The sequence below is a fragment of the Conger conger genome, chromosome 13 (genome assembly GCF_963514075.1).
Source record: "Conger conger chromosome 13, fConCon1.1, whole genome shotgun sequence".
NCBI classification, from domain to species: domain Eukaryota; kingdom Metazoa; phylum Chordata; class Actinopteri; order Anguilliformes; family Congridae; genus Conger; species Conger conger.
In genome coordinates, this window is record NC_083772.1 from 5,657,617 (window position 1) to 5,866,081 (window position 208,465).

A 208,465-nucleotide genomic window follows, 5' to 3' on the forward strand; every position below is an offset into this window, starting at 1 on the left:
TTTTTTAATTCCTCCAGTATATTTGGGGATCTGCAATGAAACAGCAGTGCTTGGTTTAGGGACATTGGAGGAGCAGATTAAGTCAGAATACAGTTCTGATGATGATGGATGGAGGGTCAGACAGGTAAACACAGCAGCTCCTTTGTTAGATGTGGATGATGATAAGTGATAATGAAAGTTCAGAGGGGGAGCATACTGTGGAGACAGGGTGAAGTACATCTATTGCCAATTCACTTTGTTCCAGAAGGGCTAGATTACCAAAAGCAACTAAATCATTCGGGACAAAAATAGCACCAATAATTACACACAGAGTTTGTACAAGTGGAACATATAATCCTGTTAATGGGGCCATCACATATGAATGTGGAGATCAGCAGGTTGATTGAGTTACTGACCTGACTGCCATTGTGCAAGTGCTACAGTGAATGCACTCACCAAGTGACAAAAATTATTACAATCGGTTACTATTCCGAATTTGTACAGGGTCGTGGAAATTGAAGGTTAAGATTAAGGTTAATAAGCAAAGCTGTGGGTTATTGTGTCCCTTCGGAGGGACAGAATCCCACTGATTTTCTTGGACCATTTGTCAGTGTGTATAATCGCAGCAGACGTGAAGTGGCCAGAGCACTACTGGCAGGTGATGACCAATTTTCTGGAGTTTAGTAAACATTAAGTTTAAGATTGTGTTTCCCCTACCTGCCACCATTTATTATTACAGTTTAATAGGGAATTGAGTGCACAGCCAACCAGACGGCACATAGGCAGAGAGATCCAGGACTGTCTAACAGCATTGAATGAGTCTTAACTGAGTTCATCCCCCAAAGGGAGCCTTAGGAAAGGATTGCTCTGCAAACACCGAATAGGTGTCAGGCCAAATTTCATTGTTCTGACTGTACAACACTCTTAATAAATCAACCTATTCTGTAACTTGTGATTGTCTGCCTGTGACAGGCCAGTATCACTGGTGCATTCTGAGTCATCTCACAGGACTTTTTTATGTAATGAGAGGTGTGAATAGCTCCCTGGGTCTGTCTACACTGCTCAGATGAGAAAAATCAATCTGAAAAATCTGAAAAATCAGTCTGAGAAAGTCACTGATAGTAATGAAGAAATAATTTTGTTGTACATTTGTACTTTACACTCTTTATTTAAAAAAAGTAGGGAATGTTGGAAAACATGGGAGCCAATTTCAGTACAGTCAACCCCCACTGAAGTATATCACCTTGTAGTAGGCCAATTTACAACCTTATCTAGCCCCTAATCTAGTCCAATGTATTTATTTGATCAGATCAGAAGAGAAATGCAAAAGGCAGTGGTCGGAAACAAAAGGGGTCAGGACACGAGAAGATGAGACAGGAAAAATACTGGAGGGAATGGCAGGAGCACATTACAATATGGCAACAAATGAACAAAACAGACAGGTATATACACAGGTATATACCGAGCACTTTATTAGGTATTTATTAGACTTCTACTGCTGTAGCCTATCCACTTAAAGTTATGATGCGTTGTGTGTTCAGAGATGCTCTTCTGCATACCACTGTTGGTTATTTGTGTTACTGTAAAGCCATACCTGAGAAGAACTACCCTCTAGAATCAGTAATCTAGATCATGATTTTCAAATGCACACTTTTAACACTTCAATTTCCATTTTTGTGTTGGTAAGCACCTGAACTCTTCCAACTCTGTAGCAGAAACTGCATTCCCTCGCTCTGCCATTTGCTTCCGGGTCAGGGGCAGGTCATCATCAGGGTGACACAGATGAGACAATCGCTTTCGGCAGAAAAATAATAAGGGTATGGATCTTGATGCGCAACGTCAGAGGAGAATGGAGATATAGAGATATGAAATAGAGATATGAAGAGATATGAAATCTAACTACTACATAAATAACAATGCCAAGGATCTATGAAATATTGAAAATTACATTTAATAAAAAAAAGAGAAACCCCAGAGATTTTGCTTGAATGACCCCTTTCTGCACAGCTGTGGAGACACGGGATCCAGGCCTCACCTGTCTGAGAGTGCCAGTGCTGATGGAGAGCTTGACCAGACTCCACCCCGGCACCAATACAACAGAGGAGAGGGCCAGCAGCCAGCCCAGCACATACGCCCAGTCTGGATACACATACCAGCGGTTAAAGGTCAGGGGCTGGTACTTCACCAGAGAGAAGATGAAGGATCCCTACGGGAGAGGAGGAAGAGTGGAAGGTTTTATTAATGTTACACACACCATGCTGCCATTGTGTCATAGAAGTAGAAATTACATTAAATTGTCTGTACAGCAGAATGCAGTCGTTTAAATTGGGTCATGTGTATGCAGTTACGCAGAGATGTGTAACTGTTGTTATGCATGGTTTTCTGAGGTACTGTCACTTTCCTGTCTGCCTGAACTGCTGACCTCTGACCTCTCTCACTAACAAAGCATTTTCACCTACAGAACTTCCAGGTTTTGTGTGTGCAGGCACTTAAATGTTTAATCAACAATCTGGTAATAATATTTATTTCATTTTTATTTTTGTAAATCTGTGTGCAAATTTATGTGTGCTCGGAAACAGACTAACAAATTCCGCTGGATTTATCAAATGAGTAAACATAGTGTTTCTTCGCATACCAATCCATCATAAACAAAAAGTGCATGTCCTGAACTTATGATTACCATAAATTGACGCCCCAAAAATACCTTACAAGGACCACAGAATTACATTTCAGGCAATTTAAACAGATGAAAAAACTTTGCTTCGTGCTGTGTAGCCTATACATGATCTGATTTTTTAAATATTATAATATGACGAGGTGTGCTACAGCTACTTTGTAACAGCTCGTCTTTGCAAACATTAAAATGTTTCGTAACTCTGTCTCAGGTTCTACATATTATGGAACAGGTTATAAAATTATTTCACTGTCCCATTTTTTTGCCTTTGCTTCCTTGACGTCTTTTATATCGTCACATCCGTACCCTATTCCCACTGGTAAATCCGATGAGGTTGGCACCCGAGGGGACTCTCTGGAAGTCTGCCTGAGCTTGATGAATTTGGCAGCCAAACATTTACATTGTCATTTGGCTGATGCTTTTATCCAAAGCAACTTTCAGAGATAATTTGCCCAAACCAGTTTACTAATCTCATTGGCAACATTGTTTCATGTGAATTCACACGCAGAACATGCTTTACAATATGACAGTATGTTTAATGTCATGCAGGAACAAAAACTTTGCGTTGCCTTTTAGTTGACGGTTTGCTGTTTACGATGTGTGCCTCCATGGGTGCTGCCATTGTTGTGTGAGTTCAAACAACCGCTCCTTGTGAAGTCGCGGAAGCTGGATTTGCCCCAAGTTCACAAGTAGAAACTCTGACTTTGAGTGACGTTCTATTGCACTTTTCCTAGTAGAAGGTCGACTTCCGAGTTGTCTGGAACGCAGCATAAAAGGTTAAGTTAGGAAGATGACATGTAGGCCTACACAGCCTACGTAAGCCACCTGGGCAGCAGAAATTACCGTGACTTTTGTAAGCAAGGTTACTGTCGGTGAATGATAGATAGAAAGAAAAAGAAATTGCTTTATTGATCCCCGGAGGGAAATTGAATAACACGCTATCATTGTAAGAAGAGCATTTTGAAGGGAACATGTTTGCAAGGCTATTTTTATCAGCGTCTTCGGGCGCCTCCTAGATTGTACAAGCAACGCCACAAGCAATCATGACCAAAAATATATATGGCATTTCAGTTCATTGTTTATGTTTTTGTTTACATTTACAGGGATCAAAACAATCAATTCAAGAGCCATTTAAAACATTAAAACCATAGGTCAGGGGTATTCAACTTCAGAAGCCCTGTTGGCCACATGTAAATCTGGTTTAAATACACAGGGGAATGAGACAACCTATGGGTATGGGAGTGAGAGCGGTCTAACAAGTAGACAGCAGGTGAGACACATGAAAGGGCAATCATACAATAATAATGGAGGAACGAAGACTCGGGACTGGATTCACATAGACTCACATGTAATACAAATGGCTCCGGATTAGGGAGTAGGCAATCGCACAGACTTAAGGAATGTAGTTATAGAGAACAGGTGCGAACACTTTGCAGAATTAAAGCCTGATTTATACTTCTGTGTTGAGTCTATGCGGAGGCTACGGCGTAGGCCCTACGCCATGGAGAACATTTATACTTGTGCATTGGGGAGTCTGCGTCGCCAAAACGCAAATTTTTGTTGTCATTATATCCTATAATCATTTGCGATTAACTATATGGATCTTACTTCCGTTAAATTAATGGATCCTATTAGAAGGGAAATCTGAAAGGGGGTTTCAGATATTTTAAAATCTCTGGATAAAAAATACCTCTCACCAAGAACCTTGCTTTGCACACTTTAACCTTCCTTTCACATTGTTAATACTGAATACTTCCCAGGGAATGTTCTGTTCTTCCTTGCTTCTTCATCTTTGTCAGGAATTTGACATTGTTTGGGTTGATTGCCTCTCACAGTGTATGTATAGGTATGTTGCTGACCCCCAAATATCACAATTTCTTCAGTTTTCCTCAGTCATGGTACTCTACCAACCTTCCTTGCTTCCTTTGGAGAGGTGACACTATCCTATCCTCCAAACTGTCAATAATGTTCATTATTTTCTTGAACGTCGGCAGTGCAGATATAGCCTATCACAATATGCAATAAAATTAAAGTGCTGTTTATTGTGCTTTGCAATAACAAACTGTATTCTGTGCAGTGACTGTGGAACATTGTTCATATACTCCATGCTATTTATTTGGAGCTTGATAGCTCCATGAATCGTGGATGTTTCTACACTGTTCAACAATCATTTTTCAGATTTGGTGTTTATTGTGTTTTGCAATTAAATTCTTCGAATATTTAAGTGGGCGGCACGGATGGTGCAGTGGGTAGCACTGCCGCCTCACGGCAAGGAGGTCCTGGGTTCGAATCCCCGTCGGCCGGGGCCTCTCTGTGCGGAGTTTGCATGTTCTCCCCGTGTCTGTGTGGGTGTCCTCCGGGTATTCCGGTTTCCTCCCACAGTCCAAAGACATGCAGGTTAGGCTGATTGGAGAGTCTAAATTGCCTGTTGGTATGAGTGTGTAAGTGAATGGTGTGTGTGCCCTGCGACCTGTCCAGGGTGTATTCCTGCCTTTCGCCCAATGTATGCTGGGATAGGCTCCAGCCCCCCCACGACCCTGTTCAGGATAAGCGGGTTCAGATAATGAATGGATGAATGGATGGATGGATGGATGGAAATATTTAAGTGTCCTTTTATATACTTACTGCATAGTTTACAACATCAGTTCACTTGTGAAATACGTTTTAGATCAGATTGACCCAACCCTCCTCCTCCTTTTGTTACAGCACACTAAGGACGTAGTACACTACTCGCCGTCCCGCTGCAGGATTCTGATCAGCTGTTGATAATGTTGATGAGTCGGCTGGGCTGAGGATCCCGCTTGTGATACAAATTGTTGCCCTTAAGCTGGGTACACACTGTGATTTCTGCCACGATTCTGCAGTCGGGGGCACTACAGTCATTTATCAAACTTGCACAAAGCTTGGTTTATAACCTCTTTAGAGCAAGCTAAGTTGCAATATGGCTGAATAAACAGCCAATGCAAATTGAAATGGGCATGCCTTATTTCATAAATGCAAATAACTTCGAGCAGAAAAGATGGGATTCTCACAAAACTGGAAATAGATCTGGTTCTACTGTGTGAATAGGTGGTGCTATTACAGGGAAACATGTGAAAATTGCTATAACTAATGAACCAAGTTATTAAGTAACTTAAAATTGTGTATTTTGTGTCTTGGCCACAGGTCCAGACAGGCAATATATGAGACAATATACAATATATACAACAATATATGAAAAAAACATGGCCGGCATCAGCCAAGAATGCAGCACTTATTAGATCGAGTTAACATGGTTAACATGTGTCTTGTTTTATTTTAAAGTTCTTAAAGACGTACAATATATTGGAGCTTATCTAGTCTTTACGAGCACCTGCCATTGATGCTCTGGGAACAGGGGAAGGCACGCTGGGTCAGGACTGTGTTGTTGTACTTATACATTGTGCATATACTTATGCATTGTTAAAATGCATAGGCCTATATTCTGCAATCCACATACACATACAAATATGCAGCTGTTTATTAGTAATTAGCAACAATGAGACATTGTCAGGTGCTGCTTGCAGCTATATTTATTATTCTGATTGTATGCCTCTTAGAGAAAGGGCTCATCAGAGTGCAAAGGGTTAATTTCATTTCTTGTTTTTTTCTTTCCAAATGTGTTACTGAACTTTGAGTGTTGGGAAGCAAAATCAGGTGTGTTACCAGGATGTAACCCATTAAAAAATACTAAACAAATCTGCAAAATTAATTAGTTGGTCTTCAACTCTTCCATTTCTGTGGCAGTAGTCGCAAGCGCTCGCTCAGCCATTTGCTTCCGGGTCAGGGGGAGGTCATCACCAGGGTGACACAGATCAGACCATCTCTGTCAGCAGAAAAATAATAATGGTAGGGATCTTGCTAAGCAAGTGTTTTATAAAATATACATATGAAATGTAATTACTATTACATAATAATACCACTGATCTGTAAAATACTTCCACCTATTGTTTGGATCTGCTTCTAGGTCCATTCAGCACCAAACCAAAACAATGACATAGCATACTCATCATATATTTAAGAAAAAATACAAAATATGGACATTTTTCTTTTCTAGCATAAGCTGTCAGTAGATAAGACTGATAGTGTGCTGCCTAGGTAGGAGTAAGAATGGAAACAGACTACAGAATGGAAACAGACTCTACACTATTTTTCACCAGATATTGTACAGGACAGACAGCTCTATCCACACCCACCTGCCTTGAATTTGGCTCATTGCATATCTACTGATGTTGTGAGTGTGTGTGTGTGTGTGTGTGTGTGTGTGTATGTGTGTGTTTGTGTGCAATTCGGTAAAACACCCTGGGTAAGGGGGTGGGACAGTAAAAACAAGGCTAGCTTTCTGCACAGCTGTGGAGACAAGGGATCCAGGCCTCACCTGTCTGAGAGTGCCAGTGCTGATGGAGAGCTTGACCAGACTCCACCCTGGCACCAGTACAACAGAGGAGAGGGCCAGCAGCCAGCCCAGCACGTACGCCCAGTCTGGATACACATACCAGCGGTTAAAGGTCAGGGGCTGGTACTTCACCACAGAGAAGATGAAGGATCCCTACGGGAGAGGAGGAAGAGTGGAAGGTTTAATACATGTTACAAACATACTGCCATTGTGTCATAGAAGTAGAAATAACATGAAATTGAGTTCAGTTATTGAAACTGGGTCACACAGTTATGCAGTCAAAAACACTCAGTGACCAGTTTATTATTTCCTAGACCTTTAATTTTTACTTATTGATCATCTACTGTCATAACCCATCCACACCCAAAGTTTGACATGCTATGCATTCAGACTCAGCATGGGGCCCCTTCAATTATACAACTCGGCAGCCTTAGCCTCTCCAGAGTTCACAGGAATTCAAATTTCCGGTCTGCCCTGTACTCGCAGACTGGAGGACTTAATGGAGTAGCCTGCATGTACAAACTATAATAATAATCCCACTTTTAAGATGAGAGCAGGAAAACGTAACCTATAATCTGTTTACAAATGCCCAGTTTACATATGACATTTTCTTTACACATGTGAATGTTAGCTTTCCTATGCACAACACATCTTGTTTGTGAGTACAAGTTCTGCTATTCTCATTCATGCAAATTAATGTGACTAAAATTTGCAGTTTTATTCAATCTTAAATGCAACATGCTTGAGTTGTGCAATGATGAGGTTGTCCTGTAATACGTGAGTCAGGCAGATGCTCTGTCTCTGGACATCCCACAGTGGGGGTGAGTCAAACTCACCAGGGTCACCAGTGGGGTGAAGTAGAGCCAGCAGAGCTTAAAGAGGAGGCTGGGCCGTTCCCCGGTCATGTCCTCGATCACATCCATCATGCGCTCCGCCCCTGCTCCAGGACAAACAAGTGTAGTGTTGTGTATAAAGGGAAACTCAACTGAGGAACAAAATAAGATGAAATACCAGGGAATGGAAAATTGCATTTTCCTTTGTTATTCACATGGCTCTCTGGCTTAAAGCACAACGCTTGATTTTACGCTCAATATTATTATGAGAGTAAAACAATATTCATGTTCCCGGGTTACTTTCCTAAATGTTTTTATTCATTTTCATACACCTACGATAATAAGTACTTTGCTAAGTTGTAGGATTGCTATTTATTTATTTATTCATTTCTTTATAACAAACAAAGTCATAATTCATTCTTCTGATAACATTTTAAAACGGTTTGCAACATAGTCTAACTGACCGTAACTTTGCGGCCCCCATAGGTCAAAATTGTCACCAAATGTAATGCCATCACGTAATTCTGCCTGCTGCATATAATATGAGCTCCATTGCTGAACATTTGTAGCGCTTTTTAAAGCGTTATTACAATATTCAACTGAGGGTGCAAAATAATAATCTAAGGGTTTCTTGCACCCCCTGTAGAACTGGGCCTGCCATCTAAGTGTCAACACTTTTTTCTTATTGGCTATTGACAGGCCAAGGTAAAAACATTTTTTTATCATGGTCTTAATTTTTTAAGTAGGCTATGCATTTCTCTGCCGTGATGTACATATTTAGAATTTCATAAATTTCATATATTTAAAAAAAAGTAATTTTAGATATGCAACTATTTTCATTATCATCATCTGTACATTACGAGTACTCTGTATCGGTTCTTGTTCATAACCCATTCCCATTTGGTGCCATTATTTTCTTTTTTATTTCCATACAGTGTTGGATTGGAAAGGTACTGTTTGTTGTTTGCGCAGAAATGTGTTAATACAGCGAGCTATCTTCCTAAATCCATTGAGCAAAGTCCTGCACTCACCAAACAGCCAGCCCATGGGCAGAACTTCAAACACACACAGGAAGAACATACAGGCCCCATTAAAGGCATAGTAGTCGAAGAGCTGGAACACATACATCCCCCCCTGTTGGACAGAACGGGAAATGACAAGAGCAGATATAGGAAAATAAGGTCAGGAAGAGACTGAGATGTGTGCTTTGTGTGAGATCTGGAATTGTGGATATGATTAGTATCATGCAATATTCTTTCATATGGCCTGTAGTCTTGAACAAGGAAATTAAACCGGACTACTTCTATCATCATGCATTATTAAAAATTGGTAGTAATTAAGATATTATCTTTGTAATCTGTACGCCAAAGGAGTCTGTAATGAGGGAAATTAATAGTAAAATAGTGTCTATTTGAATGTATTTCTATCCCAGCTGTCTTCTCACCTGTGTGACCATCACCAGCTGCAAGACGAAGCAGGTGAGGCAGAAGAGCAGGAGGAAGATCTCTCTGCGCCCAGCCCTCCGTAGTACTTTGGGAAACAGGTCTGTCACCGACGTCATCACCACCTCCATCATCACAAACTTAAAAACAGACAGACAGCCCAGGGTTCACCAGAGAGAGGCAGGGAGAGAAAAGGAGAGCGAGGGAAGAGAAGAAAATGAAAGGAAAGGAGAAAAAATCGCTCACGCAATTCTTCCTCTGAGAATTATGATTCATAATTAACTATGAACTGTGGCACCGTTAGCTTGGCAAGTGCTGGGCTCTCTTGTAACCCAGCATGATGCCTTGCTTGCTCAGCACAGCTTTCCTTCATGACGAGCAAGAACCAAACTGGAAGGATCTAGAAGTAAACAGGGCCACAGACATTAGTAGTGGCAGCAGTATCACAGACTCAGCAGCCAGGAGAGGCGAGCCACAGCCAGGAAACTGATTACCTGAGTGTCCAGGCCCAACAGGATGATCATAATGAAGAAGCAGGCGGCCCACAGCTGAGATAGGGGCATCATTGCTACTGCTTGGGGGTACGCAATGAATGCCAGACCAGGTCCTGGGAGCAGGGAGCAGGGGAGAACATGGGAAAGAGAGACAGGAGGAGATTGAAGGACAAAGAACGATTTGGAGAAAAATAAATAATACAATGCTTACTGTTCTCCGACTGTCTGTCCCAAATTTTCTGTTTCCCTGAAATGGGAGAATGTATGCAAACGTGCTGAAATGTCTACATGGTGTATAGACTAAGTGTATAAATACTCTGAGAAAGTTGAGAATGTGCACTCTAACCACAGGTGAATTGCTTGATTACAAAGGTGCAGAGTACAGAGTAATATGTCCTTGTCCCAGGTGTTATGGAGCACATCGTATATTTTGCCACCCAGCTTGGGGCTGTACCAAATGCTCACCCAAATCTGGAATACACAACTGTCAGCCGCATTGCATGCAGAAGGCACCGTGCGGATTTGGGAGAGCTGGGACATCCATGACACCTGCAGTCATACAAGCGACCGGCGGGGCTTAGCCAAGAGTGATTAACTGTGGATCCCTCCCCGATGGACCCCGCTCATCCCCTGGGAAATGCGGGAGCCAACTGTGTGTCACCCTGTGCAACTACCGGGCACAGTCGACACGGGTCACGACCTGGATTCAATGCAAAGCCATGAGGCTCAGTCATGCACCCCAGTGTGGAACTTCACCCGAATGATCCAACCAGCAGCTCGTTTTGTTGTATTTTTATATATTTGTTACATCTTCATAATTTGTTTTGACATACTGCACAAAGTACCTGATTCTGCCACTTCTGCGATGGGGACACCCTGCTCATGTGCCATGAACCCCAGCACAGAAAAGACCACAAATCCTGCCACCAGGCTGGTCCCACTGTTCAGCAGACACAGCCATAAACTGTCCCTGTAGAAACACCATCAGGAGGCTAAACATTCTCTGACCAGCCCTCATTTATGCATTTAGTTTCTTCCAAGGTGAAGGAAATTAAGTGTTCACTGCTAAGTGGCATGCAGGATGTGTGTTGGTATCTGAGTATTACACTGGACAGAGCTGCATATTTATGGTTAAGAACCTGACTGTTTTCCTCTGCGTTTCTGCCCGAAGCTTGGGCCTTACTTGTAGCAGTTGTTGTTATAGGTGTTGTAGCTACCCAGCACAGTCAGAGTACCCACTCCAACACTGTAGGAGAAGAAGATCTGAGATCCTGCCTCCATCCACACCTGCAGTGACATCACAAACGTTTAACATATTGGATGTTGCTTAACAAATTCATTTGTTCCCTGGCTGGGTGAAATTAGGAAAGAGACATTTTACTGTGACAAGGTGATGGGGTGCAGCTGGTGTTATGGAGTACTTACCTGTGGGTCTGCCAGGCGGGAGGGGTCAGGGTACAGGTAGAACTCCACCCCCTGCAGAGCTCCAGGTAGAGTTAGCCCTCGTATCAACAACACCAAAAGCATCAGGTATGGGAATGTAGCTGTGAAATAAACTGCCTGATGGAAGAGAGAGAGAAAGAGAGAGAGAAATGCTGGTTCATTTCTATGGAGAAATATTATAAATAAATTCATAAAAAAGTATGAAAAAATAAATACAAAATGTCAGTCTGGTTGATACTGTATGTCCCTGTTTGAGTCTGTTAAATTCCACACCTGTCACAACGTGTTAAGCCTTTTACTTAGTTGGTCTCAATCTTCTGAGAGGGACCTTGTTTAAGGAAATTCTTTACTTTTATCTGTCAGTAAATCCGGGACAGACCTTGCCTGTAGACTTCACCCCCTTCCAGATGCAGAAGTAGCAGATGACCCACATCGTGATGAGGCACAGGAGCAGCTCCCACCTCACGCTGCCCACCTCCTCAATGCCCCCCGAGATCAGCAGCACACGTCTCCTGGGAGGGGGGAAGAGAGGGAAAGAAAGAAGGAACAAGAAAATGAAGGACAGAAAGCAGTTATTATTGTGCAAGCATAAATGTGAAAAGGTGAAACTAGGCCAATGTGCTCCATCCGCACATATACTTGAAAACTATACCCTTACACATCACCTAATTTATTAATCTTAGCAGACAATATTATCCAGAACAATTAATACAATTTACAGACATTTACACAACTGGATATTTTCAGAAGCAATTCAGGCTAAGTACCTTTGATTTGAACCCACAATCTCTGGTTTCCCAGTTCTATAACCCCGAATGCTGTAGGAGGTGCAGCCCTACAGAAGTCAGTCTGCAGACTTACTCCCAAAACTCGATGGCTGCAGAAGATGAGTTGTTGGTCCAGTTTGCAGTGAGGTTTTGCGGAAAGCGGAAATGAAAGCGCACGATTGTAAAGAGTGCTTTGTGCGTTTATTCATTCATTCATTTGTATTTTATTTTGATTTTGAGAGGCAAAATTATTTTAATAAGCCAACTGAATGTTGTAATTATTCATATCATATAAAAACGCAACAGAATTCAACATGAAAATGGGTGATGTTTCATTCCAGTAAACCTGATTAATTATTGGTTAAGTGGGGTATAATATAAATTCAATAAAACACGTAAAAAGTTTGCTATAAATAGGGCGTTGCCTGCTTAGGCCGTCTGGCCTCTCTATCCATTACTTTGGCCTATTAGAAGATTTGGGGCATGGTGTAGCCTACTTCGGAAAAAGCGCATATTCAAATACCAAGTCAATTGGTAAGGCTCGCAGAAGAAACAATGAACACTAAAGGCGAGTTCTCGTTCAAACATCATGGTATAGAAGTGGCATGGCATGTGGGCCATGCTTGCCTGAGTGACATCCAGAGCTGGATGGACAACCACTATATAAAGCTCAACCCAGGCAAGACTGAAATGATATTCATCCCTGCTAATACCTCTCCCCACCTGGATCTCTCCATTTCCCTTGGGGATACCACACTCACGCCATCACCCAGTGCAAGGAACCTCGGCGTGGTGATGGACAGCAGACTGTCACTTTCCGAGAACATTGCAGCGGTGACCCGGTCATGCAGTTCTTCCTATACAACATACGGAGAATCCGCCCCTTTCTCACCCCCTACTCGACCCAGCTCCTGGTCCAAGCGATGGTTCTGTTCCGCCTGGACTACTGCAATTCCCTCTTGGCTGGCCTCCCAGCGTCCACCATCAGACCCCTCCAACTTATCCAGAATGCAGCAGCTCGTCTGGTCTTCAACCTTCCCAAATACTCACACGTCACCCCCCTGGTTACTTCCCTCCACTGGCTGCCTGTCATGGCTCGCATCAAATTCAAAACATTGGTGCTAGCCTTCCAAGCAGCTAAGGGGTCTTCCCTAGCTTACCTACAAAAAATCATCAGACCCTAAACCCCTGCCAGACCTCTTCGTTCAGCCTCCACAGGCCGCTTGGAACCCCCTCTCTGAACCTCTACCTCACGCTCACGACTACTGTCTATTCGGTCAATCCGATATGACGTGAAGGCAGCATTAGACTCTGTTTACATTACGTTTAAATGTATTGCTTTAATAATTAAAGCATGGCTTACTTCCAGAAAATGGTCAGGTGCTTTCCGTCCTCAGCTTAAGTCAATTGGTAAACAAATGTAGGCCAATTACTAATATTTAGATGTTAGTTTGGATGAAAAGAAGGAAGCCTGCACACTGATATGTTCCTTACACACCTTTATTGTAGACAACATTTTGATCGCAGGGGATCTTCGTCAGTTTTTGCACATCACTTTATGTGTCTCCACCAGGACAATCAGCTTTATTTCCTCATTCATCTTTGAACAGAATAAACTACGGACAATAACGTCGAGTTCAAGTTTAAGTTTATTATAAGAAAACATCATGGCATAGAAGATGTCAGGAGTTCCTGTTTCATGAATCCCGCGCAAATTTTTAGTTTGTTTCCGATCACACATACATTTGCACACAGATTTCCGAAAATATTGATAAATGAGGCCCAGCGAGTGGTCAATGTGCTATGATGTTCGATTCTATTCAGGCACACTTAGGGGTAGGAAAAGGCGATCAGGCTGAATGGCCTGTTCTTGCCATTATGTTATGTTATGTTATTCTACAGTTTGTCTGCACAACATCGGTTTACAGGGTCAAATGCAGTAATTCATCAGTGATATTTATTTTAAACAATTGCAAAATGAGGAGACAATAACGCTGGTCTTCCAGATCATTTCAGAGGTACATACTTCAGTTATAATGATGTAAATTAGCTCATTTGCATACTTGTGAACATTTTTGTAGCAGTCTATAATCTGAACCAAGTAAGATGTTGTTATCATTATTTCACATTCTAAATGAGAAATGAGAAAGGTTTGCAAAGTTCCATGATGATAGGACTACTATGCACTGAGAAAAATGGTTCTTGAGTCCTGTAATAGAGTCCAAAATCTGCTTTTGAAAAAATCGACTCAACGGTAGGAATGGTAAATAATTATACTCATTTCACCATACACATGGCGTAATCATTCAAAAGGTGGTATTATCCTGAAAGTTTAATATTTGAAGGATGATTTGCAGCAGTAAACAGAAAAGTTGGATTTGACTAAAAATGTTTTAGTTGAACAGAACCTTAAACAGTCATGAAAGTCATTGTGACACGATTTAGTCTGGTTTGCTGATACATATGACATTACATTACATTATTGGCATTTGGCAGACGCTCTTATCCAGAGCGACGTACAGTTGATTAGACTAAGCAGGAGACAGTCCTCCCCTGGTGCAATGCAGGATTAAGGGCCTTGCTCAAGGGCCCAACGGCTGTGCAGATCTTATTGTGGCTACACCGGGATTAGAACCACCGACCTTGCGTGTCCCTGTCATTTACCTTAACCACTACACTAAAGGCCGCCCTTAGTATTACAGGCTGTCAGCCTGGTGTATTACAGGCTGCCCACATACATTTATCTGTCAGTAAATTCAATAATTGTGATGTCTATTCCCAACTCTGTTGTTTCTTGATGCCTTTAATGGCAATTTTTTATGTTCGGCCATTCCAACTCCCAGTAATTATAATGCGAGGGATTCTTGGGCCATAACAGGCATGCATTGTAATTACAATAATATGTCTCTCATGTTTCATTGATCTGAATTTGCTGTACATTATTTTTTCCTGTCACTCTGAAGGACTGTGCGACTGTGGTACACAACTAAAATTGGGGTTATGAGTATTATAACCAGCTCAATGTAGCTTAGAGACAGACTTTGTACCTTTATCTACCATGGATTTTAGCTAAAGAATATGTTGCCTGTATTTCAGCTGTTATTATAGCCAGCCCAGTGTTACACAACATGTCATACTTTACCTGAGTTCCAGGTGTTGGAGCAGCTGGCCCAGGGCAGCTCAGAGCTGAAGGAGAAGTAGAGGTAGAAGAGGGCCCAGGCCAGGATGATGATGTAAGACATGCAGCTGTAAAGCTGGATCAGCTGACCTCCATAGCCAACCCCTGAAACACACATACATACACATACATTCACTTAGCAGCTGGCAATAGCAGTTGTTGGTTTGAAAGCTGCTTTGTGTAGTTTCTGGTTATGAATGCCGGCTGTGGTTTCTTCTCCAAAATTGCTCCCTATTTCCTATATACTCCCTGGTGTAAAATCTAGCTATGACCAGCTTGAAATGCCAGCCACCAGCTGTTTCAAAACCTAGCTTGAGCTGTTTTGTGTACTATTTTGGTCATCAGCCAACTTGGTCTAGTGTCCAAATTCTTAAATCAAAATTGGCATACATTTTAGGGCACCAAAAATGTCCCACAATGTACCATAATGTCTAGCAAGCAACCATGACTACTAGAAAGGTGAAAGTTAACCATGATTAATGTTTACAAAGTTTTTTTTTAACTTTAATATACGTTAAGCAGTTCCTCCACTACAGTAAGTGGCACAGTTTCCTAGCTAGCGTCTTCTTATAATTGACATGACTTACAATTCGCCATCTACCATGTCTATTGGTCAAAAGTTCAAATAGCAATCTTCTAAGTGAACTGATGCTTGTTCTTGGGCATTAAGTGATATAATTTGATTTTATATCAAAAGCAGAACCTCTACAGAAGTCTTGATTTATGAACAAGCTAAATGGTATGTCAGTGGTTTTCTAGCGACTGTGTATGAAAAAAAAAATTGCCATTCGCAAAGTTCTTCCTCTACAATATACGCCGTATCCGTCATCTCCTAACGGAGAAAGCCACCCAGCTCCTAGTCCAGGCACTCGTCATTTCCCGCCTGGATTACTGCAACTCCCTCCTAACTGGTCTCCCAGCTTGTGCCATTAAGCCCCTCCAGCTGGTCCAGAATGCTGCAGCCTGCCTGATCACCAGTCAGCCCAGGTCGGCTCATGTTACCCCGCTCCTCATTGGCCTCCACTGGCTTCCTATTGCCGCACGCATCCGATTCAAGGCCCTAGTGTTGGCATTTCAGGCTGCTAAGGGGACTGCCCCACTTTACATACAATCCTTAACACTTAATAGGGATTAGGGGATAGGGATTAGTGAGCCATTTTAGTCAGTCATTTTTCATGACTATTTCTCTGTGTGATTATCCCACTTTCCCTAAGAGCAGTTAAACTCTTGGCTTCAGAGAGCTACATTCTGATGTAGAAGCAATATTGTAATGACAGTCATTATAAATGAATTGTCCCAGATGAACTTTGGTTTGGGTAATATACACTCACTGAGCACTTTATTTGGTAGACCTGGACACCAGCTTGTTAATGAAATATTTAATCAGCCAATCATGTGGCAGCAACTAAATGCATAAAAGCATGCAGACGTGGTCAAGAGGTTCACCTGTTTTAAATTGCTCACTGAGTGTAGACATTACAGCAAATTATTAGCTGCCTTGCAAGGATGCTGGACACCCAGAAACAGAAATTGACCTGATCCACATTGGGCTATTCCACACACTTAAAATAGTGCCAGCCTGTAGCATAGTGGTTAAGGTACAGGTCTCCTGCTTAGTCTAATCAACCGTACGTCACTCTGGATAAGAGCGTCTGCCAAATGCCAATAATGTAATGTAAGGTAACACGATGAGCCCCTCCAGCAGCCTAGAGTCACAATTAATAACTACTCTGCATTCATTCAACAGTGCCCTTCAGAATTGTTTTTTGGTATTTTATTTTATGCCAACGCAGTTTGCATATAATACCCAGTGAGGTTTGCATGTGAGAACCATTCAAATGAACCCCTAGCCACACTGGGAAATTTGAAATGAAAGGGCTGGTCATTTAATCACAGGCTTGTAGCTGGTGAACTTGCCTCTTCTCTCCATTGCTCCCTGTCGGTAAAGCCAAAGTGATCTCAATTGTTATTAATTTGCCCACAGAGGTTTCTGGCCTCTCACCCTCAGCCAATGGGCACAGTTTCCTCCAGCAGGTGATGGCCCCCTCCTGGGTGTACTGCCCCATGGCAGTCTCCAGCAGGAACAGGGGTATCCCACAGGTCACCGCAAAAACCAGATATGGCACAAGGAACGCTCCTGCAGATACACCCACACACAAAGGTAACATTTGAGATAAGATCTCACAACAGGTATTTGACCAAAACCAGAGATTGAGTGTGAGTGTCTGTGTCGCTCAGGTTGGGAGCTTTCCATAATGCACTCCAACCTGGTAAGCAACATGGACACAAACAGACAATATGGTAATGTTCCTGTACTTTGTCTGTTTGTTTATTGTTATTCTTGTTGTTCATGAATATTTCATATCTGGTTTATTGTGATACATTACAGCCCATTGCATTCGTCATCCCCTGTTATGTCTGTGTCTGTATGTTTTTGAGCCATAGTCACTCCCCTATCTGCGTACTGCACTATTCGGGTGGTTTTGGAGATTTCCGGGTTTCAACGATTCCTTCCCAGTCTCGCATTTTCTTACTTCCTGCTTTTTCACTCATTCATGTTGTATAGCACTAATCGTATTAATAAGAACTAACATCGATATTGTACAGTACTAATTATATTATCAGACTAACTGTCTGTGGTGGCACGGATGGTGCAGTGGGTAGCACTGCTGCCTCACAGCAAAGCGGCCCTGGGTTCGAATCCCCGTCGACCGGGGCCTCTCTGTGTGGAGTTTGCTTTGTTCTCCCCGTGTCTGTGTGGGTTTCCTCCGGGTACTCTGGTTTCCTCCCACAGTCCAAAGAAATGCAGGTTAGGCGGATTGGAGAGTCTAAATTGACCGTAGGTATGAGTGTGTGACTGAATGGCGTCTGTGCCCTGCGATGGACTGGCGACCTGTCCAGGGTGTATTCCTGCCTTTCGCCCAATGTATGCTGGGTTAGGCTCCAGCCCCCTGCGACCCTGTTCAGGATAAGCGGGTTAGGATAATGAATGAATGAATGACTAAGTGTCTGTCTAACTAATTAACTAACAGTCACTTTTTTGGGTCATTTAGATTTTAGCACGTAACTAATTTACTAACATTATCTCCTGTTTTAATAATGCTCTGTAACTCTGCCTCTCTATTCTATCCCTGATTAGTTGCTTAGTTTCAGCAAAGTGTTCGCACCAGCCTCTCACTATCACGTCTCCTAACTCAAATGTCCACTCCCTAATCCGGAGCCGTCTGTATTACGAGTTTGTCTGTGTACCCAGTTCGCATTTTTGTTTCCTCCTTGTTATTGTATCATTACCTTATTATGTTCTACGACAACCCTTTGCCTGTTTTATCGAGTTTGCCTAGCCCCTTTGATTTGTTTGCAGGTTTCGGATTTGATTCTTCTGCTTTCATCAACTTTGATTTTGCCTGGCCCTTCTGTACCTCTGCCTTCTGATTTTCTGGATTTTTGACCCCTGGTTTTTTTTCGACTTTTCTTTTGCATCTCGTTTTGGCATTGTTGTCTTGTGATCTCTTGGCTTTGGACTTGGACTGTAACAAATACAACGTTTTAGGAATGCGCTTGGGTCTTCAGCACCGTACATAATAATTATACAATTCAGAATCACTAACTATGTACATAAACAAATCCTTACTCACGCTCCTTTAAATTCATTGACCCACTTTTATTCATACTTATTCACTCTCCCGATCATTCACACTCCTACTCACTCATTTATATTCCCACTCACCGCCGCCGTTCTTGTAGCAGAGGTATGGGAACCTCCACACGTTTCCCAGCCCCACAATGTTCCCTGCCACTGCCAGGAGGAACTCCACCTTACTCCCCCACTGCCCCCTCTCCTCCAATGGCCTTTCTGCGGACTCCCTCTCCTTCTTCATCCCTCCTGCTGTCCGTTCTACACTCTCTGACCTTATTCTCTGTCTAGACACAGCAACGTAGCAGGCTGATGTACCTGCAAACTGGGAGACCGCATGTGCAGAATTTGTTTCTGTGATACTGGGCCAGTTAGTGACAAGTTACCACTTTCAATATTTTTTGTGCTGTGTAATACTGAAATTTGCATGTTCTGCCATGGAAAGCAGTCCAATGACGCAAGTCCTGCACTCACCAAACAGCTCCATGGCCAGAACCATCATTCCATGGTCAAAGTGACTTAGATCAAATTTTTTCCTCATTCTGATGGTTGATGTGAACATTAACTGAAGCTTCTCAGTCGTATCTACATGATTGTATGCATTGCACTGCTGCGACGTTATTGTCTGATTACATAATCACATGAATAAATTGGTGGAATAAAGTACAAATTTTCCTAATAAAGTGCTCATTCCTTATGTACTCCTTATGTACTGTTCCTCTGAAAATAATCGATTTGGTTGTTGATTCAAAGAGAATATTTGATTGAATCCTCAGCAGCCTGCCCAGTCGTACATGTTGTTTGACGTAGACCACCATAGTTACATTACCTGTAGCAGGTATTAATGCATTGTGTGTTGGAAGCCTTGTCAGTGCATAGGTCAAGATAGATGGTCTTGGTGCTCGTGTGAATCACCTGTCTTTTTCAGCTTTTGCCAAACATTATGACATTATCTCTCACTTCACACTTATTTTAATAAAGAAAATAAAACCAGGGAAGATCATAACACAGGCTATTAAACTGCATATATCACATTTATTACACTTATTATGCCAAGAAATTGTAGTTCATTTTAAGTAGGCTGGACATGCATGCATTGCATGAATGAATGCCCCAAAATGAGCAATATACCATAGACTGGGCTGCAACTTGTGCCTTAGTCCTGGGACCTGTCTGACTGGAAAATAAAAATACGCTACACCAAATTGGCAGTGAGCTGCTCACTCTTGACTGACACACCCTGAGCGGGGCGGCCTGTAGTGTAGTGGTCAAGGTAAATAACTGGGACACGCAAGGTCGGTGGTTCGAATCCTAGTGTAGCCACAATAAGATCCGCACAGCCATTGAGCCCTTAACCCTGCATTGCTCCAGGGGGGGATTGTCTCCTGCTTAGTCAAATGAACTGTATGCTGCTCTGGATAAGAGCTTCTGCCAAATGCCAATAATGCAATGTAATGAGCAGTGGCTCTCCTCCCATTTTGTCATGCCGAGAGTCCCGAAATTGCCAGAGGCTTCTGGAATATACAAAATTAATGAATCAATCAGGCCAGCTCACAACACGCCAGGCACTGGCCAGAAATTATGGCCCTTGGTGTTTCTCTTGGTTAGCACTGGTTTCCATCTTGCTACACTCAGAAATTCCACTGTTGCCTGGTGACTTTATTATTTTAGAGTCATGAACGGCGACATATCTGATGCTAGAGAGGTTCTTTTGATGTTATTTTGGGATCACGTGTGACTTTCTGGTCAGTTCAGACTATGCCCTTGGAGGAATTATGGCAGGCCAGCCAGTCCTCTGGAATTCTTCTCCATCTGGAGATAATGGTTCTGGCTGTGGTTTGATGAAGTGCCAGAGCCTTAGAAATGTAACCATTCCCAGACTGATATATTTCAACCGCTTTTTTCGCATCTTCTGGAGTTTCCTTTTATCATGGCGATTTGAGTTAAGTTCCGCACCTATCGCTACATGTTGAGCGTTTTACATGGTCTCACTTTGCGGAGAGTCGCCTGGGTAAGGAAATTACTTACTTATCTCTCTCAGTAAATCAGGGACAGACCTTGCCTGTAGACTTCACTCCCTTCCAGATGCAGAAGTAGCAGATGACCCACATAGTGATGAGGCACAGGAGCAGCTCCCACCTCACACTGCCCACCTCGTCAATGCCCCCCGAGATCAGCAGCACACGTCTCCTGGGAGGGAAGCAGAGAAAATTAATTAGAAAAATGTTATACTACAAAATTAACCCTTAAAAAACCTTATCCCTAGCCCCACCTCACCCAAACCATAACACTAACATTACATTTTAATGATACTAAATGTAGAAAATTAAGCAAATTAAGCAAATTAAGCAAATTACACAAATTTCACAAATGAAATAAATACTTAAATTATGAAAAATTCTAAATTAGGAAATAAAACATTCTCCCTAAAAAAACCCTTACCCTAACCCTCAACCAACCCTTAGCCTAAACCCCATCACCCTCACCCTCACCCAGATAACATTATATTTTAATTATCAAAAATTTAGAAAATTAATGAAATGGAAAAATTGAAAAATTCCCAAAATTCCAAAATACTTCAATGACATTCAAATGAAAATAAATAAAAAATTTTGAAATTAGAAATATATAAGAATATATAAATTTTTTTAAACCCCGAAAATTCATTTAAAAAAATATATATTATGAAATTATGAAATAAAACATTCTCCCTAAAAAAAACCTTACTCTCACCCAACCGTAAGCCTAAACCCCATTACCCTCACCATAACCCTAACACTAACATTATGTTTATAATTGTCAAAAATGTAGAAATTCCAAAAATGACAAGAAATGAACATATACAAAAATTTGAAAGCATATACAGAAATTACAAAATTGTGAATTACATTCCAAAAATTCTAAAATTCTAAAATTCTAAAATTCTAAAATTCTAAAATTCTAAAATTCTTTCATTATTCTAACATTATGTTTTAATTATCAAAAATATAGAAATGCAGAAATGACAGAAATGACAGAAATGACAGAAAAATCCAGAAATGGAAAAATTCCTAAATTATTGAATTACATTTAAATTATAATTTAAAAAAACATTGAAAAAAAATTTACAAAAATAGCAGAAATGTAAAATTAAAAAAGTAATGTTATGAAATTAACCCGAGAAAAACCCTAACCCTTACTCTCACCCCAAACCTAACCCCACCTCACCCAACCCTAACATTACATTTAAATTATAATGAATGGAGAAAATTACAAAAATTACAAAAATTCCAGAAATGGAAAATTTCCCTAATTCTTTACCCTCACCCCCAACCGTAACCCTCAACCAACTCTAACCCTGAAAATTATATTTTAATTATCAAAAATGTAGAAAATGACTAAAATGTAGAAATATCCAGAAATGAAAAAATACAAAAATGAAGAAAATTACAAAAAGGACAAAAATGACAAACAATGTTTTATTATAATTTTATAATGAATTATTATTTTCAATGTAGAAAATTACAAAACTTACAGGAATGCCAGAAATGAAAAAAGATTCCCAGAATTCCAAAATACTTAAATAACATTTAAATGATAATAAATTACAAAAATTTAAAAAATAAAAATAAATTGAGGTAAACCTATGAAAAGACTGCAATAGGTTTACATCGCAAAGCACTTCCTTACACTCGCCTAATAGAACTGTTTTTGAGAACACATTAGGCTTCTGACATATATTTTAGCCATGGCAATTATCATCTTTCTGATCGGCGTGTTTCAGGGGGAGACAGGGCACAAACGACAAGTTTAGGTTTTCACTTAATAAAAATATATACGCGTATATTAGAGTAAATATCTTTCATCCACAAAGAAGATCCAGTACATGTCTTTGCTATATATATATAACAGTCTACAGTCTCTATGTTGTCTAACTAAACTCATATGACACAGTTAATGCGTGATGACCCTGGTGTAAATGCTATGACCAGTTTGAAATGACCAGCTACCAGCTGTTTCAAAACATCTTGAGCTGGTCAAACCATGTTAACTACAGATGTGGTCTGAATTGCTCAACCAGCTACCAGCGGTTTCAAAACCTAGCTTGAGCTGTTTTTTTCATGAGGGGAATATCTCTGAAGAAATGGATGAGAGCAAGTGCTATGTATAACAGAGTAAGTACATGGCATACATGGAATATACACTCAGTGATCACTTTATTAGATAGACCTGTACACCAGATTGTTAATGCAAATATTTAATCAGCCAATCATGTGGCAGCAACTAAATGCATGATTGGCTGATTAAATATTAAGTCATTATTAAATATTAATCTGTTGTTCAGTCCAAATGTCAGAATGGGGAAGAAATGTGACTTTGACTGTGGAATGATTGTTGGTGCCTGACAGGGTGGTTTGAGTATCACAGAAGCTGTTGATCTCCTGGGATTTTCACGGACAACAGTCTCTAGTGCAGGGGTACAAAACTCCTCTCCTGGAGGGTCGGTCTGTACTTGAGCACAGTATAATCTTTTGGATACACTTGCAGTCTGAAGCTGTAACTGGTACCTTTGCAAATATCTGATCAATACATTATTTAGTTAAGAAATAATGAACAGCAGAATTTGGCACAAAATCCTGAAAGGGATTGGCCCTTGCGGTGTGCACCTTCTCTAAAGTTACAGATGTCAGCCAGCACACTTACTCCCAAAACTCGGTGGCTGCAGAAGAGGAGTTGTTGGGCTGTTTGGTCCAGTTTGCAATGAGGTTTTGATTGGAGAAGTCCACACAGTGATCTGAAACACAGAGTAGCCTTTCCTAAATCATCAAACATACTCATCACACACTGCAGCTGAGGTATTTTAAACAGTCATAACTGTCACAGCAAACGAGTCATTCTGATACTGTTGAGTCTGATGTACTTAGTATATGCAGACAGCCATTATTAAACCAGGCTTTATACAATGGATAGGACCGGTCCATTGTCTCAAATGGTCAGTTTGTGTCCCAGCTGAGCCAATATCCACAATACACGCATGGCTAAATGGAATGTTCAGAAATCATTTAATATTACTCCGCATTTGTAGATCACCGTTATCTAATTTGTACCCAAAATTAACCTAACCTAATGTTATCATCATTTAGCCATACCGCTGCTTAGCAACCAAGAAACTGTTCAGTAGTTCCACAAAAATTGTCTTTCTTTTGTGAATTTTTGAAAGATGAATGTGGTAACCGTTGTATGAAAGCGTTATGGAACAAGAACCCGTGGTATATCGTGAATATTGGCACAGCTAGTGGGATGGTTAGGCGCTACTGACATTTAACAAGTGTAAGGAAAGCAATGCAAAACTAATATCTTACAAAATCAATACTCTTATCCAAATATGGTATATCATATATAGTGAAGTCCGTAAGTATTTGGATAGTGACACAATGTTTGTAGTTGTGGCTCCAGAGCATTGGATTTGAAATGAAACGATGTAGACGGTCAGCTTTAGTTTGAGGGTATTTACAGACATATCAAGTGATCTATGTAGGAATCATGGCCCTTTTTAGTTTGAGACCTCCTGTCTACGTGTCTGCAGTGTGAAGGAGGAGTTAGAGCACTTTACACCACATTTCATACTTTACCTGAGTTCCAGGTGTTGGAGCAGCTGGCCAAGGGCAGCTCAGAGCTGAAGGAGAAGTACAGGTAGAAGAGGGCCCAGGCCAGGATGATGATGTAACACATGCAACTGTAAATCAGGATCAGCTGACCTCCATAGCCAATCCCTGAGACACAAACAGATACTGTACACATAGCTATATACACATACACAAACTCAATTAACAGCTGGCAATGCCAATCATTGGTTTTAACAGCTACTTTGTGCAATAAATGGTAATGAATATGCTTGCTGTGGTTTCTCTTCATATTTGTATTCCTGATTATTTCACTGATGCCTTCTGCTTTGAGAGACACTCTGGACAAGAGCATCTGACAAATGGCAGTAATATATCGTCACTATTTCCTCCCGTATGATTATCCCATTTCTCCCTGCAAGAGTAGAGTCCACCTCTTTGCATATGATGGTTGTTCTCGAGGTATGCTTTGGATCATTGTCTTGCTGGAATACCAAACCTCTTCAACATCAATGTCTGGACTGACCTTTCAATTTCATGATATTTGGTGGAATCCATTATTCCTTCCACTCGCACAATATTTCCTGTGCCCTCAGCTGCCACACAACCCCAAAGCATAATGGATCCATCTACATGGTAAACAAGGTCAATTTTGGTTTTGTCAGTCCAAAGCACATTATTCCAAAAGTCTTCAGGCTTCTCAATGTTTTCTTTTGCATACTTCAGATGGTTAATTTTGTGTGGAGGTCTTTCTTTCTGGCAACTGTACCATGTAGGGCTTTGTTGTTGTAGTGGAGGCAGAAATACTGGGGGTTTTCAAGACCAGGCTTGGTACGTTGCTAGATACAATTTAGCTTTTAGGCAACTAAGCAGTAGATACACTTTGGGGTAAGAAACGGTGAGCACTGCTGGGTTGAACATTATGTTATGTTATGTTATGTTTGAACGTTATGTCACGTCAGAGGTTTCTGGCCTCTCACCCTCAGCCAATGGGCACAGCTTCCTCCAGCAGGTGATGGCCCCCTCCTGGGTGTACTGCCCCATGGCAGTCTGCAGCAGGAACAGGGGTATCCCACAGGTCACCACAAACACCAAATATGGCACAAGGAACGCTCCTGCAGATACACCCACAATCAAAGGTAACGTTTCACTGAAATGAATATGTTTAGTTCCATGAAGCCAACAATCTGAAACAATGGCTGTGCAAGAATCAGTGCACTTGCCTACGATTGAGTATGCTTGCATAGTACAGTGGATGAGAAAGTTGTTAAGTAGGTGAAATATTCTCTAAATGTAGTGTACTTAAGATCCCTAATAAAGCGCTCACTGAGTTATTTGCACTCATACACTCACACGTACTCACTCAGAGATTCACTCATACTCACACTCACACTCTTACTCTCACTAATATCCCCACGCACCACCGCGGTTCTTGTAGCAGAGGTATGGGAACCTCCACACGTTTCCCAGCCCCACTATGTTCCCTGCCACCGCCAGGAGGAACTCCACCTTACTCCCCCACTGACCCCTCTCCTCCAATGGCCTTTCTGCAGTCTTCCTCTCCTTTTTCATCTCTTCTTCCTCTGTCATATTCCACTCTTACTGTCTGCCCTTCTTCGGTGCTCTCCGGTGCTGGCCTTGTCCTTACTAATGAGTGACAGGTCCATATTAAAGAATCACCATGTCATGCTACGCGGAGCAGAGGAACCAAAAGCAGACACGGGGGTGTGGAAAAAGGCAGGTTTACTGGCAGATGAAGGGACAGACAGAGCGTAATCCAAAACAGGCCAAGATCAAAAACCAGGGGGTCAGTCCACAGAGGCAAAAGTACTAGAGCTGATCCAAAAGAAGAGACCAAAAAGCAGGCAGGGGTCATAAACAGGAATTCCAGAAACAAAACCAAACCGACAGGAAAATACCAGGACAGAATGCCATAAGGGCAAGGGCCCAGGAAACAAGGACTCGGGAATAAGGGGGCTAGAACCGGGGGAAGGAATGAATGGGTACGGGACTCAAACCAGGACAAGACGAACTAGCAAGGTGTAACTGAAAAGGACAGGTATAAATACACAGGGGAATGAGACATACTAGGCAGGGCATGGGAGTGAGGGTGGTCTAACAAATAAACATCAGGTGACACATAACGAGGGGGAAACAAAAACGCGGACTGGATTCACAAAGACACAAATGAAATACAAACGGCTCTGGACAAGGGAGTAGACAATTGCACAGAATCAGGAGATGTAGTGATAAGTAGAGACAGGTGCGAACACTTTGCTGAAACTGAGCAAGTAATCAGTGATAGAATAGGGAGGTGGAGTTACAGAACAGAATTTAAACTGGAGATGCGTTAGTAAGTTATTTACGTGATTTCAATTACACATACCCAACACTAGTGATAGTTAGTTTGTTAGTTTGACAAACATTTTAGTGTGTTAGTATAATTAGTATTGTACCAATTCTATGTTAGTTGGGATTAGTATATTAGTGCTATCTACAAACATGAAATGGAGAGAATGCAGGAAGTAAGGAATGCAAGATTGGGAGGAAGGTTGAACCCCGGAACTACCGTAGACACCCGAATAGTGGAGCACGCAGACAGGGGAGTGACTCTGGCTCATAAACATTCAGACTCAGACATTCCATGGTCAAAGTTACTTTGACCATGGAATGATTGTTGGTGGCAGACAGGGTTTCAGTATCTCAGAACCTGCTGATCTCCTGGGATTTTCACACACACTAGTTTCAAGAGTTTGCAAAGAATGGTGCAAAAAAAAAAAAAAAAAGAGCAGACCAGTGAGCAGCAGTTCTGCAGACAGAAATGCCTTGTTAATGAGAGACATCAGAGGAGAATAGCCAGACTGGTCTGAGCTGACAGGAAGGTGACAGTAACACAAATAACCACACATTACAACAGTGGTATGCAGAAGGGCATCTCTGAACAAACAACACATCATAACTCTAAGTGGATAGGCTACAGCAGTAGAAGTCTAGAAAATAAGTCTAATAAATGCCTAATAAAGTGCTCACTGAGTGTATATTATTTGGACATTGGAGGAGCAGATTCAGTCAGAATACAGTTCTGATGATGATGGATGGAGGGTCAGACAGGTAAACACAGCAGCTCCTTTGTTAGATGTGGATGATGACAAGTGATAAAGAAAGTTCAGAGGGGGAGCATACTGTGGAGACAGGGTGAAGTACATCTATTGCCAATTCACTTTGTTCCAGAAGGGCTATATTACCAAAAGCAACTAAATCATTCGGGACAAAAATCGCACCAACAATTACACACAGAGTTTGTTTGTAAGTGGAACACATAATCCTGTTAATGGGGCCATCACATATGAATGTGGAGATCAGCAGGTTGATTGAGTTACTGACCTGACTGCCATTGTGCAAGTGCTACAGTGAATGCACTCACCAAGTGACAAAGACTGTTGTAAATTATTACAATCGGTTACCATTCCGTTAGAATTTGTACAGGGTCGTGGAAATTGAAGGTTAAGATTAAGGTTAATAAGCAAAGCTGTGGGTTATTGTGTTATTGCTGACATGAAATTCAGTTTGTACCTTAGGAGGGACAGAATCCCACTGATTTTCTTGGACCATTTGTCGGTGTGTACAATCGCAGCAGACGTGAAGTGGCCAGAGCACTACTGGCAGGTGATGACCAATTTTCTGGAGTTTAGTAAACATTAAGTTAAAGATTGTGTTTCCCCTACCTGCCACCATTTATTATTACAGTTTAATAGGGAATTGAGTGCACAGCCAACCAGACGGCACATAGGCAGAGAGATCCAGGACTGTCTAACAGCATTGAATGAGTCTTAACTGAGTTCATCCCCCAAACAGAGCCTTAGGAAAGGATTGCTCTGCAAACACCGAATAGGTGTCAGGCCAAATTTCATTGTTCTGACTGTACAACACTCTTAATAAATCAACCTATTCTGTAACTTGTGATTGTCTGCCTGTGACAGGCCAGTATCACTGGTGCATTCTGAGTCATCTCACAGGACTTTTTTATGTAATGAGAGGTGTGAATAGCTCCCTGGGTCTGCCTTATGCCAGTCTACACTGCTCAGATAAGAAAAATCAATCTGAAAAATCTGAAAAATCAGTCTGAGAAAGTCACTGATAGTAATGAAGAAATAATTTTGTTGTACATTTGTACATTACACTCTTTATTTAAAAAAAGTAGGGAATGTTGGAAAACATGGGAGCCAATTTCAGTACAGTCAACCCCCACTGAAGTATATCACCTTGTAGTAGGCCAATTTACAACCTTATCTAGCCCCTAATCTAGTCCAATGTATTTATTTGATCAGTGCCTCTGTGCTATATCCTCTAACCCCTCCATCAGTCAATTCCCCACACCTTGTTTCTCTCCCTTACCAAAATGAGGACTGTAGGAATTACAGGAGGAAAATGCATATAAGGAGAATAACCTCATACCTACTCACAAATATGGAGGTGGGTCATTGATTTTTTAGAAATGTTTTGCTGCCAGCGGTCCAGGTCACTATTTAAGTATCAGGCTTCAGAACAATGAACCCAGCGCGAACCCACAGGAGTTCCAATCAAAGTCTTTATTAACTCTGGCAAGCAGGTATAGAGCCAACTAGGCAGTTCTTAAACGATAATAGAGGCAGAAGTTTGGTAAAGAAGCAGACAGATATAACAAAGAAAAACATAGTCATGGTCACAGACAGAAGGTTGATAACAGTAAGGCAGTCCAAACAGGCAGATAAACAGAAGCAAAATCCAAAAGCACAAGCCGCTAATCCAAACAGAGTCCAAACACAGTGGGTCAAACACGAACACGAAGGGAAATGCAAAAGGCAGTGGTCGGAAACAAAAGGGGTCAGGACACGAGAAGATGAGACAGGAAAAATACTGGAGGGAATGGCAGGAGCACATTACAATCTGGCAACAAATGAACAAAACAGACAGGTATATACACAGGTATATACCGAGCACTTTATTAGGTATTTATTAGACTTCTACTGCTGTAGCCTATCCACTTAAAGTTATGATGCGTTGTGTGTTCAGAGATGCTCTTCTGCATACCACTGTTGGTTATTTGTGTTACTGTAAAGCCATACCTGAGAAGAACTACCCTCTAGAATCAGTAATCTAGATCATGATTTTCAAATGCACACTTTTAACACTTCAATTTCCACTTTTGTGTTGGTAAGCACCTGAACTCTCTTTCAACACTAGCAGAAACTGCATTCCCTCGCTCTGCCATTTGCTTCCGGGTCAGGGGCAGGTCATCATCAGGGTGACACAGATGAGACAATCGCTGTCGGCAGAAAAATAATAACGGTATGGATCCTGATGCGCAACGTCAGAGGAGAATGGAGATATAGAGATATGAAATAGAGATATGAAGAGATATGAAATGTAACTACTCCATAAATAACAATGCCAATATTGAAAATTACATTTAATTAAAAAAAGAGAAACCCCAGAGATATTGCTTGAATGACCCCTTTCTGCACAGCTGTGGAGACACGGGATCCAGGCCTCATCTGTCTGTCAAAAGTGCATGTCCTGAACTTATGATTACCATAAATTGACGCCCCAAAAATACCTTACAAGGACCACAGAATTACATTTCAGGCAATTTAAACAGATAAAAAAACTTTGCTTCGTGCTGTCTAGCCTATACATGATCTGATTTTTTAAATATTATAATATGACGAGGTGTGCTACAGCTACTTTGTAACAGCTCGTCTTTGCAAACATTAAAATGTTTCGTAACTCTGTCTCAGGTTCTACATATTATGGAACAGGTTATAAAATTATTTCACTGTCCCCACTGTCCCATTTTTTTGCCTTTGCTTCCTTGACGTCTTTTATATCGTCACATCCGTACCCTATTCCCACTGGTAAATCCGATGAGGTTGGCACCCGAGGGGACTCTCTGGAAGTCTGCCTGAGCTTGATGAATTTGGCAGCCAAACATTTACATTGTCATTTGGCTGATGCTTTTATCCAAAGCAACTTTCAGAAATAATTTGCCCAAACCAGTTTACTAATCTCATTGGCAACATTGTTTCATGTGAATTCACACGCAGAACATGCTTTACAATATGACAGCATGTTTAATGTCATGCAGGAACAAAAACTTTGCGTTGCCTTTTAGTTGACGGTTTGCTGTTTACGATGTGTGCCTCCATGGGTGCTGCCATTGTTGTGTGAGTTCAAACAACCGCTCCTTGTGAAGTCGCGGAAGCTGGATTTGCCCCAAGTTCACAAGTAGAAATTCTGACTTTGAGTGACGTTCTATTGCACTTTTCCTAGTAGAAGTTCGACTTCCGAGTTGTCTGGAACGCAGCATAAAAGGTTAAGTTAGGAAGATGACATGTAGGCCTACACAGCCTACGTAAGCCACCTGGGCAGCAGAAATTACCGTGACTTTTGTAAGCAAGGTTACTGTCGGTGAATGATAGATAGAAAGAAAAAGAAATTGCTTTATTGATCCCCGGAGGGAAACTGAATAACACGCTATCATTGTAAGAAGAGCATTTTGAAGGGAACATGTTTGCAAGGCTATCTTTATCAGCATCTTCGGGCGCCTCCTAGATTGTACAAGCAACGCCACAAGCAATCATGACCAAAAATATATATGGCATTTCAGTCCATTGTTTATGTTTTTGTTTACATTTACAGGGATCAAAACAATCAATTCAAGAGCCATTTAAAACATTAAAACCATAGGTCAGGGGTATTCAACTTCAGAAGCCCTGTTGGCCACATGTAAATCTGGTTTAAATACACAGGGGAATGAGACAACCTATGGGTATGGGAGTGAGAGCGGTCTAACAAGTAGACAGCAGGCGAGACACATGAAAGGGCAATCATACAATAATAATGGAGGAACGAAGACTCGGGACTGGATTCACATAGACTCACATGTAATACAAACGGCTCCGGATTAGGGAGTAGACAATCGCACAGACTTAAGGAATGTAGTTATAGAGAACAGGTGCGAACACTTTGCAGAATTAAAGCCTGATTTATACTTCTGTGTTGAGTCTATGCGGAGGCTACGGCGTAGGCCCTACGCCATGGAGAACATTTATACTTGTGCATTGGGGAGTCTGCGTCGCCAAAACGCAAATTTTTGTTGTCATTATATCCTATAATCATTTGCGATTAACTATATGGATCTTACTTCCGTTAAATTAATGCCGGCTGAAAACAGCGGTGGAGTTCACAAAGCACTGTAAAAGAGCTTGTCCATAAGTGCAAGTACACAACAAGCTCAACATTTACTTTATAAACAACATTTTAATTGCTTAACACACTGAAATAACGTATGTAATGTTTAAGTCTCCGTGAGTTAGCCAGCTAAATTGCTTGTAATTACGCATCACGTAGCTAATCACTTTACTTTCAAGCCTTTAAAGTGCTTCTCAATTGCATGCTGCAAACATGTGTCTTGTTTTATTTTAAAGTTCTTAAAGACGTACAATATATTGGAGCTTATCTAGTTTTTACGAGCACCTGCCATTGATGCTCTGGGAACAGGGTAAGGCACGCTGGGTCAGGACTGTGTTGTTGTACTTAAACATTGTGCATATACTTATGCATTGTTAAAATGCATAGGCCTATATTCTGCAAACCACATACACATACAAATATGCAGCTGTTTATTAGTAATTAGCAACAATGAGACATTGTCAGGTGCTGCTTGCAGCTATATTTATTATTCTGATTGTATGCCTCTTAGAGAAAGGGCTCATCAGAGTGCAAAGGGTTAATTTCATTTCTTGTTTTTTTCTTTCCAAATGTGTTACTGAACTTTGAGTGTTGGAAAGCAAAATCAGGTGTGTTACCAGGATGTAACCCATTAAAAAATACTAAACAAATCTGCAAAATTAATTAGTTGGTCTTCAACTCTTCCATTTCTGTGGCAGTAGTCGCAAGCGCTCGCTCAGCCATTTGCTTCCGGGTCAGGGGGAGGTCATCACCAGGGTGACACAGATCAGACCATCTCTGTCAGCAGAAAAATAATAATGGTAGGGATCTTGCTAAGCAAGTGTTTTATAAAATATACATATGAAATGTAATTACTATTACATAATAATACCACTGATCTGTAAAATACTTCCACCTATTGTTTGGATCTGCTTCTAGGTCCATTCAGCACCAAACCAAAACAATGACATAGCATACTCATCATATATTTAAGAAAAAATACAAAATATGGACACTTTTCTTTTCTAGCATAAGCTGTCAGTAGATAAGACTGATAGTGTGCTGCCTAGGTAGGAGTAAGAATGGAAACAGACTACAGAATGGAAACAGACTCTACACTATTTTTCACTACATTACATTACATTATTGGCATTTGGCAGACGCTCTTATCCAGAGCGACGTACAGTTGATTAGACTAAGCAGGAGACAATCCTCTCCTGGAGCAATGCAGGGTTAAGGGCCTTGCTCAAGGGCCCAACGGCTGTGCGGATCTTATTGTGGCTACACCGGGATTAGAATTACCGACCTTGCGTGTCCCAGTCATTTACCTTAACCACTACGCTACAGGCCGGACTACATATTGTACAGGACAGACAGCTCTATCCACACCCACCTGCCTTGAATTTGGCTCATTGCATATCTACTGATGTTGTGAGTGTGTGTGTGTGTGTGTGTGTGTGTGTATATGTGTGTGTTTGTGTGCAATTCGGTAAAACACCCTGGGTAAGGGGGTGGGACAGTAAAAACAAGGCTAGCTTTCTGCACAGCTGTGGAGACAAGGGATCCAGGCCTCACCTGTCTGAGAGTGCCAGTGCTGATGGAGAGCTTGACCAGACTCCACCCCGGCACCAGTACAACAGAGGAGAGGGCCAGCAGCCAGCCCAGCACGTACGCCCAGTCTGGATACACATACCAGCGGTTAAAGGTCAGGGGCTGGTACTTCACCAGAGAGAAGATGAAGGATCCCTACGGGAGAGGAGGAAGAGTGGAAGGTTTAATACATGTTACAAACATACTGCCATTGTGTCATAGAAGTAGAAATAACATGAAATTGAGTTCAGTTATTGAAACTGGGTCACACAGTTATGCAGTCAAAAACACTCAGTGACCAGTTTATTATTTCCTAGACCTTTAATTTTTACTTATTGATCATCTACTGTCATAACCCATCCACAAACAAGTTTGACATGCTGTGCATTCAGACTCAGCATGGGGCCCCTTCAATTATACAAGTCGGCAGCCTTAGCCTCTCCAGAGTTCACAGGAATTCAAATTTCCGGTCTGCCCTGCACTCGCAGACTGGAGGACTAAATGGAGTAGCCTGCATGTACAAACTATAATAATAATCCCACTTTTAAGATGAGAGCAGGAAAACGTAACCTATAATCTGTTTACAAATGCCCAGTTTACATATGACATTTTCTTTACACATGTGAATGTTAGCTTTCCTATGCACAACACATCTTGTTTGTGAGTACAAGTTCTGCTATTCTCATTCATGCAAATTAATGTGACTAAAATTTGCAGTTTTATTAAATCTTAAATGCAACATGCTTGAGTTGTGCAATGATGAGGTTGTCCTGTAATAAGTGAGTCAGGCAGATGCTCTGTCTCTGGACATCCCACAGTGGGGGTGAGTCAAACTCACCAGGGTCACCAGTGGGGTGAAGTAGAGCCAGCAGAGCTTAAAGATGAGGCTGGGCCGTTCCCCGGTCATGTCCTCGATCACATCCATCCGCTCCGCCCCTGCTCCAGGGCAAACAAGTGTAGTGTTGTGTATAAAGGGAAACTCAACTGAGGAACAAAATAAGCTGAAATACCAGGGAATGGAAAATTGCATTTTCCTTTGTTATTCACATGGCTCTCTGGCTTAAAGCACAACGCTTGGTTTTACGCTCAATATTATTATGAGAGTAAAACAATATTCATGTTCCCGGGTTACTTTCCTAAATGTTTTTATTCATTTTCATACACCTACGATAATAAGTACTTTGCTAAGTTGTAGGATTGCTATTTATTTATTTATTCATTTCTTTATAACGAACAAAGTCATAATTAATTCTTCTGATAACATTTTAAAAAGGTTTGCAACATAGTCTAACTGACCGTAACTTTGCGGCCCCCATAGGTCAAAATTGTCACCAAATGTAATGCCATCACGTAATTCTGCCTGCTGCATATAATATGAGCTCCATTGCTGAACATTTGTAGCGCTTTTTAAAGCGTTATTACAATATTCAACTGAGGGTGCAAAATAATAATCTAAGGATTTTTTGCACCCCCTGTAGAACTGGGCCTGCCATCTAAGTGTCAACACTTTTTTCTTATTGGCTATTGACAGGCCAAGGTAAAAAAAATTTTAATCATGGTCTTAATTTTTTAAGTAGGCTATGCATTTCTCTGCCATGATGTACATATTTAGAATTTCATAAATTTCATATATTTAAAAAAAAGTAATTTTAGATAGGCAACTATTTTCATTATCATCATCTGTACATTACGAGTACTCTGTATCGGTTCTTGTTCATAACCCATTCCCATTTGGTGCCATTATTTTCTTTTTTATTTCCATACAGTGTTGGATTGGAAAGGTACTGTTTGTTGTTTGCGCAGTAATGTGTTAATACAGCGAGCTATCTTCCTAAATCCATTGAGCAAAGTCCTGCACTCACCAAACAGCCAGCCCATGGGCAGAACTTCAAACACACACAGGAAGAACATACAGGCCCCATTACAGGCATAGTACTCGAAGAGCTGGAACACATACATCCCCCCCTGTTGGACAGAACGGGAAATGACAAGAGCAGATATAGGAAAATAAGGTCAGGAAGAGACTGAGATGTGTGCTTTGTGTGAGATCTGGAATTGTGGATATGATTAGTATCATGCAATATTCTTTCATATGGCCTGTAGTCTTGAACAAGGAAATTAAACCGGACTACTTCTATCATCATGCATTATTAAAAATTGGTAGTAATTAAGATATGTGTTATGGAGCACATCGTATATTTTGCCACCCAGCTTGGGGCTGTACCAAATGCTCACCCAAATCTGGAATACACAACTGTCAGCCGCATTGCGTGCAGAAGGCACCGTGTGGATTTGGGAGAGCTGGGACATCCATGACACCTGCAGTCATACAAGCGACCGGCGGGGCTTAGCCAAGAGTGATTAACTGTGGATCCCTCCCCGATGGACCCCGCTCATCCCCTGGGAAATGCGGGAGCCAACTGTGTGTCACCCTGTGCAACTACCGGGCACAGTCGACACGGGTCACGACCTGGATTCAATGCAAAGCCATGAGGCTCAGTCATGCACCCCAGTGTGGAACTTCACCCGAATCATCCAACCAGCAGCTCGTTTTGTTGTATTTTTATATATTTGTTACATCTTCATAATTTGTTTTGACATACTGCACAAAGTACCTGATTCTGCCACTTCTGCGATGGGGACACCCTGCTCATGTGCCATGAACCCCAGCACAGAAAAGACCACAAATCCTGCCACCAGGCTGGTCCCACTGTTCAGCAGACACAGCCATAAACTGTCCCTGTAGAAACACCATCAGGAGGCTAAACATTCTCTGACCAGCCCTCATTTATGCATTTAGTTTCTTCCAAGGTGAAGGAAATTAAGTGTTCACTGCTAAGTGGCATGCAGGATGTGTGTTGGTATCTGAGTATTACACTAGACAGAGCTGCATATTTATGGTTAAGAACCTGACTGTTTTCCTCTGCGTTTCTGCCCGAAGCTTGGGCCTTACTTGTAGCAGTTGTTGTTATAGGTGTTGTAGCTACCCAGCACAGTCAGAGTACCCACTCCAACACTGTAGGAGAAGAAGATCTGAGATCCTGCCTCCATCCACACCTGCAGTGACATCACAAACGTTTAACATATTGGATGTTGCTTAACAAATTCATTTGTTCCCTGGCTGGGTGAAATTAGGAAAGAGACATTTTACTGTGACAAGGTGATGGGGTGCAGCTGGTGTTATGGAGTACTTACCTGTGGGTCTGCCAGGCGGGAGGGGTCAGGGTACAGGTAGAACTCCACCCCCTGCAGAGCTCCAGGTAGAGTTAGCCCTCGTATCAACAACACCAAAAGCATCAGGTATGGGAATGTAGCTGTGAAATAAACTGCCTGATGGAAGAGAGAGAGAAAGAGAGAGAGAAATGCTGGTTCATTTCTATGGAGAAATATTATAAATAAATTCATAAAAAAGTATGAAAAAATAAATACAAAATGTCAGTCTGGTTGATACTGTATGTCCCTGTTTGAGTCTGTTAAATTCCACACCTGTCACTACGTGTTAAGCCTTTTACTTAGTTGGTCTCAATCTTCTGAGAGGGACCTTGTTTAAGGAAATTCTTTACTTTTATCTGTCAGTAAATCCGGGACAGACCTTGCCTGTAGACTTCACCCCCTTCCAGATGCAGAAGTAGCAGATGACCCACATAGTGATGAGGCACAGGAGCAGCTCCCACCTCACGCTGCCCACCTCCTCAATGCCCCCCGAGATCAGCAGCACACGTCTCCTGGGAGGGGGGAAGAGAGGGAAAGAAAGAAGGAACAAGAAAATGAAGGACAGAAAGCAGTTATTATTGTGCAAGCATAAATGTGAAAAGATGAAACTAGGCCAATGTGCTCCATCCGCACATATACTTGCAAACTATACCCTTACACATCACCTAATTTATTAATCTTAGCAGACAATATTATCCAGAACAATTCATACAATTTACAGACATTTACACAACTGGATATTTTCAGAAGCAATTCAGGCTAAGTACCTTTGATTTGAACCCACAATCTCTGGTTTCCCAGTTCTATAACCCCGAATGCTGTAGGAGGTGCAGCCCTACAGAAGTCAGTCTGCAGACTTACTCCCAAAACTCGATGGCTGCAGAAGATGAGTTGTTGGTCCAGTTTGCAGTGAGGTTTTGATTGGAGAAGTCCACACAGTGATCTGAAGCACAGAGAGTAACCTTTCCTAAATCATCAAAACAGACTCAATGCTCACCACTGCAGGCAATTTGAAGGTTCCATACCTAATCTCCCATACTGAAGAGTGGTTACAGTTAGCTATACTATGGGCTTTCTTTTAACTGGACATACCATTTAGTACCATGCTTTGACAGACCGTTTTTCATACTACAATGGCTCGAGCACAAGGTAATTTGTTTATTCCAAGTATAAAAGATAAGAGTTACGAGGATAGACTTAGGATGCTTAATCTCTTTAAGTTTAGTAAAAGGAGGTTTAAGGGGGATTTGATTGAGGCATTTAAATTCATTAAAGGGATTAACAAAGTGAATTATAGGGGATTCTTCTGGTTGAGTTCGGTTAGCAGAACGAGAGGGCACAAATGGAAATTGGCCGAACGAAATTCACAGTAAATCCATCGGAAATGCATTTCCACAAATAATGTGGGATTTAGAGAAGAAAAAATGAAAGCGGAAATGAAAGCGCACGATTGTAAAGAGTGCTTTGTGCGTTTATTCATTCATTCGTTTGTATTTTATTTTGATTTTGAGAGGCAAAATTATTTTAATAAGCCAACTGAATGTTGTAATTATTCATATCATACAAAAACGCAACAGAATTCAACATGAAAATGGGCGATGTTTCATTCCAGTAAACCTGATTAATTATTGGTTAAGTGGGGTATAATATAAATTCAATAAAACACGTAAAAAGTTTGCTATAAATAGGGCGTTGCCTGCTTAGGCCGTCTGGCCTCTCTATCCATTACTTTGGCCTATTAGAAGATTTGGGGCATGGTGTAGCCTACTTCGGAAAAAGCGCATATTCAAATACCAAGTCAATTGGTAAGGCTCGCAGAAGAAACAATGAACACTAAAGGCGAGTTCTCGTTCAAACATCATGGTATAGAAGTGGCATGGCATGTGGGCCATGCTTGCCTGAGTGACATCCAGAGCTGGATGGACAACCACTATATAAAGCTCAACCCAGGCAAGACTGAAATGATATTCATCCCTGCTAATACCTCTCCCCACCTGGATCTCTCCATTTCCCTTGGGGATACCACACTCACGCCATCACCCAGTGCAAGGAACCTTGGCGTGGTGATGGACAGCAGACTGTCACTTTCCGAGAACATTGCAGCGGTGACCCGGTCATGCAGGTTCTTCCTATACAACATACGGAGAATCCGCCCCTTTCTCACCCCCTACTCGACCCAGCTCCTGGTCCAAGCGATGGTTCTGTCCCGCCTGGACTACTGCAATTCCCTCTTGGCTGGACTCCCAGCGTCCACCATCAGACCCCTCCAACTTATCCAGAATGCAGCAGCTCGTCTGGTCTTCAACCTTCCCAAATACTCACACGTCACCCCCCTGGTTACTTCCCTCCACTGGCTGCCTGTCATGGCTCGCATCAAATTCAAAACATTGGTGCTAGCCTTCCAAGCAGCTAAGGGGTCTTCCTTGGCTTACCTACAAAAAATCATCAGACCCTAAACCCCTGCCAGACCTCTTCGTTCAGCCTCCACAGGCCGCTTGGAACCCCCTCTCTGAACCTCTACCTCACGCTCACGACTACTGTCTATTCGGTCAATCCGATATGACGTGAAGGCAGCATTAGACTCTGTTTACATTACGTTTAAATGTATTGCTTTAATAATTAAAGCATGGCTTACTTCCAGAAAATGGTCAGGTGCTTTCCGTCCTCAGCTTCTTGTGGACTGGCACAGAGTAGTGAAAATATATCGCTCCTTGATAATCCCAGACAGTAATGTCTCTCATTTAATTATATGCCTCCAGTTTTATGTCAAACCATTTTTGTTTTACCTGTTCCACATTTTGCACTGTTTTATTCCAGTCCTATGTGGCATATACGTAGTTTATGTAGCCTATATAAACAAATGTAGGCCAATTACTAATATTTAGATGTTAGTTTGGATGAAAAGAAGGAAGCCTGCACACTGATATGTTCCTTACACACCTTTATTGTAGACAACATTTTGATCGGGGATCTTCGTCAGTTTTGGCACATCGCTTTATGTGTCTCCACCAGGACAATCAGCTTTATTTCCTCATTCATCTTTGAACAGAATAAACTACGGACAATAACGTCGAGTTCAAGTTTAAGTTTATTATAAGAAAACATCATGGCATAGAAGATGTCAGGAGTTCCTGTTTCATGAATCCCGCGCAGATTTTTAGTTTGTTTCCGATCACACATACATTTGCACACAGATTTCCGAAAATATTGATAAATGAGGCCCAGCGAGTGGTCAATGTGCTATGATGTTCGATTCTATTCAGGCACACTCAGGGGTAGGAAAAGGCGATCAGGCTGAATGGCCTGTTCTTGCCATTATGTTATGTTATGTTATTCTACAGTTTGTCTGCACAACATCGGTTTACAGGGTCAAATGCAATAATTCATCAGTGATATTTATTTTAAACAATTGCAAAATGAGGAGACAGTAACTTCCAGATCATTTCAGAGGTACATACTTCAGTTATAATGATGTAAATTAGCTCATTTGCATACTTGTGAACATTTTTGTAGCAGTCTATAATCTGAACCAAGTAAGATGTTGTTATCATTATTTCACATTCTAAATGAGAAATGAGAAAGGTTTGCAAAGTTCCATGATGATAGGACTACTATGCACTGAGAAAAATGGTTCTTGAGTCCTGTAATAGAGTCCAAAATCTGCTTTTGAAAAAATCGACTCAACGGTAGGAATGGTAAATAATTATACTCATTTCACCATACACATGGCGTAATCATTCAAAAGGTGGTATTATCCTGAAAGTTTAATATTTGAAGGATGATTCGCAGCAGTAAACAGAAAAGTTGGATTTGACTAAAAATGTTTTAGTTGAACAGAACCTTAAACAGTCATGAAAGTCATTATGACACGATTTAGTCTGGTTTGCTGATACATATGACATTACATTACATTATTGGCATTTGGCAGACGCTCTTATCCAGAGCGACGTACAGTTGATTAGACTAAGCAGGAGACAGTCCTCCCCTGGAGCAATGCAGGATTAAGGGCCTTGCTCAAGGGCCCAACGGCTGTGCAGATCTTATTGTGGCTACACCGGGATTAGAACCACCGACCTTGCGTGTCCCTGTCATTTACCTTAACCACTACACTACAGGCCGCCCTTAGTATTACAGGCTGTCAGCCTGGTGTATTACAGGCTGCCCACATAACTTTATCTGTCAGTAAATTCAATTATTGTGATGTCTATTCCCAACTCTGTTGTTTCTTGATGCCTTTAATGGCAATTTTTTATGTTCGGCCATTCCAACTCCCAGTAATTATAATGCGAGGGATTCTTGGGCCATAACAGGCATGCATTGTAATTACAATAAGATGTCTCTCATGTTTCATTGATCTGAATTTGCTGTACATTATATTTTTCCTGTCACTCTGAAGGACTGTGCGACTGTGGTACACAACTAAAATTGGGGTTATGAGTATTATAACCAGCTCAATGTAGCTTAGAGACAGACTTTGTACCTTTATCTACCATGGATTTTAGCTAAAGAATATGTTGCCTGTATTTCAGCTGTTATTATAGCCAGCCCAGTGTTACACAACATGTCATACTTTACCTGAGTTCCAGGTGTTGGAGCAGCTGGCCCAGGGCAGCTCAGAGCTGAAGGAGAAGTAGAGGTAGAAGAGGGCCCAGGCCAGGATGATGATGTAAGACATGCAGCTGTAAAGCTTGATCAGCTGACCTCCATAGCCAACCCCTGAAACACACATACATACACATACATTCACTTAGCAGCTGGCAATAGCAGTTGTTGGTTTGAAAGCTGCTTTGTGTAGTTTCTGGTTATGAATGCCGGCTGTGGTTTCTTCTCCAAAATTGCTCCCTATTTCCTATATACTCCCTGGTGTAAAATCTAGCTATGACCAGCTTGAAATGCCAGCCACCAGCTGTTTCAAAACCTAGCTTGAGCTGTTTTGTGTACTATTTTGGTCATCAGCCAACTTGGTCTAGTGTCCAAATTCTTAAATCAAAATTGGCATACATTTTAGGGCACTAAAAATGTCCCACAATGTCTAGCAAGCAACCATGGCTACTATCCATCCATCCATTATCTTAACCCGCTTATCCTGAATAGGGTCGCAGGGGGGCTGGAGCCTATCCCAGCATAAATTGGGCGAAAAGCAGGAATACACCCTGGACAGGTCGCCAGTCCATCGCAGGGCACACACACCATTCACTCACACACTCATACACTCATACCTATGGGCAATTTAGACTCTCCAATCAGCCTAACGTGCATGTCTTTGGACTGTGGGAGGAAACCGGAGTACCCGGAGGAAACCCACTCAAACACGGGGAGAACATGCAAACTCCGCACAGAGAGGCCCCGGCCGACGGGGATTCGAGCCCAGGACCTCCTTGCTGTGAAGCGGCAGTGCTACCCACTGCACCATCCCTGCCGCCACCATGGCTACTAGAAAGGTGAAAGTTAACCATGATTAATGTTTACAAAGTTTTTTTTTAACTTTAATATACATTAAGCAGTTCCTCCACTACAGTAAGTGGCACAGTTTCCTAGCTAGCGTCTTCTTATAGTTGACATGACTTACAATTCGCCATCTACCATGTCTATTGGTCAAAAGTTCAAATAGTAATCTTCTAAGTGAACTGATGCTTGTTCTTGGGCATTAAGTGATATAATTTGATTTTATATCAAAAGCAGAACCTCTACAGAAGTCTTGATTTATGAACAAGCTAAATGGTCAGTGGTTTTCTAGCGACTGTGTATGAAAAAAAAAATTGCCATTGGCAAAGTTCTTCGTCTACAATATATGCCGTATCCGTCATCTCCTAACGGAGAAAGCCACCCAGCTCCTAGTCCAGGCGCTCGTCATTTCCCGCCTGGATTACTGCAACTCCTTCCTAACTGGTCTCCCAGCTTGTGCCATTAAGCCCCTCCAGCTGGTCCAGAATGCTGCAGCCCGCCTGATCACCAGTCAGCCCAGGTCGGCTCATGTTACCCCGCTCCTCATTGGCCTCCACTGGCTTCCTATTGCCGCACGCATCCGATTCAAGGCCCTAGTGTTGGCATTTCAGGCAGCTAAGGGGACTGCCCCACTTTACATACAATCCTTAACACTTAATAGGGATTAGGGGATAGGGATTAGTGAGCCATTTTAGTCAGTCATTTTTCATGACTATTTCTCTGTGTGATTATCCCACTTTCCCTAAGAGCGGTTAAACTCTTGGCTTCAGAGAGCTACATTCTGATGTAGAAGCAATATTGTAATGACAGTCATTATAAATGAATTGTCCCAGATGAACTTTGGTTTGGGTAATATACACTCACTGAGCACTTTATTTGGTAGACCTGGACACCAGCTTGTTAATGCAAATATTTAATCAGCCAATCATGAGGCAGCAACTAAATGCATAAAAGCATGCAGACGTGGTCAAGAGGTTCACCTGTTTTAAATTGCTCACTGAGTGTAGACATTACAGCAAATTATTAGCTGCCCTGCAAGGATGCTGGACACCCAGAAACAGAAATTGACCTGATCCACATTGGGCTATTCCACACACTTAAAATAGTGCCAGCCTGTAGCATAGTGGTTAAGGTACAGGTCTCCTGCTTAGTCTAATCAACCGTACGTCGCTCTGGATAAGAGCGTCTGCCAAATGCCAATAATGTAATGTAATGTAACACGATGAGCCCCTCCAGCAGCCTAGAGTCACAATTAATAACTACTCTGCATTCATTCAGAATTGTTTTTGGTATTTTATTTTATGCATATAATACCCAGTGAGGTTTGCATGTGAGAACCATTCAAATGAACCCCTAGCCACACTGGGAGATTTCAAATGAAAGGGCTGGTCATTTAATCACAGGCTTGTAGCTGGTGAACTTGCCTCTTCTCTCCATTGCTCCCTGTCGGTAAAGCCAAAGTGATCTCAATTGTTATTAATTTGCCCACAGAGATTTCTGGCCTCTCACCCTCAGCCAATGGGCACAGTTTCCTCCAGCAGGTGATGGCCCCCTCCTGGGTGTACTGCCCCATGGCAGTCTCCAGCAGGAACAGGGGTATCCCACAGGTCACCGCAAAAACCAGATATGGCACAAGGAACGCTCCTGCAGATACACCCACAATCAAAGGTAACATTTGAGATAAGATCTCACAACAGGTATTTGACCAAAACCAGAGATTGAGTGTGAGTGTCTGTTTCGCTCAGGTTGGGAGTTTTCCATAATGCACTCCAACCTGGTAAGCAACATGGACACAAACAGACAATATTGTAATGTTCCTGTACTTTGTCTGTTTGTTTATTGTTATTCTTGTTGTTTATGAATATTTCATATCTGGTTTATTGTGATACATTACAGCCCATTGCATTCGTTATCCCCTGTTATGTCTGTGTCTGTATGTTTTTGAGCCATAGTCACTCCCCTGTCTGCGTGCTGCACTATTCGGGTGGTTTCGGAGATTTCCGGGTTTCAACGATTCCTTCCCAGTCTTGCATTTTCTTACTTCCTGCTTTTTCACTCGTTCATGTTGTATAGCACTAATCGTATTAATAAGAACTAACATTGATATTGTACAGTACTAATTATATTATCAGACTAAATGTCGATGTGTGGCGGCACGGATGGTGCAGTGGGTAGCACTGCTGCCTCACAGCAAAGCGGCCCTGGGTTCGAATCCCCGTCGACCGGGGCCTCTCTGTGTGGAGTTTGCATGTTCTCCCCGTGTCTGTGTGGGTTTCCTCTGGGTACTCCGGTTTCCTCCCACAGTCCAAAGAAATGCAGGTTAGGTGGATTGGAGAGTCTAAATTGACCGTAGGTATGAGTGTGTGACTGAATGGTGTCTGTGCCCTGCTATGGACTGGCGACCTGTCCAGGGTGTATTCCTGCCTTTCGCCCAATGTATGCTGGGATAGGCTCCAGCCCCCTGTGACCCTGTTCAGGATAAGCGGGTTAGGATAATGAATGAATGAATGACTAACTGTCTGTCTAACTAATTAACTAACAGTCACTTTTTTGGGTCATTTAGATTTTAGCACGTAACTAACTTACTAACATTATCTCCCGTTTTAATAATGCTCTGTAACTCTGCCTCTCTATTCTATCCCTGATTAGTTGCTTAGTTTCAGCAAAGTGTTCGCACCAGCCTCTCACTATCACGTCTCCTAACTCTATGCAAATGTCCACTCCCTAATCCGGAGCCGTCTGTATTACAAGTTTCTGTGTACCCAGTTCGCATTTTTGTTTCCTCCTTGTTATTGTATCATTACCTTATTATGTTCTACGACAACCCTTTGCCTGTTTTTTCGAGTTTGCCTAGCCCCTTTTATTTGTTTGCAGGTTTCGGATTTGATTCTTCTGCTTTCATCAACTTTGAATTTGCCTGGCCCTTCTGTACCTCTGCCTTCTGATTTTCTGGATTTTTGACCCCTGCTTTTTTTTCGACTTTTCTTTTGCATCTCGTTTTGGCATTGTTGTCTTGTGATCTCTTGGCTTTGGACTTGGACTGTAACAAATACAACGTTTTAGGAATGCGCTTGGGTCTTCAGCACCGTACATAATAATTATACCATTCAGAATCACTAACTATGTACATAAACAAATCCTTACTCACGCTCCTTCAAATTCATTGACCCACTTTTATTCATACTTATTCACTCTCCCGATCATTCACACTCCTACTCACTCATTTATATTCCCACTCACCGCCGCCATTCTTGTAGCAGAGGTATGGGAACCTCCACACATTTCCCAGCCCCACAATGTTCCCTGCCACTGCCAGGAGGAACTCCACCTTACTCCCCCACTGCCCCCTCTCCTCCAATGGCCTTTTTGCGGTCTCCCTCTCCTTCTTCATCCCTTCTGCTGACCGTTCCATACTCTCTGACCTTATTCTCTGTCTAGACACAGCAACGTAGCAGGCTGATGTACCTGCAAACTGGGAGACACCTCCTTTCAATATTTTTTGTGCTGTGTAATACTGAAATTTTAACATTGGCCAAATGCCAATAATGTAATGTAATGAGCAGTGGCTCTCCTCCCATTTTGTCATGCTGAGAGTTCCGAAATTGCCAGAAGCTTCTGGATTATCTGGAATATACAAAATTAATGAATCAATCAGGCCAGCTCACAACACGCCAGGCACTGGCCAGAAATTATGGCCCTTGGTGTTTCTCTTGGTTAGCACTGGTTTCCATCTTGCTACACTCAGAAATTTTGTTATTTTAGAGTCATGAACAGCGACATATCTGATGCTAGAGAGGTTCTTTTGATGTTATTTTGGGATCACGTGTGACTTTCTGGTTAGTTCAGACTATGCCCTTGGAGGAATTATAGCAGGCTAGCCAGTCGTCTGGAATTCTTCTCCATCTGGAGATAATGGTTCTGGCTGTGGTTTGATGAAGTGCCAGAGCCTTAGAAATGTAACCATTCCCAGACTGATATATTTCAACCGCTTTTTTCGCATCTTCTGGAGTTTCCTTTTATCATGGCGATTTGAGTTAAGTTCTGCACCTATCGCTACATGTTGAGCGTTTTACATGGTCTCACTCTGCGGAGAGTCGCCTGGGTAAGGAAATTCTTTACTTATCTCTCTCAGTAAATCAGGGACAGACCTTGCCTGTAGACTTCACTCCCTTCCAGATGCAGAAGTAGCAGATGACCCACATAGTGATGAGGCACAGGAGCAGCTCCCACCTCACACTGCCCACCTCGTCAATGCCCCCCGAGATCAGCAGCACACGTCTCCTGGGAGGGAAGCAGAGAAAATTAATTAGAAAAATGTTATATTACAAAATGAACTCTGAAAAAACCTTAACCCTAGCCCCACCTCACCCAAACCATAACACTAACATTAAATTGTAATGATAATAAATGTAGAAAATTAAGCAAATTAAGCAAATTAAGCAAATTACACAAATTTCACAAATGAAATAAATACTTAAATTTTCAAAAATTCAAAAGATTAAAAAAATTAGGAAATAAAACATTCTCCCTAAAAAAACCCTTACCCTAACCCTCAACCAACCCTTACCCTAAACCCCATCACCCTCACCCTCACCCAGATAACATTATATTTTAATTATCAAAAATTTAGAAAATGACAAAAATTTAGAAAATTAATGAAATGGAAAAATAGAAAAATTCCAAAAAATCCAAAATACTTCAATGACATTCAAATGAAAATAAATAAAAAATTTAGAAATTAGAAACATTAAGAATATATATATTTTTTTAGACCCCAAAAATTCATTAAAAAAATTATATTATAAAATTAGGAAATAAAACATTCTCCCTAAAAAACCTTACTCTCACCCAACCGTAAGCCGAAACCCCATTACCCTTTTTTGGAAATTCCAAAAATGACAAGAAATGAACATATACAAAAATTTGAAAACATGTACAGAAATTACAGAAATTACAAAATAGTGAATTACATTTAAATTCCAAAAAATTCAAAAATTCAAAAATTCAAAAATTCTTTCAATATTCTAACATTATGTTTTAATTATCAAAAATGTAGAAATGTAGAAATGCAGAAATTACAGAAAAATCCAGAAATGGAAAAATTCCAAAATTATTCAATTACATTTAAATTATAATTAAAAAAAACATAGCAAAAAAATTCGAAAAATTACATAAAAAGAAATTACAAAAATAGCAAAAATGTAAAATTTAAAAAAGTAATGTTATGAAATTAACCCAAAAAAAAACCTAACCCTTACTCTCACCCCAAACCTAACCCCACCTCACCCAACCCTAACATTACATTTAAATTATAACGAATGGAGAAAATTACAAAAATTACAAAAATTCCAGAAATTGAAAATTTCCCTAATTCTTTAAATACATTGAAATTATAATAAATACAAAAACATTACAAAAAATGTAAATTTAGAAATGAGAAAAATTATGAATAAAATGACAAAAGAGGCAAAAATGAACAAAATGCGAAAATTCCTAAAAGAAAAAAAAGTGTATGAGGAAAATAGCAAACATTCTCCCTAAAAAACCCTAACCATAATCCTTACCCTCACTCCAACCCTAACCCTATTACCCTCACCCTAACCCTAACGCTTACATTATGTTTTAATTATTAAAAATGTAGAAAATGACATGAATGACAAATTATCCAGAAATTCATATATACGAAAATGACAGAAATTACAGAAATGAAAATTACAGAAATTCTAAAAATTGCAAAATAGTTAATTACATTTAAATTATAATTTAAAGAAACATTACAAAAAAGTAAAACATTTGGAAATTAGAAAAATTACATATAAAGACATTTTAAAAATGTACAAAAATGTAATGTTATGAAATGAACCCTAAAAAAAACCTAACCCTAACCCTTACCCTTATCCTCACCCTAACCCTAAACCTAACCCCACCTCACCCAACCCTAACATTACGTTTTAATTATAATAAATGTAGAATTCTAAATTAGAAATTAGAAATTCCAAAATACTTAAATACATTTAAATTATAATGAATGGAGAAAATTCCTAAAAAATCTCCTTAAAAAACCCTCCCCCAACCCGAAGCCTAAACCCCATTACCCTCAGCCTAACCCTAACACTTACATTATGTTTTAATGATCAAAAATGTAGAAAATAACATAAATGACAAATAATTCAGAAATAAAAATATACGAAAATGGCAGAAATTCCAGAAATTCCAGAAATGAAAATTACAGAAATTCCCAAAATTCCAAAATAATTAATGACATTTAAATTATAATTGAAAGAAACATTACAAAAAAATGTAAAAATTTTTATTTATTTAGAAATTAGAAAAATTACATGTAAAAAATTAAGATTTTTATTTATTCATTTAAATGACACAAATTTTATATTACGAAATTAACCCTAAAAAAACCATAATCCTAACCCGTACCCTCACCCCCAACCGTAACCCTAATCCCACCTCACCCTAACACTAACATCTCCCTAAAAAACCCTAACCCTAACCGTAACCCTCAACCAACTCTAACCCTGAAAATTATATTTTAATTATCAAAAATGTAGAAAATGACAAATAAAATCCAGAAATGAAAATATACAAAAATGAAGAAAATTTGTTGAAAAAGATGTTATATTATGATTTTATAATGAATTACAAAAATTATTCAAAAAATAGGAAAATTACAAAAACAAAACTTTTTTTATCTAAAAACTTACAAAACTTACAGAAATTCCAGAAATGAAAAAATGAATTGCCCAAATTCCAGAATACTTAAACTATAATTTATATGAATTATGAAAAATGTAAAAATAAAATCATAACAATAATACAATAATACAATAATACAACAATAATAAAATTACAAAATACTAAAATTCATTGAAATAAATGATAATAAGGAATTAGGAAATAAAACATTCTCCCCAAAATTTTCAATGTAGAAAATTACAAAACTTACAGAAATTCCAGAAATTAAAAAAATCGAAATATTCCTAAAATTCCAGAGTACTTAAACTATAACTCATATAAATTATCATAAAAAAAACCCTATTTACCCTCACCCTAACCCTCAGACTAACATTATATTTTTATTATCAAAAATGTAGAAAATGACTAAAATGTAGGAAAATCCAGAAATGAAAAAATACAAAAATTAAGAAAATTACAAAAATGTTATATTATAATTTTATAATGAATTACAAAAATTAGAAAAAAAAGGGAATTTTTTTTTTTAAAAGATTTTAATGTCGAAAATTACAAACTTACAGAAATTCCCGAAATGAAAAAATAGAAAAATTTCCAAAATTCCAGAATACTTAAACAATAAAAAAAAGTTAGAACATTTTAATATTTAAAAATGTAAAAAAGAGAATAATTAAATTAAATTAAATATGAATATTACAAAAATTACAAAAAGTACAAAAAAATTACATAATACAAAAATTCATTAAAATAAATTATATTGTAATGATCAAAGGCATAAAAAATAAAAAAATACTAAAAATTCCCAAAATTCCAGAATACTTAAACTATATTTTATATTAATTATCAAAAATAAAAAGTTCAAACATTTAAATATTTAAAAATAATCAGAAAAAATAGGAATATTAGAAAAATGTATAAAATTATTAAAAAAAATTCAAAATACAAAAATTCATTAAAATAAATAATATTAAGAAATTAGGAAATAAAACATTCTCTCTAAAAAAAACCTAACCCTAAGCCTCAACTCATTACCCTCACCCTAACCCTCAGACTAACATTACAGAAAATTACAAAAAGGACAAAAATGACAAACAATGTTTTATTATAATTTTATAATGAATTATTATTTTCAATGTAGAAAATTACAAAACTTACAGAAATTCCAGTAATGAAAAAAGATTCCCAGAATTCCAAAATACTTAAATAACATTGAAATGATAATAAATTACCAAAATTTAAAAAATTTTAATAAATTGAGGTTTACATAGGTTCTGTAAACCTATGAAAAGACTGCAATAGGTTTACATCGCAAAGCACTTCCTTACACTCGCCTAATGGAACCGTTTTTGAGAACACATTAGGCTTCTGACATATATTTTAGCCATGGCAATTATCATCTTTCTGATCGGCGTGTTTCAGGGGGAGACAGGGCACAAACGTCAAGTTTAGGTTTTCACTTAATAAAAATATATACGCGTATATTAGAGTAAATATCTTTCATCCACAAAGTAGATCCAGTACATGTCTTTGCTATATATATATATAACAGTCTACAGTCTCTATGTTGTCTGACTAAACTCATATGACACCGTTAATGCGTGATGACCCTGGTGTAAATGCTATGACCAGTTTGAAATGACCAGCTACCAGCTGTTTCAAAACATCTTGAGCTGGTCAAACCATGTTAACTACAGATGTGGTCTGAATTGCTCAACCAGCTACCAGCGGTTTCAAAACCTAGCTTGAGCTATTTTTTTCATTAGGGGAATATCTGGAAATGGATGAGAGCAAGTGCTATGTATAACAGAGTAAGTACATGGCATACATGGAATATACACTCAGTGATCACTTTATTAGATAGACCTGTACACCAGATTGTTAATGCAAATATTTAATCAGCCAATCATGTGGCAGCAACTAAATGCATGATTGGCTGATTAAATATTAAGTTATTATTAAATATTAATCTGTTGTTCAGTCCAAATGTCAGAATGGGGAAGAAATGTGACTTTGACTGTGGAATGATTGTTGGTGCCTGACAGGGTGGTTTGAGTATCACAGAAGCTGTTGATCTCCTGGGATTTTCACGGACAACAGTCTCTAGTGCAGGGGTACAAAACTCCTCTCCTGGAGGGTCGGTCTGTGAGCTGGTTTTTGTTCTAAGCAATTACCTTAATTTCTTTTTCTGACAGCTCTATAAATGATGTTGGTTCACTTCTGTACTTGAGCACAGTATAATCTTTTGGATACACTTGCAGTCTGAAGCTGTAACTGGTACGTTTGCAAATATCTGATCAATACATTATTTAGTTAATTAAATAATGAACAGCAGAATTTGGCACAAAATCCTGAAAGGGATCGGCCCTTGAGGTGTGCCCCTTCTCGAGAGTTGATGTCAGCCAGCACACTTACTCCCAAAACTCGGTGGCTGCAGAAGAGGAGTTGTTGGGCTGTTTGGTCCAGTTTGCAATGAGGTTTTGATTGGAGAAGTCCACACAGTGATCTGAAACACAGAGTAGCCTTTCCTAAATCATCAAACATACTCATCACACACTGCAGCTGAGGTATTTTAAACAGTCATAACTGTCACAGCAAACGAGTCATTCTGATACTGTTGAGTCTGATGTACTTAGTATATGCAGACAGCCATTATTAAACCAGGCTTTATACAACGGATAGGACCGGTCCATTGTCTCTAATGGTCAGTTTGTGTCCCAGCTGAGCCAATATCCACAATACACGCTAAATGGAATGTTCAGAAATCATTTAATATTACTCCGCATTTGTAGATCACTGTTATCTAATTTGTACCCAAAATTAACCTAACCTAACGTTATCATCATTTAGCCATACCGCTGCTTAGCAACCAAGAAACTGTTCAGTAGTTCCACAAAAATTGTCTTTCTTTTGTGAATTTTTGAAAGATAAATGTGGTAACCGTTGTATGAAAGCGTTATGGAACAAGAACCCGTGGTATATCGTGAATATTGGCACAGCTAGTGGGATGGTTAGGCGCTATTGACATTTAACAAGTGTAAGGAAATACAAACGGCTCTGGACAAGGGAGTAGACAATTGCACAGAATCAGGAGATGTAGTGATAAGTAGAGACAGGTGCGAACACTTTGCTGAAACTGAGCAAGTAATCAGTGATAGAATAGGGAGGTGGAGTTACAGAACAGAATTTAAACTGGAGATGCGTTAGTAAGTTATTTACGTGATTTCAATTACACATACCCAAAACTAGTGATAGTTAGTTTGTTAGTTTGACAAGCATTTTAGTGTGTTAGTATAATTAGTATTGTACCAATTCTATGTTAGTTGGGATTAGTATATTAGTGCTATCTACAAACATGAAATGGAGAGAATGCAGGAAGTAAGGAATGCAAGATTGGGAGGAAGGTTGAACCCCGGAACTACCGTAGACACCCGAATAGTGGAGCACGCAGACAGGGGAGTGACTCTGGCTCATAAACATTCAGACTCAGACATTCCATGGTCAAAGTTACTTTGACCATGGAATGATTGTTGGTGGCAGACAGGGTTTCAGTATCTCAGAACCTGCTGATCTCCTGGGATTTTCACACACACTTGTTTCAAGAGTTTGCAAAGAATGGTGCAAAAAAAAAAAAAAAAAGAGCAGACCAGTGAGCATCAGTTCTGCAGACAGAAATGCCATGTTAATGAGAGACATCAGAGGAGAATAGCCAGACTGGTCTGAGCTGACAGGAAGGTGACAGTAACACAAATAACCACACATTACAACAGTGGTATGCAGAAGGGCATCTCTGAACAAACAACACATCATAACTCTAAGTGGATAGGCTACAGCAGTAGAAGTCTAGAAAATAAGTCTAATAAATGCCTAATAAAGTGCTCACTGAGTGTATATTATTTTATTTATTTTCTGATTCTCCAATTTAGTATTTGTTGCCTTCTATTTATTATTTTATTCCTCCAGTATATTTGGGGATCTGCAATGAAACGGCAGTGCTTGGTTTAGGGACATTGGAGGAGCAGATTCAGTCAGAATACAGTTCTGATGATGATGGATGGAGGGTCAGACAGGTAAACACAGCAGCTCCTTTGTTAGATGTGGATGATGACAAGTGATAAAGAAAGTTCAGAGGGGGAGCATACTGTGGAGACAGGGTGAAGTACATCTATTGCCAATTCACTTTGTTCCAGAAGGGCTATATTACCAAAAGCAACTAAATCATTCGGGACAAAAATCGCACCAACAATTACACACAGAGTTTGTTTGTAAGTGGAACACATAATCCTGTTAATGGGGCCATCACATATGAATGTGGAGATCAGCAGGTTGATTGAGTTACTGACCTGACTGCCATTGTGCAAGTGCTACAGTGAATGCACTCACCAAGTGACAAAGACTGTTGTAAATTATTACAATCGGTTACCATTCCGTTAGAATTTGTACAGGGTCGTGGAAATTGAAGGTTAAGATTAAGGTTAATAAGCAAAGCTGTGGGTTATTGTGTTATTGCTGACATGAAATTCAGTTTGTACCTTAGGAGGGACAGAATCCGACTGATTTTCTTGGACCATTTGTCGGTGTGTACAATCGCAGCAGACGTGAAGTGGCCAGAGCACTACTGGCAGGTGATGACCAATTTTCTGGAGTTTGGTAAACATTAAGTTTAAGATTGTGTTTCCCCTACCTGCCAACATTTATTATTACAGTTTAATAGGGAATTGAGTGCACATCCAACCAGACGGCACATAGGCAGAGAGATCCAGGACTGTTTAACGGCATTGAATACTCATTGCCGTTAAACACTCATTAAATACTTAACTGAGTTCATCCCCCAAACAGAGCCTTAGGAAAGGATTGCTCTGCAAACACCGAATACGTGTCAGGCCAAATTTCATTGTTCTGACTGTACAACACTGTTAATAAATCAACCTATTCTGTAATTTGTGATTGTCTGCCTGTGACAGGCCAGTATCACTGGTGCATTCTGAGTCATCTCACAGGACTTTTTTATGTAATGAGAGGTGTAAATAACTCCCTGGGTCTGCCTTATGCCAGTCTACACTTCTCAGATGAGGAACATTTGTACCCCTGATGCCAATGAGTCCAACATGCAGGTGGGATGATACTCACCTGGCTCCTGAATTAAATGTGATTGCTGGTATCCATGCTCCAGGTGAAGAAAGCAAGTCAACACGACTGAAAAATAAAGTGGAGGTGAACTTGGTCCAGGCAGAGGCCACAGTCCTGAAGCAATATGGATGATCTGGATATTCCAAAATATAGGTCTAAAAGTAATTATTGTCCTCAATCTAATACAGTGCTGTTGGTGGCATGAACCGAAAAATCAGTCCGATAAAGTCACTGATAGTAATGAAGAAATAACTTTGTTGTACATTTTCTTTACGGTAACCTCTCAATATTCTTACACTCTTTATTTTAAAAAAGTAGGGAATGTTGGAAAACATGGGAGCCAATTTCAGTACAGTCAACCCCCACTGAAGTATATCACCTCTTAGTAGGCCAATTTACAACCTTATCTAGCCCCTAATCTAGTCAAATGTATTTATTTGATCAGTGCCTCTGTGCTATATCCTCTAACCCCTCCCTCAGTCAATTCCCCACACCTTGTTTCTCCCCCTTACCAAAATGAGGACTATAGGAATTACAGGAGGAAAATGCATATCAGGAGAATAACCTCATACCTACTCACAAATATGGAGGTGGGTCATTGATTTTTTGAAATGTTTTGCTGCCAGCGGTCCAGGTCACTATTTAAGTATCAGGCTTCAGAACAAGGAACCCAGTGCAAACCCACAGAAGTTCTAATCAAAGTCTTTATTAACTCTGGCAAACAGGTATATAGCCAACTAGGCAGTTCGTAAACGATAATAGAGGCAGAGGTTTGGTAAAGAAGCAGACAGATATAACAAAGAAAAACGTAGTCGTGGTCACAGGCAGAAGGTTGATAACAGTAAGGCAGTCCAAACAGGCAGATAAACAGAAGCAAAATCCAAAAGCACAAGCCGCTAATCCAAACAGAGTCCAAGCACAGTGGGTCAAACACGAACACGAAGGGAAATCCAAAAGGCAGTGGTCGGAAACAAAAGGGGTCAGGACACGAGAAGATGAGACAGGAAAAATACTGGAGGGAATGGCAGGAGCACATTACAATCTGGCAACAAATGAACAAAACAGACAGGTATAGACACAGGTATATACCGAGCACTTTATTAGGTATTTATTAGACTTCTACTGCTGTAGCCTATCCACTTAAAGTTATGATGCGTTGTGTGTTCAGAGATGCTCTTCTGCATACCACTGTTGGTTATTTGTGTAACTGTAAAGCCATACCTGAGAAGAACTACCCTCTAGAATCAGTAATCTAGATCATGATTTTCAAATGCACACTTATAACACTTCAATTTCCAATTGTGTGTTGGTAAGCACCCCCCCCCCCCCCCCCCCCCTCCATGCTTTGTGTGCCAAGTATTAATTAGTTGGTCCTGAACTCTTCCAGCTCTGTAGCAGAAACTGCATTCCCCCGCTCTGCCATTTGCTTCCGGGTCAGGGGCAGGTCATCATCAGGGTGACACAGATGAGACAATCGCTGTCGGCAGAAAAATAATAACGGTCTGAGGCACAACGTCAGAGGAGAATGGAGATATAGAGATATGAAATAGAGATATGAAGAGATATGAAATCTAACTACTACATAAATAACAATGCCAAGGATCTATGAAATATTGAAAATTACATTTTATAAAAAAAAGAGAAACCCCAGAGATATTGCTTGAATGACCCCTTTCTGCACAGCTGTGGAGACATGGGATCCAGGCCTCACCTGTCTGAGAGTGCCAGTGCTGATGGAGAGCTTGACCACACTCCACCCCGGCACCAGTACAACAGAGGAGAGGGCCAGCAGCCAGCCCAGCACGTACGCCCAGTCTGGATACACATACCAGTGGTTAAAGGTCAGGGGCTGGTACTTCACCAGAGAGAAGATGAAGGATCCCTACGGGAGAGGAGGAAGAGTGGAAGGTTTTATTAATGTTACACACACCATGCTGCCATTGTGTCATAGAAGTAGAAATGACATGAAATTGTCTGTACAGCAGAATTCAGTCGTTTAAATTGGGTCATGTTTATGCAGTTACGCAGAGATGCGTAACTGTTGTTATGCATGGTTATCTGAGGTACTGTCACTCTCCTGTCTGCTTGAACTGCTGACCTCTGACCTCTCTCACTAACAAAGCATTTTCACCTACAGAACTGCCAGGTTTTGTGTGTGCAGGCACTTAAATGTTTAATCAACAATCTGGTAATAATATGCACACCTTGGGCCTCATTTATCAATATTTTTGTAAATCTGTGTGCAAATTTATGTGTGTTCGGAAACAAACGAACAAATTCCGCTGGATTTATCAAATGAGTAAACATAGCGTTTCTTCACATACCAATCGATCATAAACAAAAAGTGCATGTCCTGAACTTATGATTATCATAAATTGACGCCCCAAAAATACCTTACAAGGACCACAGAATTACATTTCAGGCAATCTAAACAGATGGCCGAGAAAGGATGAAAAAAACTTTGCTTTATGCTGTGTAGCCTATGCATGATCTGATTTTTTAAATATTATTATATGACTAGGTGTGCTACAGCTACTTTGTAACAGCTCGTCTTTGCAAACTCTGTCTCAGGTTCTACATATTATGGAACAGGTTATAAAATTATTTCACTGTCCCATTTTTTTGCCTTTGCTTCCTTGACGTCTTTCATATCGTCACATCCGTACCCTATTCCCACTGGTATATCTGATGATGTCGGCACCCGAGTGGACTCTCTGGAAGTCTGCATGAAACTGTGCCTGAGCTTGAATTTGGCAGCCTTAGCCACTACGGACTTCACGGGAGCGTGCCCATTAAGCCAGTCAGTCAGTCTGCAAGTGCGAGGAAGACTCGACATTTGGGCTGAATCCAAATGTCTGTTCTTCCCTGCACTTGGAGACTGGCAGAGTAGCCTACACATATGAATGATAAAAATAATCCCACTTATAAGATGAGAGCAGGAAAGGGTAACCTATTTCATTCATATGCACAAAAAAGCCAATCACGTGTGAAAATTCCCAATTCACAAAATACATTTTCTTTTCAGATATGAATATATAAATATATTAATGTGAAATCGTGGTTTTCTGACATGAAAAGTAAACTTTCACATGATCTTTGGTCACTTTGGCAGCTAGATTATTGTGTGAATATATATGTGTGAATGAGTTTATAATTGCATCAGATGAAGTAAAATTACAACTTCGCAAATGACAAGCCATTTTACGTGTTTTTATTCATTGTTGGAGGAACAAAATCCTGGAATATCTAGCCCACTTCATTCACAAGACAGTTGAATTCAATTAAGCTTCAGCCAATGAAATCTAGTTTTCCTCTGCACCAAACATCTTGCTTGTGACCCGATAGGTTACAAGTGCTGTAATTCCCATTAATTTGTATGAAGTTTGCAGTTTTATTAAATCTGAATTGCAACATGCTTGAGTTGTGCAATGATGAGGTTTTCCTGTAATAAGTGAGTCAGGCAGATGCTCTGTCTCTGGACATCCCACAGTGGGGGTGAGTCAAACTCACCAGGGTCACCAGTGGGGTGAAGTAGAGCCAGCAGAGCTTAAAGATGAGGCTGGGCCGTTCCCCGGTCATGTCCTCGATCACATCCATCATGCGCTCCGCCCCTGCTCCAGGGCAAACAGGAATAACGGTGAGTGTAGTGTTGTGTATAAAGGGAACCTCAACTGAGAAAAAAACCAGGCAACTTCATTTTTTAAGCAGACTGTGTTTTTCTATGCCTTGACATGAACAGAGAATTTCATACTGTTTTTAATTAGTTTTATGAATAATGTCATTTTCATTACCTCTTCTGTGGATTGCGAGTACTCTTATCATTTCATGTTCATAACCCATTCCCATTTGTTGCCATTATTCTCTTTTTATTTCCAGAGTTTTGGATTGGAAAGATTCAGTTTGTTGAAAGGTACAGTGTTTTGTAAATGGTAAATGGCAGGCATTTATATAGCGCCTTTATCCAAAGCGCTGTACAATTGATGCTTCTCCATTCACCCATTCATACACACACTCCCACACCGACGGCGATTAGCTGCCATGCAAGGCCCCGACCAGCTCATCAGGAACATTTGGGGGTAAGGTGTCTTGCTCAGGGACACTTCGACACAGCCCGGGCGGGGGATCAAACCGGCAACCCTCCGACTGCCAGACCACTGCTCTTACTGCCTGAGCCATGTCGCATGTTGTGCAGTCATGTGTTAATACAGCCAACTGTAAGTAAACTCCTAAGCAAATTCCTGTACTCACCAAACAGCCAGCCCATGGGCAGAACTTCAAACACACACAGGAAGAACACACAGGCCCCATTGCTGGCATAGTAGTCGAAGAGCTGGAACACATACATCCCCCCCTGGTGGATAGCAGGGGAATTACAAGAGTAGATATTTGAAGTCAGGTCAGGAAGACACGGTGTGCTTTGTGTGAGATCTGGAATTCTGGTTATCATGAGGCATGTAGCCACATAGATTATGCCAAAGGAGTCTGCAATATATGGGCATGTGACAATGGTCAAAGTAATGAACATTTAATGTAATAAAAACAGTTAATGTAATAACTTTGTCCTTTTTAATGTAGTAACTTCCGGTTAATGTAATAAAAAATCTTGAACCGTTAACATAATAACTTTTTAACTTTTTTTTGACGGATAATGTAATACCTCAACTGTTAATGTAATAACCTGCCAAAATTCCTGTCTCACATCAAATCAAGTATTAGAAGAAGGCTCAAACAGAGTCAGGAACAGGAGTACAGGAACACCAGAAAATGACCGCCCTTCTCAGATCATTGCCTGGTGGTGGCGGAAAGGCTTGCAAAATCCGACAGTAGAGTCTGTGAGTATTTGGACAGTGAAACATTTTTATTTTGTTTTGTTTTTGTTTTGGCTCTGTACTCCAGCGCATTGAATTTTAAATTAAACAATTACTTATGCAGCCAATTGTCTTACTTTTGGTCCCCTAGGGGGCCTGCAATATCTACACTGTTCACCCAGTATGAATGTACAACCCCTCATATTAAAGCTAAATGTTGACACTTTAACCACATTCTGGTTGCTTTAGTTCAACTGTTTGTTTGCTGGAGAAATATGTCACTAACTATGTCAAAAAATATGTCACTGTCCAAATACTCACAGACTGCACTGTATGATCCGTACAGCTATGTCGTCGTGGGTTTACAAAAGTGGGGTCTCTCAATTTGAACAGGAGTGGGCTGAAGAACCAGATGAACAGGATCAAAACACTGAATGGTAAAAAGGGTTAAGATTCAGTTCATCCTACCCAGAACAGGGTTACCGGCACCCATGGGGGTGGTGTCCACAGGTGCCTGGTAGCTGGGAAGCCCACATACCTCAGCTGGGCTCACCCCAAATGTGGGATCAGCACAGCTGGTGCAAGAAGTTAAAGGTGCCAACTGGATAAAGCTGAGCTCAACTCCACACACACTGTTGGCTTCATAGGGGCGAGCTCTCTCCTACTAAGGAGTTGTCCAGGGTGAGACATGGGGCGAGAGTAGGGATGCTCATGAGTCTCTGGCTAGTAACCATTCATTTTAGTTTACTGCAGTGGATGAGAGGGTCACCTCAATGCGACTGGATGCGGATCTTATTGGGGCTACACCGGGGATCGAACCACCGACCTTGCAGGTCCCAGTCACGTACCTTAACCACTACGCTACAGGCCGCCTTCTTGGCGAGGGGCTGGAAAAGACTTCAATGCCCACTTTGGTGAAGACTGTGCAACTTGGAAGGGTGTGATTTTAAGGAGTCGCCTCTCTGATCTGAACACTAGTGGTATTATGTTATTGAACTTCTGTGCTTGTCGTGGCTTGTCCGTAACAAACAGCAAGGATAAAAAATAAAAAATAAGTTTGCAGAGTTTGCATGTTCTCCCCGTGTCTGTGTTGGTTTCCTCCAGGTACTCTGGTTTCCTCCCACAATCCAAAGATATGCAGGTTAGGCTGATTGGAGAGTCTGAATTGCCTATAGGTATGAGTGTGTGAGTGAATGGTGTGTGTGCCCTGCGATGGACTGGCGACCTGTCCAGGGTGTATTCCTGCCTTTTGCCCAATGTATGCTGGGACAGGCTCCAGCCCCCCTGCGACCCTGTTCAGGAAAAGCGGGTTAGGATAATGAATGAATGAATGAATGAATTAAAAAACAATTACATTCATAAGTGTGCAGTTGGTACCAGAGCAACTTAGGTAAGGCTCTACCATGGTCTGGAGTGTATGCGCTTCAGGACAAGTGGGCAGCATCTCTGCTGTGAGCAGAAGATGTCATCCTTTTGGCCTTATCGTACTGTGACCGAGCTGAGTATGATGAGGCTGGGATCAGAACCACCAAATCGGAGGGCATAATCCTTTCCAGAGAAAAGATGGATTTTCCCCTTCAAGTGAAGGGGGAGCAACTGCCGTAGGAGTTCAGGTATCTCAGGGTCTTATTCAGAAGTCACTGGGGAGAAGGATATATGCACTGCTCTGTCCTGTTTGCCACCGTGGCCTGGCCAGGAGCAAATTCATTACAAACTAATGGGACATTTTTTTCAATCAATTACGCTGACTGGACATTATATTTTCTGGTCGAGATTACAAACTGTACCAGTGCAAATCATAATTTCAATGACACTGGCCATCTGTTAAGCCTACCAGGTCCTCAGATAAGTTTCTCAAAGAGTATCCCAGGCGGATATTTGTAAATTTGTTGAGTTAACTATGGCTAATTTGCTTGTTGCTACCAATAGCAAACTGGTATTGTTTCATAACTAGATATGTAGTCTTTGCTTGGATAATAAGCAATAGTATACAGTTTCAGTGATAGCTTGTCTGGAGTGCAATTTGGGCAGCTACACACAGGCAATCTGAATAAGCCCCCATGCCATTTGCTGTGGCAATTAGAACCATTTTTCATCCAATGAGCTTGAATTATTATACAGCAGTGTTTTGGTACAGTGACGGCCTGTATATTTTGAAACCAGAATTTAAGGACTATAAACACAGGTAGAGGGTGAGTCAACATGTCAGTGAGCCATTTTCAACGATAGGACGGGATTTGCAATGGTCTTGTAACAATGTTTCAACACAAAAATCTTACCTATTGTCCCTTTAAAGAGGACAAGGTTATTACATTAACCACTTTTACTACATTAACCATTTTATTTCATTAACCGTTGTTACAGGGCAACCTCTGGTTAAACTAATAGTGTATATTGAAATGTATTTCTTTCTCACCCCAGTTCTCACCTGTGTGACCATCACCAGCTGCAAGACGAAGCAGGTGAGGCAGAAGAGCAGGAGGAAGATCGCTCTGTTTTTGGCCTTACGTAGTACCTTGGGAAACAAGTCCGTCACAGATGTGATCAAGCCCTCCATCCCCACAAACTGATCAAATGCCCCAAAGTTCACCAGAGAGAGGCAGAGGGAGGAAAGGAGAAGTAGGAAAGAAAAATAAAGCAAGGGGGGAGAGAGAGAAAAAAAGATTTACACACATTAATGTTTAATTACCGTTTTCCTGCTTGCAAGAAACTATCCACAAATACATCTTTATGAATTATGAAATGTTGTCCAGTTAGTTTGGCAAGTAATCCTGCTGTGCTCTCTGGTAACCCAGCTAACCCTGGCAAGGTCAGCACAGCTTTACTTGATGTTAAGCAGGGCCACAGACATTAGTAGTGGCAGCAGTATCAGACTCAGCAGCCAGGAGTGGTGACCAGCAGCCAGGAAACTGATTACCTGAGAGTCCAGGCCCAACAGGATGATCATAATGAAGAAGCAGACGGCCCACAGCTGAGGTAGGGGCATCATTGCTACTGCTTGAGGGTACGCAATGAATGCCAGACCAGGTCCTGGGAGCAGGGAATATTTTTAGAGCTGCAATGGAGCTTGGATTTGTTTATTTTGTTTGATGTATTGAGTGAATGGCAACGACAATTCAACACTGTATTGTTGCGTATTTCAGGCATACTTTTAACAAACAAGTGAGTGTGAATCATACTGTTGTATGTTACAAATAGTAAAAGTTACAACAGCGGATAACATTGGAGGGAAAGACAGGAGGGTAGTGAGTACGAAGGAATAGAACAGTTTCACTCCATATACTGTAGATGGCGCTAGTCTACCACAATCAGTCACTGAATAGCCCAAGGTCTGTGACGCTTGGAAGGCAACAGCCTTTAGAACTAAAGGACTAACAGAGGCAGATTAGCTAGCTCAGTAATATAGCAACAGATAGATTTGATAAAAAATACTTTGGTATTTGCGGGAAGGAGGCAGGGTAATCTGATGTTAGGTAGGCACACACCTGGACGATGTTGTGTGTGAATTAGTCCAGGCTGTTAAAATGTGTGCTCTTTCCACAGTAGGCGGCTGAGACTGGGGAACCATGTCAGAAAGAGCTGTGTTCAAGACAAATGAGAGCTGAAAAGCTACAAGCCCAAGTCAGCTGTAAAGCTACGCAAGTCCGCTTAATTTTCGTTTATATCTTTCGTTATTATCGTTCAGTTTATTCCTCCATTTGAGCGTGTGCTCTCGCGTCTTCCAGAATCGGCTGGCTGCTAATTAAACAGCAGTGCAATCTAGAAGCTCCATATCTCCCTGTGTCCAGCCCGTCCCCTCCTCCCAGGGGTGTGTCATGGCATGTGACACAAAAAACTGCCTGCAGAGAAGTATGCACACACAATCTGTGCTTGGCTGAGCTGAACCCGCTGGCCGATCTGCTTTTTGGGTTCACAGAAGCCAACCTGACTTCTAAATGGTACCAAGTTAAACATGACACAGTTATTCAAATTTTGCAGCAAGATTACCTTTTATTTAAATGTTTTACAGTTTCAAAATAATAATAAAAAGTTTTTCCTGTGCAAAATCTTGGGAACCCTGGCAGTACTTTGTAACTTTGGCAAATATAACAGCATGTAAATGCTTCCAGCTGCTTAAATGCTTCCAGCTAAAAGCAATGCAACTCCCACCCGAGAATTTGGTTGCTTGAATATTGGCCTCTATAAAAGAAAATTGTCATTCCCCAATTGCATATTTCAGGGGAATATCAGTTGCAGGCTAATTGATCAGTGCATCCCTACAGTATAAAGAGCTTCAGTACCTGATTCTGCCACTGCCTCTATGGGGACACCCTGCTCATGTGCCATGAACCCCAGCACAGAAAAGACCGCAAATCCTGCCACCAGGCTGGTCCCGCTGTTCAGCAGACACAGCCATAAACTGTCCCTGTAGAAACACCACCAGGAGGCTAAAATAATTTGCTACCCATGTTTCATTAAAAGTGAAATGAAATGTTTGCTGTTAAGTGGCATCCAGGATAAGTGTGGGTATCTCAGCATTGCATTGGACAAAGTGATAAATGAGCATCATGGATGAAATATGATCAGTCAGGAAACTTGCTGCAGAAGACCATTAGCCAGTCTCAGCAACTACAGTGTACATGTTCTCATACTGTGCCAATCACATACATACAGTACATCACTACATTTTCTCAGACGCAACCAATTGCATGCACACATAACTAATCACTTGTGAACTCTAAATGGGTGGGGCACAAACTAATCCTTGATCTCAATCTGTTTTCTTGTTCCTCTTTTCGAGACTAGAGTGGAAAAGATCTGCAATGCATTGCCTAGATTGTAAACAATTTTGAAGTGCAGGTTTTGTTATTGCTGGTTATTCTGAAAGCTAACACGTTAGAAAATAGTCAATTTTTATCAGTGCGGGCTAGGCTACTTAGTGATTAAAACGGATTTAATTCATGACTTAATATGAAGAAGCTGTATGGTACTTGCCAATTGATTTGTCCTATCATTGGCACGTTTGTTATTCAAAAGAAACAAATGAAAACAGGTTGAGCTCAATGATTAAAGGAAAGTTTTGAGCTCAGGAGAGGGCATTGCTAATGGAGAACCAAGAGCAGACTCAGGAATGATGTGAAGAAGACCGGGTTTAATGACCAAACGTTCCGAAATGTAATCCACAAACAGGCAATGGTCGTGATCCAAGCAGACAGGTACATATGGGGTAGACATAGCGTAATTGGGAAACAGGAGAGTTCAAAAACCAGGAAGCCTGAACAAGCGAAGGGACAAGAACAAAAACCAAAACACAGAGTCCGAAAACCAGGCATGCAAGGGCAGGGCAGGGCAGGGCAGGGCACAGAAATGGGGTAGAGGAAGCTAGAACCAGGGTAGTTAATAGAAAGACAAACTAGCAACAAGAAACAGAAAAGGAGAGGTTTAAATATACTACTAACAAAACGAGAAACAGGTGGAATCAATGACAGGAGACAGGAAGGAAGTACATATAAGGAGTGGGGAGCCGGAGACACGAAATGGGGCACAGCCGAAACAAATGGATGAAGGTGAATGGAGCAGGAAAAGGATTACGGAAAGCACAGAGGTAACGAAAGGCAAAAATGCTGGGGACTGTTAAAACAGATAAAACAGATCAGAGAAAAAGACAGAACCTGACAACATAACTGCGCTCACCCTCCACCACCCCAGTTTCCACCCGTTATTTGGATCTGCTGCTCGGTATTGGTGGGGTTGATATTTCTCCCCGTTTGATAGGTTAGTGCATGCTGTATGTATGAATGACCTAAAGCAGGTGCGTCAAACTCCAGTCCTGGAGGGCAGTAGTGTCTGCAGGTATTTGCAGGTTTCCTTTCAATCAGCAGCCAATTAAGGCCTTGAGAACAAGGTGTGTTGGACACTTAACCAACAAAAGACTAAAGTGAATCCATTCACCGCCAAACAAAAATAATAAAAAAACAAATATATTGTCCTGACTGTATATCTCAGCATTGTATTGCAAAAGTTCCATGTGAAAATCTCTTTATTTCACTGGACAAAGAGTTACATATTTATGGTTAAGAACCTGACTGTTTTCCTCTGCATTTCTGCCCTAGTGTACTGTGGGTAAGCTTGTCCTTACTTGTAGCAGTTGTTGTTATAGGTGTTGTAGCTACCCAGCACAGTCAGAGTACCCGCTCCAACACTGTAGGAGAAGAAGATCTGAGATCCTGCCTCCATCCACACCTGCAGTGACATTACAAACAAGACATTGGGTTTTAAAGAATGAATTTGTTCCTTGGCTGGGGGAAATAAGGAGAGACATTTTACTGTGACAAGGTGATGGGGTGCAGCTGGTGTTATGGAGTACTTACCTGTGGGTCTGCCAGGCGAGAGAGGTCAGGGTACAGGTAGAACTCCACCCCCTGCAGAGCTCCAGGTAGAGTTAGCCCTCGTATCAACAACACCAAAAGCATCACGTATGGGAATGTAGCTGTGAAATAAACCACCTGGCAAGAAAGAGAGCCATGTGTTACAGTCATAAGTTATTGGTTAATTTTGCTTACCTTGGCACATAATTAAAAACTACCAAGTTTACTTGCTACTTGCTAAGTTCAATAAGAATTTTGGAAATTGCTGGTACTACATTTTGAAAACACAATAACGTCACTAAAACATAATTATACTTACATACCGTGCAGTCCATTAGTATTTTGAGAATTACACATTTTTTGTGGTTTTCACTCTGTACGCCAGCAAACAACAGTTGAAATAAAACAATCACTATGTGGTCAAATTGCAGACTTTCATCTTTAATTGGACAAGTGCCATGTGCCTTTTACTGAGGAGTGGCTTCCGTCTGGCCACTTTACCATACAGGCCTGATTGGTGGATTGCTGCAGAGATGGTTGTCCTTCTGGAAGGTTCTCCTCTCTCCACAGAGGAACGCTGGAGCTCTGACAGAGTGACCATCGGGTTCTTGGTCACCTCCCTGACTAAGGCTCTTCTCCCCCGATTGCTCAGTTTAGACGGGCGGCCAGCTCTAGGAAGAGTCCTGGTGGTTCCAAACTTCTTCCATTTACGGAGGATGGAGGCCACTGTGCTCATTGGGACCTTCAAAGCAGCAGAAATGTACCCTTCCCCAGATTTGTGCCTCGAGATAATCCTGTCTCGGAAGTCTACAGACAATTCCTTTGACTTCATGCTTGGTTTGTGCTCCGACATGCACTGTCAACTGTGGGACCTGTCCATTCTCATTTCCCCAATAAAGAACACAGGGAATTCATACCTTTGAATTTCCCCACACATGCAATACATGCCATGCTGGATATGAGAAATGGAACAAGGGGTTTAATCATAACACCTGTAGAAAATATCACATCATGGAGAGGCCCCCCCAATGGTGTTATGGCTTGGGTATGTATGGCCTCAACTTGTGTTCATTGATGATGTCACTGCTGGATGAATGCCAAAATATAAAGAAACATCTTATCTGCTCCAAGAATATGCATGAAAACTGATTGACTGATTGGATTACACTTCATCATGCCGCAGGACAATGATCCAAAAAAAAAAAAAAAGAAAAGAATAAAAAATGATCAAATAGGCCCTTATCTTTGTTGTGCAGGTAGCAGTTGAAATTGTACTTCCCTCTAGGGTCTTTCAGCGCGCTTATCCCTGGTTATGGGTATGCACTTTGCACTTTGTTGTATGTCGCTCTGGATAAGAGTGTCTGCCAAATGTCATTTATGTAATGTAATGTAAAATACTGCCAAAGCAACCAAGGGTTTTTTTCAGGCCAAAAAGTGGAATGTACATGATGGCACTCTAGTGATGTTTGTTTGCTTGAGTACATAGAAAACACAAAAAAAATATGTCACTGTCCAAATACTTACAGACTGCTCTGCAAGTAGGTAGTAAGGCTAATTGTATTAGGGGCGGGGACTCAGATCCATTTTACTTTCACAATCATCCAAGGTTTCACATTATTGCCATTATAGTGTACACTTCATCCGTGAAATCAGATTACCTGAAGCTGCTACATTAATTATGAAAACCAATGTACAGGTTTGTTCTTTCTTTGCACATTTGAATAACCAGAACAATCATCATCCTTTTCAGTGATGATGAGGCAAACGGTTTTTAAACAACATGGATAATGAGCTATAAATCGGGGACAGACCTTGCCTGTAGACTTCACCCCCTTCCAGATACAGAAGTAGCAGATGACCCACATAGTGATGAGGCACAGGAGCAGCTCCCACCTCACGCTGCCCACCTCCTCAATGCCCCCCGAGATCAGCAGCACACGTCTCCTGAGGGGGGGGGGGGGGGGGAGAACATCTGTTATTTAGGCATTCAGAGGCCGAGGGGAATTGCCTCCTAATAGTGTCATGCATTACATTACATTACATTACATTAATGCCATTTGGCAGATGCTCTTATCCAGAGTGATGTACAGTTGATTAGACTAAGCAGGAGATAATCCTTCCCTGGAGCAATGCAGGGTTAAGGGCCTTGCTCAAGGGCCCAACGGCTGTGTGGATCTTATTGTGGCTACACCGGGGATCAAACCTTGCGAGGCCCAGTCATGTACCTTAGCCACTCCACTACAGGCCGCCCTATGCTTGGCTTTGTTAACAAGAATCTAAAACCACTAATGCTTTGATAATAATATGGTAGTGCTTAGCCCTTTCAAGAACATGAGGCCACTTTCATAAATTAATCTGTCATAAGGCAGTCTGTCATAATGAGCCTTCCATAATTTCCTCAACTCAGCATCACCCAATCAGGTCAGGTGTACACTCTTAGAAAAAAAAGGTTATTTGGCTTGATTCCATAGGGGAACTCATTTTAGTTCTTTATGGAACCCTCTGTCGTGAAGTATGAAAGTTGTGAAGCATGAAAACTCCCATCCAAAGAACAATCCCAAGCACACTTTAACTAGATAGAACTTTTATGGAATCACAGGATTCCTATTGTAATTATTGTTTTAGAGTGTAGAACAAGGATCTTTCTATTTTTTTTAAGTTTTAAAGGATCGTATGCTGTTCAGTTTGTCTTTGATATAAATCCCAAAAGCAGGAAAAAGGCATCGGCTACATTGTATTTATCACATTTTTCTTCTTTATCATTTTAATTCCTGTATTTATTTCTGTTTTGTGCCTGGTCTCATACTAGACTGTGATCCCTGGGATAGGCTACTGTATTTAGTTATTTTTCTTACACCCAAATGTCATGAGAAGAATGAACAGTCTTTTCTTTTTAATTAAATTCATAGTCAAAGGTGCTGTTTATTTACAGACGTAATAGGTCAGGATCCTGACACCAAGATTTGAACCCACAATCTCTGGTTTCATAGGAGGCCCAGCCCTACTGATGTCAGCCTGCAGACTTACTCCCAAAACTCGGTGGCTGCAGAAGATGAGCTGTTGGGCTGTTGGGTCCAGTTTGCAGTGAGGTTTTGATTGGAGAAATCCACACAGTGATCTGAAGCACAGAGAGTAGTCGGTTTTTGACTATTGCTTCATCCATCCATCCATCCATCCATCATCTGAACCCGCTTATCCTGTACAGGGTCGCAGGGGGCTGGAGCCTATCCCAATCAGCCTAACCTGCATGTCTTTGGACTGTGGGAGGAAACCGGAGTACCCGGAGGAAACCCACGCAGACACGGGGAGAACATGCAAACTCCGCACAGAGAGGCCCCGGCCGACGGGGATTCGAACCCAGGACCTCCTTACTGTGAGGCGGCAGTGCTACTCACTGCACCATCCGTGCCGCCACTATTCCTTCATGCAGAACTTTTATGAATTATTGATATCCTTGTGTTTGTGCTGATGGACCCCCCTTTCCAGTTCAGATGACTCTCCAGTTTCTGATATGACTTACTGTACTCCAGAATTATTGGCATCCCTGATAAATCTTCAGAAAAAGAGCTGTAAACTAAAAAATATAACAGTTGTTGACACAAGCTTTATTTTCCAAACTGCGTAAATCGAATAATAATAAGGTAATCCTACAGGGGAGAGGACGCTGGCGTTGACTGTTCGCCGCTTCTCCGCCTGAGCTAGATCTAACTTTCTATAGTTGATTTTACGGACCTTTTTTACAGATTATTAGTTGTTTTTAAGCGTGGTTTATTGAGCATTTTGTGCACTGAGCTTTTTGTGCGGATTTTCCTACCTGCTGCCGCCCGTCTAAACCCGCCGTTTCAGTCATATTCGGATCACTTGCACTCCTGGTTTACTTCAACGTCCACCACGCTCCAGCTCATGTCTCGACCAGCGCTGTTGTGAGGTATTTCCCTGGGCAGTTTTTCTACCTCCACAGTAGCCAGCCCTCCGCTAGCCGCCCTCCGCTAGCCGCCCTTCAGCCAACTAGCGGCACTGGATTGCCTGGCTGGCTAACGGGTAACCCAACCATGCTGAAATATTTCCCCTCTCAGCTGCTGGAATTTAACAACTGCACGACCCCCTCGTGCATTTCAGTTAGCAAACAACTTGGACTTCTACGCCGACTTCGTTACATGCATAGAAGCTCCTGGCAAAAGTTTGTCTACTTCCAGCCTGGTCATTCAATTCCTTCCATCTGCTCTGCTGCACGCTCTGTCGCACCTCGTACAAGTCATCAGAACTTCGTCGCACCTGGATTCAGTAGCAGCACTGGAAACATAGTGAGGCTGCCTCACTCCAGTCTGCATAGAAAACATGGAGAGGATTTCACACTGCACAGGCTGCACAGAAAAAGAGGAGTGGATTTCACAGTTCTTCGCCCCATACAGAGATTCATTACTCCTTCTACCGTCAAAATTGAATTATTGAACATTCAATCCCTCAACCTCAAATCCACTTTCATCCATGACCACATACTGGACAAAGGGTTGGACCTCATGTGCCTCACGGAGAAGTGGCAACAGCCAGGGGTCTATACCACTTTAAACAAAGCTTGTCCCCCCGGTTACAAATACATTGAAAAATCCGTAGCACTGGCCGCGGTGGTGGCCTGGCCGTATTCCACCGTTTCGATCTGGATTTGTCCCCCCTCTCTCTGCCTAACCACTCGTCATTCGAATGCCTTGCATTTAAATGTAAACCCCCCTCCCCCACGACAATTCTGCTCATCTACCGCCCACCCAAACGAAACTCTGCCTTTATCCCAGAAATGCATGACCTTCTCACAACCCTCTGTACAACATCTGCCAATATCATCATTCTCGGAGATATAAACATTCATGTTGACACCCCCTCCTGCCACTCTGCATCTGCCTTTCTACAATTACTGGACTGCCTAAACCTCACTCAACATGTCAACATCCCAACACACAACAGGGGGCACACATTGGATCTGGTCATCACTGACTCTGCCCCCATCAGCAATCTCCTTGTGTACGACCTGGGTGTGTCTGATCACAGGGTCATTGCACTGGAGCTGCCATTTCCACCCCCTCACACCAAGCCCAAGCGCCAAATCTCTTTCAGGAACATCAAAAACATTAACACAGACGCCTTAATTTTGGACCTCCAGCACCTCTCCTCTGCAAATTTTTCATCAGCCAGCGATTCAGTGGCTTTTTACAATAATACCCTGACCAGTCTCTTGGACCTCCACGCCCCAGTCAAAACAAGAACGGTTTCTTTCTCACGCTCAGCTCCTTGGTTCACCCGTGAGCTGCGAAAAATGAAGGCAACTGGGCATGTCCTTGAGCGACGCCTCAAGGCCACAGGCCTCACCGTCCACAAAATGGCCTATCAAAGACCATCAAAAGGCCTATTCGAAATCCCTCAGAGACGCACAGTCACAGTTTTATTCCAACTTAATTAACAATAGCCCTGGCAACTCCAAGCAGCTTTTTTCCACAATAAACCAACTACTCAAACCGCAACTTTCCACACACACAGACATCACAGAGGAACAGTGCAATAACTTCATTACCTTTTTCAGAAACAAAGTCGACACTATCCGGTCCCATCTCATCAGCCCCTCCACTCCACCTGCCCCCGCTGCCATCCCACAGCCAGGGATCTCCCAGCCTCTCTGCTGTTTCTCCAACATCACACAGCGAGAGGTCGAGGACATCATCAATACGATGAAATCCTCCACCTGTGCCCTGGACCCCGTTCCCACCGCTCTGGTTAAATCAAGCATTTGTGCCATAAGTCCCCTGATCACCAAAACCATAAACCTTTCCCTCCAGTCTGGCCACGTTCCCTCTGTTCTAAAAACTGCCATCATTACACCCCTCCTCAAGAAACCCACCTTGGACTCGGCAGTCCTTGCCAATTACAGACCAATCTCCAACCTCCCTTTCCTTTCCAAGGTCCTGGAAAAAGTGGTAGCTGCACAGCTCCAGGACCATCTCCAACTCAATAACATTGCAGAGAAGTTCCAGTCTGGCTTCCGCACCACCCATAGCACTGAAACAGCACTAGTCAGGGTCACTAATGACCTGTTGATGGCGGCTGATGCTGGCTCCCCTTCACTCCTCATCCTGCTTGACCTAACCGCAGCATTTGACACCATTGACATCACATCCTCCTTAACCGTCTACACTCTATCGGCCTCTCTGACTTTGCTCTGAATTGGTTCGAATCATACCTCTCCGACAGAACCGAGTACGTCCCTTTGGGAGGGATAAAATCCCGGTCCCATCCTGTCACCTGTGGTGTCCCCCAAGGATCCGTCCTCGGCCCCGTCCTCTTCACCCTCTACTTGCTCCCCCTCGGCCGTGTTATCAGCCAGTATGGAATTTCCTTCCATTGCTATGCTGATGACATACAACTGTACCTTAAGACTGACTCACCCCCCTCTGCAGCTCCGCCGTCACCATCTCCATCATCCACACACACTACCTGCCTGGAGGAGATAAAGGCGTGGACGAAATCAAACTTCCTACAACTCAACAGCTCCAAAACCGAGGCCATCCTAATTGGCACCCCCCATCAGGTTCATTCATCCTCCATTACCAGCATCTCTTTCTCCGGTCAAGTCCTTCCCCTCTCATCCATAGTCACCAACCTGGGTGTGAAAATTGACCCCCACCTAAACTTTGAGGCCCACATTAAACACCTGTGCAAAACCTCCTTTTTCCACCTCAGGAACATTGCTAAACTCCGTCCCACACTCACCCTCCCAGATGCAGAAAAACTTGTCCACGCCTTTGTCTCCTCCAGGCTGGATTACTGTAACGCACTTCTCATCGGAATCCCTAGCAAGAGCCTCCTGAGGCTCCAATATATCCAGAACAGCGCTGCTAGGATCCTGATGAGAGTGCGTAAGTACGACCACATCACACCGATCCTCCACTCACTTCACTGGCTCCCCATCACCTCCCGGACTGAATACAAAATATCCCTTCTGACCCATCAGTGCATCTATGGAAATGCCCCCCCCTATCTCAAAGAACTCCTCACCCCAGAACCCTCCACTCGAAACCTTCGCTCTGCCAACACCAACCGCCTCCGTCCTCACAAGACCAAGCTCTGCACCATGGGCGACCGAGCCTTCTGCTCGGCTGCTCCCCGCCTGTGGAATGCCCTCCCTGACTACCTGAGAGCACCGCAGACCACTGATGCTTTTAAAAGAGGGCTAAAAACCTACCTCTTTACTAAAGCTTTTTCTTAGTTTTTATATTTTATACATGCCATTGGGTGTTTTATTCCTTGTTTTTACCCTGTAGCACTTTGAGATTTGGTCTCCAAATGTAAAGTGCACTACAAATAAAATGCATTATTATTATTATTAATAAATTGTTATCTGTGTTGTTTATTATATGCAGCTTTTTTTCTTCATTTCAGGGTGCCAATAACACTGGAAATTAATGTTTCAACCTGACATACAGTATATACAGTATAAAAGAACACATTTGAGATTTCCAAATATTTATTTTCCAAAAGATTAAATTTTACAGAGAAATTTTTGTATTTAATTTTAAAAAGTTATTTATTACTGTAAGCAATTGACTACTTTTTACATAAAAGGCTGTCTGAGATCAGAAGCAAGGAAGTCTGCAGAAGAACAGTGGCTAGTTCTCCAACATGCTTGGAACAACCTCCCTGCTGATTGTCTTATAGAACTGCAGGACAGCGTTGGCTATCTCAGAGAAGTGATGCAGTTTTAACACCGAAGGGCGGTCACAAAAAATATTGATTTGATTCAGTTTTTAACTATTCTGCCAAATTACTAAAATGTAATGTAAAATGTATAGTACGTTTATTTAGGACCTTTCATTTATTTATTTTTGAAATAATCTTATCTGTATAGAATGTTAAGCAGGTGCCTAAGACTTATGTGTGATATGTGCACAGTACCTGGCACATATCACACATTATTGCATTGTTACGTCCCTCTTCAGTGATCAATAATGCTAATGCTGTTCTGTTTCTCTTTGTGGTCTCTCGACTGAAACGGTGTATTGGTGCATCTCCAGAAGCAGGGGGTTCCCTGAGGCATATAACCTGTGCTGATCCTGGGACAAGACTGATTTTGCATCTGCAGTCGGTGTTCGCCATCAGCAAGTATAGCAGCGGATTTATACAGCCTATATGCATTGTATTATTATTTTGACCACTGTGTACATAATTGTTTGCTTTTGGGTAGGTAATCAAGAGCAGAGTAGTGAGACGTCTTGCGGAAGACCTTTTGCCTTTTTTTTTTTTTTTTTTGCTTTTCGCACAGACTAGGATAGATTGGTTAGCTGATTATTTTGTCTCAGCTGTTATTATAGCCAGCCCAGTATAGCTTAGATACATGCTTTGTACCTTCAACCATGGATTGTAGGTGGAGAACTTTATTGTTATTGTAGCCAGCCTAGTGTAGCTCAGAGAAGGACTTTCTGCCTGTGGTCAGTGTGTTCTGCAGGAGTTATACCACATTTCATACTTTACCTGAGTTCCAGGTGTTGGAGCAGCTGGCCCAGGGCAGCTCGGAGCTGAAGGAGAAGTAGAGGTAGAAGAGGGCCCAGGCCAGAATGATGATGTAACACATGCAACTGTAAAACTGGATCAGCTGACCTGCATAGCCAATCCCTGAAACAGAAACACACACATCCACACACACTCAATTAGTATAGCCTAAGTAATTATATTCCTGATCATGACACTGATGTCTTCTGCTTTGAGAGACACTCTGGAGAAGAGCATCTGACAATTCTGATGTAGAAGCAATATTGCAACTGCAATCATGATAAATGCATTTTCCCAGTTTGGGAAAATATTCTATCCCCCTCCTGCATAGAGACTAAGTGCTGTCCTGCAGGTACCCCTACTGCTGATTATCCATTTGTACCTCTCCATACCCCAGCCTGGGTAATATACACTCACTGAGTAGTCTATTAGGTAAACCTGTACACTAGCTTGTAAATGAAAATATTTAATCAGCCAATCATGTGGCAGCAACTAAAGGCATAAAAGCATGCACACGTGGTCAAGAGGTTCACCTGTTTTAAATTGCTCACTGAGTGTAGACATTGCGGCAAATTATGAGCTGCCCTGCAAGGATGCTGGACACCCAGAAACAGAAATTGGGCTATTCCACACACTTAAAATAGTGCCTTAAGATGATGAGCCCCTCCAGCAGCCTAGAGTCACAATTAATAACTACTCTGCATTCATTCATCAGTGCCCTTCAGAATTGTTGTATTTTAATATATGCCTACGCAGTTTGCATATAATACGCAGTGAGGTTTGCATGTGAGAACCATTAAAATGAACCCCTGGCCACACTGGGAGATTTCTACATGGATTGAGAGGGAGCCCCCCTCAGGGCTGGGCATTTAATCACAGGCTTGTACCTGGTGAACCTGCCTCTTCTCTCCATTGCTTCCTGTTGTTAAAGCCAAAGTGATCTCAGGTTTACAAATTTGCCCACAGAGGTTTCTGGCCTCTCACCCTCAGCCAATGGGCACAGCTTCCTCCAGCAGGTGATGGCCCCCTCCTGGGTGTACTGCCCCATGGCAGTCTCCAGCAGGAACAGGGGCATCCCACAGGTGACCACAAAGACCAGATATGGCACAAGGAACGCTCCTGCAGACACACCCACAATCAAAGGTAACGTATGAGATAAGATCTCACAACAGGTATTTGACCAAAACCAGAGATTATTCACACTCCTACTCACACTCATTCATATTCTCATTATGTACGGTACTGAGAACCCAAAAGCAGACCAGAGGATATTCAAAAAACTTTGCCTTTTATTCAGTGCAAGTTCAACGCCAAGAGATCATGTGACAGCCAAACAAAAAGCAAAAGAAACGTCAAAAAAACAAGTAGGGGTTGATATCCAGGAAATCAGAAAACAGAGGTACAGAAGGGCAAAGGCAAAAATCAAAGTCGTAGCGAATAATCCAAAACCAAACAATCAGAAGGGCAGACAAAACCATAGGGCAAAGCAAACTCGAAAAACAAGGCAAAGGGTTGTCGTTATGAATCTCAATAAAACAGGCTCTGAATTATAATCAACATTCTGACAGGGAACACTGCGGAGACTGAGGTTAACATACATGAGGGAACGTAATAACCTAGGTGGGGCTCGGGAGAAAGGTGGGCTAAACAAATAGACAACAGGTGGGAAACATAAGAGGGTAATGATACAATCACAAGAGGAGACGAAAACGTGGACTGGATGCACATAGACCCACATAGAAGACATACGTCTCTGGATTAGGGAGTGGGTATTTGCATGGAGTTGGAGACGTAGTGATAGTAAGAAACAGGTGTGAACACTTCACTGAAACTAAGCAAGTAATCAGGGACAGCATAGGAAGGCGGAGCTATAGAACAGCATGGAAAATAGGAGATAATGTTAGTGAGTTAGTCCCATGATTAAATCTAAACTACTCAAATTAAGCAACTGTTAGTTTATTCATTTGACAGACAGTAAGTGTATTAATATAATTAGTACTGTACAATATCTAAATTAGTAGTTGTTAGTAAGAATAGTGCTTTACAACAATAACTAGCGAAATAAGCTGGATGTAAGGAACGAGAGGCTGGAAGAAATGTTGAAAACCCGGAAACTACCGAAACCACCCGAATAGTGAAGCACACAGACAGGGGAGTGACTCGGGCTCAGAACATTCAGAAACAGACATAACAGGGGATCGGGAATGCAATAACTGTAATGGAAAACAATAAACCAGATATGAATGATGATAATAAACAACGAGAAAAACACAAAAACAAACACGAAAGACAACTCAAACTCAGGAACATTACACCCACTCACCGCCGCCATTCTTGTAGCAGAGGTATGGGAACCTCCACACGTTTCCCAGCCCCACTATGTTCCCTGCCACTGCCAGGAGGAACTCCACCTTACTCCCCCACTGCCCCCTCTCCTCCAATGGCCTTTCTGCGGTCTTCCTCTCCTTCTTCATCCCTTCTGCTGTCCGTTCCATAATCTCTGACTATGTTCTCTGTCTAGACACAGCAACGTAGCAGGCTGTGATCAAATAGAGGCTGATGTTTAACCTGCTGACTGGGAGAGACCTCGTTACCAATGAGTGACAGAGACATATTAAAGAATAGCCATTACTGTCTTTGTAAAGGACCAGCATTACTGAAAACATTATGTATGAAGTGAGTTCATCATAACCTTTATTTTCCCAATTTTTTCTAGTGTATAATACTGGAATTTGTATGCACATAGAACAGGCTTTTTGAGCATAGTGTGACAATGTTTATTTTAAAAGAAATCTGAAACAAAAAGGAAAAGGGGACCATATATACAGTGGCTTTGTAAGGGAGCAAGGTCAGAGGACCAAGAGGGGTTCCAAAAGTTACTCACCAGATGTGGGATAACCACCAACATGTTCTAGGGGTATCCCTAGAGGCAAGGGATGTGCCCTAGAGGAGGAATAGGAAAATGAGAAAGGGAATAAATAACTACCCAATGAATTGTGGGCCATGGTCAGATACAATGTCTGAGGGAATTCCATGGCTGCGGTACACTTCCTTTATGAGTACGTCTGCAGTCCCTTGGGAGGTGGGTAATCCAGGTAAGGGGATGAAGTGGGCTGCCTTACTAAATCGATCCACCACGGTGAGGATGGTGGTGTTACCTTCGGAAGGGGGAAGTCCGGCAACGAAGTCCACCCCAATGTGGCTCCAGGGTTGGCTGGGCACGGGCAGAGGTTGGAGCAGACCAGCAGGGGCTTGGTGGGAGGCCTTGCTTCTGGCGCAGGTAGTGCATGCCTTGATGAAGCGCCTGGTGTCAAGGATCATGGAGCTCCACCAAAACCTCCGCTTAAGCACCGCCAAGGTGCGGGTAAAGCCGGGATGGCAGGACAGGAGAGACGAATGAGCCCATTGAAGCACCTGTGTCTGAGCAGCTGAGGGGACGTGGAGGCGTGCTCCGGGGTTGGGCCTGGGATTGGGCTCCTCCCGTAGAGCCCTCTGGATCACCGCCTCAATCTTCCAGGTTACGGAAACGACAATGCAGGAACCCGGGAGGATATTCTCAGGCGACACTCGCTCGGAGCAGGTGTCGAATTGCTGGGATAGGGCATCTGGATTGACGTTCTTAGAACCTGAGCGGTAAGTAAGAGTGAAATTGAATCTTCCAAAGAACAGTGCCCATTTGGTTTGGCGTGAATTAAGTCTTTTGGCCCTTTGGAGGTATGCCAAGTTCTTATGGTCGGTCTGCACAAAGAAGAATCCGGTGCCCACGGGTGAGGAGGATGGGTGAATCAGTCCATTGGCTGGGCAGTCCCAGATGTATTTCTCCATGGCCTCCCTTTCAGGTCTGGAGACGTTATAGAGACGGCTTGAGGGGAGTGTGGAACCAGGTAGCAGCTTGATGGCGCAGTCGTAAGGTCAATGAGGGGGAAGTGTCTGTGCCTGTGTCTTGGAGAAGACCATGCCTAGGTTGTGGTAAGGGGTGGGCACCTTCTCCAGGGAGGGCTTGGGGGCTTGTGGTGGCCGCCGCGAGAGTGCGGAAGTCGATGGAATGGTCTGCCACAGTTTTCCTGCCATGGCTAAGGGCGATCAGGCGCTGGGATGGCTCTTGGTCACTGGATGCGTGCTGGAAGACTTTGCGGATCTCTTCGGCAAAGGTTGGGTACCGGGGAGGGAATGAACCCCCGGACCACACAGCTGTAGCCCAGTCCGAAGCATGCAATGTTCGTACACGTAATATCCAGCCAAAACACCAAAGCGCAGTACTGAGGGAGAAGGCAGTCTCGTAATCGGTACACATGCAAGAAGTCCGTTAGCCAGGAAAGCTGTCAGCGGGGCAGAAGTACAGGCGGGCGGTAGAGTCAAGACCGAAGTCTGCTCCACGGGGCAAAAGTACAAAAACAGCAGGCAAAGACGTGGTACAGGCAGGCAATGGTCAACAAAACAGAAGTCAATAATCTTTGGTCGGTAAACAGGCTTGGATCGTAACGGGTAGACAATGGCTTGACAAAAACGCTAAAGAGATGCACTGACGAACAGGAGGCAACAATTTCACAAAGACAAGACATGAAACTGAGCTTTATATGCAGGTGAAGACAGGTGTAGACAATTAGCTTGAGAGCAGCAAGAGAATGGAAATCAGGTGTGGAGGATTGACAAGTTAATGAGGTAATTAGTAATCATTAGTAATAAACCTATCCTGCCCTAGCATTAGTAAATTAGTAAATGACATGCACAAGAAACGTAAGGTAACATGAACACATGATTAGAATGTTAGTATTACCCAATCCTGATCGAGCATTAGTAGACTAGTAAGTAGACAAGGGAAATTGAAACAATTAGGGTGTGAGTGACAGAAAGGGAGAGAGAGAAACAGGAATGCAAGATTTGCAGAAAGACCTGAAAAAGTGTATGCTAATCAATGACCAGTACAACGTAACATGAAACATCAATTGTGACAAAAGTTTGCGAAATGACAATAACATGACATGGCAAGACTAACAATTAAATCGTAACAACAACTAAACATGAAATAACATGACATGAAACATAAAAACATACTAGACTAACATAATACGTGACATGACAATAACATAACCAAGACAATAACTAAACATAAAACATGACATGACAAACATGAAACGTGATAGTGGAGACACTAAATGAAGAACAAGTGGGATGAATGAGTGGGAATGCATGGGAAGACAAACAGACTACAGTGGTCACAGAGGGAAAGAAGGACTGAAAACCCTAAGAACTAAGACAAAAACAGATACAGAGTGTTTTATGGAAGGTCAGGGAGTTGTTTGAGGAGAAATGTGTTATACTCAGGGTCAGGACGCGGAGATGTAGGTACTAGCTGACCACAGCCTGAGCGGTGTGAGAAATGTACAAAAATAAGTGGCAAGTCACAACAAAACAGCATCGAGATTAAAACGAGAGGCAAAAAGATTCTGAGTAACATTTTCTTCCACCCAAACAGAAGATAAAAAAAGATAATATTTACTTCCCTTTCTGTCAGTTCATCAGGTATCCTGGTCATATTTGTAATCATCTTATTTCTATCACTTGTCCATCGGTATTTATGTAAAACATTTTTCTCCAATCGTTACACAAACCCTCCCTTGCTCTGCAGTAAGCTGAGCCAACACCATACGATTCTGAATAACCATCAACCGTAATGCAGTCAATTCGGTTCTAACAGCCGCTGTTGTCAATAGAGAGGAGTTTATAAGTTGGAGAACAGTGTACCGTGTGATCTCTTGTTTTTTTGCGGACCCAATACCCCTATCCCAGGAAACAAAGCTTCCAGTAACTTCTCCCCACCAGAGAGCCCCGCCCTGCATTGTTTACAGCACAAATAACACATTTTTCACAAATAATGTATGCATAACTTGAAAAACACTGGGAAATTAAAGTTACCATTCCTCCTTTTTGACACATGATCCCGTCCATGTGTCAATTTAGCATATTAGGGAAACAAATAGCGTGGTAAATGTTGTTTAACCATGGAGCCTAGCCAGACCCCATAGGTGCAGGTGCCGTCCCATTTACAATTGGCCTGTGTGTGCAGACTGAGAGTTGTGTTGGGAGGGGCTGAGGCAGTGGCCTTTGCAGCAGAATTTCACATATTGCAACAGATGTAGGCAAAAAATGGCCTCTATGAGGCTCTGCACCAAATGTCCATATTGAATAGCTTTTCCTGAGGAAGTAAGAAAACCTCTGTGTTCCCAAAGTGTTCTGAAATCGCACTACCTCCAAAAGCATATCTGCTGTCAGTGAAAATATTTACAGTTTTACCTTGGGACAAATAGCAGGTGCATTTGAGTGGAAAAAAAAAGTTCACCAGCCTGGGTAAACAAGTGACCCGGAAATCGGGCTGATGAGAAATGAGCAGTTTTCTGCTATAGCAGAATTTCAGCTACTGCATGAGGAACCAAAAATGGGCGATAAGCAACGATCGATGCAGAAGCCGTCACAGCAGAAGCAGCTGCTGGAATTGATCGCAGACAAGGGGGGAGACCCCTAGTGACAGCACCAAGTCTCTGAGAATAATATGCGACAGGCCTGTTTCTATCACCATGTTTTTGCAGAAGAACAGCAGTCGTATAACCAGCCTTCTGATCCACAGTCAAAAGAAAAGGTTTGTTAATGTCAGGAAGGCCCAAAGTCGGGGCTGATGTCAGTTCTCGTTTTAATTTCTGAAAATACATGTCAGCAGTCTCTGTCCATGTAACCTTATCGTTAGCAGAGAGATTTAGGCCATGGGCCAAGTAGTCACTGTTTACAATAACAAATACATTTTGTGGCCTAGATATATAATTTCAATCAGGCTGAACTGGAGTTTCTCGTTTGACCTTGCAGCCCTGTTACTAGGAATTTTAGCAGCTTGTGTGAATCTTGAATTTGGAATGTCAACAACATACTGAATTAGTATTTGGAACTGTTTCGAATTGTCCTACAGAGCAGCAGAGAATACCCTTGTGGTAGTCTAGACCAGGTGTATCGTAAAAGCAAACCAGTACTGGGAATCAATATCAACCGGCATACTGAAAAAAAGCAACATTAGCAAGATCGATCACAGTGAAATGTTTTGCATTGCCCGGGACTTGGGCCAAACTAGTAGTTTAGGTTAGATACAACTGGAGCACAGTGTTTACAGCTCCTAAATCTTGCACAAAACACCAAGATCCATCATGCTTCTTTTTTTTTTTTTTTACAGGCACAACACCAGCTTTGAACAATGCATGAAAAACAGGGCCAATTCCAATCTCAGCCCCTGGGCGGAGGGGATATTTGCATTTACATGAGCATATTTGGGCATGGCCCTCAATTGAGAGGGAATTTGACTCAGTTTTGGGTCTAACACGTACAAGTACGTGTGAGTGTCACAAGAGAATACATGAGAATCTGGAAACTGGTGTGCAGTAATACACAGAGAGGGAGAATAGTTAGTTCTCCTGTCTCTTCCCAGTCTGTAGTCTGTATTGTACAGACAATGAAAAAATCTTGTCCTACCAAAAACAATGTCCATCCATCCATCCATCCATTATCTTAACCCGCTTATCCTGAACAGGGTCGCAGGGGGGCTGGAGCCAATCCCAGCATACATTGGCTGAAAGGCAGGAATACACTCTGAACAGGTCGCCAGTCCATCGCAGGGCACACACACACACCATTCACTCACCATTCACTCACACATTCACATTCATACCTACAGGCAATAGCAAAATAACAAAAGGAAGACCAAGTCCTCCAACAACCAACAACCACCAACTGTCAAAGGCCGAGCACGGAGTGAGAAATAAATCTCTCGAGCACCTGGGCAAAGCCACTTATCAAGGGTCTCTCAGGTGCCCAGGACAATTGGTGACTCATCAAGCAATTATCTAATCAATGATTAGACCATTCCAGGGGAAGGGAGTGATGGCACGCAGCACTGCCACCTGCTGGACAACAGCAACAACCTCAACTGAGGAAGACCAGGCATGGTCGTCACAACCTGCTCACTACACGCCAGAAGAAAAGGAAATCTGCAGAGTAGAGCTTGAGGACTAAGTATAGCAAATTGGTCCATATGGATTACATGCCTTTGTGCCTTTGTTACTGGAGGTGGCAGTAGAGCCTCTTTAGAGTGAACTCCCGCAACAAATGTCTGTATGTGGGTATTGAGCTAGGTCTGCCCAACCTATACAACAGCCTGACCCCAATCTACTGGCCCAGGCGGCCTGTAGCGTAGTGGTTAAGGTAAATGACTGGGACACGCAAGGTCGGCGGTTTGATCCCCAGTGTAGCAACAATAAGATCCACACAGCCGTTTGGCCCGTGAGCAAGGCCCTTAACCCTGCATTGCTCCAGGAGAGGATTGTCTCCTGCTTAGTCTAAATCAACTGTACATCACTCTGGATAAGTGTGTCTGCCAAATGCCAATAATGTAATGTAATACTTCATGGTGAACATAACCCAGACCTTGTTTCAAGTCTTGGCTCATTCAGTTGCTTATATTTTCTTCATATGCATATGAATATAATATAATATAATATAGTATAATATACGCCGTATCCGTCATCTCCTGACGGAGAAGGCCACCCAGCTCCTAGTCCAGGCGCTCGTCATTTCCCGCCTGGATTACTGCAACTCCCTCTTAGCCGGTCTCCCAGCGTGTGCCATCAAGCCCGTCCAGCTGGTCCAGAATGCTGCAGCCCTCCTGATCACCAGTCAGCCCAGGTCGGCTCATGTCACCCCGCTTCTCATTGGCCTCCACTGGCTTCCTATTGCTGCACGCATCCGTTTCAAGGCCCTAGTGTTGGCATTTCAGGCTGCTAAGGGGACTGCCCCACCTTATATACAATCCTTGATCACTCCCTACTCCCCAGCTAGACCACTCCGGTCTGCCAGCTCTGGTCGCCTTATGGTTCCCTCTCAACGTGCTCCTGGCAGTCGAGCTGCACATTCACGCCTGTTTTCCGTTCTGGTTCCTCAGTGGTGGAATGACTTCCCTGTCAGGACAGCAGAATCCCTCCCCCTATTTTGACGCAGATCCAAAACCGACCTTTTCAAACTCTACTTTAGTCCTCCCTCCTGATTTCCCCCGCCCGTCCTTTCTGATATCCCTATCCTTGTCTAAACCCCCCCCCCCCCAAAACAAAAAAAAATAAATAAATAAAAAAATAAAAAAATTGGCACTTATGATGACGACTATGTTTAGAACAGCATTCCATGTGTATTTTCCTAGTTCTGGATGTGATGTTTTGACTTGTGGTAGAACCTATACACTTGTAAGTCGCTTTGGATTAAAAGCGTCTGCCAAATGACAAAAATGTAAATGTAAATGTAAAAAAAGTTGTATGTTATGAATTTAGGAAGTTGTGATTGGCTTCTGTTTTTGTGTGTGTGTTACTTGACATGTGATTTCTTTTTGAGGTTATGGAATGTATGTTCCTTTTAGAGATTATTTTGTACTTTCTTGATGTAGTGTGACTGGCGTGTTTACTTTTTGGAACATTTATTTCTGTTGTTTGGAGCTTAAAAGAACGGTGATTTTATGTAAATAAATTTGTTATTCAATAAAATATGCAGTCCTGGAAGTGTAAATTACTTCCTCCAGTCACAAAAATGCAGTGATTATTTTCCTGCTACATCTTAATTTTGATTGATTAAAGTACATTTTTTTGAGGAAATATAGAGGAACAGCAGAAAGAGAAAACACTGAATATAATAGTCATCTGTATTAATAACTCCTGCCTTGGAGTACCGGAATTAGGAAGGTGTGATTTTTTGTCTTAAACTTGTAGAAGGAGTTAAAAGAGAAAGCAATGTACTTGCTTGCATCAGTTGCTCATAGCTGAGGAAAAAGCAAATATTGAATGCCACCATGTGTGCAGTGACTCAAGTGTCTTGAGGAAGTGAGGATTCATTAAAATGTGTTCACATTACATTATTGGCATTTGGCAGAAGCTCTTATCCAGATTATCTTATCTTATCCGCTCATACAGTTGATTAGACTAAGCAGGGGACAATCCTCCCCTGGAGCAATGCAGGGTTAAGGGCCTTGCTCAAGGGCCCAACAGCTGGGCGGATCTTATTGTGGCTACACCGGGATTAGAACCACCAACCTTGCGTGTTCCAGTCATTTACCTTAACCACTACGCTACAGGCCACCCTATAAAACAGCAATTCCTGAATCCAGCAGTTTTAACCGGCAACACCCTCGTTTAAATGTCCAGCACTCTGAACACTGAACACAAGTGTGTCAACAGTTAAAACCTCACTTAACCAACATGTAAAATATGTTTATTTGATTTAATTTGGTAATTATTATCAAAGATATGAATTATCAATCAAATCACCAAATTCAGTGGCAGGCAGAGCAACCTGTTGGATCAACCTTTATCAAAATACACAACTTGCAATCTGGTGAAAATAAAGAGATTTATTTAGTTACACAAGATATACACATCTAATCTTCAGATGTGTTGCATCTACCTGAAAGCAATGAAGGTTACAGACACAGACAACAGCCACAAAGGAAATGTTTCCTCCAAAAATCCTCAAGAAACCTGAAGACAGCCAAACATTCTAAAAGACCAGTGATGAAAATAAGAAAGCCAAACCAAGGAGCAGTACTTGGATGCTAACTTCCAATTAAAACCAAAAAGTAAAAAGCCAGGTCTGTTGCAAAGTTTGGGATCTTAAAACAGGATGTCAGCATTAGGTCTGCTTGGCCACCCCCATTGAGACAGACACACACACACGCAGGCAGGCGCACACACAGACACACATGCACACAGACACACACACACACACACACACACGGCCGACCCCCCCAGTTCTGTCTCTCCATTTCTTATCTCTAGACCAGGCCTGGTTTTTGAAGTTCCATATTGCCCAATGGTGAATCAGGAATTAGTTCCCTCAGAAATCTAAAAAAAAACTATGGCCTTCTAAAGCCATACCTGACAAGAACTACCCTCTAGATTACTAATATGATTTTCACAATTTTAACACTTAAATTTCCACTTTTAAAAAAGATGAAACTGTTGGTAAGCACCTCCTCCCCATGCTTTGTCTGCAAAGTATGAATTAGTTGGTCCTCAACTCTTCCAACTCTGTAGCAGAAACTGCATTCCCTCGATCTGTCATTTGCTTCCGGGTCAGGGGCAGGTCATAATCAGGGTGACACAGATGAGACAATCCCTGTCGGCAGAAAAATAATGATCGTAGGGATCTTGATGAGCAAGTGTTTTATAGAGATATGAAATGTAATTACTACATACATAACAATGCCAAGGATCTATGGAATATGGAAAATTACATTTTATTTTTAAAAAAAAGTTTTAATAAAAGAGAAACCCCAGAGATTTTGCTTGAATGACCCCTTTCTGCACAGCTGTGGAGACACGGGATCCAGGCCTCACCTGTCTGAGAGTGCCAGTGCTGATGGAGAGCTTGACCAGACTCCACCCCGGCACCAGTACAACAGAGGAGAGGGCCAGCAGCCAGCCCAGCACGTACGCCCAGTCTGGATACACATACCAGCGGTTAAAGGTCAGGGGCTGGTACTTCACCAGAGAGAAGATGAAGGATCCCTACAGGAGAGGAGGAAGAGTTTAATAAATGTTACACACACCATGCTGCCATTGTGTCATAGAAGTAGAAATGACATTAAATTGTCTGTAAAGAAGAATACAATTGTTAAAACTGGGACACATCAGCCAAAAAACTGTTGTTATGCATGGTTATCTGAGGTACTGTCACTTTCCTGTCAGCTTGAACCAGTCTGGCCATTTTCCTCTGACCTCACACAGTAACAAGGCATTTTCACCCACAGAACTGGCAGATTTGGTGTGTGCCGGTACGTAAATGTTTAAGTCACCAATCTGACAATAATATGCACACCTTGGGCCTCATTTATCAATATTCTTGTAAATCCGTATGCAAATTTATGTGTGATTGGAAACAAACTAACAAATTCCGCTGGATTTATCAAACGAGAGGAATGGCAGCAATGGCAGGAATGGCAGCAACCAACACCTTCAAACCAATCTCTCCCCCTTCTCTGTAAATGCGCTGATGTTGAAACGCCATTGGCAGTGGCAATTAGAACCAATGAGCTTGAATTATTGTAGTTATACAATATTTTGTATAACTACGAATTTAAGGACTATAAACACAGGCAGAGGGTGAGTCAACATGTCAATGAGCCTTTTTCGATGATAGGAAGGGATTTACAATGGTCTTGTAACAGTGTTTTAACCCAAAACCTTACCGAATATACTTTTAAGCTTCAGCCAAAGAAATCTAGTTTTCCTCTGCACCAAACATTTTGCTTGTTACAGGCTACAAGTGCTGTAATTTGTTTTTTATTCAGTTATTTATTAAGTTAATTATTTCAGTTTTATTAAATCTGAAATGCAACATGCTTCAGTTGTCCACAGTGAGGGTGAGTCAAACTCACCAGGGTCACCAGTGGGGTGAAGTAGAGCCAGCAGAGCTTAAAGATGAGGCTGGGCCGTTCCCCGGTCATGTCCTCGATCACATCCATCATGCGCTCCGCCCCTGCTCCAGGGAAAACAGGAATAACGGTGAGTGTCGTGTGTCATGCATAATGGGAGATTCCACTAGGGGGGAAAAAACCCTCAAAAAAGGCAGAGAATGGGAAATGAATGATGACAAAATTGCTTTCTTTTTCATTTTTCACATTTAAAAAGCACAATGGAGCAGTCTGTTGTGGAATTGGCTCTCTGGTGTAAAGTTTCCCCTTTTGAAGGGCTTTTCACTGTTCTTGGTATCCATGGTCATTAATTTACAGTATTGTGTTGGCATTCAGTAGATACATTTTTTTAATCAGTCATTGTTCCGTTGCAAATATAAACATAAATATAAATGGCAAAAAAATGTCAGTGTTGAGGAATTTGGAAAATTATGTAAACTCCTATGTCCTTGGTTAAACACTAATGGTTTAGTTAACCAATAATGGTTTATTGCACTCATGGACACCTTTTGTATTTTGCAGAGTGTCACCCCCAAAGCTCCCTTTCCCAGCAGAATATATGGCAGGTGTCTTGTGTGTTTTTGTCTGTGTCGGTCTAGGTATACAAATGAGCAAAACCATAACAGTTTACAGAACTACAAATGCTACAAAGTACTTCTCTCCATGATCTTGTTATAAAGCTTGACTAAGATTGAAGTCTGCGTAGGCTTGAATTATTCTGAACTGAATTATTCCTCGACAGTCAATAACTAATAAGCTGGGTTCAATTCAGAGATAATCTACCATTCTCTGCATGTTTATGTTTATTTATTAGGAGGGTTAAAACTGGGTGAGGAACAGCCAAACTCTGCTTAGGTTAGGTTAGGTTGCTGAAGACAGTTTAATGTCAGAAGTCATACACCATGGCAAGACTGAGCGCAGCAACAAGACACAAGTTAGTTATACTGCATCAGCAAGGTCTCTTCCAGGCAGAGATTTCAAGGCAGACAGGGGTTTCCAGATGTGCTCTGTTGAAGAAGCACAAAGAAATGAGCAATGTTGAGGACCGTAGACGCAGTGCTCAGAATTGGCAGAAACCTGTGGGACCCAGGTACACCCATCTACTGTGCGGAGACATCTGCTCAGAAGTGGTCTTCATGGAAGAACTGCGGCCAAAAAGCCATGCCTCCGACGTGGAAACAGGGCCAAGCGACTCAACTGTGTACAAAAACACTGGGGTGCAAGAAAATGGCAGCAGATTCGCTGGACTTATGAGTCAAAATAATTGGCACTTATAATAAAATTATTAAATATTTGGCTGTAGCAGAATGCAGTTTGTTCGCTGAAGGGCTGGAGAGCAGTACAAGAATGAGAATCTGTAGGCAACAGTGAAGCATGGTGGAGGTTCCTTGCAAGTTTGGGGCTGAATTTCTGCGAATGGGGTTGGGGATTCGGTCAGAATTCATGGTCTTCTCAATGCTGAGAAGCAGGCAGATACTTATCCATCATGCAATACCATCAGGGAGGCATCTGATTGGCCCCAAATTTATTCTGCAACAGGACAACAACCCCAAACATACAGCCAATGTCAGTAAGAACTATCTTCAGCATAAAGAAGAACAAGGAGTCCTGGAAGTGATGGTATGGCCCCCACAGAGTCCTGATCTCAACATCATTGAGTCTGTCTGGGAATACATGAAGAGACAGAAGCATTTGAGGCTGCCTAAATCCACAGAAGAATTGTGGCTAGTTCTCCAAGATGTCTGGAACAACCTCTCTGCCAAGTTCCTTCACAAACTGCGCACAAGTATACCTTGAAGAATTGATGCTGTTTTGAAGGCAAAGGGTGGTCACACCAAATGCATTTTGTTCATTGATAAAAATAAACTATTAAACATAATAAATATATATTTATAATATATTTCTTTCTTTATTATGTTTTATACATAATGCCATTTGCACATTCTGTACATTGTGAGTACTTTGTTTCGATTCTTGTTCATAACCCATTTCCATAGGGTGCCATTTTTTTCTTTTGTATTTCCAGTGTTGCATTGGAAAGGGACAGTTTGTTGAAAGATACACTGTTTGTGCAGTCATGAGTTAATACAGCCAGCTATGTTCTTAAATCCAGGCAGCAAAGTCTTGCACTCACCAAACAGCCAGCCCATGGCCAGAGCCTTGAACACACACACAAAGAACATAGAGGCCCCATTACAGGCATAGTAGTCCAGGAGCTGGAACACATACATCCCCCCCTGGTGGACAGAATGGGAAAGGACAAGATTAGATATTATAGGGAAAAAGGACAGGGTGAGATCTGAGATGGAGGACAGAGATATGCCACCAACATGAATATCAGGTTTCACCTTCATGTGAATGAATGCGGGTCAATGGCAGTTGTTCCTGAAATCAGCTCTGTCAGAGATAATTATATTTTGAATAGGATAAAATTCACAGACGTCAGATAACATAATAAGATTTTCTGAGCACGTAGAATGAAGGTTGTGTAGCCTCAGTGCTAGTGGAAATGTGATCATAACAACCACTGATGACATCTCAGCTTTTAATTACTTATTTGTTATGAGCATAGACCATATAACAATGACAGCAATGCTCCAGTAACATTTTTTAAATAGTCTGTGACAACCATTTTATAGCATTTAGCTCAACTGACTGCCTAGTCTGGCACGGATGGTGCAGTGGGTAGCACTGCCGCCTCACAGCAAGGAGGTCCTGGGTTCGAATCCCGGTTGGCCGGGGCCTCTCTGAGTGGAGTTTGCATGTTCTCCCTGTGTTTGCGTGGGCTTCTTCCTGGTACTCCGGTTTCCTCCCGCAGTCCAAAGACATGCAGGGTAGGCTGATTGGAGAGTCTAAATTGCCTGTAGGTATGAGTGTGTGAGTGAATGGTGTGTGTGCCCTGCAATGGACTGGCAACCTGTCCTGTCTTGGCCTTTTGCCCAATGTATGCTGGGATAGGCTCCAGCCCCCTGCAACCCTGTTCAGGATAAGCAATGCCACCACACTGTCCCCTAATGGTCAAAGTATCGCACTGCACTATTTTTTTAATTCCACTGCAGTCAATGGAGATGGCACAGCTTTCTCTGGGCTTATTTTCAGCCTCTCTCTTTGGGCTTTGGTGAGTCTGAGGAAATCTGTGCTTTGTATGAGACCTGTGATTGTTGTGATGATCAGACTGATGCAAGTTTGAACTCTTTCATATGGCCTGTCGTGCTGAACAAGGTAGTTAATCTGAACGACTTCAATCAACACGCAGGCCACTTGCCTACCACTACATCTCAAAAGCAGTCCCATATGGGAAAATTGATAGTATATATTGAAATGTATTTCTATCTCTTCCCAGCTGTCTTCGCACCTGTGTGACCATCACCAGCTCCAAGATGAAGCAGGTGAGGCAGAAAAGCAGGAGGAAGATCTCTCTGCGCCCAGCCCTCCGTAGTAGTTTGGGAAACAGGTCCGTCACCGACGTTATCACCACTTCTATCCCCACAAACTGAACGACAGACAGACAGCACAAAGTTCAACACAGAGAAGCAGAGAAAGAGAGAGAGGGAAGAAAAGGGGAAAAAGATGAATGACCCACACTAATGTTTACTGTTTTCCTGCTTGTGTGAAACTATAAACAAATATATCTTTTTTAACTATGAAGTATTGACCAGTTATTTTGGCAATTAATCTTGCTGTGCTCTCTGGTAGCATGATGCCTTGCTAGCTCAACACAGCTTTCCTTCATGTTGAGCAAGAACCAAACTGGAAGGATCTAGAAGTAAACAGGGCCACAGACATTAGTAGTGGCAGCAGTATCACAGACTCAGCAGCCAGGAGAGGCGAGCCACAGCCAGGAAACTGATTACCTGAGTGTCCAGGCCCAACAGGATGATCATAATGAAGAAGCAGACGGCCCACAGCTGAGGTAGAGGCATCATTGCTACTGCTTGGGGGTACGCAATGAATGCCAGACCAGGTCCTGGGAGCAGGGGAGAACATGGGAAAGAAAGAAAGTGAAGGATTCAGAAGGAATGGGATAATAATAATAATAATAATAATAATAATAATACTAATTTAAAAAATAATACATTGAGAATATGATAATTGAAATAACATTGTCAAAACATATGGGTCAATGATGTGACTAGTTATTTTGATAACTTTATGATTTCAAAATTAAAAGATCCCAGCAGCTAGGGAGGAGTTTCTTGCAAAAAAGAGAGAGAATTAATATGGAGCTAAGTAAGAAGTGCAGTTCATTTAAAGCCATGATAACATTAATTTTATCATACTGTAGATATTCAATGGATCAGCTAAACAACAGTTGCAGATGAAAATAAAACCTTATTTTATCATACCATAGTTAGGTCCATTATAGTGAGACTAATCAGAAAGCCATTACTCATACAGACTGTCCTGCAGGGTAACAATTTCAGTCAGGCTGGATAAAACAGATTTTTTGTAGTAAAAATGCATCATTTGAGAACAGTTGAGAACACAACAACAGTGTGGTGCCATGTACTAAAAAACATTTTCCATAGTGGATCAATTCTCAGGATTTTCGCGACACAGCTTTTGCGTAAGGACTTGATCACACTGACCTGTAATCTACAGCAAGTGCAATTTTTCTAAAGGAAATACTAGTAAATGTTTTATTTCCTGAGCACAAGGTGAATGTGAATGTGTGACAGACTGTCCTCTCTACACTAAAGTAACAAAGAGTTTCTGTGTGTTCAGCGGCCATAAACCTTGACACAACAGGTAACTGAGTCAGTTACATCTCACATAATGCAAAAAATAAGAAATAAATACTACGTGCTATGGGGATTGGAAAAATGCATCTAACAAACAAGCCCCGATTGAACAAGATGTGGGACTTAAATAGAAAGGCATGCAGCTGACCTTGCAGGTGATCAGACCACACACGGCAGACAATTGGAATCAGTAGTCAGCACGAGGGTATTGATTACCTGATAGTCAAAGTGAAGTAATCACCAAATTGGCAAAAATATGACAAGGTAGTGCCTGGAAATACATCAGACTAGAGCCAAGTACCATGACATTAAAACTCTAATTCAGGGGGTGTCTCGGTGGCATAGCCTGTAGAGCACTGACCGCATGCTCATTGCGAGCCGCGACGTCAGCGGTTCGAATCCAACCGTCTGACATTTGTTGCATGTCTTTCCCTCTCTCGCTCCCATTCTTCCTGTCTCTCTATACTATACTGTCCAATAAAGCTGAAAAAGGCCGAAAAAAAAAAAAAACTCTAATTCAACTGAAGAAGCAGGATTACTTACACAGAAACGGGAATACATTAAAGATATTAACCCTCTAATTCAACTGATGAAGCAGGAATACTTATACAGAGGTAGGAATGTATGACCATGTACAATACTTGACTTTAGGAAAGCCAGCAACCACAGAGATTCACCGGACGTTCACACCTAGGCTCAACTGAAAAATGCAAGAGACTTACAAGTGCACCAACGAAATACGCATTCTGGTTCCCTCACTACGAGTACCTGGTTCATGCCTGTTTTCCATTCTGGTTCCTCAGTGGTGGAATAACTTGCCTACCACTGTCAGGACAGCAGAAGCCCACCCCATATTTCGACACAGACTAAAAACACACCTTTTCAGACTATACACCCCCCTTTCTGATGATATCCCTCTTGTCTAACCCTAACCCTAACGAAAAGAAATTGCACTTATGATGACTGTCTTTTTGTTAAGAACAGCCCTGCATGTGTATTTTACTAGTTATGGATTTAATGCTTTTAACCTGTGGAAGAACTTGTAAGTCACTTGGGATTAATAGTGTCTGCCAAATGACTAAAATGTAAATGTAAATGTAGTCTGCTATGAGGATCTCCAACATAGATCCCCGGACTATGGGAGGTGTGCAATGATAAGGGTGTTACCTCCGACAGCGTCATATTGACACTTATGCAATATGTACCTCCCGGTGGATGTCAGAACGGCAGAGTCTCTGACCTCCTGTCTCTGACACCTTTCCCTCCCCAACTCACAATCACCGTGATTAGCCTTAGACCGTAATGGCACTTATGTATAGATATCGTTACTTGTATAGGTATTGTTGTTTTTATTGGCTGTTGTATTGTTGTATTCTAGCTACCAACTGTGGTATGCTAGTTTGAAAGTTGATTGTACTCTTCTAGGGTTCTGAATTTCTGTATGTTTACACTAGGACTCAGAACTGTACTGTCCTCTCAGGTCTACTTTTGCACTTGTTCTTGTGTTTGATTTGCACTTTGTTGTACGTCGCTCTGGATAAGAGCGTCTGCTAAATGCCACGTAATGTAACGTAATGTAATGTACAATAACAGACTGATAAAAATTAAAACAGTGAGCTTTGAAAGTGACCAAAAGAAACACCTTGCGAAACTAAAGTAAACATCATGCGGCTGTCAAACTTGGAAACAGCACGCTACAGGAAACAGACACACAGCAGCGGCAAGAATAATGTTAACATATGGATAGGGAGAATATTGACTTATCCCTGACGCTTGATCAAAGCGTCAGGGATAGGGAGTCTGAGCCAGTCTTTTAATTACAAGAGGGTCTCAGTCCTCTTCCCACTCTTGGCCTAAACAGAAGGAAAATTCAGGTTTCAATTCCTGAAGGAATCCCATCTTCCAACTGTCGTGGTTGCTATTTGTGCACACAAATAAAATGTTAAAGTGAAGGTGAAATGGACCATCCTCATTAACCCAAAATGATGAAGGGTTGCTGCGTGTCCAGCTCCCATACCATTCACCATGACAAAATGGCAAAGTAACAAACAAGCCTGAGTCTCGGAAAGGGCTTATATAGTTCAGATACACCTGTTAGTGATTACCCGTTCTTCGTTCAATCAATGATTCCTGATGACACAAGGGAGACATGAATGTAACAAGAGCGCCCTCTCGCGGCCCCAATAGGTAATGCCAAACAAAGGCAGGCAGCCTTGACAGAATTGTTATATTTTTATATATTTGTCACAAATTCATTGTTTGTCTTGACATACTATACCTGATTCTGCCACTTCCTCTATGGGGATGCCCTGCTCATGTGCCATGAACCCCAGCACAGAAAAGACCGCAAATCCTGCCACCAGGCTGGTCCCACTGTTCAGCAGACACAGCCATAAACTGTCCCTGTAGAAACACCACCAGGAGGCTAAACATTCTCTGACCAGCCCTCATTTTAGCCTTTATTATTTTCTAAGGTGAAAGAAATCAAGTGTTCACTGGCATGCATGCTGGTATCTCAGTATTGCGCTGGACAGAGCTCCATATTTATGGTTAAGAACCTGACTCTTTTCCTCTGCGTTTCTGCCGTAGTGTACCATGGGTAAGCTTGGGCCTTACTTGTAGCAGTTGTTGTTATAGGTGTTGTAGCTACCCAGCACAGTCAGAGTACCCACTCCAAGACTGTAGGAGAAGAAGATCTGAGCTCCTGCCTCCATCCACACCTGCAGTGACATCACAAACATTGAACATATTGGATGTTGCTTAACAAATTAATTTGTTCCCTGGCTGGGTGAAATTAGGAAAGAGACATTTCACTGTGACAAGGTGATGGGGTGCAGCTGGTGTTATGGAGGACTTACCTGTGGGTCTGCCAGGCGGGAGGGGTCAGGGTACAGGTAGAACTCCACCCCCTGCAGAGCTCCAGGTAGAGTTAGCCCTCGTATCAACAACAACAAAAGCATCAGGTATGGGAAGGTAGCTGTGAAATAAACTGCCTGGTGAGAGAGAGAGAGAGAGAGAAAGAGAGAGAGAATCTATGGATAAATATTATGAATAAATTCATAAGTAAAAGTATGAAAAAATAAATACAAAATGTCAATCTGGTTTATACTTTATGTCCCTGTTTGATTATGTTAAATTCAAGTTCCACACCTGTCACTACGTGTTGAGCCTTTTACTTAGTTGGTCTCAATCATCTGAGAGGGACTCTGTTTAAGGACATTCTTTACTTTTCTCTGTCAGTGAATTGGGGACAGACCTTGCCTGTAGACTTCACTCCCTTCCAGATGCAGAAGTAGCAGATGACCCATATAGTGATGAGGCACAGGAGCAGCTCCCACCTCACACTGCCCGCCTCCTCAATGCCCCCTGAGATCTGCAGCACACGTCTCCTGGGAGGGGGGAAGAGAGGGAATGAAAGAAGGAGCAAGAAAATGAGGGACAGAAAGGGAGGGAAGCAGAGAGAAATAAGAGAAACAGCCATTACTTTTATTAACAGCTTTATTTACTTTAATAATCCATCCATCCATTATCTTAACCCGCTTATCCTGAACAGGGTCGGAGGGGGGCTGGAGCCTATCCCTGCATACATTGGGCGAAAGGCAGGAATACACCCTGGACAGGTCGCCAGTCTATTTCAGGGCACACACAGCATTCACTCACAGACTCATACACTCATATATACACCCACGGGTAATTTAGACTCTCCAATCAGCCTAACCTGCATGTCTTTGGACTGTGGGAGGAAACCGGAGTACCCGGAGGAAACACAGGGAGAACATGCAAGCTCCACACAGACAGGCCACGGCCGACTGGAATTCAAACCCACGACCTCCTTGCTGTGAGGCGGCAGTGCTACCCACTGCACCATCCGTGCTGCCCCTACTTTAATAATTCTTATTCCCATGTAGAAACCATTGCACACCCTTTGCACCCTGGCCCTGCCATGTCCACAAATAATGATTTTTTTCCCCCACTTATGGATCTAACCCTTATGGTTCAGAAAATATGATTGCACAAGCATAAATGTGAAAAGGTGAAACTAGGCGAATGTGCTCCATCCCCACATGTACTTGCAAACTATACCCTTACACATCACCTAATTTATTTATCTTAGCAGAAAATATTACCCAGAACAATTTATACAATTTACAGACATTTACACAACTGGATATTTACAGAAGTAATTCAGGAACCCACAATCTCTGGTTTCCCAGTTCTATAACCCTGAATACTGTAGGAGGTGCAGCCCTACAGAAGTCAGTCTGCAGACGTACTCCCAAAATTCGATGGCTGCAGAAGATGAGTTGTTGGGCTGTTGGGTCCAGTTTGCAGTGAGGTTTTGATTGGAGAAGTCCACACAGTGATCTGAAGCACAGAGAGTAACCTTTCCTAAATCATCAAAACAGACTCAATGCTGTCCGTACTGGGGTTTGAGGAGACCTGCCTCCCACCTCACTGAATAAATACAGTTACTTGAATGCTGTCAGAAGGGCCAATGCTGGACTAACACATGGCCAAGTTCTCCTTTACCTTTTTTGTTTCCCATAAAGGCCATTTTAAGGTTCCATGCTTAATCTCCCATACTTAAGTGTGGTTACAGTTAGCTAAACAAGGGTTTTTCCTTTTTTTTCTCTTTTAACTGGACATACCATTTAGTACCATGCTTTGCTATCTTTCATACCACAATGACTCGAGCACAAGGTAATTTATTTATTCCATGTATAAAAGATAAGAGTTACAAGGATAGATTTAGGATGCATAATCTCTTTAAGTTTAGTAAAAGAGGGTTTAGGGGGGATTTGATTGAGTCTTTTAAATTCCTTAAAGGGATTAACAAAGTGAATTATAGGGGATTTTTCTGGTTGAGTTTGGTTAGCAGAACGAGAGGGCTCAAATGGAAACTGGCGAAGAAGAAATTCTGTCCAGATATTAGGAAGTGTTTTTTCACACGGTGGGCCTCTTTTATCAAACATGAGCGAACGAAATTCACTGTAAATCCATCGGAAATGCATTTCCACAAATAATGTGGGATTTAGAGAAGAAAAAATGAAAGCGGAAATGAAAGCGGTTAAGTGGGGTTTAATATAAATTCCATAAAACACGTAAAAAGTAATAAATTAAAATGCTATAAATAGGGCATAGCCTGCTTCGGCCGCCTGGCCTCTCTATACATTACTTTAGCTTATTAGAAGATTTGGGGCATGGTGTAGCCTACTTCAGAAAAAGTCAATTGGTAAGGCTCACAGAAGAAACAATGAACAATAACAGCGAGTTCTTATTCAAACATCATGGTATAGAAGTAGCATGGGATGTGGGCGCTTCATTTGTTAATGAGTTTGGTTTTTTGCCTCGCGGTTAATTTCCGAGATTGACGTGAACTGTTCTTTCCAATCGGAAGGTGGTAATTCGGTCATTCCGATATGATGTGATGGCAGCATTAGACTCTTTTTACATTACATTTAAATGTATTGCTTTAATAAAAGATTAAAGCATGGCTTACTTCCAGAAAATGGTCAGGTGCTTTCCGTCCTCAGCTTCTTGCGGACCGGCACAGAATAGTGAAAATATTACATACTTCAGTTATAATGATGTAAATTAGCTTATTTTCATACTTTATTCAAGATGGCGGAAATAAAAAATGTGAACAGTCTATAATCTGAACCAAGTAAGATGTCGTTATAATATTCTATATTATAGGGACATGGCTCAGGCAGTAAGAGCAGTCGTCTGGCAGTCGGAGGGTTGCCGGTTCGATCCCCCGCCCGGGCGGTGTCGAAGTGTCCCTGAGCAAGACACCTAACCCCCAAATGCTCCTAACGAGCTGGTCAGGGCCATCGCCGTCGGTGTATGAATGGGTGAATGGAGAAGCATCAATTGTACAGCGCTTTGGATAAAGGCGCTATATAAATGCCTGCCATTTAAATGAGACATGCCTGAAGATGTTTGAGCCATTTTATTATCACCAGTACCCAATTGTAATTTTTCTAGAAATTTTGGGTTTTTCATGAAGAAGAATGATGAAATACCAGATATAACAATGACATTTGTGATGCAGTACCCAACCCTAAAGCTTATAACAAGATAGTAAAAACTCTCCTGGATATAGAGTAAAGTCTTGCAAAGTTCCATGATGATAACTGATGACACTAAGAAAAATGGTTCTTGATTCCTGTAATAGCGTCCAAAATCTGCTTTTGAAAAGGTAGAAATGGTAAATAATTATACTAATTTCACCATACACATGGCATAATCATTTGAAAGGTGGTATTATTCTGAATGTTGAATATTTGAAGGATGATTTGCAGCAGTAGAAAATATTTTTTTTTAGTTGAACAGAACCTTAAACAGTCATGAATGTCACTACAAACTAAAGTCAATGTGAGAGTATTTAGTCTGGTTTGCTGATACATAGACAACCTGTTATATTACAGGCTGTCTATGAATCAGTCTGTTGCCTTCCAGTTTCTCTACCTGTGGTCTAATTCAACAACCACTGGTATGCACTTGTGTTTTATTTTCCTTGGGGATGGTGCTGTCATTCAGCCACTTAAATGTATCCGTGAGTAAATTCAATAATTATGATGTATATTCCCAACTCTGTTGTGTCTTGATGGCTTTAATGGCAAATTTTTATGTTCAGCCATTCCAACTCCCAGTAATTATAACACGAGGGGTTCTTGGGCCATAACAGGCATGCATTGTAATTATAATAATATGTTTCTCATGTTTCATTGATCTGAATTTGCCATACATTATTTTTCCTGTCACTCTGAAGGACTGTGGTTCTTTAGTACGCAATGAAAATGGGGGTTATGATGACCTGTATTTTTGTAACCAGCCCAGTGTAGCTTAGAGACATGCTTTGCACCGTTACCTACCATGGATTGTAGGTGGAGAACATGTTGCCTGTATTTCAGCTGTTATTGCAGCCAGCCCAGTGTAGCTCAGAGAAGGACTTTCTGCCTGTGGTCAGTGTGTTCTGCAGGAGTTATACCACATTTCATACTTTACCTGAGTTCCAGGTGTTGGAGCAGCTGGCCCAGGGCAGCTCAGAGCTGAAGGAGAAGTAGAGGTAGAAGAGGGCCCAGGCCAGGATGATGATGTAAGACATGCAGCTGTAAAGCTGGATCAGCTGACCTGCATAGCCAATCCCTGAAACAGAAACACACACATCCACACACACTCAATCAGTATATCCTAAGTATTTGTATTCCTGATGATGACACTGATGTCTTCTGCTTTAAAAGACACTCTGGAGAAGGGCTTCTGCAGTCATGATAAATGCATTTTCCCAGATGAACTTTGGTTTGGGAAAATATTCTATCCCCCTCCTGCATAGAGACTGAGCGCTGTCCTGCAGGTACCCCTACTGCTGATTATCCATTTGCACCTCTCCATACCCCAGCCTGGGTAATATACACTCACTGAGTAGTCGACTAGGTAAACCTGTACACTAGCTTGTTAATGAAAATATTTAATCAGCCAATCATGTGGCAGCAACTAAAGGCATAAAAGCATGCAGACGTGGTCAAGGGGTTCACCTGTTTTAAATTGCTCACTGAGTGTAGACATTGCAGCAAATTATGAGCTGCCCTGCAAGGATGCTGGACACCCAGAAACAGAAATTTGGCTATTCCAATTAATAACTACTCTGCATTCATTCAACAGTGCCCTTCAGAATTGTTGTATTTTATTGTATGCCTACGCCTATGCATATAATACGCAGTGAAGTTTGCATGTGAGAACCATTAAAATGAACCCCTGGCCACACTGGGAGATTTCTACATGGATTGAGAGGGAGCCCCCCTAAGGGCTGGGCATTTAATCACAGGCTTGTACCTGGTGAACCTGCCTCTTCTCTCCATTGCTCCCTGTTGGTAAAGCCAAAGTGATCTCAGGTTTACATATTTGCCCACAGAGGTTTCTGGCCTCTCACCCTCAGCCAATGGGCACAGCTTCCTCCAGCAGGTGATGGCCCCCTCCTGGGTGTACTGCCCCATGGCCGTCTCCAGCAGGAACAGGGGTATCCCACAGGTCACCACAAAGACCAGATATGGCACAAGGAACGCTCCTGCAGATACACCCACACACAAAGTTAACATTTGAGATAAGATCTCACAACAGGTATTTGACCAAAACCAGAGATTGAGTGTGGGTGTCTGTGTCACTCAGGTTGGGAGCTTTCCATAATGCACTCCAACCTGGTAAGCAGCATGTACACAAACAGACTGAGCACTAAACATTATACCATTCAGAATCAATCACAATGTTCATAAACTATTCTACACATTCAACCATTTATAAACGCATCCTTACTCATGCACTTTCAAATTAATTGACACTTTTAGTCATTCTTATTCACACTCTCCTGATTATTCACACTCTTACTCACACTCATTCATATTCTCACTGTTATGTACGGTACTGAGGGCCCAAAAGCAGACCAAAAACTTTGTCTTTTATTCAGTCCAAGTTCAAAGCCAAGAGATCATGTGACAGCCAAACAAAAAGCTAAAGAAACGTCAAAAAAACAAGCAGGGGTCGATATCCAGGAAATCAGAAAACAGAGGTACAGAAGGGCTAAGGCAAAAATCAGTCAAAATTGTAGCGAATAATCCAAAAGCAAACTATCAGAAAATCAAAAAAACAAGGCAAAGGGTTGAATCGTAATGAATCTCAATAAAACAGGCTCTGAATTATAATCAACATTCTAACAGGGAACACTGCGGAGACTGAGGTTAAAATACATGAGGGAAGGTAGTAACCTAGGTGGGGCTCGGGAGAAAGGTGGGCTAAACACCATTACTCAATATATGCTCCCGGGATTAGCATTATTGCTGACATCTCAGTTCGGCGGAGAACTCAGAGGCTGAGGGTCTAGCCAACACAATACATGCAAAACACTGCCATGATAGTTGCGAGCCCAGGTCGGCATGCATTAAATGGGCTCCTTAGAATTAACTTGACAGGAACCGGTGTCGTAACGCCCATGGGTTCCCTTCGCACCAAATTACAAAGAGCCATGCACCACCAATCCTTTGGGCCGAACTTGGCGGCCTCTCAGCTTGGAAACAACCACGAATGTACCAAGCCGCTGATCAGTCGGTCTTTAGTCACCATTTCCCCTTGAGTATTCAGTTGTAATTTCGGCTGAAAAAGGTACAAGATGAATTAGAGACATGGAGATCACGCAAGTTACAAACAAAATAGTTTATTCGCAGGCAGGTAGGTTATTAGCTTTAGAATATTACAGTCAATTACAAAATACACAAATTAAGAATAGAGATAGAGTAAATAATCATACCTAGCCTGCTTTGGCTACACACAAACACAGAGTATAGAATATGTTGCATGGGAAGTCGAATGCGATCTTCCGCTGTTACACATATATACATACACAAGACATGTTGTGCGGGAAGTCGAATGCGATCTTCCGTTGCTACACATACACAGAACGTGCTGTGTGGGAAGTCGAATGCTATCTTCCCAGATTGGTCTGTCTCCCTTGCTTTTATGCCAAATCATATGTTTGGACCAGGTGGCAGTGCCATAAATCAACCTGGAGGGGTGGTCAAATCTGGAATTTAGACCCCCACCCTTGGGGTTGTTAAGTAGGGAAAATGAGATCATTATGCAGGTTTTCCCTTGAGTTACTGAAACTATGGTTTATTAAACTCCATTTGCTATGAAATTTATCTCATCCGATTCCTTGATTTTACTGGATCACATCCATTACCCTTATGTTTTTATTATGTTGCAGTTATCATGAAACTTCCCTCCTGATTATCCATTTTACATGCAATTCCTGTTACTATTACATAAGATTTAATGCAATAATACAAGGATCACATGGACAATGTCTTCAAGGTTTTACCGGGTCTATTTACTATCTAAACAGCAGTTTTGAATATTTAATCTAGGAGAGCAGTCACCGGTGTAATAACAGCAGTGCCCAAATGGGGGCACTGTGAGAGTGTCCTGAGCCTTTCCCAAAGGTGGTGGGTTACAGGCGCCTTCTCTTCCCATGACCCCTGTGACCTTTCAACTAAAACACAGCCACAGTCCATCTTCCCCTTATCTCCTTCGGCGCCGATGGCCTGAACCTCCCCAAAGGTAGTCCAAACAGTCCAGTCCAAAAGGTGACAAGACATTCTATTACATTACATTATTGGCATTTGGCCGATTCTCTTATCCAGAGTGATGTACAGTTGATTAGACTAAGCAGGAGACAATCCTCCCCTGGATCAATGCAGGGTTAAGGGCCTTGCTCAAGGGCCCAACGGCTGTGCGGATCTTATTGTGGCTATACCGCGATTAGACTTTGCATGTCCCAGTCATTTACCTTAACCACTATGCTACAAGCCGCCCCATCATATCTATGAATGATGTAGTTGGGAGTTTTCATGATAACTGCATTATGCTATAAATATGTACTTGTGCCTCTCATGGTAATATACCTTTTGGATAAACCTGATTTGGGTGAATGAAAGGAAAGGAGACAAAACCCCAGATTGCTTGGTTTCTTCTCCTTATCTCCAAAATCAAGGTCTAAAAACGGGTCACCCATCTGTAATTTACAGCCAGTGGTCAGGGAGCTAAAACAAAAGGTTTCTACAGAGACAGCTTTTGCCTAGTTTCCCCTTGGCTCCTGAATGGTTATGATATCAAAGGTAGACTGTTACAAAAACTAGACCATTAAACCAGTCGCACGGAACCAATCAGAATAACACAAAACATTACTATATTCTGACCTGGGATTATCATGAAACATCTTTATGCCATCTCCAGTATTCCTGTGCTCTAACCCTATAGGGACTGTGAGAGAAGGGGGGCTCCCCAGGGGGCCCAGGAAGGCTCCTCCAGGAATCCTTCTCTAGCTCTCCCCCACAGGCATGGGTGCCAAAAGGTGGGGGCTAACAATGTATGCTCCGGGAGGGGGAAGTCAGCAAGCTGACCAGCGCATGACACCAGCCAGTCATAAGTAACATTTGGTCTCATGCGCTGGTCAGCTTGCTGACTTCCCCCTCCTGGAGCATACATTGTCAGCCCCCACTGTTGGCGCACATGCCTGTGGGGGAGAGCTAGAGAAGGATTCTTAGAGGTGCCTTCTTGGGACCTGGGGGCCCCCCCTTTCTCACATTCCTGACAGGTTAGAGCACAGGAATATTGGAGGTGGTATAAAGATGTTTCATGATAATCCCAGGTCAGAATATAGTAATGTTTGGTGTTATTCTAATTGGTTCAGTGCGACTGGTGTAATGGTCGAGACACTAAATTTTCCCTACTCAACAACCCCCAACGGTGGGGGTCTAAATTCCAGATTTGACCACCCCTCCAGGTTGATTTATGGCACTGCCGCATGGTTTCAAACGTATGATTTGGCATAAAAGCAAGGGAGACAGACCAATCTGGGAAGATTGACTTCCCTACAGCATAATGTACGTGTCTGTAAGTATCAGGAAGATCGTATTCAACTTCCCACACAACATGTCTTATGTATGTATGTATGTATGTATGTGTAGCAGCGGAAGATCATATTCGACTTTCCACACGGCATATTCTATACTCTGTGTTTGTGTGTAGTCCAAGCAGGCTAGGTATGATTATTTACTCTCTCTATTCTTAATTTGTGTATTTTGTAATTGATTGTGATATTCTAAAGCTAATAACCTACCTGTCTGCGAATAAACTATTTTGTTTGTAACTTGCGTGATCTCCATGGCTCTATTTCATTTTGTACCTTTTCAGCCTAAATTACAACTGAATACTCAGGGGGAAATGGTGGCTAAAGACCGACCGATCGGCAGCGTGGCGCATCTGTGATAGTTCTAAGCTGTGAGGCCAGCAATCTGGTGCGAAGGGAACCCATGGGCGTTACGACGCCAGTTCCTGTCAAGTTAATTCTAAGGAGCCCATTTAATGCACGCCGACCTGGGCTCGCAACTATCATGGCAGGTTTGCATGTATTGTGTTGACTGGACCCTCAGCCTCTGAGTTCTCCACCAAACTGAGATTTCAGCAGTAATGCTAATCCCGGGAGCATATATTGAGTAATGGTGGCACAGGTACAAGTCGAATGTAATCACTCCCGAGGTCTGCGTAAGTTGCAAACCCAAATTTCTAAATTAGATTTTAAATGGAGTCAGATAAATGAGTAAAACTATATTAACCACTAAGCGTACAATACGGCCCCGTTTGAGAGCGGAGAATATTAAGAATTGTACTGATCCGTTTCTGGCCAGCTGTAAGCGGGATATGGGGCAGGTCAATCCATATCCGACCCATGGCAACGGACCCAGTATATTCTTAAACATAATTGTGCTCTGTTCTTGTACGGAGGATAATAATTAACCCTACTAATGTTCTCCCAGCAATGCCAGAAGGACAAGCACGCAAAACCCCCTTCGGCCCCTGCTAAATTCTGTCATTTGGTTAGTGTGGGGTTTTACAACTGGCTTACAATGATGATAATAAACAACGAGAAAAACATGAAAACAAACACAAAAGACAAAACTCAGGAACATTACACCCACTCACCACCACCGTTCTTGTAGCAGAGGTATGGGAACCTCCACACGTTTCCCAGCCCCACTATGTTCCCTGCCACTGCCAGGAGGAACTCCACCTTACTCCCCCACTGCCCCCTCTCCTCCAATGGCCTTTCTGCGGTATCCCTCTCCTTCTTCATCTCTTCTGCTGTCCGTTCCATACTCTCTGATAATGTTCTCTGTCAAAGCAACGTAGCAGGCTGAGATCAAATAGAGGCTGATGTTTAACCTGCTGACTGGGAGAGACCTCGTTACCAATGAGTGACAGAGACATTACTGTCTTTGTAAAAGACGAGCATTACTGAAAACATTATGTATTCAAAGTTAATCATAAACTTTATTCTCTCAATTTTTTCTTGTGTATAATACTGGAATTTGCTTGCACGTAGAACAGGCTTTTTCAGCAATGTGTGACAATGGTTATTTTAAAAGAAATCTGAAACAAAAAGGAAAAGGGGACCATATATACAGTGGCTTTGTAAGGGAGCAAGGTCAGAGGACCAAGAGGGGTTCCAAAAGTTACTCACCAGATGTGGTATAACCACTAATATGTTCTAGGGGTATTCCTAGAGGGAAGGGATATGCCCTAGAGGAGGAAGAGGAAAATGAGAAAGGGAATACATCACTAGCAGACATTTAGCCAACCAAAAGAACGACCTATGAAAATGGTGGAGGAGTGTAATCTAAACCTCACGTCCTACAGATTATGGCGATTGTAAAACAAGGTGAGTAGGAAGTAGGGATGCAAATGCAGGCTCCCAACTACGTTATAGCCTACCTAGGACATCTCTAATTCAACTAACAAAGCAGGATTACTGATACTGACACTAGAATACACAAAAAAACATTGAAACTCTAATTCAACTGACAAAGCAGGATTACTTTAAGAGAGACGGGAATACATGAAACACAGTCACCCTCTAATTCTAGTGACGAAGCAGTAAACTTATACAGAGGTAGGAAGTGTACACGAACAGTGATGGGGGTCTCAGACACGGAACCCCAGGCTTATCGGTGAGTTCGCAAAGCTCTCCACTGAGCTCTCCAATAACCATGTACACCACTTCACTTTAGGGAAGATTCATTTGACGCTCACCTAGGCTCAACTGACCATGTTGGGAGACTTACAAGCACAAACTGCCTGAAGGGTATCAGACACAGAACCCTGGGCACTCAGTGAGTCTTGGGAAACTCTCCACTGAGAGGTATGGTTCACTAACGGCCGTGTATTTAGGATTTGTGAGAACCATGATAACACACATACACTAAGACTGAAACAAATACAGTGCACTTCTCGGCTCCACTGGCAATGCGGGAGACTTAGGAAGAAGTGAGAAAAACACAAACAGCCACAAGGGTCTCCAGCATAGAACTCCGTTTTATCGGAGCTCTTACTGGGAGGAGCAATAACTCCAACACTTGCATATTTAACCTTAGTTTAATACATAGAATAACAAACATGCACTAAGAAGGCAACAAAGAGTATCTCAGGCAGGATTATCTAATCAGCCAATTGTGTGGCAGCAGTGCAATGCATACAATCATGTACATATGGGTGTTAGGGGAAAATGCCCTTTTTAACATTTCACAGGTGAGCATCGTCTGATGAAACAGATCCCAGTAAAAACAATGATATACTTCAGTTTAACTTACGTATTTATTTGCAAAGAAATAACCGAAAGTGAGAAAGTTTACCGGCTTTCTGATTTGAATCAGACATAGTAAGACTCTTATACACACTTTTCCAGAAGGGGGGGCTTTACCAAAACAAAAAGACATGAAGCTGGCCACGAACATTTATCAGTATTTTGTCTTCTGAATACCCCTTGTTGACCTTGCTGTAAGACCAGAATGTGCTAGCTGAGAAGCAGAGACATTAAGGTCAAAGGCTGTCTGTCTGCTGGGAGAGAGACAGAGAAAGACTCCTAGTAAGCACTTAATTCAGAAAGTGGTCTAATAGTAATAAGGATTATCACTAAAAGGTTATTTATAATCATGTGATTGTATTTATGTTAACACACATTATCAATTAAAAATCAATTAAGAAAATTACCCTTACATTTCCCTCCTTTTATCATTTCTTGATAACAAAAACAATTTTCTGATCACATTTACTCAATCGGGTAATAATTTATTTAAAATAACATAACGCGGATGACAACAATTGTTAGCTATGGATATGTGCAGTGCAGAGCTCCAGTATCACAGCGGAAATCAAAACACCTGTTTTTCCCGGGAAAAGACATTTTCCAGCTTTCTTTTCTCCGAACAGCTAAGCGTCACTTCTGGATACTGGCAGATGCAGGCACATAGCACTCCATTGACCAATTGATGATCCTTATAAGCAAAACCTTGTAGAAAGACAAAATCATAAGTTGTAGATAAAAAGAAGATCCAATAAACATTGTAATCATGTATGAATCAATTAGGTGATTATGCAACTAACAATGTACTGATTATGGGTGTAACTGTCAAGAACCTGGGCAGGGGGAACCAATCGCAGAACTGAACAGACAATGAGAAACAGGTGAGAGGCAAGACAGAAAGACAGGAAGGAAATCCATAAAAGGAGTGGGAAGTGGAGACACTAAATGAAGAATAAGTGGGATGAATGGGTGGGAATGCATGGGAAGACAGACAGACTACAGTGGTCACAGAGGGAAAGAAGGACTGAAAACCCTAAGAACTAAGACAAAAACAGATACAGAGTGTTTTATGGAAGGTCAGGGAGTTATGCGTTATCATACTCAGGGTCAGGACGCGGAGATGTAGGCACTGGCTGACCACAGCCTGAGTGGTGCGAGAAATGCACACAAATAAGTGGCAAGTCACAACAAAACAGCATCCAGATTAAAACGAGAGGCAAAAAGATTCTGAGCAACGTTTCCTTCCACCAAAGCAGAAGATTTTAAAAAGGCAATCTTTACTTGTGTCAACTTCCCTTTCTGTCAGTTCATCACGTATCCTGGTCATATTTCTAATCATCTTATTTCTATCACCTGTCCATCCCCATGAAAATTCGGTATATATGTAAAACATTGTTTTCCAATCATGACACAAACCCTCCCCTTGCTCTGCAGTAAGCTGAGCCAACACCATACGATTCTGAATAACCATCAACCGTAATGCAGTCAATTCGCTTCAAACAGCCGCTGCTGTCAATAGAGAGGAGTTTATAAATTGGAGAACAGTGTACCGTGTGATCTCTTGTTTTTTAGCGGACCCAATACCACTATCCCAGGAAACAAAGCTTCCAGTAACTTCACCCCACTAGACCAAGGTCGGTGTTCCCAAGGGACAGGGTTGCAATCAGGAAGGCTCCTCTTTACTTTGTATATTCTTCATGTGGTGTGATTATATGTGGACATCTCAGGAATTACAAATGTGTAATCATATAATGAGTCAATCAGTTTGACAAAATCAATGGAACAGGAGGCATTTGAGAGCAAACATAACAGGAATGGTTAGAGTGTTGTTTTGCAGTCCACTTAGCATAGCGCCTCCTGGAGTTAATAGCATAGTGATGTGATGCAGTTCCTGGTGTCAGCCAAGCTTCATCCCCTGCAGTCGCATACCTTTTGGGCCGTTTCCTCAGTTCAGCTATACAGCCTACCACGTGTTTTTGCAGAATTTCTTGTGATGAGTGGCAGAACAATGATGAGGGAGATGAGATCTAATACGGCTAGGCCTACCTTGGCACTGCAGCCTGCTCTTCTGAAGGGATTGAACCCCTCTGCTTTCCTGTCTGGGTGTGGCATGTTGGGAGCTGAGTTTACTATAATGTGCTCCTTGATGTGTTGGTTCTCTTGAGTTTTTAAACTCTGTGAGAACTAGCTGGTCCTGCATGTTGGTTGAGGTGGGTCTTTCACCCTTATCCCTCCTTTGGCACTGGTGGAGCCCTTTTGCAGTGGCTGGCGTGGACCCGGCCTTCCACTCGCACGGCTGTCGGCGTGGTGAGCAGAACCTGGTAAGGGCCTCTCCACCTAGGCTGGTGCCACTTCTTCCTCCGGAAAGTCTTTTATCACCACCCAGTCTCCTGGCTGCAGATCGTGCAGAGGGCCACTGGCTGGCGCTGGGAGAGCTGCTCGAACCTGTTGATGCACAGATCTCAGAACATTGGTTAGCTGAACACAGTAACTTACCATTCGAGTGTCTGCCAGGTCCTTGTCCAGCATCAACCCAGGGGGGTAACATCCAGTTCTCATGGGCCACCAACCCTGTCGCAGAGTGGACCCTCCCCCGGATACCTGTGAGGACTATTGGCAGGGCCTGCATTTGGGACCTTCTGGCTCCGCCCTGCATTATTTACAGCACAAATAACACATTTTCCACAAATAATGTATAATATACATTAAAATATATAACTTGAAAAACACTGGGAAATTAAAGTTACCATTCCTCCTTTTTGACACATGATCCCGTCCATGTGTCAATTTAGCATAGTAGGGAAACAAATAGCGTGGTAAATGTCATTTAACCATGGAGCCTAGCCAGACCCCATAGGTGCAGGTGCCGTCCCATTTACAATTGGCCTGTGTGTGCAGACTGAGAGTTGTGTTGGGAGGGGCTGAGGCAGTGGCCTTTGCAGCAGAATTTCACATATTGCAACAGATGTAGGCAAAAAATGGCCTCTATGAGGCTCTGCACCAAATGTCCATATTGAATAGCTTTTCCTGAGGAAGTAAGAAAACCTCTGTGTTCCCAAAGTGTTCTGAAATCGCACTACCTCCAAAAGCATATCTGCTGTCAGCGAAAATATTTACAGTTTTGCCTTGGGACAAATAGCAGGTACATTTGAGTGGAAAAAAAAAGTTCACCAGCCTGGGTAAACAAGTGACCCGGAAATCGGGCTGATGAGAAATGAGCAGTTTTCTGCTTTAGCAGAATTTCAGCTACTGCATGAGGAACCAAAAATGGGCGATAAGCAACGATCGATGCAGAAGCCGTCACAGCAGAAGCAGCTGCTGGAATTGATCGCAGACAAGGGGGGAGACCCCTAGTGACAACACCAAGTCTCTGAAAATAATATGCGACAGGCCTGTTTCTATCACCATGTTTTTGCAGAAGAACAGCAGTCGTATAACCAGCCTTCTGATCCACAGTCAAAAGAAAAGGTTTGTTAATGTCAGGAAGGCCCAAAGTCGGGGCTGATGTCAGTTCTCGTTTTAATTTCTGAAAATACATGTCAGCAGTCTCTGTCCATGTAACCTTATCGTTAGCAGAGAGATTTAGGCCATGGGCCAAGTAGTCAGGGATCCACTGTTTACAATAAGAATTACATTTTGAGGCCTAGATAGATAATTTCAATCAGGCTGAACTGGAGTTTCATGTTTGACCTTGCAGCCCAGTTACTAGGAATTTTAGCAGCTTGTGTGAATCTTGAATTCGGAATGTCAACAACATACTGAATTAGTATTTGGAACTGTTTCGAATTGTCCTACAGAGCAGCAGAGAATACCTTTGTGGTAGTCCAGGTGTATCGTTTTGTCTTAAACGTAAAAGCAAACCAGTACTGGGAATCAATATCAACCGGCATACTGAAAGAAAAAACATTAGCAAGATCGATCACAGTGAAATGTTTTGCATTGCCCGGGACTTGGGCCAAACTAGTAGTTTAGGTTAGATACAACTGGAGCACAGTGTTTACAGCTCCTAAATCTTGCACAAAACACCAAGATCCATCATGCTTTTTTTTTTTTGGGTCTGACACATGCAAATACGTGTGAGTGTCACAAGACAATGCATGAAAGCTGTCAGAGAATCTGGAAACTGGTGTGCAGTAACACACAGAGAGGGAGAATAGTTAGTTCTCCTGTCTCTTCCCAGTCTGTTGTCCAAACATAATTTAACCCAGGGTCCTGTGTCCTCACATTTTTTGTTTGAGGCTTTACTTAGAGACACATGGGGTGCGCTTCCCAAAATGGTACAAAATGACTGTACAGACAATGCAAAAATCTTGTCCTACCAAAAACAGTGTCCACACATTCATCCATTATCGTAACCTGCTTATCCTGAACAGGGATGTAGGGGGACTGGAGCCTATCCCAGCATACATTGGGTGAAAGGCCCTGAACAGGTTGCCAGTCCATCGCAGGGCAGTTAGGAAGTTGTGATTGGCTTCTGTTTTTGTGTGTGTGTGTTACTTCACATGTGATTTCTTTTTGAGGTTATGGAATGTATGTTCCTTTTAGAGACTATTTTGTACTTCCTTGATGTAGTGTGACTGGCGTGTTTACTTTTTGGAACATTTATTTCTGTTGTTTGGAGCTTAAAAGAATGGTAATGTAATGTAAATAAATTTGTTATCCAATAAAAAATGCAGTCCTGGAAGTGTAAATTACTTCCTCAAGTCACAGAAATGCAGTGACTATTTTCCTGCTAAAACATCTTAATTTTAATTGATTAAAGTACATTTTTTAGAGGAAATATAGAGGAACAGCAGAAAGAGAAAACACTGAATATAATAATCATCTGTATTAATAACTCCTGCCTTGGAGTACCGGAATTAGGAAGGTGTGATTTTTTTAATCTTAAACTTGCAGAAGGAGTTTAAAGAGAAAGCAATGTACTTGCTTGCATCAGTTGCTTATAGCTGAGGAAAAAGCAAATATTGAATGCCACCATGTGTGCAGTGACTCAAGTGTCTTGAGGAAGTGAGGATTAATTAAAATGTGTTTAAATCAGCAATTCCTGAATCCAGCAGTTTCACCCTTGTTTAAATATCCAGCACTCTGAACACTGAACACAAGTGTGTCAACAGTTAAAACCTCACTTAACCAACATGTAAATATGTTTATTTGATTTAATTAAATCACCAAATTCAGTGGTAGGCAGAGCAACCTGTTGGATCAACCTTTATGAAAAAGCACCACTTGCAATCTGGTGAAAATCAAAAATTTATTTAGTTAGACAAGATATACACATCTAATCTTCAGATGTGTTGCATCTACCTGAAAGCAATGAAGGTTATAGACACAGAAAACAGCCACAAAGGAAATGTTTCCTCCCAAAGTCCTCAAGAAACCTGAAGACAGCCAAACATTCTAAAAGACCAGTGATGAAAATAAGAAAGCCAGACCAAGGTGCAGGACTTGGATGCTAACTTCCAAATCAAACCAAAAAGTAAAAAGCCAGGTCTGTTGCAAAGTTTGGGATCTTAAAACAGGATGTCAGCATTAGGTCTGCTTGGCCACCCCCACTGAGTCAGACACACACATGCAGGCAGGCGCACACACAGACACACATGCACACACACACACACACACGCACGGCCGACCCCGCCAGTTCTGTCTCTCCGTTTCTTATCTCTAAACCAGGCCTGGCTTTTGAAGTTCCATATTGCCCAATGGTGAATCAGGAATTAGTTCCCTCACAAATTAAAAAAAAAACCTGATGGCCTTCTAAAGCCATACCTGACAAAAACTATCTTCTAGATTACTAATATGATTTTCAAATGCACATATTTAACACTTCAATTTCCACTTTTAAAAAAGATGAAATTGTTGGTAAGCACCTCCTCCCCATGCTTTGTCTGCAAAGTATGAATTAGTTGGTCCTCAACTCTTCCAACTCTGTAGCAGAAACTGCATTCCCTCGATCTGTCATTTGCTTCCGGGTCAGGGGCAGGTCATCATCAGGGTGACACAGATGAGACAATCGCTGTCGGCAGAAAAATAATAACGGTATGGATCTTGATGAGCAACTGTTTTATAGAGATATGAAATGTAATCACTATATAAATAACAATGCCAAGGATCTATGAAATATGGAAAATTACGCAAAAAAGTATTTATAAAAGAGAAACCCCAGAGATATTGCTTGTATGACCCCTTTCACCACAGCTGTGGAGACAAGGGATCCAGGCCTCACCTGTCTGAGAGTGCCAGTGCTGATGGAGAGCTTGACCAGACTCCACCCCGGCACCAGCACAACAGAGGAGAGGGCCAGCAGCCAGCCCAGCACGTACGCCCAGTCTGGATACACATACCAGCGGTTAAAGGTCAGGGGCTGGTACTTCACCACAGAGAAGATGAAGGATCCCTAGGGGAGAGGAGGAAGAGTGGAACGTTTAATACATGTCACAAACGCCATACTGCCATTGTGAAGTAGAAGTGGAAATAACATGAAATTGTCTGTACAGAAGAATTCAGTTGTTAAAACTGGGTCACATTTCTTCAGCCAAAAAACTGTTGTTATGCATGGTTATCTGAGGTACTGTCACTTTCCTGTCAGCTTGAACCAGTCTGGTCATTTTCCTCTGACCTCACACAGTAACAAGGCATTTTCACCCACAGAACTGGCAGATTTGGTGTGTGCTGGTACTTAAATGTTTAAGTCACCAATCTGACATTAATATGCACACCTTGGGCCTCATTTATCAGTGTGCAAATGTATGTGTGATCGGAAACAAACCAACAAATTTCGCTGGATTTATCAAACAAGATTATAATCTCTCATGAGAGGAATAGCAGCAACAAACACCTTCAAACCACAACACTGTTTATCCCTCCCACTTCTCTGTAAATACGCTGACGTTGATACACCATTTGTTATGGCAATTAGAACCAATGAGCTTGAATTATTGTAGTACAAAATTTTGTATAGCTATGAATTTAAGGGCCATAAACACAGGCAGATGCTTTTTTCAATGATAGGAAGGGATTTAGAATGGTCTTGTAACAATGTTTTAACACAGACGTCTTACCTATGGTACCTTTAAACTTCAGCCAAAGAAATCTAGTTTTCCTCTGCACCAAACATCTTGCTTGTTACAGGCTACAAGTTCTGAAATTCTCATGAATTTGTATTCATTTTGACAAAGTTTTTTATTCAGTTATTTATGAAGTTAATTATTTCAGTTTTATTAAATCTGAAATGCAACATGCTTGAGTTGTGCAATGATGAGGTTGTCCTGTAATAAGTGAGTCAGGCAGATGCTCTGTCTCTGGACATCCCACAGTGGGGGTGAGTCAAACTCACCAGGGTCACCAGTGGGGTGAAGTAGAGCCAGCAGAGCTTAAAGATGAGGCTGGGCCGTTCCCCGGTCATGTCCTCGATCACATCCATCATGCGCTCCGCCCCTGCTCCAGGGCAAACAAGTGTAGTGTTGTGTATAAAGGGAACCTCAACTGAGGAACAAAATAAGCTGAAATACCAGGGAATGGAAAATTAAGAAAAAAAGTATTGATTACAATGACAAAATTGCATTTTGGGTTTAGTTATTCACATTGTTTTTGTAAGTAGAATGGTGCAGTGTATTATGGGATATCGGAATGTCTTCCCATTTGAAGGGGTTTTCCCTGTTCTTGGAATCCAGGAGTGATTTTCATGATCAGTAAGTCAGGTTAATGTATTTGCATTCAACTGGACAAATTAGTCATTGTTCTATTGCGTAAATAAACCCACAGCCTTTTTAAAGGGCGGCCTGTAGCGTAGTGGTTAAGGTGAATGACTGGGACCCGTGAGGTCGGTGGTTCGATCCTCGGAGTAGCCACGATAAGATCCGCACAGCCGTTGGGCCCTTGAGCAAGGCCCTTAACCCTGCATTGCACCAGGGGAGGATTGTCTCCTGCTTAGTCTAATCAACTGTACGTCGCTCTGGATAAGAGCGTCTGCCAAAATGCCATTAATGTAATGTAATGTAATGTAATGTAATGTAAACACAAACAACAAAAAATGTAAGTAACTTTGGAACCTGTGTCAATTCAGTGATACTCAACCAATCTCTTTTTCTCCAGTCAATGTTCCCTACAGAACCCTTGAGTTTTTCCTAAAAGGACAAATCCAGTTAAAAGGTAGTCTTTGAGCTTATGATTTTGAGTTGTTCTTATTGGCTATACTGCCAGACCAGAGCAACTTCATTTTTTTAAAGAAGGCTGTGTTTTTCTATGCCTCAATGAGAACAGATAATCTCATACTGTTTTGAATTAGTTTTATGTATAAAGTCATTTTCATTACCTCTTCTGTGCATTGCGAGTGCACTTTCATAACCCATAATTGTTGCCATTATTCTCTTTTTCTTTCCAGAGATTTGGATTGGAAAGGTTCAGTTTGTTGAAAGGTATAGTGTTTTGGGCAGTCATGTGTTAATACAGCCAACTATTTTCCAGCCAACTAAGTCCAGGCAGCAAAGTCCTGCACTCACCAAACAGCCAGCCCATGGCCAGAACTTCAAACACACACAGGAAGAACACACAGGCCCCATTACTGGCATAGTAGTCGAAGAGCTGGAACACATATATCCCCCCCTGGTGGACAGAATGGAAATGACAAGAGTAGATCCAGGAAAATAAGGTTTCGGAAGAGACTGACATGTTACATGTTATCATAACATATCATAACATAACTTATGTGCTTAAAGTAATAAACGGTTAATGTAATGGGGGCGACATGGCTCAGGCAGTAAGAGCAGTTGTCTGCCGGTTCGATCCCCCGCCCGGGCTGTGTCGAAGTGTCCCTGAGCAAGACACCTAACCCCCAAATGCTCCTGACGAGCTGGTCGGCGCCTTGCATGGCAGCCAATCGCAGTCAGCGTGTGAGTGTGTGTATGAATGGGTGAATGAGAAGCATCAATTGTACAGCGCTTTGGATAAAGGCGCCATATAAATGCCATTTATCATTTACCATGTAATAAAAACAGTTAATGTAATAACTTTGTCCTCTGCAAGTAGTTGGACAGAGACACATTTTTTGTAGTTTTGGCTCTGTACTCCAGCACATTGAATTTAAAATGAAACAATGACTAATGCAGCCAATTGTCTTACTTTTGGTCCTCTAACATTGCAGGGGCCTGTAATACCTACACTGTTCACCCACTGTGAATGTACAACCCCTCAAATTCAAATTCAAGAAACACCTCGCAAAGTAAACACAATTCGACTGTCAAACTTGGAAACAGCATGCTATGGGAAACAGACACAGCAGCGCCAAGAATAATTTCCACATCCAGATAGGGGAAACCTATCCCATACACTTAATCAAAGCTGATGGGAGTCTGAGCCAGTCTTAGCCACCAACAAAGGGCCTCAGTACTCCTAGATCCACACTAACTCAGCCTAATGTTCCTTCCTCCCAAAAGGAAGCTTTTATACAAGGCGGAAATAAACTATGTGGACAAAATAAATAAACTAACCTCACATAGTGCACAAATGAAAAATAAAAACAGATGTGAAATGGGGGAATTCAAAGAACACACAAGCCCCGATTCAACAAAACACAGGACTTAAATAGAAAGACACACAGCTGATCTGCATCAGAACACACGTGGAAGGCAACTGGAATCAGTCGTCAGCACGAGGGTATTGATTACCTGAGCGCCGCTCATTGCCAAAGTGAAATTGATTACCAAATTGTCTATGACAAGGGGGTATATGCCTATACCAATACTGTGTGCATATCTGTGTGTACATCTGAGTGAGTATATAATTGGCAGTAGACCAGATTCAAACCTTTGGAGTCAGAGGCCTTTACCAGTGCACCAACCTTGGCCACCACAGGAAAAATTGATGCTAATTAGATATTAAATCAAACACATATACATTAATATAGCATGTTGTCACATTAGCAGTTGAAGTTTTACATTATTCAAGCAAAAAGGTTGCAACCTCGTTTAATGTACTAAGTTATTACATTAACCAGCAAAAGTTATTATGTTAACCGTTCAATTTCATTAACTGTTGTTACAGGGCAACCTCTGCGTAAACTAAAAGTGTACATTGAAATGTATATCTTTCTCTCCCCAGCTGTTTTCTCACCTGTGTGACCATCACCAGCTGCAAGACAAAGCAGGTGAGGCAGAAGAGCAGGAGGAAGATCTCTCTGTTTCTGGCCTTACGTAGTACCTTGGGAAACAGGTCCGTCACAGATGTGATCAAGCCCTCCATCGCCACAAACTGACCAAAAGACAGACAGATGCCCAACGTTCACCAGAAAGAGGCAGAGGGAGGAAAGTAGGAAAGAAAAATAAAGCAATGGGAGAGAGAGAGAAAAAAAGATTTACACACGTTTAATTACCGTTTTCCTGCTTGCAAGAAACTATCCACAAATACATCTTTATGAACTATGAAATGTAATCCTGCTGTGCTCTCTGGTAACCCAGCTAACCCTGGCAAGCTCAGTACAGCTTTACTTGATGTTAAGCAAAAATCTAGAAGTAAACAGGGCCACAAACATTAGTAGTGGCAGCAGTATCAGACTCAGCAGCCAGAAGTGGTGACCAGCAGCCAGGAAACTGATTACCTGAGAGTCCAGGCCCAATAGGATGATCATGATGAAGAAGCAGGAGGCCCACATCTGAGGTAGGGGCATCATTGCTACTGCTTGGGGGTACGCAATGAATGCCAGACCAGGTCCTGGGAGCAGGGAATATTTTTAGAGCTGCAATGGAGCTTGGCTTTGTTTGTTTTGTTTGATGTATTGAGATCATGGCAACGACAATTCAACACTGTATTACTGTGTATTTCAGGCATACTTTTAACAAACGAGTGTTAATCATACTCATGTATGAATTTTACAAATTCGAAAAGTTACAACAGTGGATAACATTGGAGGGAAAGACAGGAGGGTAGTGAGTACGAAGGAATAGAACAGTTTCACTCCATATACTGTAGATGGCGCTAGTCTACCACAATCAGTCACTGAATAGCCCAAGGTCTGTGACGCTTGGAAGGCAACAGCCTTTAGAACTAAAGGACTAACAGAGGCAGATTAGCTAGCTCAGCAACATAGCAACAGATTTGATAAAAAATACTTATAGGGTTCAGTTTGCGGGAAGGAGGCAGGGTAATCTGAGGTTAAGCAGGCACACTCCTGGACTATGTTGTGAATTAGTCCAGGCTGTTAAAATGTGTGCTCTTTCCATAGTAGGCGGCTGAGACTGGGGAACCATGTCAGAAAGATAAAATAATAAAAAAGGAAAAAGGCCTGTGCAAAAGTTTGGGAGCCCTGTCAGTTATTATTTTGTAACCCCTCCTCGGGGAAATATAACAGCTTGTAAATGCTTCCTGTAGCCAACTAAGAGTCTTTTTCCCAATTCTTCCTGGCAGAACACCTCTAGTTCAGAAATATTCTTTGGCTTCCTTGCATGTACGGCATGTTTGAGATTTTCATTGTCAAGGATCACCAAAATATCCTACCATCTTCAGCTTAATTATAAACGTTTTTAGTTTTGATTCCCCCATGATGGGATTATAATTTTACATCTACATAGGGGCAGCCTGTACCTTAGTGGTTAAGGTAACATGACTGGGACCCGCAAGGTTGGTGGTTTGATCCCCGGTGTAGCCACAATAAGATCTGCACAGCTGTGGGGCCCTTGAGCAAGGCCCTTAACCCTGCATTGTCCCAAGGGAGGATTGTCTCCTGCTTAGTCTAATCAACTGTATGTCGCTCTGGATAAGAGCATCTGCCAAATGCCATTAATGTAATGTAACATTGCAATGACAGTTGTGTTGCATCTGCCTCACACGCTTGTAAATAAAAACTGCTCGCATATTTTAAGTGGAAATGAACCAATCCAATGCAACTCTCTTTCCTTTATGGTCTCTATAAAGGAAAATTGTCATTCCCCAATTGCATATTTCAGGGGAATATCAGTCGCAGGCTAATTTATCAGTGCACGCCAACAGTATAAAGAGCTTCAGTACCTGATTCTGCCACTGCCTCTATGGGGACACCCTGCTCATGTGCCATGAACCCCAGCACAGAAAAGACCACAAATCCTGCCACCAGGCTGGTCCCACTGTTCAGCAGACACAGCCATAAACTGTCCCTGTAGAAACCAGAAGTGACAATAATTTGCTGCCCATGTTTCATTGAAGGTGAAATTGCTGTTAAGTGGCGTCCAGGATAAGTGTGGGTATCTCAGCATTGCATTGGAAAAAGTGATAGATGAGCATCATGGATGAAATGTGTTCAGTCGGGAAACTTGCTGCAGAAGCAACTACAGTGTACATGTTTGCATATCGAGCCAATCACATGCATACAATACATCATGTTCTCATACCCAACCAATTGCATGCACACATAACTAATCACTTGTGAGCTCTAAATGGGTGGGGTACAAAACTGTCCTTTAAACTAATCATTGATCTCAACCCGTTTTCTTTCATTTTCATTGATTAACAAGAGTGCAAATGATAGGACTAATCAATCAGAAATTAACATGCATCGGAACACATACATTTAATTCAGAATTTAATATGAAGAAGCTGTCTGCTTGTCAATCAAAATAAACTAGTGAAAACAAGTTGCGATTGTCGTTTCCTAGACACGACAAATGACAAGATCAATGATTAGTTAAAAGGAAAATGTTGTGGCCCACCAATTTTGAACTCAGGAGACACCGTTGCTAATGGAGCACTTTTTTTAAACTGGCAATCATAGTCATAGCGCTGCTCATTGTCTGTGTAGCTCATTACATGCTTTGCTGCTGCTCACATATGTCAGGATTCAGGACAGGGAGAACCAAGAGCAGTCTCAGGGATGATGTGAAGAAGACCGGCTTTAATGACCAAGGGCAGTTCCGAAAGGTAATCCACAAACAGGCAATGGTTGTGATCCAAGCAGACAGGTACATATGAGGTAGACATAGCATAATCGGGAAACAGGAGAGTTCAAAAACCAGGACGCCCGAACAAGCGAAGGGACAAGAACAAAAACCAGGCATCAAAACCAGAAAATCCAAAAGCAGAACAGAGCAGAACTAGACAAAAAAACACACGTATGGTGTAGAGGAAGCTAGAACCTGGGCAGTGAACAGAATAACAGAAAGATGAACTAGCAACAAGAAACAGGAGAAAGGACAGGTTTAAATATACTACTAACAAGCACTAAATGAGAAACAGGAGGAATCAATGACAGGAGACAGGAAGGAAGTACATATAAGGAGTGGGGAGGCGGACTGGAGTTTGACACCCCTGGGTTAGTGCATGCTGGTGTGTGAATTACCTAAAGAATCCATTCACCGCCAAACAACTGGGCAAAGGCTACATGTGAAAACCTCTCTATTTCACTTGACAAAGTGTTCCATATTTATGGTTAAGAACCTGACCGTTTTCTTTCATTTTCATTGATTAACATGCGTTTCTGCCCTTGTGTACTCTGGGTAAGCTTGGGCCTTACTTGTAGCAGTTGTTGTGATAGGTGTTGTAGCTACCCAGCACAGTCAGAGTACCCACTCCAACACTGTAGGAGAAGAATATCTGAGCTCCTGCCTCCATCCACACCTGCAGTGACATCACAAACGTTTAACATATTGGATGTTGCTTAACAAATTCATTTGTTCCCTGGCTGGGTGAAATTAGGAAAGAGACATTTTACTGTGACAAGGTGATGGGGTGCAGCTGGTGTTATGGAGTACTTACCTGTGGGTCTGCCAGGCGGGAGGGGTCAGGGTACAGGTAGAACTCCACCCCCTGCAGAGCTCCAGGTAGAGTTAGCCCTCGTATCAACAACACCAAAAGCATCAGGTATGGGAAGGTAGCTGTGAAATAAACCACCTGGTGAGAGAGAGAGAAATTTATATGGATAAATATTGTAAGTGGGCGCAGCGGGTAGCACTGCCGCCTCACAGCAAGGAGTTTCTGGGTTCGGAACCCCGTTGGCTGAGGCCTCTCTGTGTGGAGTTTGCATGTCCTCCCTGTGTTTGCGTGGGTTTCCTCCGGGTACTCCGGTTTCCTCCCACAGTCCAAAGACATGCAGGTTAGGCTGATTAGAGAGTCTAAATTGCCCGTAGGTATGAGTGTGTGAGTGAATGGTGTGTGTGCCCTGCGATGGACTGGCGACCTGTCCAGGGTGTATTCCTGCCTTTCGCCCAATGGATGCTGGGATAGGCTCCAGCCCCCCTGTGACCCTGTTCAGGATAAGCGGGTTAGGATAATGAATGAATGAATAAATATTGTAAGTATGAAAAATACAAAATGTCAGTTTGGTTTACACTGTATGTCCCTGTTTGATTCTGTTAAATTCAAATTCTGCAGTGTCACTACATGTTGAGCCTTTTATTTAGTTGGTTTCAATCTTCTGATTGGTTGCCTGGGAAAGGACAATCTTTACTTATCTCTCTCAGTAAATCGGGGACAGACCTTGCCTGTAGACTTCACTCCCTTCCAGATGCAGAAGTAGCAGATGACCCACATAGTGATGAGGCACAGGAGCAGCTCCCACCTCACACTGCCCACCTCCTCAATGCCCCCCGAGATCAGCAGCACACGTCTCCTGGGAGGGGGGAAGAGAGGGAAAGAAAATGAGGTACAGAAAGCGAGGGAAGCAGAGAAAGACATTTTCAGCAGCTTTATTTATTTTAATAATCCATCCATCCATCCATTATCTTAACCCGCTTATCCTGAACAGGGCCGCAGGGGCAGCATACATTGGGCAAAAGGAATACACCCTGGACAGGTCCATCTCAGGGCACACACACCATTCACTCACACACTCACACACTCTCCAATCAGTCTAATCTGCATGTATTTGGACTGTGGGAGGAAACCGGAGTACCCGGAGGAAACCCATGCAAACACAGAGAAAACATGCAAACTCCACACAGAGAGGCCAACTGGAATTCGAAAGCTCCTTGCTGTGGGGTGGCAGTGCTACCCACTGCATCATCCGTGCCGCCCCTACTTTTATAATTCTTACATTTATTCCCATATAGGAACCATTGCACACCCTTTGCACCCTGGCCCTACCATGTCCATACATTTTTTTTTTCCACTTACGGATCTAACTCTTATGGTTCAGAAAATATTATTGCACAAGCATAAATGTGAAGAGGTGAAACTAGGCCAATGTGCTCCATCCGCACATACACTTGCAAACCCTTACACATCACCTAATTTATTTATCTTAGTAGACAATATTATCGAGAACAATGAATACAATTTACAGACATTTACACAACTGGATATTTACAGAAACAATTCAGGCTAACTACCTTAGATTTGAACCCACAATCTCTGGTTTCCCAGTTCTATAACCCAGAATGCTGTAGGAGGTGCAGCCCTACAGAAGTCAGTCTGCAGACTTACTCCCAAAACTCGATGGCTGCAGAAGATGAGTTGTTGGGCTGTTGGGTCCAGTTTGCAGTGAGGTTTTGATTGGAGAAGTCCACACAGTGATCTGAAGCACAGAGAGTAACCTTTCCTAAATCATCAAAACAGACTCAATGCTCACCACTACAGGCCATTTGAAGGTTCCATACTTGATCTCCCATACTGAAGTGTGGTTACAGTTAGCTATATTATGGGCTTTTTTTTAACTGGACATACCATTTAGTACCATGCTTTGACAGACATGCTTTTTTTTTCATACTACAATGGCTTGAGCACAAGGAAATTTATTTATTCCATGTATAAAAGATAAGAGTTACGAGGATAGACTTAGGATGCTTAATCTCTTTAAGTTTAGTAAAAGGAGGTTTAAGAGGGATTTGATTGAGGCTTTTAAATTCATTAAAGGGATTAACAAGGTGAATTATAGGGGATTTTTCTGGTTGAATTCAGTTAGCAGAACAAGGGGGCACAAATGGAAATTGGCAAAGATGAAATTCTGGGATTGAAATGAAATGAAATGTGGGATTTAGAGAAGTTTTCGGATGTCAGTTTTGAAGTGGAAATGAAAGCGCACGATTGTAAAGAGTGCTTTGTGCATTTAATAATTAATTCATTTATATTTTATTTTGATTTTGAGTGGCAAAATTATTTTAATAAGCAAATTGAATGTTAAATTATTCATATCATATAAAAACAGGATTCAACATGAAAATGGGTGATGTTTCATTGTGGTAAACCTGAGTAATTATCGGTTAAGTGGGGTTTAATATAAATTCCATAAAACACGTAAAAAGTTATAAATTAAAATGCCATAAATAGGGCATAGCCTGCTTAGGCCGTCTTGCCTCGATACATTACTTTAGCCCATTAGAAGATTTGGGGCATTGTGTAGCCTACTTCAGAAAAAGTGCATATTCAAATACCAAGTCAATTGGTAAGGCTCGCAGAAGAACCAACGAACACTAAAGGCTAGTTCTCGCTCAAACATCATGGTATAGAAGTGGCATGGCATGTTGGCGCTTCATTTGTTAATGAGTTTTGTTTTTTGCCTCGTGGTTAATTTCCGAGATTGACGTGAACTGTTCCCAATTGGAAGGTGCAGGGTAATTTGGCATTCCGAAATGACGTGAAGGCAGCATTATACTCTGTTTACATGACGTTTTAATGTATTGGTTCAATAGAAGATTAAAGCATGGCTTACTTTCAGAAAATGGTCAGGTGCTTTCCGTCCTCAGCTTCTTGTGGACTGGCACAGAATAGTGAAAATATATCGCTCCTTGATAATCCCAGACAGTCTCTCTATAATTATATAACTTTGCCTCCAGTTTTATCTAAAACCATTTTTGTTTGACCTGTTCCACATTTTACACTGTTTTATTCCAGTCCTATGTGGCGCATACATAGTTTATGTAGCCTATATAAACGTAGGTAGTATTCAACAACCACCTGTAAACTGGTATGCACTTGTGTTTTATTTTCCTTGGGGATGCCACTTAAATGTATCTGTCAGTAAATTAAAAAATTGTGATGTCTGTTCCCTTCTCTGTTGTTTCATGATGCCTTTAAAGGCAATTTTTTTATGTTCGGCCATTCCAACTCCCAGTAATTATAATGCGAGGGATTCTTGGGCCATAACAGGCATGCATTGTAATTACAATAATATGTTTCTCATGTTTCATTGATCTGAATTTGCCATACATTATTTTTTCCTGTCACTCTGAAGGACTGTGCGACTGTGGTACACAACAAAAATTGGGGTTATGAGTATTATAACCAGCTCAATGTAGCTTAGAGACAGACTTTGTACCTTTATCTACCATGGATTGTAGCTAAAGAATATGGTGCCTGTATTTGAGGTGTTATTGTAGCCAGCCTAGTGTAGCTCAGTGAAGGACTCTGCCTGTGGTCAGTGTGTTCTGCAGGAGTTATACCACATTTCATACTTTACCTGAGTTCCAGGTGTCAGAGCAGCTGGCCCAGGGCAGCTCAGAGCTGAAGGAGAAGTACAGGTAGAAGAGGGCCCAGGCCAGGATGATGATGTAACACATGCAATTGTAAAACTGGATCAGCTGACCTGCATAGCCAACCCCTGAAACACACATACATACACATACATTTAATTAGCAGTTGTGTAGTTTCTGGTTATGAATGCCTGCTGTTGTTTCTTCTCCAAAATTGCTCCCTATTTCCTATATACTCCCTGGTGTAAAATCTAGCTATGGCCACCTTGAAATACCAGCTACCAGCTGTTTCAAAACCTAGCTTGAGCTGTTTTTTTTTTGTTTTTTTTTCAGCAGGACACAATGTACCATAATGTCTAGCAAGCAACCATGGCTACTAGAAAGGTGAACGTTAACCATGATTAATGTTTACGAAGTTTTTTTACTTTAATATACATTAACAGTTCCTCCACTACAGTAAGTGGTTTGCTAGCTAGCCTCTTCTTATAGTTGACATGACTTACAATTTGCCATCTACCATGTCTATTGGCCAAAAGTTCAAATAGCAAAGTTCTAAGTGAACTGATTCTCGTTCTTAAGTGATAAAATGTGATTTAATATCAAAACCTCTGCAGGAGTCTTGATTTATGAACAAGCTAAATGGTATGTCAGTGGTTTTCTAGCGACTGTGTATGTGACTGATATGCCATGGTGACAATGCTGAATGACAATGTCATGCTGTCCGGATTAATTATTTGCAGTAGTGCAATATTTAGCACCCTGTATGGACATTCACTGAATAGGGATTATGGGTTTAGATGAGACGGGTGCGTGGGGGGTTGGACCTAAAATGCACGACTCAGACAAAAGGGATGTAATAAAGTCCCGTCAGGGCTTCATTCAGGAAATGTCCAGTGAGCAAAAAACAAGCAAAGTTCATACACGTGAAATCCAGCCAAAACCAAAGTACAGTACCGAGGGAGAAGGCAGTCTCGAAATCAGTAAACCATGAAAAAAGTCCAGTAACCAGGAAAGCTGTCAGCGGGGCAGAAGTGCAGGCGGGCGGTAGGCAGGCTCAGGGTCGATGATGGCACAAGAGCCAAGACCGAAGTCTGCTCCGCGGGGCAAAAGCACAAAGACAGCAGGCAAAGTCGTGGTACAGGCAGGCAATGGTCAACAAAACAGAAGTCAATAATATTTGGTCAATAAACAGGCTTTGATCATAGCAGGTAGACAATGGCTTGACAAAACCGCTCAAAAGTGCACTGACAAACAGGGGGCAACAATTTCGCAAAGACGTCATGGAACTGAGCTATATATGCAGGTGTAGACAGGTGTAGACAATTAGCTTGAGAGCTGCATGAGACTGGAAATCAGGTGTGGAGGATTGACAAGTTAACGAGATAATTAGTAATCATTAGGAATAAACCTATCCTAAATTAGTAAATGACATGCACAAGAAACTTAAGGTAACATGAACACATGGTTAGTATTGCCCAATCCTGATCTAAAGTTAGTAGATTAGTAAGAAGAGAAGGGAAATTGAAACAATTAGGGAAGCGTGAGCGACAGAAAGGGAGAGAGAGAAAAGGCATGAATGCAAGGTTTGCAGAAAGACACAAAAAAGTGTATGCTAATCAATGAACAGAACAACATAACATGAAACAACATAAATTGTGACATAACAAGTTTGCGAAATTGTGACATGAATAAACTATATAATGTGACATGACAAGACTAACAATTAAATCATAACAACTTAACATGAAACGTAACATGACATGAAAATAAAATGTAACAAGAAATAAAGCATAACAACATGGTGAGACTAGACTAACATAATACGTGACATGACAATAACGTAACTAAGGCAGTCACTAAACATGAAACATGACGTGACAAACATGAAACGTGACATGAGGATTAGTGAGCCATTTTGGACTCAGCTTTAGTATTTGTATTCCTGATAATAACACTGATGTCTTCTGCTTTGAGGGACTCTCTGAACAAGAGCATCTGAAAAATGCTGGTAAATTTTTCATGACTATTTTTCACGACTGATTATCCAACTTTTCCCTCAGAGCAGAGTTAAACTCTTGGCCTCAGAGAGCTAGATTCTGATATAGAAGCAAAATGGCAATGACAGTCATTGTAAATAAATTTTCCCAGATGAACTTTGGTTTGGGAAAATATTCTATCCCCCCTCCTGCATAGACACTGAGTGCTGTCCAAATATTTAATCAGCCAATCATGTGGCAGCAACTAAGTGCATAAAAGCATGCAGACGTGGTCAAGAGGTTTCCCCGTTTTAAATTGCTCACAGAGTGTAGACGTTGCGGCAAATTATGAGCTGCCCTGCAAGGATGCTGGACACCCAGAAACAGAAATTGGCCTGATCCACATTGGGCTATTCCACACACTTAAAATAGTGCCGGCCTGTAGCGTAGTGGTTTAGGTACAGGTCTCCTGCTTAGTCTAATCAACCGTTCTGGATAAGAGCGTCTGCCAAATGCCAATAATGTAATGTAATGTAACACGATGAGCCCATCCAGCAGCCTAGAGTCACAATTAATAACTACTCTGCATTCATTCAACAGTGCCCTTCAGAATTGTTTTTGGTATTTTATTTTAGGCCAACGCAGTTTGCATATAATACCCAGTGAGGTTTGCATGTGAGAACCATTCAAATGAACCCCTACCCACAATGGGAGATTTCAAATGAACCCCTAGCCACACTGGGGGAGCCCCCCCTAAGAGCTGGGCATTTAATCACAGGCTTGTAGCTGGTGAACTTGCCTCTTCTCTCCATTGCTCCCTGTCGGTAAAGCCAAAGTGATCTCAGTTGTTATCCATTTGCCCACAGAGGTTTCTGGCCTCTCACCCTCAGCCAATGGGCACAGCTTCCTCCAGCAGGTGATGGCCCCCTCCTGGGTGTACTGCCCCATGGCAGTCTCCAGCAGGAACAGGGGTATCCCACAGGTCACCGCAAAAACCAGATATGGCACAAGGAACGCTCCTGCAGATACACCCACAATCAAAGGTAACATTTGAGATAAGATCTCACAACAGGTATTTGACCAAAACCAGAGATTGAGTGTGAGTGTCTGTTTCGCTCAGGTTGGGAGCCTTCCATAATGCACTCCCCGTGTCTGCGTGGGTTTCCTCCCACAGTCCAAAGACATGCAGGTTAGACTGATTGGAGAGTCTAAATTGCCCATCGGTATGAGTGTGTGAGTGAATGGTGTGTGTGCCCTGCGATGGACTGGCGACCTGTCCAGGGTGTATTCCTGCCTTTCGCCCAATGTATGCTGGGATAGGCTCCAGCCCCCTGCGACCCTGTTCAGGATAAGCGGGTTAGGATAATGAATGAATGAATGACTGTCTGTCTAACTAATTAACTAACAGTCACTTTTTTGGGTCATTTAGATTTTAGCACGTAACTAACTTACTAACATTATCTCCCGTTTTAATTCTGCTCTGTAACTCCGCCTCTCTATTCTATCCCTGATTAGTTGCTTAGTTTCAGCAAAGTGTTGGCACCAGCCTCTCACTATCACGTCTCCTAACTCTATGCAAATGTCCACTCCCTAATCCAGAGCCGTCTGTATTACGAGTTTGTCTGTGTACCCAGTTCGCATTTTTGTTTCCCCCTTGTTATTGTATCATTACCCTATTATGTTCTACGACAATCCTTTGCCTATTTTTTCAAGTTTGCCTAGCCCCTTTGATTTGTTTCCACTTCTGTTTATTAGGTTTTGGATTTGATTCTTCTGCTTTCATCAACTTTGATTTTGCCTAGCCCTTCTGTACCTCTGCCTTCTGATTTTCAGGATTTTTGACCCCTGCATTTTCTTCGACTTTTGCATCTCGTTTTGGCATTGTTGTCTTGTGATCTCTTGGCTTTGGACTTGGACTGTAACAAATACAACGTTTTAGGAATATCCCCTGGTCTGCGCTTGGGTCTTCAGCACCGTACATAATAATTATACCATTCAGAATCACTATGTTCATAACAAATCCTTACTCACGCTCCTTCAAATTCATTGACCCACTTTTATTCATACTTATTCACTTTCCTGATCATTTACACTCCTACTCACTCATTTATATTCCCACTCACCGCCGCCATTCTTGTAGCAGAGGTATGGAAACCTCCACACGTTTCCCAGCCCCACAATGTTCCCTGCCACTGCCAGGAGGAACTCCACCTTACTCCCCCATTGCCCCCTCTCCTCCAATGGCCTTTTTGCGGTCTCCCTCTCCGTCTTCATCCCTCCTGCTGTCCGTTCTACACTCTCTGACCTTATTCTCTGTCTAGACACAGCAACGTAGCAGGCTGATGTACCTGCAAACTGGGAGACACCTCCTTACATGTGCAAAATTTGTTTCTGTGATACTGGGCCAATTAGGGACAAGTTACCACTTTCAACATTTTTTGTACTGTGTAATACTGAAATTTGCATGTTCTGCCATGCAAATTCCTTAATTTCTGTGAAAGTGCTTGAATCTACAGTTGAGTGTGTTTCGCAGAAATGTCACGTACTGGCAATCTAAAACTGCTGACTCGCAAATGACAGAATAGGTAGTTTTGTTAGTCGTACGGTCCAAGGTCAATAGCCAGGAAACAGCAGCAACAAGGATAAGGCAGTTTGTGATGATACTGTAGGACAGGTGATGGGCAATGAGGACAATGGAGCTCAGAGTGAGCGGGGTTCGATACCAGGGAAGCAGTCCAATGAGGCAAGTCCTGCACTCACCAAACAGCCAGCTCATGGCCAGAACCTTGAACACACACATGAAGAACATACAGGCCCCATTACAGGCATAGTAGTCCAGGAGCTGGAACACATACATCCCCCCCTGGTGGACAGAATGGGAAAGGACAGGAATAGATATTATTTGGAAAAAAAGGTCAAGGTGAGACCAGAGATGGAATATGGAGATATGCTGCCAAAATAACACTAACAACAACACTGGGTTACACAGAGCAGAATGAGTCAATGGCAGCTTTCCATAAAAACAGCTTTATTTTTGAATATACAGAATGAAACATATCTGTATGTTTACACTAGGACTCGGAACTGTACTGTCCTCTCAGGTCCTCTTCGCACTTATACCTGTGTTTGATTTGCACTTCGTTGTACGTCGCTCTGAATAAGAGCGCCTGCTAAATGCCATGTAATGTAATGTAATGTAATGAGAAAATTCACAGACATTGGTCAAAGTATAGCACTCCACTATTTCTTAATTCCTCTGCAGTCAATGGAGGTGGCACGGCTTTCTCTGGGCTTTTTTGCGGCCTCTCTCTATGGGCTTTGGTGAAACAGGGGAGATCTGTGCTTTGTATGAGAATTTTTGGTAGAAATGAGTCCCATATATGGGAAAATTAATAGTATGTACCGAAATGTATTTCTATCTCTCCCCAGCTATCTTCTCACCTGTGTGACCATCACCAGATTACATAAGAAGCAGGTGAGGCAGAAGAGCAGGATGAAAATCTCTCTGCGCCCAGCCCTCCGTAGTACTTTGGGAAACAGGTCCGTCACAGACGTCATCACCACTTCCATCTCCACAAACTGAACAACAAACAGACAGCAGAAGGTTCAACACAGAGAAGCAGAGAAAGAGATAGGGAGGTAAAGAAAGGAGAAAAAAAGAAAAGAGAGAAAGATGATTGACAGACACCAATGTTTACTCTTTTCCTGAAACTATCATTTTTTATTAATTATGAAATGTTCTCCAGTTAGTTGGGCAAGTAATGTTGCTGTGCTCTCTGGTAACCCAGCATGATGCCTTGCTAGCTCAGCACAGCTTTCCTTCATGTTGAGCAAGAACCAAACTGGAAGGATCTAGAAGTAAACAAGGGCCACAGGCAGTTGTAGTGGCAGCAGTATCACAGACTCAGCAGCCAGGAGTGGCGAGCCACTGCCAGGAAGCTGATCACCTGAGTATTATTTTCGCCAAATATGCGGTTTGTGATATCAGATTGTGGTATCTCACCTCGACCCACTATGCCTTCTTTGGCATGTCATGTTTTAATATCTTTGTCAGGGTGCCTTAAATTACTTTGCAATCAGTGTTGATTTGCCGTAGGGACAATCACATTACTGGTGTAATTCACTATTTTCTCTTTTTCACTATTTTCAATAAAAGTGCACCAACAAGCAAAACGCACCAACACGAAAACAACAACAACAACAACAACAACAACAAAACTATGAAGCGGTCCCACAGCTTCACAGCAAACAAAATGGAGATATTGTTAGAGGACATGGCATGGAAATTGTTTTTTAGGACTATGGTGTCCAACAAAATAAAGAAAAAACTATGGTTAAACATCACTCCAGCCCACATAGAAATCGTCAGTTTATAAATATCATTTAAAAGGCAATGAGGCAACATGTTCAATAAAATGCGACATGCATCCTTCATAATGTACACTTTTATTCTTTGCATAAAAACAGTCCAATTATTGTGGTATTTTACAAATATTATTCGCCAACTACAACTGTAGTATTATTAGTGTACCTATTGCTTAACAGATTGAGATGTAACTAAGAGCAACAGCTGATTTGAGAGGCTTGCGGTCGTAACAGAGGTGGCCACTAGCAGAGTGAGCTGAAAACATCGATAAGGTATAGGTAAGTGTGGTCCAGACCAACCTTACGAAAGTAAGACGTACAGAAGGTATACTTAGCTAAGACCATTTCGGGAAACACGCTGAAACGTTAAGGTACAGCTTAAGGTACAACTCATGAACGACGTATCGTTAGGAAGGCTTTGGGAAATGCAGCCCTGACAATTTTCCTGCCCTTGTGTACTCTGGGTAAGCTTGGGCCTTACTTGTAGCAGTTGTTGTTATAGGTGTTGTAGCTACCCAGGACAGTCAGAGTACCTAATCCAACACTGTAGGAGAAGAAAATCTGAGCTCCTGCCTCCATCCACACCTGCAGTGACATCACAAAAATTTCCCTCGGGATGAATAAAGTATCTATCTATCTATCTATCTATCTATCTGTCAAACCTTGAACACATTGGGTGTTGCTTAACAAATTAATTTGCTCCCTGGCTGGGGGAAATTAGGAAAGAGATATTTTACTGTGACAAGGGGTGCAGTGATGGGGTGCAGCTGATGTTATGGAGGACTTACCTCTTCCAATCTTCAAGCGCAAACTGAAGACGCACCTCTTCAAGCAGCACCTCTCCCCGTCCCTCCCTACCTCCCTGTGAACCTTAATTGTTGTCTTTCTGTGATGTACATTTTTGTGTATCAGTATTTTTAGTTTGGCTCGGTAAGCAGTGTTAAGGGTAAGCTAGTTAAGTGGTTTGGTCATACTTTTGCGTTTGTTTGTTTGTTTGTTAAAAAGAAAATCAAATCAAATAGTCCTTAGCTTTGTTGTGCAGGTAGCAGTTGAAATTGTACTTCCCTCTAGCATCTTTCAGCGCACTTATCCCTGATTATGGGTATGCACTTTGTTGTACGTCGCTCTGGATAAGAGCGTCTGCCAAATGCCATTAATGTAATGTAATGTAATCCAGTTAATCGATTAACCCTGCCCATCCCTACGAGTGTTCTTTGTCTGTTTGACAGTTGAATAGGTTTTTCCAAATAAGTACTCCTTAGTTATACAATACAGATGGTATTTTGTGGTCAACAAAAATGGGAGATTTTATTTTAATGCAATCAACAAAATGTTTTTTAGCCAAGCCTAAGAAACTATATATAGGATGTATACTCTATGTATGGAAATCTACAAAAGACAAAAGACTGAGAAGCACAGGCTGCAAGCCCTTTTATAGAGTATAGGCACCAAGTAGCCTCCTCTAAACTGTAGCTATGGTCATGAACATACTGCGTTTAGTTCTGTGATTAATGCCTGTAATTAACTAAGTACAATGTTAATGAGACACACAAACACACGTTATACACAAGATGACACTCAGCTATCCCCTCGGTGGCTAGCTAGCTTGCTTTTTCCATTAGCTACAGCATTTTCATTTGCAAAAATTACATTTGGAGAATTTGCCAATGCTCTCCTTTTGTGAGACAGATGTTAGAGATTCTTCAACAGATATTAGCAGACTGTTTATTTTTTCTTTGCTCCTGTTCCTTTCACCCCATTATGAGGAGGACTAGAGGTGATCCACTTCCAGCGTAAAGTTTGCATAGAAATGGGATGCAGTTGAAATTGTACTTCCCTCTAGGGTCTTTCAGCGAACTTATCCCTGGTTATGGGTATGCACTTTTTTGTACGTCGCTCTGGATAAGAGCGTCTGCCAAATGCCAATAATGTAATGTAATGTAATGGATGAACTGTGACTGCAGTTCCAGCAGATGTTTTTCATTTATCGATAAAATGTAATGATCATCAGGGAGCAACCGGTAGCCTTGTGGATAAGGGACAATACTGAGACCTAGAAGGTTGGTGGTTCAAGCCCCGGTGTAGCCACAGTAAGATCCACACAGCTGCTGGGCCCATGAACAAGACCTTAATGCTGGACATAAAACACTATGCGCCTCTGATTATGTTCTCTGTCTAGACACAGTGAGCTGAGATCAAACAGAGGCTCATGTTTTACTGTAACTGCTGACTGACAGACAACTCCTTATATGTGCACAGTGTACCTGAGATACGTATATATGTATAAAACATTAAGTATAAAAGTGAACTAATCATAAACTTTATTTTCACACATTTTTTAGACTGTGGAAAGGCTACATACGGAAACATTCACGTTCAACCATCCACACATGCAATACAATTAATGACAACTGAGTTTTCATGCATCTTTATTAATCAGGTTCCTATTATAACGGAAATGTGATAGGGGGTTTTAGATATTTTTAAATCTCTGGATAAAAAACCCCTCTCACCAAGAACCTTGATAAAGGTTGCTTTGCATACTTTGACCTTCCTTTCACCTGGTTAATACGGAATACTTCCCATGGATTTTTCTGTTCTTCCTTGCTTCTTCATCTTTGTCAGGAATTTGACATTGTTTGGGTTGATTGCCTCTCACAGTGTATGGACACTGTACAGCCTATGTATAGGTATCTTGCTGACCCCCAAATCTCACAATCTCTTCAGTTTTCTTCAGTCATGGTACTCTACCAACCTTCCTTGCTTCCTTTGGAGAGGTGACATTATCCTATCCTCCAAACTGTCAATAATGTTCATTATTTGCTTGAATGTCGGCAGTGCAGATATAGCCTATCACAATATGCAATAAAATGAAAGTGCTGTTTATTGTGGTTTGCAATAACAAACTGTATTCTGTGCAGTGACTGTGGAACATCGTTCATATACTCCATGTTATTTATTTGGAGCTAGATAGCTCCATGAATTGTGGATGTTTCTACACTGTTTGACAATTTTGGACGATTTGGTGTGCTGTTTATTTTGTTTTGCAATTAAATTCTTCAAATATTTAAGTGTCCTTCTGTTTTATAAACTTACTTCATACATCAGTTTACTTGTGAAATACGTTTTTGACCCAACCCTCCTCCTCCTTTTGTTACAGCACACTAAGGACGTAGTACACTACTCACCATCCTGCTGCAGGATTCTGATCAGCTGTTGATAATGTTGATGAGTCGGCTGGGCTGAGGATCCCGTTTGTGATACAAATTGTTGCTGCCCTTAAGCTGGGTATACACACTGTGATTTCTGCCACGATTCTGCAGTCGGGGGCACTGGTCATTTATAAAAGTTTGGTGCATTGCCTCCTTAGACTAAGCTTATTCAAATAATTATTCAGAATTAGATACGTTCCAATATGGCTTAATAAAAGGCCAATGCAAATTGCCTCATGACATAAATGCAAATAACTTAAAAGATGGAAATAAAAGATGGAATTCTCACAAAACTGGAAATACATCTAGTTCTACTGTGGGAATAGGTGGTGCTATTCCATGCCATAACTATTATTAAGTAACTTAAAATTGTGTATGATGTGTCTTGGCCACAGGTCCAGACAGGCAATATATGAAACAAACTATATATGAAAAAAAAGCCGCCATCAGCCAACAATTCAGGGTTCATTAGATTGACTTAAGGATCTAATTAGCAGCATGCTAAGGTGAGGTGAGAATTAGGTGAGAATTGGCTAATAGGCGGTGCTACAGTAATATGTCATGCTTTTGTGTTATTCACTGTGTTTGAACTGAGTTCATGAACTTTATATCACCATATGTGTCTCTGCCTGCAGAACAAATTTGCCTCAGTAACCCCCCATGTCTGTCATATTGGATTTCAGCAAATTGGCATTTTGGTTCGATTCCCGGTCCTGCCAAAAAAAAGCCAAGTTTTTCCAGCTCCCGTGGAGCGGCATGTTGGCTCTGTGCTCCAGGGGAGGGACTTGGCAGGGTTAGAGGGATCACCACACACAAACGGTCAAATTGAGACGAGAAGGCGTGTGGCTCTCAGCGTCACAAGATCCTCCTAAGGCGTAACTTTAGATGGAATATTTTGGAGGTTCAGTAAAGCTGTTGAATAGAGCTGGAGAACGGGGGGTGGGGGGGGTATGCTCCCCCGGAATATATTTTTAAAAGAAGAGCTGTGAAATGTTTCTTTCTGGCGAATTTTAAGGGGAAATTGTGATGGATTACTGATCATTAATGCTGCATTCTAATCGGTTAATTCGGTCAATCACGGAAAGAAACAACATGCATGTTTGCCTTTAAATCAACAGAACATTACTAGAAATACAGCTCAATTGCATTACTGAAATATAACACGGTTAACATGTGTCTGTTTTATTTTAAAGTTCTTAAAGACGTACAATATATTGGAGCTTATCTAGTCTTTACGAGCACCTGCCATTGATGCTCCGGGAACAGGGGAAGGCACGCGGGGTCAGGACTGTGTTGTTGTACTTATACATCGTCTCTCTCAGCATTTGCCAACTGGCTTTTGTTAAAATGCGTAGGCCTATACGCATTGCATTGTTTTACTCGGGGTATTCTAGCTGCCAACTGTGGTATGCTAGTTTGGAAGTTGATGTATTCTTCAAGGGTTCCGATTGTATGTGTATGGTTACACTCGGACTCGGAAACCGTACTGTCCTCTCAGGCACTTGTACTTGTGTTTGATCTGCACTTCATTGTACGTCGCTCTGGATAAGAGCGTCTGCTAAATGCCTTGTAATGTAATATAATATACAGCTGTTTATTAGGAATTAGCAACAATGAGACATTGTCAGGTGCTGCTTGCAGCTATATTTATTATTCTGATTGTACGCCTCTGAGAGAAAGGGCTCATCAGAGTGCAAAGGGTTCATTTCATTTCTTGTTTTTTTCTTTCCAAATGTGTTACTGAACTTTGAGTGTTGGGAAGCAAAATCAGATGTGTTGCCAGGATGTAACCTGATAAAAAACACTTATCAAATCCCCCCATGCTTAGTTGGTCATTAACTCTTCCATCTCTGTGGCAGTAATTGCATTTTCCCGCTCAGCCATTTGCTTCCGGGTCAGGGGGAGGTCATCATCAGGGTGACACAGATGAGACCATCTCTGTCAGCAGAAAAATAATAATGGTAGGGATCTTGAGAAGCAAGTGTTTCATAAAATATAAATATTTAATGTAATTACTATGTACATAACAATACCACTGATCTGTAAAATACTTCCACCAATAGTTTGAATCTGCTTCTAGGTCCATTCAGCACCAAACCAAAACAATGACATAGCATACTCATCATATATTTAATAAAAAGTATGTTGCATTGGTTTTACTTGAAAATATGGACATTATATGGACAATGCTATTCTTTTCTAGCATAAGCTCTCAGTAGATAAGACTGATAGTGTGCTGCCTAGGTAGGAGTAAGAATGGAAACAGACTACAGAATGGGAACAGACTACACTATTTTTCACTACATATTTTACAGGACAGACAGCTCTATCCAGATCCACCTGCCTTGGCTCATTGCATATCAACTGATGTTGTGAGTGTGTATGTGTGTGTGTGTGTGTGTGTGTGTGACCCTGGGTAAGGGGGTGGGACAGTGAAAACAAGGCTAGCTTTCAGCACAGCTGTGGAGACATGGGATCCAGGCCTCACCTGTCTGAGAGTGCCAGTGCTGATGGAGAGCTTGACCAGACTCCACCCCGGCACCAGTACAACAGAGGAGAGGGCCAGCAGCCAGCCCAGCACGTACGCCCAGTCTGGATACACATACCAGCGGTTAAAGGTCAGGGGCTGGTACTTCACCAGAGAGAAGATTAAGGATCCCTACGGGAGAGGAGGAAGAGTGGAAGCTTTTATTAATGTTAAACACACCATGCTGCCATTGTGTCATAGAAGTAGAAATTACATGAAATTGAGTTCAGTTGTTGAAACTGGGTCTCACAGTTAGGCAGTCAAAAACACTCAGTGACCAGTTTATTATTTCCTAGACCTTTAATTTTGACTTCTTGATCATCTGCTGTCCCATCCACTCCCAAAGTTTGGCATGCTGTGCATTCAGACTCAGCATTGGGCCCCTTGAATTGAACAACTCAGCAGCCTTAGCCTCTCCAGAGTTCACAGGTATCCAAATTTCCGGTCTGCTCCGTACTTGCAGACTGGAGGACTTAATGGAGTACCCTACATGTATAAAACTATAATAATAATGAGAGCAGGAAAATGTATCCTACCGTATATAATATATAATGACATTTTCTTTATGTTAGCTTTCCTATGCACAACACATCTTGCTTGTGAGTTCTGCTATTCTCATTCATGCAAATTAATGTTACTGAAATTTGCAGTTTTATTAAATCTGAAATGCAGCATGCTTGAGTTGTGCAATGATGAGGTTGTCCTGTAATAAGTGAGTCAGGCAGATGCTCTGTCTCTGGACATCCCACAGTGGGGGTGAGTCAAACTCACCAGGGTCACCAGTGGGGTGAAGTAGAGCCAGCAGAGCTTAAAGATGAGGCTGGGCCGTTCCCCGGTCATGTCCTCGATCACATCCATCATGCGCTCCGCCCCTGCTCCAGGGCACATGGGAATGGCGGTGAGTGCAGTGTTATGTCATGCATAACGGGAGATTCCACTGGGGGGGAATATTCAATGAAGGCAGAGAATGGGAAATTAATGATGGCAAAATTGCTTTCTTTTTCGTTTTGCTTTATAAGCACAGTGGAGCAGTGTGTTATGGAACTACTGCCTCTCTGCCTTAAAGTTTCCCCTTTTAAAGTGGTTTTGACTGTTCTTGGCATCCATGGTCATTCATTTGCATTATTCTGTTGGCACTAGATACCATTTTCTTTCCAAATCAAATCATTCATTTTTATTTTGCATATATAAACCTCCCGCCATATTCTTTTCTATTTCCAGTGTTGCATTGCAAAGGTACAGTTTGTTGGAGGGTACACTGTAATGTGCAGTAATGTGTTAATACAGCCAGCTATCTTCCTCAATCCAGGCATCAAAGTCCTGCACTCACCAAACAGCCAGCCCATGGCCAGAACCTTGAACACACACACGAAGAACATACAGGCCCCATTACAGGCATAGTAGTCCAGGAGCTGGAACACATACATCCCCCCCTGGTGGACAGAATGGGAAATTACAAGAATAGATATTATAGGAAAAAAGGTCAGGGTGAGACCAGAGATGGAATATGGAGGAATGCTGTCAAAATAAATATCAGGTTTTACCTCCAGGGGGGGCTATGAGCAGTAACACTGGGTTAAATAGAGCAGAATGAATGGAGGGCAATGGCAGTTTTCCATAAAAACATTATCAATCTTTTTTATTTTGAGATGGAGAAAATTCGTGGGATAACTGTAACTGTATAACTGTCGAATACGGGACGGTCACATCGCCTCATATTTCCCCCCGGTTGTCTTCTCACCTGTGTGATCATCACCAGATCCAAGACGAAGCAGGTGAGGCAGAAGAGCAGGAGGAAGATCTCTCTGCGCCCAGCCCTCCGTAGTACTTTGGGAAACAGGTCCATCACCGACGTCATCAGCACCTCTATCATCACAAACTGAACAACAGACAGACAATATAAGGTTCACCAGAGAGAGGCAGGGTAAGGGAGAGAGGGGGAAAGGAGGATAAGAAAAGGATTAGAGAGAAGGATGGTTGACACACACACTAATGTTTTCCTACTTGTGAGAAACTATCCAGAAATACAACAGTATTAGCGAAGCAATACACTACTGTTATTCAAAATTCAAGTTTATTAGTGGGCTGGCTGTATGCTATCTCCACTCTTTATTCTCCAGTTTTTCAGCACTGAACTACTTGGGCATACTTTCCCCGAGAAATTGCATTAAAACTTTAAACTATTTAGTTTGCTGAGGAGCTTTCATGTTTTTTTAAACTCCCATTACTCTCTCACTTTTTATGCTACATGCATACACTCACTGAGGACTTTATTAGGGCCATTTTTTACTGAATTACACCTAATTATTCATGCAATTATCTAATCAGCCAATTGGGTGGCAGCAGTGGAATGCATACACAAATGTAAATACAGGTCAGGAGCTTCAGTTAATGTTCACATCAACCATCAGAATGGGGAATTTTTTTTTTATCTAAGTGACTTTGACCTTGCAACGATTGTTGGTGGCAGACAGAGTGGTTTGACTATCTCAGAAACTGCTGATCTCCTGGGATTTTCATGCACACTAGTCTCTAGATTTGCCAAAAAATAAAAATAAATATAGTGAGCAGCCGTTCTGCAGACAGAAATGCCTTGTTAATGAGAGAGGAGAATGCCCAGACTGGTCAAAGCTGACAGGAAGGTGACAGCAACACAAATAACCACACATTACAACAGTGGTATGCACAGCATCTCTGAACACACAACTGCTATAGTGGATAGGCTATAGCAGTAGAAGTCTAATAAATACGTAATAAAGTGCTCACAGAGTGTATATTATGCAACAAAATGTTCAGCATTTCACACTGATTCTCACAATGTTAACAAATTTAGGTGTTAGCAACCATCTCGCAATACCTCAGCAACTACCTAGCAACACCCTAGTAACCACTTAGCAACACCATAGAAACCAATAAGGAGCATTTTAACAACCACCTAACAATACCCTAGCAACCACAAACAACACCCTAGCAACCACATAACACACCCTAGCAACCACCTTGCAAGATCTTAGCAAACACCTAGCAACACCATAGCAAACAACTATTAAGACCTTAACAACCACCTAGCAACACCCTAGCAACCTACCGACACCTTAACAACCACCTAACAACACCCAATCAATCACCTAGGAACACCTTTGCAACCACCCAAGCAACCACCTAGAAACACCTAATGCACATCTCTAGTGAAATGAAAATGCAAAATGTTGTCCAGTTTGCTTGGCAAGTAATCTAGCTGTAATCTCTGGTAACCCAGCATGATGCCTTGCTAGCTCAGCACAGCTTTCCTTCATGTTGAGCAAGAACCAAAGGAACTAGAAGTAAACAGGGCCACAGGCAGTGGTAGTGGCAGCAGTATCACAGACTCAGCAGCCAGGAATGGTGACCAGCAGCCAGGAAACTGATCACCTGAGTGTCCAGGCCCAACAGGATGATCATGATGAAGAAGCAGACGGCCCACAGCTGAGGTAGGGGCATCATTGCGACTGCTAGGGGGTACGCAATGAATGCCAGACCAGGTCCTGGGAGCAGGAAGCAGGGGAGAACAAAGAACACAGGAGGAGAGTGAAGGAGTCAGAAGGAATGGGAGAATAATGAACCTACCATTCTTACCCAGGTCATATTCGCACACATTACAGTCACACAGTTCTGCATTAAGCAGATGCTGTTATGCAGAGCACCTTCCACAGATGACCTTTTTACATACTGTCTGTTAATACAGCAGTAGATTATGAAGAGTTAATCAGAATACGCAATAAAAGCAAAATATTTACACAGTGTCAGAACATATGGATCAATAACGTGACTTGCTATTTTTATGTCCAAAAACGCATTTATGATATAAAAATAAGTGAAAAAACAATAGAATCATGAGTTAAATTATACAATAAAACTATTGAGAGAATTAGATTTTTTCTACTTCACTTGGCAAAATGTCATATAGGATAAAAGTCCACATCAACATGCTGAATGCAAAAATGTGAAAAATAAAATGAAAAATCTCTTCCTTGGGCATAATTCAGTGGGTCTTTTTGCCCTTGTGTTGGCGTTCCAACCAATGTCATCCTGGATCAAGGGCATAGGTTTCATTTCAACATTGGGGGGGGGCTCAACCATGATACCACTCTTTTAAAAATATAAAGGCCACAAATGGGGGTGGGGGGACTTCAGACCAGGCACGGTGAGAAAGTTGGGTGACAGCAAGTCGAAAGGGAAGAAAAAGATACGATGTAGGGGTGGCATCTTCAGAGGTGGTGGTGTCTAAACAATTCCAGCCCTTACAGGAATTGGACCTGGCCCCTGTCCCCGAGAGTGGGAGGACTGATGAGCCTCAGGGCACTGCGATGGCCACATGCTCAGGAAAAGGGAGTTGATGATAGTGGGGGACTCGATTATTAGACTTGTTAGCAGCATACAGTAAATCCTCAAATTGTGTCCGGGATTCTATTTGAAGCCGGGCCTCGGATAATAGCCGGGGGCGTGGCCGATTTGGACAAATAAAGGCCGGCCCCCAAATACAAGCCGGGGTAATATTGCCTACCAGTAGGTCTATCAGTCCATGAGCACTAGAAGACAATGTTTCGATTTAACTCAATGAAATAAAAGAGCTCTTCTTAATATTTTATATTGTTGGTTGGTTTAATACTGTTGCCAATGAAAAATCGTTGTCCTACATCATGGGTCTCCAACACGTTGCTCTCAAGCTACCAGTTGCTTGCCGCCCCCTTCTAAGTAGCTTGCCAAAGGCTGAAGCAGTATACATTTAAACACAATTGTTGCCGCGAGGCATTCCAGCCTACGAATTTAATAAAAAGTAAATCAGGCAAAATAAAAAATTAACTCAATTTAGGCTACTTGGCTACGCAATAAGGTTTCCATGTATTTACAGCACAGCGCACGTTCAATGAATGAATGAAAGCGGCTGCCATGGCTCGCAATAAACAGACGGGTGGAAATCCCGACACTCTTTCAACTACATAAAACTTAACAGTGAACCATCAATTACCCCCCAGATTTCAGTGCCCATCAGTCCCAACATTTAGCAATAGAATCAAACAGTCCAAAAGTAATTAAATCCCAAACCAAAGCGAAAATCTTTTGATAGCGGTATGCTGCTCCAAACGAAACGCATGTCTCACAATTAAACTTTAGGAAAAAAAGATCCTTAACTTGCTGTTATCTACGCTAATTTGTTATTGTTCATGAAGGTGTGTCTGGCAAGTTGTTATTTTATGGATTCTGGACTTGCATGTGATTTATTGTGTTTGAGAATATTTGCAATAAACTAAGTCTGTTAAGACTGACACTATGACTTACCAAACGGTGTTTCCTGATTAGCCTACACTAATTGCTTTCTGAACGGTTACAGGAAGTGTTGAACAGTGTTGGCCCACTTTAAGTGTAGCCTTTTACTTTATTTCTAAAAATTAAATTCTACAAGATATAAGATATAAAGGCCTGCCTCGAATACAAGCCTGCCCCAAATAAAGGCCTGTGCTTTGTGCAGCCGAAGTAAATTAAAGACCCCGGACACAATTTGAGGATTTACGGTAGTCTATTTGTGCTACAAGGAATCTTGCATGGCGTGTTGCCTGCCTGGCTGGAATACCCTTTAATAGTTTTATATTACATTACATGACAAGGTATTTAGCAGACGCTCTTATCCAGAGCGATGTACAACAAAGTGCAGATCAAAAACAAGTACAAGTGCGAAGAGGACCTGAGAGTACAGTACAGTTCTAGTGTTCTAGTCCTAGTGTAACCATACAGATACAATCGGAACCCTTGAAGAATACAACAACTTCCAAAATTAGCATACCACAGTTGGCAGCCAGAATACCCTGAGTACAACAATACAATAGCTAATACAAAAAAAAAAAAAAAAAACCCAAAAAAACAATATCTATACAACTATATAAGTGCCATTACAGCCTATGGCATATATAAGGCTAATCATGGTGGTGAGTTAGGGAGGGAAAGGTGTAGCCTGAAGAGATGAGTCTTCAGTCTGCACTTGAAAGAGGTCAGAGACTCTGCCGTTCTGACATCCACCGGGAGGTCATTCCACCACCATGGGCCCAGGACAGACAGCAGTCTTGAGCGAGAACACTGTTACACTAGTTACACTGTTACACACTGTCAGTGCGCAGGTGAAGTGGTGTTCCATAGACGTTTACAACCTGCCACCCCAACACACATTGCGAATTTCAGTGGGCCATAGTCCCTTTTCTGCACCTTTTTAGGTTGCAGAAAGGGACATTTCTCTTGTTCTCTTGTCAATCACCCTGTCTCAGTACTCTCAGGGTCCAGTCACTGAAAGGAATTAAGCGTGGGATGTTTCACGATAAAGCAGGTTTAGTGTATTTAGTGTATAATTTATGTTTCATTTGGAATCAAAATGGAATGAACTAAGTAACCTGCCTGGTAAATTAATTGTTAAAACTTGATCTGTGTGGTTTCTCTTACTGAACACTCACTGTCGTACAGCGAATGCTTGGACACCCCCTTTGAGTTGTTCTAGGGAGGATGCAAATTTACACTTAATGTATCACGGCAAAGTTAAATCTTTATTTGGTTAATCTGATAACGTCACATTAAAATAATGTGTGTACGTGTGTGAACAATTTTGCAAGGTACACTTTTGGCTGAGCCATATAAGCCTGCCTGTTTCATAGTCTCTCGTTAGCAACAGCTTCCCCACCACACTGTCATAGGGGAGCACCATTACCTGGTCACTATATGCTGAAATTGATCTCGTACATGACACCAAGTTTTTTCTGAAAATGGAAGGAATCAGACTTGACACACACAGAAAAATCTAAGCTGATCTGGAAATAATTTCGTATTTATTCGTCAGTGCGGTTGCACTGTTCGGAACATTGTGAGTGTAACAGGTGAGAAATTGCCTGAGTCCGAGGTGGGATTTGAACCCCGGCCTCTCACTTGTCCAAATATTTGTTGAACGAACGCGTTACCAGTCAGCTAAAGACAAACTCGCCCCTAGCCAAGGGCAACAACGTTCTTTTTTTATTTATTTGAGGGTTACGTCATCGGGGAGTGTTGTCGCGATAACCTGCTACCAGCCTTTGCTTTCACTGCACCATCCGTGCTTACTAGTGAACTAGCTGAGCTAACCATGCTACACTCACCCCCCTTTGACTTCCCCTCCATGTGAAACTCCGCAGCAACCTTTTTTTTTTCTTTTTTTTACTCCCACCCAGATCCGAGTCACGGCACCAATGTAACAGGTGAGAAATTGCCTGAGTCCGAGGTGGCATTTCAACCCCGGCCTCTCACTTGTCCAAATATTTGTTGAACGAATGCGTTACCAGTCAGCTAAAGACGAACTCGCCCCTAGCCAAGGGCAACAACTTTCTTTTTTTTTTATTTGAGGGTTACGTCATCGGGGAGTGTTGTCGCGATAACCTGCTACCAGCCTTCGCTTTCACTGCACCATCCGTGCTTACTAGCGAACTAGCTGAGCTAACCATGCTACATGAGCTAGCCATTTAAAACTGGCTGAAGCTCTGACTTGAGCCAAAAGCTAGACCTATCACACATCTCAGTATTGCTTTGCTTGAGCAAACGGCAGAGCCAGTCTAACCTGCCTGCTTGGTCAGTAGCCTAGTGCTTTCTCCCTGCTGCAGGCAGCAAAATGGTACAAACAGATCGAGAGCTGAAATATGGATCTGTATCCATGGGCGTGGCTTTTGATTAACATTTCTATGCCATTTTGATGAGGCAAAATGGAACAATAAATAACAAACGTGGTGGTGATGAATGATACAAGTTGAATCTTTTTTAGGTCAAATATGTGTTGAGTTTTCATTATTTGTTGTGGTCACTTGATAATTGAATAACTTCCATAATAGCGGGCATAACAAATATAGCTTTTGTCCTATTTCTGAGTATTGTCTGTTATTTGTTATTCTTGTATATTTATTATTTTTCATTATTATGTCTGGTTTTCTATTTACATTCATATTCATAGCACTTGTCTTCCCCTGAGATGTCTGTCTTTTTATGCAGTTGAAATTGTACTTACCTCTAGGGTCTTTCAGCGAACTTATCCCTGGTTATGGGTATGCACTTTGTTGTACGTCGCTCTGGATAAGAGCGTCTGCCAAAAGCCAATAATGTAATGTAATGTAATGTAATGTAGTGCTGAGCCCGAATCACTTCCCTGTCTGCGTGATTGACTATTCTGGTGGTTTCGGAATTTTCCGGTTTCCCACGATTACTTCTTAGTCGCGTTTTCTCTTACTTCCTGCTTTTTCTCCATTCATGTTTGTAGATAGCACTAATCTACTAATAACTACTAACATAGATTTTGTACAGTGCTAAATTATATTAATTGTCTAATTGTCTGGCGCTTAGTCGTGATGTTGGCAATGTTGGATTTAGCTTACTGTATCTTGTGTGTTAGCAAGCAAATAAGTAGGCAAGAAATGAGCAAACGAAATGTTGGGTTAAGGTCTCGCCTGTAGTGTCACCTCTCACACTGAGAAGCTGCCAGAACAGTCCACATACCGAACTACAAAGGCCACCAGCTCATACGAGTGCACAACCCCACACTGTAAAACCCCACGCTAACCCAACGACGGAATTTATCATGGGCCGAAGGTATTTGCATGCTTGTCCTTCTGGTGTTGCTGAAAGAATATTAGTAGGGTTAAATAATAATGGTCACTATGCGGTGAGTCTAGATCAGCCAATAAATAAACCACGTTACAAAGACAGTAGTACCTCTCTGCCTTCCGCTCTTTACTGGTCTGGGCTGACCAAGAATCTCCACAGTAGGGTCAATACATTTACCTTTGTTATCTGACTCCATTTAAGATATAATTTAGAAATTAGTTTTAAACATGCGCGGACCTCGGGAGTGGTTACACTCGACTCTTACCTGCACCACCATTACTCAATATATGCTCCCGGGATTAGCATTATTGCTGAATCTCAGTTTGGGGGTGAACACAGAGGTGGGGGGTCTAGCCAACACAATACATGCATTATATTTTGCATAGATAGTTGCGAGCCCAGGTCGGCGTGCATTTAGAGGGCTCCTGAGAGCTAACTTGACAAGAACCAACGTAGAAACATCCATGGGTTCCTTTCGTATCAAATTACAAGAGCCATCCACCACCAATCAATTTTATGGGCCGAACTTGGCTGCCTTTCCCAGCTTGGAAACTCCACTAGAGTACCAAGCCACTTATCAGTAGGTCTTTGGTCAATATTGTCCCCCTGAGTATTCAGTCGTAATTTAGGCTGAAAAGGTACAAGATGAATTAGAGTCATGAAGATCACGCAAGTCAAATCCAAGAATAATTTATTTACAAGCAGGTAGGTCATAATCTTAGAATTCAACAGTCAATTTACAAAATACATACTTTAAGGAAAGAAACACAAAGTAAATAATCTTACTCAGCCTGCGTCAACTACACACAAACACAGAACATGCACAAAGTGTTCCCTGATCGGGTTGTCTCCCTCCCTTTTCTCCTGAATCTCATGTTTGAACCAGGCGGCAGTGCCATAAATTAATCTGGAGTGGTCAAATCTGAAATTTAGAAATTTAGTTACTGAAACTATGGTTTATTAAACTCCAATCTGGATGAAATGCATGTCATCCGATTCCTTGATTTTACCGAATCATATCCATACCAAATAGATTATCCTAATGTCTTATTATGTTGTAGTTGTCACGAAAAGCCCATCATTAACCCAGGAGAGGAGTGAAGAGTGTAATGACAGAAGTGTCCAAATGTGGGAGTGTCCTACGTCTTTCCCATAGGAAGTGACCAGGTCGGGGGTCATGGAGACATTCTTTTCCCATGGTTTTGCCCAGGGCTTAATGACCCCCTACAACCTAAAAGCCCCCAGAACAAACCCAACCACAATCCATCTTTTCCTTATCTCAGTCTCTCCAGATGCGGACATTCTTGGGAGCCAATGCTCTGAATCCCCCAAAGGAATTCCGAATCATAGAGCTTCATGGAGATACCTGAGAGTTTTTGTGACAACCGTATTATGTAATAAATATGTTTTGTACCTCTCATGGTAATATACTGTCGAGGACCCGGCCCTAGGCAGGGTGAAAGGAGAATTAGAAAAACGTCCGGTGAAAGGTGAATTAGAAAAACAAAGGGGTTATATGAACCTTATGTGAATCATGTAAAGGCACCTGTATACGGTTGAAAGAATATAAAGCAATGTATGTGACTAGCAAACTGAAAGATCATATTTAACCTGTGAACTGTATAATTCTATTTACTTGACTACAATAAAATATGCTTAATCATAATTATAATTGAGTGGAATTGAGTCAACTAGAAAAACTACAGTGAATACAGGAGATCATATAACAGCGTTGCGTCACACCACTTCACTTCGAGACTGGGCTGGAAGTTCAGTAGAACTTACCAGTTCTCCAGGACGTTCGAAAGTACTTAAAGGAAAAGAGAGTTTGTCTCCGAGACACCTCCTCGTCGGGTACTGCTCGTGGGAACGTGAGGTCTGAGCTCTGCACGGGGTCCGGGCTCACGACAATTGTGGCGCCCAACGTGGGGCACGAGTAGATTACTGACACTGAAGAGAAAGGTGATAGGCACCTAAGTCGTGAAACAGTAATACTCGAGCTCGAAAGGAATAGAGAAAATATAGAATAAGTGACAAAATTAAAAGACTGTATAGGACAGTAAATTCTAATAAAGTGCGAGTATAAAAAGAATAAATAAGTGGAAGGATGGCGGAAAGCAATCCGCCAGATCCACACATAGAGGTTTACTTCAGCTGCTGTTGCTGGGGTAAAAGCGGCTGTACAGATGGGGCATAGGAAGTTGCAATTGTGTACAGAGACAAATAGTTAAGTGAGTAGTTAAGAACTGCTCACAATGCCAGATGACTAGTACACCGAAAGGTATGTGGAGTGCCGGATTGACTATAAGGTCGGGAGTTGCCCTTGGGAAGTATTTGCATGGATTTGGCCGGTCCTGTGATGAGGTCCACAGGGGGTCACCGATACTTACTGATAATAGTTGATGCGTGCACTGGGTACACCCTTATCCATCCTCTGAGGCAAGCTACGGGAAGACAGGTTCTAGCCAGGCTAGAAAATACGGTGATATCAAGGGAAACCTACAGGTAGGAGATCAATTCAGAACTAAAGATCAAGGTCTAGAAACCAGGCGTCCCTATAAAGGTGAGATTTAGTAGAAATTTCACCATAGATTGCTGCCTTCTGCCTTGTGGGTGATGTGGAATGTGGTTGTCTCGCGCCGTCCCGTTCCTCATTAATAACAGTGTAAGAAGATATAATGGAACCATGAGCACAAAAATATTTACTGCCTAAAAGCTTGTTCCCTAAAGTCTGGGTCAAGGTGGTCAGACAGACCGATCGGACATTTAGAGTCTTAACAGCCAGAAAAGGTCATGACCTGGCACAGAAACTAAAAAAAAAAAAAGAAAAAAGAAAAAAAACCCTGTCCAGTGCTGGAAGATATTAAAGGGCCAGGCTGTTGAATCCTGTGTTCATGTAATGAGTTAAGGCCAGGATATCAGGGACCTGGTGGGTCAAGAGTGCCCCCAAAAATAGAGGGGTTACCGGGGGACGCCCTATGGGGAATGACAACCCAGACAGGACACTCTCCAGTGATGATAATGCACAGACGAAGAGGGAGGAGCAGAAGGCGCTACGGGAGAAGCAGCTGAACCTGTAGCTCCAGAAACCGGGCCAGAGTACGAGGACATCAGCGATTTAGCTCCTCCAATACCCCTGAGAGATAACCCGAGCAATGGAGGACCTAGTGATGCTTCTCAGCAACGATGCCCAAGGAGGCCGAGAATGTCGTTTTTCAGCGGGTGTTTCCGATCAGGAACTGCTGACAGAATACATGAAGATCCGAAACCAAAAGAAAAGCCAGTGAATCACACTCCTCAGTGACAGCCCTAGAGGAGGAGTTGGCAGACGAAACAGATACGCCCAGTTATCCCATAGAATTAGGATGGTGTCGTAATCATGTGGCAAATACTCTGTTTGCCCTGGGAGCTAAGAAGAGGTTGTTTAACACCAGCAACCTCAAATACTACCCACTAGATTCCTGTCTAAACTGTGAGATACCCGTGAGGTATGGGCAGGGGGCCAGGGGCCTATACGGTTGTCTCTGCAGCCCGTGCTTTGTCTTGAACAAGAATAAATGGATCAATATCATCAACGTAGAAAATCACAAAGAAAAATGGGAAATCTTAAAGTATACAATAACTGTGTATCCAGACATTCCATGTTACCCGTTGCCAGAAGGACAACTCACACCCCTACCATGTACCTGCTCAGCTGAGTTCTCTCCACATGGGACACAAAGAGGAAATGTTGTAAGATGGAACAGGAATGTATTTCCTCATACCCACCAAGACCTTGAAGGGAAAAAACAGACTATATATATATAATCAAAAAAACAAAATACCCGCTTGGCAGCTGTAAAAACACTCGAAAGGGGAGAACTATGTGGGGGAGGGGTTTGTATTATCTGTGTGTTATTCTATCTTTAAAGACGGTTTGGGGTATACCCCTGAAGAAGAAGTACCGAACAAGGACAGGAGGTAGCGATGTGGACAGAAAGGCCTTCCTGGACCGACAAGCTTTCCTCGATGGAAGGAACAGCTTCCTGGTTTCACGATGCATCCCTGAACCTGAAGAGGGTGAAGTCCCGAGGAGTCGGTGCATCATCTGCTTCGAGGATGTGAGAGACATTGCCCATTTCACGCTGCGAGGAGGCATGCGTGGATGCCTGGAATGCGTCTGCTTCAACATGAAGACAACGCTCAAGAATGGACGGGACTTTGGAAACGAAGCTACTATAGAGGAGTGGCTATATGACTTTGTGGACATGGGGGTGTTAGGAGGAAAGACTAGAGTGCCTGGACAAGTGTTGTGTGATTTCAGCTCGGCACGGGGTCCGGGCTCACGACAATACCTTGTGATTTTGGATAAACCTGATTTGGGTGAATTAAAGGAAAGGAGACAAAACCCCAGACTGCTTGGTTTCTTATCTCCAAAATCCAGGCCTTTGTTCTTGACCATAAAAATTGGTCAACCATTTGGAATTTGAAGCCAGAACCCCACCAGCAGTGAGACCTTCAGGTCAGGGGACTAAAGCAAATGGCTTCTACAGAGACAGATTTTGCACAGTTTCCCCTCAGCTCCTGGACGGTTATGATATCCCAGGTAGACTGTTACAAAATCTAGACCATTGCACCAATCGCACTGAACCAATCAGAATAACATCAAACATTACTATATTACATTAATGGAATTTGGCAGACGCTCTTATCCAGAGTGACGTACAGTTGATTAGACTAAGCAGGAGACAGTCCTCCCCTGGAGCAATGCAGGGTTAATTGCCTTGCTCAAGGGCCCAACGGCTGTGAGGATCTTATTGCGGCTACACCGGGATTAGAACCACCGACCTTGTGTGTCTCAGTCATTTACCTTAACCACTATGCTACAGGCCACCCTTGACAGACCGCCCAATATTCTGACTAATTTTTTTCTACAGCTACAGGTGAGACCTCAACCCAACTTTTGCGCTTAATGCCGACTTTTATTGCACGTTTCTCTGGGGTATGTTGTAGCCTATTATTTAGCTGGCTGTTGTTTTTCGGTCTTTGAAATGCTTGCGGTAGGCTAATCAGTTTTATGGTGGTGTTGTATCGGTAACGTTACAATCAATCTCTCTTTCTTGCTTGCTCACTCGCTTGCTGAGTAGACTGTGTGTGTGCGTGCGTGGGAACCTAGATGTTAAAGGTAGCCTACAAGCAGGTTCTTGTGCGTACTATGAGCCACTGTTGATAACTATAATACTGTAGCATTCAACTTCCAGAGGTGCTTGCATTTGAAACCCCCTGAAATGGCCAGCTTGCTTCCTACAACTACTGTAGCTTGTTGATTGTTTAGAACATAAGCCACAATAATATAGCAGTGAACGCGCATTTATTTTAAACTGAGCTTACCAGTTCAGCTTCATTTGCGCCTTCAAATGCGTTAGAAGATTGCTGGTGTTGAAATTGAAACGAAAGGCTTGCATACTGTGCACATCGCCGTTTTACTGCTGGGATTTTCCAGTGTAAAATATTGCCAAATTGCTGACATTTTGCCAGCTCTGACAAGTGTTACACTCCTAGCACCACGTGGGTTGTTTGTCTGAATAACATAAATGATAATGTTATCATCCTCATATGATATATCACGTGGTATCAGATCGGTGCATAGACTTGCTTACTTGCCATACCCGATCCAGCATTTTGGGCTGTGTCGGAGGCATTTCCGATACTGGTATCGGTATTGGAACAACTGTAGTATCTATTCAAATTATTGGTATCCTGCTACTGTAGCCTATCCACTTAGGCATACGACTGTTGTAATGTGTGGTTATTTGCGTTATTGTCACCTGTCAGCTTCGAGAGCTAAGAGCTCCATGGATCTCCTCCAAAACATTTGCTGTCCAAAAGCTGCTTCTTTTTCCAGTTGAAGATACATCCGAGGAAGACCTTTCATATGCAATTATTTATTTATTTATTAACCTTTATTTATACAGAGTAAGTTGAGTGAGCAGCATCGGGGAACATGAGCAGGTAAGGGCAGTCGTCTGGCAATTGTCGTGTTCCCAGTTTGATCTCCCGTCCAAGGTGTGTCGAAGGGTCCTTGAGCAAGACACCAACCCCCAAATGGGTGAATGAGAGGCATCAATTGTAAAGTGCATTGGATAAAAGCGATATATAAATGCAGTCCTTTTACCATTACAGTCCGCACTGTCTTGGTCTGGATTCGATTCCATGAGGCTATGAGGCTCATCCATCGCACCACAGCTTTAACCAAATGACATTTTTATATATTTGTCACATCTTCGTAATTGGTCTTCACAAGCTGTGCAAGTACCTGATTCTGCTACTTCCTTTATGGGGACGCCCTGCTCATGTGCCATGAACCCCAGCACAGAAAAGACTGCAAATCCTGCCACCAGGCTGGTCCCGCTGTTCAGCAGACACAGCCATAAACTGTCCCTGTAGAAACACCACCAGGAGGCTAAACATTCTCTGACCAGCCCTCATTTTTGCATTTAGTTTCTTCCAAGGTGAAAGAAATTCACTGCTAAGTGGCTTGCAGGATGTGTGTTGGTATCTGAGTATTGCAGTGGACAGAGCTGCAAATGTATGGTTAAGAAGCTGACCATTTTCCTCTGTGTTTCTGCCCTAGTGTATTGTGGGTAAGCTTGGGCCTTACTTATAGCAGTTGTTGTTATAGGTGTTGTAGCTACCCAGGACAGTTAGAGTACCCGCTCCAAGACCGTAGGAGAAGAATATCTGAGCTCCTGCCTCCATCCACACCTGTAGTGACATCACAAAACTTGAACACATTGGGTGTTGCTTAACAAATTAACTTGTTCCCTGGCTGGGTGAAATTAGGAAAGAGACATTTTACTGTGACAAGGTGATGGGGTGCAGCTGGTGTTACGGAGTACTTACCTGTGGGTCTGCCAGACGGGAGAGGTCAGGGTACAGGTAGAACTCCACCCCCTGCAGAGCTCCAGGTAGAGTTAGCCCTCGTATCAACAACACCAAAAGCATCAGGTATGGGAAGGTAGCTGTGAAATAAATCACCTGGTGAGAGAGAGAGAGAGAGAGAGAGAGAGATAAAGAGAGGGAGATAAAAAAAATGATGGTTCATTTCTATGGAGAAATGTCAGTCTGGTTTATACCTTATGTCCCTGTTTGAGTCTGTTAAATTCAAGTTCCACACCCGTCACTATGTGTTGAGTCTTTTACTTTGTGGGTCTCATTCTTCGGAGAGTCACCTGGGTAAGGAAATTCTTTACTTATCTCTCTCAGTAAATCGGGGACAGACCTTGCCTGTCGACTTCACCCCCTTCCAGACGCAGAAGTAGCAGATGACCCACATAGTGATCAGGCACAGGAGCAGCTCCCACCTCACGCTGCCGACCTCCTCAATGCCCCCCGAGATCAGCAGCACACGTCTCCTGGGACGGGGGGAAGAGAGAAAGAGAGGGAGAGGGAAAGGTAATGAGGGAAGAACAGGGAAAAGCAGAGAAAGATTTTAACAGATTTATTTACATGAAAAAATATTCCAGTATAGGAACCATGATTCCCTGAACACCCCTTGCATGCTGGCCCAACCATGTACACAAATAATTAAGATATTCTCCACTTATGGATGCATTTATGGCTCAGAAAGAATTATTGCACAAACATAAATGCAAAAAGGTGGAACTAGGCCAATGTTCTCCATCTCCACACACACTTGCAAACTATACCCTTACACATCACCTGATTTATTTATCTTAGCAGACACTATTATCCAGAGAAATTGTACAATTGACATGCATTTATACAACTGGATATTTACAGAATAAAATGCTCTGTCTTTTACCTACAATCTCTGGTTTCCCAGTTCCATAACCCTAGGAGATGTAGCTCTACAGAACTTGCAGACTTACTCCCAAAACTCGGTGGCTGCAGAAGATGAGCTGTTGGAATGTTGGGTCCAGTTTGCGGTGAGGTTTTGATTGGAGAAATCCACACAGTGATCTGAAGCACAAAGAGGGAATGACACCAGTCATGACCTCGGCAGAAGCATTTCATTGCACTGGCTTTGACAGTAGCATGTCCAATACTACAGGATGGACCTGCATACTATACTGTAGTACACCGCAGTGCTACTCCACTTCACTTGACATTCACTTCTCACAACTTTTCTTACTCCGCTCACAGAGTCAGTGCTGAGAAGCTATTGTTATCATGGCTTTCAGCCTTAAATAAAAAGCTTTCCTGCTCAGCCACCCAGGCTAGCCCAAAACCAATTTAGCCAGCTACACACGCTTCTAAATTTCTTCACTTAGCCTACTGCGCCATCTACGCCATCTACGCCATCTGCTACATGGCTCTTTCTAAGACCGCTTTCCTCGACTTATCCAACAAGGTAAGGTTGCACACCGGACTGCGTGTGATGCTCTCATCACAGCCAAAGAGTACCACTCTCTGTGTCATGTGCTTGGGATTAATTGTCTGCTGCTGCCCAGATAGCTGCAGTGGCATGGACTCATTGCTACACATGGCAATGACCTCGAAAACAGCTTGCATTGAAGCTTGTCTGTTTCTTTGTCCTGTGCCAGATTGTCTTGCTCCTTGCCTTCGTGCTCGTGTCTTGTTTTCTTGTGGTTGATTTCCCAGTGCCTATTCCCATAGTTTCCTGTCCCGCTTCCAAGCCTGCTCCTAGTCCTGTTCCGGTCCCTTCACCCAGCCCGTGGTCCTCTGCTCTTCTCATCCTCCAAGCCCTATCTCCATTCCTGCCTTTCCTCTTGGACTCACTTCAAATTGACTTTGTCTCACCTGCTCTCCATCACCCTGTCTGTTCGAACCCTCGCCTGTCCCTCGTGTGTTGTTCCTGTTTGCTGGCTACTGAACCTGGACAGTCTGACCTTGTTAATAAAGATCCCTTTCTATCAATTCCGAGTCTGCGCATGGTTCCTGATTCTGTTTGTCACAGCCTACTTCCTCTGTGTTTGAGTCGTTCCAGCAATCATGCTAATTTTGCTACTCTCAAATTCTATGTAGGAACTACAACTCCCACAATCCCTTCTTCTTGACGCACCCTTTTTGGCCATTCGCTTCAGCTCATCTGCTCCGAGACTCGGACAGAGGCTGAATGCTGCACAGCGCACGACCAGGCCGACGGACACACCCAGTTACCTTGCGGTAACTTAGTCTGCACGACTAATCGCGAGTGGAAGCTGGTGTACGTGGAACACTACATCAGTTTACCCCTGCAAAGCTCACCAACGAATAACAGCAACAAACTTTTCCACCCGGAAAAAGGACCAGCGACCTTCCAGCAACCGAGCGGACCAGACGACAACGCGCAACCCACGGGAACATCCCAGCTCTGCGTACCTCTCCAGGACATAATTCACTGCACCATCGCCGCTTCTACAAGGACATCATTCACATCACCATCGCCACTTCTACAAGGACATCATTCACATTACCATCGCCGCTTCTACAAGGACAGCACGTCTTTTGGATCCAGCGTATGCACTCAATAAGACAACAAACATTCTGGCATAGCCAGTGTTTAGTTTAGTCTTGATTGATATTGTGAATGTGTTTTTCTATTTGTCTGTGTTACCGTTTGAATGTATTTTTGTTAGCTACATATATATCTGAATTGATTCGCCGTCTTTCACGTATGTAATTAGAGTAAAACTACGCAAGTAGCCTCTCTTTCCCCAGCTAACACTAACACTAACACTTTTACCTTTCCTTTGTTCAAAGCACACACACACACACCCTACTAATTTACCCTACTAACTTCCCATTAGTTTATCTCTTCTGTGTTTGTATGTTTGTTTAATGAATATATTTAATTAAACCCGGTGTCTGTTTTGGCATCACATAGACATGAGAGCTGAGTTAAAGCAGTCTTTCGAAGAACTTCCAACCTTCAGGTTATCGGTATGTTTAATTAATATTAAATTAATATTAATATTAATATTGGTTATTTTAATTAATAATTAAAATACTAAATTTGTGGTTAGATATTTCTGATAACAGTAATTTTATGAGACTGATTACTTTTTGCAGTTATACTGCGACATAACATTAATTGGCGCCCCGGTTTCGTAGAGAGTAAAATACCTACATTATTTGGCGGCCCGTGCGAGAACCCTACATCTATGACCCCACTGCTGTAGGCTACCGACATAGATAAGATTATTTAGTTTTTTTATTGAAAACAGTTTTTTAAACATTAACTTAATTATAAGGTTAATATGCAGAAAAGAATGAAAAAAACGTTATCTGGTTGAGACATTGGCCATTTTGGTTTGCTGTGTTTTGATTATCTGGTTAATCGATTAACCATGCCCATCCCCAAGAGTGTTCTTGATCTGTTGACCGTTAAATGTTGAATAGTTGTATTTTTTACATTTTTTTGTTTTGTGGTCAGCAAGGATTTATTTTAAAGCAAGCAATAAAATACTTTAAGCCAAGCTTAAAAAACGATATACAGGATTTAACTCTATGGATGGAAATCTACAAAAGACTGAGAAAAGCACAGGCTGCAAGCTGTTTTATAGACTATATATAGCTAAGGTCATGAACCTACTGCATTTAGTTCTGTGGTTAGCGACTGTCGTAAGCTAACTACACTGTTGACGAGACACATATATACTTTTTATGCACAAGCTTGCTTTTGCCATTATCTACCGTATTTGCACTTGAAAAATTACATTTGGGGAATTTGCCAATGCTACCTTGTCTCCTTGATTTTGTGAACAGGTGTTGAACAGGTGGTATGATATTTTGGGATTCACACTTCCAGTGTAAAGTTTTCAGTTCAACGGGATGAACTGTAACTGCTGTGGCTGCGCTTCTTATTCCAGTGGATGTTCTTCATTTATTAATGTATTTTAAAGTGTAATGAGCATCAGGGTGCAGCCTGTAGCCTAGTGGCTAAGGTACATTACTGATTCAAGCCCTGGTGTAACCATAATAAGATCCACACAACTGTTGGGCCCTTGAGCAAGACCCTTAACCTTAGACATAAAACAGTATGCACTGGCAGTGTGTTCTGCAGGTGGAGTTACAGCATGTACACAGCATTTCATACTTTACCTGAGTTCCAGGTGTTGGAGCAGCTGGCCCAGGGCAGCTCAGAGCTGAAGGAGAAGTACAGGTAGAAGACGGCCCAGGCCAGGATGATGATGTAACACATGCAAGCGTAAAGCTGGATCAGCTGACCTCCATAGCCAACCCCTGAGACAAATACACATACATACACATGCGCACATACTCAATTAACAGCTGGTAATGCAAATCATTGGTTTCAACAGCAACTTGTACAATTAATGGTTATGCACATGCATGCTGTAGTTCTTCTTCACATTAACACTCCTGATAATAACATTGATGTCTTCTGCCTTGACAGACACACAGTACACAGTACTTGACATTCCAGTAATATACATTACATTACATTACATTACTGGCATTTAGCAGACGCTCTTATCCAGAGCGACGTACAACAAAGTGCAGACCCATAACCAAGGATAAGTTCGCTGAAAGACCCGAGAGGGAAGTACAATTTCAACTGCTACCTGTACAACAAAGATAAGGACGAGGGCCTCTTTTTTTTTTTTTTTTGAGAACAAATAAACAAACAAACAGAGCAAAAGTGACCAAAGTGAACGATCCAAACACTGCTTACCTAGCCAACTAAAAATACCGATACACAAAGCACATCACAGAGACAACAATTAAGGTTCACAGGGAGGTAGGGAGGGACGGTGAGAGGTGCTGCTTGAAGAGGTGCGTCTTCAGCTTGCGCTTGAAGGTGGGGAGAGATTCTACAGTTCTGACCTTAACGGGGAGTTCGTTCCACCACCGTGGAGCCAGAACAGACAGTAGTCGTGAGCGTGAGGTGGAGGTTCGGAGAGGGGGAGGTGCCAAGCGGCCTGTGGAGGCTGAACGAAGAGGTCTGGCAGGAGTGTAGGGTCTGATGATTTTTTGTAGATAAGCTGGGGAAGACCCTTTAACTGCTTGGAAGGCTAGCACCAATGTTTTGAATTTGATGCGAGCCATGACAGGCAGCCAGTGGAGGGAAGTAAGCAGGGGGGTGATGTGTGAGTATTTGGGAAGGTTGAAGACCAGACGAGCTGCTGCATTCTGGATGAGTTGGAGGGGTCTGATGGCGGACGCTGGGAGGCCAACCAAGAGGGAATTGCAGTAGTCCAGGCGGGACAGAACCATCGCTTGGACCAGGAGCTGGGTCGAGTAGGGGGTGAGAAAGGGGCGGATTCTCCGTATGTTGTATAGGAAGAACCTGCAAGACCGGGTCACCGCTGCAATGTTCTCGGAAAGGGACAGTCTGCTGTCCATCACCACGCCGAGGTTCCTTGCACTGGGTGACGGCGTGAGTGTGGTATCCCCGAGGGAAATGGAGAGATCCAGATGGGGAGAGGTTTTAGCAGGGATGAATATCATTTCAGTCTTGCCTGGGTTGAGCTTTAGATGGTGGTTGTCCATCCAGCTCTGGATGTCCCTCAGGCAAGCAGAGATACGGGCTGAAACCTGCGTATCAGACGGCGGGAACGAGACGAAGAGTTGGGTATCGTCCGCGTAGCAGTGGTAGGATAGCCCATGTGCAGTGATCACAGGGCCAAGGCAGCGAGTGTAAAGAGAAAAAAGAAGCGGGCCTAGGACTGAGCCCTGGGGAACTCCTGTGGTGAGGGGCCGAGGTGTCGATACCGAACCAGCCCAGGCGACCTGGAAGGAGCGACCAGAGAGGTAGGACTCAATCCAGTCCAGGGCTGTGCCACAGATGCCCGTTGCTGAGAGGGCAGATAGGAGGATGGAGTGATCCACAGTGTCGAAGGCAGCAGAGAGATCTAGGAGAATGAGGACAGAGGAGAGGGAGGCTGCTTGTGCGGCATGGAGTGACTCACTGACGGAGAGGAGCGCAGTCTCTGTCGAGTGGCCCGATCTGAAGCCAGACTGATGGGGGTCTAGCAGGTTGTTGTTAGAAAAGAAAGAAGAAAGTTGAGTAGAATATACTGTGAATATTTCTTGAAATTAGCCCAGTTTTCCCTGTAAAAGTAGAATCAGCCTCTTAGCCTCACAGTGTTAGAGAATGACAGAAGTGCAAGATGTCAGATTTGGAGATTTGCATGTGAGAAGAGCTGAACTGCACCACTGGCCACACAGGGATATTTGTATCTTCTCCCCATTGCTCCCTGTTGGTAAAGCCAAAGTGATCTCAGGTTTACCCATTTGCCCACAGAGGTTTCTGGCCTCTCACCCTCAGCCAATGGGCACAGCTTCCTCCAGCAGGTGATGGCCCCCTCCTGGGTGTACTGCCCCATGGCAGTCTGCAGCAGGAACAGGGGTATCCCACAGGTCACCACAAAGACCAGATATGGCACAAGGAACGCTCCTGCAGATACACCCACACACAAAGTTAACATTCAAGGTAAATATTCAATATAAATATTCATAAACATAGAAAATATCCACGACTGGTATTTGAACAAAACCAGAGATGTTTAGTTTCAGGTCGTCAGAAATGTGTGACTGTAAGAGACAACACACCATTGAGAATAAATCAATTTGTAGATCAATACTCATTTAGAACAGAGTACGTATACAGGTACTTTTAACATGTAAATCGAATGAAAAGTTAATTTAAGCTCATACACACAGCCTTACTCATGTTCATTCAAATTCATTGGCACACTCTCAGTCGCACTTACTCACACTCACACTCACATACTCATATTCATACACTCATCCCACTCACCACCACCGTTCTTGTAGCAGAGGTATGGGAACCTCCACACGTTTCCCAGCCCCACTATGCTCCCTGCCACTGCCAGGAGGAACTCCACCTTACTCCCCCACTGTCCCCTCTCCTCCAATGGCCTTTCTGCGGTCTCCCTCTCCTTCTTCATCCCTTCTGCTGTCGGTTCCATAATCTCTGTTTATGTTCTCTGTCTAGACACAATGAGCTGAGATCAAACAGAGGCTCATGTTTTACTGTAACTGCTGACTGTTAGACACCTCCTTACACATGCACAGTGTACCTGAGATACTGGGCCAAGTTGCATAAATATGTATAAAACATTAAGTATAAAAGTGAGCTAATCATAAACTTTATTTTCACACATTTTTTAGATTGTGGAAAGGCTACATACGGAAACATTCACGTTCTACCATCCACACATGCAATACAATTAATGACAGCTGACTTTAATGCTGCTTTATTAATCAGGATCCTATTATATTGCCAATAATTCCAATAATGAAATCTAATCAGGGGTTTTAGATATTTTTTAAATATCTGGATTAAAAAATCCCTCTCACCAAGAACCTTGATAAAGGTTGCTTTGCATACTTTCACCTTCCTTTCACCTTGTTCATACTGAATACTTCCCATGGATTTTTCTGTTCTTCCTTGCTTCTTCATCTTTGTCAGGAATTTGACATTGTTTGGGTTGATTGCCTCTCACAGTGTATGGACACTGTACAGCCTATGTATAGGTATCTTGCTGACCCCCAAATCTCACAATCTCTTCAGTTTTCCTCAGTCATGGTACTCTACCAACCATCCTTGCTTCCTTTGGAGAGGTGACACTATCCTATCCTCCAAACTGTCAATAATGTTCATTATTTTCTTGAACGTCAGCAGTGCAGATTTAGCCTATCACAATATGCAATAAAATTTAAGTGCTGTTTATTGTGGTTTGCAATAACAAACTGTATTCTGTGCAGTGACTGTGGAACATTGTTCATATACTCCATGTTATTTATTTGGAGCTAGATAGCTCCATGAATCGTGGATGTTTCTACACTGTTCAATACATTTCTTTCAGATTTGGTGTTTATTGTGTTTTGCAATTAAATTCTTCAAATATTTAAGTGTCCTTCTGTTTTATATACTTACTGCATACATCAGTTTACTTGTGAAATACGTTTTAGATCTGATTTTTTAATTCAGATTGACCCAACCCTCCTCCTGCTTTTGTTACAGCACACTAAGGACGTAGTACACTACTCACCGTCCTGCAGCAGGATTCTGATCAGCTGTTGACAATGTTGATGAGTCGGCTGGGCTGAGGATCCCGTTACCCCCCGATACAAATCCCGATACAAATAGTTGCTGCCCTTAAGCTGGGTAAACTGGGTAAACTGGGTGTGCAATTTCTGCCACGATTCTGCAGTCGCGGGCACTCCAGTCATTTATCAAATTTGCACAAAGCTTGGTGTATAACCTCTTTAGACCAAGCTAAGCTCAAATATGGCTGAATAAACAGCCAATGCAAATTGAAATGGGCGTGCCATATTACATAAATGCAAATAACTTGGGATTAAGATGGGATGGGATGGGATTCTCACAAAACTGGAAATAGATCTGGTTCTACTGTGTGAATAGGTGGTGCTATTACAGGGGAACATGTGGAAATTGCTACAACTAATGAACCAAGTTATTAAGTAACTTAAAATTGTGCATGTTGTGTTGTGGCCACAGGTCCAGACAGGCAATATATGAAACAAACAATATATGGCCGCCATCAGCCAAGAATGCAGGACTTATTAGACAGAGTCAAAGATCTAATAAGAAAATTAGATGAGAATTGGCTAATAGGCTACAGTAATATATCAGGCTTTTGAGTACTTAGAGTCTCTGCCTGCAGAACAGATTTGCCTCAGTTACCCCCCATGTCTGCCATATTGGATTTCAGCAAAATTGCATTCAAAATTTGACCATGAAGTTTGAGGCCCCGCCCACACTGACTTAATTAAACACTTAGCCCATAATAATAATATGATGCAATGCAGGGAGCAACTTTAGATGGAATATTTCGGAGGTTGAATAAAGCTGTTGAATAGAGCTGGAGAAAAGTAATGCCTAGGGAGGGTGGGATATATATATTTTTAAAGAACAGTTGTGAAATGTTCATTTCTGGTGAATTTTAAGGGCAAAATGTGATGGATTACTGATCATTAATACTGCATTCTAATTGCTTAATTCGGTCAATCACGGAAAGAAAGAACATGCATGTTTGCTTTTAAATCAACAGAACATTACTAGAAATATAGCTCAATTGCATTACTAAAATATTACATGGTTTCTGTTTTATTTTAAAGTTCCGTACAATATATTGGAGCTTATCTAGTCTTTAGGAGCACCTGCCATTGATGCTCTGGGAACAGGGGAAGGCACGCTGGGTCAGGACTGTGTTGTTGTACTTATACATTGTCTCTCAGCATTTGCCAACTGGCTTTTGTTAAAATGTGTAGGCCTATATTCTGCAATCCACATAAACATACAAATATGCAGCTGTTTATTACTAATTAGGAACAATGAGGCATTGACAAAAATCAGGTCTAATTCTGTTACATGTATTTCCATGTTTATTTTGATAATGTGATATTTTGGAACAAAATTGTAATACTAAATAGCCTATGCATGTCTTTAATCCATAGGCTATTTCAATTAATATGAACCATAACTCACTCAGGTACAGTATTTTCATGGCTAACAGAATGCAAAGATAATTGTTCTACATTAATATGTGACATTTCAAATAATAAAACAAAAGAACAAAAAAATGACTTTATACGAGCACATCTGCTGGCATTGTGTGGATTTCTTCCATCAAAGTTGGCATGCTTGCTGACTGCTGCCATGCTGCTCGGGCCCTGTCAGGTGCTGCTTGCAGCTATATTTATTATTCTGATTGTACGCCTCTGAGAGAAAGGGCTCATCAGAGTGCAAAGGGTTAATTTTTTTTCTTGTTTTTTTCTTTCCAAATGTGTTACTGAACTTTGAGTGTTGGGAAGCAAAATCAGATGTGTTGCCAAGATGTAACCTGTTAAAAAACACTTATCAAATCCCCCCATGCTTTGTCTCCAAAATATGACTTAGTTGGTCATTAACTCTTCCATCTCTGTGGCATTAATTGTTTCTTCTCGCTCAGCCATTTGCTTCCGGGTCAGGGGGAGGTCATCATCAGGGTGACACAGATGAGACCATCTCTGTCAGCAGAAAAATAATAATGGTAGGGATCTTGATAAGCAAGTGTTTTATAAAATATAAATATGAAACGTAATTACTATGTACATAACAATACCACTGATCTGTAAAATACTTCCACCTATTGTTTCAATCTGCTTCTAGGTCCATTCAGCACCAAACCAAAACAATAACAAAGCATACTCATCATATATTTAATATAAAATACGTTGCATTGGTTTTAGTTGAAAATATGGACATTTTTATTTTCTAGCATAAGCTCTCAGTAGATAAGACTCATAGTGTGCTGCCTAGGTAGGAGCAAGAATGGAAACAGACTACAGAATGGTAACAGACTCTACACTATTTTTCACTACATATTTTACAGGACAGACAGCTCTATCCACATCCACCTGCCTTGAATTTGGCTCATTGCATATCTACTGATGTTGTGAGTGTGTGTGTGAATGTATGTGTGTGTGTGTGTGTGTGTGTGTGTGTGGGGGGCCCTGGGTAAGGTGGTAGGACAGTGAAAACAAGGCTCGCTTTCAGCACAGCTGTGGAGACACAGGATCCAGGCCTCACCTGTCTGAGAGTACCAGTGCTGATGGAGAGCTTGACCAGACTCCACCCCGGCACCAGTACAACAGAGGAGAGAGCCAGCAGCCAGCCCAGCACGTACGCCCAGTCTGGATACACATACCAGTGGTTAAAGGTCAGGGGCTGGTACTTCACCACAGAGAAGATGAAGGATCCCTACGGGAGAGGAGGAAGAGTGGAAGCTTTTATTAACACACGCCATGCTGCCATTGTGTCATAGAAGTAGAAATTACATGAAATTGAGTTCAGTTGTTGAAACTGGGTCACACTGTTATGCAGTCAAAAACATTCAGTGAACAGTTTATTCCTAGACCTTTAATTTTGACTTATTGATCATCTGCTGCCGTATCCCATCCACTCCCAAAGTTTAACATGCTGTGCATTCAGACTCAGCATGGGGCCCCTTCAATTGTACAAATCAGCACCCTTACCCTCTCCAGACTTCACAGGAATTCAAATTTCCGGTCTGCTCCGTACTTGCAGACTGAAGGACTTAATGGAGTAGCCTGCATGTACAAACTATAATAATAATCCCACTTTTAAGAGCAGGAAAATGTAACCTACCGTATATAATCTGTTCACAAATTCCCAGTTTACATATGACATTTCCTTTATACATGTGAAGTTCTGCTATTCTCATTCATGCAAATTAATGTTAATGAAATTTGCAGTTTTATTAAATGTGAAATGCAACATGTTTGAGTTGTGCAATGATGAGGTTGTCCTGTAATAAGTGAGTCAGGCAGATGCTCTGTCTCTGGACATCCCACAGTGGGGGTGAGTCAAACTCACCAGGGTCACCAGTGGGGTGAAGTAGAGCCAGCAGAGCTTAAAGATGAGGCTGGGCCGTTCCCCGGTCATGTCCTCGATCACATCCATCATGCGCTCCGCCCCTGCTCCAGGGCAAACAGGAATGACGTGAGTGTAGTGTTATGTTTTGCATAATAGGATATTCCACTGGGGGGGAATATTCAATGAAGGCAGAGAATGGGAAATTAATGATGACAAAATTGCTTTCTTTTTCGTTTTGCTTTATAAGCACAGTGGAGCAGTGTGTTATGGATTTGCTGTCTCTCTGGCTTAAAGTTTCCCCTTTTGAAGGAGTTTTGACTGTTCTTGGTATCCATGGTCATTTGCATTATTGTGTTGCCATTCAACTAGGTACCTTTTTTTTCAAATCCGTAGATAAGACTGATTTTGCAACTTCCGTTGCAAACATAAGCCCCGAACATTTTTAAATATAAAAGTGTCAGTATTGAGGAATTTGGAAAATTAATGGAACTCCTATGTCCTTGGTTAAAAATTTTTTTGTTTAGTTAACCAATAATGGTTTAATGTGTTTTTTGTATTTGGATGAGTGTATTTCCAGTGTGTTTTTGTCTGTCTGTCTGGGTTTTCCTGAGATAAAGACATTAATGTCTTAATCAATCATTATTTTTCAATGATTTATATGAAAAGGAATCCTTGGTTAAGATACCTAACGTAATTTTACGCGCCACACCGTGTGCTTTTCAGTTGCAACCATAGCAACACCCCACAATGTATTTCTTGTAGCATGGCTAGCGTTACAGTTCCGCATGTTGTGACCTTTGGGTTTAAAGAATTCAGGCTCATTGAGCCAAACAGAATGATTGCATCTTGCAAAATTTGCAGCATTAAAATAAAAGATGCAGGAACAACCACGTCAGTTTTGAAAAGTCATCCGGAAAGGTCAGTCAGTTTACTAGCACAGGAGCGGATACCACCCCTTCTCACTGTTGCCTAATGTTAGTTAGCTAAACTGTTGTGTTGGCCAAATGATGCGTTTCAGACTCAGTATAATGTTTGTGTCACCGCAGGAGTGACGTCAGGGTTCCATGATAGGCCTAGCATAGAAATGTCACGGGTGGGCCTGTTTATAAAAAATAAAAATAAATAAATGACAATCATATGCATACACGCATTTGGCCTATACAAATTTGGCCTATTCTTCAAATTGTCTTGTAGTTCTTGCTTTGATAATGGAGCTAGATTTTGTTCGGCCGGATGAAAACCGAGGTTCATAAAGTTTCTTGGTCAGTTTAGAAGTACAGTCAGTGGATCTGAAACTGTGTCTGCAGCACCGAATAGTAAGCGAACAGTCCAAGCTACATTATATATATATATATATATTGTGGTGGCCCGACCAGGGATCGGTACACCACTGGGGTGGAACGGCCCGTGCGCCGGCGCCAAGAGTTGGGGATGCTGATTCACTCTGAATATTTTCCCTTTTCCTATCTAAGAGAACGGCACCTTGGAGAGAGACCTAAAAACGCAACCCGGGGCTCATGACGGAGGAGGAGAGATCCGGAGCCAGAGCCAGAGCCAGAGCCAGAGCCAGAGCCAGAGCCAGAGCCAGAGCCAGAGCCAGAGCCAGAGCCAGAGCCAGAGCCAGAGCCAGAGCCAGAGCCAGAGCCAGAGCCAGAGCCAGAGCCAGAGCCAGAGCCAGAGCCAGAGCCAGAGCCAGAGCCAGAGCCAGAGCCAGAGCCAGAGCCAGAGCCAGAGCCAGAGCCAGAGCCAGAGCCAGAGCCAGAGCCAGAGCCAAAGGCGGGCGACTAGGCGAGGAAGGACGGCTTCAGCGGCCAGGGCACCGCCGGGACAGAGCGAACCAAAGGCGGATTCGAGGCGGACGAACGTGGCTAAATGAATGCCGGTTTCTTTAGAGTTTTTCCCAACATTGGAGTTCCTAATTTTTTGGACACTTATTTTTTTTTAGTTTCTTTTCTTTTATGGTTTTGTGCAAGAAAAGAAAGCGCGTGTCAGTGCTGGATTTGAAGTGCCCTGAAGGCACGTGGGGAAAATAAAAAAGTATTTTCACCCATTTTACTCTCTCTCTACCAGCGGGTCACCACTATATATATATATATATATATCATTTTTATTATTTAACAAAGATAAAATCTACAGAAACAGGGCGGGCTCTGGGAAAAGTGGACCAATGGTAGCGCCGCCATTGTGTCATTGTTTAATCGGCATCACAGAAGCACAAAATTTCTTATTTTGTTGACTGTCACGTTGTAGCAATGCTGGCTTGCATTTCAAATGGTATTTAAATTGCATTTCGAAAAGCTATGCAAGCTAACTACTGAAACTATCCATCCATCCATCCATTATCTGAACCCGCTTATCCTGATCAGGGTCGCAGGGGGGCTGGAGCCTATCCCAGCATACATTGGGCGAAAGGCAGGAATACACCCTGGACAGGTCGCCAGTCTATCTCAGGGCACACACACCATTCACTCACACTCATACCTACGGGCAATTTAGACTCTCCAATCAGCCTAACGTGCATGTCTTTGGACTGTGGGAGGAAACCGGAGTACCCGGAGGAAACCCACGCAGACACGGGGAGAACATGCAAACTCCGCACAGAGAGGCCCCGGCCGACGGGGATTCGAACCCAGGACCTCCTTGCTGTGAGGCGGCAGTGCTACCCACTGCACCATCCGTGCCGCCCTACTGAAACTAACGTAACAATAAAGTAATAACAATCTTCAGGTTGGCTTGAAAAGCCCCTTCCATTTTAATTGTCAACCTAGATCATAGAAGCAGCTGCATTTGCATGAGAAACGGGTTGCACTAGTTTAAAAACCAAAGTATACCTAAGTATACACTTTCAATAAGCTAGATATAGAAACAGGACAGTCATTTTGAATATCCTGTTTGGTGACCTTGTAGTAATAAGAACTGTATGTACTTTAGATTGTTTGTAATAGACCTTGGCATTAAAAGCTGTAGAACCCAAACCCAGACCTGAGGTTTTGGCAAAGCTTTTCCCCAGCCATCTTGAGAATGGCTTTGCCAAAATGTTGCCTGGTAGTGGTACGTGGTAGTTCTTTTGTGTGTGCCCCTGATAATACATTACATTACAAAGCATTTAGCAGACACTCTTATCCAGAGTGATTTACAACTAAGTGGTGCCATATACAAAATGTAATCTACACTTGTTTCTTTATCTTCTGTCTATATCTTCAACTAGCATCAGAATCATGATGAATTTCTCAAGCCATACTGTTGTGTAGGCTGCGCCATTCTGGAGTCTTGAGGCTCGACTCAGACTCTAGCTCAGAGACTTGACACTTGACTCGGACTTGCATTTAATGACTTGAACATGTCTGAGGCATACAAATGGGCAAAACCTTAACAGTTTCAGAGAACTAAAAATGCTTGTACTTCTCTCCATGATCATGTAATAAAGCTTGTCCAAGATTGAAGTGTGCATAGGCCTTCTAAATTCATTTTTATCCATTATGCCATTTGCATGACCTCTTCTGTACATTGTGAGTACTTTGTTTCCGTTCTTGTTCATAATCCATTTCCATTCCATTTTTTCTTTTCTATTTCCAGTGTTGCATTGAAAAGGTAAAGTTTGTTGGAAGGTACACTGTTTTGTACACTCACCAAACAGCCAGCCCATGGCCAGAACCTTGAACACACACAGGAAGAACATACAGGCCCCATTACAGGCATAGTAGTCCAGGAGCTGGAACACATACATCCCCCCCTGGTGGACAGAATGGGAAATGACAAGAATAGATATTATAGGATATTATATGGTGAGACCAGAGACGGAGGACAGAGATATGCTGCCAAAATGAATATCAGGTTTCACCTCCAGGGGGTGACTATGAGCACTAACACTGGGTTAAACAGAACAGAATGAATGGAGGTCAATAGCAGTTTTCCATAAGAACAGCTCCGTCAGAGATTTTTTATTTTGAGCATGTGAAAATTCTGCGACGTTGGATAACACTGTCGAATATGGGACAGTCGCGTAGGCTCTTATCTCTCTCCAGCTGACTTCTCACCTGTGTGACCATTACCAGCTCCAAGACGAAGCCGGTGAGGCAGAAGAGCAGGAGGAAGATCTCTCTGTGCCCAGCCCTCCGTAGTAACTTGGGAAACAGGTCCGTCACCGACGTCATCAGCATCTCCATCCCCACAAACTGAACGACAGAAAGACAGCACAACATTCAACAGAGAGAAGCAGAGAAAGAGAGAGGGAAGAAAAGTGGGAAATAAAAGGATGGGAGAGAAAGATGATTGACACATACTAATGTTTTCCTTTGCTTTATTAGAGTGCGAAGCAACAATTAAAGTTTATTATTCACAATTCAAGTTTATTAGTGGTCTAGCTGTAAGCTGCGATGAAACCAATTGCCTTTCATGATGCTGTGACATCTCACCTCTCTGATTGGCTGGTATAAATGCCTAGCAACTGATTAGTAATACCCGAGCAACATATATAGACTCATATAGACGTATATCGGGTACATTGATTTTCATAAAACATACACACTCATATACTGATATAGATACTTTAATTGCCTTTCACTATACAGTAACACCAACTCTCTGATTGGCAATAATGAATGCCTAGCAACTACCTAGAAACTGATTCGTAATACCCTTGTGACATTTATACCTCATATATGATATTGTGGTAATGTCTAGTAGCACTATAATTATGCAATAGCACCTTGCCTAATCTCTATGATATCAATACCGAGCAGCCACCTTGCAACTGACAAGCAATACCTGAGCAACAACCTTGTAATACCACAAGAACACCCTACCAATCACCTATCACACCAAAGCAACTCATACCAAAGACCAGCCATGCCATAGTGGGAAATGCACATCTCTCTAGTTATCTGTGAAATGTTGTCCAGTTAGTATGGCAAGTAATCCTGTGCTCTCAGGTAACCCAGCATCATGCCTTACAAGCTCAGCACAGCTTTAATTCATGTTGAGCAAGAACCAAACTGGGAGCATCTAAAAGTAAACAAGGGCCACAGGCATTAATCGTGGCAGTAGTGTCAGCCAGGGAACTGATTACCTGAGAGTCCAGGCCCAACAAGATGATCATAATGAAGAAGCAGGTGGCCCACAGCTGAGGTAGGGGCATCATTGCTACTGCTTGGGGGTACGCAATGAATGCCAGACCAGGTCCTGGGAGCATGGAGAAAATAAGGAGAGTGAAAGAGTCAGAAGGAATGGGAGAATAATAAATGAACCTACCATTCTTACCCAGGTCATATTCCCTCACATTACAGTCACAGTTCTGAATTAAGCAGATGCTGTTATGCAGAGCACCTTCCACAGATTACCTTTTTACATACTGTCCACTAATACAGCTGGACATATGAAGAGCGAATTGCAATATGCAATAAATGCCTCAGGGCACCCCGATGGCCACATCCTCCAGGAAAAGGGAGTCACTGATAGTGGGGGACTCGATTATTCGAGAGATGGATCCAGTAATAATAATAATAATAATAATAATAATGGATTTAATTTATAATGCACTTTCCATTCGAGAATCTCAAAGTGCTACAGGAGTCAAAAACATCAGAGAATACAAATAAAAATAAAAATAACTAAAAACAGCAAAATAAAACAGCAGTATCCAGACATCATCATCACTAAAACTAAAAATGTGGGTAGGCTCTTCCAAATAGGTGGGTCTTAAGACCGCTCTTGAAAGAGTCGACTGACTGTGGTGCTCTTAGGTAGGCAGGGAGGGCATTCCACAGTTCAGGGGCGACAGAACAGAAGGCCCGGCCTCCCATAGTGACCAGCTTAGTCCTGGTGGGTTTGAGGAGGTAAGTGTTTGATGAGCGGAGACTGCGGGTGGGGGGCTGAGTCTTGACCAGCTCCTTGAGGTAGGGGGGTGCGTTGCCATGGACGCATTGGTAGGTCAGCAGGGAGATTTTAAATTCTGTACGGGAGGAGATGGGGAGCCAGTGTAGTGAGTGGAGGATGGGAGTGATGTGATCATGTTTGCGCACTCTCATCAGGATCCTAGCAGCACTGTTCTGGATGTATTGAAGCTTTTGAAGGCTCTTGCTTGGAATCCCGATGAGAAGTGCGTTGCAGTAGTCAAGCCTGGAGGAGACGAAGGCGTGGACTAATTTTTCAGCATCCTTCAGAGACAGGGTGGGGCGGAGTTTGGCTATGTTTTTTAGGTGGAAGAAGGATGTTTTACAGAGGTGTTTGATGTGGGCCTCGTAGTTGAGGTGGGGGTCCATTCTGACACCCAGGTTGGTGATGACCGATGACAGTGGGATAGCCTGGCCAGAAAAGGTGATGCATGTAATGGGGGATGAGTTGACCTGGTGTGGGGTGCCGATGAGGATGGCTTCTGTTTTGCCGCTGTTCAACTGCAGGAAGTGTTGTTTCATCCACGCCTTGATCTCCTCCAGGCAGATGGTGAGTGTGGATGAGGGTGACTGTGCTGATGATGGGTCCAGTTTAATGTAGAGCTGTGTGTCATCAGCATAGCAATGGAAAGCCAATCCATGCCTGCTGATGACACGGCCGAGGGGAAGCATGTACAGTGTGAATAGGGTGGGGCCGAGTACAGATCCTTGGGGGACACCACAGGTGACAGGCTGGGTCTGGGATTTAGCACCTCCCAAGGAGATGCACTCGGTTCTTTCGGAGAGGTATGATTTGAACCAGTCCAGAGTGGTATTGCGGAGTCCAATGGTGGAGTGAAGGCGGTGTAGGAGGATGGTGTGATCGACGGTATCAAAAGCGGCTGTGAGATCCAGGAGGATGAGGAGGGAAGGAGAGCCAGCATCAGCTGCCATGAGAAGGTCGTTGGTGACCCTGACCAGTGCTGTTTCAGTGCTGTGGGCGGAGCGGAAACCGGACTGAAATTTTTCAGCAAGGTTATTGCTGTTCAGGTGATGTTGTAGCTGGGTGGCGACTATTTTCTCCAGGACCTTGGAGAGGAACGGGAGGTTGGAGATGGGTCTGTAGTTTGCATGAAGTTCCGGGTCTAGGGTGGGTTTTTTGAGAAGGGGAGTGATAATGGCCATTTTCAGAGCTGGTGGAACGTGGCCGGACTGTAGGGAGTGGTTAATGGCTTCTGTGATCAAGGGGCTTATGGCTTTGATGTGCAGTTTGACCAGGGCTGTGGGAAGGGGGTCCAAGGAGCAGGTGGAAGGCTTCATTCGGCCGATGGTGTCCTCAACCTCTTGCTGCGTGGTGGGAGAAAAACAGCAGAGAGGCTGGGAAGGCCCAGGCTGCGGGCTAACAGTCGGCCCGGATGAAGAAGGGGGGGCGGAGAGGGAGGAACGAATGTTTTCAACTTTTGTTCTGAAGAACGCAAGGAATTCGTTACACTGTTCTATTGTGGCTGCTCTGTTTGTGGGGGTTTGTGGTTTTAAGAAGTGGTCTATGGTTGAGAAGAGCTGTTTTGAGTTGCCAGGGGTGTTGTTAATGATGTTAGAGAAGAAGTTAGCGTGTGTCTCACTGAGTGCCTTTGAATAGGCCTTTCGATGGTCCCTGTAGGCCAGTTTGTGGACCGTTAGTCCAGAGGCAATATGACGCCGCTCAAGGACACGCCCAGCCGTCTTCATTTTTCGTAGCTCGCTGGTGAACCATGGAGCTGAGCGAGAGAAGGTAACGGATCGAGTATGTAGTGGGGCATGGGTGTCCAGGAGACTGCCCAGGGATGAGTTGTAGAATGCCACTGATTCAGTGGCAGAGGAGAGAAGGTTGAGGTCTGCAGTCAGGGTGTCTGGGTTAATGTTTTTTAGGCTTCTAAAATGAATTTGACGTTTGGGTTTAGTGTGGGAGGGGGGAAATGGCAGGATGAAGGAAATGACCTTGTGGTCGGACACGCCCATTTCATAGGTGACCAGATTGCTGACCGGGGCGGTGTCAGTGATGACCAAATCCAGTGTGTGGCCCTTCCTGTGTGTGGAGACATGGACCTGTTGTGAGAGGTTGAGGGAGTCGATGAGTTGCAGGAATTCAGATGCAAAGGGGCAGGAGGGGTTGTCAACATGGATGTTGGCGTCTCCGAGGATTATTATGTTTGAGGATGAGGTGCAGAGTGTTGTGAGAAGGTCGTGGATTTCGGAGATGAAGACAGAATTTGGTTTAAGTTTGGGTGGCCGGTAGATAAGTACTATTGTCATATGGAAAGGTGGTTTACATTGAACAGCAAGGCATTCAAATGAGGATGGTGGGGGGAGGGGGAGGGATGATATTTCCAGCTCATCCTTATGGAAAATGGCTAGGCCGCCACCCCGACCAGTACTGCGGGCTTTCTGGATATAGCAGTAACCAGGTGGACAGGCTGCATTCAGGCTTGAAAAGACTTCAGGCTGATGCCAGGTTTCGGTGAGACACATGACGTCTAAGACCTTATCCATAATATGATCACAGATGAGTGGAGCTTTAAGTGTGAGGGATTGAGTATTAAAAAGCTCTATTTTGATTGTTGGTAAAGTGGTGAATTTCTGTATGGGGATGAGTACGCGGAAATCCACTCCACGTTTTCCATACTGCTGCCTGGGCTGTGGCAATCAAGCTCTGAAGGGGACAGTGTTCTGATGACGTAGAACAGATGCGACGGGGCGCTCAGCTGAGCGGATGGATGGTATGTTGTGGCCGGGCTGGGAGTAAACAAACTGACGACGGGTGCTTCTGTGGATGTAACGTGGTCGGCGAAGAAGTCTTAGATTTTTTATGACTGAAACACACGCTGGAATTGTGTGATTGTTCAGCTCTCGGAGGCGTGAGATGGAGTATTGCAGCATAATATCAGGGAAATGGAGGCCCTGGATGTTGTTAGCCGATAGCCAAGCTAGCCAGGCTAGCCATGGAGCGCTGGAGGCTAGCTGTGGAGGTTTGTTGCGGTCCAAGGCAGACGTGGCCCGACCGCTTTAGCCTCACAATGCCACGACGCTGAGAAGAGCCGAGAGCTGGGTCGCGGTGGAAGGTTGGAGGTAATCCATTGCTCCGGAGAGTGGAGAACTGGAACCAGCAGATGTCTGAGGTAGGCAGAGTCGTCCGGTTTGTAGTAACAGCAATCAGAGGAAATATGGCTTGCTGGTGGCCATAGAGTCGCCGAGAGAAGAGGGCTAAAAGACTAACTTTTAAAACTAACTTTAATACTTGAATAAAAGGTAGGAAAAAAATAAAAATAAAATACATAGGTCTGGTGGAGAAGCGGCGAACAATCAGCGCCTGCGTCCTCTCCCACACGGTGCCAATTTCCAAGAGATGGTAAGAGAGGTAGCTGTTTAGAGAAGATCTTAATGTGCAAGAAATTCCAGAAATCGCCAACTCATGCCTAGTGAGGATATTTGGATTAAGCTTATTGGGGAGCAAGAAAGGGTCTTAGCAGAGTATAGTGTGTTACCGACAGACCCAGACCGTAGTGTGAATGTCACAGTTCAAGGCTTTTATTCTAATGAATTTCCTGGCACTACTATTACCGCTTGTCGTATTTTTGGAAATTTGATAATTAGTCTCACTTTGGCTATCAGGTAATCAATACCCTTGTGCTGACTACTGATTCCAATTGTCTACTGCGTGTGGTCTGATCACCGATGAAGGTCAGCTGCATGTCTTTCTTTTTAGGTCCCGCTTGTCTTTGAATCGCGGCTTGTTTGTTATATTTTTCCAATTCTCATAGTATGCTCTTTTTTTATTTCTCATTTCTCATTCTCATTATCTCACATGTGAGGGAAGTGACGATTCTCATTTACATCCCTCCCTTTTCCACTTTCTCTTCCCTTACAGACTCTGATGTTTCCCAACTCCTGCTCTCCCATTGCCCTACCGCCTGTGCCCTAGACCCTATCCCCTCTTCTCTCCAGACAATCACACCTGACATCTTCCCCCTTGTAACCTTCCTTGTGAACTCCCTGTTTTCTTGCTGTTTTCCACCATCCTCCAAGAGGGCCCACAACACCCCGCTGCTGAGAAAGCCCACCCTGGACCCCTCCATCATCCAGAACTACTGCCTGGTATCTCTTTCATCTTTATCCAAAACAATTGAACAAGCTGCTACTTTCTTCTTTCTTTTCCAAGAACACTCCTCTCCATCAGGGAATCACTCCATACTGCAGGAGCAGCCTCCTTCTCCTCGGTCCTGATTCTTCTAGACCTCTCTGCCGCCTATGACACTGTGGATCACTCCATCCTCCTGTCCTTCTTGTTAGCAACAGGGTTCTGCAGCACAGCCTTGAACTGGATCAAGTCCAACCTCTCTGGCAGCTCCTTCCAGGTTGCCTGGGCTGGTACAGTATCGACACCTCTGCGCCTTGCCACAGGAGTTCCCCAGGGCTCCGTCCTTGGCCTGCTTCTTTTCTCCCTTCATACTAGATCCCTTGGCCCTGTTATTACTGCTCATGGTCTGTCCTAACACTGCTACACTGATGATACCCAACTTTCTCTCATTCCCACCATATGAAACAAAGGTTTCAGCCCGCATCTTTGCTTGCCTGAGTGACATTCAGAGGTGGATGGACAACCACCATCTAAAGCTCAACCCAGGTAAGACTGAAATGAACTTAATTTCTTCTCAAACCTCTCCTCATCTGGATCTCTCCATTTCCCTAGGGGATACCCCAGTGACGCCATCCCAATTTGAAAGGAACAATGACGTGGTGATGGACAACAGACTGTCCCTCTCCGAGAACATTGCTGCTGTGACCCGGTCATGCAGATTCGTCCTATAGAACATCTGGAGAATTCGCCCCTTCCTCACCCCCCACTCAACCCAGCTCCTGGTCTAAGCGATAGTTTTGACCTGCCTGGACTACTGCAACTCTCTCTTGGCTGGCCTTCCAGCATCTGCCATGAGACCCCTCCAACTCATCCAGAATGCAGCAGCTCGTCTGGTCTTCAACGTTCCAAAACACTCTCACGTCACCCCCCCTGCTTACTTTCATCCACTGGCTGCCTGTCATGGCTCACATCAAATTCAATACATTGGTCCTAGCTTTCCAAGCAGTTAAGTTCTCAGCCCCAGCTTACCTCCAAAACATCATAAGACCCAAAACATCTGGTAGACACCTGGTTCATTCAGCCACCACAGGACGCTTGGCGCCTCTTCACACCTCTACCTCCCACTCACAACTACTGTCTCTTCTAGCTGCACGGTGGTGGAACAAACTCCCAATGGAGGTCAGAACAGCAGAATCTCATACCACCTTCAAGCGCAGACTGAAGACACACTTCTAACGTCTTGTGGGTAACTTTTAGAACCCAACTCGGTCGTGTTTGGTCCTGCGACCCTGCTTCCTTACAGAACCTGTCGGACGTGGAGTTCAGAAGCATGGGTCTAGCAAATAATGAACTATTTTTACAGTTTAAGGTTGGTAGAGGAGCCTACCAGGTATAATGATTATTATCTACAGATTCATGTTGATTATTAAAGGCGGGCTTTTTTTCTCATTTTTATCAAGGGTACCAATAATTCTTCAGCTGACTTCAGCAGCCTATGGGGCCTGTAGCGTAGTGGTTACGGTACATGACTGGGACCTGCAATGTCAGTGGTTCGAACCCCGGTGTAGCCACAATAAGATCCGCACAGCTGTTGGGCCATTGAGCAAGGCCCTTAACCTGGCATTGCTCCAGGGGAGGATTGTCTCCTGCTTAGTCTAATTAACTGTAAGTCGCTTTGGACAAAAGCGTCTGCAAAATGCCATAAATGTAATGACCATGTATCCCAAACACTTTGGTGCCCTGAAATGGGGAAATGTATAAAAAGTTCTACACGTTGAAACCAAAATGTATAAAACGCCCTTTAATTAAATCTGAGAATGTGCACACTAACCACATGTGAACTGTTTGATTACAAGTCTAAAATTGTGGAGTACAGAATATCTTTGTCCCAAGTATGAAGGAGCTCATGGTATACTTTTGCCACCCAATTTAGGACTGTATATGTCCAACTCCCACCCCAATCTGGAATCTGCAAATGTAAATTCCGTGAAGGAACCACCCTGCCAATTCGGGAGCGCTGGGACATCAATGGATCTCCTCCAAGACAACAGCTGCTTCTTTTTGAGTTGAAGATACATCAGATGAAGACCTTTCATATGTGGTTGTGATATGCAGTCGTACAAGCTCCCTTATCAACCGGTGGGGGTTGCCCAAGAAAATTAAATGGTTGCGCAATGCAATATGGATCCCTATGCAGCTGAACCCTCTCACACCCAGAGCAATGGAGGTGCCTGTTGCATAGAACTACAACTCACAGTAGGGCGACATGGGGCAACATTAGCAGGTAAGGGCAGTCGTCTGGCAATTGTCGTGTTCCCGGTTTGATCTCCCATCCTCGGTGTGTTGAAGTGTCCTTGAGCAAGACACCTAACCCCCAATTGCTCCCGACCAGCTGGTTAGAGCCTTGCATGACAGCCAGATGCCGTTTGTGTGTGAGTGTGTGAATGGGTGAATGAGAGGCATCAATTGTAAAGGGCTTTGGATAAAATCGACATATGTATGAATGCATTTGACCATTACAGTCTGCACTGTCACAGCCTGGATTCGATTCAAGGTCATGAGACTCATCCATCGCACCACAGCCTTAACTGAATGAGCCATCTAGCAGCTTGTTTTGTTGTTATGTTTTTATACATTTGTCACATCTTTGTAATTGGTCTTCACATACTGTGCACTTACCTGATTCTGCCACATTCTCTATGGGGACGCCCTGCTCATGTGCCATGAACCCCAGCACAGAAAAGACCGCAAATCCTGCCACCAGGCTGGTCCCGCTGTTCAGCAGACACAGCCATAAACTGTCCCTGTAGAAACACCACCAGGAGGCTAAACATTCTCTGACCAGCCCTCATTTTTGCATTTAGTTTCTTCCAAGGTGAAAGAAATTAAGTATTCGCTGCTTGCAGGACGTGTGTTGGTATCTGAGTATTACACTGGACAGAGCTGCATATTTATGGCTAAGAACCAGACCGCTTTCCTCTGCGTTTCTGCCCTAGTGTACTGTGGGTAAGCTTGGGCCTTACTTGTAGCAGTTGTTGTTATAGGTGTTGTAGCTACCCAGCACAGTCAGAGTACCTAATCCAACACTGTAGGAGAAGAAAATCTGAGCTCCTGCCTCCATCCACACCTGCAGTGACATCACAAATGTTGAACATATTGGATGTTGCTTGTTCCCTGGCTGGGTGAAATTAGGAAAGAGACATTTTACTGTGAAAAGGTGATGGGGTGCAGCTGTTGTTATGGAGGACTGACCTGTGGGTCTGCCAGGCGGGAGGGGTCCGGGTTCAGGTAGAACACCACCCCCTGCAGAGCTCCAGGTAGAGTTAGCCCTCGTATCAACAACACCAAAAGCATCAGGTATGGGAAAGTAGCTGTAAAATAAACCACCTGGTGAGGGGGAGAGAGAGAGAGAGAGAGAGAGAGAGAGAGAGAGAGAGAGCAATAATGGTTAATTTCTATGGATAAATATGATAAGAATGCAAAAATACAATATGTCTATCCTGTATGTCCCTGTTCGATTCTGTTAATTTCAAGTTCTGCATCTGTCACTACGTGTTCAGCCTTTTACCTAGTTGATTTCAATCTTCTGATTGGTTGCCTAGGTAAGGACAATCTTTACTTTTCTCTCTCAGTAAATGGGGGACAGACCTTGCCTGTAGACTTCACCCCCTTCCAGATGCAGAAGTAGGAGATGACCCATATCGTGATGAGACACAGGAGCACCTCCCACCTCACACTGCCCACCTCCTCAATGCCCCCCGAGATCAACAGCACACGTCTCCTGGGAGGGGGAGGGGTGGAGGGGGAGGGAAAGAAGGAACAAGAAAATTGGGGAAGGAAAGGAAAAGAAGCAGAGAGAAAAAAGACAAATATTCATTTTAAGAGCTTTATTTACATTAAAAATGTATTCATTTATTCCAGTGTAGGAGCCATGATTCTCTGCACACCCCTTGCACCCCGGCCCAACCATGAACACAAATAATGAACATTTTCTCCACTTATGGATTCACTCTTATGGTTCAGATGGAATTATAGAACAAACATAAATGCAAAAAGGTGAAACTAGGCTAATGTGCTCCATCTCCACATACATTGAAGACAATGTCCTTACCCATCACCTGATTTATTTATCTTAGCAGGCACTATTATCCAGAGTAATTTGTACAATTTACATACATGGACTATCTTTTAGAAAAGATTTGATCCCACAATCTCTGGCTTGCCAGTTTCATAACCCTAAATACTGTAGGAGGTGCAGCCCTACAGATGTCAGCCTGCAGACTTACTCCCAAAACTCAGTGGCTGAAGAAGATGAGTTGTTGGGCTGTTGGGTCCAGTTTGCGGTCAGGTTTTGATTGGAGAAATCCACACAGTGTTCTGAAGCACAGAGAGTCACCAGTAGGGAATAACACCAGTCATGACCTCGGCAGAAGCATTTCATTTTGCTGGCTTTGACAGGCAGTAGCATCGCCAATGCTACCCGCCCTCCTGTAAGAGCATATAATGTAGGACACTGGAGCGCTACTCCACCAGTTCATATTCACTTCTCACAACCTTTCTTACACCGCTCACAACCTCGACTTTACATCTCACAAGAGCCTTTTCACTCAACTGCTAGTGTAACAGGTGAGAAATTAGCCTGAGTCCGAGGTGGGATTTGAACCCCGGCCTTCTCACTTGTCCAAATTATTTGTTGAACGAACGCGTTACCAGTCAGCTAAAGACAAACTCGCCTCTAGCCAAGGGCAACAACGTACTTTTGAATTTGAGGGTTACGTCATCGGGGAGAGTTGTCGCGATAACCTGCTACCAGCCTTCGCTTTCACTGCACCATCCGTGCTTACTAGCAAACTAGCTGAGCCAACCACACTACACTAGTAAGCATGGTGCAGTGCAGTGAAAGTGAAGGCTTGTAGCAGGTTACCTCCACAGCACTCCCCGATGACGTGACCCTCAAATTAAAAAAGAACATTATTGCCCTTGGCTACGGGCAAGTTAATCATTAGCTGACTGGTAAAGCATTTGTTCAACAAATACTTGGACGAGTGAGAGGCCGGGGTTAAAATCCCACCTCGGACTCAGGCAATTTCTCACCTGTTACACTAGCTTGCTTTTTCCATAAGCTACAGTATTTTCATTTGAGAAATTAAATTTGGAGAATTTGCCAATTCTACCTTGTCTCCTTGATTTTCGGTGTTTGATATTTTGGGACAAGTATTAGGAGACTGCTTAATTTTTCTGTGCTCCTGTTCCATTATAAGGAGGACTAGAGGTGATCCGCTTCCAAAGTTTGCATCGAAACGGGATGAATCCGGTGTAGCCGCAGTAAGATCTGCTCAGCTGTTGGACCCTTGAGCCAGACCTTAACCCCAGACATAAAACACTATGTGCCTGCAGTGTGCTCTGCAGGTGGAGGTATAGCACTTACACCACATTTCATTCACTTTACCTGAGTTCCAGGTGTTGGAGCAGCTGGCCCAGGGCAACTCAGAGCTGAAGGAGAAGTAGAGGTAGAAGAGGGCCCAGGCCAGGATGATCATATAACTGATGACAATGTAAATTATGATCAGCTGACCTGCATAGCCAACCCCTGAGACAAATACACAAACACACATGCACACACACTCAATTAACACCTGATAATGCCAATCATTGGTTTGAACAGCAACTTAGACAATTAATAGTTATGCACATGCCTGCTGTGGTTCCTCTTTACATGAGCACTCCTGATAATAATATTGATGCCTTCGGCCTGGAGAGAGACACTGAGCATATGATAAATTCCAGTAATATACTGTGAATATTTATTCCCAAACAATTATCCCATTTCCCCCCGTAAGAGTAGAGTTTACCTCTTAGCCTCACAGAGTTAGTGTCTGGTGTAGAAGTGCAAGATGTCAGCTACAGTTATAACAGATTCATTTTCCCAGAATATTCTATTCCCCTCCTGAGTGGTAACTGAGCGCTGTAACCCTACTGCTGATTACCCATTTGCTCCCAGTTTATTTACTGGCCTCAGTCCACCTCTCCAAACTTGGACGCAAAGCAGCTGGACACAGAAACAGAAATTGGCTTGTCCGTCCGGGGCGATCAACACACTAGAACAGTGCAGCAGCCTAGAACTGTTACGGCAGGGTGGACAGAGGAACCAGAAGCAGACACAGGGGTGTGGAAAATGGCAAGTTTACTCACAGGTGATGGGGCAGACAGAGCATAGTCACAAAACAAGCCAAGGTAAAAATCCAGGGGGTCAGTCCAAACAGGCAGAGGTACAGAATTCCACAAAACACAAAGAATAGTCCAGGGAAGCAGGCAGGGGTCAAAACAGGAAAACCAGATAAGCAGAATAACCAAGGGCAAGGACTCAAGGGCAAGGACAAGGGCAAGGGCAAGGAAACAAGGAGGCTAGAACTTGGGGAAGGAATCAAGGGCTCGGGAACAGAAACAGGACAAGACGAACTAGCAGCGTGCAACTGAAAAGGACAGGTATAAATACATAGGGGAATGAGACAAACTAGGCGGGGCATGGGAGTGAGGGCGGTCTAACAAATAAACATCAGGTGACGAGGGGCAAAACAAAAACGCGGACTGGATTCACAAAGACACACATGTAAAACAAACGGCTCTGGACTAGAGAGTAGACAATGCATAGATTGAAGACGTAGTGATAGTTAAGAGACAGGTGCGAACACTTTGCTGAAACAAACGAGTAATAAGGGATAGCATAGGAAGGCGGAGTTATAGAACAGCGCAGAAATGCTAAGAGATGCGTTAGTGAGTTAGTAACGTGAATATTTCTAAACTACCCAATAAAAGTGATTGTTAGTTAGTTAGACAGACAGTAAGTGTATTAATCGGATTAGTACTGTACAAAATCTAGATTAGTAGTGGTTAGTAAGAATAGTGCTTTACAACATTTAACTATCAAGAAAAAGCAGGAAGTAAGAATCGCGAGTTTAGAAAAAATGTTGAACCCCGAAAACTACCGTAACCACCCGAATAGTGGGGCACGCAGACAGGGGAGTGACTCGACTGGAAAACATTCAGACGCAGACATAACAGGGGAGGACGAGTGCAAAGACTAATGAAAATAAACAGAACCAGACATGAAATATGAAAAATAATAAATTACAAGAATAAATGATACTAAACAATGATACACTAACACACAGAACACAGGAACAAAACAAGAACCACAATTACTAAGCATTCCTCACTAATCGCAACAGTGTACTTTCGCAGTTTGCATTTTATATGTGCATATTGAGTTTGGAGATTTGCAGGTGAGAAGAACTGAACTCAAACACTGGCCACACAGGGAGATTTGTCTCTTCTCTCCATTGCTCCCTGTTGGTAAAGCCAAAGTGATCTCAGGTTTACCCATTTGCCCACAGAGGTTTCTGGCCTCTCACCCTCAGCCAATGGGCACAGCTTCCTCCAGCAGGTGATGGCCCCCTCCTGGGTGTACTGCCCCATGGCAGTCTCCAGCAGGAAAAGGGGTATCCCACAGGTCACCACAAAGACCAGATATGGCACAAGGAAGGCTCCTGCAGATACACCAACAATCAAAGGTAACGTATGAGATAAGATCTCACGACAGGTATTTGACCAAAACCAGAGATGTTTAGTTTCAGGTTGTCAATGTGTGAGAGTGTGTAAGAGACTGAGCACTAAACACACCATTGAGAATAAATCAATATGTAAATAAATACTAATTCAGAACATAATACGTACACAGGTACTTTTAACATGTACCTTTTAATCAAATTAAAAGTTCATAAGCTCATTAACACAGCCTTACTCATGTTCATTCAAATTCATTGGCACACTCTCAGTCGCACTTACTCACACTCACACTCACGTACTCATATTCATACACTCATCCCACTCACCACCGCCATTCTTGTAGCAGAGGTATGGGAACCTCCACACGTTTCCCAGCCCCACTATGTTCCCTGCCACTGCCAGCAGGAACTCCGCCTTACTCCCCCACTGCCCCCTCTCCTCCAATTGCCTTTCTGCGGTCTCCCTCTCCTTCATCCCTTCTGCTGTCCGTTCCATAATCTCTGAGTGAGCTGAGATCAAACAGAGGCTGATGTTTACCTGCTGACTGGCAGACACCTCCTCACATGTGCGCAGTGTACCTGAGATTCTGAGCCAAGTTATCAATGAGTGACAGGGCCTTATAGAATCAGAATTTTGCTGTTCTGAAAACAATATGCATAAAAGTGAGCTAATCATGAACTTTATTTTCACACATTTATAGCAAAATGCTATGAATCCACACATGTAATACAATTAATGACAACTGACTTTTCATGAATCTTTATTAATCAGGATCCAATTATAAGGGAAATATATGTAGAATCCATCTCAGCAAGAACCTCAATGAAGGTGCCTTGGCATTCTTTCCCATTCCTTTCACCTTCTTAATACTGAATACTTCCCAGGGAATTTTCTGTTCTTCCTCATTTCACCAGGAATTCTTCTTCATCTCTGTCAGGGATGTGACGTTGTTTGGGGCGATTCACATCAAACCCACTCTATTGTAACTTGTTATGACTAACAGCCAAATCAGCATCAGTCAGTTGGCCAACATGGCATAACTTGACGTTGCCCCTCACAGTGAATGGACACTGTACAGCCTATGTATAGGTATCTTGCTGATACCTATACATAGAAATCTCACAATCTCTTCAGTTTTCCTCAGTCATGGTACTCTACCAACCTTCTTTGCTTCCTTGGGAGAGGTGACACTGTCCTATCCTCCAAACTGTCAATAATTATTTGCTTGAACGTCGGCAGTGCAGTTATAGCCTCACACAATATGCAATAAAATGAAAGTGCTGTTTATTGTGCTTTGCAATAACAAACTGTATTCTGTGCGGTGACTGTGGAACATCGTTCATATACTCCATGTTATTTATTTGGAGCTAGATAGCTCCATGAATCGTGAATGTTTCTACACTGTTCAACACATTTTTTTCAGATTTGGTGTAAATTCTTCAAATATTTAAGTGTCCTTCTGTTTTATATACTTACTGCATACATCAGTTTACTTGTGAAATACGTTTTAGATCAGATTTTTTAATTCAGATTGACCCAACCCTCCTCCTCCTTTTGTTACAGCACACTAAGGACGTAGTACACTACTCACCGTCCTGCAGCAGGATTCTGATCAGCTGTTGACAATGTTGATGAGTCGGCTGGGCTGAGGATCCCGTTTGTGATACAAATAGTTGCTGCCCTTAAGCTGGGTACACACTGTGCGATTTCTGCCACGATTCTGCAGTCGGGGGCACTACAGTCATTTATCAAACTTGCACAAAGCTTGGTGTATAACCTCTTTAGACCAAGCTAAGCTCAAATATGGCTGAATAAACACCCAATGCGAATTGAAATGGGCGTGCCTTATTACATGGGCTGAGGAATGGCGGAGAGCCAGGCTCGACTAAGGGTAATCCCTAGTAAACGGGCACGCGAACATGTCTGCCACTAAACCCCGGGAGGTAGAGGAAACAAAAAACAACTCGGAGACAGCTACCTCCCAACCCTGACACATAAATGCAAATAACATTGAGCAGAAAAGATGGGATTCTCACAAAACTGGAAATAGATCTGGTTCTACTGTGTGAATAGGTGGTGCTATTACAGGGGAACATGTGGAAATTGCTATAACTAATGAACCGAGTTATTAAGTAACTTAAAATTGTGTATGTTGTGTTGTGGCCACAGGTCCAGACAGGCAATATATGAAACAAACAACATATGAAAAAAAACATGGCCACCATCAGCCAAGAATGCAGGACTTATTAGATAGAGTCAAGGATCTAATAAGAAAATTAGATGAGAATTGGCTAATAGGCGACAGTAATATATCAGGCTTTTGAGTACTTAGAGTCTCTGCCTGCAGAACAGATTTGCCTCAGTTACCCCCCATGTCTGCCATATTGGATTTGAATAGAGCTGGAGAAAAGTAATGTCTAGGGGGGGTGGGATATATATATTTTTAAAGAACAGTTGTGAAATGTTCATTTCTGGTGAATTTTAAGGGCAGAATGTGATGGATTACTGATCATTAATGCTGCATTCTAATTGCTTAATTCGGTCAATCACGGAAAGAAAGAACATGCATGTTTGCGTTTAAATCAACAGAACATTACCAGAAATATAGCTCAATTGCATTACTAAAATATGCAGCTGTTTATTACTAATTAGGAACAATGAGGCATTGACAAAAATCAGGTCTAATTCTGTTACATGTATTTCCATGTATATTTTGATAATGTGATATTTTGGAACAAAATTGTAATACTAAATAGCCTATGCATGTCTTTAATCCATAGGCTATTTCAATTAATATGAACCGTAACTCTAAACATGCTCACTCATGTACAGTATTTTCATGGCTAACAGAATGCAAAAATAATTGTTCTACATTAATATGTGACATTTCAAATAATAAAACAAAAGAACAAAAAAATAACAATCAGGAGTTTAGACAGATTTACTTTATACCAGCACGTCTGCTGGCATTGTGTGGATTTCTTCCATCAAAGTCTGCATGCTTGCTGACTGCTGCCATGCTGCTAGGGCCCTGTCAGGTGCTGCTTGCAGCTATATTTATTATTTTGATTGTACGCCTCTGAGAGAAAGGGCTCATCAGAGTGCAAAGGGTTAATTTAATTTCTTGTATTTTTCTTTCCAAATGTGTTACTGAACTTTGAGTGTTGGGAAGCAAAATCAGATGTGCTGCCAGGATGTAACCTGTTAAAAAACACTTACAAATCCCCCCATGCTTTGTGTGCAAAATATGAATTAGTTCGTCATTAACTCATCCATCTCTGTGGCAGTAATTGCATGTTCTCGCTCAGCCATTTGCTTCCAGGTCAGGGGGAGGTCATCATCAGGGTGACACAGATCAGACCATCTCTGTTAGCAGAAAAATAATAATGGTAGGGAAGTGTTTTATAAAATATAAATATGAAATGTAATTACTATGTACATAACAATACCACTGATCTGTAAAATACTTCCACCTATTGTTTGAATCTGCTTCTAGGTCCATTCAGCACCAAACCAAAACAATGACATAGCATACTCATCATATATTTAATAAAAAGTACGTTGCATTGGTTTTACTTGAAAATATGGACATTATTGAGCACATTATATGGACAATGCTATTCTCATTTTCTTTTCTAGCATAAGCTCTCAGTAGATAAGACTGATAGTGTGCTGCCTAGGTAAGAGTAAGAATGGAAACAGACTACAGAATGGGAACAGACTACACTATTTTTCACTACATATTTTACAGGACAGACAGCTCTATCCACATCCACCTGCCTTGGCTCATTGCATATCAACTGATGTTGTGAGTGTGTGTGTGTGTGTGTGTGTGTGTGTGTGTGACCCTGGGTAAGGGGGTGGGACAGTGAAAACAAGGCTAGCTTTCAGCACAGCTGTGGAGACACGGGATCCAGGCCTCACCTGTCTGAGAGTGCCAGTGCTGATGGAGAGCTTGACCAGACTCCACCCCGGCACCAGTACAACAGAGGAGAGGGCCAGCAGCAAGCCCAGCACGTACGCCCAGTCTGGATACACATACCAGCGGTTAAAGGTCAGGGGCTGGTACTTCACCAGAGAGAAGATTAAGGATCCCTACGGGAGAGGAGGAAGAGTGGAAGCTTTTATTAATGTTAAACACACCATGCTGCCATTGTGTCATAGAAGTAGAAATTACATGAAATTGAGTTCAGTTGTTGAAACTGGGTCACACAGTTATGCAGTCAAAAACACTCAGTGACCAGTTTATTATTTCCTAGACCTTTAATTTTGACTTCTTGATCATCTGCTGTCCCATCCACTCCCAAAGTTTGACATGCTGTGCATTCAGACTCGGCATTGGGCCCCTTGAATTGAACAACTCAGCAGCCTTAGCCTCTCCAGAGTTCACAGGTATCCAAATTTCCGGTCTGCTCCGTACTTGCAGACTGGAGGACTTAATGGAGTACCCTACATGTATAAAACTATAATAATAATGAGAGCAGGAAAATGTATCCTACCGTATATAATATATAATGACATTTTCTTTATGTTAGCTTTCCTATGCACAAAACATCTTGCTTGTGAGTACAAGTTCTGCTATTCTCATTCATGCAAATTAATGTTACTGAAATTTGCAGTTTTATTAAATCTGAAATGCAGCATGCTTGAGTTGTGCAATGATGAGGTTGTCCTGTAATAAGTGAGTCAGGCAGATGCTCTGTCTCTAGACATCCCACAGTGGGGGTGAGTCAAACTCACCAGGGTCACCAGTGGGGTGAAGTAGAGCCAGCAGAGCTTAAAGATGAGGCTGGGCCGTTCCCCGGTCATGTCCTCGATCACATCCATCATGCGCTCCGCCCCTGCTCCAGGGCAAACAGGAAAAACAGTGAGTGTAGTGTTATGTTGTGCATAATGGGATATTCCACTGGGGGGGAATATTCAATGAAGGCAGAGAATGGGAAATGAATGATGACAAAATTGCTTTCTTTTTCGTTTTGCTTTATAAGCACAGTGGAGCAGTGTGTTATGGAACTACTGCCTCTCTGCCTTAAAGTTTCCCCTTTTAAAGTGGTTTTGACTGTTCTTGGCATCCATGGTCATTAATTTGCATTATTCTGTTGGCACTAGATACCATTTTCTTTCCAAATCAAATCAGTCATTTTTATTTTGCAAAAATAAACCTCCCGCCATATTCTTTTCTATTTCCAGTGTTGCATTGCAAAGGTACAGTTTGTTGGAGGGTACACTGTAATGTGCAGTAATGTGTTAATACAGCCAGCTATCTTCCTCAATCCAGGCATCAAAGTCCTGCACTCACCAAACAGCCAGCCCATGGCCAGAACCTTGAACGCACACACGAAGAACATACAGGCCCCATTACAGGCATAGTAGTCCAGGAGCTGGAACACATACATCCCCCCCTGGTGGACAGAATGGGAAATGACAAGAATAGATATTATAGGAAAAAAGGTCAGGGTGAGACCAGAGATGGAATATGGAGGAATGCTGTCAAAATAAATATCAGGTTTTACCTCCAGGGGGTGACTATGAGCAGTAACACTGGGTTAAATAGAGCAGAATGAATGGAGGGCAATGGCAGTTTTCCATAAAAACATTATCAATCTTTTTTATTTTGAGATGGAGAAAATTCGTGGGATAACTGTAACTGTATAACTGTTGAATACGGGATGGTCACATCGCCTCACATTTCTCCCCGGTTGTCTTCTCACCTGTGTGATCATCACCAGCTCCAAGACGAAGCAGGTGAGGCAGAAGAGCAGGAGGAAGATCTCTCTGCGCCCAGCCCTCCGTAGTACTTTGGGAAACAGGTCCATCACCGACGTCATCAGCACCTCTATCATCACAAACTGAACAACAGACAGACAATATAAGGTTCACCAGAGAGAGGCAGGGTAAGGGAGAGAGGGGGAAAGGAGGATAAGAAAAGGATTAGAGAGAAGGATGGTTGACACACACACTAATGTTTTCCTGCTTGTGAGAAACTATCCAGAAATACAACAGTATTAGCGAAGCAATACACTACTGTTATTCAAAATTCAAGTTTATTAGTGGGCTGGCTGTATGCTATCTCCACTCTTTATTCTCCAGTTTTTCAGCACTGGGCTACTACTTGGGCATACTTTCCCCGAGAAATTGCATTAAAACTTTAAACTATTTAGCTTGCTGAGGAGCTTTCATGTTTTTTTAAACTCCCATTACTCTCTCACTTTTTATGCTACATGCATACACTCACTGAGGACTTTATTAGGGCCATTTTTTACTGAATTAGACCTAATTATTCATGCAATTATCTAATCAGCCAATTGTGTGGCAGCAGTGGAATGCATACACAAATGTAAATACAGGTCAGGAGCTTCAGTTAATGTTCACATCAACCATCAGAATGGGGAATTTTTTTTTATCTAAGTGACTTTGACCTTGCAACGATTGTTGGTGGCAGATAGAGTGGTTTGACTATATCAGAAACTGCTGATCTCCTGGGATTTTCATGCACACTAGTCTCTAGATTTGCCAAAAAATAAAAATAAATATAGTGAGCAGCAGTTCTGCAGACAGAAATGCCTTGTTAATGAGAGAGGAGAATGCCCAGACTGGTCAAAGCTGACAGGAAGGTGACAGCAACACAAATAACCACACATTACAACAGTGGTATGCACAGCATCTCTGAACACACAACTGCTATAGTGGATAGGCTATAGCAGTAGAAGTCTAATAAATACGTAATAAAGTGCTCACAGAGTGTATATTATGCAACAAAATGTTCAGCATTTCACACTGATTCTCACAATGTTAACAAATTTAGGTGTTAGCAACCATCTCGCAATACCTCAGCAACTACCTAGCAACACCCTAGTAACCACTTAGCAACACCATAGAAACCAATAAGGAGCATTTTAACAACCACCTAACAATACCCTAGCAACCACAAACAACACCCTAGCAACCACATAACACACCCTAGCAACCACCTTGCAAGATCTTAGCAAACACCTAGCAACACCATAGCAAACAACTATTAAGACCTTAACAACCACCTAGCAACACCCTAGCAACCTACCGACACCTTAACAACCACCTAACAACACCCAATCAATCACCTAGGAACACCTTTGCAACCACCCAAGCAACCACCTAGAAACACCTAATGCACATCTCTAGTGAAATGAAAATTCAAAATGTTGTCCAGTTTGCTTGGCAAGTAATCTAGCTGTAATCTCTGGTAACCCAGCATGATGCCTTGCTAGCTCAGCACAGCTTTCCTTCATGTTGAGCAAGAACCAAAGGAACTAGAAGTAAACAGGGCCACAGGCAGTGGTAGTGGCAGCAGTATCACAGACTCAGCAGCCAGGAATGGTGACCAGCAGCCAGGAAACTGATCACCTGAGTGTCCAGGCCCAACAGGATGATCATGATGAAGAAGCAGACGGCCCACAGCTGAGGTAGGGGCATCATCGCTACTGCTTGGGGGTACGCAATGAATGCCAGACCAGGTCCTGGGAGCAGGAAGCAGGGGAGAACAAAGAACACAGGAGGAGAGTGAAGGAGTCAGAAGGAATGGGAGAATAATGAACCTACCATTCTTACCCAGGTCATATTCGCACACATTACAGTCACACAGTTCTGCATTAAGCAGATGCTGTTATGCAGAGCACCTTCCACAGATGACCATTTTACATACTGTCTGTTAATACAGCAGTAGATTATGAAGAGTTAGAATACACAATCAGAATACACAATAAAAGCAAAATATTTACACAGTGTCAGAACATATGGATCAATAACGTGACTTGCTATTTTTATGTCCAAAAAAGCATTTATGATATAAAAATAAGTGAAAAAACAATAGAATCATGAGTTAAATTATACAATAAAACTATTGAGAGAATTAGAATTTTTCTACTTCACTTGGCAAAATGTCATATAGGATAAAAGTCCACATCAACATGCTGAATGCAAAAATGTGAAAAATAAAATGAAAAATCTCTTCCTTGGGCATAATTCAGTGGGTCTTTTTGCCCTTGTGTTGGCGTTCCAACCAATGTCATCCTGGATCAAGGGCATAGGTTTCATTTCAACATTGGGGGGGGCTCAACCATGATACCACTCTTTTAAAAATATAAAGGCCACAAATGGGGGTGGGGGGACTTCAGACCAGGCACGGTGAGAAAGTTGGGTGACAGCAAGTCGAAAGGGAAGAAAAAGATGCGATGTAGGGGTGGCATCTTCAGAGGTGGTGGTGTCTAAACAATTCCAGCCCTTGCAGGAATTGGACCTGGCCCCTGTCCCCGAGAGTGGGAGGACTGATGAGCCTCAGGGCACTGCGATGGCCACATGCTCAGGAAAAGGGAGTTGATGATAGTGGGGGACTCGATTATTAGACTTGTTAGCAGCATACAGTAAATCCTCAAATTGTGTTCGGGATTCTATTTGAAGCCGGGCCTCGGATAATAGCCGGGGGCGTGGCCGATTTGGACAAATAAAGGCCGGCCCCCAAATACAAGCCGGGGTAATATTGCCTACCAGTAGGACTATCAGTCCATGAGCACTAGAAGACAATGTTTCGATTTAACTCAATGAAATAAAAGAGCTCTTCTTCATATTTTATATTGTTGATTGGTTTAATACTGTTGCCAATTAAAAATCGTTGTCCTACATCATGGGTCTCCAACACGTTGCTCTCAAGCTACCAGTTGCTTGCCGCCCCCTTCTAAGTAGCTTGCCAAAGGCTGAAGCAGTATACATTTAAACACAATTGTTGCCGCGAGGCATTCCAGCCTACGAATTTAATAAAAAGTAAATCAGGCAAAATTAAAAATTAACTCAATTTAGGCTACTTGGCTACGCAATAAGGATTCCATGTATTTACAGCACAGCGCACGTTCAATGAATGAATGAAAGCGGCTGCCTTGGCTCGCAATAAACAGACGGGTGGAAATCCCGACACTCTTTCAACTAAATAAAACTTAACAGTGAACCATCAATTACCCCCCAGATTTCAGTGCCCATCAGTCCCAACATTTAGCAATAGAATCAAACAGTCCAAAAGTAATTAAATCCCAAACCAAAGCGAAAATCTTTTGATAGCGGTATGCTGCTCCAAACGAAACGCATGTCTCACAATAAAACTTTAGGAGAAAAAGATCCTTAACTTGCTGTTATCTACGCTAATTTGTTATTGTTCGTGAAGGTGTGTCTGGCAAGTTGTTATTTTATGGATTCTGGACTTGCATGTGATTTATTGTGTTTGAGAATATTTGCAATAAACTATGTCTGTTAAGACTGACACTACGACTTACCAAACGGTGTTTCCTGATTAGCCTACACGAATTGCTTTCTGAACGGTTACAGGAAGTGTTGAACAGTGTTGGCCCACTTTAAGTGTAGCCTTTTACTTTATTTCTAAGAATTAAATTCTACAACTGGAGCCTAATAAGATATAAAGGCCTGCCTCGAATACAAGCCTGCCCCAAATAAAGGCCTGTGCTTTGTGCAGCCGAAGTAAATTAAAGACCTCGGACACAATTTGAGGATTTACGGTAGTCTATTTGTGCTACAAGGAATCTTGCATGGCGTGTTGCCTGCCTGGCTGGAATACCCTTTAATAGTTTTATATTACATTACATGACAAGGTATTTAGCAGACGCTCTTATCCAGAGCGATGTACAACAAAGTGCAGATCAAAAACAAGTACAAGTGCGAAGAGGACCTGAGAGGACAGTACAGTTCTGAGTCCTAGTGTAACCATACAGATACAATCGGAACCCTTGAAGAATACAACAACTTCCAAACTTAGCATACCACAGTTGGCAGCCAGAATACCCTGAGTACAACAATACAATAGCTAATACAAAAAAAAAAAAAAAAAAACAATATCTATACAACTATATAAGTGCCATTACAGCCTATGGCATATATAAGGCTAATCATGGTGGTGAGTTAGGGAGGGAAAGGTGTAGCCTGAAGAGATGAGTCTTCAGTCTGCACTTGAAAGAGGTCAGAGACTCTGCCGTTCTGACATCCACCGGGAGGTCATTCCACCACCATGGGCCCAGGACAGACAGCAGTCTTGAGCGAGAACACTGTTACACTAGTTACACTGTTACACACTGTCAGTGCGCAGGTGAAGTGGTGTTCCATAGACGTTTACAACCTGCCACCCCAACACACATTGCGAATTTCAGTGGGCCATAGTCCCTTTTCTGCACCTTTTTAGGTTGCAGAAAGGGACATTTCTCTTGTTCTCTTATCAATCACCCTGTCTCAGTACTCTCAGGGTCCAGTCACTGAAAGGAATTAAGCGTGGGATGTTTCACGACAAAGCAGGTTTAGTGTATTTAGTGTATAATTTATGTTTCATTTGGAATCAAAATGGAATGAACTAAGTAACCTGCCTGGTAAATGAATTGTTAAAACTTGATCTGTGTGGTTTTTCTTACTGAACACTCACTGTCGTACAGCGAATGCTTGGACACCCCCTTTGAGTTGTTCTAGGGAGGATGCAAATTTACACTTAATGTATCACGGCAAAGTTAAATCTTTATTTGGTTAATCTGATACCGTCACATTAAAATAATGTGTGTACGTGTGTGAACAATTTTGCAAGGTACACTTTTGGCTGAGCCATATAAGCCTGCCTGTTTCATAGTCTCTCGTTAGCAACAGCTTCCCCACCACACTGTCATAGGGGAGCACCATTACCTGGTCACTATATGCTGAAATTGATCTTGTACATGACACCAAGTTTTTTCTGAAAATGGAAGGAATCAGACTTGACACACACAGAAAAATCTAAGCTGATCTGGAAATAATTTCGTATTTATTCGTCAGTGCGGTTGCACTGTTCGGAACATTTTGAGTGTAACAGGTGAGAAATTGCCTGAGTCCGAGGTGGGATTTGAACCCCGGCCTCTCACTTGTCCAAATATTTGTTGAACGAACGCGTTACCAGTCAGCTGAAGACAAACTCGCCCCTAGCCAAGGGCAACAACGTTCTTTTTTTATTTATTTGAGGGTTACGTCATCGGGGAGTGTTGTCGCGATAACCTGCTACCAGCCTTTGCTTTCACTGCACCATCCGTGCTTACTAGTGAACTAGCTGAGCTAACCATGCTACACTCACCCCCCTTTGACTTCCCCTCCATGTGAAACTCCGCAGCAACCTTTTTTTTTTCTTTTTTTTACTCCCACCCAGATCCGAGTCACGGCACCAATGTAACAGGTGAGAAATTGCCTGAGTCCGAGGTGGCATTTCAACCCCGGCCTCTCACTTGTCCAAATATTTGTTGAACGAATGCGTTACCAGTCAGCTAAAGACAGCTAAAGACAAAACTAACTCATGAGCTAGCCATTTAAAACTGGCTGAAGCTCTGACTTGAGCCAAAAGCTAGACCTATCACACATCTCAGTATTGCTTTGCTTGAGCCAGTCTAACCAAGCAGGTCAGTAGCCTAGTGCATTCTCCCTGCTGCAGGCAGCAAAATGGTACAAACAGATCGAGAGCTGAAATATGGACCTGTATCCATGGGCGTGGCTTTTGATTAACATTTCTATACCATTTTGATGAGGCAAAATGGAACAATAAATAACAAACGTGGTGGTGATGAATGATACAAGCTGAATCTTTTTTAGGTCAAATATGTGTTGAGTTTTCATTATTTGTTGTGGTCACTTGATAATTGAATAACTTCCATAACAGCGCGCATAACAAATATAGCTTTTGTCCTGTTTCTGAGTATTGTCTGTTATTTGTTATTCTTGTATATTTATTATTTTTCATTATTATGTCTGGTTTTCTATTTACATTCATATTCATAGCACTTGTCTTCCCCTGAGATGTCTGTCTTTTTATGTAGTGCTGAGCCCAAATCATTTCCCTGTCTGCGTGATTGACTATTCTGGTGGTTTCGGAATTTTCCTGTTTCCCACGATTACTTCTTAGTCGCGTTTTCTCTTACTTCCTGCTTTTTCTCCATTCATATTTGTAGATAGCACTAATCTACTAATAACTACTAACATAGATTTTGTACAGTGCTAAATTATTAATTGTCTAATTGTCTGGCGCTTAATCGTGATGTTGGCAATGTTGGATTTAGCTTACCGGTCGGTATCTTGTGTGTTAGCAAGCAAATAAGTAGGCAAGAAATGAGCAAACGAAATGTTGGGTTAAGGTCTCGCCTGTAGTGTCACCTCTCGCACTGAGAAGCTGCCAGAACAGTCCACATGCCGAACTACAAAGGCCACCAGCTCATACGAGTGCACAACCCCACACTGTAAAACCCCACGCTAACCCAACGACGGAATTTATCATGGGCCGAAGGTATTTGCATGCTTGTCCTTGCTGGTGTTGCTGAAAGAATATTAGTAGGGTTAAATAATAATGGTCACTATGCGGTGAGTCTAGATCAGCCAATAAATAAACCACGTTACAAAGACAGTAGTACCTCTCTGCCTTCCGCTCTTTACTGGTCTGGGCTGACCAAGAATCTCCACAGTAGGGTCAATACATTTACCTTTGTTATCTGACTCCATTTAAGATATAATTTAGAAATTAGTTTTAAACATGCGCGGACCTCGGGAGTGGTTACACTCGACTCTTACCTGCACCACCATTACTCAATATATGCTCCCGGGATTAGCATTATTGCTGAATCTCAGTTTGGGGGTGAACACAGAGGTGGGGGGTCTAGCCAACACAATACATGCATTATATTTTGCATAGATAGTTGCGAGCCCAGGTCGGCGTGCATTTAGAGGGCTCCTGAGAGCTAACTTGACAAGAACCAACGTAGAAACATCCATGGGTTCCTTTCGTATCAAATTACAAGAGCCATGCACCACCAATCCATTTTATGGGCCGAACTTGGCTGCCTTTCCCAGCTTGGGAACTCCACTAGAGTACCAAGCCACTTATCAGTAGGTCTTTGGTCAATATTGTCCCCCTGAGTATTCAGTCGTAATTTAGGCTGAAAAGGTACAAGATGAATTAGAGTCATGGAGATCACGCAAGTCAAATCCAAGAATAATTTATTTACAAGCAGGTAGGTCATAATCTTAGAATTCAACAGTCAATTTACAAAATACATACTTTAAGGAAAGAAACACAAAGTAAATAATCTTACTCAGCCTGCGTCAACTACACACAAACACAGAACATGCACAAAGTTCCCTGATCGGGTTGTCTCCCTCCCTTTTCTCCTGAATCTCACGTTTGAACCAGGCGGCAGTGCCATAAATTAACCTGGAGTGGTCAAATCTGAAATTTAGAAATTTAGTTACTGAAACTATGGTTTATTAAACTCCATTCAGGATGAAATGCATCTCATCCGATTCCTTGATTTTACCGAATCACATCCATACCAAATAGATTATCCTAATGTCTTATTATGTTGTAGTTGTCACGAAAAGCCCATCATTAACCCAGGAGAGGAGTGAAGAGTGTAATGACAGAAGTGTCCAAATGGGGGCACTGTGGGAGTGTCCTACGTCTTTCCCATAGGAAGTGACCAGGTCGGGGGTCATGGAGACATTCTTTTCCCATGGTTTTGCCCAGGGCTTAATGACCCCCTACAACCTAAAAGCCCCCAGAACAAACCCAACCACAATCCACCTTCCCCTTATCTCAGTCTCTCCAGATGCGGACATTCTTGGGAGCCAATGCTCTGAATCCCCCAAAGGAATTCTGAATCATAGAGCTTCATGGAGATACCTGAGAGTTTTTGTGACAACCGTATTATGTAATAAATATGTTTTGTACCTCTCATGGTAATATACTGTCGAGGTGAAACGTGAATTAGAAAAACGTCCGGTGAAAGGTGAATTAGAAAAACAAAGGGGTTATATGAACCTTATGTGAATCATGTAAAGGCACCTGTATACGGTTGAAAGAATATAAAGCAATGTATGTGACTAGCAAACTGAAAGATCATATTTAACCTGTGAACTGTATAATTCTATTTACTTGACTACAATAAAATATGCTTAATCATAATTATAATTGAGTGGAATTGAGTCAACTAGAAAAACTACAGTGAATACAGGAGATCATATAACAGCGTTGCGTCACACCACTTCACTTCGAGACTGGGCTGGAAGTTCAGTAGAACTTACCAGTTCTCCAGGACGTTTGAAAGTACTTAAAGGAAAAGAGAGTTTGTCTCCGAGACACCTCCTCGTGGGGTACTGCGCGTGGGAACGTGAGGTCTGAGCTCTGCACGGGGTCCGGGCTCACGACAATTGTGGCGCCCAACGTGGGGCACGAGTAGATTACTGACACTGAAGAGAAAGGTGATAGGCACCTAAGTCGTGAAACAGTAATACTCGAGCTCGAAAGGAATAGAGAAAATATAGAATAAGTAACAAAATTAAAAGACTGTATAGGACAGTAAATTCTAATAAAGTGCGAGTATAAAAAGAATAAAAAAGTGGAAGGATGGCTGAAAGCAATCCGCCGGATCCACACATAGAGGTTTACTTCAGCTGCTGTTGCTGGGGTAAAAGCGGCTGTACAGATGGGGCATAGGAAGTTGCGATTGTGTACAGAGACAAATAGTTAAGTGAGTAGTTAAGAACTGCTCACAATGCCAGATGACTAGTACACCGAAAGGTATGTGGAGTGCCGGATTGACTATAAGGTCGGGAGTTGCCCTGAGGAAGTATTTGCATGGATTTGGCCGGTCCTGTGATGAGGTCCACAGGGGGTCACCGATACTTACTGATAATAGTTGATGCGTGCACTGGGTACACCCTTATCCATCCTCTGAGGCAAGCTACGGGAAGACAGGTTCTAGCCAGGCTAGAAAATACGGTGATATCAAGGGAAACCTACAGGTAGGAGATCAATTCAGAACTAAAGATCAAGGTCTAGAAACCAGGCGTCCCTATAAAGGTGAGATTTAGTAGAAATTTCAGCATAGATTGCTGCCTTCTGCCTTGTGGGTGATGTGGAATGTGGTTGTCTCGCGCCATCCCGTTCCTCATTAATAACAGTGTAAGAAGATATAATGGAACCAAGAGCACAAAAATATTTACTGCCTAAAAGCTTGTTCCCTGAAGTCTGGGTCAAGGTGGTCAGACAGACCGATGGGACATTTAGAGTCTTAACAGCCAGAAAAGGTCATGACCTGGCACAAAATGGAGGCCAGAAAAAAAAAAAAAAAAAAAAAAAAAAAAACCCTGTCTAGTGCTGGAAGATATTAAATGGCCAGGCTGTTGAATCCTGTGTTCATGTAATGAGTTAAGGCCAGGATATCAGGGACCTGGTGGGTCAAGAGTGCCCCCAAAAATAGAGGGGTTACCGGGGGACGCCCTATGGGGAATGACAACCCAGACAGGACACTCTCCAGTGATGATAATGCACAGACGAAGAGGGAGGAGCAGAAGGCGCTACGGGAGAAGCAGCTGAACCTGTAGCTCCAGAAACCGGGCCAGAGTACGAGGACGTCAGCGATTTAGCTCCTCCAATACCCCTGAGAGATAACCCGAGCAATGGAGGACCTAGTGATGCTTCTCAGCAACGATGCCCAAGGAGGCCGAGAATGTCGTGTTTCAGCGGGTGTTTCCGATCAGGAACTGCTGACAGAATACATGAAGATCCGAAACCAAAAGAAAAGCCAGTGAATCACACTCCTCAGTGACAGCCCTAGAGGAGGAGTTGGCAGACGAAACAGATACGCCCAGTTATCCCATAGAATTAGGATGGTGTCGTAATCATGTGGCAAATACTCTGTTTGCCCTGGGAGCTAAGAAGAGGTTGTTTAACACCAGCAACCTCAAATACCACCCACTAGATTCCTGTCTAAACTGTGAGATACCCGTGAGGTATGGGCAGGGGGCCAGGGGCCTATACGGTTGTCTCTGCAGCCCGTGCTTTGTCTTGAACAAGAATAAATGGATCAATATCATCAACATAGAAAATCACAAAGAAAAATGGGAAATCTTAAAGTATACAATAACTGTGTATCCAGACATTCCATGTTGCCCGTTGCCAGAAGGACAACTCACACCCCTACCATGTACCTGCTCAGCTGAGTTCTCTCCGCATGGGAGACAAAGAGGAAATGTTGTAAGATGGAACAGGAATGTATTTCCTCATACCCACCAAGACCTTGAAGGGAAAAAACAGACTATATATATATAATCAAAAGAAACAAAATACCCGCTTGGCAGCTGTAAAAACACTCGAAAGGGGAGAACTATGTGGGGGATGGGTTTGTATTATCTGTGTGTTATTCTATCTTTAAAGACGGTTTGGGGTATACCCCTGAAGAAGAAGTACCGAACAAGGACAGGAGGTTGCGATGTGGACAGAAAGGCCTTCCTGGACCGACAAGCTTTCCTCGATGGAAGGAACAGCTTCCTGGTTTCACGATGCATCCCTGAACCTGAAGAGGGTGAAGTCCCGAGGAGTCGGTGCATCATCTGCTTCGAGGATGTGAGAGACATTGCCCATTTCACGCTGTGAGGAGGCATGCGTGGATGCCTGGAATGCATCTGCTTCAACAAGAAGACAACGCTCAAGAATGGACGGGACTTTGGAAACGAAGCTACTATAGAGGAGTGGCTATATGACTTTGTGGACATGGGGGTGTTAGGAGGAAAGACTAGAGTGCCTGGACAAGTGTTGTGTGATTTCATGTTGCCTTCGGGAAAAAGGGTGTCGATAATAAAACCCAGTGGGGGACCTATATTAGATATTGGTACAAAAAGACTGACAGATGGGAGCCCAGTTAGTACCTGGTACTCCCTACCATTTGATCCCTGGATGTTAAAGCTGTGTGGGTTAATTGAGAGGCACTTACAAGCTAGGATAGGCTTAGTGCGAGGGGTTGAAGGGGGTGTCGAGGACCCGGCCTTAGGCCCGCCTGATGAGAGATTGACAGAAGATGGGTTAGGCAGGAATGCATTGTTAGCCCCTCGCACACGCCAGTGGGGTGGTAGTAAGCACGCCTGTAAAAGGAAAAATATGTGGTTCAGGACAAATGGACCGTTTATGGACACTGAGGAGTTTAGAGTACTAGAGAGCAAGGCTAAAGGTCTGACTGAGGCCATGCGTAGAATGTGTTCTAGCATGACCCTGGAGGAGACTCAACATGCCGAATGGGCGGTTGGTGACCCAGGGGGTCTGGCTTTCACAGAAACGGTGAATATAATAACATTCTTGATTGAGAAGTGTGGGCTTGCTCCTACAGGGGAGGAACATAAGGCCTGGTTAAAGCAAAAAGATGAGGAAAACAATGTGGACAATTGGGAAATGAAAGAGTATGAGGAGATGGAAAAATGTAGGAAAAATAAGGAAGGAGTGAGGGATGTTAATACCGAAAGAAGATTAAGAGGCTTTAAGGGCCTCCCTGATTATAGCACTGACAATTTGTCAGATAGATTCAAAGGACTGACTGCAGAGGAGTTGGGGGATGAATTACACTCGGCTATTAATTGGATGTCCTTTGTAGATCCCTGAAGGCGCCACAAGAAAGAGCACCTGAAGAATGTATTGAGCTGGTGGAGGGCACTTACTGCTGGCTTGTATGAAGTCAAAGTGTGGAGAGAGTCCAAGAGAAACTATGACAGTGAGGCAGATAACAGTGATGAATAGGCTCATTAAATAAGTTGCAGGAGCTAGTATTGTCCCACTCGGTATAATGGGGATATTTCTGGATGAATTTCTTACCAGTATAAGTACACTTCTGTAAAAGTTTCAGGACATATAAGGAGTGAGCTTTTAGACGTTAAAAAAGGATCTTAGGACTTTGCTTGACGAGGAGGGCGGGACGGCGCGAGACGGCTATATTTACGGCATGGGAGGTAATTACATTTTATATTACTTATAAGGTAGAAGATAGCATTGTTAGGTGATTTAAAAGTTGCAAGTTTCCTTTCTGTTTCATATAATTCTATTTTCTGGTAAAAGTATTTTCACGATAGAAATAAGTAGTAGACTTTAGGGGTGTTCGTACCCATTGTATTAATAGGAGTAGTGGCTTTTATCTCCCTGAAGGGGGAGTCATAGGATAAGGTAAAGGCCAAAGAGGATGGATATTTGCTGGGTGAACTTTATAAACTTCCGGTGAAAGGTGAATTAGAAAAACAAAGGGGTTATATGAACCTTATGTGAATCACGTAAAGGCACTGGTATACGGTTGAAAGAATATAAAGCAATGTATGTGACTAGCAAACTGAAAGATCATATTTAACCTGTGAACTGTATAATTCTATTTACTTGACTACAATAAAATATGCTTAATCATAATTATAATTGAGTGGAATTGAGTCAACTAGAAAAACTACAGTGAATACAGGAGATCATATAACAGCGTTGCGTCACACCACTTCACTTCGAGACTGGGCTGGAAGTTCAGTAGAACTTACCAGTTCTCCAGGACGTTCGAAAGTACTGAAAGGAAAAGAGAATTTGTCTCCGAGACACCTCCTCGTGGGGTACTGCTCGTGGGAACGTGAGGTCTGAGCTCGGCACGGGGTCCGGGCTCACGACAATACCTTGTGATTTTGGATAAACCTGATTTGGGTGAATTAAAGGAAAGGAGACAAAACCCCAGACTGCTTGGTTTCTTATCTCCAAAATCCAGGCCTTTGTTCTTGACCATAAAAATTGGTCAACCATTTGGAATTTGAAGCCAGAACCCCACCAGCAGTGAGACCTTCAGGTCAGGGGACTAAAGCAAATGGCTTCTACAGAGACAGATTTTGCACAGTTTCCCCTCAGCTCCTGGACGGTTATGATATCCCAGGTAGACTGTTACAAAATCTAGACCATTGCACCAATCGCACTGAACCAATCAGAATAACATCAAACATTACTATATTACATTAATGGAATTTGGCAGACGCTCTTATCCAGAGTGACGTACAGTTGATTAGACTAAGCAGGAGACAGTCCTCCCCTGGAGCAATGCAGGGTTAATTGCCTTGCTCAAGGGCCCAACGGCTGTGAGGATCTTATTGCGGCTACACCGGGATTAGAACCACCGACCTTGTGTGTCTCAGTCATTTACCTTAACCACTATGCTACAGGCCACCCTTGACAGACCGCCCAATATTCTGACTAATTTTTTTCTACAGGTGAGACCTCAACCCAACTTTTGCGCTTAATGCCGACTTTTATTGCACGTTTCTCTGGGGTATGTTGTAGCCTATTATTTAGCTGGCTGTTGTTTTTCGGTCTTTGAAATGCTTGCGGTAGGCTAATCAGTTTTATGGTGGTGTTGTATCGGTAACGTTACAATCAATCTCTCTTTCTTGCTTGCTCACTCGCTTGCTGAGTAGACTGTGTGTGTGCGTGCGTGGGAACCTAGATGTTAAAGGTAGCCTACAAGCAGGTTCTTGTGCGTACTATGAGCCACTGTTGATAACTATAATACTGTAGCATTCAACTTCCAGAGGTGCTTGCATTTGAAACCCCCTGAAATGGCCAGCTTGCTTCCTACAACTACTGTAGCTTGTTGATTGTTTAGAACATAAGCCACAATAATATAGCAGTGAACGCGCATTTATTTTAAACTGAGCTTACCAGTTCAGCTTCATTTGCGCCTTCAAATGCGTTAGAAGATTGCTGGTGTTGAAATTGAAACGAAAGCCTTGCATACTGTGCACATCGCCGTTTTACTGCTGGGATTTTCCAGTGTAAAATATTGCCAAATTGCTGACATTTTGCCAGCTCTGACAAGCGTTACACTCCTAGCACCACGTGGGTTGTTTGTCTGAATAACATAAATGATAATGTTATCATCCTCATATGATATATCACGTGGTATCAGATCGGTGCATAGACTTGCTTACTTGCTATACCCGATCCAGCATTTTGGGCTGTGTCGGAGGCATTTCCGATACTGGTATCGGTATTGGAACAACTGTAGTATCTATTCAAATTATTGGTATTCTGCTACTGTAGCCTATCCACTTAGGCATACGACTGTTGTAATGTGTGGTTATTTGCGTTATTGTCACCTGTCAGCTTCGAGAGCTAAGAGCTCCATGGATCTCCTCCAAAACATTTGCTGTCCAAAAGCTGCTTCTTTTTCCAGTTGAAGATACATCCGAGGAAGACCTTTCATATGCAATTTATTAACCTTTATTTATACAGAGTAAGTTGAGTGAGCAGCATCGGGGAACATTAGCAGGTAAGGGCAGTCGTCTGGCAATTGTCGTGTTCCCAGTTTGATCTCCCGTCCAAGGTGTGTCGAAGTGTCCTTGAGTAAGACACCTACCCCCCAAATGGGTGAAGGAGAGGCATCAATTGTAAAGTGCATTGGATAAAAGCGATATATAAATGCAGTCCTTTTACCATTACAGTCCGCACTGTCTTGGTCTGGATTCGATTCCATGAGGCTATGAGGCTCATCCATCGCACCACAGCTTTAACCAAATTACATTTTTATATATTTGTCACATCTTCGTAATTGGTCTTCACAAGCTGTGCAAGTACCTGATTCTGCTACTTCCTTTATGGGGACGCCCTGCTTATGTGCCATGAACCCCAGCACAGAAAAGACTGCAAATCCTGCCACCAGGCTGGTCCCGCTGTTCAGCAGACACAGCCATAAACTGTCCCTGTAGAAACACCACCAGGAGGCTAAACATTCTCTGACCAGCCCTCATTTTTGCCTTTAGTTTCTTCCAAGGTGAAAGAAATTCACTGCTAAGTGGCTTGCAGGATGTGTGTTGGTATCTGAGTATTGCAGTGGAGAGAGCTGCAAATGTATGGTTAAGAAGCTGACCATTTTCCTCTGTGTTTCTGCCCTAGTGTATTGTGGGTAAGCTTGGGCCTTACTTATAGCAGTTGTTGTTATAGGTGTTGTAGCTACCCAGGACAGTTAGAGTACCCCCTCCAAGACCGTAGGAGAAGAATATCTGAGCTCCTGCCTCCATCCACACCTGTAGTGACATCACAAAACTTGAACACATTGGGTGTTGCTTAACAAATTAACTTGTTCCCTGGCTGGGTGAAATTAGGAAAGAGACATTTTACTGTGACAAGGTGATGGGGTGCAGCTGGTGTCACGGAGTACTTACCTGTGGGTCTGCCAGGCGGGAGAGGTCAGGGTACAGGTAGAACTCCACCCCCTGCAGAGCTCCAGGTAGAGTTAGCCCTCGTATCAACAACACCAAAAGCATCAGGTATGGGAAGGTAGCTGTGAAATAAATCACCTGGTGAGAGAGAGAGAGAGAGAGAGAGAGAGAGAGAGAAAGAGAGGGAGATTTAAAAAAATGATGGTTCATTTCTATGGAGAAATGTCAGTCTGGTTTATACCCTATGTCCCTGTTTGAGTCTGTTAAATTCAAGTTCCACACCCGTCACTATGTGTTGAGTCTTTTACTTTGTGGGTCTCAATCTACTGAGAGGTTACCTGGGTAAGGACATTCTTTACTTATCTCTGTCAGTAAATCAGGGACAGACCTTGCCTGTCGACTTCACCCCCTTCCAGACGCAGAAGTAGCAGATGACCCACATAGTGATCAGGCACAGGAGCAGCTCCCACCTCACGCTGCCGACCTCCTCAATGCCCCCCGAGATCAGCAGCACACGTCTCCTGGGACGGGGGGAAGAGAGAAAGAGAGGGAGAGGGAAAGGTAATGAGGGAAGAACAGGGAAAAGCAGAGAAAGATTTTAACAGATTTATTTACATGAAAAAATATTCCAGTATAGGAACCATGATTCCCTGAACACCCCTTGCATGCTGGCCCAACCATGTACACAAATAATTAAGATATTCTCCACTTATGGATGCATTTATGGCTCAGAAAGAATTATTGCACAAACATAAATGCAAAAAGGTGGAACTAGGCCAATGTGCTCCATCTCCACACACACTTGCAAACTATACCCTTACACATCACCTGATTTATTTATCTTAGCAGACACTATTATCCAGAGAAATTGTACAATTGACATGCATTTATACAACTGGATATTTACAGAATAAAATGCTCTGTCTTTTACCTACAATCTCTGGTTTCCCAGTTCCATAACCCTAGGAGATGTAGCTCTACAGAACTTGCAGACTTACTCCCAAAACTCGGTGGCTGCAGAAGATGAGCTGTTGGAATGTTGGGTCCAGTTTGCGGTGAGGTTTTGATTGGAGAAATCCACACAGTGATCTGAAGCACAAAGAGGGAATGACACCAGTCATGACCTCGGCAGAAGCATTTCATTGCACTGGCTTTGACAGTAGCATATCCAATACTACAGGATGGACCTGCATACTATACTGTAGTACACCGCAGTGCTACTCCACTTCAGTTGACATTCACTTCTCACAACTTTTCTTACTCCGCTCACAGAGTCAGTGCTGAGAAGCTATTGTTATCATGGCTTTCAGCCTTAAATAAAAAGCTTTCCTGCTCAGCCACCCAGGCTAGCCCAAAACCAATTTAGCCAGCTACACGCTTCTAAATTTCTTCACTTAGCCTACATTAGCCATCTGCTACATGGCTCTTTCTAAGACCGCTTTCCTCGACTTATCCAACAAGGTAAGGTTGCACACCGGACTGCGTGTGATGCTCTCATCACAGCCAAAGAGTACCACTCTCTGTGTCATGTGCTTGGGATTAATTGCCTGCTGCTGCCCAGATAGCTGCAGTGGCATGGACTCATTGCTACACATGGCAATGACCTCGAAAACAGCTTGCATTGAAGCTTGTCTGTTTCTTTGTCTTGTGCCAGATTGTCTTGCTCCTTGCCTTCGTGCTTGTGTCTTGTTTTCTTGTGGTTGATTTCCCAGTGCCTATTCCCATAGTTTCCTGTCCCGCTTCCAAGCCTGCTCCTAGTCCTGTTCCGGTCCCTTCACCCAGCCCGTGGTCCTCTGCTCTTCTCATCCTCCAAGCCCTATCTCCATTCCTGCCTTTCTCTTGGACTCACTTCAAATTGACTTTGTCTCACCTGCTCTCCATCATCCTGTCTGTTCGAACCCTCGCCTGTCCCTCGTGTGTTGTTCCTGTTTGCTGGCTACTGAACCTGGACAGTCTGACCTTGTTAATAAAGATCCCTTTCTATCAATTCCGAGGCTGCGCATGGTTCCTGATTCTGTTTGTCACAGCCTACTTCCTCTGTGTTTGAGTCGTTCCAGCAATCATGCTAATTTCGCTACTCTCAAATTCTATGTAGGAACTACAACTCCCACAATCCCACAGGACAATTCCGTGACGTCCACCCCGCATGACGTCTAGCTTGGTTCAGCCAATCCCGTAATGGCGGGAGCAATAAACTTTCCCGTATAAGAGCAAGAAATGTTCTCGGGATCCTTCTCTTTCTTCTCTTCTTCTCCCTTCTTCTTGACGCATCCTTTTTGGCCATTCGCTTCAGCTCATCTGCTCCGAGACTCGGACAGAGGCTGAATGCTGCACAGCGCACTATCAGGCCGACGGACACACCCAGTTACCTTGCGGTAACTTAGTGGCCTATCGTGAGTGGAAGCTGGTGTACGTGGAACACTACATCAGTTTACCCCTGCAAAGCTCACCAACGAATAACAGCAACAAACTTTTCCACCCGGAAAAAGGACCAGCGACCTTCCAGCAACCGAGCGGACCAGACGACAACGCGCAACCCACGGGAACATCCCAGCTCTGCGCACCTCTCCAGGACATCATTCACTGCACCATCGCCGCTTCTACAAGGACATCATTCACATCACCATCGCCACTTCTACAAGGACATCATTCACATTACCATCGCACACACACACCCTACTCATTTACCCTACTAACTTCCCATTAGTTTATCTCTTCTGTGTTTGTATGTTTGTTTAATGAATATATTTAATTAAACCCGGTGTCTGTTTTGGCGTCACATAGACATGAGAGCTGAGTTAAAGCAATCTTTCGAAGAACTTCCAACCTTCAGGTTATCGGTATGTTTAATTAATATTAAATTAATATTAATATTAATATTGGTTATTTTAATTAATAATTAAAATACTAAATTTGTGGTTAGATATTTCTGATAACAGTAATTTTATGAGACTGATTACTTTTTGCAGTTATACTGCTACATAACATTAATTGGCGCCCCGGTTTCGTAGAGAGTAAAATCCCTACATTATTTGGCGGCCCGTGCGAGAACCCTACATCTATGACCCCACTGCTGTAGGCTACCGACATAGATAACATTCTTTTGTTTTTTTATTGAAAACAGTTTTTTAAACATTAACTTAATTATAAGGTTAATATGCAGAAAAGAATGAAAAAAACGTTATCTGGTTGAGACATTGGCCATTTCGGTTTGCTGTGTTTTGATTATCTGGTTAATCGATTAACCATGCCCATCCCCAAGAGTGTTCTTGATCTGTTGACCGTTAAATGTTGAATAGTTGTATTTTTTACATTTTTTTGTTTTGTGGTAAGCAAGGATTTATTTTAAAGCAAGCAATAAAATACTTTAAGCCAAGCTTAAAAAACGATATACAGGATTTAACTCTATGGATGGAAATCTACAAAAGACTGAGAAAAGCACAGGCTGCAAGCTGTTTTATAGACTATATATAGCTAAGGTCATGAACCTACTGCATTTAGTTCTGTGGTTAGCGTCTGTAGTAAGCTAACTACACTGTTGACGAGACACATATATACTTTTTATGCACAAGCTTGCTTTTGCCATTATCTACCGTATTTGCACTTGAAAAATTACATTTGGGGAATTTGCCAATGCTACCTTGTCTCCTTGATTTTGTGAACAGGTGTTGAACAGGTGGTATGATATTTTGGGATTCACACTTCCAGTGTAAAGTTTTCAGTTCAACGGGATGAACTGTAACTGCTGTGGCTGCGCTTCTTATTCCAGTGGATGTTCTTCATTTATTAATGTATTTTAAAGTGTAATGAGCATCAGGGTGCAGCCTGTAGCCTAGTGGCTAAGGTACATTACTGATTCAAGCCCTGGTGTAACCATAATAAGATCCACACAACTGTTGGGCCCTTGAGCAAGACCCTTAACCTTGGACATAAAACAGTATGCACTTGCAGTGTGTTCTGCAGGTGGAGTTACAGCATGTACACAGCATTTCATACTTTACCTGAGTTCCAGGTGTTGGAGCAGCTGGCCCAGGGCAGCTCAGAGCTGAAGGAGAAGTACAGGTAGAAGAGGGCCCAGGCCAGGATGATGATGTAACACATGCAAGCGTAAAGCTGGATCAGCTGACCTCCATAGCCAACCCCTGAGACAAATACACATACATACACATGCGCACATACTCAATTAACAGCTGGTAATGCAAATGCATTGGTTTCAACAGCAACTTGTACAATTAATGGTTATGCACATGCATGCTGTAGTTCTTCTTCACATTAGCACTCCTGATAATAACATTGATGTCTTCTGCCAGACACACAGTACACAGTACTTGACATTCCAGTAATATACATTACATTACATTACATTACATTATTGGCATTTAGCAGACGCTCTCATCCAGAGCGACGTACAACAAAGTGCATACCCATAACCAGGGATAAGTTCGCTGAAAGACCCTAGAGGGAAGTACAATTTCAACTGCTACCTGTACAACAAAGATAAGGACGAGGGCCTTTTTTTTTTTTTTTTTTTTTTTTTTAGAACAAACAAACAAACAGAGCAAAAGTGACCAAAGTGAACTATCCAAACACTGCTTACCTAGCCAACTAAAAATACCGATACACAAAGCACATCACAGAGACAACAATTAAGGTTCACAGGGAGGTAGGGAGGGACGGGGAGAGGTGCTGCTTGAAGAGGTGCGTCTTCAGCTTGCGCTTGAAGGTGGGGAGAGATTCTACAGTTCTGACCTCAACGGGGAGTTCGTTCCACCACCGTGGAGCCAGAACAGACAGTAGTCGTGAGCGTGAGGTGGAGGTTCGGAGAGGGGGAGGTGCCAAGCGGCCTGTGGAGGCTGAACGAAGAGGTCTGGCAGGGGTGTAGGGTCTGATGATTTTTTGTAGATAAGCTGGGGAAGACCCTTTAACTGCTTGGAAGGCTAGCACCAATGTTTTGAATTTGATGCGAGCCATGACAGGCAGCCAGTGGAGGGAAGTAAGCAGGGGGGGTGACGTGTGAGTATTTGGGAAGGTTGAAGACCAGACGAGCTGCTGCATTCTGGATGAGTTGGAGGGGTCTGATGGCGGACGCTGGGAGGCCAGCCAAGAGGGAATTGCAGTAGTCCAGGCGGGACAGAACCATCGCTTGGACCAGGAGCTGGGTCGAGTAGGGGGTGAGAAAGGGGCGGATTCTCCGCATGTTGTATAGGAAGAACCTGCAAGACCAGGTCACCGCTGCAATGTTCTCGGAAAGGGACAGTCTGCTGTCCATCACCACTCCGAGGTTCCTTGCACTGGGTGACGGCGTGAGTGTGGTATCCCCGAGGGAAATGGAGAGATCCAGATGGGGAGAGGTTTTAGCAGGGATGAATATCATTTCAGTCTTGCCTGGGTTGAGCTTTAGATGGTGGTTGTCCATCCAGCTCTGGATGTCCCTCAGGCAAGCAGAGATACGGGCTGAAACCTGCATATCAGACGGCGGGAATGAGACGAAGAGTTGGGTATCGTCCGCGTAGCAGTGGTAGGATAGCCCATGTGCAGTGATCACAGGGCCAAGGGAGCGAGTGTAAAGAGAAAAAAGAAGCGGGCCTAGGACTGAGCCCTGGGGAACTCCTGTGGCGAGGGGCCGAGGTGTCGATACCGAACCAGCCCAGGCAACCTGGAAGGAGCGACCAGAGAGGTAGGACTCAATCCAGTCCAGGGCTGTGCCACAGATGCCCGTTGCTGAGAGGGCAGATAGGAGGATGGATTGATCCACAGTGTCGAAGGCAGCAGAGAGATCTAGGAGAATGAGGACAGAGGAGAGGGAGGCTGCTTGTGCGGCATGGGGTGACTCACTGACGGAGAGGAGCGCAGTCTCTGTCGAGTGGCCCGATCTGAAGCCAGACTGATGGGGGTCTAGCAGGTTGTTGTTAGAAAAGAAAGAAGAAAGTTGAGTAGAATATACTGTGAATATTTCTTGAAATTAGCCCAGTTTTCCCTGGAAAAGTAGAATCAGCCTCTTAGCCTCACAGTGTTAGAGAATGACAGAAGTGCAAGATGTCAGATTTGGAGATTTGCATGTGAGAAGAGCTGAACTGTACCACTGGCCGCACAGGGATATTTGTATCTTCTCCCCATTGCTCCCTGTTGGTAAAGCCAAAGTGATCTCAGGTTTACCCATTTGCCCACAGAGGTTTCTGGCCTCTCACCCTCAGCCAATGGGCACAGCTTCCTCCAGCAGGTGATGGCCCCCTCCTGGGTGTACTGCCCCATGGCAGTCTGCAGCAGGAACAGGGGTATCCCACAGGTCACCACAAAGACCAGATATGGCACAAGGAACGCTCCTGCAGATACACCCACACACAAAGTTAACATTCAAGATAAATATTCAAATATTCAATATAAATATTCATAAACATAGACAATATCCACGACTGGTATTTGAACAAAACCAGAGATGTTTAGTTTCAGGTCGTCAGAAATGTGTGACTGTAAGAGACTGAGCACTAAACAACACACCATTGAGAATAAATCAATTTGTAGATCAATACTCATTTAGAGCATAGTACGTATACAGGTACTTTTAACATGTAAATCGAATGAAAAGTTAATTTAAGCTCATACACACAGCCTTACTCTTGTTCATTCAAATTCATTGGCACACTCTCAGTCGCACTTACTCACACTCACACTCACATACTCATATTCATACACTCATCCCACTCACCACCGCCGTTCTTGTAGCAGAGGTATGGGAACCTCCACACGTTTCCCAGCCCCACTATGCTCCCTGCCACTGCCAGGAGGAACTCCACCTTACTCCCCCACTGCCCCCTCTCCTCCAATGGCCTTTCTGCGGTCTCCCTCTCCTTCTTCATCCCTTCTGCTGTCGGTTCCATAATCTCTGATTATGTTCTCTGTCTAGACACAATGAGCTGAGATCAAACAGAGGCTCATGTTTTACTGTAACTGCTGACTGTTAGACACCTCCTTACACGTGCACAGTGTACCTGAGATACTGGGCCAAGTTGCATAAATATGTATAAAACATTAAGTATAAAAGTGAGCTAATCATAAACTTTATTTTCACACATTTTTTAGATTGTGGAAAGGCTACATACGGAAACATTCACGTTCTACCATCCACACATGCAATACAATTAATGACAGCTGACTTTAACGCTGCTTTATTAATCAGGATCCTATTATATTGCCAATAATTCCAATAATGAAATCTAATCAGGGGTTTTAGATATTTTTTAAATATCTGGATTAAAAAATCCCTCTCACCAAGAACCTTGATAAAGGTTGCTTTGCATACTTTCACCTTCCTTTCACCTTGTTCATGCTGAATACTTCCCATGGATTTTTCTGTTCTTCCTTGCTTCTTCATCTTTGTCAGGAATTTGACATTGTTTGGGTTGATTGCCTCTCACAGTGTATGGACACTGTACAGCCTATGTATAGGTATCTTGCTGACCCCCAAATCTCACAATCTCTTCAGTTTTCCTCAGTCATGGTACTCTACCAACCATCCTTGCTTCCTTTGGAGAGGTGACACTATCCTATCCTCCAAACTGTCAATAATGTTCATTATTTTCTTGAACGTCAGCAGTGCAGATTTAGCCTATCACAATATGCAATAAAATTAAAGTGCTGTTTATTGTGGTTTGCAATAACAAACTGTATTCTGTGCAGTGACTGTGGAACATTGTTCATATACTCCATGTTATTTATTTGGAGCTAGATAGCTCCATGAATCGTGGATGTTTCTACACTGTTCAACACATTTCTTTCAGATTTGGTGTTTATTTTGTTTTGCAATTAAATTCTTCAAATATTTAAGTGTCCTTCTGTTTTATATACTTACTGCATACATCAGTTTACTTGTGAAATACGTTTTAGATCAGATTTTTTAATTCAGATTGACCCAACCCTCCTCCTCCTTTTGTTACAGCACACTAAGGACGTAGTACACTACTCACCGTCCTGCTGCAGGATTCTGATCAGCTGTTGATAATGTTGATGAGTCGGCTGGGCTGAGGATCCCGTTACCCCCCGATACAAATCCCGATACAAATAGTTGCTGCCCTTAAGCTGGGTAAGATGGGTGTGCGATTTCTGCCACGATTCTGCAGTCGGGGGCACTCCAGTCATTTATCAAATTTGCACAAAGCTTGGTGTATAACCTCTTTAGACCTAGCTAAGCTCAAATATGGCTGAATAAACAGCCAATAAAAACTGAAATGGGCGTGCCTTATTACATAAATGCAAATAACTTTGAGCAGAAAAGATGGGATTCTCACAAAACTGGAAATAGATCTGGTTCTACTGTGTGAATAGGTGGTGCTATTACAGGGGAACATGTGGAAATTGCTACAACTAATGAACCAAGTTATTAAGTAACTTAAAATTGTGCATGTTGTGTTGTGGCCACAGGTCCAGACAGGCAATATATGAAACAAACAATATATGGCTGCCATCAGCCAAGAATGCAGGACGTATTAGACAGAGTCAAGGATCTAATAAGAAAATTAGATGAGAATTGGCTAATAGGCTACAGTAATATATCAGGCTTTTGAGTACTTAGAGTCTCTGCCTGCAGAACAGATTTGCCTCAGTTACCCCCCAT

The 208,465-nt window shown here is 42.5% G+C and overlaps 8 protein-coding genes across 8 annotated transcripts; all 8 read right to left on the reverse strand.

Moving 5' to 3' along the window:
• Nucleotides 1-5,994: 5,994 nt before the first annotated feature.
• Nucleotides 5,995-19,102, reverse strand: LOC133108082 (sodium- and chloride-dependent GABA transporter 2-like). Its single transcript, XM_061217505.1, has 16 exons — nucleotides 18,952-19,102; nucleotides 17,227-17,361; nucleotides 15,189-15,329; nucleotides 14,781-14,790; nucleotides 13,565-13,600; nucleotides 12,141-12,191; nucleotides 11,659-11,791; nucleotides 11,262-11,396; nucleotides 11,020-11,123; nucleotides 10,682-10,806; nucleotides 9,837-9,949; nucleotides 9,345-9,482; nucleotides 8,932-9,034; nucleotides 7,904-8,004; nucleotides 7,050-7,220; nucleotides 5,995-6,497 (listed from the first exon to the last, which is right to left on the reverse strand). Exons 1-16 carry the CDS (start codon nucleotides 19,100-19,102, stop codon nucleotides 6,384-6,386), a joined length of 1,761 nt encoding a protein of 586 aa, XP_061073489.1. The 3' UTR covers nucleotides 5,995-6,383.
• An 11,664-nt stretch (nucleotides 19,103-30,766) lies between these two features.
• LOC133108238 (sodium- and chloride-dependent GABA transporter 2-like) lies at nucleotides 30,767-46,789 on the reverse strand. Its single transcript, XM_061217708.1, has 15 exons — nucleotides 46,767-46,789; nucleotides 46,067-46,199; nucleotides 45,159-45,348; nucleotides 43,428-43,562; nucleotides 41,049-41,189; nucleotides 37,335-37,416; nucleotides 36,853-36,985; nucleotides 36,456-36,590; nucleotides 36,214-36,317; nucleotides 35,876-36,000; nucleotides 35,705-35,730; nucleotides 35,123-35,225; nucleotides 34,099-34,244; nucleotides 33,246-33,416; nucleotides 30,767-30,793 (listed from the first exon to the last, which is right to left on the reverse strand). Exons 1-15 carry the CDS (start codon nucleotides 46,787-46,789, stop codon nucleotides 30,767-30,769), a joined length of 1,674 nt encoding a protein of 557 aa, XP_061073692.1.
• An 8,324-nt stretch (nucleotides 46,790-55,113) lies between these two features.
• LOC133108239 (sodium- and chloride-dependent GABA transporter 2-like) lies at nucleotides 55,114-79,103 on the reverse strand. Its single transcript, XM_061217709.1, has 18 exons — nucleotides 79,088-79,103; nucleotides 77,422-77,628; nucleotides 76,852-77,063; nucleotides 76,647-76,674; nucleotides 75,761-75,874; nucleotides 74,422-74,556; nucleotides 73,420-73,560; nucleotides 67,933-68,023; nucleotides 66,717-66,849; nucleotides 64,909-65,043; nucleotides 64,677-64,780; nucleotides 62,839-62,963; nucleotides 61,476-61,588; nucleotides 60,987-61,124; nucleotides 57,999-58,101; nucleotides 57,261-57,361; nucleotides 55,462-55,632; nucleotides 55,114-55,227 (listed from the first exon to the last, which is right to left on the reverse strand). The coding sequence occupies exons 1-18, from the start codon at nucleotides 79,101-79,103 to the stop codon at nucleotides 55,114-55,116; spliced, it is 2,181 nt and encodes a 726-aa protein (XP_061073693.1).
• Nucleotides 79,104-84,513: 5,410 nt separating this feature from the next.
• On the reverse strand, nucleotides 84,514-107,389 carry LOC133108240 (sodium- and chloride-dependent GABA transporter 2-like). The gene is made up of 15 exons (XM_061217710.1): nucleotides 107,357-107,389; nucleotides 103,204-103,393; nucleotides 98,603-98,737; nucleotides 97,678-97,818; nucleotides 94,941-95,031; nucleotides 93,923-94,055; nucleotides 93,525-93,659; nucleotides 93,283-93,386; nucleotides 92,945-93,069; nucleotides 89,779-89,891; nucleotides 89,280-89,417; nucleotides 88,059-88,161; nucleotides 85,889-85,989; nucleotides 84,849-85,019; nucleotides 84,514-84,627 (listed from the first exon to the last, which is right to left on the reverse strand). Exons 1-15 carry the CDS (start codon nucleotides 107,387-107,389, stop codon nucleotides 84,514-84,516), a joined length of 1,827 nt encoding a protein of 608 aa, XP_061073694.1.
• Nucleotides 107,390-110,759: 3,370 nt separating this feature from the next.
• Nucleotides 110,760-126,461, reverse strand: LOC133108241 (sodium- and chloride-dependent GABA transporter 2-like). The gene is made up of 14 exons (XM_061217712.1): nucleotides 126,326-126,461; nucleotides 125,087-125,221; nucleotides 122,214-122,354; nucleotides 120,242-120,332; nucleotides 119,297-119,429; nucleotides 118,577-118,711; nucleotides 118,335-118,438; nucleotides 116,858-116,982; nucleotides 115,452-115,564; nucleotides 114,968-115,105; nucleotides 113,359-113,461; nucleotides 112,194-112,294; nucleotides 111,084-111,254; nucleotides 110,760-110,873 (listed from the first exon to the last, which is right to left on the reverse strand). Exons 2-14 carry the CDS (start codon nucleotides 125,148-125,150, stop codon nucleotides 110,760-110,762), a joined length of 1,533 nt encoding a protein of 510 aa, XP_061073696.1. The 5' UTR covers nucleotides 125,151-125,221; nucleotides 126,326-126,461.
• Nucleotides 126,462-133,603: 7,142 nt separating this feature from the next.
• On the reverse strand, nucleotides 133,604-156,808 carry LOC133108242 (sodium- and chloride-dependent GABA transporter 2-like). Its single transcript, XM_061217713.1, has 14 exons — nucleotides 156,673-156,808; nucleotides 156,175-156,309; nucleotides 153,993-154,133; nucleotides 150,818-150,908; nucleotides 150,208-150,340; nucleotides 149,829-149,963; nucleotides 149,587-149,690; nucleotides 149,242-149,366; nucleotides 137,718-137,830; nucleotides 136,048-136,185; nucleotides 135,637-135,739; nucleotides 135,078-135,178; nucleotides 134,268-134,438; nucleotides 133,604-133,717 (listed from the first exon to the last, which is right to left on the reverse strand). Exons 2-14 carry the CDS (start codon nucleotides 156,236-156,238, stop codon nucleotides 133,604-133,606), a joined length of 1,533 nt encoding a protein of 510 aa, XP_061073697.1. The 5' UTR covers nucleotides 156,239-156,309; nucleotides 156,673-156,808.
• Nucleotides 156,809-159,722: 2,914 nt separating this feature from the next.
• LOC133108373 (sodium- and chloride-dependent GABA transporter 2-like) lies at nucleotides 159,723-180,524 on the reverse strand. Its single transcript, XM_061217868.1, has 15 exons — nucleotides 180,422-180,524; nucleotides 179,157-179,339; nucleotides 178,677-178,811; nucleotides 176,714-176,854; nucleotides 175,551-175,641; nucleotides 174,913-175,045; nucleotides 174,517-174,651; nucleotides 174,288-174,391; nucleotides 173,944-174,068; nucleotides 166,349-166,461; nucleotides 165,318-165,455; nucleotides 164,911-165,013; nucleotides 161,281-161,381; nucleotides 160,474-160,644; nucleotides 159,723-159,911 (listed from the first exon to the last, which is right to left on the reverse strand). Exons 2-15 carry the CDS (start codon nucleotides 179,323-179,325, stop codon nucleotides 159,798-159,800), a joined length of 1,773 nt encoding a protein of 590 aa, XP_061073852.1. The 5' UTR covers nucleotides 179,326-179,339; nucleotides 180,422-180,524; the 3' UTR covers nucleotides 159,723-159,797.
• A 1,558-nt stretch (nucleotides 180,525-182,082) lies between these two features.
• Nucleotides 182,083-206,696, reverse strand: LOC133108243 (sodium- and chloride-dependent GABA transporter 2-like). The gene is made up of 14 exons (XM_061217714.1): nucleotides 206,561-206,696; nucleotides 206,043-206,177; nucleotides 203,856-203,996; nucleotides 200,853-200,943; nucleotides 200,243-200,375; nucleotides 199,858-199,992; nucleotides 199,616-199,719; nucleotides 199,271-199,395; nucleotides 186,214-186,326; nucleotides 184,542-184,679; nucleotides 184,130-184,232; nucleotides 183,571-183,671; nucleotides 182,755-182,925; nucleotides 182,083-182,196 (listed from the first exon to the last, which is right to left on the reverse strand). Exons 2-14 carry the CDS (start codon nucleotides 206,104-206,106, stop codon nucleotides 182,083-182,085), a joined length of 1,533 nt encoding a protein of 510 aa, XP_061073698.1. The 5' UTR covers nucleotides 206,107-206,177; nucleotides 206,561-206,696.
• Between the last annotated feature and the right edge of the window lie 1,769 nt (nucleotides 206,697-208,465).

What these genes read in the sequence shown, in the direction of transcription:
- LOC133108082 (XM_061217505.1), bottom strand. Translation starts at nt 19,102, where the DNA reads ATGAAGAAGGAGAGGGAGTCCGCAGAAAGGCCATTGGAGGAGAGGGGG. An exon ending in GGGTGAAGTCTACAGGCAAG is followed by an intron (nt 11,397 to 11,658) that starts GTCTGTCCCGGA and finishes CTCTTCCATCAG; the next exon opens with GCAGTTTATTTCACAGCTAC. An exon ending in GCCCATGGGCTGGCTGTTTG is followed by an intron (nt 8,005 to 8,931) that starts GTGAGTGCAGGA and finishes GTCCTGGAGCAG; the next exon opens with GGGCGGAGCGCATGATGGAT.
- LOC133108238 (XM_061217708.1), bottom strand. Translation starts at nt 46,789, where the DNA reads ATGGGGTTTCGGCTTACGGTTGG. An exon ending in GCAGCCATCGAGTTTTGGGA is followed by an intron (nt 36,986 to 37,334) that starts GTAAGTCTGCAG and finishes CCCCCCTCCCAG; the next exon opens with GAGACGTGTGCTGCTGATCT. An exon ending in TCACCCCACTGGTGACCCTG is followed by an intron (nt 33,417 to 34,098) that starts GTGAGTTTGACT and finishes CCTCTCCCGTAG; the next exon opens with GGATCCTTCATCTTCTCTCT.
- LOC133108239 (XM_061217709.1), bottom strand. An exon ending in TATAACAACAACTGCTACAA is followed by an intron (nt 62,964 to 64,676) that starts GTAAGGACAAGC and finishes GTGTTTCTACAG; the next exon opens with GGACAGTTTATGGCTGTGTC. An exon ending in TCACCCCACTGGTGACCCTG is followed by an intron (nt 55,633 to 57,260) that starts GTGAGTTTGACT and finishes CCTCTCCCGTAG; the next exon opens with GGATCCTTCATCTTCTCTCT.
- LOC133108240 (XM_061217710.1), bottom strand. Translation starts at nt 107,389, where the DNA reads ATGCTGGACAAGGACCTGGCAGACACTCGAATG. An exon ending in ACCTGGCAGACACTCGAATG is followed by an intron (nt 103,394 to 107,356) that starts GTAAGTTACTGT and finishes TTGCTTTGACAG; the next exon opens with AGAACATTATCAGAGAGTAT. An exon ending in GCACTGGCACTCTCAGACAG is followed by an intron (nt 84,628 to 84,848) that starts GTGAGGCCTGGA and finishes TTCTGCCGACAG; the next exon opens with GGATTGTCTCATCTGTGTCA.
- LOC133108241 (XM_061217712.1), bottom strand. Translation starts at nt 125,150, where the DNA reads ATGGGGCAGTACACCCAGGAGGGGGCCATCACCTGCTGGAGGAAGCTG. An exon ending in GGCCATGGGCTGGCTGTTTG is followed by an intron (nt 112,295 to 113,358) that starts GTGAGTGCAGGA and finishes GCCCTGGAGCAG; the next exon opens with GGGCGGAGCGCATGATGGAT. An exon ending in GCACTGGCACTCTCAGACAG is followed by an intron (nt 110,874 to 111,083) that starts GTGAGGCCTGGA and finishes TTCTGCCGACAG; the next exon opens with CGATTGTCTCATCTGTGTCA.
- LOC133108242 (XM_061217713.1), bottom strand. Translation starts at nt 156,238, where the DNA reads ATGGGGCAGTACACCCAGGAGGGGGCCATCACCTGCTGGAGGAAGCTG. An exon ending in GGGTGAAGTCGACAGGCAAG is followed by an intron (nt 149,964 to 150,207) that starts GTCTGTCCCCGA and finishes CTCTCTCACCAG; the next exon opens with GTGATTTATTTCACAGCTAC. An exon ending in ATCTGGTGATGATCACACAG is followed by an intron (nt 135,740 to 136,047) that starts GTGAGAAGACAA and finishes TCTGTCCACCAG; the next exon opens with GGGGGGATGTATGTGTTCCA.
- LOC133108373 (XM_061217868.1), bottom strand. Translation starts at nt 179,325, where the DNA reads ATGGAACGGACAGCAGAAGGGATGAAGGAGAGGGAGACCGCAGAAAGG. An exon ending in CTCCAACACCTGGAACTCAG is followed by an intron (nt 175,642 to 176,713) that starts GTAAAGTGAATG and finishes TCTGTGCTTCAG; the next exon opens with AACACTGTGTGGATTTCTCC. An exon ending in TATAACAACAACTGCTACAA is followed by an intron (nt 174,069 to 174,287) that starts GTAAGGCCCAAG and finishes GTGTTTCTACAG; the next exon opens with GGACAGTTTATGGCTGTGTC.
- LOC133108243 (XM_061217714.1), bottom strand. Translation starts at nt 206,106, where the DNA reads ATGGGGCAGTACACCCAGGAGGGGGCCATCACCTGCTGGAGGAAGCTG. An exon ending in AAAGGAAGTAGCAGAATCAG is followed by an intron (nt 186,327 to 199,270) that starts GTACTTGCACAG and finishes TCCTGCTCCCAG; the next exon opens with GACCTGGTCTGGCATTCATT. An exon ending in GCACTGGCACTCTCAGACAG is followed by an intron (nt 182,197 to 182,754) that starts GTGAGGCCTGGA and finishes TTCTGCTAACAG; the next exon opens with AGATGGTCTGATCTGTGTCA.